The 270229-nt window shown below is 49.5% G+C and overlaps 87 protein-coding genes across 87 annotated transcripts; 41 read left to right on the top strand and 46 right to left on the bottom strand.

Annotated features, from left to right (window-relative positions):
• Positions 1-97: 97 nt before the first annotated feature.
• FTJAE_4486 (argininosuccinate lyase) lies at positions 98-1581 on the top strand (the record flags this gene model as incomplete). The annotated part of the gene is made up of 3 exons (XM_037350895.1): positions 98-143; positions 198-1078; positions 1153-1581. 3 exons carry the CDS (start codon positions 98-100, stop codon positions 1579-1581), a joined length of 1356 nt encoding a protein of 451 aa, XP_037208451.1.
• A 2076-nt stretch (positions 1582-3657) lies between these two features.
• Positions 3658-4547, top strand: FTJAE_4485 (uncharacterized protein; the record flags this gene model as incomplete). Its single annotated transcript, XM_037350894.1, has 3 exons — positions 3658-3708; positions 3764-4406; positions 4465-4547. 3 exons carry the CDS (start codon positions 3658-3660, stop codon positions 4545-4547), a joined length of 777 nt encoding a protein of 258 aa, XP_037208450.1.
• Positions 4548-6970: 2423 nt separating this feature from the next.
• Positions 6971-8399, top strand: FTJAE_4484 (carbamoyl-phosphate synthase arginine-specific small chain mitochondrial; the record flags this gene model as incomplete). The annotated part of the gene is made up of 2 exons (XM_037350893.1): positions 6971-7159; positions 7218-8399. 2 exons carry the CDS (start codon positions 6971-6973, stop codon positions 8397-8399), a joined length of 1371 nt encoding a protein of 456 aa, XP_037208449.1.
• A 492-nt stretch (positions 8400-8891) lies between these two features.
• On the bottom strand, positions 8892-10742 carry FTJAE_4483 (uncharacterized protein; the record flags this gene model as incomplete). Its single annotated transcript, XM_037350892.1, has 1 exon — positions 8892-10742. One exon carries the CDS (start codon positions 10740-10742, stop codon positions 8892-8894), a length of 1851 nt encoding a protein of 616 aa, XP_037208448.1.
• A 1415-nt stretch (positions 10743-12157) lies between these two features.
• FTJAE_4482 (uncharacterized protein) lies at positions 12158-13239 on the bottom strand (the record flags this gene model as incomplete). Its single annotated transcript, XM_037350891.1, has 3 exons — positions 12158-12392; positions 12483-12987; positions 13095-13239. 3 exons carry the CDS (start codon positions 13237-13239, stop codon positions 12158-12160), a joined length of 885 nt encoding a protein of 294 aa, XP_037208447.1.
• A 1012-nt stretch (positions 13240-14251) lies between these two features.
• Positions 14252-17494, top strand: FTJAE_4481 (tuberous sclerosis 1 like; the record flags this gene model as incomplete). Its single annotated transcript, XM_037350890.1, has 3 exons — positions 14252-14265; positions 14448-14985; positions 15041-17494. 3 exons carry the CDS (start codon positions 14252-14254, stop codon positions 17492-17494), a joined length of 3006 nt encoding a protein of 1001 aa, XP_037208446.1.
• A 2962-nt stretch (positions 17495-20456) lies between these two features.
• FTJAE_4480 (Small GTPase superfamily Rab type) lies at positions 20457-21451 on the top strand (the record flags this gene model as incomplete). The annotated part of the gene is made up of 2 exons (XM_037350889.1): positions 20457-20649; positions 20712-21451. 2 exons carry the CDS (start codon positions 20457-20459, stop codon positions 21449-21451), a joined length of 933 nt encoding a protein of 310 aa, XP_037208445.1.
• Positions 21452-22283: 832 nt separating this feature from the next.
• FTJAE_4479 (nicotinate-nucleotide diphosphorylase) lies at positions 22284-23220 on the top strand (the record flags this gene model as incomplete). The annotated part of the gene is made up of 2 exons (XM_037350887.1): positions 22284-23091; positions 23144-23220. 2 exons carry the CDS (start codon positions 22284-22286, stop codon positions 23218-23220), a joined length of 885 nt encoding a protein of 294 aa, XP_037208444.1.
• A 1327-nt stretch (positions 23221-24547) lies between these two features.
• On the bottom strand, positions 24548-25641 carry FTJAE_4478 (uncharacterized protein; the record flags this gene model as incomplete). Its single annotated transcript, XM_037350886.1, has 3 exons — positions 24548-24615; positions 24663-24970; positions 25022-25641. The coding sequence occupies 3 exons, from the start codon at positions 25639-25641 to the stop codon at positions 24548-24550; spliced, it is 996 nt and encodes a 331-aa protein (XP_037208443.1).
• Positions 25642-32944: 7303 nt separating this feature from the next.
• FTJAE_4477 (NADH-ubiquinone oxidoreductase kDa subunit) lies at positions 32945-33723 on the bottom strand (the record flags this gene model as incomplete). Its single annotated transcript, XM_037350885.1, has 4 exons — positions 32945-33085; positions 33139-33301; positions 33370-33597; positions 33704-33723. 4 exons carry the CDS (start codon positions 33721-33723, stop codon positions 32945-32947), a joined length of 552 nt encoding a protein of 183 aa, XP_037208442.1.
• Positions 33724-34170: 447 nt separating this feature from the next.
• On the top strand, positions 34171-35260 carry FTJAE_4476 (nuclear pore NUP57; the record flags this gene model as incomplete). Its single annotated transcript, XM_037350884.1, has 3 exons — positions 34171-34402; positions 34458-35101; positions 35153-35260. 3 exons carry the CDS (start codon positions 34171-34173, stop codon positions 35258-35260), a joined length of 984 nt encoding a protein of 327 aa, XP_037208441.1.
• Positions 35261-36615: 1355 nt separating this feature from the next.
• On the bottom strand, positions 36616-38124 carry FTJAE_4475 (SQT1; the record flags this gene model as incomplete). Its single annotated transcript, XM_037350883.1, has 1 exon — positions 36616-38124. One exon carries the CDS (start codon positions 38122-38124, stop codon positions 36616-36618), a length of 1509 nt encoding a protein of 502 aa, XP_037208440.1.
• A 765-nt stretch (positions 38125-38889) lies between these two features.
• FTJAE_4474 (Set1 complex component spp1) lies at positions 38890-40275 on the bottom strand (the record flags this gene model as incomplete). Its single annotated transcript, XM_037350882.1, has 2 exons — positions 38890-39404; positions 39459-40275. The coding sequence occupies 2 exons, from the start codon at positions 40273-40275 to the stop codon at positions 38890-38892; spliced, it is 1332 nt and encodes a 443-aa protein (XP_037208439.1).
• Positions 40276-40654: 379 nt separating this feature from the next.
• On the top strand, positions 40655-41637 carry FTJAE_4473 (SCO1 precursor; the record flags this gene model as incomplete). Its single annotated transcript, XM_037350881.1, has 3 exons — positions 40655-40870; positions 40944-41153; positions 41218-41637. 3 exons carry the CDS (start codon positions 40655-40657, stop codon positions 41635-41637), a joined length of 846 nt encoding a protein of 281 aa, XP_037208438.1.
• A 476-nt stretch (positions 41638-42113) lies between these two features.
• On the top strand, positions 42114-46262 carry FTJAE_4472 (cat eye syndrome critical region 5 precursor; the record flags this gene model as incomplete). The annotated part of the gene is made up of 4 exons (XM_037350880.1): positions 42114-42355; positions 42453-42752; positions 42805-43733; positions 44650-46262. 4 exons carry the CDS (start codon positions 42114-42116, stop codon positions 46260-46262), a joined length of 3084 nt encoding a protein of 1027 aa, XP_037208437.1.
• A 1700-nt stretch (positions 46263-47962) lies between these two features.
• Positions 47963-50679, top strand: FTJAE_4471 (choline kinase; the record flags this gene model as incomplete). Its single annotated transcript, XM_037350879.1, has 3 exons — positions 47963-48083; positions 48390-49894; positions 49945-50679. The coding sequence occupies 3 exons, from the start codon at positions 47963-47965 to the stop codon at positions 50677-50679; spliced, it is 2361 nt and encodes a 786-aa protein (XP_037208436.1).
• A 396-nt stretch (positions 50680-51075) lies between these two features.
• FTJAE_4470 (BTB POZ domain protein) lies at positions 51076-53158 on the bottom strand (the record flags this gene model as incomplete). Its single annotated transcript, XM_037350878.1, has 2 exons — positions 51076-52770; positions 52937-53158. The coding sequence occupies 2 exons, from the start codon at positions 53156-53158 to the stop codon at positions 51076-51078; spliced, it is 1917 nt and encodes a 638-aa protein (XP_037208435.1).
• Positions 53159-54769: 1611 nt separating this feature from the next.
• On the top strand, positions 54770-55213 carry FTJAE_4469 (SWF1 spore Wall Formation; the record flags this gene model as incomplete). The annotated part of the gene is made up of 1 exon (XM_037350876.1): positions 54770-55213. One exon carries the CDS (start codon positions 54770-54772, stop codon positions 55211-55213), a length of 444 nt encoding a protein of 147 aa, XP_037208434.1.
• Positions 55214-55332: 119 nt separating this feature from the next.
• FTJAE_4468 (uncharacterized protein) lies at positions 55333-57168 on the top strand (the record flags this gene model as incomplete). The annotated part of the gene is made up of 1 exon (XM_037350875.1): positions 55333-57168. One exon carries the CDS (start codon positions 55333-55335, stop codon positions 57166-57168), a length of 1836 nt encoding a protein of 611 aa, XP_037208433.1.
• Positions 57169-57503: 335 nt separating this feature from the next.
• FTJAE_4467 (activator of Hsp90 ATPase) lies at positions 57504-58659 on the bottom strand (the record flags this gene model as incomplete). Its single annotated transcript, XM_037350874.1, has 4 exons — positions 57504-57522; positions 57576-58228; positions 58301-58383; positions 58437-58659. The coding sequence occupies 4 exons, from the start codon at positions 58657-58659 to the stop codon at positions 57504-57506; spliced, it is 978 nt and encodes a 325-aa protein (XP_037208432.1).
• Positions 58660-62087: 3428 nt separating this feature from the next.
• FTJAE_4466 (uncharacterized protein) lies at positions 62088-62336 on the top strand (the record flags this gene model as incomplete). The annotated part of the gene is made up of 1 exon (XM_037350873.1): positions 62088-62336. The coding sequence occupies one exon, from the start codon at positions 62088-62090 to the stop codon at positions 62334-62336; it is 249 nt and encodes an 82-aa protein (XP_037208431.1).
• A 55-nt stretch (positions 62337-62391) lies between these two features.
• FTJAE_4465 (uncharacterized protein) lies at positions 62392-65652 on the top strand (the record flags this gene model as incomplete). Its single annotated transcript, XM_037350872.1, has 1 exon — positions 62392-65652. One exon carries the CDS (start codon positions 62392-62394, stop codon positions 65650-65652), a length of 3261 nt encoding a protein of 1086 aa, XP_037208430.1.
• A 464-nt stretch (positions 65653-66116) lies between these two features.
• FTJAE_4464 (ras guanyl-nucleotide exchange factor) lies at positions 66117-66434 on the bottom strand (the record flags this gene model as incomplete). Its single annotated transcript, XM_037350871.1, has 1 exon — positions 66117-66434. One exon carries the CDS (start codon positions 66432-66434, stop codon positions 66117-66119), a length of 318 nt encoding a protein of 105 aa, XP_037208429.1.
• Positions 66435-67364: 930 nt separating this feature from the next.
• On the top strand, positions 67365-68438 carry FTJAE_4463 (3 (2) 5 bisphosphate nucleotidase; the record flags this gene model as incomplete). Its single annotated transcript, XM_037350870.1, has 1 exon — positions 67365-68438. One exon carries the CDS (start codon positions 67365-67367, stop codon positions 68436-68438), a length of 1074 nt encoding a protein of 357 aa, XP_037208428.1.
• Positions 68439-68628: 190 nt separating this feature from the next.
• Positions 68629-69520, bottom strand: FTJAE_4462 (MRPL6-mitochondrial ribosomal large subunit; the record flags this gene model as incomplete). The annotated part of the gene is made up of 3 exons (XM_037350869.1): positions 68629-68996; positions 69052-69165; positions 69220-69520. The coding sequence occupies 3 exons, from the start codon at positions 69518-69520 to the stop codon at positions 68629-68631; spliced, it is 783 nt and encodes a 260-aa protein (XP_037208427.1).
• A 446-nt stretch (positions 69521-69966) lies between these two features.
• FTJAE_4461 (beta-tubulin) lies at positions 69967-71647 on the bottom strand (the record flags this gene model as incomplete). The annotated part of the gene is made up of 5 exons (XM_037350868.1): positions 69967-70357; positions 70408-71198; positions 71248-71370; positions 71429-71452; positions 71636-71647. The coding sequence occupies 5 exons, from the start codon at positions 71645-71647 to the stop codon at positions 69967-69969; spliced, it is 1341 nt and encodes a 446-aa protein (XP_037208426.1).
• Positions 71648-73455: 1808 nt separating this feature from the next.
• FTJAE_4460 (uncharacterized protein) lies at positions 73456-73800 on the bottom strand (the record flags this gene model as incomplete). Its single annotated transcript, XM_037350867.1, has 1 exon — positions 73456-73800. One exon carries the CDS (start codon positions 73798-73800, stop codon positions 73456-73458), a length of 345 nt encoding a protein of 114 aa, XP_037208425.1.
• A 509-nt stretch (positions 73801-74309) lies between these two features.
• Positions 74310-76661, bottom strand: FTJAE_4459 (positive effector GCN20; the record flags this gene model as incomplete). Its single annotated transcript, XM_037350865.1, has 3 exons — positions 74310-75695; positions 75742-75834; positions 75876-76661. 3 exons carry the CDS (start codon positions 76659-76661, stop codon positions 74310-74312), a joined length of 2265 nt encoding a protein of 754 aa, XP_037208424.1.
• Positions 76662-84495: 7834 nt separating this feature from the next.
• Positions 84496-88113, top strand: FTJAE_4458 (uncharacterized protein; the record flags this gene model as incomplete). The annotated part of the gene is made up of 2 exons (XM_037350864.1): positions 84496-84525; positions 84763-88113. 2 exons carry the CDS (start codon positions 84496-84498, stop codon positions 88111-88113), a joined length of 3381 nt encoding a protein of 1126 aa, XP_037208423.1.
• Positions 88114-89829: 1716 nt separating this feature from the next.
• FTJAE_4457 (uncharacterized protein) lies at positions 89830-96106 on the bottom strand (the record flags this gene model as incomplete). The annotated part of the gene is made up of 6 exons (XM_037350863.1): positions 89830-92158; positions 92236-93376; positions 93425-95239; positions 95309-95396; positions 95448-96009; positions 96063-96106. 6 exons carry the CDS (start codon positions 96104-96106, stop codon positions 89830-89832), a joined length of 5979 nt encoding a protein of 1992 aa, XP_037208422.1.
• A 2598-nt stretch (positions 96107-98704) lies between these two features.
• On the top strand, positions 98705-99490 carry FTJAE_4456 (flavin-nucleotide-binding protein; the record flags this gene model as incomplete). The annotated part of the gene is made up of 1 exon (XM_037350862.1): positions 98705-99490. One exon carries the CDS (start codon positions 98705-98707, stop codon positions 99488-99490), a length of 786 nt encoding a protein of 261 aa, XP_037208421.1.
• Positions 99491-99628: 138 nt separating this feature from the next.
• Positions 99629-101459, bottom strand: FTJAE_4455 (spermine spermidine synthase family; the record flags this gene model as incomplete). Its single annotated transcript, XM_037350861.1, has 3 exons — positions 99629-100033; positions 100083-100383; positions 100432-101459. 3 exons carry the CDS (start codon positions 101457-101459, stop codon positions 99629-99631), a joined length of 1734 nt encoding a protein of 577 aa, XP_037208420.1.
• Positions 101460-102492: 1033 nt separating this feature from the next.
• FTJAE_4454 (DAL81-transcriptional activator) lies at positions 102493-104877 on the bottom strand (the record flags this gene model as incomplete). The annotated part of the gene is made up of 2 exons (XM_037350860.1): positions 102493-104296; positions 104528-104877. 2 exons carry the CDS (start codon positions 104875-104877, stop codon positions 102493-102495), a joined length of 2154 nt encoding a protein of 717 aa, XP_037208419.1.
• Positions 104878-109133: 4256 nt separating this feature from the next.
• Positions 109134-109909, bottom strand: FTJAE_4453 (gnat family protein acetyltransferase; the record flags this gene model as incomplete). Its single annotated transcript, XM_037350859.1, has 2 exons — positions 109134-109387; positions 109516-109909. 2 exons carry the CDS (start codon positions 109907-109909, stop codon positions 109134-109136), a joined length of 648 nt encoding a protein of 215 aa, XP_037208418.1.
• A 2064-nt stretch (positions 109910-111973) lies between these two features.
• On the bottom strand, positions 111974-113743 carry FTJAE_4452 (tyrosinase precursor; the record flags this gene model as incomplete). Its single annotated transcript, XM_037350858.1, has 2 exons — positions 111974-113525; positions 113577-113743. 2 exons carry the CDS (start codon positions 113741-113743, stop codon positions 111974-111976), a joined length of 1719 nt encoding a protein of 572 aa, XP_037208417.1.
• Positions 113744-118344: 4601 nt separating this feature from the next.
• Positions 118345-119454, bottom strand: FTJAE_4451 (dihydrodipicolinate synthetase; the record flags this gene model as incomplete). The annotated part of the gene is made up of 1 exon (XM_037350857.1): positions 118345-119454. One exon carries the CDS (start codon positions 119452-119454, stop codon positions 118345-118347), a length of 1110 nt encoding a protein of 369 aa, XP_037208416.1.
• A 2067-nt stretch (positions 119455-121521) lies between these two features.
• On the bottom strand, positions 121522-123898 carry FTJAE_4450 (minichromosome maintenance 10; the record flags this gene model as incomplete). Its single annotated transcript, XM_037350856.1, has 2 exons — positions 121522-123824; positions 123889-123898. 2 exons carry the CDS (start codon positions 123896-123898, stop codon positions 121522-121524), a joined length of 2313 nt encoding a protein of 770 aa, XP_037208415.1.
• A 649-nt stretch (positions 123899-124547) lies between these two features.
• Positions 124548-125798, top strand: FTJAE_4449 (ribonuclease H2 subunit B; the record flags this gene model as incomplete). The annotated part of the gene is made up of 1 exon (XM_037350854.1): positions 124548-125798. One exon carries the CDS (start codon positions 124548-124550, stop codon positions 125796-125798), a length of 1251 nt encoding a protein of 416 aa, XP_037208414.1.
• Positions 125799-125859: 61 nt separating this feature from the next.
• FTJAE_4448 (DASH complex subunit duo1) lies at positions 125860-126604 on the bottom strand (the record flags this gene model as incomplete). Its single annotated transcript, XM_037350853.1, has 2 exons — positions 125860-126306; positions 126356-126604. 2 exons carry the CDS (start codon positions 126602-126604, stop codon positions 125860-125862), a joined length of 696 nt encoding a protein of 231 aa, XP_037208413.1.
• Positions 126605-127462: 858 nt separating this feature from the next.
• On the top strand, positions 127463-128774 carry FTJAE_4447 (uncharacterized protein; the record flags this gene model as incomplete). Its single annotated transcript, XM_037350852.1, has 2 exons — positions 127463-128238; positions 128291-128774. 2 exons carry the CDS (start codon positions 127463-127465, stop codon positions 128772-128774), a joined length of 1260 nt encoding a protein of 419 aa, XP_037208412.1.
• Positions 128775-129488: 714 nt separating this feature from the next.
• FTJAE_4446 (tubulin-tyrosine ligase PBY1) lies at positions 129489-131913 on the top strand (the record flags this gene model as incomplete). Its single annotated transcript, XM_037350851.1, has 3 exons — positions 129489-130384; positions 130429-130494; positions 130602-131913. The coding sequence occupies 3 exons, from the start codon at positions 129489-129491 to the stop codon at positions 131911-131913; spliced, it is 2274 nt and encodes a 757-aa protein (XP_037208411.1).
• Positions 131914-137180: 5267 nt separating this feature from the next.
• FTJAE_4445 (Ca2+-transporting ATPase) lies at positions 137181-141331 on the top strand (the record flags this gene model as incomplete). Its single annotated transcript, XM_037350850.1, has 3 exons — positions 137181-137221; positions 137307-140585; positions 140635-141331. The coding sequence occupies 3 exons, from the start codon at positions 137181-137183 to the stop codon at positions 141329-141331; spliced, it is 4017 nt and encodes a 1338-aa protein (XP_037208410.1).
• A 2154-nt stretch (positions 141332-143485) lies between these two features.
• FTJAE_4444 (NAD-dependent histone deacetylase SIR2) lies at positions 143486-145064 on the top strand (the record flags this gene model as incomplete). Its single annotated transcript, XM_037350849.1, has 2 exons — positions 143486-143726; positions 143842-145064. The coding sequence occupies 2 exons, from the start codon at positions 143486-143488 to the stop codon at positions 145062-145064; spliced, it is 1464 nt and encodes a 487-aa protein (XP_037208409.1).
• Positions 145065-146017: 953 nt separating this feature from the next.
• On the bottom strand, positions 146018-148881 carry FTJAE_4443 (SCY1 kinase; the record flags this gene model as incomplete). The annotated part of the gene is made up of 3 exons (XM_037350848.1): positions 146018-147345; positions 147394-148231; positions 148297-148881. 3 exons carry the CDS (start codon positions 148879-148881, stop codon positions 146018-146020), a joined length of 2751 nt encoding a protein of 916 aa, XP_037208408.1.
• A 734-nt stretch (positions 148882-149615) lies between these two features.
• FTJAE_4442 (branched-chain amino acid aminotransferase) lies at positions 149616-150892 on the top strand (the record flags this gene model as incomplete). Its single annotated transcript, XM_037350847.1, has 2 exons — positions 149616-149829; positions 149883-150892. 2 exons carry the CDS (start codon positions 149616-149618, stop codon positions 150890-150892), a joined length of 1224 nt encoding a protein of 407 aa, XP_037208407.1.
• A 284-nt stretch (positions 150893-151176) lies between these two features.
• FTJAE_4441 (NADH:ubiquinone oxidoreductase subunit) lies at positions 151177-151637 on the bottom strand (the record flags this gene model as incomplete). The annotated part of the gene is made up of 2 exons (XM_037350846.1): positions 151177-151267; positions 151378-151637. 2 exons carry the CDS (start codon positions 151635-151637, stop codon positions 151177-151179), a joined length of 351 nt encoding a protein of 116 aa, XP_037208406.1.
• A 1216-nt stretch (positions 151638-152853) lies between these two features.
• Positions 152854-156036, top strand: FTJAE_4440 (BRE4-like protein; the record flags this gene model as incomplete). Its single annotated transcript, XM_037350845.1, has 6 exons — positions 152854-153651; positions 153701-154951; positions 155005-155233; positions 155276-155655; positions 155704-155921; positions 155967-156036. The coding sequence occupies 6 exons, from the start codon at positions 152854-152856 to the stop codon at positions 156034-156036; spliced, it is 2946 nt and encodes a 981-aa protein (XP_037208405.1).
• A 59-nt stretch (positions 156037-156095) lies between these two features.
• FTJAE_4439 (DNA replication ATP-dependent helicase Dna2) lies at positions 156096-160979 on the bottom strand (the record flags this gene model as incomplete). The annotated part of the gene is made up of 4 exons (XM_037350843.1): positions 156096-159332; positions 159382-159474; positions 159524-160876; positions 160935-160979. The coding sequence occupies 4 exons, from the start codon at positions 160977-160979 to the stop codon at positions 156096-156098; spliced, it is 4728 nt and encodes a 1575-aa protein (XP_037208404.1).
• A 411-nt stretch (positions 160980-161390) lies between these two features.
• FTJAE_4438 (uncharacterized protein) lies at positions 161391-162587 on the top strand (the record flags this gene model as incomplete). The annotated part of the gene is made up of 1 exon (XM_037350842.1): positions 161391-162587. The coding sequence occupies one exon, from the start codon at positions 161391-161393 to the stop codon at positions 162585-162587; it is 1197 nt and encodes a 398-aa protein (XP_037208403.1).
• A 213-nt stretch (positions 162588-162800) lies between these two features.
• On the bottom strand, positions 162801-165681 carry FTJAE_4437 (uncharacterized protein; the record flags this gene model as incomplete). The annotated part of the gene is made up of 2 exons (XM_037350841.1): positions 162801-164719; positions 164766-165681. The coding sequence occupies 2 exons, from the start codon at positions 165679-165681 to the stop codon at positions 162801-162803; spliced, it is 2835 nt and encodes a 944-aa protein (XP_037208402.1).
• A 3036-nt stretch (positions 165682-168717) lies between these two features.
• FTJAE_4436 (golgi apparatus membrane TVP18) lies at positions 168718-169395 on the bottom strand (the record flags this gene model as incomplete). The annotated part of the gene is made up of 4 exons (XM_037350840.1): positions 168718-169018; positions 169068-169163; positions 169290-169305; positions 169359-169395. The coding sequence occupies 4 exons, from the start codon at positions 169393-169395 to the stop codon at positions 168718-168720; spliced, it is 450 nt and encodes a 149-aa protein (XP_037208401.1).
• A 1559-nt stretch (positions 169396-170954) lies between these two features.
• On the top strand, positions 170955-172005 carry FTJAE_4435 (uncharacterized protein; the record flags this gene model as incomplete). Its single annotated transcript, XM_037350839.1, has 2 exons — positions 170955-171192; positions 171239-172005. 2 exons carry the CDS (start codon positions 170955-170957, stop codon positions 172003-172005), a joined length of 1005 nt encoding a protein of 334 aa, XP_037208400.1.
• A 504-nt stretch (positions 172006-172509) lies between these two features.
• FTJAE_4434 (3-ketoacyl thiolase peroxisomal) lies at positions 172510-173876 on the bottom strand (the record flags this gene model as incomplete). Its single annotated transcript, XM_037350838.1, has 3 exons — positions 172510-173667; positions 173722-173813; positions 173870-173876. 3 exons carry the CDS (start codon positions 173874-173876, stop codon positions 172510-172512), a joined length of 1257 nt encoding a protein of 418 aa, XP_037208399.1.
• A 706-nt stretch (positions 173877-174582) lies between these two features.
• On the bottom strand, positions 174583-175795 carry FTJAE_4433 (3-ketoacyl thiolase peroxisomal; the record flags this gene model as incomplete). Its single annotated transcript, XM_037350837.1, has 2 exons — positions 174583-174962; positions 175018-175795. The coding sequence occupies 2 exons, from the start codon at positions 175793-175795 to the stop codon at positions 174583-174585; spliced, it is 1158 nt and encodes a 385-aa protein (XP_037208398.1).
• A 1192-nt stretch (positions 175796-176987) lies between these two features.
• On the top strand, positions 176988-177608 carry FTJAE_4432 (uncharacterized protein; the record flags this gene model as incomplete). Its single annotated transcript, XM_037350836.1, has 2 exons — positions 176988-177025; positions 177083-177608. 2 exons carry the CDS (start codon positions 176988-176990, stop codon positions 177606-177608), a joined length of 564 nt encoding a protein of 187 aa, XP_037208397.1.
• Positions 177609-177840: 232 nt separating this feature from the next.
• On the bottom strand, positions 177841-178507 carry FTJAE_4431 (transcription repressor; the record flags this gene model as incomplete). The annotated part of the gene is made up of 2 exons (XM_037350835.1): positions 177841-178223; positions 178282-178507. 2 exons carry the CDS (start codon positions 178505-178507, stop codon positions 177841-177843), a joined length of 609 nt encoding a protein of 202 aa, XP_037208396.1.
• Positions 178508-179391: 884 nt separating this feature from the next.
• On the top strand, positions 179392-181118 carry FTJAE_4430 (zinc finger Gcs1p; the record flags this gene model as incomplete). Its single annotated transcript, XM_037350834.1, has 2 exons — positions 179392-179509; positions 179560-181118. The coding sequence occupies 2 exons, from the start codon at positions 179392-179394 to the stop codon at positions 181116-181118; spliced, it is 1677 nt and encodes a 558-aa protein (XP_037208395.1).
• A 364-nt stretch (positions 181119-181482) lies between these two features.
• On the bottom strand, positions 181483-181829 carry FTJAE_4429 (SFT1-SNARE; the record flags this gene model as incomplete). Its single annotated transcript, XM_037350832.1, has 2 exons — positions 181483-181641; positions 181695-181829. 2 exons carry the CDS (start codon positions 181827-181829, stop codon positions 181483-181485), a joined length of 294 nt encoding a protein of 97 aa, XP_037208394.1.
• A 905-nt stretch (positions 181830-182734) lies between these two features.
• On the top strand, positions 182735-184122 carry FTJAE_4428 (SH3 domain protein; the record flags this gene model as incomplete). The annotated part of the gene is made up of 3 exons (XM_037350831.1): positions 182735-182771; positions 182884-184003; positions 184059-184122. The coding sequence occupies 3 exons, from the start codon at positions 182735-182737 to the stop codon at positions 184120-184122; spliced, it is 1221 nt and encodes a 406-aa protein (XP_037208393.1).
• Positions 184123-185212: 1090 nt separating this feature from the next.
• Positions 185213-185892, bottom strand: FTJAE_4427 (uncharacterized protein; the record flags this gene model as incomplete). The annotated part of the gene is made up of 2 exons (XM_037350830.1): positions 185213-185625; positions 185694-185892. The coding sequence occupies 2 exons, from the start codon at positions 185890-185892 to the stop codon at positions 185213-185215; spliced, it is 612 nt and encodes a 203-aa protein (XP_037208392.1).
• A 377-nt stretch (positions 185893-186269) lies between these two features.
• FTJAE_4426 (uncharacterized protein) lies at positions 186270-188001 on the bottom strand (the record flags this gene model as incomplete). The annotated part of the gene is made up of 3 exons (XM_037350829.1): positions 186270-186655; positions 186851-187661; positions 187810-188001. The coding sequence occupies 3 exons, from the start codon at positions 187999-188001 to the stop codon at positions 186270-186272; spliced, it is 1389 nt and encodes a 462-aa protein (XP_037208391.1).
• Positions 188002-188740: 739 nt separating this feature from the next.
• On the top strand, positions 188741-191672 carry FTJAE_4425 (Los1p; the record flags this gene model as incomplete). Its single annotated transcript, XM_037350828.1, has 3 exons — positions 188741-189659; positions 189715-191549; positions 191610-191672. The coding sequence occupies 3 exons, from the start codon at positions 188741-188743 to the stop codon at positions 191670-191672; spliced, it is 2817 nt and encodes a 938-aa protein (XP_037208390.1).
• A 5674-nt stretch (positions 191673-197346) lies between these two features.
• On the top strand, positions 197347-198435 carry FTJAE_4424 (D-arabinitol 2-dehydrogenase; the record flags this gene model as incomplete). Its single annotated transcript, XM_037350827.1, has 1 exon — positions 197347-198435. The coding sequence occupies one exon, from the start codon at positions 197347-197349 to the stop codon at positions 198433-198435; it is 1089 nt and encodes a 362-aa protein (XP_037208389.1).
• Positions 198436-199800: 1365 nt separating this feature from the next.
• Positions 199801-200154, top strand: FTJAE_4423 (uncharacterized protein; the record flags this gene model as incomplete). Its single annotated transcript, XM_037350826.1, has 1 exon — positions 199801-200154. The coding sequence occupies one exon, from the start codon at positions 199801-199803 to the stop codon at positions 200152-200154; it is 354 nt and encodes a 117-aa protein (XP_037208388.1).
• Positions 200155-200928: 774 nt separating this feature from the next.
• Positions 200929-203662, bottom strand: FTJAE_4422 (STE STE20 PAKA kinase; the record flags this gene model as incomplete). Its single annotated transcript, XM_037350825.1, has 4 exons — positions 200929-201030; positions 201078-201412; positions 201464-202778; positions 202826-203662. The coding sequence occupies 4 exons, from the start codon at positions 203660-203662 to the stop codon at positions 200929-200931; spliced, it is 2589 nt and encodes an 862-aa protein (XP_037208387.1).
• Positions 203663-209490: 5828 nt separating this feature from the next.
• On the top strand, positions 209491-213405 carry FTJAE_4421 (KH domain protein; the record flags this gene model as incomplete). The annotated part of the gene is made up of 3 exons (XM_037350824.1): positions 209491-210093; positions 210141-212394; positions 212444-213405. 3 exons carry the CDS (start codon positions 209491-209493, stop codon positions 213403-213405), a joined length of 3819 nt encoding a protein of 1272 aa, XP_037208386.1.
• A 415-nt stretch (positions 213406-213820) lies between these two features.
• On the top strand, positions 213821-215350 carry FTJAE_4420 (ERG27-3-keto sterol reductase; the record flags this gene model as incomplete). The annotated part of the gene is made up of 4 exons (XM_037350823.1): positions 213821-213909; positions 213961-214486; positions 214538-214572; positions 214624-215350. 4 exons carry the CDS (start codon positions 213821-213823, stop codon positions 215348-215350), a joined length of 1377 nt encoding a protein of 458 aa, XP_037208385.1.
• A 181-nt stretch (positions 215351-215531) lies between these two features.
• FTJAE_4419 (uncharacterized protein) lies at positions 215532-217092 on the bottom strand (the record flags this gene model as incomplete). The annotated part of the gene is made up of 3 exons (XM_037350821.1): positions 215532-216299; positions 216346-216807; positions 216871-217092. The coding sequence occupies 3 exons, from the start codon at positions 217090-217092 to the stop codon at positions 215532-215534; spliced, it is 1452 nt and encodes a 483-aa protein (XP_037208384.1).
• A 2535-nt stretch (positions 217093-219627) lies between these two features.
• On the bottom strand, positions 219628-220350 carry FTJAE_4418 (ubiquionol cytochrome C reductase hinge; the record flags this gene model as incomplete). Its single annotated transcript, XM_037350820.1, has 4 exons — positions 219628-219692; positions 219783-219896; positions 220007-220133; positions 220261-220350. 4 exons carry the CDS (start codon positions 220348-220350, stop codon positions 219628-219630), a joined length of 396 nt encoding a protein of 131 aa, XP_037208383.1.
• A 451-nt stretch (positions 220351-220801) lies between these two features.
• On the bottom strand, positions 220802-221616 carry FTJAE_4417 (WW domain protein; the record flags this gene model as incomplete). The annotated part of the gene is made up of 2 exons (XM_037350819.1): positions 220802-221323; positions 221371-221616. 2 exons carry the CDS (start codon positions 221614-221616, stop codon positions 220802-220804), a joined length of 768 nt encoding a protein of 255 aa, XP_037208382.1.
• Positions 221617-225575: 3959 nt separating this feature from the next.
• Positions 225576-226317, top strand: FTJAE_4416 (dlpA; the record flags this gene model as incomplete). Its single annotated transcript, XM_037350818.1, has 2 exons — positions 225576-225986; positions 226042-226317. 2 exons carry the CDS (start codon positions 225576-225578, stop codon positions 226315-226317), a joined length of 687 nt encoding a protein of 228 aa, XP_037208381.1.
• A 345-nt stretch (positions 226318-226662) lies between these two features.
• On the bottom strand, positions 226663-229127 carry FTJAE_4415 (GTPase-binding rid1; the record flags this gene model as incomplete). The annotated part of the gene is made up of 2 exons (XM_037350817.1): positions 226663-227590; positions 227641-229127. The coding sequence occupies 2 exons, from the start codon at positions 229125-229127 to the stop codon at positions 226663-226665; spliced, it is 2415 nt and encodes an 804-aa protein (XP_037208380.1).
• Positions 229128-230822: 1695 nt separating this feature from the next.
• On the top strand, positions 230823-232015 carry FTJAE_4414 (carboxy-cis cis-muconate cyclase; the record flags this gene model as incomplete). Its single annotated transcript, XM_037350816.1, has 3 exons — positions 230823-230969; positions 231021-231129; positions 231177-232015. 3 exons carry the CDS (start codon positions 230823-230825, stop codon positions 232013-232015), a joined length of 1095 nt encoding a protein of 364 aa, XP_037208379.1.
• Positions 232016-232244: 229 nt separating this feature from the next.
• On the bottom strand, positions 232245-234122 carry FTJAE_4413 (uncharacterized protein; the record flags this gene model as incomplete). Its single annotated transcript, XM_037350815.1, has 4 exons — positions 232245-232863; positions 232909-233578; positions 233625-233745; positions 233853-234122. The coding sequence occupies 4 exons, from the start codon at positions 234120-234122 to the stop codon at positions 232245-232247; spliced, it is 1680 nt and encodes a 559-aa protein (XP_037208378.1).
• Positions 234123-235079: 957 nt separating this feature from the next.
• Positions 235080-236789, bottom strand: FTJAE_4412 (phosphoglycerate dehydrogenase; the record flags this gene model as incomplete). Its single annotated transcript, XM_037350814.1, has 1 exon — positions 235080-236789. One exon carries the CDS (start codon positions 236787-236789, stop codon positions 235080-235082), a length of 1710 nt encoding a protein of 569 aa, XP_037208377.1.
• A 999-nt stretch (positions 236790-237788) lies between these two features.
• FTJAE_4411 (lactoylglutathione lyase) lies at positions 237789-239023 on the bottom strand (the record flags this gene model as incomplete). Its single annotated transcript, XM_037350813.1, has 5 exons — positions 237789-237964; positions 238014-238296; positions 238348-238784; positions 238889-238917; positions 238977-239023. The coding sequence occupies 5 exons, from the start codon at positions 239021-239023 to the stop codon at positions 237789-237791; spliced, it is 972 nt and encodes a 323-aa protein (XP_037208376.1).
• A 1415-nt stretch (positions 239024-240438) lies between these two features.
• On the top strand, positions 240439-242422 carry FTJAE_4410 (uncharacterized protein; the record flags this gene model as incomplete). The annotated part of the gene is made up of 3 exons (XM_037350812.1): positions 240439-241479; positions 241554-242000; positions 242060-242422. The coding sequence occupies 3 exons, from the start codon at positions 240439-240441 to the stop codon at positions 242420-242422; spliced, it is 1851 nt and encodes a 616-aa protein (XP_037208375.1).
• A 344-nt stretch (positions 242423-242766) lies between these two features.
• FTJAE_4409 (uncharacterized protein) lies at positions 242767-243480 on the bottom strand (the record flags this gene model as incomplete). Its single annotated transcript, XM_037350810.1, has 1 exon — positions 242767-243480. The coding sequence occupies one exon, from the start codon at positions 243478-243480 to the stop codon at positions 242767-242769; it is 714 nt and encodes a 237-aa protein (XP_037208374.1).
• Positions 243481-243968: 488 nt separating this feature from the next.
• FTJAE_4408 (uncharacterized protein) lies at positions 243969-245385 on the bottom strand (the record flags this gene model as incomplete). The annotated part of the gene is made up of 2 exons (XM_037350809.1): positions 243969-244472; positions 244522-245385. The coding sequence occupies 2 exons, from the start codon at positions 245383-245385 to the stop codon at positions 243969-243971; spliced, it is 1368 nt and encodes a 455-aa protein (XP_037208373.1).
• A 1921-nt stretch (positions 245386-247306) lies between these two features.
• On the top strand, positions 247307-249063 carry FTJAE_4407 (uncharacterized protein; the record flags this gene model as incomplete). Its single annotated transcript, XM_037350808.1, has 2 exons — positions 247307-247793; positions 247847-249063. 2 exons carry the CDS (start codon positions 247307-247309, stop codon positions 249061-249063), a joined length of 1704 nt encoding a protein of 567 aa, XP_037208372.1.
• Positions 249064-249504: 441 nt separating this feature from the next.
• FTJAE_4406 (oxidoreductase FAD-binding protein) lies at positions 249505-251349 on the top strand (the record flags this gene model as incomplete). The annotated part of the gene is made up of 1 exon (XM_037350807.1): positions 249505-251349. One exon carries the CDS (start codon positions 249505-249507, stop codon positions 251347-251349), a length of 1845 nt encoding a protein of 614 aa, XP_037208371.1.
• Positions 251350-254906: 3557 nt separating this feature from the next.
• Positions 254907-256011, top strand: FTJAE_4405 (nicotinate (nicotinamide) nucleotide adenylyltransferase; the record flags this gene model as incomplete). Its single annotated transcript, XM_037350806.1, has 5 exons — positions 254907-255052; positions 255178-255221; positions 255268-255300; positions 255353-255762; positions 255814-256011. The coding sequence occupies 5 exons, from the start codon at positions 254907-254909 to the stop codon at positions 256009-256011; spliced, it is 831 nt and encodes a 276-aa protein (XP_037208370.1).
• Positions 256012-257346: 1335 nt separating this feature from the next.
• Positions 257347-259293, top strand: FTJAE_4404 (endonuclease exonuclease phosphatase family; the record flags this gene model as incomplete). Its single annotated transcript, XM_037350805.1, has 4 exons — positions 257347-257627; positions 257679-258055; positions 258102-258919; positions 258967-259293. 4 exons carry the CDS (start codon positions 257347-257349, stop codon positions 259291-259293), a joined length of 1803 nt encoding a protein of 600 aa, XP_037208369.1.
• Positions 259294-259397: 104 nt separating this feature from the next.
• Positions 259398-260663, bottom strand: FTJAE_4403 (uncharacterized protein; the record flags this gene model as incomplete). Its single annotated transcript, XM_037350804.1, has 4 exons — positions 259398-259514; positions 259561-260001; positions 260051-260220; positions 260270-260663. 4 exons carry the CDS (start codon positions 260661-260663, stop codon positions 259398-259400), a joined length of 1122 nt encoding a protein of 373 aa, XP_037208368.1.
• A 497-nt stretch (positions 260664-261160) lies between these two features.
• Positions 261161-262495, bottom strand: FTJAE_4402 (uncharacterized protein; the record flags this gene model as incomplete). Its single annotated transcript, XM_037350803.1, has 1 exon — positions 261161-262495. One exon carries the CDS (start codon positions 262493-262495, stop codon positions 261161-261163), a length of 1335 nt encoding a protein of 444 aa, XP_037208367.1.
• Positions 262496-263454: 959 nt separating this feature from the next.
• FTJAE_4401 (glucose-regulated 78 of hsp70 family) lies at positions 263455-265652 on the bottom strand (the record flags this gene model as incomplete). The annotated part of the gene is made up of 5 exons (XM_037350802.1): positions 263455-263640; positions 263691-264935; positions 264990-265230; positions 265282-265466; positions 265518-265652. The coding sequence occupies 5 exons, from the start codon at positions 265650-265652 to the stop codon at positions 263455-263457; spliced, it is 1992 nt and encodes a 663-aa protein (XP_037208366.1).
• Positions 265653-268740: 3088 nt separating this feature from the next.
• On the bottom strand, positions 268741-269811 carry FTJAE_4400 (uncharacterized protein; the record flags this gene model as incomplete). The annotated part of the gene is made up of 1 exon (XM_037350801.1): positions 268741-269811. One exon carries the CDS (start codon positions 269809-269811, stop codon positions 268741-268743), a length of 1071 nt encoding a protein of 356 aa, XP_037208365.1.
• Between the last annotated feature and the right edge of the window lie 418 nt (positions 269812-270229).

Genomic DNA, 270229 nt, shown 5'->3' with positions numbered 1-270229 from the left:
ATCGATCCACAAGCATAAAGAGTGTGTTTCCCATACAAAACTCAGCTACTTGGCCTTCTGGATGCCATTTACCAGCATCCCTCCACTACCAGCAACTATGGTACCCAATCCATCAACCCTCCTCTGGGGTGGTCGCTTTACAGGTCGGTAGAGCTCTGTCTACTGTTACGACGTATGCTGACCGCGTCGCCATGTAGAGAACATGAACGACCTCATGGTTACGTTCAACGAGTCGCTCCCCTTCGACAAGGCGTTGCACGAGGCCGATGTCAGGGGCTCCATCACCTTTGCAAAGGCACTGCGACAGCTCGACCTGCTCACTGACAAGGAACTGAGCGAGATCACCAGGGGCCTCGAGGCTGTCGAGAAGGAGTGGGCTGACGGAAAATTTGTCATCCATCCTGCTGTTGACGAGGACATCCACACGGCCAACGAGCGTCGCTTAGCTGAGCTCATTGGCCCAGCCATCGCTGGCAAGCTTCATACAGGCCGCTCCCGCAACGAGCAGATTGCTACCGACCTGCGAATTTGGGTGCGAACGGAGCTTGATGACCTGTCCGAACAACTGCGCACCACCTTGGCTGTTTGCGCTGCCCGCGCCAAGACAGAGATCGATGTACTGATGCCCGGCTACACACACTTCCAACGTGCCCAGCCCGTTCGCTTTTCCCACTGGTTACTCTCACACGCCACCTACCTTATGGGTGACCTACAACGACTTGACGGCGTCCGTGAGCGTACCAACTGTTGTCCCCTCGGCGTTGGCGCCCTGTCGGGAAACCCCTTTGGCATCGACCGTACTTTTCTCAAAGAGGATCTAGGCTTCTCCTCTGTCCACCCTAATAGCCTGGCGGCGGTTGGGGATCGTGACTTCGTCGCTGAGATTCTGCAGTGGTCGAGTCTGCTGATGGTGCACCTTAGCCGCCTGAGCGAAGACTTGATTATCTATTCAACAGCCGAGTTTAATTTCGTTCGGGTTGCCGATGCTTATAGCACCGGCAGTAGTTTGATGCCCCAGAAAAAGAATCCCGATAGCCTCGAGACGATTCGAGGAAAGGCTGGCAGGGTTATGGGCCAGGTTCGTCTCTTGTCAGCCCCCGGTTAAGACATGAAGGGGCCTTGCTGTGCCCTGAGCTGACTAACTCTTGATAGGCGTCAGGTTTTCTTTCCACCCTCAAGAGCCTGCCGACAGCGTATAACAAGGACATCCAGGAGTCAGTGGAGCCCCTCTTTGACTGCGTCAAGACGGTTTCTCAATGCCTGCGAATCGCTGCTGGCGTCTTGAGCACGCTGCAGATCAACTCGGAGAAGATGAAGGCAGCCCCAACAGCCGACATGCTCGCCACTGATGTCGCCGACTATCTAGTTGTGAAAGGCGTGCCCTTTCGGCAGACGCACCACATCGCCGGCGCCGTTGTGCGCAAAGCAGAGGAGAAAGGTGTTTCCATCGCCGAACTAGAGCTTCCCGACCTTGGGAAGATCTCGCCTCAGTTCGAGGCTGATATTGTTGACGTCTTCGACTTCGAGAGGAGCGTTGAGAGGAGGACTGCCCAGGGGGGACGAGCCGGAGCTCAGTACTGAACCAAATCTCCGCTATCGAGGCCTATCTTACTGGCAATTAAACCAGAAGGCCAACCAAAAATAAGTCGTCTTTAGATAATCGAGTTGCTTTGTCTTTTGTGTGTGGCGCAAGGTACAAATAGATAGCACGTCCCTCGCTACCTACTCAGCAACGAGATATGCTAGAGCTAGAGGCTCGTTGGGACAATGGGGTATGGCCACAGGATCAGCACCTATCTTTAAATCTACCCAATCGTTAATATAATGACCCCTTGTAGTTGGCTCTAATCCAATGCAACCACTGACGTGCTCTGTGCGGGCTGCCTGTTCTCTCTTTCACGGGGCGGCCCGAGCCTTGTTGGTAGCTTAATGCAAGAGATCCGCTCCCAAAGGACAAAATATCAAGTCATGCATGAATAGGTACCTCAAATAAGATCTTTTTTTCAATGTCCAACATTTTATTGCATCTCCCTTGGTACCACTGAGCAACATATACAAGAGCCAGTTTTCCTCGTGGGCATCGCCAAGAACCACACCTGACAATTCCACGCTTCGGAACTTGTTTTGCGGCATGCCTGAGCAGTCCTGACTTTATCCTGAACAGAGATGATCAGGAACGTGGTCAAGGCCTGGTCAAGGCATAAGACTTCCAGGCCATCGAGGATGTCCAAGTTGTTCTTGTCAGTAGCAGCAAAGCTGGATATATTAGCGATAACCTATCGGTTGTTCTTGATAAGTATAGGGCAGGCTTCTTATTGTCTAGGAAAATCTACCAAGATCAATGAAAGAGGTTATAGCTGATAGTGGAAAAGATCACCTGTTGAACGTGCTCCCAACAGACACGTCTGGGCTTGTTATCTCCTGACGAAAGATCAGCTTGTCTGTCCCAGCTTCCCAAACAACAAAAGAGAGTTCGGTTTCTGGCAGACAAGCGAAACTGATTACTTCAACCGAAATCTGAATATGGCGGAGATGATGGACATGATGACTATGGTAGCAGCCCCCCTTGGCTCTCCCACCAACGAAGGTATTGAGGATATCAAAACTCTGAGGTCTTCCGATCGCCTGACGGAACCATCCCTGGAAACAGCCATTTTGACATCGCCTTGGCTAGAAGTAGCGTCAAAAGGGTAGTCGGGGAAGATGGGAAGTAAGATAATGACCCTGTGTTAGAGTGGCTGAGAAGCGTTACCTGATACCGAGCCTTGCGTGGTGTGGTGCAATTTCTCCTAAAACAGAGTCAAACTGAGTGCCAGGTAGACTATGAAGGAATGTTGCTTTGCGCTTCAGTTGTGGGAAGCAATGCCTTTGAACTGTTACTTTTCCAAGAATGAGCTAGGTTCTCGAGAGAACCCACTAGGTATTAATAAACGCAGAGTCGCCTTCTCTTGTCTTGAGATGTCTACAATCATTTACTCAGGTAGGTAGGACATCCTTCCCATGTTCGTCACTCAGCCCAGATCGCAATCACATAGCATTACTGCTACTGGGTGTACTACATCTGTAAAGCACGTCAGGCCAAGGACCTTGCAGTTAAATCGTTGTGCGTCTCTAGCACGAACCCCAGTATGGACGCTCTGAACCACTAGAATCCTTGCGTACCAGTGCCGCATATGTGCCTGCATCATCATAGGAACAAGTGATTTTGCTGCGTAGGGTTGTACTGGTGGTAGACCACCGTACCCTTAGTTATATGGCCGGGCTCGGCATTTGCGTATAAGTTGCCGGTGGTTTAACACCGCCAATGGCCGATTTCCTCAACACCTCCCTCCCCATGTATACACTTCTCAGTTCAATTTGGCAGAGTTTTGTCTGGAATTTATAGGCGGATAATGATATGATAGAAGAGAAAGACACGATGCCATGAATACGCGCCGCAAACCTTTTAACAGGAATAACATCAACAACACGGGAATGAATCCCGACATCGCTCGTTCATCCGGCGGATCTGTCACGTGGGCCGTCGGCCGAGGTTGGAGCTGAGACCGGCCCTAGCCGGTACCGCGCCGAGCTTTGCCATGACGACTTGGCCGGCCCTTGTGAACGTCTCGCCGCTCTCGACAACTTCAATTTCGCATTGAACAACACCCATACAACATGTCAGCACTACGGATCCTCGTGCCTGTCAAACGGGTCATCGACTATGCTGTAAAGGAGCCGGATCGACTTTTGAGAAGCAACGGAACGCTGACAATATTTACAGGTCAAGCCTCGAGTTAACAAGGCCCAAACGGCCGTCGAGACAGCTGGTGTCAAGCACTCAATGAACCCGTTCGATGAGCTATCCGTTGAAGAGTCAGTGCGTATTCGAGAGAAGAAGCGTTCGCCCGGTGGTGTCGAGGATATCTGTGTTATCTCTGCTGGTCCTCCCAAGGCGCAAGACGTGCTTCGAACAGCCATGGCCATGGGCGCAGACCGAGGAATCCACGTCGAGCTCAAGGATGGAGATGAGCTAGAGCCTCTGACAGTAGCAAAGATCCTCCAGAAGGCCGTGGAACAGCAGAAGAGCAACCTAGTGATTCTGGGCAAGCAGAGCATCGATGACGATGCGGCACAGACCGGCCAAATGCTTGCAGGTCTCCTGGGGTGGCCTCAGGCTACACAGGCTAGCAAGATCGAGTTCGGTGCTGGTGATAAAGTCACTGTGACAAAGGAGGTTGACGGTGGTGTCGAGACAGTGAGCGCCAAGTTGCCTATGGTCATCACGACAGACCTGCGACTCAACGAGCCCCGCTATGCCAGCTTGCCTAATATCATGAAGGCCAAGAAGAAAAAGTTGGAGAAGACAAAGCTTGAGGATTTTGGAGTGGATGGTGTGAAGCGCCTTAAGACACTCAAGGTCATTGGTAAGTTATCACTCTCTCACACTAAATTGCCCGTCGTGCCTTTGCTAACATCCCCCAGAACCCCCAGCTCGCCAGGGAGGTGGTAAGGTTGAGGATGTTGGTGGTTTGGTTAGTAAGCTGAAGGAGCTTGGTGCATTGTAAATGAGAAACAAATAGTGAACATGATAAAGCCGAAGGCCATTAGAATTGACTAACCCTGGATGGAGTATTCTTGCTATCATTCAGTGTAGAATGAAAATTACAAAAGGCGAATCTGCATGCTGTTCTCCAATTTGCTGGAAGCTCCCATTACTACGCTTGCGACCCGAAATAGAGCTGGAATAACTGTCTTTTAATATACATATATATATTTGATTTTCTCACATAAATAACGCCTAATGCTTATCGCCTATTCAAGGAGAGGATGGGAAACCATGCGCTTCTCGAAAAAGCTAATGGTATATGCCATTGAAAAGGGAAGGCACAATAAGCAACTTCAGACATGATAGACATGAATCACTGTCAATGGATTCATGGGATTGATGTTAGAAGTAACATCGCGTTAGGGAGCTGATGCTAGGTATCTCGCTTACTTAAAACCTTTTGTTTAGTAAGTAATGAGTGTGGATGTCAAGGGGAAGAAAGAAATCTCAGGACCTTGATCCTACATGATAAAAAGATTTAGGTAACTTAGCACAGGTTTAAGATACGTCTAGTATAGACTTGGAATACCCTTTGCTGAGTTGTATTGAGGTCTGATATTTTCTTGCCTCCTGAGGGATGTGAGATACCCTTAAACTAGAGTATTGGAAGAGTAAGAAAGTGACGTCGACAAAAAAGTAAAAATCGTAACCTCACTCCAAGGAGCGAGGTTTCGAGCTCGAGGGGTGTTCAACCCAACGTATTTCCCGTTGTTCCAAGGTGTTCCACTTGAAGGCGCCGGGGTGCCATAGAATAATTTGAACGCAACTTGCACTTATAAGACTGGTCTGTGTGGATGTCACACAGGGAGCCTCAGATGTGCCAGGGCTCTATCTTCATAAACAAGCATGCACGTGAGCAGTTTTCTGTCACGTACATGACTTCCTGTAAGTAAGTTGAGGCTCAAAAGACTCTACTATAAAGCATCCATCATCATATTGTTACACCAAGACCAAGACTTGTAAGGTTGTCTCATGATTGGATCCCGACTGCCGAACGCCAGGTGCCTGGCAGGGCCATCGAGAGCTCCACAGTCTCTTATCAGAGCGATCGACAATGCTACGCTAGAAATACATACTTCTAAGTTCTAGCTTGGCTTCCATGCTTTGACCGCCAGCAGAGGAAAAAACTCAACAAGGGCAATTCCTATGACGTCTCAACATTCCCGGAGTTTGTCTGGGGACGGTGGATCTTGTATGGTTTCATTGACAAGATAAAGGGCATGGCCGTGCTGGAGCGCTTGACTCAGTCGACATGTCTAGGTAAGGTACGTTGGGTGAATATGGCATTGAGTGCAAGAGTGGTGAGTTGCAGCATTTGAGACACGATATTCAATGCTCACGACTTGCCTTCTTCTTGCGATATCGACATGTGGTATGAAGAAAACATAGGCTCATTGATCGGCGCAGGTTGTGTTGATTGTGACGTGTAATTGGTGTTGGTCAAGGACTCACACAGCGACAAGAGTCAAAAACGATATCGGAGGTTGAGAGATGTTGTCAAAGGGTTCAGTTCCTGGCAGCGGGGCTCTAATAGCGCCAATAGGCGGAGCGCTCAGCCCGCCCACCACTGTTTTCTCGGCGGAAGAGCGGGCTTCTGGTTCCGCCTGGAGGAAATTTGCAGCCAGGAACCCACTCAGCTCGAAAAAACTTGCCAATGACCAAGGCCGTGTTGTCAGGTTTCCCTATCGGGGCGGCACCTGCGGAGCGGGATCGCACCTATCGTCCATCCTATCCTCACTAGAGGTACCTATCCTATCTTTTCTTCCCAGCTCCCACCCTCTTGACTCTTTTCTTCTTTTTCTTCTCCTCCAACAGAAAGAAATCCTCGCGACAAAACCACACAATCTTGACATTCGGACCCTAACTCAACGTTCCGGCAACACGATTGCATCTTTTCTTATAACTTTGAACTGAGCTCGTCTCTTTAATCCGCCCACATGCACGGGCGCCCATCCGTCTTCACCTCGCAGGTACGTTCACACCTTTTTTCCCTCTTATTACGTCGCCTGTGACATATACTCGCTGTATCAACCCCGCCATCACCCAACACATTTTTATCTATGGCTTTGCAACGTTCGCTGTAGGAGCTATAGATGGATGGATGCTGTCCCCTGATGGCTCTGCTCCTCTCATCATCACCAAGACTTCCATATACTCCAATTGGCACAATGCTAACCCAATTCATAGGATTATCTCTCTGGTTCGTACTCTTCACTGTTCTTGACTCACCGCTCGAAACCTTGAGTTGATTGGCCAAACATGGAAACTAACCTATCTACCATTGCAGACCACCTCTGGAAGTCCCAGTCTTGCTAAAGAACTTTCTTGCTCAACCGACTATTCTCCTTTTAAACACAACTTAAATAACCGACATATATCAAAATGTTCTCCCGACTGGCTTCCTTTGCCAAACCCGCGGCCAAGTCCGCGTCGGCTTCTGGCCGAACCATGCTTCAGGTCCGATACCTGTCTGAGAAAGCTGTTGCTGGTAGCAAGGGCAGGACTATGCCGTTCTCTGCTGCTCGAGCTACTGCTCCTGCTGCTTCTATCCCCGCCACTCTCACCATTCGAGTATGTACCCTGCAATGGCATCTTTCTTACCTGTCGAAACAATCTAATATGCCTATAGGACGGTCCTGTTTTCCAAGGCAAGGCTTTCGGCGCCAATGCCAACATCTCTGGTGAGGCCGTCTTCACCACCTCTCTTGTTGGTTACCCCGAGTCCATGACCGACCCCTCCTACCGAGGCCAGATCCTCGTCTTCACTCAGCCCCTGATTGGCAACTACGGCGTTCCCTCCGCCGTCCGAGACGAGTATAACCTTCTCAAGTACTTCGAGTCCCCCCACGTTCAGTGTGCTGGTATTGTTGTTTCCGATGTAGCTGTCAACTACAGCCATTGGACTGCCGTCGAGAGTCTTGGCGAGTGGTGTGCCCGAGAGGGAGTTCCCGCCATCTCTGGCGTTGATACCCGCGCTATTGTCACTCACCTCCGAGAGCAGGGCTCCTCCCTGGCTAGGATCTCCATTGGAGAAGAGTACGATGCCGACGAGGATGAGGGTTTCGTTGATCCCGGCCAGATCAACCTGGTCAAGCGTGTCACCACCAAGGCTCCTTTCGTTGTTGAGTCCCCCGGTGCTTCTCTCCACGTTGCTCTGATTGACTGCGGTGTCAAGGAAAATATCCTTCGTAGCCTGGTCAGCCGAGGTGCTTCCGTCACAGTCTTCCCCTATGATTACCCCATCCACAAGGTCTCACAGCACTTCGATGGTGTCTTCATCTCCAACGGTCCCGGTGACCCTACCCATTGCCAGGCTACTGTCCACAACCTCGCCCGCCTGATGGAAACCTCCAACATACCTATCATGGGTATTTGTCTCGGACACCAGCTTCTGGCTCTTGCTGTTGGCGCTCGCACCATCAAGCTCAAGTATGGTAACCGAGCTCACAACATTCCCGCTCTCGACTTGACCACTGGCTTGTGCCACATCACCAGCCAGAACCACGGATACGCCATCGATGCGAGCACCCTTCCCAGTGACTTCAAGGAGTACTTCGTCAACCTCAACGACGGATCCAACGAGGGTATGCTCCACAAGACCCGCCCCATCTTCTCGACCCAGTTCCACCCTGAGGCCAAGGGTGGCCCTATGGACAGCTCTTACCTCTTCGACAAGTACCTCCAGAATGTCCAGCTTGCCAAGAGCAACCAGGTGGTTTTCAAGGATAACCGACCTACCCCTCTGATGCTCGATATCATGAGTCGAGAGCGCGTCGGTGTTGAGCCTACTCCTCTTGCCGCTACTGCTTGAATGACTAGTGTGAGATGATTTTGGCGTCTGGGATAGGTCGTTGGTAACGTCTGTTAGTTTCTCGGGAGCAAGGATAATGGCTGCTATTTTAATGTTATATTCAGGAACATTGGTCTTAGAAGAAAGATTGTGATACCACTACTGCACATCAAGCCATCATGTCAGATGTCTGGCGGAATGTTTTGAAGTGAATGACCCCAAGCAAATGCTGCATCCAGCCTACATACAGTATCTCATTAAGTGAAGCCAACGCTCTTACTCAAAATGTGAATCAGTTTAAACCAGTCTGCAGACTTGAAACGATGATTATAAATAAAGTTACTCAATTCACTGATGTCTTAACACCTGTTGTTTATTTCCTTGCCCTTTTACTATCTCAACGCCGTCCTCCATACGATGCAGCTCCTGATACCATGTGCACAGTGCAAACATATTAATCTTAATTTCCTGTCTTTTCTTCGCACGGCATAGCAAATCATGCACATCTCGCCCTCAGTCCCTCATTCGAATGTCGCCATCATCAGACAAGGAGCCACGACGAGGTCGGTGGTCGTCCCGTGGCGGGGGGAGATACCGATCACTACGTGGTCGACCGCCGCCACCGCCGCCGCGTCCACGGCGTCTCCCACCGCGGCGCTCACGGCCCATGGCTCGCTCACGGTGTGGAGGTCGGATGCCTTCAAAGACCTCCTTGCCCCGGTCAACGAATGAAGTACCGTTCTCAAATGAGTAGCGATTAATCTCGCGGCCGACATCGCGGTTGCGATCATTTGTGTAATAAGAGCGCATGTTGTCGATGCGGCGACGCGCAAGATCTTCTGATACAGGTTGGTAGTCGATGACTGGGCGAGTGTTGGTGCGCTTGAATGCACCGCCTGGGTTGATAGGTGGGGGTCTTGGCCCAGGTCCAGTACCGGGACGAACAGGGCGTGGCCCAGTAGGAATGGGAGGGTCTCGGAGTGCTCTGGGTCCAAGAGGGATAGAATTAGTCGCCATCGTCGAGCTCGGGGGTGGTCTTGCGTTCAGCTGAGGCATCGTGCGAGATGTTGATGCTGATGCTTCCTCGAGATGTGCTTCAACTTCGCCGTTAGGACCATCCTCATAAACGACTTCCCATCGAGCACCAGAGCGCCCGCGGGGGCCACCGCTGGCTTGTTCTGTATCAATCCAGTCTCTGACATTCTCAGGAGGGACAAAGTCGACCCAGAGCGCTTTGCGATTGCTCTCATTAGGCCACACACTGCCATGAAGTGCAGTGCGAACGCGGGAAGCAGCAGCGGTGTTTTTGAAGACAACAAAACCATGTGTACGGATCTGGTCCAGAAAGAATTCAGTCACAATCCCGTCATCATCGTCCGCTGCGTCTTGAGAACGTCTCGCAAGCGCGACGAGATGGGCTTTGACATCTTGAGGTCGGAGAGGGCGCATGAAGTTCTTGACGTAAAGTGCAGAAGTGGCCGGATGCACCGCCGGCGCAACATCCCGCTCGTAGTCCATATCCTGCGTTTTACCTTTGTCTTCACCAGTTTCTTCTTGTCTAGGTACCTCGTTCTCTGGTGCAGCTTCCTGTGGATGTTCTTGTTGAGGCTCCTCTGCTTGGGGCTCACTGTCCAAGTCCATAGGAGCAGGTTTGTTTTGGGGTTCGGGCAGCAGATCTTCCTGTCGCGCACCTAAACTATCGCCGTTTGCTGAATTCTCTTCCGTGCGGGCGCGTTTGCGAGCAATCGATTCTTCGATTGGTGGGGGTGTGAGAGAGCGGCGTTTGCGTTTTTGCTGCTCAGCAGCAGGGGTTGGTTCGAGTGAGTGGGAGGGTGTAGATTCGACAGTGGTTGTCACTGTTCCCGCTCTTGATTTCTCGTCCAACGTTGGTTCCCTAGATTGAGCATCCATTTCATTCCCAGGAATTGGCACGTCAGCGACCAGATCGCCATCGCGCGCCGCTTCCTCTATTGCTTCATTCTTGACATCTTCCTCCTTTCCGGTTTCAGGGACCCCTTTATCAGTCTCCCGATCAGCATTAGGCGCGGTGTCATCATCCAAATGTTTCTCTTCTAGCTCCATTATTTCTGCCGTTTGATTCCCTTCTTCCGGTTCGTGCTGCTCGGCCGCTTCCTGGGGCTCGTTGTCTGCAGGGGGTGGTTGCTGAGCTTGTGGCTCATCATTTCCAGACTTGCTATCTGTAGGCGCATCTTCAAGCTGTTCTTGGGCCTCCGTATTCTCAGTTTCTTGATCAGCTTCGTCTAGTCGCGCGACAAGCTCTGTTTTGAGACCGTGCTGTGGTAGACCGCGACTTTTGAGCTCGGCCTTGAGGTCGACGACTTTGAGCTTGGCCCAGTCAGTCATGATGAAAGCAATTGGCGGCGCGTGAACGGCTGACGTGTTTGAACTCGAGTCTCATGTGCTCTCCTTTTGCGTTAAAATGAATGATTATCCTGGACAAAATCTGAATCTGAAGGACGAGAGTAGGTAACGAATTGAAGCTTTGGAAATCACGAAACAGCTTTGATCATATTCAGTCTCGTCGCAAATCTGAGAGTAAAGGGATGTTCATCCAATCAGGTGCCATAGTGAGGATACCTTATGTCAGCAACTCTGCTTTTGTGGCGTACTCCGTAGTCAAGCCACACAACGAGACTCAGACAGCCACAAGATCTAGACATCAGCTGCATTTCTTATTCTTGTTCCAAAGTGAACACTGTAAAGTGTAATATAAAGCTATGACAGTAAGCATTAAGAATTGGCGGTTTTTGGCATGACTCCGTGCTTACACTGATTAAGGTCACAGGCTGGTCATTCAAAGGCTGACTAACTAAGTACAGAGTATCCGTAGTTAATGGTCACATGCAGTCTCATGATACGCAGCGGCAAGTGGGCCATGCGTTGCACAATAGAACAGCTACCTACCTATGTACTCAGTACTGTATCCGTACCCCTCTCAAACTGATGCATTGTGATAACAATGGCGGTTCAAGGTCAACTGTCGGTCATGGCAATGCAATTGAGTTGATGAGCTCCTGCTTAGGAGCCATGGTCAAGACTTGATTGAGTCTATTCAACTCATCATGAGTTCGACTGCTCTCATGCGTTTATGGTCTCGATATCATGAGCTGATGTCCAATTTCCTTCACCGGAAACAATGTTACCCATGTCACCTTGATCGTGTTTCTCTTTTCCGGTCCCTAAACCCCTAGCCCGTCCGAAATGCAAACGTAGCTGTACCAGGTGAACTGACGCCAGGTTCGTTGCTCGTTTCACTCATAGTATGAGGTGATGTTCCTTGCCTAGCCCACTCTAACCCCTGTTTCCCCCCTGGTTCGTGGACATAACCATCATCACACGACCTCCAGCTTATCCCGCATCGCGACCTGGAGCTCCCCGAGCTTGTGTGGGTCCTGCTCTAACACGTCATTGCCCTTTGGCGTTTGCTCTTTGTGTTTTGGTGGCTTTTTAGTGTCACATTTTGACCTCCACCTCCGCAGTTCAACGCCGACCCAGCCATGAACCCAATAAGCCCAGGATGGCATCTGGTTATCATCAGTGGTCAATTCACTTTGCCTGACTTTCCCGAACATTATTGAAAGGCGACCAAAACAATTGAATTAAATAGAGAGCTCCTAGTCTTTTTGGTATTTTCTTAGGGTTCCTCCCGCTCATCAGTCAAATACATTAAATACATAAATATTGGTCTCAATCAGGGCCATGCCTGAGCCCCTCGTAAACTCTCAATTCGTACAAGCCGGCAATCAATGCCAGGGATCTTAGACGTCGAGACCGTCGACGACAACGCCCTTGTTCCAGGTCCACTGAAGTCTCCTAGCCACCTCCAACGCAGTAAAGTCATCAATCATAGCGCTGACAAGATACAGTGCTGCATCAATGCCAGAGCTGACACCTCCGGATGTGACCACCCGGAGACCACCAAGTCGCATAGCTGCGCGGCGCACAATGGATTCACGGCGGGTGTTGGAATCCTTGAACGACATGCTTCCCTTTCTGTGAGTCATCATAAGTCAGTTTAACTGCCTCAAAGCCAATCCATGACAGAGTGGGGTATAGAGGGACCACTCTGCATGTGTTACGTACCGGGCTGCCGAAGGGCGACGTCCCTGACCAGCATCGGACTTGCGGCGGATGTATGGGCTCTCGTCTTCGCCGAGGTCGAATCGAAGGTTGTTGACGACATAGCGAGCGTCCTCGACCACATCGGTACGTTCTTGAAGGTTCACAGTAGCAGCATCGCTGCAGATGTTCTCAAAGGTAGTGAGATAGTCGGGGTGGGTAGTGGCAGAGAGGCCAGAGAGGATACCCTGCTTACCAAGGAAGAGGGCACCTGTGCAGATAGAGAGGATGGTACGCTCGCGGGCGGGGTCACGCTTCTGAAGCTCTGAGAAGTCGGTGATGAGAGAGAGGGGCTGGAGCTCTTTGGTGACAACCTCCTTGGAATTACCGCCAACGACGACGAGGATGTCAAAGTCTTCAAGACGCTCGTGAGCCTCCTTGTAGGAAATCTGGGAGCCAACGACGACGCCCTGGTCGGAGATGACCTTGGGCTCAGGACCGACGATGGTGACCTCGAAGGCCTTGTTGTCTACATGAAGGGGAAACGTGATCAGCGGGAGGGGTAGAACAAATGAATGCACCGTACACCAAAACGAGGGGTATGGACTAGTATACAGTGAGATAGAGGATACTTACTGTCAGGATCCTTGAAATCGTGTGAAGCAGTAGTAAAGACCTCGAGCGCGCCGGCAAAGTCCAGGAGATCGAACTTTTCGTGAATGGCGAAGAGAACGTCAACGGGCTCCTGGTCAGCGATGGCCGAGGTCTTCTGCGCACTCATCTTTGCGGTATTGTTGGGGGTTTAGAAGAGGGTAATAGTTGAGGAAGAATTGTGACGTGTGTTGAAGTCAAGTTGTAGAAGTAGACGAGCACTAAAAAGAAGATGCTAGCTACCACAAAAAAAGAGGTTACTGTTGTTGTTGCTGGATTGGTTTATAAGTGATCTGGATAATGATGAGAAAGGAAGGAAAGGAGAAGGAGATGAGGAAGAGCAGGAGGGCCGTTTTAAGTACAGCAAGGAATGTTATGTGGTTGCTTTGCCCTGAGTCTTTCCCCTCATCGATTGACGACTCAGGAACTGCAACCACCTCACCTCACCTCACTCAATCAAGTCCCGTCCCGTCCTTTCCTGGCCCAAAGTTGAGTGGCTCGATTCCTAGGTCAGAAGGACTCTTGAGTCTGGTGTGATCATTACCCACAAAGTCATGGCACGGTCTCGTCTGCAGCTAGTATCAGGAAACTGCGGGGTTACTAGCGCGGCGGGGCATTCCCTGAGGTTCAGGGTACCGCCGTTTGGCTGTCTCCATTGACCGTCGGACAGGTAGAGGGGACCATGTCGGGACATCAAGCTGTGACCGATCAGCTTTCTGCCGGCCCCGCTCCCTGCCGCAACCCCCAAACTCATTTTCGCTTAGACCATTACTGAAGGGTTAGTCTCTGGACGACCCCCTTGTGGCTCGAGTTCCAACCGCTGTTTTCAGTGAAGTCGCTGGTCGCCGAATGATTTTCCAGCGCACCGGGGCTCCACTCGTAAGCGCCACAACTCGCACCACCTTAAGAATTGTGCAGCGAAAGGCAAGGTACCGCCACGGCCAGCCGCGCCGCGCCGTTACCCATTCCCAAAATCAGCTGCCTGTCCTAGATACTGACTGAGCGTCACCGAATAGCTTCACCCAAATTACATCTCCGGCAGCTCTAGGTCCCTGGCTCGATATCCACACTTCTAAAGGCCTCACCATCTCGGTCTGCTCACCTTGAGTCTCACGAGCTCGGATGAGGCCGTCGAGCCCGGCATGGCTTCATCGGCGTACGTCATGTCGTTCCCTGCAGAAAACTCCATCCCCAAAACGTCGCTGGCTTGAGCTCCCCTCACTAAACGGCTCGTCTCTCATGATCTTCCATCCCATCCCCTCCTTTGTATCCTGCGGCATTCATCTCCATAGGCCAAACATTATACGCTGTCCGCTGACAATTATCTCCACTGTTTAGGTCGCTAAAGGACCTCTCCAAGGCGATCGTCGCCTTCCTCGCTGAGCCAACGGCTTCGCTGCCCGACGACTTGGAAAAGATCATTGATGCTTACCTCCGCCGACACCAGAAATATGATGACGCTACGGCAGATCGCCTGCAGGAAGAGCTCCTGTCCATTTTTGACAAGCACGTCCAAGACAGGCCTTCAGCCTTCGCGCCTTTCCTAAACATCCTTCGTCAACTGCTTTCCATACTTCGAACTCCTGAGCGGATATTTGCATGGTGGGACTCGTGCTCTGCGCTTCTAGCCAAGTCATCTCCCGAGAAAGGTGTTGTGGAAGCGTCACTGGCGAATATCATGGAGATCATATCAATCGCGGAAGAAGATCATGACGGTTCTGATTCTGACCTTTCCTCCAACCCACTTATCGACCGCCTGTTCACAGGATGGATGGAGAAGCTTTACCCGTCTGTCACCGAAGCATTATCAAGCCTTGAGGCGAACGAGAGAATTACGCGGGAGGCTCTTGTGCAGTTCGGGAAGAAGCATCCCAAGGTTAGTCATATATACCCAAATTGTATTCGTTAGGGTGTTTTCTGACATCGACAAGGAACTCTTTTCTGCGCTTGATCGTTATTTTGTGAAGAAACAGTATCGCAAAGCTGTGCTGCGCTTCTTGGGCGACTATCTTCAAAGCCAACCTCCTCACGTTCACCAGATTTTACAAACGCCACTATTTGTTGATATTTTAAAATGCCTACAACAGGATAGCTCAACGACCATAGTGTCAGCCGCACTGACAGTTGTCATTATGTTACTTCCACAGATGCCAAGCTCGCTGGTTCCGCATCTACCTACGCTATTCAACGTCTATGCGAGGCTATTATTCTGGTCAAGGGAACGGGCCGGCGTAGTTGAGCCTCAGCCAGAGGATGCAGATTCATCCAATTGGGAAGAATGCAGTTATGAGGCAGACGTCGATGATCACCCTGTCTATCACCTCCTTAACTACTATACCATTCTTTATGGTCTCTATCCCATCAACTTCATGGACTATATTCGCAAGCCTCAGAGATATCTACGTCACGCCAATGTTGCAAATGCCAACGATATGGAAGTTCAGCCTACCGAGATTCGAGACCAATCAGAAAGATTCCGTCAATGCCATTTACTTCACCCAAACTTCTTCACTCTCACGATTGATTCGGAAAAGACGGATTTTGGTCGCTGGATCAAGAGCGAGGCCTCAGAGGTTGTTGCTGAGTGCATGGCTTTGTGTCTTGCAAACGATTCCAACCAGTCTTTCAGGCAGCCTTTGTCTGCATCTGAAGCATCTCCATCGAACGAAGGATTTGTCAAAGAAAATCACCCTTCCCTTCCAATAACGACGACTGAATCACACGGCGGCTATCGTTTGCCTACATCCGCCAGCTCGGACTCGTTAGCGAGCAGTCGTCGGCCATCAGCTCTCATTCGGCGGGCTTCCCAATCAAGCATCCCATCAACTCGGGATTCTATTGATGCCAGGATAAGAGAACCAAACGCCGACAGTCCGACCCTTGGCCCTCATCTCATCCAATCTTCCTCTCATACACAACTGCAGGACATGATCCAATCTAACAAGGCCATCAAGTCCGGTTTGCATCAGTCTTTGGCTAATGATAGTGTGCCATCACTATCACTCAGCAATCAAGATTCTGTGGCTGATCGGCCTGGCCCATCGCTACTTGGCGCTCCGCCGACTATTAGCACGCCCCTTTCCTTGACTGAGACGAATACACAAGTGGCTCATCTACAGCGCCAGATCCTACTCTTGCAGAATGACCTAAATTTTGAGAGATATCTAAAACAACAACATATGGCCCATATTGGTGACTTGCGCAGACGGCATATGGAGGAAGCTGTGACAGAGGCAGAAACACAGAATCTACTCATCACAAACCGTAACTTGAAGCATCGGTTTGAGGAAGCGAAGAAAGCGGAGATGCAAGTTCGGCGGGATTCGGAGAAGAGTCGTGCCCTTGCGAAGAAGTGGGAAGCTGACCTTTCCACCAAGCTTAAGAAGCTGCGTGACGAATCAAAGCGACTCAAGGCTGACTATGAAGCGCTCCAGAAGGAGCTAGATAACTCCACGGCGGAGCGTGACAAGTTGAGGGTACTACTGTGCGAGGCCGAAGTCAAGGAGGTCAATTGGAAGCAGAATATGCAGTCCATCGAAATTCACAGCGCTGAAATCGACCGCTTGAAAAGTGAAGTCGATAGGTTGACAAAGGTTGAACGTGATTTCCAGGCCAAGGAACTCGAGCAACAAAGGGCAATCGCTGCCGCTGCAGGTGCAGAGAGCAGAGTTGAGGCTCTAAATCTTCAGCTCGCCAGCCGAGAGAATGAAATCGAGCGTACTAGGAAGTTGTTCCAGAACCAGGTTGCAGCCCTACAGGCGAAGCTATCTGAGGCGCAGGAGGAAAGAATTCAACCTTCTCGAGATAGCAAAGCAGCAATTCAGGCAATGCTTGCAGCGAGTCGAGAGAAGCAAGCTGAACTACAGAAGCAGTGCGACCTGCTGATGCGCAAATACACCGCCCTGCAATCATCGTTCCTGGATATGAAGACGGAAACGAAGCCAAGACATCTCAGGATCGAGACTTCACCAGATGGAGAACATGATTCGTCGTCCATATCAACGAGCCCCGTCATGATGAAAACGCGGCCACAGCGTGTGCTCTCAAGCCCTGACATGGCAGAGGGCACTGCATATAATGTCACGCCACCTCTCGGGCACAAGCCTGAAGCTGCCTTATCACCGAAGTCAGGGGGTTGGGCACATCCACCAGGGTCACCATTGGGAACAGATGCATCATCTCTATCCATGAGCCCGGATCACCAGCGATTCGGACGCAGTGAAGGAGGGCGATTACTTGCCAGGAGTCACTCGGACTTATTTGCCAGCGCAACACACAATCGACTCCGTAAAGATTCGAAAGACAAGGGCAAAGAGGAGACAGGCGCGAAAAAAGACAAGAAACCATCGGCGTTGAGGGGAATCCGGGGCTTCATGTATGAATGAGAACATGATTGTGACAAGGTGAGCAATGGCGATGGTTGATATACTGGCCGGTTTTAACATATTTGCGTACATGTGGCAGTCATTCTTGAATAAATCATTAATCTCGTCGCCATCCACCTCATTTGACCAGCAGCACTGAATACTAAATATGAAATCACTATGTTCTGAGTAAGGCACGAACACAAAAAAATGTCAGCGATGTTAAAGAATGAGCTATGAGAGTACATGTCAGAACTCGTTTCTAGTCACCAATGATGCATACACATAGGTGGTAGCGCATGTGGATTGTCAGCCTAAATACCGGTAACACGCCAGCAGCTTCTCTCAGCAGCATTCGCCATACTTGCCAACTTATGGTTTACCCCGGGGCGGTCCATTTAAGATGGTCGATGATACCGCTGCATGAGCAGTTGAGCATTGAGCACAGATGGATGTTCGGTCGGCATCCATGAACTCCGTTACCACTGTGACGTTCAACAATTGGACGGCTTCCGTAGCTCAGTTGGTTAGAGCGTCGTACTAATACTTCAATCCGAGTGTTCGGTAATGCGAAGGTCTCAGGTTCAAGCCCTGGCGGGAGCAATCCCAGTGCCTTCCGATTGTTACTTTTTGCAATTTCTTGTATCTCGGACTACGTTTTTGTTTTGCAGGCGTGCTTTGAAGTTGGTCTGGGGTATCCTTGCTGTGATATAAAACCCTGGAAGAGCTTAATGCTTGATGTAAACGGGGCTAAATGGCTGATTGCGGGATGCGAGGTCATGACCTATCGGATAAAATAATAAATAATAGACAGGTTAGTTAGATATAATAGACTTTTTCTCCTTTTTTCCTTGTCTAACGCATGGACTTCATTTCTGAAGAAAACATTAAGAGTAAACCGACTGGCTGCTTATTATATCAATGTGACTCAGATGTTCTTGGATATTCTCTTATAAATAAGATCGCGATCTGAGGGCAGCTGAGCGGTCAATTCTTATTGTGTCTCTGACTGTGTTTTGATATACGTCATTTTGTTCTGGACGTGACCATGTCTTGAGACATGTTTCTCATCTGATGATTCAGATTGAAAAGCTAAAGGTCTGATGAAGATTGCTAGAACAGAAGTTAGTGCAGCCCTTTGTTCTTCCGTGAAAATCGTCCTTTGTAAGAGATCAAGCTCGACTCGGGCTGTTTGTGGTCCATGTTCTAATGTTGGATCCTTTTCCAACGGGTGTGGGGATTTACAGTACAGGGGATGCCGGGTGTGGGGTGAGGTATGGTGAGGGTATACCGTAGTAGTCGATCTGTTGAACAAAATAGAGGGAATCCGGATTTCCATAATAAAGGAAGCCTATTTTCCGGTCTGGCAAGAAAAAGGATCGATCAGTACTCCATACCTCTACAAGAGTCTCATAGAAAACAATTCTCGCAGCAGAGCGCTGTCATTTCGCAATTTGACCGGGGATACGGACGGTCATGGTATGCATCTGGCTGCAATGCCGATCTGGCACGCTCCAGCCGCATGTGGATAACAACCGATAGACTCACTCGCTTCTCACCCAATCTGAGCAACTTTCTGGTCGACTACTGTGCATGTAAGTAATTGGACCCCCGCGTATTAGTGCCTATTTAGGAGCTGGTTGGCTGGTTGGTTGTCATTGAGCCGCTCCCATTGTCATGTATGATGGAACAGGTGCGGGATAACTGCAGCGAGAGGCTGTGCTCGAGGAAGGTCGAGATTTGGAGAGGATAGCGGTGAGGACAATTGAGCCGAGGAATGCGCACATCAGAATTGGAACTTTTGCAGATACGTCGTTTTGGTGTTTCTTCTGGTGGTACCTGAAGTCTGGTGATGATAAGACAAAACGTTCGAGTCACTCGCTACACGGCCATTGTGTGCGCTGATGGATGATAGCTACCTGCTCGAGGGGATCACCTTACTTTTAGTTATGGCTGAGGTGCATTTATCTCTGGAATTGAGAACAACTGACAATCTGACAGGGACAAAGCCGTTGACTCGTGGATGGAAATGACGTAGAGACTGAGTGCCACGTGAAGTACTCTGGGCCATTAGCGCATGTCGTCAGCGGACCTGAGGCTCCTGAAAGGCCGTGCGTTCTGGTTTCAGCGGGGTTGGTTAGCGGATTTCCAGTGGACTGGGCCTTGCAGAGGCGCCTGAACCGACAGGGGGGGAATGGCTGAGTGAATGAATGACCTCTGGTGTTGATATCACGTATCTAAAGGCAACCAATGTCTACAGATACTCGTAAAGATCTCTGAAAAGGGAACGTTGAAATGGGGTTTACTCCTTTACATTATGCCCTCTCATGTTGAGTAGCTAGAGGTTAATCGTATCAAGTATGATTGCAGTATCTCTATCAATGCTTGCTGCCTAATATACTTGACTCATCAGATACCTTAGGTAGGTACCAACCATACTTGTCATTGTTTGTTGACTTCGTTACCATTCATCGCCGGATGCCGCCGCTCAACGTCGGGTTTACTTATTCTGTGTCTCTTCCTTCAGCTCTCATCTCTACCTACCTAGGTACCTAGGCTCATGATCAATCATTCTACGCCAACTCTATCTCTTAAAGAATCTGTCCTGCATTATCGACAATCGATGCCCCAACTTCTGCGCCCGAGATCCCTCCATTGTTTACACGCCCCTAGGCATGAAATTCAAATAAGCATCCTTCACAATAAGAAAGAGTTAAGCTACTAACTTACCTTACTATACCGACACCACCACCACCAAGAACCCACGACCCTCTTTTCTTTTGCGCCTATCTTTTTTTACCCTTTCCTCTCTTTTAACAACTTCAGCTTCTTTTCTTCTTTTCTCTCTCTTTTTTGCTTCCCTTCTTTTTCGTACGCCTCGGGTTTCTTTCTTCCCCCTTTCCTTCTCTTCGTCCTTTTCTAAGAGGGAGGTCCCAAACTCCCCCTCCGCTCTTGGCAAACGACGCGACCATCACCAATAATCATGTCGTCGCTCGAAGCCAAGATCGTCGTCCTCGGCGCACAAGGCGTTGGGAAGACGTCTCTGGTTATGAGATACTGCAAGGGCGCATTCAACCCGGCTCAGATCACTTCTACCGTCGGCGCCAGCTTTCTCACAAAGCGCGTCGTTGACTCTGACTCGGATACCGTTGTGCGCCTTCAGATATGGGATACAGGTTGGTTTTGATAAGGAGCCAAACAAGTTTTTATTCTCTCATGTGCTAACCTTGACTTGCAGCCGGCCAAGAACGCTTTCGTTCCATCTCCCGCTTGTACTATCGTGGCGCAAACGCCTGCATCCTCTGCTACAGCATCACAGACGCACAGTCATTCGCCGATATGGGTGTATGGCTCATGGAACTTCGACGAAACCTCCCTCACGATGTCGTTCTTCACGTAGTCGGCACAAAAGCCGACATTGTCGCCCGCGATCCCTCAGCCCGCCAGGTCCCATTCGAGCGTTGTATCGCATACGTCGCTGAGAACCTTGCCCCGGGCATGGGCAGCACGCCGCCTCCGACCGCAACCCCTTACCACGTACCGACGCCTATGTCAGGCGGCCAGGCAATGTCTCCTCCATCTATGGAGCCTCGGAGCCCCAGCTCGAAGCGAAGCTCTGGATTCTGGGCACAGGAGGTTGGCTGGGACGCTTGTCATGAAATCAGCGCCGAAACAGGAGAGGGTGTCGAGGAAGTCTTTCGTGTTGTCACCCGCAAGCTTGTTGAGCAGAACCGCAAGATGCAGCAGGCCCTTCTAATGGCCACTGCCATCCCTGGTACACCAGGTTACGAAGCCGGCATGGACGGAGGCTATTTTGCAGGTGCAGACGCACGAGGGAGTTTCCGAGTAGGCCGCGATCGTCGAAGTTGGCTCTTCTCGCCAGGTTTCTCGCCCGCCGTTACGGTCGAGCAGGCGGGAACCCAGGAGCAGACACAGGCAGACGGCTGGGATCGAAAAGAGCGCAAGAAGTGCTGTTGATTTTCTTGATTGCCAAATACTAAACTAGACGAGCGAAGATGATACGATGTGATGGAAAGAGATGTAGACGTTGTATGGACATAGGAAACGAGGTCATGTCTACAACGAATTCCCCACGGCAACGACAGAAGAGGAGCTTTAGGATGGTTTCGACGACTGAGCGCATATGTTTGATACCCGGTCTTTTTCGTGTTTCCTATTTTTGTTTTGTTTTTATAGGTCATGTTTTGCGGTGCGGGTTGGTTCACAGTCAGGGTGTTTTTCGTCTTTGATACTGGCAGCCTGGTCCCGGTCCATTTACTATTTCTGTACGCAAATGCATAATTTCTTTCCTCGCTTCTCTTGTCTTCTCTTATCTTGATTCAGTTCATGCATGGTGCATCAGGCGGGTCTTGTTTTGTTCTACTATTTCTCAATTGGGAGTTGGACGAGAGGGTCATGAGAGGTAGAATTTCCATTTCTGACTTAGAACACATTATGCATTATTATTTGGTTCATACCTGTCTTTTGACATCGCCGTATCTCCTATTTATAGCCAAAGTGCCTTGACACTCTTCTATACTGACTGGCCTGTGGTAGTGAGTGGCTAAGCCGGCAGCATCCGGGATACCCCACCCCCACCTGTTCCGGTCGGAGGTCGGATGTTACCCCCGCATCATCCCGTTATCCGCCATCCCGCACTCGGGACTATGGAATTGAAAAACTGCCGCCAACACCAGTCGACTTTCACTACCTAGACATCCTCTTAAGCAGTTGGTCCTCCACTCTTTTTCTCTCCCTCTTCCTCCCCTCCCCTCCCATATCACTACCTGCTGGCCTCAACCTCGAAACAATGGCCCACCCTCAAGGAAATCTCGCAAACCTTCTCCCTCCTTCGTGGAAAGCCTCAGTAACCACTTGGCTAGCTGAGGATACGCCTTCGTTCGATTACGCCGGCTTCGTTGTCGGCGACGGTCCCCGCGTCGCGACACTCTGGGGTAAATCCAGCGGCATCATCGCCGGCCGGCCCTTCTTCGACGAGGTCTTTACGCAGTGCGGCTGCACCGTGGAGTGGCATGCTGAAGAGGGAACAGCTGTTGACCTGAGCAACGGCAAACATCGAGTCGCAACAGTCAAGGGCCCTGTTCGCGGAATTCTCCTGGGTGAGCGCGTTGCTCTCAACACACTCGCACGATGCTCTGGCGTCGCTACCAAGAGCCAGAGACTTGTATCCATTGCGCGTGAGGCCGGGTATACAGGTGTGATTGCAGGAACACGAAAGACAACACCGGGATTCCGCCTCGTTGAGAAGTACGGCATGCTAGTCGGTGGCGCGGATGCCCACAGAATGGATCTCAGCGCCATGATCATGCTCAAGGATAACCACGTCTGGAGTCGAGGCAGTATCACCGATGCTGTCAAGGCTGCCAAGTCGGTTGGTGGCTTCAGTATGAAGGTTGAGGTTGAGGTTCAGAGCGAGGCTGAGGCTGACGAGGCCATTGAGGCTGGCGCCGATGTAGTCATGTTGGACAACTTCACTGGTGATGGTGTCAAGGTCGCTTCAAGAAGTCTCAAGGAGCGATGGCAAGGGAAGAGGCACTTCCTGCTTGAGACATCTGGTGGACTTCAGGAAGATAACTTTGAGGCCTACTTGTGCAATGGTGAGTACCTGGAAGGCTTTTTTATGAGCATGTCGATGCTAACGGACTTCAGATGTCGATATTTTGTCAACAAGTTCTATTCATCAGGGAGTGCCGCACATCGATTTCTCACTCAAGATCGAGCACTAGGTCAAGATAATAAAAGTACAATGATTGATATCCACTCAAAGCAAGAATCCGTTATGTTGGTAACTCCAGGTCGAGTGTTGACTTTGTAGACTTCCCTGTGTCACATGAACAACTTGATAATATTCATCTGCCTCGCAAGTATCTCTACCATCTAAGGACTTCTACTTCTCTTGTTCAGGGGCTTGGGGGTGTCTGAGCGCGATGTTATCGCGCTACTTGAAATTCTCGTCGATGGAGCATACAAAGCAGGGTTGGAGGTGAAGAAGTCAGCAAGACGGGAACGAATCTCTTCTTCGACAGGCCTGCGCCATCGTCAGCAATCTCTGATTCAGATGTCAGGGTCGCCAGGCACAAGCATAGTCCTCTTCAACTATTGGGTTGTGTGACACCAGAAGACGACAAGACGATTGCTTTTCCTTTGCTTCCAGTCTTCATCTCTTCAGTCGTCTTTCGTTCCTTGTTCATCCATGTAAATGCTCGTGTGTCTTGATGTTTCAGCACAGCGCTCTAAGTATAATCAACTCGTCATGTAAAAGTTGAGTACTAGAATGGGAGCTTTGGGCAGCCTTGGACCCAGTATAGCCACAACGAGTACCTAGATCTCATAGCTACGGCATACCTCGGACTACTATGCACTATTTACCTCTCTATAAATACTTCAAGTCTATTGCATATATTGGTAGTATATCAGAATTATCATAAACTCCAGAAGCAGATGAAATGACGAAGGCCAACGGCATACTCAAGCACGCACGACTTCACCTTCAAAGTTGTCACCGTATCATCAAAATTTTCGAATCATACGAGAACGTGTCGGCAAACCCTTGATGCCATTTGTGTCTATCGACGTGCAACTGTCTGAAGGAAGCATTCATCAAACACCCTTTTGTAAAACCCCAAAACGGCCGTGAGCAAGAGTCAATACACACATGACTCACTACCAGGCAATGAAAAGAAGAGACAACGCGGTTTGAAAGAACTTGCACAGGCACTCTTCGTTAATCTTCATTCCTTGCGCGCCCTCCACCCTATCTGATATCATTTTCATAGACGCCAGGCATGTAAAGTCAAGACCATGAGAAGAAAAACGTTGGCCAGGTGGCCCCATGTTGAGCAAAGAAGATCGTAAAGTACGATGATGCGTAACGTACATTGAGAATCGAAATGAAGAGAAAAAGGAAACAGTTGCTGTAGACGTGGTCTAGGGGGCTACGTCTTCTGCCACCTCACTAGATACGAGTGCTCGCCAACCAAGACATGCCGGGATTCCTCATACCCGCGATCGACGTAGAAGCGTGCCATATCCGTTCATCAGATAGCTTAGAGCTTAGACAGTAACGCGCTTCTCACCCTTGGGCTTGAGGACGTTGTCGCCGTAACGGCCGCCAAAGTTACCTGTAAAGTTAGCGATGTTTGCATCGTCAGCACAGAGATGAACATACCCTGAGGGTTGTAGTTGCACACGGTGTACCAGGAGGGGAAGCTGAGAACAGTTCCTGCAGGGCACTTGACTGTGGCGCAGCCAACCTTGGTGGAGTCCTTCCAGACAACCTGAGTGAAGTGACCATAGAGGTCAATGTTCATATCAGCAGGAGGGTTCTCCTGGCCGTAGAAAGCCCAGTTGGCCATCTCGTTGTTGTACCACTGGTTGGTAATACCACCAGCAGCAGCCTTGTTCTTGAGGCCATCAATATCGCTTGTGGCACCCCATGAAGCGAGGTTCTGGCCGTAGCCGCCATTGCCTTGCTTCCTAGAGATTTGTCAGTCATCAATTCTTAGTCCACACATGTCAACGACTTACATATCGTGCTCGAAAACACAACCGTTGGCGGTGTTCTCGGCGTAGCCGGCGAGCTCATCATCCCACTCAAGGGCAGAGGCAGAGTGGTTAAGACGGTGGATGTTGTGGTAGGCGAGCATAACAGTGTTATAGGCACCATCCAGGGAGAGGTCATCACCTCCGCTAGCAGGGACCTCAACCTTGGGCTCGGCAACCTTGGTAGGCTTGGCGACAACCTTTGAGATGGTAGTCTTGGGCTTCTCGACGACGGGTGCGGGAGACTCATAGACGGTTTCCTTAGTAGACTCAGGCTGGGGCTCGACAGTAACGACCGTAACCTTGGGGGCCTCTGCGGTGGTCGACGGCTTGCTGACCGGCTTCTTGACCTTCTTGGGCTTCGCGGCCTCCTTGGTGGTTGAAGGAGCCGTATACTTGGGAGCGGGAGCTTCCATAAACACAACGCCAGTGGGCTTTGTGGCCGCTGGAGCAGTGGTCTCGGGCTCCTCGCCAGCAACAACGGTGACGGTAACAACCTCGTAGACCCACTCGGTCTTCATCTCTCTCTTCTCGAGAGCATTTCGAATAGGGCTGGCCGAAGCCAAGATGGCGCTAGCGCCGAGGAGGAACATAGACGCCTTCATGGTGATCGGTGAACAGGCACAAGACGGAATGGGGTGAGCTGGAAATAGAGTCAGTTATATAAGCTTGAGAGATATTAGGTGTGGCTGTTTTCAGTTGAGCAAACGTCAGACCAATGCCACTTGGCAATAGATGTTTCCGTGTTTTTGATGAATGCGACGAGGCTAAGATGTAGCGAGGGTGGAATGATGTTTCTTGTGGGGAATGTTTGGACGAGAACGTATAAGACATTTGTTGTTGAGACAATTTCGTGTGAAATAAGATGAAGTAAACATCGATATATCGAGTTGAAGGGGATTTCCCTTGCTGAGTACTTAAGGGACTCATGGCCGCTATCGATGGTGACAAAAGACATGGCTCTGCTTCGGCGATGTTCTGTCGAGGACAAGGCCGAGTCGGTGTTGTGAAAGGGAGGATATCGATAAAGACTCCCTCAAAGACCGGGGTTGGTGGAGCAAGGCGAGACAAAGAGGCGGACACAGATAATGGATGCAGGTACAGAAATGCAGGGTTCAGACAATAGTGGTTCAGACTACAGTATGCTTGCTTACCTTTTTGTGGTGGGTAGTGTCTGTAGATGGGCTTGACGTTGGATTTGATTCAGAACCAGTCTGGTGAGCGGTTGACAGCACTGCTGAAGTTGAGATTCCGTCTAGGAGTCTCGAAAAGAGTTTTGGTGTGGTTGAACAACGACTGAAGTTCAACGATTGAAGGAGTGAGAGAAGGATGAACCGAAGGAAGGACGACTTGATCAACTTTGCTTTGCAATACCGAAAGGTGAGGTCAAGAAGATGAGGGAGGTCTTGGGACTATATCAACGGTTCAACCGGAGGCTTGGCTTTAAAGTTTTGGTTTTGAAGGAGTGGACTGCAATGTCGTAGACACGCAAACAAAGGAGTGGCAGGCCCTGCTATCGTTCGACGAAGACTCTTGGAGGGGGGTGAGGGAGAGGAAAGAAGAGTCGAGATGGCTTCGGAGCGGACGACGACGTTAAAAAGGAACTGCTCGGCGGGTAGCAGACGGACAGCCACTGTTAGCCCAGGGGCGATTGGCTAGATGGTGCGGTATTGATTGGATGCTTTGCAGGGGGTATCTGGGGATCTCGCGAGCCTGCAATCGAGTGTGAGCTGGGGTGTGGTGCAGGGGACGAAGCCGGGGGTGTCGTTCGAGAACCAACCTAGGTAGTTAACTTACTATCAGAGTTGAGAGCGGCAACAGCGAGAAGCTGTTAGTGAAGTGCAAGACGAGCAAATGAGTGTGAAATGTGAATAAAGTGAGCGTGAATAGTGGATAGTTGAAAAGAAAGAAAGCGGAGAATGAATTTGACTTTGAGGGAAAGTGAAGGGAGGTCCTGAGAAGAGATGAGGCTGCCAATGTTTTGGCTACAATGCGGTGCGTTGCCAAGGGCCGTCGCAGTTGGCAAGCACTGTCAAAGTGACTACTAGCTGGCACTGACAGTGACACCCGACTAGGTACTGCCCTGAGATTGCCTTCCTCCTGCTTGCGTCCCTTCCATTGGGTTGTTGTTGTTGTTGTCCTGGGCAGGGTAGTTGCTACAAAGACCCCTGGAACGCGGGCTGCAATACGCTAGTGCCTCAAGCCAGTGGAGGGGTGCGTTAGCTGGGCGCTAGAAAAATGGCGGGAATGGATGCTGCAAGGCACCCAGGAACGAATCATGCATTAGCCCAGTGCCTTGAATTGGACAGAACGGGACGGGAGGCATTGATGAGCGTCCAGTGGCTTTGACATCTACCTAGTGCCGTCATATTGAAATCCAGCCCGAGTTACATACATGCCCAATGGCATTGATTGACTGTCTAGCATTTGAAGGGTTCGTAGAATCCTCGCTCTTGCAGCTATTGACTGAATAACTCGACGCACACGCTATTATTCACAGCGCAAAGCAATTGCCTCGAGGACAACATCTTCGGTGTACGGCAGACGCACGGGCCTTGAACCACGATGATGAAACTCGTGGCTTACATACTCGATCCCCTTTTGCCTGTGTGCGCAGCATTGACGCCTCTGATGAAAGACTGGACGGTACCTGCATTTAGGTGCCATGTTCTAATTTTCTTGCTGTGACACCACGCATAGGTCAGTCCAACCGTCCAACCTGACGACGGCCGCTGATTGACTGCAACCACAAACACGTCCAGCTACATCATAATCGCAACCCAGTGACTTGGTAGAAACATATCGGTTTCAATGCGACGATCACACATATCTACGTGGTATCTACGTACAGAGATTTGGCTTCTACAGCATAGCATCGCAACATTGCATTGCAGCGCCAGCATTGACTGCATAGGCGGGCAGCTAATCAAATCAACACACGATCCAGGATTGGGACCCTTGCTATGCTCAAACACAGTGGAAAAGAGTAATCAACTGATTCAGATCATAACAGACCTGGCCCTGGCCCAAGGTAATTAATTACCAGTCATCTCAGCTCTGGCTGTGTTCTTGGCTGCTGGGCGTTTGATGCTGGGTTTGATTGTGGTGAGGCAGGCTGTTGGTGTTGGTGTTGCTCATTGACGTAGCATCCGTCCCCTCATCTCATATCCGGTTCTTTTCCTTTCGAGTGCCGGGCTATCCCATCCCCCGGTCTCATCATTCACTACCTAAACGGCACGATTGACTTTTCTCCTGTGTTAAAACCTTGTCGGGTTCAACAGTCCAGATTCGATTGAAGCTCGATTCTTTGCTCATCATTTCCTGTCGAAATGATCCCCACTCATCCCCCACTGGTGATCATGCTGGAGTAGAAGGTTAGAGAATGCTTCGCAAAGCTTGGCCTGCTTGCGTGGACATGAAAGCCACCTCGGAAGCCAGACCCAAGTCTCAAGCCCCCCGGGTTTGGTCAATTTCAATTGTGAGCATTTTACCACATGCGTGTTGGGTCGTAACTTTATAGAAATGGGTCTAATAAGTCTGGAGTCGATATACTTTGGACTTACACGGACGATTTTGAGGGTCCATTGATTTCCGGATGCAGCGTCATACTAGAATCTGACGGGAAGGAATACTACCTATCTTGGATACCATCGATGGAGATCAAGATCGTGTTAACAGTGAGGGTTTGTATTATTATGCCGGGTCCTACACATACTCACGCACGGGTTTGTAGGTGATCAAGGGACAGTATGTCAGCATTAACAAATACGAAACGCATTCCTACCTGGCCTTAGCCATCATCTCTCTTCGCATCCATGGATCGCATTGATTCTGATTCTGTAAGAGGCAAGCTGAGCTGAGCAATTGGTTGATTGGAGATACGTACCTCTCCACCCCTTTTTCACTGCCCCTTGCAGATGTCGATGTGGCGCGTGCTCTGACGATCCATCTCCGATGTATACAGCCAATCAACGTGGTAAATGTCGGCCTCATCTCCATCAAACAAGCTATTCAAGGGTGGTGTAGCGGGCTGTTGTGGGGCTTCCCTACAGCTGCATGTCCGAAAACTCGCTAATGAACCCGGCTCTCTTCTTCCCCATGCGCTTCTAGCACATCTGAAACTGAGCTAATTAGAGGTGACCTTTCTGCTCCGTTCTTCATCTCCCATCCAAGGCCTCACTTTTCCTTTCTGACAGTATCAAATACTGAGAACATTTCGTTGCTTGATATTAAATTGGCAAATGCCGAGCTACCCTTATGAGTCATTTGAATAATAGAATACATGCTCGATTTCGCGAGCTGTCATTCTCGAGAGTACGGATGCCTTGGCTGTACCCAGCAGAGCCAGCTCCGTTCATGGCCACGGACAGTTCGGCTCGTCGTTGGTTTCTCTGCATGTCACCCTGGACAGTTCCACAGAAGGAGGAGATTGGTTGTGTCACATAATGATTGCCTCTGCTTCATAGTTCAGAGCTAGAGATACCCTTGATGGTCTTTACGAGCAAGAAAACTTCCGATACTAGGAAAATGTGTCAAAAATAATTAGCCCAAGGCAGAGAGACCTATCAAATCTATCTCAAAATGGTCGAGATATTTGCATCGCTGATCAGAATCTTGATTACAAGTCTTCTTGCCTCCTATACAGTGGCCTTCAGGGTAGGCAGGTCGGGGTGACGATCAATATCCAGAACCGAACTTGGACAACTTGATTTTGGTAGCCACCTCCGTGTCAAATCGTCAATGGCTTGCTTTCCAAACGTTGACACAATAAACTGATCGTCGTTGATCATCGGAGTCCGACTTTGTTAACATACACATGGTCCCTTAATTGGCCGTACTGCAGTCTACACTATTGTACTTCATGGGTTATCAATCTGCCTACCTCTTTCTACCTACCTTAGGTAGGTAAGTTGTAGTTCTCACACCCCTCAGCACGTATATACTCCTCCCTTAGACACACTGAGCTCAGCCATCCAACGCATTTGTCTTAAACCCATTGAGTCGATCACAGCGACTCGAGACCGACTTCCGAGCTTGAATGGCATGACACGCAATCCACAACTTTTCCATGTTCTAACAAGAAAGGGATCAGTGATTCCCACTGGAGAAAACATCGAATACGGTGGCGCTGAACTTCATTCCTTGAGTGCACCTCGAACAACTTTATACTCGCTTCTAAACCAAAACCATAATATTTAGTTCACTCGCGGCTCTGCTAGAGTTGAGTATTACGTGGCCGACTAGCCGACCTCTTAGAGCTGTATCAATGAGGTTTGTCACCGGCGGCACCGAATTCGTCTCTCGAGTTTCAGGCCAACATACGATGATCGGTAGTTCCGGGCCTAGGGCCAGGCAAATAGAGGCCGAAGTTCGACGTATCCAACATTGCTGAACTGAAGATACCCGTATACAGCAATATAGACAGCCGCAGCCTTCAAACTTTGATCTGAACAAGCAATTTAGTTGGGACTTTCAAGCCACTTTGCTGATCGATCTTGGTCCACATGAAAGCACAGATCATTATACTGACTTATCGTCACATTCAGTACCCAGTATCTTGGGTCTGTCCTGGGATCTAGTCCTCAATTCTCCATATGTCTCCTTCATTCACTGTCAAGCAGGATATCTCACCACTTCAGTCACCGCTTCACACAAAGGGACGAGATATCCCTTCTCGCAAGCAAGGCCTTCCAGTGTGGCCCCTTTTATCCTGCATCTTGGGTCCATACTTCAGCTCTTAATTCCCACGCGGCCACGCGCGCCCACTCTTGACGTTAAGCTCCTATTTAGCCGGGGTTTTGTATGATTGGTACAAGCTTCACATAACTTCAACATGTCCTGGTACTGTTCAGTTGACACATCTACCCTACAGGCTACGCTCTGATTTAAGGTAGGTCAAATCACTGACACAGTAATGACTTGCTCCGAGCTGGTTTGCTTAGACCTGGGATTTTGAGCAGGATAAAAAAACAAATAGACAGGCTCATACGATTAGCCGCACTAGACGATTCGGTTTCATGAGTTTTGCTTGTCTCTGCAGGTGACAAACTGCCAACAGTGTCGTCAAAATCCGTACACTGATCGGCCTCCATTAAAGGCTCCCCTGTAATACTTTGCTCATATTGTCTCTCTCGCCGTCTCTCTTTCAGTTCGAGACTGGGACGGCAGAACATCACCAACCTTGGCATCATCACTTGGCCTGTGAGATTCGAGGACACTGTTCAAAGGACTAGTCGATCAGACCAGCACACAAGTACATCACCAAACACAAAACCCCTAGGAATTGATGCCACAGATAAAAGAAACTGCGGTCCTCGGACACTGTGATACTTCGTACGCCGCTTGAAGACAGGGCCGATCGATTCGGCGACATGCAACCATGACATAGTACAACCGTGCCGTCACTTCTCGAAGCAAACTCATACATCCTCGTGGTCCCTTCTAAAACGGCACCGAGAAAGAAAAAAACCCAAGACAAGATTCTCATAATTGTTTCTTTGTTGGCGGCCTTTATGAGGGCCAGAGGGGGTGTAGATGATGTCAGCCAACCAACGACGTGACCCATTCTGAACATCAAACATGGGCGCTTGAAAGGCCCGTTTCTTGTTTCACGAAGCGCACAAGCGCCGAACATCGAGAAACAAGACACTCAAAGCGTGATGATACAAGGGCCAGCTCTGGCTGTCGTGGTGTTAAAATGTACTTGTGCCAGAGGTTCCTACTCTACCTGCAGGTAGTAGTAAACTCGAAGTAGGAAGCCCATTTCAATAGACGTGACTTTGGCCATGTCAAGCTCAATTCACAGTACCAAGAGTCTAAACACTACGTCAGACTGTACCTCGCTTAACATACGAGCCTCTACTCTGTCAGGAAAGCAGGCAACCGCCATTTATACCCTCACGGCGTGTATATGTCGGTTCCAGCTTAGGTTTCTGCCCATCACACCAAGCCAATCGTCCCCTCTGTTGGCCGAAGTTTACTTGAAACGAAACGGCTAGTTGCATGAAAACATTTACGCTGCCTGAACGAGTCTAAATGAGGCCGAAACAAAAGCCCCGGCTCAAGGGCCAGCGACACAGAAATGATCATGTGCATGGTCTGGGGCATATGTGAGGTTGTGCGACTCTGAGGGCCAGTCACCGACAAGAAGGCCATACTCTAGGTTCAAACTTGTGACCATCCTCATACATGCGGCTCAAGGAGCATGCTTGTTGCGTATCAAATGCTTTTGGTCACTACGAGTCCGACCTCCGGCACTCGCCAAAATCCGTGTTGGTCACTGTAGAACGGCGTGGTGGTGACCTCGGCAGCTCCTTTAGATGTTACCGACCAATCTCATGCATCGTGATGATATACCTCTGCCCATAAAATATCCATATCGTCCTGTGGTCTTCGGATCACAAAAGAAGGAAATGCCGAACTGTGGCTCCACCGATTAGCCGAACTGCAGTGTTGGTGGTGATTTTCCTCAAATGTCTTGGAGCGCCGTGTATCATGCGCCCAAGGCTCGCTGCATGATGCCGTAGGTTCTGTTGCGTTTGGGGCTGCAATGCTGTGACTAGTGACTGGTGTTGATGCGCTTGATCTGTGTGAGGTTAAACGATATGCTGAGACCAGAGCTTCCGTGGCGGGTTGAAAGGCGCCATAACAATATCATGTGGTAGCAGCTATTGACATCGAGATGCCGGTGGATGAGTGAAATGTCACCGTAAGTTAATATATTGCTTGGCTTGGTGAATGGAGTGAATAAGACTATATCGAACTGGATACAGGACCTGGAGCTTAGTAGTCGATGATGTATAATACTGGATGTGAGCAAACGAATTTTGATTTGATAGCTGGTAGTTTCTCCTTGATTCATCAACAAATGTACATGACCGAACCTCGATCTTAATAGATTCCAGCGCTCTATTGTTGCGCATCCTCCTGCCCCGGAACGAAGGGCTTGCCGTCTCCAGGCCCAATGCGCACATCAGCGAAGATCTGCTTTGGTCGAAGGTGAACAGGGGTCGAGTTCGTTGGCTGATCGGGGATCTTCTTCTCGAGTTTCTATATGTTGTATTAGAACCTTCATATAGCGTGATGGGCCATGGCTGTCGTACCAGATTGTCGTAGACGCACTTGTTGAGCTTCCACTCAGCAGGACGGCACTGCCACAACTGGTGATTTCGATTGTCGAGGCACTCCCAGTGCTTGCGGAACTCAGCCAGGCAGTGGGTGTTGATATCCTTGATACTGTTGATCATGTCAGTGGCTGACCCTGGCCTTGAAGCATATTACGCTTCAGGAAGACCACCAGACTATACAGTCTGCTGAGCCTTAAGATAACATACACGCTGGAGGCACATCGGGTAACTCGTCGGCCCTCTTTCAAGCACTCAAGCTCTCCTCGACCAGGGTTCTCGTTCTTGCATTGCATATAATCGTCATTGTAGTCGCGGCATCGAGCACCGATGAAGAAGGAGGCCGAGAGGAGAGGAGCAGAACTGGCACCGACCTCCTTGACGGCGGGGATATCGGCGGGCAACGGAGTGGTGTCAATGAGCAGCTGTTGGGAGAATCTGATGGGTTGATTAGTTAGCCAATTATCAGCTGTTATAGAACTCAATTGCATCCGCTAGGAGCTCCAGGGCAGAGGCAAGAGAGTCAACTGTCGAGTGAACATACTGGGGCCTTCGGGTAGACATGGTGCCGGTATTTTGCGAAGCTCGTCGTCAAACGTTGCGGTGATTCCAGAATCCGGAAGTGGTTATGTGAGGTCGTTCGGCTAGGATCTGGTAGCGTAAGGTAGGAATTGGTTGGCTGTGATTGGTGGTTCGGTGAAGCGAGGCTGGGCGCAAGGCTACAACGGGGCCCAAGGTGAGCGTAGCTCTGTTTTCGCGTTGCTCAGCTCCAATAATTTTAAGCCGCCAAATAAACACAGCAAACAATCAAACAATCGCATTTTCAGTCTTACAGCGCCGATAGCACTTGTCTTAGACGACTTCACAGTCGCAGAACGAGAATCAAACTCATATTGAGCTTCTAACCACTTCTTTCGCCCGGGTTCCGTCTCGGCAAGGAAACTCATCAATCAAAGCTTAGCTTGCCGACTGACAGCTCCCGATTGAGACGTCGCAACACCAGCACCCAATATGTCGCTCTTTGGACAGGCTAAGCCTTCGCTGTTTGGGCAGTCGCAGCCCGCTCAGACAACTGCGCCGACTCAGAGCACAGGGTTCGGTCTAGGCCAGCCTCAACAACAGCAACAAGGCAACACACTCGGCGCATCGATCCAGCAACCACAGCCGCAACAGATGCCAGCTCTATCTCAATCGCAAGCTCAGCTGTCAAACTCTCTATGGCAGCCTGGAAAGGAAACACCGCGTATGTTGTCAAGAAAGGGCGGTTCTCCTACATCGCAAGACTGACCCCTATATAGATCAGAAGCCGATTCTGGAGCAAATGAAGCTTGTTACCGAGAAATGGGACCCTGCGAACCCCAACTGCGTCTTTAAATACTATTTCTACAACAAAGTCGATGAGAGCCACGTTCCTTACTATAAGCCTCAACCTCACGAAGATCCTCGGGAATGGGAGGAAGCCCTACAGAACAAGCCAGCCCCAGGGTTCATGCCCGTTCTTTGTTCCGGCTACGCTGGCGTTGCCGACCGCCTCAAAACGCAACAGCGCGCCGTTTCCGACTTCAACACTCGTCTCCACCAGATCAACGGCAGCCTGGATGCCATTCTTCAGCGCCACGAGCTCGAGACTGAGGTTCGCGCGGTCGCAGCCCGCCGACGACAGACAACGATTAGTGAAAGATGCCTAGCACTTGCTGCGCGGATACAAGTGCTCCGCAACCGTGGCTACGCACTGAGTGGCGACGAGGATGATCTGAGCAGCCGCCTGCAGACTCTGGAGCGAGAAGTTCAAGACCCAGCTGTTGGAGCAAGAGAGGAAGAACTCTGGAGCCGACTTATTGTGTTGCGAGGCTATGCTGATCAGCTCAGCAAGGAGCTAGATAAGCCTACCGGCTCTGAGGGAGAGAGTATTGATCCGGAGCGGGAAGCCAAAGCAAAACGAGTAAGTGACGGATCGATCGCCGTACAAACAAACCAACTAACCCTTTTCCAGGTGCTTGAGGATTATGAGAAGCAGATCCAGCATATCAAGAAAGAGCTTGAGGCTCTATCGTCAGATTATGCAGAGTGGGAGAAGACCAGGAACCCGCACTCAAAATAGATGGAACTTAATCAGGGCACACGGTTTAGCGACAAAGGTGGTAAAGACAGAGCAACTGCCTTTTGTTAGGATGTATATTGGTGACATAGAGTTGGAGTCAGGACTGGGTATTCATCCTAGGCGTCATAGGATACGAAACGTAACTCTTTGTAAAGTCTAAGAATAATATCGACACAGCAAGTGATACCTCTATTTGGGTTTATGAACTGGGAACGGATATGGTGCATTTTGATGTCGTGAGTGATGTTGCTGCGCGGCTTTTACCACGTCCTGGGATATGTATTGTACAGATTAATCATGACTTCCTACCCGTCCCATCTAAACTGGTTCTATTGTACATGGCGCGACAGTAGCACCATCGACCGCATTGCGGGCTCATAACACTATCAAGACAACACGGACAGATTCATAGTCGTAAGCGGTTTTATTGATATTTAGAAGATCTTGCCGACGAGGTCGATAGCGAAGGGAGCTGAGAAACATTGTTAGCACCACTCATATTAAACCAAGAAAGGTCACCAAACATACAGAGGTAGAGGAGAACAGCAGTGGTAATGGCGCCCTGAACTGTAAAGGCAGCGTCGGCCTCAAGAGCGCGGATCTCCTCCTGAGACTGCTGAGGGGGGGCAACTGGAATAGATTAGTTTGGTAGTTCAATAATTCAATTGAGGTTCGACATACATCCTCCAAACATTTTGTATGTAATTTAATCGAAGAGGAAGTGTTTGGTCGAAGGGCAACGCTCGTTGATGGCAAATTAGACTCGGGTATGATGCTATCTCGTTTCGCTGTCATGGGTCAAAGAATTTTGAACAAGCGCGGTTCAGATTCTAACAACCGCTGGCCAATTAGACGCTGCGATTAATAGAGCGGAACTTCGCAGCTCTTATCGATAAGCAGGCTACGTATGTCATCACCAGATTAATCAGCCAGCTTTCCATCATTCTCAACGTATCATCCCTCAAGATGATGATTGTGTTAACTTGACTAAATAGTATATATAGCTGACTATTCCAAATATCATTTACTAACCAAAAAGATCACCACGTTTCTACAGATCCGTTTACTAGGTAGGTATCGACAAATGCGCTCACTTATAGGTAGGTACCCATATGCAGCTCCGCATCGGATTTCCACTACAGTCGACATGGGTGGCATAACGAACCTGACCAATTAGCCGTATTCTGGGATTCAAGATTTCACAAAGTATAGGCCATCAAGCCGTGGCAACCAATATCCAGGGTATCATCCCTATGATTCTATTCATTGTAATCATAAGATAGCAGAAACGACTTTCGCGTACGCTTTTCTCCTTCTATATACCATTTCCCAAAACCTTTGATTCTTTTCAAACACTATGCTTCAAAGACTAGAGCAACACCGTCGTCACCAGCAGTGACGATCCTCTCTCCTGTCTCGCCTTGAACAAAGCCCAAGACACCGCCACCTTCTCCATCACCACGGTGGCCCTTCCATTCCTTTTGCAGACCAGCCTCGGCTGCTGTTGCGGGAGCGTTAGGGTTCGTGGCACCAGCACCTCGGAGGTCCCAACGGCGGACGGCACCGTCCATGCCGCAGCTGGTCAGTTGCCATGAGTTGGGGATGAACTCGAGCTTCACAATGGCATGTTCCTCATGGGCGCCAGAGATGTGTCGTCGGACGGCGAAGCGGCGGGTGGCATCGTAAACGACAATAGAGCCGTCCACAGAGCCGGCTGCGAGAAGGGTGGAAGGAGGTGTGTTAGGCGTTGTGACGAGAGCAAGCGACTCGATACTCTCGGATTGGGTATGCAGCGCGGCGAGAATTTGGCCGCCAGCTGTCGCCGTTGACTGGCCAGTAGTTTTGCCTCCAGCTCGGGCACGAGCCTGGGGCTGAGGTCCGGAAGATGCAAGTCGTGGAAGAGAGACAATCTTGATGGCGCCAGTGGCACCACCGACAGCAACGAAAGCGCCCTTGGGGTCAATTGCAAGCGAGTAGAGACCACCCTCAACCTCGAACCGCTGATCATCTGCAGTCAAAGCCACCGCAGTCATACCGTTATCACCAACGAGGTTCTTGGCAGTAGCCTCACCCCAGACATCCCAGACGTACAAGCTTCCATCCTCAGAGATGGTGGCCAACAGAAGGCCATCAGGCGTCCAAGCACCGGCGGTACAGGCACCAGTATGTAGGAAATAGGACTGAACGATCTGAAGAGAGTTGGCTTTATCTGTGGGATCGACTGTGTAGACCCAAACCGAACCGTCGGAAGCGCCCAGGGCAATGGTGTTGGGATTGGTGGAAGATGGGCATGGCACAATCCAGTTAATCTCAGGCACTTCCTGTGCTTCACCAAGGAAGTCCATCTTGACAGAACCATCGTTCGAGATGGTTGCCTTCCAAGCGCGCAACCTCCCGTCAAGTCCACCGCTGACGAGGGCATCTCCTTGAGGCAGAGTCCACGCAAGTGTGTTGATCGAGTCTGTGTGGCCATCTAGGCTAAATAGAGAGGGAAGCTGGGTGCTCTTCAGGGCGTCTGCGGCGGGATCGCTCGAGAAACTAGCAGGAAGCGGAGGTCGCGATTGAGCAGAGGCTGTGTTGAAGACCCAACCTGCACCGGGAGCATCATCTTCCTGGCCAGCTGAACCGCCAACCGCGATGATGGAAGGGTACTTGGGATGCTGGGCGATGGTGAAGAGGGAGTCTTTGGGTTCGTCGAAGTAGCCGATGGAGTCATTTTGGAGCAGAATCTCCTCATTGTCGGAGTCCATAGCCAGATCCTCATCGTCGACAATTTCCTCGGCGGCATCCTCGGCGGCGAGCATATCCTCCTCGAGCTCTTCGTCGACAGGCTCTTTTTGATCGCGGGAGTTAGAAGACGACATGATGGCGGGGTAATTTTATGACGAGGGTACGACGAGTGATGTTCGATGAGAGGGAAAGATATTATAAAAAACAAGAAAGAGTTGAGCGAAGAAGAATCAAGAATATGCACTAGGTAACGCAGTTTATGGGCGCTCCCTTTCGTTTCCGAGTTGTTACTTGCTTGATAAGCAGGCAAATGTTTTTTTCAACTTTTTGGTGGTCGGCGAGACAAGGATTTTTTTCCCTGACGGCGGCGGGGGGTGGTGGCGGTCATAGGTAGTCCGTTAGCTCCAAAACTTAATGGATGGACCCTGAGGTATGATGAACTACCTAGATGTGTTCTGATAAACGAATGAATGTTAGCACTATCTCATTGAGGTATTACAATCGTTAAAAGAAGAATAGGTAAGTGAGTGTAGGTAAATTAAAAGTATAAGTATATTGGAAGTGCCTATCATAATGAGGTTGAGGCTAATAAATGCCCACTTACATCCAATCCATCCTTTAATGCTAAATCCTTTTAATCGAGCCCTCGTGGTTCCAACAAGCATAAGTTTTTATGCTCTAGGAAGTTTATGGACAAGGTACACGTTTGCATCCACGTGTGAATAGACGTTTTCTTCATGATTTTATGATTGAAAATAGACATTTGTAGTTCCTCTCATATAGACTGCCAGACTGCTTGAAAAGGTCTCTATAGTTAGCTTGATGGTGACATGATTAAGCGCCTAACAATCAGCAGTATCCGATATACGCCAGCAACGCCTGAGTAGTAGCAGCAGCATTCAACCATCCAGAACCTCAACCCAGTTCTTTTCTGACTGCTTCCGCCTCCATCTATCCTTCGCGGCTTGGCGCATAGCCTTCTCCTCTTCTCCAACCTCATCGGCCTGTGTTGCCATTTCCCGAATCTGATGCTTGAGACCCAATGAAAGCATCTTATACCATCCACCATGAAACTTGCAACGCTTGCGCTCACACATACCACGAACTTCGTCGCCTTCTCCTAGAGGATCGCTCATTCGAGACGCTTTGAAAATAGCCTCGCCTTCTGCCGACTTTGCAAACGCCTCAAAAGCGTCCCGAGCACCAATACTGTCGAGACGTTCATCGTATCCACAGATATCTTCTTTGAAGCGACCGGCAGTAATTGCAGCTTGCCGTCTCTCGTGTGCGAACTCCAAGAGAGTGAGCATTTTGTGACAGAGAACTGTCTCCTCGGCCAAGTGGAAGCGTGCTGCGGCTGCACTTTCGAGATACTCTTTCTCCTCCGCAGAGAGGTGCGTCTGATCGGGATTTTCTGTGATACTTGTGAGCCGATTTGCGTGATAGGTAGGATACGACAGCGACATACCTTTCTCAGTTCCGTTTGGACCATTTGACTCTTCGTCTGCAAATGGTGCCTTGACCAGCCTCCAAAGCCCTTCTTCGTCAGTTCCTGAAAGGCCACCTTGAAGGAGCGCCATGAATTCCTCCTGGGTAAGCTGGTCGTTAACTCCTCCTTTTCCCTTTGCCTTGGGCAACTTGGCTACCATGCGCTCCCACCATGTTTGTGCATGCTCGTTGGAGCAGAACACGCTCTTCTCCCCCTGGGCTATTCGGGCTGCCTTTCTACATCCGCCCAAGGCGCATGTTTTCTTGTATAAAGTTGTGAGGCTTTCGTTTGTGCAGAGTGGACAGATGAACTTTTCGATCAGATTTTCGCCAACCTCTTTGTTCATGTTGATACATTCTCCATGGAACCAATCCTCGCAATTTTCGCAACATATCATCCACCGGTGGTCGTCTGCCCCGCGGCATAGGCAATATGGTCCATGGTCAGATTCCTCGAGTTCGGATCCTGCCGATTCATGGGCATCTCCCGCGGAACCTGACCGCGCGGGCAGTTTGGCTCTTTTCGCCGCCCTTGGCCCTCCTGTTTTCTTTGATCGCTTAGGTGTCTTCTTAATTGTCGAAGCAGTGCCTTTCTTCTTTGAAGCTGTGTGAGCGGCCATGTTGTAAAGTTCTGTAGATGTAGAAGGAGGATGTGAAGGTGAGTTGGAGGAGGCGGGGTGGGCATCTGACGGAGGTTGAGGGGTACTCTCGGCAACCGTTTCGCTCTTTGTGTCATTTTCAAAGGGTTCAGAGCGAGAGTCTTCGCTTTGTCCTATTGTTGGTGTGGTTTGTTCCATTGTGGAGTGTTGACAGTGGCAGATATTGCCCCTTATATACAATTAATGTGGTCACTTGACACAATACGATTTATATAATAGACCGAGAAACAGGCAATCTCAGGGAAACATCAGCACCGCCAGTTTATTAAGCTAATCGAAAGAGAAAAAAACGGAAATTGAAACTTCGGTGTAAGTGACAAGCTGTTGGAGACGGCAGAAGTGATGGTGGATAGTCTTAATGACTAAGGCGGAACTAACAAACCCGGTAAAAGCCCGGACCATGTATTTTTTTTTGGAGCTTACCTTAAGGTTGTGACAATCGAAAGATGTAAGTTTACGTAGTAGATTCTTTAACTTTTGCATGAGCTTATCGACTCTCGCGTTGAGTCATTTCACCATGTCGAATTCGATCACAACGCCAAGAGCACTGAGGGGTGTGATCTCATCTCTCTCGACAAGACAATGCCAACGATGCTTGTCCAGCAGCGCTCTGCAGCCCAAGCAGCTCCGGCCAACCCTCCCACGAGCGCCAATCCAGTCGAGACAGCCCATTACCCAGCGCCGAACGAAATACAAGACAATCGAGCAGGCCAAGAGCCGATATAGCAACGGGGTATGAATAAAAAAGATCTGGGGGGAAATGCGATGGCGATTGAAGAAATAATGAGCTGACAAATGCACAACAGCCCTTTTCTTGGAAGGCCGGAATTCTGTTTGTCGGTACCTGCGGCCTGTTAGTATGGTACTTCGAGTTTGAAAAGGCGCGCATGCAGCGTAAGAGAATAGCTGAGGCAGCCAAGGGCGTGGGCCGACCAAAAGTTGGAGGAACCTTTGAGTTGATCGATCAGGATGGAAAGCCATTTACCAGCGAGATGATGAAGGGCAAGCACTCTTTGGTATGTCAAGGAAAACGAGCTTCGCAGTTTCAAAACGATTATGTTTATGGCTAACCCTTATTAGGTGTACTTCGGCTTCACTCGATGCCCTGATATCTGCCCCGAAGAACTCGACAAGATGGCTACCATGTTGGATATCGTCGAAGAAAAGGCACCGGGTGCACTTCTTCCCATCTTCATCACCTGCGATCCGGCCCGTGATACCCCAAAGGCTCTTAAGGATTACCTGGGCGAATTCCATGAGAAGTTCATTGGTTTGACCGGCACATATGATCAGATCAAGGCGCTCTGCAAGAAGTACCGCGTTTACTTCAGCACACCTCAGAACGTCAAGCCAGGACAGGACTATTTGGTGGACCACAGCATCTACTTTTACTTGATGGACCCGGATGGCGATTTCGTTGAGGCATTGGGCAGACAACACTCGCCGCAGCAGGCCGCAGCGCTTATCCTGGACCATATGAAGGACTGGGATAAGAAATAGAGCATTCGCTATTTGGCTATAAGGAGAAAGAACATCCATGGTTGGGTTGTAAGATGAGCAGATATTGCGGGTGATGTAAAAGTACTGTAACAACAGAATCATGAACTCATAGAAGGATACTGTGACATTAGGAACCACTCAATCAACTGTACATTTCCATGAACTGCATTAAAAGAAGAACCCCGCGAATGATTCTTTTTTGTGTCGTAGCCTGCTGGTATTAAATTACATATTGGGCACTATGTTATGGCGATCCTCGGCTCGCAGCAATTGTGGGTGGATATTACCGACAAGTCCTCTTATCAACCATGACTCTAACAAGTTGACACTTAGAGAGTTACAACTAATAGTTAATTTTTTGAGCATTACACGTTGTCGCTGCACCTTTTCTTCGCCTGCCATCTCACTGAGACCTCTAACCTTGGAGCTTTGGCGTGTACTTTCTCCTATACTTGATCCTTCGCATTTCGGTAAATATGCAACGCTTCGGTGTCTTCGGCCAATGCCAATTCGCCGCACGTCGATTGACGCAGCTACGGTCTGTCGCACCGACGGCAGCGGCTGTCATGAGAATCTCAGCTATATCACAAAGGCCATTCACTACCTCTTATGCTTGTCTATCCAAGCCAAAGGGCTCACTAGGTGTCAACCCAAATCAATATGAGGAGCCCACCGACCTGTCACGAAAGCTGTTTTCCGAGTTTGCCTTTGCATTTGAGTGAGTCGGCTTCGAACTGTGTCTTGTGTACTTCCTATTCCATTTAAAACATATGTTCGCGAATGCAAGAAGTGTACCAGGAGCTGACAAACGGCAGTATTGACGGGGTCCTATACCAAGGCCGCAACAGAGTGGAGGGAGCTGAGAAAGTCATCAAGATGCTCAGAAGCAATGGCATCCGATATGTCTTTTTGACAAACGGTGGTTGCGTCCCTGAAGACAAAAAAGCAGAGACTCTTCAAGAAAGACTCCAGATCGCCAAGAACGACGATGTGGTAAAAGGCAGGATGATTCTGTCCCACACGCCAATGAGTGGCTGGAGTGACGATGTCAAGAACAATGGCACTGTCTTAATTACAGGTTCTCATCCTGAAAAAGCTCGTCAGATTGCTTTCGGGTGAGCATCATTTCTATGAGGAAAATGTTATCTGGTAAGCTAATTGTTATAGGTACGGGTTCAAGCGTGTTGTCACCCCGGCGGATATCCTCGCCGAGTGCAAGGACGTGTTCCCCTTTGAGCATATTGAGGGCGAGATCAATGGCAGGCCGACACCATTGCCAGATGGCAAGCGAATTCCTTTGCTGAAGGACCCTTATACAACCAATGTCCCTGCCAATGCTCTTAAAATTGACCACATTTTCATCTGGAACGATCCAAGGGACTGGTCCGTTGATATTCAGATCATCCACGACCTTTTAATATCTCATCAAGGCTACATCGGGACTGTTTCGAACCGAAATGGAAATGAGTCTCTGCCCAACAATGGCTGGCAGCAAGATGGTCAACCTGGACTATGGATCTCCAACCTTGATATGCTATGGAAAACAAACTATCCTGTGAACCGATTTGGCACGGGAGCATTCATGGAAGCGCTCAAGGGAGTTTGGTCAACGACTACCAACGGAACAGAACTGCAGTTCAGCGCACTCGGCAAACCATCCAACCATACGTACAAATACGCTCATGATAGGCTGCTACAGTACTACCATGATATGGCTTGCAATCGCGGTCAAAGCCCGGGGCATGATACATCCAAATGCCACCCTCTTCGACGCGTTTACATGATTGGCGACAACCCAGAAAGTGACATCCGGGGTGCTAGCGAATTTGAAGCGGAGGATGGTACCGAGTGGGTTCCAATTCTTGTACGAACTGGCGTCTGGCGACAGACATCGACCGAAAAGGAGCCTCGATACAAACCGGCCGTCATCGTGGACGATGTAGTAGATGCTGTGGTTTGGGCGCTTAACAACGAAGGCATCAAGGCCACCAGGGAATGGGTACTTTCTTCTCTCTCGCACACGAAGGGTTACGTCAAGCTGCCGCCTCTGGAGATTGGAGATCAAGTTAGCCTCGAAGATGGAGTCAAGTACCCAAGTGAGCTCGAGGCAGCCGAGGCAAGACTATAGAAGTTGTGCAATCTCAGATGGATTTTGAACACTGGGCGTAGGACATGAAGCATTCCAATTAGAATTTAGGATAATAAATCTCCAAATCTATCTGGTGGTCGCCTATTTCGAAATCTCAAGGCTGACTTTCCAGGAAAGGGTATCTTTTTCCGCACCTTGTACCAAGGCTGAAAGGGAGTTGATTATACCTTGCGTAAAACAGGGGTCACGCATGCAAGAGGTATCCCAAAAGTCCGTTCGTTGCAGATACTGTTGGCGCTGACGAGCTGCATCACAACCAACAACACCAACAGGGTGTCTGACCACTCGAATGGGTATGCCGATTGAGCTGTTAGAAGGCCGATTGATTTAGACGACAAGAGTGGTAAGTGATTGAGAAGACAAGTCCAATTTGTTCCATCTCCTCAAAGCCTTCAGTTATTGCTCATCTACCACCCAGGCTCGCCAATATGGTGATGTGATAGTCCATGTCCTTGATCTGGACCATGGCACATACATGGGTTGTCACATCGTGGTCTCAGCTGCAGGCGATACAGTTCGCTCGTGACCCCCCTGATCAAGGATGTCCCAGCCTCCGCGAAGGAAGAAAGACATAAATAGTGTCAAAAGGTCTCTCGCGTGGGACTTCCCTCACAAATTGCCTTCCTCCTCAAGCTCGTCCTTTGTGAGCCCTCAACTCGATAGCTTTATGTCCCGGTCCCTTGTGTGCAACAAACCTCTGGCCCTAGTCTTAACTCCTGGAAATGAGCCCAGCGAACAGCCTTGCTGAGGCTCACAGCAGCCTGTACAACGCGCTCGGAACCCACAGACCGGGGACATCGACTGCTTTGCCGGGAGGGAGACCCAAAGCCAGTGCCTCCACATACTTCCAAAACGGCGACAAGCATTGGTTAAGCCAATTGTGCAAGCCCTGGCTGTTCGAGAATCTAACGATAATGGCCAGAAGGATACCATTGATCTTTCTCTCCGGGGCTTGGCCAAGAAACTCGTCTGCCACAGACCAGAAAAGATACACACGGAAACACTCGTGTTCGACGGAGACAAGTTTCCGAATCCCGTGGACTATGCCCATGCCTTATTGACTAGGAGGTTGTACAAATGGCTCAAGACGGAGAGCAAAGAAAATCCAAGGCTGGTACGGTCTTCTCAGATATCATCGACTTCCCTTCGAGAACGTGGAGCAGCGCGCATGAGCAAACGAAAATCGGATCAAAGTCAAGGTTTTATCATTTACGACACAGACGACGGCGAGTATCCGGGTGACTATCTAAGCGATGATGTGATTGAATCAATTGAAGACGACATCGATTTAAGTCACAAGGGAGCCAGTTCAGAACAAGATTCTGAAGATGAGGGGATAGACGAATGTACCCGTCAGACATCTACATATCGGGAACTTCGACGTCCTGGACTTACTAGGCAGAGCCCACTGGGTGACAGGGAAATCCCCAGGACGCCTCCAAGAAACCACGGTTCAAGATATCGCAACATTTATTCCAGATCACCAGGCCCGCTATCATACCCAACACCCACAAACGATGCATGTCTTACTTCACCAGGGTCTGTCACCTCGCCTGATCCTAGTGAGATCTTCACACCATATTCGACAGCCTCGACACCACATTCTGCTTTCAGCACCGAGGGGTGCGAAACTCCACGATCTTCTTTTCGCCAGAGCTGCTACAATGAAAGACACATGGAGAGCCCAACGCGCAGAAGGATGCAGACAGATATTGACCTTCTTTCAAGCGATATGATGAGGAAAATGAGACTCAGCGTAGACGACTTGGGTGACCACAATGAGGAAGCTGAATCAGAAGCGGAGTCATTGCGATCTCGTCGCTCCATGACCTTCGATGACACGGAGAAATCGCCAGTCCATAATATCATGAAACTCTTGGCAAGGTCAGTTTCGAAAGACCGGTTGGGATCTGGGTGTGTATATTGCTTCGCCGAAAGGTCAAAGCCTGGATTCCTCAAAATTAGATACGTAAGATGCACCGAGTTCAGCAAGTCTTATGCGATTGAAAGGAGGATGAAGCAATGGAAGCGTGACTGCAAACATGACGTGGTCCTAAAATTCGATGCCTTCATTCCATGTGCTGCTAAGAGGATAGAGACATTGATCCATCAAACTTTACACGCACAGAACATGAAGGCCTCTTGTCCGAACAAAGCCTGCCAAATGAAGCACAAGGAATGGTTCAAGATAGAGGAAGTTGAGGCATACCGAGTTATCGATATCTGGCAACAGTTCAGCGAGTTGAATCCCTATGATGACAAGGGCGGTTTAGGTGATCATTGGGCCCAATACAAACTGACACAGCTAGACAATGGGTGTCTCTGGGATGCCAAAAAGTGGTTGGCCACAGAATGGGTTAAGTTGATCACAGAGGCTGTCGAAGCCTTGATGCAAGAAAAGCAGAGAGCCGTGGAGAAAGAGATGGGACAACGTCTAGCTGTGTTAAGGAAGGCTCAAGAACGAATTTTGAAGTAGAAGCACGGACTGGGCACATTCGAGTTGTAAGTTTACCAAACTGGACGCTTGTTGATGGAAGTGTTTAAGGTCTGGCCATAGCTATTAGTCTATGCTTTGTATTAGGAAGTGCTGTTTCATTAGTTAACGCGTTGATTAGTCAATATATAAGAGATCAAGAATCGTGATACTTGTGAGTCGTCTTGTCCTACACAGGTATACCGGAGGCTATGTGAGCAAGTATTACACCGTGCACGGAGCACGAGCGTGTACCTTGTCAGAATGAGGCTGTCTCGTCCCACCTCGTTGAAGATAGAATGTTGAAGTCGGAGCGTGGGGGACACTTTGATGGATGAGATGTGTTACCTGAAGTCAGGGAACTAGAAAACTTATGATGTTTGAATCAGGGTGTCGAGATAAACTAGTCTAAAGGCCTACTAAGATTTAGAAGGGAATGCCAAAATAAACTCAGTAAAGACTCCTCTGGATTTAGACTAAATTGCCTAAGCCTCTTCATCACTTAATAGTAAACTTATTCGAGTCTTGTTGTTACCTACAAAGGAGTTTCTCGACTTTCTTGCTTTGCCTTGATGACAGTATCACAACCACACGAGACTCTCAGTACTAGGAGTGCCCAGAGAGAGGAAGAGGTAGGACGACGTTATGCCGAGGGTAGCCCCCCCACGGCTTCGGTGCCCGAGAGTGGGCCAATAGTGTCCGGGGCCGGCAAGATAAGTTCCGGAGAATACGAACAGACCAGCAACCGGCACGGAAGAAAGAAAAGAATTCACATCAACATCGTCAGAGGGACCCTGAAGGTCTTGGCGGTGAAGCGGGAGCATGTGAGACACTTCCCAAAACTGCCACCGAGGTCACCTTAGGGCCTAGTGCCACACTACGTCACCCTTGTAGGACCGGGCCTGGAACCTCTCAACGTCTGGGACAGTCTCTGTTGATTTTACTGGAGGCATCCGTTGGATATTTCCTGTTTTTCTTCGGTGACGCTTTTTGGAGTAAACTCCTGTTGAACAGCATTTGTTGGTTGCCGAGAATTCGCCTCTTTTGGATGTGAATCCTCTCTTCTTCCTTGAAAGTTAATGCTGTGACGTTTGGGTTATGTAAGGAAAAGAGAGAGCCAGTCTAATCTTACGGTCCAGATCATGTGGACTATTTTCCGTGGTGAACCTTTCCTTTTATATAATTGGTATCACTGTCTTATCTCGTGCTCCCTTCTATCAGATTCCATCTTGTTAACTCAACACTTATCTTCCTCAGTACCTTAGTTTATTCCCCTAGAGACCCTTTATCTTTTTGTTTGACGATAACCATGTCATTTTAAACTTCAATCAAACGCCTCAGGTCACAAACCAGCCAATACGAATAAGTCGTTTCGATACCCCAAGTCCCTTGTTCTGCTAAGCGCACCCCCTCTGCGTCTACCCCAGCCACAACCGAGAGCCCAGAGACGACCCTTGGGCCGCTTTTCTACTTTTGGGAGAGAGGGGGATCTCCAGCTTGCTTGCATCTGTACCTACGCCGCCTCAATTCAATTCTCTACCAATTCTCTTACCGTCTCCTTGGTCCTCTCACTCTTCTCACACCGCGACTCATCCTCATTTCCCTACTACAATTTTTACTGCGCAAATTATTCATCCTATATTTTTGTACCTTTTGGGCAACTCAACCCCCTTCTTCAGAAAGCAGAATCTCCTCCCCTCGCCATGTCTGCGGTGCCGAGCCCCACGATCAACGGCTCGTCTGCCCAGCAGCAGCCATTGCGCTCTGCCCTCAAAAATGAAGATGACGTTGATCGCCCGTGTCCTTCGAGCGGCTCTCTTAAAGGTACGTTGAAACCTGGTCTTAACCGAAACGCCTTGCTTCAGACGGCGTTTGTATTGCGCAGTTGCTTTTCCTCAAAAATATATCAGATGAGGGAGAAATCACTGTGTGCATCTATGAGCTGTGACGTGGGTTCAAATGCAAGAATGCTATATACGAACACACACAATCTGTAGCTTCGCTCCCACGATCATGTCTGATCATGCCCCGATATCTCTCTCATCTGTTGTGCATCTTGTCTTGCGTACAGCTCTTGCGCTTTGTTACCAGAAGTTTGAACCAAAATGATTCAATGCTTATATACCACAGCTGTCCAGATCGCCAAACCCGAATCCGAAATTCAAACTCTCGAGGATGACTCCCAGCCTACCAAGCAATTCCCTACCAACCTCAGACGACGCCTGAGTGGTAAACCTCTGCCCTCTCCTCTTCCCAACAACTCCTCTAGGTCTTCCTTCAGCGACAGTCCTTCTGGCAGCCGGCCTGAAGAGACACCTCCTACTTCGAACCCTTCTTCGAACCACCACCATAGTCATGGCCATGGTCACCGGGGTCAGTATTATAGTGAGAAACTACTCGCCCAGGTCGGAGATTGGTTAGAGCATGAACGGGCCAAGGCACACGCGAGGAAGTCCAAGAAAACGCACCGCAGGCGCAAGTCCAAATCGCCAACTAAGGATACGAAGGGAGAAAGTGTCGCGGGTGCCGTTCCAGAACCTCAAGCGGCTCCAGCACCCGCACAATCCAGTATTGGACGACCTCGCTCCGATTCTCTCGACTCTGACTCAAGCGATATTTCTTTTGATCGACTTCAGCGTATCCTGGAGGAATCCTTATCTCACATGGGTCTCAACTCTCTGCCTCATCTGACTCCTAGAGTATCCCGTCCTAAGCATCGAAAGGTCCCATCTCGATCCTCTCTTCGTGGTCTTTCTTCCGACACTGAATATGCCGATGGGGACGCCGTTGTACCCAGCTGCAATGTCTGGCTTGACAACTCTAAGACGATGAGCTACGGAGGCGGAGCCGCCGATGATGAAGATCAGGATCCAGCTGATGCTGATACCAAGGCTGATAAGGAGAAGGAATGCTGGCTTGGCTTCAAGAACGAAATCATTCGCATCGCCCATACGTTGCGACTCAAAGGATGGAGGCGTATTCCCCTTGGTGGCGGCGATAAGATCTCCGTTGAGAGGCTTAGTGGTGCCTTGACCAACGCTGTTTACGTCGTCACGCCACCGAAGGAAATCGATGAGGCAGAGGGCAAAAGAAAGCCTAAAAAGATCCTTCTACGCATCTATGGACCACAGGTCGAGCATCTCATTGACCGAGACAACGAACTGTCAGTCCTGCAGAGATTGGCACGCAAGAAAATCGGACCTCGTCTGTTGGGAACATTCAAGAATGGTCGTTTCGAGCAGTACTTTGACTCTATCACGCTTACGCCGGCGGACCTTCGAGATGCCGACATGTCCCGTCAGATCGCCAAGCGAATGAGAGAGCTTCACGATGGTATTGATCTGCTCCCACATGAGAGGGAAGGCGGACCAGCAACATGGAAGAGTTGGGATCAATGGCTCGATAATGTCGAGCGAATCGCAACTTACCTTGATAATGAGTACGAGAAGGAAGCTCAAGCCCAAAACGGTCGACGCGACTCTGTGGTGCATGCTTGGAAATCGAGAGGCTATGTGTGCGGCACCCCTTGGCCTCAGTTCAGGGACATGATGACCAAGTACAGAGTTCATCTCAACAGTTTCTACAAGGGGGGCCAACGAGAGATCAAGGACAGTCTCGTCTTTGCCCACAGCGATGTAAGTTCATGACAATGCGCCTTAAGAGTTCTTCATTAACAGGTTTCCAGACGCAATATGGAAATATCCTCCGCATTCGCCCGGATGACGAAAAGTCACCCCTGCTTCAGGCTGCCAACAAACACAAGCAACTCATCGTCATTGACTTTGAATATGCGGGCCCTAATACTCGTGGTCTTGAGTTTGCCAATCATTTCAACGAATGGACATACAACTACCATGATGCTACGGTGCCCTGGGCGTGCGATGTGCGACGATATCCCACCCCGGATGAGCAACGCCGTTTCATCAAGGCCTATGTCGATCACCGTCCCCGGTTCCAAGGCAGCAACTCCACCCCTCGACTGGCGCCATCTGATAGCAACGTGTCGAGCGGCATGTCTACGCCACTTGCGACACCTTCCAACCCTCCTGCGAGCAGCTCAAGCTCCATCGTCGAGTTCATGCTTGATGCGCGAGTACCACCAGGAGGATGGAGCGCCGCGGAACGGGCCAACGACGAACGAAGCGACCAGCGCGTGCGAGAGTTGTTGGAGGAGACTCGACAGTGGCGCCCGGCCAATCATGCTCACTGGATCGCGTGGGGCATTGTGCAGGCCAAGATCCCAGGCCTCGACGAAACCATCAAGGAAGAAGACCTGCTGAGCCCCGATGAGTTCGATTACCTGAGCTACGCCCAGGATCGGGCCATGTTCTTCTGGGGTGACTGCGTGCGCATGGGGCTTGCTAAGCGGGAGGAGCTTCCTCCCCTGCTGCAGCAGTCTATCAAGACTGTTGAGTACTAAAGAGCAACTATCACCCTGCAAATAGGAAAATATTTTGGCGGACACGGCAAACACACCAGGTGAGTGCGTTCCGACTCAAGGCTGTGGCATAAGCAGATGTCTCCTTTGATTACATCGTTCTGGAAAGCTAGAGCACGCTTCAGACTCTCATCGTTGGCAAGCTTGGCATGCTAGAACCTTGTTGTAACGAACTGGATTAAAGATTCCCGGTTCTTGAATTCTACGGGTAATTCTTGGAAGCTTTCACGTTTAGCAGTTCAACCGATACCATTCTAATAAAATGCAGTTTTAGCAATGTATTCTATCTCTTCTCGTGAATGTATGGCTTATTATTGGGTTGTTGTATGTAAACGACAGGCCGTAACTCTTGTAAACGTGATATCTATGATCCAATCCTTATGCATCAAGCTTGAGTCGGTCAAGCATAGCGTCGATCTTGCCTTGTAGGATCTGGTAGTTGATGGCGTCTGAAACAAACTCATCCTCTGCTTCCGCTCCATCCAACGTTCTCACGGCACCCCGACCGTTGGCTTGTCCATTCCTGTCATTATCCTTGTTAAACATGGGTTTGGTATCAGTAGAAACGCCGCCTGCAACATCTGTCGATATCTCAGCTTGTTGTGCCATCGCAGCAGCTAATTCTGCATCGATTTCTCCCTCCTCATCCATCATGTCTTCCAGACCTGCATCCTCAAAGCGATATCGAAATCGATCGTCTAGGTAATACCGAATATCGTCCAGCAATTCGATAGTATCTGTCTCTTCTCGAACAGTGATCCGTTGGGCAGATTCTGCAATGAGAGCTTGGAAGTCTTCCTCATCTATGTAATCCTCTAGGCGATAAGCAAGATAACGCGCAGCGAATTCTTCCAACCGCTGGACACGAAGATCCCATGCTGCGTGTATCACGTCGTAAATGTTGACGGGCTCCATCTCTATTTGTTCGTCCTCCTCAGCTGCCTCACCATGAGTGCGGTCTACCAGCACATTGGAGGTACCGCTACCAAGCGTGCTGATGGTCAGAGCAGCTTTACTCTTAAGATTATCGAGGAACAGCATATCTGCAGCATATAACAGGTCCAAAGCGTGCTCAAGGGGACAGCTAACAGTCTCGGTGTAGAGGTAAGTAAGGATGATTTCAAGGACTGCAGGCGTGCAATCGACGGTGATGATTCGGAGATGTTGATCTCGTTTGGATTCGACGAAATCGCCCGAAAACATCTTCTCAAAGTACTCGCTGCGAATTAGCATCGCCTTATGAGCGGGATAAAGGACTGATTTGCGTTTGATGACTGATTCTTGGTCTCCGGCTGGGCCAATCGGTATAGTAGGGGCGTCTCTTGTTGGCGTTGTCTGGCCAGACTTTTCATCCTCGATATCGATGGGCTCATCAGCGCGAAGGATGACATCTGCAAACATTGAGTTATCATACTTCCACTTGATATCTTTCACCTGGTTCGTATCAACAACCATTTTGAGTCCGAGGACATTTAGTTTGAAGAAAGTTTCGAACTGTCCTCGAGCCCGGTCAACTTCAGATTGATACCGCTGGCGAGCAAGTCTCCTGTCTCCGCCTGCGAGAATATTCTCCCATAGAGATTCAACTTCGAGCTGCTTGCTGACCTTGTCTAAGCCCTTGAATATTTCTTCTTCAGAGTCGGCACCCACAGGTGCGATATCACGAGGAACCTCGCCCAAGTAGAGATATCTCAAGACAATGATGAAAGACTGCACGGGTACCGCGCTGGCAAGTTTCCATGTGGTGGTATCTGGGGTAGCAGCAAGTTTGGCACGGAAATAGGGTGACCGTGCTATGAGGATGAATTTGTGAAGATCGAAGAAACGGGAGCCTGAGACAAGGGTGATATCTGTTGTCTTGGGGCTTGTACGGCCAAGAAGAGTTGAAATGTGAGTGGACCAGTAGACATAAGGATCTGAGGACTTGGAGAAGTCATATTGAAGGAGAAGGTTGCGGATGCGATCATTGAGGGCGTTGTAGATGCATCGTTCCCCTTGGAAAGTATTTCTTTCTGCTAGGGCGCCAGATTCTAATAATAGCCGGACAAGCTCATAGTGACCGCATAAACTCGCCTGCGTGTGTCAGCTCCAAGCTCCAAAACTCAGGACCTCGACCATAAGTGATGAAAATACTTAGGTCAACTTAGCCTAAGTTTAGGTTTCTCTTTGCCAAGTTTATTTTGACACCCTATATCAAGGTTCGGTGTTTTCTTGCCCCCTGAGGACTCCCAACACTTACAATGATGAGAGGCGTGTAATCGAAACGATCCTTGCCATTGATGTTCACACCCTGGCTGATGAGCTCTTGACATCTCTTCAGATCGCCATGTCGACACGCCATGAGAAATTCATTGAACTCAGGGCTCTCGTCGAGAGGATTCTCCTCGAGAAGAACGCCACTCTCGATGAGTCGAGTCTCTTCGCCAAGCTTGCCCTCGAGTTCAAATTTGCGGAGAACCATTGTTTGAGTAAGAATATTAGAGAAGAGCTAGAGAGAGGGCTGTCTCTTTTCAGGTGGTTTTTGAGTATGAAAAGAGGTTTATTTGGTTACTGCTTTATCTCCGAAACCCGCCCGCTCGTTTATAACTAGTTTCATGATTATCAAAGCATGGGGATGCCCACTCCAAGGAAAAAGTCGCCATCATCACTGCGGGCTGGAATCAGCCAATGGCGGGCTACATTTCTCTCGCATCGAGGCTAGGGAAGGAAAGAAAACACAGGACTGTTGATCCTAAATGACAAAAAGGCTTAGGTAATATAGCCTAAGATTAGGATAATTTTTAATAAATTTATTTTGACACCATATATCAAGGTTTGCTGTTTTCTTACTCCCCGAGGCGAGGTTATTACGGGATCACGTGTCTAATCCCGTTATCCTTCTATCGAGATATCGAGCATGGCTTATATGCATAACATCTAAGCCCGCTTCCTCCGAGCATTGTCATGTTGTTGACAATCATTCTTTGAGGTTGGAATCTGACGTATATACTTGACTTGTTCGTTTTCATGCCCTTTTAATTTTCTGTCTCTTTGTCTTGTTCGATGACCTTTTTCCTGTTTCCCTAGCAAAATGAAGCCTTGATTCAGTGCCACCACCTACGGTCTCCTGCCAAGCTTCTCACTTAGCTGGCAAATTTGGTTCTTACTTTCTTCGAACTTTACTCTTTGTACAAATCGAAAACATGAGTCCCCTAAAGAAACTCACTCTTTTGATCTTGTTCATCTCTTTTATGGTGTTTGTAGCCTTTTTTGGCCGAATACCTGCTCTGAGGTTCGTCTTGCATTTGTCTCGTGTTTACCTACCTAACTTGAAGATACTGATTTGGGATAGACGAACGCCTATAGCCGCACTGCATAGGCTGATATGGATTCATATACCCAATGTGATCGTTGGTGTAGATCAGGTGCTCACGGGAGGGAGAGTGTCGAGCTATCTATCCCGGTTCAGTAACATGATGCTACATGAGCGACACTGGACTGTTGTGGTGAGTTGTCTTGCTATCCCTTCCGAGATGGCAGCATAATAACAGTTCAGATTTTCTTCATGCTCATTATGATTGTGGGCGAGTATATGTTTATTCCTCAAGCGTGGGCAAAGATTGGATCCTTCACGAAACTCATTGTCGTGGTCACCGTGTTCTTGCCCTACCTATTTCTCTACCTGGCATGTGCTGCTGATCCAGGCTATATTACGCCCGAAAATCACGCCTATTACATGTCGCTCTATCCCTACGACCACACACTTTTCCACCCGGGGCACATGTGTCGGACGTGCAAGTTTCTTAAGCCTGCTCGTTCCAAGCACTGTAGTCTGTGCAAGCGTTGTGTGGCCAAGGCTGATCATCATTGCGTCTTTATAAACTCATGTGTTGGGTACGGAAACCAGCACTGGTTCATACTCCTACTAATCTCTACTGCATTCTTGTGCACATATGGTGGCTTTCTTGGATTGTCCATTATTACGGTACGAGTTCAGAGGTACACTCCTGGCTGGTCTGTTTGGAAGCCTCGAGGTATGACGGTCAGTCAGTATTTGGCTGGTTGGGGTTGGGGCATCCAAGACAACGTCAATATGGGGGCCTCATCCCTCCTTGCAGCGCTGACGTCTCCATTGGTTTGGGGGCTGCTTTTGTACACCCTTTATCTCGTTTATTGTGGTACTACGACAAACGAAACTCTCAAATGGTCGGATTGGAAGGAAGACATGCGCGATGGTTTTGCATTTCGTCGTTCTATGCCAGCAAATCGCCAGAAGAACGAACGAGTTGAGCCTCGCTTCACACGCTGGCCAGTTGAGGTCCAACAGGTAATCGTCACTACTCAGGATGGACAGCCCCCAAAGGATGAACTTCGGTATCCTGGAGAAGGTGAGTGGGAGAGGGTTTGGAACTTGAGCGATGTCGAGAACTTGTATGACATGGGACTGTGGGATAATTTGGTCGATATATTTGTCCGCGACTTTGGGTTTGGGAACAAAAATGACGAACCCAATGCCGAGAGACGGCGCAGGCGGTGATAACCTGTATATAGAGTGAGTGAGCCGTACGCAGAAGATGATCTGCAGGCTGACTGCGGGATCCCAACCCCTGTCCATGGATGTCCAGGGCTGAGCATACTGTATGGATGTTCGCCTCAATGATGTCAGTCGTCAAGAGACGCCATGATTTTTATTTCTTTCCTGAATCGCCTGCGCTTCATGCACCGATACAATACCCTGTCTTCGTTCATGACTGTTTTCGAGTTTCGGGCAATGTCGATTATGCCGTGATGGCTCTGATTCAGCCTCCTCAGGTTCGACGTCTGCAGATGCTTGGCACTCTTTCTCTGCTCGCGATTGTTGTCGGCGGTTCAGTCCTTATTTTTGTTGGTATAAATGCGCTCTCCGGTCGCAAAGAGAAAGATGAACTCGGTAGGGCAAGGCCACCAGGCCAGGCACGTTTCAGTGTTGGACATGAATGGAGCATCCAGACCTGGATAGCCATCGTTGGTGTTGCATTTGCTCTATCATCTTATGGCTTTACAGAGGCATATGTTCATCTATTCGATACATGGGCTAGTCGACAAGCACAACTCAGCAATGGCCTCGACTATGCTCGGTATCTCAACTCTCAACCACGAGCACCGGTCGTCTATGGCTTCAGAGGTTTTCCCTCCTTTATCACTCTGCGATACTTTCTCCTGATTATGAGCATCATTGCATCTGTGGGCTACAAGTTCGCTATTGTGAGCCCGGACGCTTGGATCAAAGAGAACTTTCATCCACGATTAATTGAATATATCAAGAGTGAGCTTTCGGCAGTGAAGAACGGCTCTCTTGTCTCGGAACCCGAGCCATGGATCAATGACTTCCCGCTTTATGACATCAATCGGGCATTTATTCATTTCAACCAGCTTTCTCAAGAGCCTCCCTATGCTGCAAATATGTCCCTACCACCCAATGGCTTGGCTATGGTTGGTCATGCCAATTGCTTTTCAACCAGCAGAGCTGATCAATTCTACCCTGGCGACGTCGGAACGCTTCATACTCGAGAAGTAGTTTTAGTAGCCAATGGCTCAGTGGGCAAAGGCGACTTTTATATGACAGAAGACCCAGGCGACTGGCATCGAATGGAGACGGCCAGCACCAACTGGTTTGATCCGCCTCAAAGAGCCCTGGTTGAGTATCGACTCATTGGATTTGGGAGCCTCCAGATCCAATGGGCAAAGAAACCAAACAAATCTTCAGAATCGTGGAGGATTCCGGTAGAGCATCGGTCCTTGTACAAGATGGAGCTCGCAACCGCCGAAGTCAGGAGATACGTTCGAGACCAGAACTGCAGGTTTCTGCCACAGGCGGCTCTTTCGTTCCTCTCTTTCAGCAATAACACTTTCGAAAAATCCATCGCTGCTGTGATGCCATCCTGGGGCAATATAACAGCCACAGAGCGCTTTAACATCTCGGACTTGATACCACAGTACGGCGTTTGGCTAGATGCTTTGGTCAAGAGCCCAGATGCCACGCTTCTCAGTGGTGTTAGTGCAATCATCAGAGCAGTCATGGCATCTATCAAAACCACAAAACTGCTGGACTCGGAGAACCTGAAGGCTGGTTTCTTGCCTTTTGGGGAAGAAAGAATTTTGGCCCCTGAAGAATCATTTCGTGATGCTGAGTATCCTTTCTACGTTGGATGGAGGGAAAACAAGAACACCGGGTGTTACATCAGTGCTGCCATCGTATTTATTATCCTCGGTTGCTTTTCCATCATCGTTGGGATATACCGTATATGGCTTGGTCCGCCAGCGTTGACTTCCTGGATGGGGCAACATGTCTTTCTGGCTGGGACCGAAACAATGGCTCTGTCCAATAAAGTGACTGGCCTGTCGTCTGGATATACAGTGGCAGGATCTGATCTGGGCAAATTGCGGCTTCCAACGAGAAAGGGAGGTGAAGAAGATGCCATGTTGAAACCTAGTGTATCATCTGGTGGATAACAGAGTGACTCGGAAGAAACAAAGGGACGAATGGGACAATGAGTATGATGCGAGAGGCGCACTATGCCAACTGACGAGGTATCAGACATTCTTCACATAACTTATGACACAATATGGCTATTGACCATTGATGCATTATTTCATTTTGCTTTACTTTACGTCTCTCATGATATCGTAACCACACGCTTCTAGGTCTTGTGTAGATCACCCAAGACGACCCTCGCCCTCCTCCACCAAAGCAGCGACCATGCAACCCCCCGTCACTACCCTCATCTAGAGAGCGTATTACCCTTGTATCTACTCTAACTCCACGACTCCTTAGTCTTGTAGTATGCTTACAAAATGGTGCCGAAGCTACGGCCTCGTAGTCAGTATAAGTAAGCAAGAAGAGCTATCAATGAACTTACCCGAAAGTCTGCTTGATGCTCTTGACGTAGTACTCGAGCCAGTTGCGCTTGGTAACGTCCTCCTGGCCGATAGGAACACCCTCCCACTTGACTCGCATAACGGTAACGTGGTCGACGTCGTTCTGGTCAAACTCGATGTGCAGCTTGGAGAAGTGACCGGCAGGCCACTGGTTCAGTCGCCAGCTTTGCGTGATCTTCTGAGGCTCCTCGAGCTCGAGATACTCGCCAGACACATTGCCGCCGAACAGCTCAAACTTTCCACCAACCTTGGCGCCATCAAAGACCTTGGGAGGAGATCGTGTGAAAGCAGCGATTCGTTGAGGGTCGACAAAGGTTTGGTACAGCTCTTCAGCAGTGGTTCGGAACTCTTCGTTGTCGGTCACAGTAGTGGTGTTTACGACACCGCCGGTCTTACTTTGAGTGCTGGAAGTGGCGGCTGGCTTAGGAGTGGAGCTCTGAGGGTGAATCTTGGGGGTCGAGAAACCGCTCGAGGGGTTGGAGCCGGGAGCATGCTGGATATCCTTGCCATGCTCGGCGATGAGGGCGCCGGCAAGCTTCTGGAATTCCTGGCGCAGCTGGGGCACGATCTTTGATCGGACAAGGTCCTTCACGGGTTGCTTCTCCTTGGACTCGGCAAAGATGTCTACGTCGAACTACGAGGGTTCTTAGCGAGGTTTATTCTACGGCAACACGGAAGGCGAAAGAGCAGGGGAGGTTTTACGTACCACGTACTCGTCTTCTTCCGTGTCGTGGGCGATCTCAGGCACAGTAATGGTACCAGAAACATCATCCTCACCGGGAGCAGATCCTGAATGGTTAGTTGTCATGTTTGCATCAGTCAAAGTCACCGCATTCCCTTACCAGAATATTGGAGCACCAGCTTGACGTCAAAGATGGTAATCACCTTGCCCTTGCGTTGGCTGACATCGACATCACCATCCATGCTCTGGATCTTATCAATCTTGGCCTTGACCTCACCCTCCTCGGCCTGAACCTTTGTGAGGCTCTCGTCAAAGTAGGATCTGGCCCATGCTGAGACGTCCTTGTTGACCCAGTGCCAGTTGTTGGGGTTGTGTAGAACCATTGTCAAGTCGGTCGAAGGGGTGTACTAGATGATGGCTTTGAATCTGTTAGCTTCGACTCCAAACAGAAATTGATCGAGGTGAATATGAAAGAGCAGAGTCGCAATTGGAATCAGAAATGGTCTTAGACCACAGCATATTGGTCATCAATGAAGGGAGTACAAGTCACTCTATGACTGGTGCCAGCTGGATATCTCATCATGAAAGATGCGACAATTGGTGCAAAAAAGTGTGGTATGTACTTACAGTTAAGTGAGGGAGGTGTAGAGAAGATGTTGAAAGGAAAGAGAGTGGTCAGTGGTCAGTAAGTCAATAAATAGGTAGCAAAGGAAAGGCAGAGAGAGAAGAGCAGAATGTGAAGAGTTGAAAAGAGAGGAGAGTTTGTTGGAGAAGAATCCTCTAGAATTTCACTCGAGCCTTGTGCCCCCACCTTTTTCCAATGTCCTAGAGCTAGCTTCAAGTGGGGCTCATTTCAGAGCAAGACCCAGCCTCGTCATTTTTATCGATAACCAAAACAATCTTTCTCTTCAGCCTCGGTGAGAAATATTCTTCCTGATGGAGGACTAATACAAGTAGATAACGGGGAAAGGATATATCGAGGATTTCTATGTGGCAATCAACGAGAAATCGATGATCAGTACCCTCTTGTTCCGTTATGTCAACTGGCGAAGCTTTTCCACCAAGATTAGGCCTCCATGATCACAAGTGCCTTGCTTGCGAATGGCATCCCAATTGACTCATAGAGACAGTTGTGTGAAGGCTAAAGATGAAACACTCAACGGAAGGACTCTGAATATCGGTTAGCTTTATGTCAGAAAGCTGGCTCAGCCAATGTAGTGTATCAGTTTAAAGGGACAATACACGCCCGTCAAGCTCGATAGCTTCCATTGTTGGATTCGAACGATCTTATGAAGGATTTCGTGCTGCTGGTCAAGAGTTATCTGAGAAGCCTGATGGGCAACTAGATAGAGTTTTAGAGCAGCTCCTGGACTTAAGTATGGCCGTCACGTTATGACCATACTTCATGCCAGCTTGGACAAGGGTATGATCAGCATACATACAGACACTGAGGCCCAAGAAAGCTTCTGACATTGAACCAAGGTGCCAAGAATATCTGACCAAGTCCGTGAGGTCTGCTAAATATATACAAAATTGTGCTAGGTTTACCTAAGACTTTATCACCCATGATCGAGGCTAGGGGAGGAAATAAAACTTGGGACCTTAAACCTAACTGATAAAAAGACTTAGGTGACTTAGTATAAATTTAGGATAAGTTTAGGGTACCTTTTATAGAGTGTATTTTATTACCTTAAACTTATGTCTTGTGTTTTCTTACTCCTAGAGGAGAGGTCCCAAGTTTTGTTGCCTCCCCTTGACAGATTAGGTGCGATCTTAAAAAAGAGTGACGGGTTAAATCAGCCAGATCTGTACTTCTGCCTCACCTACATATACCATGGTGGATCTATTCATAGAAACAGATCACTCTAGGTTTGACCCCAGCTTAGATTTATAAGCTATTTGATGGGTGGTTTTTGACTATGGAATCAACCCATCAAGCATATTTTTGTTCTTAAACGGCCCATGGCAGTTGAAACTCTATTTGTTGACCGTCTTTTGCGTTGTTATTCTGTTCTCTTCGGATAACTTGGTCCCCGGGATTCCAATGGCACTCTGCAGTCTGCAAGGAGTATTCAGAGTAGCGATCAAAAGTCAACATCAGCCCACAGCATGAAGGCCCCCCTGCACATGGATCTCATGCAGCAGTTCGATCCAGCCGTGCAAACGTTTGTCTTTCCGGCCGGTCATGGGTCTCAAGAGCTTGAGGGAGTACGTACCTACATAGAGAAATGTGACAGGCAGCGAGGGACGTCCATTAAGCGCCGACATCCACACTCAACCCGCATAGTCAATCCTTGTCAGCCAATAGATGCTGAAGGATGAGCCTAAGAATAGAACCACGACGGATCGCTCCAAACTTAGCTTCTCTCCAAGTCTATCTATCCCAACCTTTTCCGCTCAGCGGGGTCGGAGTGCATGTATGTACATAGGAAGATCGATCAAGTCCTTCATCAGCTTCCATGTGGGATGTTCAACGTCTTTGTATGGTGACAGACAAGCAACATGGCAAGGTTTCTATCAACGTTCTACTTACAGCACTCACACAACACGACAGGCACAAATCAAGCAGCGCTCAACTGATTAGTGTCCACAGCTACGTGCTACGCCAATGCATCATCCTCTAGGATCTACAGATACCCCAACTAACTCGGACATTCAAAGAACGCCATCTTTCAACTCTGCAAGAAGCGGTCGAAGGTGCTCTGTCATCGTCATGCCTATTAGAACCCCCTCAAGCTTAACTAGTGCCTGATAGTGAAAGCCATGCTTGTAGACCCATCCTCTGTTTCTATTGCCAATTGGCCGTGGGTAAAGTTCCCATGAAGCATACATACCTTGTAGTTAGTATCTCTTTGTCCCACCTTCAGATAGCGTCCATCATCCATGTAATGCTCGACCACCCCAGCAAAGCAGGTACATACTGTAGGCAGGGCTTGGCTCTCCGGCAATAAACAGAGAACCGAGAACGGTTTCCAGTTTATCAACTCGAAAATGCACTTGCTTCTGCTAGTGCTTCAGTCCTGCTCCCGCTGACACCGCCAGAAAAAAATGAGGTGTCGTGATTTCAACATTTTGCCGTAAAAGGTGAACTGACTTGACTTGTATGCAGGGGTCCATCTCCTGCTGCTACATAGTACCTACTCCAACTGCGACCTGTACATCCATTTCCCTTTACAGAGCCCCTCTCCCAACCACTTTCTCTCTTTTCACCTTTCACATCCAAGGGCAGTCCAATCCTCAATCACATCTCTGTTTCTTACTTGGCTGGTTGCTTGCGCATTAGGGGACGTACTCTTCGTCCTCGCCGTAGCTACGGTGAATGGCTTGATGAGAGATATTCGTTACCTCCTTGTCAATTGACCAACTTCGGCAAGCTGCAGCGTCCTTAACACACACAGAGCCTCACCTGCAACATCCAATACCTACCTACTTACACACATACGTCTATCTGTCAGGTCTCTCTTCCGGCTGTGCTGTGCCGGGACAGATCGAGGGTCATCATAGTCGTACCTATTCCTTGTCGTCTCAAAATAGTCTCGACTGCTTCGATCCTCACCTGAGCATCGACTCACTCTACTGCTGCTGCTGGGCTGCTGCTCGCACGCGCCGCCCACCCCGCGGATCCATCCAATCCCTAGCACCCCACGTACCAGAACCAACCGACCAAAGAGACAGCCCTGACACGATACCCAGCTGTTTCTAAGTTAGACTTCCCTCATCCTTTGGTGTTGTGGCTTGAAACAGGGACCCTGGACCTAGCGCTCGAGTGAATTCTTAGTCCATAGTCGCTTGGTCCCTCTGATCTTTCATCATGACTTCTCACGAAGCGGCGCGACTCCGTCAAGGCCTTCTTCCTCTCACGACATCGTCTGTAGGTGCCTTCAACAACCCTCTACATACGCCCATATCTGCCGTGTCCATGAGCTCCAGTCATTTTCACTCCGCTGTCCAAACACCTGGCAGTAGCATACAGCCATACAACCCCCAAGAATGGGTTCCCACACAGGCTGCTGTCGCCGAGCGTGCCGTTCAATATGCTGGCGAAGTCCAAGGCAAGTGACTAATAACTAAACATCATGTTGTTGCTAGCGTTCTAACATGCATCAGTGTCGCCAATGCCGCCTCCGCCATACAGTCCGCCTAGAGGTCAACAGCAGCGTCCCATGAGTACCGTCTTCGACTCTACGCCAGCTGGTACTCCGACTCCACCGCCTCGACTTAGCACAATGGTGCACCGGCCTTCGCCCGAGCCAGCTAATGCATCGTTTCCTCCTCCTCCGCCGGGTGTAAATGGGCGAAATTGTTCACGAGATCGCCGCTTTCTGCCATCCTTAGCTCGCCGTAGAGATATGGACACCTCTAGTACTCCTCCACCTCAGCCGCCGCCTCCTCAAGCCCATCGACAGAGCATGATCGTACAAACTTCGTTTCATCAACCTGCTCCCGAGCATGGGATGACTGGTCCCATGATTCATGGGCCGCCAGCGGCTCGAAGAGCCGTATCTGCAGGAGCCGTGGAGACACCCACATCTGCTCGCTCACGCTCAGCGTCTCAAACCAGATGGGAACCAGGCATGCCTCTCCCACCTCCGCCACCAGGGCCCCCACCCGCTTCAAGCAGGTCTCAAAGCGTACAGTCAATAGATAGGAATACAGTGCCCATCATATCTCCTCCTACTAAAAGACGCCGACCACCTACCGGTGTCACAGAACTCGGACCTGTTCCTCCAACACCTGCAGATTGGAGCGAGACGGGGAGTCAAGCAGGCCCCTCAAACCGAAGCCGCTCACCGGGTCTCAGGATTGACACGTCGCTACCATCCACCCAACCTGTTGAACCTGCTCTGGGGTCCTCATCGAGTATTGGCGGGCTCAATCGGCAAAAGGCAGTTAGACATGATAAAACGATTTTGCAACGCAGGGCTGAGAGTCGGACCCGACATAGTGTCCGCGGCTCTATAGATGAACGGACTCGACCCGACTCTATGGCCGACATAATAGTACCAAATACCACTGATCTGTCACGGACATCAATCGGTAAATCGACCCCTCTGAGTGGCGCACTCGCATCGCAAGACTCTCGAAACTCGACCCCTAGAGCCCCAGCATCAGGGAAGCTGCCTCAGGAAGCGGAAACTCCCCCTTTCTCCCCTAACGCTTCTAAGCAACCAATGTATGCCAGCAGCTCAAAGGTTGTTGCTCCAAAAGCGCTCCCTACCCCGCCTCCTAGATCCGGATCCGTGGCATCAGTCTCGAGGGTCAGGGAGTCTTCTCGGCCCCCTTCCGCCGGCATGTTGGTATCGAAACATTTGGTCACGACTCAAACTGCCGATCAGTTTGAAGAAGGGACTATCGATCGGTTCCGCGAATTTGCGATTAGAGAATCGCGAGCCGCTACTGACGCGGATAGGGTGCGTATGTTCGCCGACTTTGTTGTCAACGAATCAAGGATCAGACGAGAACGATATTCTGTCGCTATTGGGGCTATGGGCTCCGAGATCTTTGACCTCACCCGCGACTTATTTCGGCCGATGGTCAGCCACAGGCGAGAGTCAGCCTCTTCACAAGATCAGTGGACTCCTGGGTTATCCGAACCAGGGCCTTCTCGTCGAGGCTCTATAGGTTCGAACTTGGGGGAAAGTCCTCAGTCTGCCTCTAAAACAGTCAATGTCCCGACGTCGCCGAGCGGGAACAACCCACCAAATGTGAACTGGTCCAGCAATTATATGCCCTCGTTATCGCCAATTTTGAGTATGAGCGTCAGCGAAAACTATGAAAATGGCAGCTCACGGGGTCGTCCTCCGAGCCGTTGGTGGGAGTCAGATTCGCAAGGCGAAGCTTCCCATCTCGGACGTTCCAAGAGAGAGTCGAAGTATATGGGCGTGACTAAAACACAATGGGTCGAGGAGGACCAGCCGTCTGTGGTATACGAGGAGCCAGGCTCTTCATCCGAGTATCCTCCTGAAAAGACAGGCTGGCATGATCAGTCGGAGCCCAACTTGACTCCTCAACAATTTGGCTTCGCCACCACGTCAAACATGGGCTCTAGTCCCTGTTCGACGATCAACCGCGACCACTTGGATGTTTCCCGCCTTGTCACTATGCCTCCTCCTTATCCAAGACACCACCCCGCTGTCAATAACAAACATCCTGAGTTGACATCCATCAGAACAGCTGTGAGAGCTCTGAGTCAACTAGATGAATTGGCCAAAACGAAGGAACGGTTCACTGTCGAAAGCACCAAACGTCGAGAGCAATTTTCCAAAGCAGCGTCTGAGCGCCGGCAAGCTTTGCGTACAAACTTGCAGAATGAGATCAATGCTGGCAGCTTAAGTTATGCTGATGCAGGAGCTATTGATGCTGATGCAAAGGCCAGCGAGATAACAAAGAAAAAGGACTTGGAAAAGTCCGAATACGAATTGTTCCAGAATCAGGTGGTACTGCCTTTGAATGAACTACTGACAGGGCGTATCTCAAGTGCCACAGAGCTGTTTGACGATCTAGCCCAGCATCTATTCGATAATGGGCAGATAGACGCGGACATGCCGCAGGAGGAGGGCGATGATAGACCAGAACTCCTGGAAAAATTGACGCTGCTTAAATGGGTCTTCGAGGCACGAGAGAGTCTTTACCGTGCCATCTACGACCTTCTTTCAGATCGCAACGGTCGATATTGCGAGGTTGTACTGACTCCTTACCGACTTTCGGGGAATACTGAGAAGCTCAAGTCAGCTGAGGCTTTCTTTGCTGAAGATGCTGCCAAGCGTGAATATGCGTTCGCTCACGAGGTTCTGGAACGGACCCGAGACTTCCGAGGAGTGGTTGAAAAGGCTGTGGATCATGGTGTTGCACTGCAGCTGTCGGCGTTTTGGGATATTGCGCCTCCGCTTTGTGAGCTACTGGACAACATTCCTCTGGATCTGGATGGCTTCAACATTCAGATCCCAGCATCGGAAATTGAGGAAAATCCATCCTACGTCGAGCATCCGATGCAGTATCTTTTTAGCTTGCTGCTTCACGCCGAGAAGAGCACGTATCAGTTCATCGAGTCGCACACCAACCTGTTGTGTCTACTTCACGAGGTCAAAGAGGCTGTGGTTCACGCCAAAGGCAAGGTCCTGGAGACGCAGACTCAAGATGAGAACGGAAACGCGATTCCCAAGGCAGATAGCAATGCACAGGCGGTGCAGATGCGACAATCAGAAGAACGTCGACTTACCGAGGATCTGAAGGAAAAGGTCCGTCTCGTTCAAGATCAATGGAAGAGCGCATTAGGCGATAACATTACGCTCGTGAAAGAGCGCCTGGGAGAGTGGCTGTTGCAAATGGGCGGCTGGGATGAGTCGCTCGAAGACAGAGGTGTGGGCAGTGTCTAGAAGGCCGAGTGAAGTGAAGTGAAGCAAAGTGAGTAGAAGTTGATACCCCTGAGCCAAATGGGCTTGATGATTGGAAACGCTATTATTCTGTATATAATTTGTTGATCCTGGACCAAAGATGTCCTTTTATATGAGATATGATGATGATATGGTTGTTCCTTATAATCGAGTGATGCTCGGGTATTGCGTCTGTGTCTTTTCTGTTCTGTTCCATACACTTGTTTGTACACTGAAGGGTTTGATCTGAATCTCAGCCATTTTCTTGAGTGCCGGATGCCATCTGGCCTATTTTCCCATCTGTAGATTCACTGTTGGAAATTGCTTGGCGTGGTGTTTAGATTCATTCGACGGGTCGATAAGTCATGGTCCGTTTGTCTTTGACGATTCATGGCCCCGGAAACCCTTTTGCATCCCCTTCTCCCATCTCCCGTCTCTTTTCTCATTTTGATTTTGCCGTCAATCATTTACTTGTACTCGACTGGCAAATCCATGCCGACCCTCCTGGCAGTCAAGCGAACACGCTCCTCCTCATCCATACCCATACCAGGGTTATAACGCTCGAGTAATGTGGCATACATGCGCTGGGATCGAAGATATGCGATGGCCTGGGCAGCGGCGTGGGCACGGGCGTCTTGCGACGTCGCCGCCTTGGAGCTGGAAGAAAAGGAATCTCGAAGGCGGGAGTGAAGAGGAGAGCGTGGTGAGGCGAGAATTGGTCGAGGTGGTAGCTCGCGAAGGAGGGAGCGGTAGAGAGAGCGTAGTGAGGCTGGAGAAGAGGCCATTTCTGGTGACAGTTGTTGGTTGGTTGGTTGGAAGCAAAAGAGGATTGATCGTGTTGAATGTCGAGTTGAGATGACGCCTTGAGATTGATTGTATGAACTGGGCAGAATTGATGCTTGAAAAGTCCGGCCAATCGGGTGGTTCCGCTATGAGCAGGGGAAGAAACTGTTAGTGAGATGGGAGAGTGAAAAGCCCCTCCTCATCGATATCGGAGTTCTGATGGCGGGGTCGGCTTGAGAGAGCTACAAATACCAATTAATCCTGCCATTGCACGACTACCTAGGTACCTACCTTACCTTGGCAACAGAGCCTCCGTTATGGATGCATATAATGATAAATCTAACTTGACTTTTCCGTTTAACATATTCCGGGTTCTTCTGAGTTGAATAGTAATCCAATTGACGCATTCGAGCCGTATTCAGATTACACAATCACTGAAACAACACTTTCAAACGTCGCAGCTTACATACTCAGTTCTCACTGAGGACTTCTCAACAGCTCATCCCACTTCTTTTTCTCTTCCTCTTCATCTCTCATATCAATCAATCAATCATTCATTCATTCATTCATTCATTCAACCCGCATCCCACTCTAATTAGACCCAATTGCCTTACTCTAGAGCCCGACGACCCGCCCGACGACCCGAAAGAGACCAACCAGTGTCTGCTCTAAGCTCTAACACCACCATAAAAAACACAAGGACAATTGCGCCATCCCACGTTACTTAGTACCTAACTACCTTACCTTATTAGCCCCTACATTTCATTGCGTTGCCTTGTATGCCCACTGCTACTCCAAAGTTCTTCTTCTCTAGATCCTTTATTCTTTTCTTATTGACTCTCATCCTGGCTATCCTTATTTCGCCGGCCTTCATTCCCCGTCTCCGCCAACTCTCTTCCCACCTTATCCTTCTCCGACGACCGCTCACAACCATGGCTTCTCCATCCTACGCCTCAGAGCTTCAGATCGCCCAATTGGCCGTTCAGCGTGCTACGATTCTCACCAAGCGCGTCTTTCACGAAAAGGCAAAGGGAACTGTTGATAAGAATGATAAGAGCCCTGTCACCATTGGCGACTTTGGCGCCCAGGCCCTCATCATTGCCGCTCTCCGCCACAACTTCCCTGACGACGCTATCGTCGCCGAGGAGGAAGCTGCGCAGCTCCGTGACGATGCAAACCTGAAGCAGACTATCTGGGAACTCGTCAGCTCTACAAAGCTCGACGATGAAGATGCTGAGAAGCAACTCGGTGGCCCTATTAAGGATGTTGACGATATGTTGGAATTGATCGATAGAGGTGGCAGCCAGGGTGGTTCCAGCGGTCGTATCTGGGCCATCGATCCCATTGACGGTACAAAGGGCTTCCTCCGTGGTGGTCAATACGCTGTCTGCCTTGGTCTCATGGTTGACGGTGACGTCAAGGTCGGTGTCCTTGGCTGCCCTAACCTCCCAGTTGACGACTCAGCCCGTCTTACCTCCGACATTGGCTCCAATGCCACCGATGAGGGTCGTGGTGTTATCTTCTCTGCTGTGCAGGGCCATGGCGCGAACAGCCGACCTCTTGCTTCTGGCGCTCTTGCTGCCGAAAAGCCCATCTCCATGCGAAGCATTGATGATCTGTCAAAGGCTACCTTCTGCGAGAGTGTCGAGGCTGGCCACTCAGCGCACGACGACCAGGCCCTTATCTCGAAGAAGCTCGGTATTACCCAGGAGAGTGTCCGCATGGACAGTCAGGCTAAGTATGGCTCTATTGCCCGCGGTGCTGGCGACATCTACCTCCGTCTGCCTGTCAAAGCCACATATCAGGAGAAGATCTGGGATCACGCTGCCGGCGACCTCATTGTTCGTGAGGCTGGCGGCCAAGTAACTGACATTCACGGAAAGCGTCTCGACTTCAGCGTAGGACGCACTCTGGCCAACAACAAGGGCGTCATTGCCGCTCCTGCTGCTGTTCACAGCAAGGTTCTTGAAGCTGTCCAGGAGGTTCTGAGCGCCAAACAGTCATAAGGGAAATGAATAGGGAAACAAACGGGCATGACTTGAATGAAAGAGAGAATTGCAAAGAAAATGTAGTTTTGTATATGCCTCGTCAAATAGTACACAGAAATCTGTACATGATACTAGAATACACACGCCAGCTGCGTCCAATAGGCCAAGCCACCGAGCTGGCCACTATAAATTCCCACATATCATCTCTCTATTTGATCTTCTTCTGCTTCAGTTTGATCGTCTGGTCGTTAATAAACACGCCTTTGCCCTTGTAAGGCTCCGGAGGACGCCACATGCGAACTCGTCCAGCAAACGACATGATGGTCTCGCGGTCAATTCCCTCAATCAGGATACGTGTAGGCGCAGGAGTCGTTACGGTCACGCCGCGAGGGATACCCTCCTCGACGGGATGAGTGAACCCGAGCTTGAGGCACAGGAAGCGCTGCCCAGGGAATTCCTCTTTAGCACCTCGCTCTTCGACACTCGCTCTGTAACCGACACCGACAAGACGGAGAATGGCCGTGTGCCCTTCCGAGACACCCATGATATAGTTCTTTAGGTAAGACCATGTGGTTCCTATCCAATCGTCAGTCCCAATGCCATCAAGCGTGACGATAACTGGTGAACATACCCCACATGGCTTTTTGATCCTTGGCATCAGTGTCCTGGACATTCAACGATACCACCTTGGCCTCGGGATCTTGCGTCACCTGCACATATTCCGGAACTTCGAGCTCAAGCTCTCCTAACATCCAGTCAGCGATTTTCCCCCTCGTTTCTAGGTGCCGTTCTCTCATACCCAAAGGTCCCTTTACAGTGATGGTTTTCTTGTACACCTTCTTGTATGATGTCAAATCCTTGTTCGCCACCGGCTCGCCAACAGATAGCTCTACGCCAGGAGGGATCGATAGAGGGGTTCTTCCCAGCTTGGATGGTCGCTTCGAGGTCGTGGAGAAGAGGGCAGTGGAGGCTCGGGAAGATGCGATCTTAGGTGCTGTCGCTTGCCATGCTGGCACCAGGAAGCTAGGGAGGTTGACAGGGCCAGACGATGAGGCCGCAATGGCTCGTCCAATTGCCCTCCCCCGACTGGGAGTAAACATGGCGGCCATTGGTATCGAGATGGCTGCCGTGGGCGTGCAGCAGTATTGACTCGTCGAACGAGGTTGACAAGCTGATGGAGCTCAACTTTTCGCGCTTAGTCATGACATCACGTGCTCAGCATGACAACTACACCAAGGGTCCGTCGGTCAATGTGGTCCGATTGCCGATGCTTAACTTGATGTCACAGAAACATTTCGAGTCCTCGGCGAAACTGGCTTGTGACCAGTTCGAGTAAGCCGGTGCTAGTTTCACCATCTTTGAGAATTGAATTGGTACAATAGTACTCTTGGAATTTCATTCGGCTCATACAACTATGGTGTACTGCCACTATTGAGGATATCTTAACCCCAGAATTACAACAACTACACTCGAAAAGAAGTTGCAGGCCGGCTATACGACAAACATAACATAGCGGCCAGTTGTTTCAGCACACTGCGGAGCAGATTTACTCCTCGCCCTCGGGGAGCTCCTCCTCGTACTCCTCTTCCTCCTCATCAATACCAGCATCCTGGTACTGCTGGTATTCAGAGACAAGATCGTTCATGTTGGACTCAGCCTCAGTGAACTCCATCTCGTCCATACCCTCACCAGTATACCAATGCAAGAAAGCCTTGCGTCGGAACATGGCAGTGAACTGCTCACCAACACGCTTGAAAAGCTCCTGGATAGAAGTGGAGTTTCCGATGAAGGTCGAAGACATCGTAAGTCCTCGTGGAGGGATGGCACAAAGGGCTGTCTGAATGTTGTTGGGAATCCATTCAACGAAGTAAGAAGAGTTCTTGCTCTGGACGTTACGCATCTGGTCCTCGACCTCCTTCATAGCGACACGGCCACGGCTGTGCAAAGTCAGTAAATAATTTCCATGTACAAAATCGGGTTCACTCACAAAATGGCCGAGCAGGTCAGGTAGCGACCATTGCGGAAGTCCGAAGCAGCCATCATGTTCTTGGGGTCGAACATCTGTTGGGTCAACTCAGGAACGCTGACAGCGCGGAAAGAGTGGGCACCACGGCTGGTCAGAGGAGCAAAGCCAACCATGAAGAAGTGTAGACGAGGGAAAGGCACCATGTTGACGGCGAGCTTTCGGAGGTCGGAGTTCAGCTGACCGGGGAAACGGAGACAGGTGGTGACTCCGGACATAACAGCAGAAACGAGGTAGTTGAGGTCACCGTAGGAGGGGTTGGACAGCTTCAGGGTGCGCATGCAGATATCGTAGAGGGCCTCGTTATCGATACAGAAGGTCTCGTCGGAGTTCTCGACCAGCTGGTGGACGGAGAGGGTGGCATTGTAGGGCTCGACGACGGTGTCAGAGACCTTGGGAGAGGGAACGACGGAGAAGGTGGCCATCATTCGGTCGGGGAATTCCTCGCGGATCTTGGAAATGAGCAGAGTACCCATACCGGCACCGGTACCACCACCAAGAGAGTGGGTGATCTGGAAACCCTGGAGGCAATCGCAGCCCTCGGCCTCACGGCGGACGACGTCGAGGACCTGGTCGACAAGTTCGGCACCCTCAGTGTAGTGACCCTTGGCCCAGTTGTTTCCAGCACCGGACTGACCGAAAACGAAGTTGTCGGGACGGAAGAGCTGACCGAAGGGACCAGCACGGACGGCGTCCATGGTACCAGGCTCGAGATCGACGAGGACAGCTCGGGGAACATACTTGTTGCCAGAGGCCTAGATGTGTGAGCTTGGGAACTCTTTTACGTTGGCTGCTAATGCATACCTCGTTGAAGTAAACACTCATGCGCTCGAGCTGAAGCTCTGAGGTACCGTTGTAGACACCATTGCTGTCGAGGCCGTGCTCGCCAGAGATGGTTTGCCAAAAAGCAGCACCAATTTGGTTACCCTGATCAACACTGTAAGTATCCCCCGCATGCGACGTTGAGGAAGCGATGAGCACTTACGCACTGACCGGTCTGGAGGTGAACCTATCGTAGAGAAAAGATCTGATTAGCTTCTTCGTCTTGAAAGAAGGTAAGTGAAAGCTGCTAGCTATCTATCATGCATTGTCGTTGAGCTGCCACTGCCCAGCGGGGTAGAATAGAATCAGGGGCACGATAAACTCAACGCGTGCAACAGCACAACACGAACTTAAAAAGAGAGGTACTTACAATCTCACGCATGTTGATGGATGTGGATGAATGTAATCTGGAGGAGTAGAGAGAAGGAAGAGAGAAATGGGCCGAAGTCGTCGAAGAGCTGAAGTAGACCTAGCTTTGACGGAGGAGAAGAGTGGGTTGGGTTGGGTTGGAAAGAGACCAAAGGGCGATGTTGATTTTTGTTTGGAGCTGGAGAGCACCTCAGTCAAGAGGGTGAAATTGTTCACCGCCACGGCTCCAGGGCCCAGCAGGGGGGTAAACAAGGGGCAGGCTGGTTCCTTCCAGGCTATTGGACCAGTAAGCACTCTCAGTTGTTTACCTCTTGATCCGTGCACGCGTCTAGAAGGGCAAGGCGCCGCCTGAAGGGTCCCGCAGTGGCAGGCACGCCAATGAATCCGCACCTGTCACTGCCGATGGAGAGGAGGAAATAGCAGCCCGCCATTTTATCTCCAGATGCATAGGTAGGTATTAACTAAGTAGTACCTAACAACCCACGGTATATATGTATGTGGTAAATTCTTATACTACAGCAGAGATGAAGAAGAATATACCTATAGAATTCTAGCTTATATAGGTATTTAGTAAGCTCAGTTGCCCCGAATCGAACCCTTGTTAAAGTTACAACTGGTATGTACGCGCCGTTGAGGTCAGCCACGTTGGCAGCCCAGTGTGTGAAGTAGGTATCGCCAGATCGCCAATGGAACTGATGGAGTGCCAGCAAAACTTGCCCCACTGGTAAATTGGCGATTTGACCATCCGAGATGAACATACGGCTGCGGACGATCAGAATCAAAAATGAGGCGATAACACAGTAAGAGAACATGCACAGTAGAAAATACCCACCAGCGAAGCAAGACTCCAATTGCACTGAACGCTTTCAATTTGCATCATTTCTTCCTTGATGTCCATTGGTTAGGTAGGTTTGGGCACATTGATGTTGATCTGGATGTATCTCAGGTACCTAAGCTGCGGAGGGAACAAACCCAATATCTCAATCACCCAGGACAAAAAGACTGATGTAATGGTTTTCAGCATCTTGGTGTAAGGTCGGAGGTTATCTTGTTCCCTGAGGCTCGAGTGTTCAGCTTGAATTACTACATACCGTATAACGCTCACACTCGCCGGCAGTCAGGTGAAGGGGACCCAAATAACGTGTGAGGAATCCATATGGTATAAAAGATGAGATGCTAGACGAAACACTTGAGTTCACCAGGTTGCATTGATTCGAGAAAAGAGACACAACCCCTCAGAAGAATCAAGCATTACCTATGCAAACATCGAGGCAAAGTCTACAGTTACATAACAACCAGTAAGCAAGTCCTGCTTAGCCAAGTAAAAGTAAAAAGTGTTTACATACTATATGGAGTTGTTACCCATGGTTAAGTGGGTGTACATCACCTATGTCTACTGATCTAGTTCTAGGATGCTCTCTACTAGACAGCAGCAAAGTTCATGATGTAAATTCTCCTTGGAAGTCTCAAATTGTCACGAAACACATGGACTCATGCACAACTGAATGGCTCTGAAGGAGACTACTTAGGGGTGAAAGAAGAGGTTATCCTGTAACAGGTATAATTTGGAAAGCTTGGGGGGATCTATTGTGCTCTCTCTGCAGTATATGTTGCTTGGAGGTTCCTTTGAGGAATAATATGTCAACACCCATAAGCCACCTCTCAAATCAAACCTGGTCCATTTCTCATGATTCGTAAAAGTCTGAGGCAGAAGCGACATCTCTTGTGCGCAAATGACCATTTGGTTCTCCTTCACCTTGTATTCATGTCTTCTCTGATAGACTTCGCATCCATGTGAACCATCAACGTCTTTGAGCTGACCTATTCCTCCGAAGCATACTGCCAAAGCTCCTCTCCATTCTTGTTGTTAACAAAGACGATCTTTGCAATCTTAGTGCCGTAGGCGTCAGTGCCATCATCTCCAATTCCGCGTCGGCTCTTGCAGTCCTTGCACTGCTTGAAGTCCAGCTCGTTGTAGGAACCGCAGACGCTGCCGTCGTGAAGTGTTTGGTTGCATTTCCAGTACAGTAGATTGTCGCGGATTTGAGTTGTTGGCTTGGGCTTCTTGATATCGAAAGCGGGTTTGTTTTCATCGCGGCTTTCGTGAGGATCGGGTTCTGTGATATCCATGGCGATGACCGCCTGGGTGGCCACGACGCCTTCCATTTCTGACATGATAAGAGAGACAATGATTATGACCGAAGATGTGTGGGTGTTAAGTGCTTCTCGTCAAAGTTGAGGCACTGCACGCAGTTAAGTTTTTTTTGCAGGAAAGGAGTTGGAACTTTGTTAAAACAAAATAAAAATTTAAGATGCATAATCCATAGGCGCTTCATTCAAAAGGTCTTGTTTGAAACTTAACGCTCATTGTTGCTATTGAGTGCGAATTGTCACCTATTCATCGAGGCTCTGAAGAAATCCGACCGAGCCCATTTTATCTACATCACATGTAACACAACCTCGCATTATACATCAGTACCATTAGGGTCAGACAATATGAGTCAAATCTCGATTGTTGTGTTTGTGAGAGGAACCTATCATCAGCTGAACCTAGCGAGCAGCTAAAATCAGAGATATGAACACTCGTATCACATTATAATAGGTCATCTGGTCTCAAAGTTGTCGGGCAAATCTATTTGCACCATAAAATCAATCTTATCAATTTGTTTACGTACTTAATGCTGCTTAACAACACCTGCAGCATTAGCTTGCGCGGCAATCCTCTTCTTGTACGCCTGGACATCGCCAGGGAACTTCTCGACAGTGCCGCCATCGCAAACCCACAGCGATTTGCACACCGTCTGCAACATTGTGACGTCGTGAGACACCATCAGCACACCACCCTGGAATTCGTTGAGCGCCTCAGCCAGAGCATCCATGGCTTCAATATCAAGATGGTTAGAAGGTTCGTCAAGAACCAAAATGTGGGGGTTCGTAAGAGCCAGGCAAGCAAAAGCAACACGAGACTTTTGACCTCCAGAAAGTAATCCCATCTTCTGTAGGCCCGTTGTGCCAGTGATACCGAATGCACCAAGTCGTCGGCGGTATTCTTCATCTGTTCGTCCCGGATAGTTCTTTGACATAAAACCCACAGCACTGTCGTTGAGGTCGAGGGCATCAACGTGATGCTGAGCGAAAAATCCAATTCGGAGACGAGGGTGTTGCGAGATCAGACCAGACGAAGGATCCAGCTTACCAATGAGCAGCTTCAGGATAGTTGTCTTACCTGCACCGTTGGGGCCGACGATACCAATTCTAGAATCCAGCTGAACATCCAGGTCAACATTGCGGAGCAGGATGTTGTCTTTGTTGTAACCAAAAGTGACCTCAGACATCTGTACAATAGGGGGTGATAGCTTCTCGACCTCGGGGAATGTGAATTTGACGCTGTACTCAGCCTCTGGCGGTTCAAGGACCGGCATCTTCTCGAGCTTCTTGATACGTGACTGGGCTTCTGAAGACTTAGCGGCGTTATACCGGAACTTGTCGATAAATGCCTGCAGATGGGCTCTCTGCACCATCTGGTTCTCGTACTCTCGTTTTGCGACTTTCTTACGCTCCTCACGAGTGGCATAGAAGGTATCGAAGTTGGCTCCACGGTAGTAGTCGAGACGCTGAGAGTGCTGATGAATGATATCGGTGGCGACTTCGTTGAGGAACGCTCTGTCGTGAGAGACCACGAGGACGGTGCTGGGGTATGTTTGAAGGTACTCGGACAAGAATGTAATCGAAGGAACGTCCAACATGTTAGACGGTTCGTCAAGAAGAAGCAAGTCAGGTTCACAGAAAAGCGCTCGGGCAAGGGCCAGACGCATTCTCCAACCACCAGAGAATGTCTTGGTGGCGTGCTGCTGTCGCTCTGCTGAGAAACCGAGACCAGCGAGAATACTAGCAGCTCGTGACTCGGCTTTATCTGACTCCATTTCGGCCAACTTGGACTGAACATCTCCCAACTTGGTATCCTGGGCCTCTCTATCACGATCGATTCTTGCCGCGTCAGCAGATGTGTCGGCCAGGGAAGCGCGTTGCTTCTCCAATTCTGCCAGGCGAGCCGTAATTTGCTATCATCGTTAGTGGGTATTCGGTATGACTGAAAGGCAGACTTACATCTTGCTCCTTCAATAGAACCTTGCGCCAAACATCGGCGTCGAGAACCGCCTGGATGGCTGGGGTGTCGTCACCAGTGATCTTTCTTGTCAGCTATGGTTTTTTTTTTTTTTTTGGTTTTAACAGAGACTTACTTCTTGTTCAACATGCAGAATGGAGATGTGGAGTGGAATTGCAACCTCACGGCGAGACAGAGCTCGAAGCAGTGTCGATTTACCAACACCGTTGTTACCAACCAAACCATAACGGTGGCCATAGGCGAGAGTGAGCGTTGTGTCTGTAAGAATGCGGTTTCCACTGATCGACACATCGATGTTGTCCAATTTGATATCCTTTGACTTGTTTGCGGAGCTGGAGCCCATTTGCAGAGGGTTGACAGCCATATAGAACTCTTCGTATGACTGGGTTGACTCCGGTTGGTCAAGCAGCTTGGATGCCTCATACTCGACAGTCTTGAAGGTCTTCTTCTGCTGCTTGGCAGCAATCTTTCTCTCTGCCTTCTCAAGCTTCTTGCGATCGACCTTGGACTCAACTTTCCTTGCGTTTGCAGACTCCAGGTCCACGCCACCGGTCGCCACAGCTAAGGTGGACGACATGTTGCGCTGCTGACTCACCTGGATAGTCTGGTCTAGGCGCTTGACAGTTGAGGGACCTCGTCTTTGGCCTCCATTGGCCTCCGTGTACTTGTCGACCCATTTCTCGACCAATTGTTTGATCTTCTCCTCCAGCTCAGCGTTAACTTGGCCAGATGCGGACAGTAGGAGCTCGGTGATGGTGGAAGCAGCCTCGTTCAGTGGTGACTCGCCCGATGTATCCTCCTCGTCCAAGTAGGAGGTTGACGCATGGGTCAAGTAGCCCACAGAGTACTCGGAGACTACGGGGTCAATGTGCGGCAGCACAGCTCTGATATCGGCCTCCATGATGCGCTGACTCGACGATGGGATAGCCTGGCTAAAGAACGAAAGACTTGAGGCCTTTATAATCCACTATGCGATGTACAGCTTCAATATGCCCAGCGAGCTGCACAGAGTTGTCAAACTGTGACTGAATGGCTTGACAGTGTCGCTACCTTGGATGCCCCGCCAGAGATGTCGTTGAAAATTGTGGGTGTAGATACTGGATCCGTCACGGAGGTCTGACGTCCGATTGCCGACATCGTCATCTCCAGGGTAGGTAAGTGTGTCTGAAATGGAGGGATAACTACCTAATCCACAAGTTTTGTTAATTGATCATGAATCACTCGAGGAATGCATACTCATCCATAGCTTTGAGTTTGTTCCAAACTGACTCATGATGATGATTCAATTCGGTTATAACCATGGCAAATGTGCTACAACCAACTCAACTCGGCGTCCTGTCAAAGTAGCTGAGTTTGACTTGTAACAACGATTATGATATTGATGAGCACATCAAACCTGTCAAGCCCATTTAGAACTAAAGCTACAACTCTGACACTACTCAATATAACTGAGATAACGAAGAGAATATTTAGATAAAGTCTTAGGTTCTGTAGTTGATAGAAACTTAAAGAAATAAGGTACTCTATCTCTCCACTCAATCAACGAAAAGCTGACAGAATCATAGCGACCTAACCTATAACTAACCACATCCCGTTTGTAAGTGCCCAAGAAGATGGAGATGGAATGGGAGTCATAGCTTTCCCGAACCAGGTCATGTGGATAACAAGAACTTAAGACACGGGAGCTCGAGTATACAAGAAAAGGGTATATCGCCGAAGGAGGCTATATCAAAATGCGAGCAGGGGCATCCATACGAGTGAAAAGTTACCAGTTCGTAAGTACACCTCCAGACTCATTGGACCAGAAAAGAAACATTACCCAGAGAGCTGAACAAAGCCTCACAATAGACCATAGATATTAGACGACAGCTATTCACTCCAAATTTAGCAGGATCATGTTATCAAGCAAAGCCCAACTGGCGGTGAAGGGCCTCTCATTCAAGAATGGGATGTCGAAATACAGGTTTCTCACAAAACCTGTTCATGGGCAAATTAAACAACGGACATGCCTGCATGCTGCAATTAGCATACCCCGTGAACCAATATCGGCGCTGATAAGTTGCGTTTATGCAGAGAGAGACTGCATGCGTAGAGTGACTTGAGCGTTCGCAGTCTATTGAGTTCTCATCCAACCTCTAAGCCAACCTATCAACGACGACAAGACACTACACTCGAGTGAAATCTTGGTTCAGTCTACAAGGCTATCCCAGCGACGACACAATGTGGTTGCTGACTATTGAAACCACCGGCGTTGAATTCAGCAATAACCAGTTGCCACGAATCCTAGCTCTACGCCGGTTTCAGTAATTACAGTTTTCAGCTCCAGGCCCGGAGCACCAATCACAGTGCAGAAAGCCGCTATAGCTCTGTGTATTTATTTTGTTAAGTCATGGAAGTTAAGTGAGGTAAGGTAAGAGGGGTTATCGACGCGACGCGTCAACTTCATCTCATGATGTTTTTCTTCGTTTGCTTGCACAACTCGGCCAATTGAACCTGAAGTGAACCCTGGTATTGAACCCAGATCTAGGTTGTTTATGCTGACCGAGCTCCGATCTTGCGCCTGCATTGTTCTGCACAACACTGCATTGGCGATCAGATGTGATAACCATGTGCATTACTGTACATACACACGGGAGATCGATGCAAGGCCCTTCTGCATGAAAGCTCAAGTTACATACCCAATGCAGAGTCACGCAAAAGACCTAGTTAGCTGTAGATGGAATGTTTACTGAAGAAATCAACTGATTTACTTCTTGACAATATCCTCGTGTCCTCGCTCCACTGATGTTTACCAGGAATTCACATTCCCCACTCACAACAACAATAAACATTAGATAGTAGGGGCTCTGTGAGACCAATAACGTCTTTTTGTCTTACCAGCGGATTGACAACCACCACCAACTTGTCTAGCTTGTCCCTGGCGCCAGCCATCACCCACCAACTCGTAAAGGACATTGCTAAGTTGCTAACTAAAGGATAAACGGCGCTCCGGCAATCGTGGGCGCTTTGAGCCCCTACTACTAGATGGACTTTCGGCGCCGCCGTTTCGTGAGAACATGGCCCATTCAAAATGCTATTACCTCCACTTGGCTCGACGACGGCTTGACCATTGCGCCTTATCAAAACACAGCAAATTGGTTTAAATGCGCAAGAGTCAGCCCCGAGTCGAGAATCTCAGAGGCCGGGACATCGTACGTGTCTAGACATCGCTGTCCCTGATGAAAATGTGCAAGATTGTAATTCATACGTGTGCGATCCCCTTGAGTCCAAGGGTGTCAATTGAATATTCCAAAATATAAGTGTGGCTTATTAGCAAGACTTGCACTAACGTGTTATTCATCAAGCAAGACAACAAATTGACTGTGTCTCAAGACGAGCAATCTTCCGCCGGTATGAGATTGACTCAATAAGACAAAGTCAACTTAGCTCCTTGGGAGTGACAGTGTCCCAGGCGCGCGGGCAGCTGGACGCCTCGTCCGTCATGCGCCTCCTAGGCTCACGTTTGTCGAGAGCCGATATGAGACGATGGCTGAAGCAAATCACCCATTGACTCAAAAGCCATGGCGATCATGATAACTCGGAATTATTTCCCTGTCCTGCGGGGAAAGTCTAGCATTCCAGTATGGAATTGTCCATGTTGCTCGAGAGCCTACTCCGTAGAGAGCCTCAAGATAGGACCCTTGTCCGCCCCCGCGAAGAGAGCCCAGAGTTTGTTTGTCCCTTCTTCAATCTGTGGCTGTCGACAAGCACACTGCGGCTTTTGAGTTTAGGGCTATCGCCAGAAAAAGCAGTTCGTGCATTGCGTCAGCTCTGATCGTGAGCACTAGGCACGTCTGTCTAAAGCCTAGCTGCCGTTTGAGGATGGTTGGTGGAAATTGGACTTGTTGGTGCTCAGAAAATGCATTGTGTCGACTGGCTGAGAGGAACACTTCAAGATGTTCGCAAGTCGGCAGGCGAGTGAAAGCAATGCCGAGTTGACTGGTTCACATGCTTGAGTTGTTGTTCCCTCTTCAGATCCATCCGACTGCATCTGCAGCCAGATGCATGAGAAACCCCAGAGATCAAGGGATATCCTAGTATCAAGAGAACTCTGAAGAAAGTGGGAAGAAGAAACAACTCCGCTTTTCTGGGCAGTCTAGACAGTCTCGTTTCAGGTATAGTTGCGAGAGTTCCTGAGATGGATTCGGCCTCTGGAACAATCCGATGCCAATGGTCAAGGAAACCGGTTCATGAGGATATGGGCTGAGCACATGTTTGTCAGCGTAATATTGGGCCAGGCAAAAGATGGATATCCAGTGGCCACGAGCCAGCCTTATCGAGACAAGCGAGCACCACGAGCAGGGGTACAAGTTAAGTTTCTCTGCATCGTGGGCCATTGCCTCAACACGAGGAGGATCTGCCTGTGGCTTTCTGGGAATTTGGTGTGTGTGCAAATTCGCATCTGGAACATCTGAATGGTGCCCGCCTTGAGGCGAGAGATGCTCCAAGTCCAAGATGCCTCTAGTTCTTGAACTGGGCCCCACTATCAGACACAAGCGCTTCTTCGGATCTTGATCGAAGAGCTCGTCGACCGAAAAACATTCCGATACCCATGACTTTGGGCGACAGTGGAAGCACAATCTCACCAAATCAGGTCAAACGATTCATTCGACCCCTCAGTAAATGCAAGCAAGGGGCGACCAGCTGCTCCGCTTTCTTCAGGCAGAGGACAGAGGCAGCGCGGCAGGTTTATTATGCAGATCATTGGGTTTTGGATGTGGTGTGGTGTGGTGTTGTTGTTTTTCTTGTTGTTGTTTACGTTTATCTATTTATGGTTGGCTGTGGCTAATACGTACAACCTGTGTGGCAGGCCTCATCTTATGACAGTAAGGTATGTACTCCGTACCATTGTTGATTTCAGAGATAGTGTTGTTCTAGATCTGCAAGGGACACTTATTACACGTGTATCTATGGAGTAATTTCTAGAATATTAAAGCAGAATTTTGTATAATAGTTTGGCTTACCTTGGTGATTTATGCCAGTATCTTACTTATCAATAAACTACGTACTACTCCGTAGTTATAATATAAGTGCGAACAGGCTGGGACCAACTTGGAAAGGAACGAAACATTACCTAGCTTCGGCAACATGACAAACAAGGTCCTGTATTGCACAGAATGGGGGGATCTTAGAGAGCCACGAAAGGCAATTGCTATGTCTGGTACTGTTATATCGTGCTTTTCATGTATCATCAGCAAACATTGGTCTTGCAGATGCTAAGAACGGCCCGTGTACCCCGCAGCACTACCCTACCAACTTAGCCATTTTGAACCATGATATTCACTTTCTTACATGCAATGATGGAAGATGATGTGATCATGAAAGTGGTTGAAATGGTAAACCAGCCTTGATTGCATCCATCTGACTTTCTTCTACTCGAACCCTGCGCCACCTTGTCAATGGCAAGGTCCCTGAAGTTGGATCGACAAACTTTTTTTTTTTTTTTGGTTTGCTTGTTCTCTCTGTTCTTCAGGCGTTAACAGTCCTAGGGTACTTGGCGTTGCACATGATAGCCCAGGGCGGCCGCAGACTGATGGACGTGGGACAAAAAAGGCGAGTTGCTCATGCTCACAAGCAGCTTCTCATGTTCGTTTGGCCATCGAAAGACCTGCTGGCCTGCGGTTATTGAAAGGCCGAGCACGCCGTGGGTAATATCAAATGCAGTCCCAAGGAGGAAAGGTGCAGAGGACAAAGCAAGCTGAAAACTGTCACTGACCTGTAATTGATACTAATTGCAGGTAGAGCCGCATCAAGCAAACTGGGAACTTGTTGCAGGCCTTGTCGCGAATTGGCTAGACAAATACGCGTGAAATGGCGAACTGCTCCGGAGGATCATACTGTGGGAAGGCAGTGTGTGTTACTGTCGAATGGCTGGCTGGAGTAGAAGGCTTGTCATTGAAGTACAGACAGCAGCATCAGAAATGCCAGTCAGACAGATCTCAGGCGGTGCAATCATAAGATGCAAGATACAAAGTCAATGGGAACACAACCCCTATTCCTGTGATCGGAAAATGGTATAATAGTACTGTCTGGTTCAGAGGACTTCGATGGACCTATGCTGACATGTCCTCCTCCGTGGGCGTCGCGAATTGATACCCTATTTAGCATCTATTATGCCCAGGGCCCTTTCCATAAGCACCAATCCCTTAAACATCCTAAGGGTTTGTTGATAAACAGGGTCGCTGCCAGGGTCGCGCCTTCAACCCGGGACGGCCCTGTGTGACAATAGTAGGAGCGAGAGAGAGTATTCTACATAGGACCTAGCTGTACACGTTGTATGATGCAGATGGATCGTTGTACCTCATCCCCTAGCTGCTCGACGGCGAGAGGCATACGCGGGAACATCAGTCTTGCAGGTGGACAGCGTCACCAGGGCCCTGTGACAACATGCTGGTGATACCAACCTACAGGTGCGGATAGCCTATGCTGTTATGTGGCAGAGCAGACTTGGGGCCCTTGGCCTGTGTTGACGTTGAGCAAGCAACGGACAGGGCCCGTGTATTATGTTTCTCGGTCTCTGAGTCTACGGCAGGGATCTCGTGCTGCTTTGCTTTGTCCGTTCCGGGGAGTCTCCATCCCGTTGTGACCCCCGTCGTCGTCACCTCCGGGGGCCGGGACGAGACGAAGATAGCGAGCGAGCGATTGAGCTCGAGGATCAAGGGCAGCTCGATGAGATGCCCTTTTGGTGGAGTACCTCGACTTTGATCTTGTACTTAGCGCTGAAGATCGAATAAGCACCTCATTCTTCGTTCAGACCACCCGCTTTGCTGCGAGGCACCATCTGACTTTGATGCAGAAATGCCGCTGTAGGGAGAGCCCGAGATGCAACCCCCGGAGGAAGCCAAGGAATCCCCCAGTGAAGTAACTCCATGTACCAGGGTCAACAGCCACAGGGCGGTCGTGTTGCCCACTCCAGCCGTAAAAAGCATACCAAACTTCATGGGCATCGATCGGATACAACAGGTCGAGACAATCGAAGTTGATATTCCTTGGAATGGTAGGTAAATAACGGGTGGCCAGCTCGTAGGCGCTAGAGAATAAGCGTTGCATCTTTCCAGGGTATCGAGATTTATGTTTGAGGCTTTGAGACGTGATGGACCTCGTGTAGCAGCTAACTACTCGGCTACAGTACTGTAGCTACCTATGTACGCACAATATGACAATTGTAGTGGTTTGTTGATCGAGATGCGCTGTGTCAAACCAATTTCACCAAACTGAAGCCGTCCCCCAAGTTCAGCAAGACTATCATCCACCGGAGGACCCTCATCTTGACCTTAGATCCGATGTACTAATGCTAAGTCAGTGTCTATGATATCAGATTCAGGCCATTGAACCAACTATTGTATGCAAGTCATGTTAATAATGGCTGCCCTCCACTCAAAATAGCAGGTCTAATCTCTCTTGCTGCTCAGCGCTTGAGACGTGCCCCAGCCCAGACCCAATCAATTCCAGGTTTCTCAGGCACTCGCCATTTCTGGGCGCAGCGCCGCAGCGGGCCATCTACAGTCTTGCTTGCACTGGACTGCCAGGGATAAGACACGTTCAGTGGGCTTCCCGGCTTTACAGGAGCCCTGAGGCCCGCAACGGCGCTAGATGCTCAGTGGCTCCGTCCGCTAATAAGAGACAAATGCAGGACTTGGGTGCCCTGGCTTCCCGTGGAGTCGCCGTCTTGATGTGCATCCCTGCAGAGACGATCCGTCCTCACCTAAATCTCACTTGTAATCTCCAGGTTGCAGGTAATGAAAAGCGTACGATTCGAGGGGCTCAGGGCGGCCTTATTTATTTATTTTTTTCGTTTCTTCTCCCGCTGTGATTGCCCGGGCTTCACTTTTGTCGCGCGGCTCAATTCGACATACAGACCTAACTACTACCTAACTTGCTTTGCTGTCAGGGCATCCAGGAGAAAACGCTGCAAAGACAACGCCAAGCTTCTTTTCGACGTAAATTATACTTCCAACTAAATAGTCTCTCCCTTTCCCACTGCACAAATCATTGGATTCGTTCGTTCTATAGGCCTAGGCGGCCCAGGTTCTCCATTTTCCATCTCTCCACTATCACTGGCACCAACACTGAGGTGCACTGTCGCTAAAAGGTAAGGTACCTACCTCCTACCTACCTACAGTAGGTACCTTACTTACGCATCCGCGGCCGCAGCTGCCAGCGGAGTTTTGTTTTCGACGGTCGCTCCCACGACCTGGGCCTAATCAACCTCAAACTCTCAGCTCAGCCCAGAAGTTTCGTCTCTCATATTCCTTTTCCGAGCCCAAGCCCTTTCCCGTCTTTCTTTAAAACCCCCTTCTGGAAGTCAGAAGAGACACAAGCGACCGATTGACGCCGAGGTTCTTCGGGGAGAGAAGGCATCGATTTGCTTGCTGTCTGTCTGTTTGCTTCGCATTGTTTTGTTTGTTCGGCCAGAATCAGGTTTCGCCTAGCTTCTTCCCGACTTCGCATCGTTCTCCCGGGGCTACTCTTCCTTTCTCTCAAAGTCGGGGGGACCTTTGGAGCGCTTGGGTGTGTGGGTTACAACGGCTTCTCCTTAAGCCTTCAGTTTGTCGCCTCCATTGAGATCTCTCAGGTCCATGGCTTGAACGACGATGAGTATCACCTCCGTTTCCAGCACCGCCATCCTCCGCCTCTAGAATGCTAGCCGCTGCAATTCTCTCTCTCGCTTGAGTAGAGCGTCGGTTTCCCTCGCAATGGAAGCTACTATGCAGACCGTTCCAAGTGTAAGTTTGTTGCTAGCTTTGTCCTCCCCGCAAAACCAATCCACAATCACATCGAATCAACCAAGGATCATCACCACCACACCAGCCATCACATGGCGCTGTTATAGACTTTAACCTATGCCCCCCAATTCTGCCCTATCCTACACTTCTCTTGGATCACCTCAAACCCTCTTTCTAAAGTGGCTTACCCACCATCTTTCCTGTTGCAGCAGTAATTGACCGTGTTTATCTATTCAGCTTGTTGGAACCGGCACTGCCATCGCTGCAGCGGCCAGTGGTTTGGTTTTCGGCCAGCCCACCACTGAACTCAACTCTTCCTCTCACTCGACCCGACGTCCTTCTCATTCCAGACGAGTCTCGATAGACCGCGAGCCAAGCAAGCAATCACAATCGCCTGGCAAATTTGCTTCCCCACGGCCCGCTACGAGCAACACCGTTGCCTCTGCTCTCGGCGCCTCGCACTATCACACACTCCCGCGCCCAACTACTGCCTCGAGACCTCCCCTCTCCCGTTACCAGCGACCGCCTATGCCACAAACACAGTCGACTCCCCCTCCTCTGGCCATCAGCAGGAACTCTTCGTTTGTGAGGCAGACCGACTCTCCGGCCATTATCCCCGAGTCTAGAGACTCAATCTCTTCCAATGGATCTTGGATAAGGCGTCTCTCCATTCGCCCACTGTCTCGTCACGAAAGCACAAGGTCCAGTATAGGTCCTGACGCGCCTTCCATCTTTTCCCACGGTTCAGCTGCACCCATCTTGCGCAATCCTACAACAGCAACGCTCCCCCCAAACAAGCTCGTTAAGCGATCTACCTCAACCCGCATCGATCCAGATCCTCTACCGCGACGGCGTGCGAAATCTCACTTACAGATCCTACCTGTTCTTCGCAGACCTGCTACGAGCCATCAGAGGTCTGCAACACTACAACAATTTCGACCCGATTCAGCGTTGAATACACCAACCGATTCGAACAATTTCTCGTTTGACGACCCATCACGACCCCACGAGTTCCTCGCCCCATCCCCGCTTGAGCCCCCCTCCAGATCGACATCTGCAAGGAGCGGATGGAAGTCGTACTTTCACTCTAAAAGATTAAGTATAAGCGGACGCACAGTGTCGGGTAGGTTTGGTGAGCTGAGTCCACATGCTCGAGCAATCTCCTCGAGACGCATCTGCATTGAGAACGACGAGCGCAACAGAGTTCACCTGGTGAAACCAAGAATGGTTTCAGCGGCATCTGCCCCTCGAGGTCTACTGCCAGCTGCACAAATCCAACCAGAAACTTGCACCGATCAATCTCCTGCAGAAGAAAAAACTCCATCTCCTGAGGGAACTCCCTCTAGGACGCCCCGCAAGTCGATCTCAATGCCATTTGCATCTGCAGGAAACTGGGCGGTAAGGACGACAGGGAGCATCCGGCGTGCTAAGCGTGGTGCTGAATCCGGGATCGGGAATAAGCGATATGTGTCGGAACCGCTGACTGGCGCGCAATCTGGCGCTGAACCTCGAACCAATCCGCCGCTGGAATCAACCCTCCGCGCACCATCACCATTATCGGCCCGGCAGGGGTTGTTCCTGGGTTCAGCTGCTACTGTGCAGTTAAAAGGTCGTAAAAGGAATTCATCGTCACCAATCCCCACGGTTCCAAGACTTGGAAACTTCAATGTGGATTCGTCCCGGTTAGGGTCTTCTGCTGGGGTTTCCACTCACCAGGTTCGGCCTAACCAACCCTCCGGAAGTTCTACCAGCTCCACTGCGATGTCACAACTTAGGGCACCGCAGCACGACAGGACCTCCACCATGGAGAGCTCTGAAGGTGACACCCGGGATTGCACATCAGGGGACGACGATGACACGGATTTCAAGAGTGATACCATGTTTGACTCGCTGCGCACTGTTGGCTCCGGTCGTGCCCGTGCTGTTGAGACCCCATTGGAGTCCATGTATGACGAGTCACCACCAAGCACCGCCAGCAATGGTACAAAGACGAAGCGTCTCTCAATCCACGAGATCCTCGGCCGGACATGGGATGAGGATGACAAGATCATGGAGGAGGACGAGAATGTATCCACACCTGTCCGCACAGTCAAGCGATCTGAAGCATCACCACGCTTTAGGCTTGAGTCAAGATTTAACCCATCGCCCTACGATGTCTTAACCACTACGACCAAGGAGTACAGCAGGCTGTCCTTGGACGACGAATTTGACGATGATTGGGCTAGGGATGATGAGTTTCCCTGTAACCCCTTATCACCTCCCTCCAAAGGGAGCTCACTGAATTCCAGAGGAATTAACCCTAATGTTCGCCTCGCCCTCGCCAATATTAGTGGTAATGGCCTTCCTGATACGAACGGTCACGATGCTACTAACGACCGCCCACTTAGCACTCTCTTCGACTGGAGCGAGCCCCCGACACACGACAAATTTGATACTGGACGGAGTTTGCGACCAAAGACTGCTTATGCTAAGGAGATGGACTCTAGAGGTGGTCGCTCCGCCATACGCAAAGGTCCAACCCCAACTCATGTTCGAAGCCAGAGTGTCCCCGTGGTTCATGATGCCCCCGAAGATTCCAAGACTACTGGATCCAAGTATGGCACATGGGGCATGGGCACCAAGACAGTCAGCGAGGACTGGGATGACGATTTCGAATTTGGTGCTGGTCCCGTCGGTAGTAACGACAAGAGTGACAAAATCTTTGCAGTACCAGAATCGATTCGTGCGACACAACCAAGTGTCAAGGCACATTCCGGCCATATTCGAGAATTCTCGCTTCTTGTCAATGATTTAAAACGTCTGTGCCGTCATGGGCGAGATATGGATATGCTTGAAGGATCTCAGAGGCATCTCTGGAAGGAGGCTGACGGTATTATTGCTCTGGCATCCCCCGATGAAGAGTCGTTGGACGAGAACGATGATCAAAAGTCAACTTCATCTATCAACTTCGATGCATTCGATATTGACGAAACGTTCGGAGACGAGGGCTTTGATGCCCATTCTATGAATCGCCTCGATGCCGCCTTTGATGGTCACGAGCCCGCTATGTCCAAAACCACTGTTGTTCGAGAACGTCACTCTCCCCGGCGAAGATCTGTCTTCTCTCCAGAAGACGATATCTTCGGTAATTGGCCTTTGAATGACAACCCACCTTCCAATAGACCCAGTCGCCCTCGAACACCTGAGAACAAGTACAACAAGGCTCATGACGTATCGGGGGTCGTCCGTTCTGTCATCGGGGCTATGCAACATCGTGCTCCCGAGCAAGCACCTGACAACGGTAAGGTCCACTTCGATACAAATAGCCTCAAGGCTCTGGTCAAGAGAGCCGGGGATTTACGAGATACTCTGTCCGACATTGTTCGACAGGCCGATCAGATTACGCACAGTCCAATGAGAACACCCAGGCATGAGCGCCAGCATGACTCGAGCCCTGCCTTTACACGGGTCTTTGACGACCCCGGTTCGAGCCCTCCTAGAAGAGTGACACGAAGCCGCGGAAACAATTCACTTAGGGAAGCCGCATCATCCGAAAACTCGCCATCTTCTGGCCTACCACAACGGATGCAGATGATGACTGTCAGCTGATGAGTCAGCGTCCTGGCGCTCTGTTTACCTGAGCGTGTATAAAACAATGATTACATGAGAATTTATTTGCATAGCGGTGGCCATTCAGACTCGGGTTTATTCACATACTTTCAAGGCTGGGAACTAGTTTCATGGACGATCGGTCTCACACCCCGATATGAGCTCTTCCGACCGACTTGATTCATCTGGATTCTTCTCGCCTATACATATGCTTTCAAGACGAAAATTTGTCCGTGTCCCCGCTTCTCGTGAGCCGCATTGCCCACTGAAGCTAGATCCTAGGCCGGATGGACTCTTGTACGAGGCAGAGCGCACTCGCCATACCATGAGCACAGCTCTTAATGACTTTTTATAAGTAATACGGTAGACGGAACACGAAACGTTGCGGCGCCTATGCCGGTACTCGTTCGCGCGAGTATAGTTTACGAAGTGTCGTTTTTTTTAACGAATTTTCTTGCGTTGTCCCTTTGTGTTTATGAGGAAACGTAATGTTTCGTTTGTTATTCATTTTCTTCTTTCTTTCTGCTGTTCTATTCTTGCGGCCCCGAGGCACGCTGTAATGCTTTGATGATTACTCAAACGAAAAGGAAAAACGAGCAGAGGTGGTGCGAAACAACCTTTCACTCGAGAGAATTTACGTCCCTTCGCTCGAGACAACAGACAGAACAGCTGCTGTCTACAGAAGCTGCCTTTGAAAGGAGGAAATACCAAGCTGGACATACACGGATCAACAGTCATGAGGAAGGCAAAAAGAAGAGAATCACGAAGGGGACGCTGGCCATGGGGCTGTTTGGGATATACAGGTTCGGATAGGAAAAGAGCATACGGAGAAAAGGAGAGACGATTGAGTAAAGGCTACGTGTAGCTGCTTTATTTTTTATTTTTGACGGTTTGGGAGATGTTGCATCGAGGACGGCGTATAGTTTTCCAGCTCCAGCCTGTTGTTATGATGCATTCACGCATGGATAGAGAGGTTATAACGGACATGACGATTTACTGCCTATATTCTGGTAGTCTCAATTTTGGTCAGCCTTGGTCTATGTGATGTTTTGTGTGTGTCAAAGTACCGTGGTGGGTGGCTCAGAAGAACCGTGTTGCAGAATCATGCCACAGGTGATGATACAAGTCGTCGTGAGGGCATGTTCCTTTAGATCAGCCTAAACACAAATTTCTTCTTTTGAGGACATAATGGCATGATAGAATGGAGTCTTCCGGTAGCTGTGACATACGAAAGAATTACAAGTTGAGGTATATAAGCACAAGGTTCAGGAGGCCAGTAAATATATCGAGTCATTTATTGGTATATTGATCGATTTATCATTCGAGTTCGAATGCTTCAGCTACTTTTCTGAGGCTCAGGTTGACTGCGCCGTGTTGTTTGCTATTCATACAGCAGGCGTGGACAAATGCACGCCATGAGACAAAGAAAACCCACCCGCGATGTAGATACTTATCGCGTCCAACGCCAAACGGTTAAAACCAAATGCTAAGGCCAAGACCCAATCAAGTCAAGCACGCTCCTATTTCCTCCAACTGGCTGTTACTGCGGTTCAAATAGTAACATCATCCGCTATGAAAGCAAGGTATAAAGCAATTTCATGCTATAGTTTCGCAAAATCATGTCCGAGAAATCTGATGATCGTAACGTCATGTCACAAAGGCCGACCCCAACCTAGCGGGGGTTGTCGTTGTTGCTCTTTTCCATGCAGGGTTCCGCTACCACAGCTGCACGAATGACAATCCCTTTCTAAGAGACTTGTCAATCCATGAACCGTCGTCCCTAGCCCCAGGAGCAGGAGACTGTGCGCGAACCCACAGTCCCTGTGCACTGAAGTCGCGGGGAGTCTCGCTGGCGCCCGGGAGAAAGGCGGACGAGGACGAGCCAGGGTAGAGGGGCATCGGGGGGCGGGCCTTTTGAAGGCGACCACGCTGAGAAGTGCCAGATGCAATATGCTGCTTATCGAATTCGCTGAGTGTGGGCGTCAATTCGAGGAAGCGAGAAGTAGATGGCTTCCAAAGCTCATCTGAAGCGATAACAGGCTCGCCAATGTCAGCGCCAGGCTTGGACCAGAGCTGATAGTTGTCGGAGTCGGGTGCGCAAGGATCCTCGGTGTCCAGCTCTAGGGCCTTTCCAGATCCAAGTCTAATGGCCTCGTCCAAGGCAGCGAGCCACTCAGCGGGTGTAGCGGCGGGTCGGGACATCTCTGACTTGATGGAGGAAGCCCTGGTGAGTGCGGGCACGTCAGAAACGACGGACTCGCTATCAGTGAAAGACACAACCGAGGCAGTTCTCGGTCGGACTGTGGAGACAGCAAGCCAATTGATCTCGGTAACATCCTGGCTAGATGAGCGCACAGACCAGAGGCTATCTGTGTTGAGCTTCGGCAGAGACTGCTGCGAGATGCGCTGCTTGGGTCGGGTCTCGAGCGCTGCGGGGCTCTCGGACGTAGTACGGAAGTTGTTTCGGCGGTGATTCAGGCTGAATAGGCCCTCCAAAACCAACGAATCAATCTCCCGCTGCAACTGAACGGCGGCGGCATTGGCCTTGGAATCCCAGAGAGGGGCCATGTTCCAGAGGTGGGTAAATCCAAAATCGGGGAAGGCCTCTAGAGCTCTTCGTGGTGAGCGTTCCATGCCCTGAGCAGCAGGCGCCAATTTCGTTGTGCGGTAGTCGGTGCGCCGGTGGCTGAGGTTAAACAGGCCGGTCGGCTCTTCATCATCAACTGAAGTAGTAGCGGGAAGAGGCTCCCACAAGCCAAAATTGACCGCCGAGGCCTCGCTAGGTGTAGAGGGTTCGGAGCCGGTGACCGAAGGTGCGGAGCTTGATCCGCTCCAGAGACCATCCTCGGAAACGATCTCGGAAATAACGGGCATGGCAGGAGTCCACAAGGAGGTGCTATCTATAGGTAGAGACTCGGCCTCTCTAGGCTTTACTCGGGCAGCATCGTCTTCGACAACGAGATAGGTTGCCCAGGTTTCAGCATCAGGCTGGGGAAGACCGTATGAGATCTTGGTGTTGACTGGCGATTGAGTCCACATGCCTGGCAGCGGTTGTGTGGTTCCCCAAAGTCCGAAGTTGTTGACAGGTGCCTTCTTGACAGGTGCGGTCCAGAGCGAGTTGCTTTTGATGGAAGGCATGTCGGCCTTTGCAGAGAGGAGGCGTGCAGCCTCACCAGTGGGAATATAAGAGTTCCAGGTAGAGTCGTCGGGTTGAGGGAGTCCTTTGTTGGGACGTGAGACAGGGATGCTAGGAGTCCACAGAGCCATGGAAATGTTCGGATAGTTTGTAATTGTTTGCTGAAGGGAAGACTGAGCGGGAATTGATGGAGGATACAACAAGTTAATAACCAAGATTTGTCGCCGGTGTGTCGGGGATTCGGATTTGTAAATGACGAGCGGACTTAGCGGCTGCGGAGTCGGAGAGTCACAATCAAGCTCAAGGTCGGCCGGCTTAGAAATGGAATCCTCTAAGAAACGGAACAGAAGCGTTGCCTGCTGTTGCTGGTGAGGATGCCCTGCGCCTGGGGCGCCACGGGACTTAGACTCCCTGTCAGTGCAGGGGTCTAAGATGGATTTGGACGTCGCATGAGTGCCATTGTCGTCGGTGATTGGTGCGCCAGCCCAATCTTGTTCATTTCGACCCACGTCCATCAATAAGCAGCGAGCCATCAGCGGCACAGGCATGCTTATTGATGCAACTCGACCCCCAAATTGCGGCTGCTGGCGGACCCTGATTCGATTTTTCTCAGAGACGTGCTCCCGGAGATCCATATCCGTCATCGTCATCGCCATGGTGGTTGTTGAGGTGGGGGGAGCACCAACTGCTGTACCGGCTTTTGCGCTGTAATCTCCAGCCTGTGGGCTTTCGCTCTCGCTGTCGGCGTCTCCATCTTCGTCATACTCTACCTGGGTCTGTGTACGGAGACTTGTCCGATCATTGGTTTTGTCATCTCTGCCGCTGTCGTGCATCTGCATCTGCACATCCTTGGCATAAGCATCCTCGGAAGTCTCGCAATGTTTCAAAAGCTCCGGATCTGTGCCTCGTCTACAGAGAAAAATAATCAGCCTCATTTCTCACAATACCCAGGCCAGCCCAGATCATTGTGGCCAATTTTTACTTACTCATCAATTGACCGAGGTTTTAGTTCGTCCTCGTGAGAAGTTGATATTTTTTCAGGCGGGGCTCCGTGGAAATACGTGTCCGTTGGCTGGGGTACAGGCTGGGCCAGTTCGAAACAGTCCTCATCGTCGCTATCGTACGTTTCGCTCGAATCGTAGTACTCCCCGTCATCCTGCTCGTAGTCCTCCATGTCAAACACCGAGCCGCTATGCTGCATCTGCGTCTGCATACCCCCATCCACCACAGGTTGATAAGCCATGCCAGGCATGAACATCGGTGTTATTGTCGCACAGTCTGACCGATCACCCCATGGGAATTGGAAGATCCCAAGTGTCCCGCGCCTATCAGGGAGTGGTTTTGGACTCTCCAGGATATCTGGCAGCATAGTGACACGTTTGATGCGACGCGGGGGGTTGCGGGGAGGTTTTGACTGCTGGACCTTAACTTCCACCACTTGGGTTACAACTTGAGATGCTGGCTGCCAAAGTCCGTGACTGGATACCTCAGTCTTTGATTCTGGTTTCTCCCAAAGTCTTGAGCTCTCAATCATGAGAGATCTCATGTCCTTCCTCACCGGTCCTCGAATTGACCTCCCTGGGATTTCCACTGGCGCGATTTCCCCCAGTGGCCTGGGAGCAGGGGTCCAGAGTGATGGTGCAGTGCTAGTGCTGGTAACCGCTTGCACGGAAGCTATGGGGCGCCACAGCACCATGGCCGTCTTGGCAGGACTGACCTGGGCATGGCCAATGAAATCCTCGTGATCTTCGGCGTATTCGCTCTCTTCATCGGTATCAGGAGGGGTAGGAGTTGCTAATGAGTTCGTAAACCTGGGGTATGTCGAGCTAGCCGCCAATTTTGTCCTCGACTTCAAGTCGGCCTGAGGGAAAAGCGCAAGAATGTCGTAGTCTGCATCCAGCTGACCTCGCTGCTGGGCAAGCTTTGACAGGCGTGCACTTCCATACCCATATCGCGAATCTCGGCTAGGAGATGTTCCCACAGTTGATAGCGAATCACGAACGTGCATGGTATGGCGAATGGTTTGCCATTGGTGTTCCTGTTCGTTCAGCTCCAGTTCCAGATTTGTCAACAGTGCAAGTCTATCGTTTTCCGCTATCTGATAAGATGAGCCTGGAGAACCAAAATCTTATCCACTGTTAGCGATTGCGCAATAGCAAATTCAGGTGAACTTACGGGTCCTGTCTGGCAAAATTCCCACATCTTCTTCAGAAAGGTCGGATTCCACGGGCGATGGCTCCGCGTAGAAACTGTCGGTCCGGCGGAAAACCAGCGGTGCTGGCGGAAGACTCCGACGAGGCTTTGTCGTGTATCCCCTGTCTGAGAAAGTTGCTGGACGGGTTTCCCCCACTTGTGATGGCCAGAAATGTTGTTTTGCGGTGAGGTGAGAGTCCTCGGCTCGTCGCAATTCCGATTCAGAGCCGACATTAGCTGCGGCAGATGGCTTGCGCACAGTCAAGGGTAAGGGCTCCCGAGAACTCTCGTCGCTCGATGCTGATAGAGTCTCCGCAACTCGGAGTCCGCTCTGTTGTTGATGTTTTGCCATAACGGTCACCGTCAGGGCCCTCTGCACGTGGACCTGCATCGCAGGCGACCTGATATCCGCGTCAAGAGCAAAATCTTCATCTCTCACCGTGGAAGGCGTGAGTGCGCTCAGGTCTTCAACTGGCAGAATAGGCGAGGATCGTCGACCGTATCCCTTTCCATGCGGGCCACGCCAAGATAAGCTTGTCGCAGATACTGGCTCATTATCAAGTTGAGCAGTCGTAGGCTGAGGACTCTTGGGAAATTGAATCGACGTCTCACCTAAAATAAGGCTTGCTGGCGTCTTGTTGGGAGCGGTCAGGGTATTTGACTTGTCGATCTGTGGCTTGGCTTCGTTGCGGTTCGGCTTGAACTCGATATCAGCTGGTAAGATCGGTAGCTCAACCATAGATCGTGATCGTCGCCTCGTGATACGGTCGCTTTCAGTTGGTGTTGGGATGTTGGCGTGTAGAACATTGGCAAATTCATTTAAACGAGATAAATCGTAATTGATTTCTGCTGGTGTGTCGTGCGGCTGTTTGAATCTCACAGAACCACACGACAACGATCGCTTGTGATGCTGGAGGTTTGGAGACCCCTCTGCTGGGAAGAGGGCGCGATCGATGTTCGACTTTCTTGGTATCGGGCGAGGACGATGAACCACCGACAGTGTTTTTGCAGAGTCTTCTCTCTTGGCCAGAATTTCGTTCGCGTTGCTTCTGGGAATAGCGGCCAAAGGTGCTGATTTCGGGGGCTGGTTCCGCATTGGCTGGTAAGGGCGCGGTACTCTTGCGTCTACAGGCAAAGAGAAGTTCACGATGGCTTCCCCTCCAGCTTTGGTGGGAGTGCGTGCTTGCAACGTGGTGGGAGCCGTCCGAGGAAAGATTGAAAGAGCTGGCGATGGCAACTGTCGAGGAGACTGTCGAGGGGATCGTCGTCGGATTTCATCTGTCCCCGGTGACAAGAAAGCTGAAGTAGTGGCGGAGGCTGTATTCTCTGAAGACAAAGAGCTGTGTTGAGACTCGGCTAGTTTGACGGTGTCGGCCCAGTCCTCTTGACTGGAAGCTGAGGTCCTAGAATCAGAGCTGGATCCGGAGCTAGATGTGCTCAAATTTGCCTGGTGCAATGTCTGTCGAGAGCTTTCGGGTTTCGTCGAGCCTGTTAAAGCCTGAGTTCTTGGTAGAGGGAAAAGTTGGCCTAGCACGGGAACACCACCCATTCCAATGTTGGCTTGCCCAGCAGCTGGCATCGTGATCAAAGGTAGCTCTCGTTTGGGTTCTGCAGGAACTGGCCAAGGTTTCGATACTCCCGTGAAATCAGCTGCAGACGTTCTCGCTATCTCGTCATAACTCCTTGAGCGACGGATATCCGCACTGGTCATCTGTCGTGTGTTGAAGTCTCGCGAGGCATCGAAATCGTTGACGTCCGCTGGTTGTATGTGCTTTAAGTTGTCGGAAAATAGTCGATCTTGGAACAAAGTGAGTATGCCTACCTAGTCAGCTTAATTCATGAACAGATACTTGAGAGCAAACCTACCGATTAGTATCAGCAGGCCTATCGAAGGAACAGTTGTTCGAACAACAATGGACATGGGCTGAATGCTCAGCATCAAAGGAGCACTAGTCTAATAATAGTCAGTTATGATTGTGCTCATCTATCGGTCGTCTATACTTACTCCTGTCCATGTTATCAAACCCAGCACGACGAGAGCAGCCGCTCGGGACTGACGAGGACTGATGGCTCCTCTTTGGGTGTCCGAATAGACACCCCGAGAGATAACTCGGATTAAGAGGAAAGCCACGAAGGCAGTGTCGACAACAGACACAGTAATCCCAACCGGCAGAATGGATGTTTGAGTCAAACAGATAGTGTTCAGCTGTGGGCGCTGAATCCCTACGAAGACTCCTCCAAGAATAAGTCGTAAGACAATAAATCCTTGCATGACACCTATCTCAGTGAGAGACGCAAGACTGTGGGTGCTGAAGATCCATAATAGACTCTGTTGTATGGACACTCGTGCGAACTGATCGAATGTCGATGCAAAGGTAACCATGATCTGACAGCCTGGCATAGAGTTGATATTAAGTAAGAAGGCGAAGAAATCGATTTGAGCCCACAGGGCTGAAGAAATAAGGAACGCGATGAGGGCCAGCCTCGGAGCATCTCGAATGATTTTGGAAGAACGATTATTTAGAAGAAGAAAGGCACCGGCTATACCAGCATGGGCGACCAGGCCACTGTTCTCTGGTTATTTGATCAGTTCGTACGGCGGTGGTAGGGGATGACTTACAAAGTAAAGGCCGCAACCAGGGCCTGACGGTGATTGTTCGTCATGAAAGCGACATTAGTATTAGAACGAGTGTAACGAAGAGTAGCTGAGGCTAGGAAAGTGAAAGGAAACGAATGAGATGATCTTGGATCAACCAAGACGCATACTACTGCACGTAGTTCAGCGGTATGTGCGATTAGAAGAGAATAATGGCGAAAAAGGGAAAGGAGAGGTGGAACGAAATGCGATGCAACGATGGGAAAGGAAAGTCACCAGAGCCGTCAACAGATGGGGACAATACTTTGAAGGCAGAGTTGCACTTGCAACACTGGGTATATCATGCTGGGTTTCAGCCGAAGGTCTTGGGTCAAACTGGCTCTGTTCGAGCTCACTCGCGTAGTCGCTTGTTTGTGGCGCACAATCAGACATGATTGGGTAGAATAGAGATATCACGGTGTTTCGTCAAGGCCCAATGTAGCATCTTCCGTTATGAAACTGGAGTTGTCGGAGATGGCGGCTGTTAGGGCAACACTGAGACGAGGCTCCAGACTGGACTCGGCGCTTGACACAAGCCGGTCCACTGTTGAACTATAACAGGCATATACGATAGCATACTGATGCTATCCATAGCATAGCATAGTTAGGTATGAATAAGAGAGGCTAGGAGGGAGCCTGGTGGACTATAACCGCGAGATTTGAGTTAATCCATGGGTCAGACTTATTCGGAAACGGCTTCCAAGTTGGGGACGACACCGGTTTGTTGAAACATGGCGAAGGAGTTTGTTTGACAGTGACTTTGACTTTGGCCGGGAGATGGACGCATCAAATAAAACACTTCTTTAACTAATGTCATGGCTAACAAAAGTAAGAAAAGAGAAGAGAAATAACGCTCATCCTCTCGCGTTCAAATGAATTAACATGACATCCCATTACCCGTTCGGACAGTGACCGAGACATGATATGGCGGGGCAAAGGGAGGCCTGCTGTTGGTTGACCAAGTCGCCGCCCAAGGCATGGCACAGCTTGCAGGGTGACAGACACCCTGGACTATGGCGCATTCTTGTGTAGAAGGAAGAGGGAAGAGACGAGAATGAGGCTATTGCCGGTGATACCTTATAGTTGTAGTGTAGTAGTGATTATGGAAAGCGAAAGAGTTGGAGACGGAGAAATAAATGGGCATCAATACTTGTCTATATTCTCTTCCTCAGTGGAGTCTCACTCTTTTTCAACCCGAACACGCCCGAATGACGACAAGGAAGAGAGAGGGGCCTTGGGCCTTTCTTTCCCGAACTGGACTAAAACACGGGCACTTGGATGCAGCCCGTTGCTACCCTACGAACTTCCCCGGATTTCTTGTAATAACCTTACCCAGCTGCTAACAACCTAAAGTCTGTGTGGTCAACTCGATACCAATTGTCCAGCGTTTGGTAACCAGATGTCGACTTGGGAAGATGGGTACAAGTCTTCTTACTGTTGCATGTGTTTATTGTAAGATTTATTATCACCAGATCGATTCAAGAACGGCCATCAATCAGGCCGTTAAAGCACAACTGATCTGCAGTAATTGGTCACCCAACCATTGCCAGCCACCAGTCCCAAGTGTTGAATAGGTTTTGGGTTATAGAACAACGTTGAGTGCAAATTTACATAACAGTGAAATTGGACAATATACATGTTAATGCCATGATGCCAATCAACCATCACTAAACCTTCAAAACCTCTGGGGTCCAAGCGCTTTCATGCTGGGATAGATGACAAGTTACCTAAGGTACCTTAGCTAACAATATTGATGTATAGGGTAGGCATAGCGTAATGAATAAATTACAGACTGAACCTTGACTGTTCCTTGGCTGAATGTCAGGTCGAGTGTGTGACAAAAGCTGCATTATAATACCCAGAAAGAGACAAGCCAGCCCGTCTCCGTTGTCCTTCCTATACCGTCCACGGCCACGGCCGGTCCTCCCGGTCGCCTGTAAAGAGTCACAACCGGGCCGGTAGATCAGCCTTGGTCTGATATCGGCAACTTCAGCCTCAAACTCTACAGATCAGTTAGTCATTCATCCCGCAGCCGCCAAATATTACTCCATCTGTTTAGAATTCTCATGACACATCCTATCAAAACCTATGCATAGCCAAGACTGATTCCAAATAAAAAGCTAGTCATCAGCTGTCAAACTGGGGACTTGTAAGACCCCCCCATACGCGAATGCAGCTACCGGCGGCATGCGGCACGCGGCATAGAATTACTACATTCAGGTTCATAATCTGTGACTCGCCAATTGAATTCTACGCAATGGTCAGATGCCACTGTTAGCCGCACCACCATAACCCCCTGCTAGCCAGATATGGCTGGATATCTTGAAAGTATACTGTCATGGCAGTGACATCGAAAGGCGCGCAACTGCTCTACATTAGCTGGTATTTTTCTCACAAAGTACAATCCAAATTGCTCGGACAAATGTACCGAATAATTAATTGACATGATACCCTATCTCGGCTCCGATACGACGACTCACATCTGTTTGGTTGTGGGATCTGGAATGATGTATGAGTAACACGATATCGAAGTATAAGAGGCAGAGAAACCACCACAATACAGGCATCACTAATTACAACCAAACTCACTACTATCTTCCACAGCATCGACATTAACACCAATCACAATGGGTCGGTTCGATCTCGAATATCCCAAAGAGGCCATCAACACCGTCAAACGTGAAAACGATCGCGGTGTTTATGCCCTAAAGACAATTCACCACATCATCAACACTTGCCAGATCCTTCATGTCTCTTTCAACACACCCACCCAATCATTCCCCGTCATCCTCCCAATGATCGGCCAGATGGGCTCATTTGACCGTCCCAGCGCAGACATTGGTGACCCTCTGGACCTCTATCTCCACGGATATGTGTCAAGCCGCATCATGAACTTGGGCCGCAGCGCCAGTGACGAGAAGGGCATGCCCGTTTGTGTGGCTGCATCCCATGTTGATGGGCTGGTTTTGGCTTTGTCTACCTTCCACCATAGCTACAACTATCGCTCTGCGGTACTCTTCGGTCATGCGGTCCTCGTAGAGGACGAGGAGGAGAGGATGTATGCCATGGAGCTCATCACCAATAGTGTGGTGCCGGATCGTTGGCGACACACCCGTCTCCCGCCGACCAAAGCTGAGCTCCAATCCACGGGTATACTCAAGGTCAAGATCGCATCGGGAAGTGCCAAAATCAACACCGGTGGTCCCAGTGACGACAAAAAAGACATGGAGGACGAGTCGATCAGGGATCAAGTCTGGACAGGCGTCTTGCCTATTCACGCAACCATGGGTGAACCAGTGCCTGGCCCTTACAATAGGGTTGGCGTGCCAGACCACATTGCTGAATTCTTCAAGGACTTCAATGAGGACAATCAGCACTATGCGTTGAATGCCGCAAGGGACCCCAAAAAGTAGGCTGATATAGTGGTCAATGCAAATGTCTATTATATGATACATCCAACAACATGTTATACCTCAACAGGCATCCAAGTAGAAATATACACAATGATACGAAATATGTGCAATCAGAACATATCCAACATAGCTATGTGTCTACCATTGCTCCCAGATCATTCCAGGTAGCACAGATCGCATGATCTTCCAGTGTCCAGCAGCGCTGTCCTGATGCCACTTGGTAACCTTGCTTGTTTCGTTCTTGTTGAGGACATCAGTAGCCTCATCTTCAAGGAAGACCTGCTCCTTGATCTCATACTTGGGCAGTAGCAAAGCCTGACGGACTTGGCTTCGGAGAAAGTCCTTTTGCTTGGGATTGCGGAAGGTGACCTCTCCGGGCGTCTTGCGGCAGAAGATGACCATGTTGGTGAAGTCGCTTCCCCACTTCTCAACGTTGGCCTCGTCTCGTGGACTCTCACGGAAGATACGGCAGGAGGGGAAAACCTTCTTGATGGTGCGGTAGATGAGCTGAGGTGTAGGAAGACCAAAGTCACCAGCATAGTTCTAAGGGTAAAGTTAGTACATGGCTCAAGCTGATATTCACTTTACTTACAATAGCAATGACTCCATCATCCTTCAGCAAGTCTCCCAATCCTTGGAGGAACTCGAGGGTGAAGAGGCCAACAGGCTCTGCACCGCCAGTGAACACATCGTGAACAATGTAGTCATAGGTCTTGGATTGCTTCACCAAGTCAGCCGTATAAGAGACAGCATCGGCAACAGCAGCAGGTTTGTTCTCCCGAAGATCAAAATATTTTTGAGCGAACTCATAAACTACTGGATCGATCTCAACCACGGTAGTGTCAATGCCATGAGAAACAAAGGCAGAAGGGGTAGTCCCAATACCAAGGCCACTGTGCAATGTTAGAGAGTTATGGTGAAGGACAAGAACGAGCACTTACATGACAAGGGCGCTAGCTTCGCTGTCAGGCAGGGTAGCCTCCCGCTCAACAAGGCGGACAGCTTCGAGCATGACGAAAACACCGTAAATCGGCTCGGACACTCTTCGACCATTGAGCTGAACCCACTGACCTCCAAGAAGACTATGATCACAGCGCATTACACGATAACCTCTCTCCAGACTCTCGATGACTGACACATAGCCAGTCAACGACTCGCGGCGCTCCAACAGTGTCCAATTCTGGGCTGTCAAGGTGCTGTTAAGAGCATCGGTGGCCATGGGTGTCATGACGTGGGTGTTCAAGACCGCTGTGTGCAACAGCCCAGGAATAGCCAAGACGAGATACTTAGATGGTGCCATGATAGCATAGACAACCCCCAAGACAAGTTCAATACCAACACGGGTAAAGACAAAGGTGCTTCCAATAGCACCCTGGAGCTTCTCCATGGACTGGTTCTCAGCCAGTCTAAACAGACCCCAAGAGACAATGCCAGGCGCCGCATCTGCAACGAATTTAGGCAGTGCGCTCAGGTCAGCATCCTCAAGAACATCGGCCACGGAGGCTGCCGAAACGATGGCCAGGGGGAACAAGGTGAAACCCTCGATGATGAGAGGACCCCACCAAGAGCCAAGACGGTCAGTGAAGGTCCCGAGAAGAAACTGGATAGCCGGGATATTAAGGGCGATGACTGGGAGAAGCTGAGAAGTCGACATAGGAAGAACCATGCGGAGCATCAGATTGCCGGCCCAACCAATAAAGCAAGCCGCCTTGAGCGCAGTTGTATGCGTGACAGCAGAAGGGATGGACCCAAAGATAGGGGACAGGTTGAGCTGCGACGCGCTCGACGCGACACCCAACAAGCCAAGGAGCAAAAGAGTCTGCAAGTAAACAAGCGCTTGACCCATGAACCGCTTCGCAAAAGTATCTTCCTGGGCCTTGGTCGCAAGTTCCTTGAGTTCCTTTTCAAACCGTTCCGGCGTGAAGCCCTCAGGCGCGCCAGTCGCCTTGCCGTCCTTTTTGGGAGCCATTATGAGATACGATGGCAATTGATAGACAAGAATGTACAAGAAATGCAAATCAAGATATGAATCAAGAAGGAAAATAGACAAGAACGGTCTGACCCGGCGGTTCAAATGGCCTGCACTTGAAGCTCGTTGACAGTTGGTTCGTTGGTTACAGATGAAATCAAGCTCAATTAAAATAAGGTTGACGTGGCGGGAAACCATTTTCTGTATTTGGATTCTTTGTGGCTGGTGCAGTGGCTCAATTTAAGTGTGGGGCAACGTTTACTCGTGTGGATGCTTCAACAACAGTATAGCTACAATTCTTCTTATACACATAATTAACTTCAGTCTATTTAATTTACAGTTATATCTATACACTCGTACTCAACGCCTTGTCTACAATCTCACATCATGGTGGTATCTATCCAAACATTCAACATCTTGCATGCACAATGCGACATGAACAACTCAGATAGAGGCTGTCACGGCTACAATTACCTTGCGAAGCATATTTGTATGGTTGTTATAGTCTCCGACATGAGATGAGATGAGATGAGGCGAGGCGAGGCGATATAACACCCTCTAAAGCCAAAGCATGAGATTCAACGTAACTCAACTACTAGTGCTGCCATTCCTCGTATTATGCGTAATTCATAAAAGTCCAATCCAATCTAAATGATCATGCACACCTTGCTTTATGCAACTTTGGGTTCTCAATGCTCGTATCCCCAGTATAATGCGCCCTCATGCTATTCCGTCATGGCCCGAGCCCCTCCAGAGGGACCCCGAACCCCAAGGTATCATTCATCAAACCAAGCCCAAATGATCAGAAAGAAAAATAACCATGATAAGGCCCATAAGGATGACAATATACCCATGCCAGCTCCTCAGCCCCTACCAAATCGCAATGCAGCAACGACAGAAACGCCTGAATGATGCAAGCCGTGGCAGTATGTTCCATAACAACACCTCTGATCGTTCCTCGATCGAGGTAGTTGTCTGAATCTTGGAACCCCCCTCTTTTAAGTGTATCTTGTTCCCGCATCCCCCCCAATCCCTACATCCGTGTAGGATAGTCTTCCATGTCGTCGTCACTGCTGTCTATCTCCTCCTCTTCTTCCTCGTCATCCGTCCGTGGACTATACATGGCACTCATTTCTGGCGCACTTGGCCTGCTGCCCAAGCTGTCAAGAATACCACCACTGAAAATGGGTGGCGCGGAAACCGAAAGATCTGCATGACTTCCATTCCTACTCATGGAGGGTTTTTCGGGAAGCTGCTTGAGCAACCCTGTGGAAATATCCAACATTGTCATTGCAAACTCAGTCAAACCCTTGCCTTCCCCTGGTTTGGAGCTAACTGACAGAGTCCATCTATACTCTCCCAAACGTCTTCGATACCAATCCGCTTCCTCGCGCCCAGGTGATGTTGCCCAAAGGAGAGATCCAAATGTACCAATCAATGCAAAGTTAGTCTTGGAAGCGAAGTACCAAAACGAGCGCAAATGGTTGGGTCCAAGTCTGTTGACAAAGTCCATGGCAGAGATGAGGCGTGCTTTGGCGGCACTGCGACAGATGTGCTGCACGTACGAGTCGACAGAGCTAGACGGAGAAGCCAGGGATCGGATAATTCGTCGATGGAGCGTAATTTCGGCCGCAAAGTATGCCAGATGGAGATATCCAATACTCGACAACCTGCTTGATGAAGGGTTAAGGGAGGAGTATGAAGAGTCGAGGCGAATTAATTGTGGTAGACCTCCATACCACTCTTTCAATTTGAGCTGAATGGGTTTCGCAAGCGACAGAACGAGCTGCGTTCCTTGTTTACCTGCATTTGCAACCGTGTTCATGGCTTGGAGAGTATAGAACGTGTCCAGAATTTCAGAGAGTATTTCCGAAAGTTGTACTACTCGTGTAAACAACACCCTTCCCTTCTCAATATCGAGTTTCTCCTCCGGGTCGTTCTCGTCCCATTCGACGTCAGGGAAATCATTTGCTGTTAGAGGCTGAACACCCCAGTTAGTAGCAAAAATGTGTGATGGCCGCCCGTGAACGAGGGCACCCCATTTGTCCTGCATGTAAAGTGCCCAAGCCAATCGTTTTCTCAGGCCCTTCTCCCACGGTGGTATTTTCCAACCAGTACAATCCAGGTGCAACCCCAATTCATGACCGAGTGCGACAAGTTGGGCGGTAGGGGCCCACTGGTCACCCTCGGGCCTCTGGGAAAGAAGTAGACCGGCTTGAATAGTCGAAAGCTTGGGTCGAAAAGTGGCTTCATCAAGAGTTGTACGGACGATGCTCTCAAGCTCTCTAACATTGGGTCGTGGCAAGCCAGCTAGTTCCTCACTCTGATCCCACCAATTGATTGCAAGGATGTATACAGCTGCTAGTAATGGTGGTGAGAATTCTCGGTAAGATCTTTCATACTTTTCCATGAAGACATGTTTTTGGATGATAGGAAATCCTGGGTGCACGACTCGAAAGTATATGTCGATGAGACGTCTGCCATGGGGAGCCACGATGGATTCGACATGATCGGCGTCTTGCGTCACATGTTCGTGTCCTGGGGTGCTGGAGTCAGGAAGCATCAAGAAAGTATCGTGTTCGCTGACTTTGCGAAGAGTGCCTCTTGATAGTAGACTTTCGTCATGGGGATCAAAGGAGGAGAGGTTGATGAGTGAAGGTTCAAAATCTGTCGTAGGGCCAATGTACTGGCTGTAGCGGTCATCCTGGAGGCCGAGCGTACGTTTAAGCATGGTCGGGCCGCCAACATTGGCCATCTCCTCCAGGAACGAGCTGCTAGCGGCGGTGCTGGAAAGGCTGGAGTTATGGTTTCGTCGCCTAGATGCGAGACCCGGTGAACTGTACGAGGCCAATCATATGTCAGACAAAGGCATGCAAGGAGGAACACGAGTAAGGTGAAAGGTTATCAGAGAAAGGGAAAGAGTGTAGAAGGAAACGATAGACGCATGGGAAAGGCACGGGGACCGGTGGAGCATTCAAGCCAGGATGAGTGTGGAGGGCTAGGCGGCATGAATATGGAGAAGAATATGGATATGGAGAATGAGATGGAGATATCGGAATTGATCTGACCTTCTTTTCCCGATAATATCATCACTAGCCTCGCCGTGAAGCTTCCTTTTGCGGGACTGAGGGCTGGATGAAAGGGAACATTCGGAGCCCGCAGCTTGGCACTGGATGCAGCAGTCGTCGTCGTCGTTAAGGATGCAGTTGACGCGAGAGTACCGACATGATAGACAGGGTGGGATGGAGGAGGCGTTGAAGGATGAACCCTCAACAGGTGCAGAGCTGGCGACTCCGTGACCCATCTCGAGCCTATGGAAGCTGTCCTGGCGATAAGCAGATGGTTCTGGCCGAGGAGGTTTAGGAGCAATGGCGATAGGCGCCGTCCTCTGGACCGGGGCTGAAGACTGGGGAGACATGGTGGGAGAAGTTACGGATAGATCCAGAACAATGTATGGAACCTCGATACCGCCGCAAGTCTGTCCGCCTGCCTGCCTGCCTGCCTGCCTGCCTGCTATCAGCAGAGCAAAACACCAACAAACAGAGGGTGTGTTGCTGTCAGGGCACAACCTAGGGCTTGAATTGTGCTACACCAGAATACCTTACAGGCGCCCGTTGCCCTGCAATAAACGGGCGCAAGAAGGTTGAGCCTCAGTGGCTCTTTGAGTTGTCAGCCTCCCGTCTCGGGGGTACAATGCAGCCCGGTCAATGCCAGTGCAGCAAGATTTCCGATATGGGTGGTGGTGACGATAGAGAGATACTGTAGGTAGTTTTTTTTGGGATGCGATAAAGCCCCACGGGGTCGACAGTGACGCAATGCGGCTAGAGCTACGACCACTGAGAAGCGAGATGATAGGTAACGATAGCTAATAGAACCACGTTATCCAAATCGAGTTGATTGAGTTGATTAGAGTCACACACACGACACGAGTCAATGGTTGGTGTGAGATAAGAATCTGGGGAAACGGAAGGACGGGATGTGATGGGAGGCGAGGTGATGCAAGGAAGAATGAGAAGAAGGAGAAGGGAAGAAGATAAGAAAATGCCCGAGCGAGCGAGCAAACAAAGTGTGTAAGTGGTTGGCGAAGGAAGACGGGAACCAGCGCGAGCGAGGGCAAAGAGTGGGATCCAAGATGCTGGGATCCAATGTCAGGGACTTGCTGGGATGATTGGGGATGGCGGGCGCAGATGGGCGCCGATGGAGTCGAGTCGGTCGACGGCGTAGAAGTGACAGCGACAGAAACAGAAACAGACCAGGGGTGTTTTTTCTCTCTTTCGGTTGGTTTAGTTATCTGATAAGGCTTCTGCAAGCGGGGAGAGGGTATTGACTAAGAGAACGATAATCAGGTTGAGAAATACCGTACTCGGTCCTTATTGTTGAGTCAATTCTCCTCTCTTTTCCCTCCTCTCGCCCTTGACTTGACTTGCCTGGCCTTGCTTTTAGGCAGACTTGCCATGCGGTCCTCTCCTCGTCTCCCCTCTCTGCAACCAAGATTGGATGTATATAAGGGATGTACCTAGGTTGCAGATGCGATAGCCCGGAGATTGCACGGCGATGATGTGGTGCGACACAACAAGCGAAAGCCTGGACGGACAGGACAGAGAGCACTTTCAAGTGTGCAGTGCTGTGCTGTTCAGATCGTGGGCGATGGCGATAACAGGTCGGCACCAAAGAAGCAATGCAAATTGAATGACAAGTTGCTTGCCTTGGTACGCCCGTTGTGAGCTGTCAGCTGTGCTCTGGCTGGCTGATTTGGTGCTCACACAACCAAAATGTCTTGACTCTTGCAGGCGGGGGATCAAAGCCTGGGGAACCGGGGAGTAGAGTAGACTGTGTTTGGCTGGAATGCAGATGCAGATGCAGGGCCAGGGTAGCGTCCTGAATCTCAACGAAGTTACCCTCTGCTGTGACCTGATTCGATCCAGTACCGGCTTCTCTTCTTGGAGAAGAAATGATCCGGAGAAGCTGTGTGTAACAACCAACTGATACTGATAACAACAATGATAAGGATGTGCAGAGGCCAGTGGACCATGGACCGTGGGTAGAGGGTAGATTCTAACCTGGACTGGCGGCTTTGCCCTTGTCCTTTTTTTCTCTCAGGTAAATGCGAGATAAGCTAACAGACCTATCAGATTCGACGTCATCAATAAAAAACGACCGACTGGGCCAAAATCGGCTACCTAGTCGCCCGACAGTGGCGCGATGGCCGGTTTCGCAGCCGTGAATAACTTATTTATATCAGAGTATAATCAAGAGGTGCGATAGCCGTCCGTTGCCCGAACCGTATCTTTTGTGGCTGGGCAGTACCCGAAAGTGAATGAGGAGAGAAAGAGAAGAATGGGAAAAAAGACAGAGAGGAGCAGAAAAATAGCAGAGTTGCTGCTACTGTACTAAAATGATCATGGAGGAGGGTTTTGGAGAAGGGACATAAAAGTGCAAAAAGACAGGCATGTGAGAAAAGACAAAGACGAAAAGAGAAAGAATACATCCGGCTTGATGGTATTCCCCGCAACGCCAAAAGTACCTGACCAGGACTACTCCCGTCAAAGGGTCCCGTTCTCCAGATCCAATCCCCAAGTTTCCCTCCGTCAACTTCGGGATAAGCCTTGTCAATTGGTGTCTAAGAGGCGTCCCCCCAAATTCGAAGCCCCCGGAGCATGTGCCGAATCAGGAATCTCGAACTTGGGGAACATGGCCCAGGAAGGGAGGTACTGAACTTCAGTATGGATACGGATATTTCGTATCTCGACCTCAACCAAATGACCAAAGGGTATGCATCACCTGGGGGCATTCGTGTCTTTGCTTGTACAGTTGGGCTGTCATACCCTCAACTTGAGTGGCTCTTTGCTTGTCCTTGCACGCAAATATACTAGGGGCGTAGTAATCAATGACTCAACAGACTGAAACATCAAACCTTAAGCTCTCTCATGAAGAGATCTCCACCTGCTGCAAATCATATCCCCCAATATTAAGTCGCTTCCAATTTCCGACATGTCAAAGAGAGACACACGGACGGTACGGAGTACTCGGCGGGAACACAGCCTTGCCTGAATCATGGCCAATGCTGAGCCGTTACATGGCCCTAGTCATGTAGACGAAGACCAATGTGAGCAATGGGGGATTTTCTCGGCAGCGGCGTCGTTGCCAAATGCCCAGACAAAGACCAGCTCACTTTTTTCCTCGGCCGAGGAAAGAAATGGGCCATATCATGAACAACCCTGGGGTCCAGAGTTTATGTCCGGGTCTGGTGTCGCTGTGTACTGTACATCCGAGCGAGTGAGGATGAAGGCAGTGAGAGTTGAATGGATGAGCGAGCTTATCTCTGAAATGCAGAGGAGATAGAAATACATAATGGCAAAAGATAAGTTAAATCAAGAAAAGAGGAACCCCCCAGCCTTCAGAGACATTTTTCTGCATAACCACAGATGCCAGCTTTGAACACCATCTCGAGAGGAAACCTTGAGCTTGAAAGGTACAGTGTACACAAAACCACCGTGTAAATACAGTCAGATGTCAAGTATTCCATACCAGCTGACCAAGGGCGTCCCTCTGAGCCCATTACCAAATGGAAAGCCATCTATGAGCTTGTCTTGCCTCATTCTGCATGGTCCGGCAGTTGTTTTAACGTAATGGCTCGTCCGGGGTTGATTTACCGCCGCAGTCAAACAAGACGTTGTCATGTACCCTCTCACTGCGTATGTATGTTAGCGGCTAAAATAACCTTTTGTCTCATTGGCAAAATTCCCGAGGTTCCTTGCTGTTGGATTCGCTCGTCGTGATATGCCTCATCAGCTCCCAAAACACCGCAAATCTCCCCTATCTGCTCACTTTTGGCACCACCGGCTCTATATCAGACCCGGTGCCGCCGCCGGCTACTGGGACGAATCCGAATTACCCCGATGCTCGGTTCACAGCATGTAAACTCGGTGAAGCGTTTGCCAAAATTAACCTGTCATCGTTATCTCCAGCTGCCAAGTGATGATCTTCTCGTCCCTCTTTGATGGCAACGGTTCCTGGAACAAGAAAGCATTAGTCATGTAATCCGCATTTTCATTCTGCCAAACCTTTACACAGATTTCGGAGTCGTTGACATGGGCCCCGCACGCGATAGTTTCTTCCTAGATCTATCTGCTCAGAGTTCATAGTTGTCAACATAACTTCAGATCCCTTGGAACAAATACGCTTTCTATGATTGGTCCATAGAAAGCCCTCCCATCACGATCCGAAAATGTCCCTTGTCCTGTCCCTGATCTTGGCTCAACAGAGAATCGACCCCTGTGCCGTGGGGGCTACAGGGGAACGTTGCCGGTCCCGGCTCATCGCTACGCACGGGCCAATTTATCGAGATCCATCAAACACTGCTTCTAGGGCGAGCGATATCTTGAGCAAGAGCGTCATTGTTGGGTCCGGAGCTTCTGTCATGGTAGTTGTGGCTTTGTTGATGTGGTGAGATGCAAGACCAGCTACACTATGTGACCCGCTATACCGACCGATAACGGTTCCAACCTCTCCGTCCAGTCCGAAGCTCTGCTTCGACTTACAACCTCTGTTGATGTCATGTCGGAGGTGTTGAGTCAAAGCTCAGCGTTAAATTGCCCTTAACGTTTTGCCACGTGAGTGTGGAGACGATTAGCGACAACGTTGTGGCCTCGTGAGTGTAACTCTTTATGGCTTTCAGTCTCGTGTCCAAACCATGACCCTCTCTTCGTAGTTTTCAGTTGGTTCATCTGAGCCACGAGCTGGGAGCAGCATATTTAGCTCTTCTCGGATCTGGAAGCCATGTTTTTGGTAAAACGAGACCGCATTCATGGTAGCCTCGAGAATAACTGGTGCATTCTCCTTGGAGGCCTCAGCCTGCACTCGACGAAGCAAAGTCGACGCAGCCCCTCGGCCATTGAACTTGGGATCTGTGCATAGATATGTCACATCTAGGAAATGTTAGTGCCGAGTGACACATGGCCAAGATAGCTTCGACCAAATTTCAACAACATAGGTATATAGCGGTCAAGGTTAGGTCGTCGATATCCGGGCCTCCACTCAGCAGCAAATAACTCACGGTAGTAAGTCTTGTCACCCAGGACCTTGTCTCTCTTACTCTTAGTAAGATCCGCGTAGGGGCCAAGGTATTGACGGCGGCAGAAGTCTGGGAACTCATCATCATCGGCTTCCTCTTCTTCTTCCATTTCTCGCGACCGCTGTTGCCGCTGAACGTTCCACTTAGCGAAACTCGCTATTTTCCCGGTCTTTGGGTCGCGTGCAACGAGGACACCCTTGTCGCCGCTTTGGACATGATCCATAGTATCTCTAAAAAGCCAGCCTCGGAAAAATTCCTTGCTCTTAGGGTTGGGAAATTGTGCGTGCATCAACAGGTTGATGTCCATGGCGGCAAAGAAGGTGTCGGTGACACCAGGGGCCTCTCTCTCAGAAGGAACTAAAATATCGAATGCCATCTTTGTTACGTGATGTGCCGTGAAGGTTGCTTAAAGAAAGCGGAAGTGAAGAATAGAAAGTGGAAAGTTATGAAGTCGGAATTGGCCAACCAGAAACCTCACGATATCGATATCGCGTTTGTGGCTAGGCCTGGGGCACGTGACAGTCTGAGTAAGTTTCTTAATCTTGGTATCCCAGAGCTCTTGAATCTATAGTTTTAGTTCTTCGAAGCCTACTGCACAGTATCTCTTGTATTCTGAGTGTTGGGTTTCTATCGCTATCGCTTGAATTCAGGGGTGACACAATACTCGAGCCTGACCAGTTCTGTTCAAGGCACTACCCACTCGATATCCTTGATAGTATCATCATGGTTAAGTTACTGCTATCAAGGCCCTGTTCACGTATTTTGGGGCATAAAATAGTGTAAATGTGCCCCAAGTTGACTTGTAGACTCGTGTTGTAGACAGTTCTCCTACTAACAGCTTGGCCTATATGCACTATCTACCCATAGAACGAAAACAAAAAAGGGCAACGTCTTTGTACTATAATTTGAAATCTAACCTTTCTTGAGATTCGGGGCGTCCCAACTCTTCTTATGTCTTTCAAAACTGTTTCTCAATGTTTGGGGCTGCACCTCATCGGTCGGTACGACGGCGTGTTGAAATAACTGCTACGCAAAGTCGTCTATTTCGGTAGAACCAGTGCTTTATAATGGTTTATACGTTCCTTTCTAGCTTTAATGGTATTGACTAAAGTCTAACGCGGTACCCCGTTGATCTAAATACAGAGGCGGCACACAGCTTAGAGCCAGGGGTGACAGCTCGTTCACACAGCTCGGGAATATCTTTCCAGTCCTTGCCTGTCCATTTTCGTCTCCGTGACAACTGTTTTCCTTTGCGCTCTTATTTCAAGTAAACTGAACGGCTATTCATTGCTGTATAGAAATAGCCGAACTTGCCATCGCTAGAAGCCGATACTATCACGTACAAAGCAAAAGTTTCCTGTAACGGTCTCGAAACATATAAAGCAAATCTTGGAAGGTTATCAAAACATGGAAATCTCCTGAACTGTTCCTTATACCTCGTGAGCTAGGAAGAAAACCAATCATAAACTTGTGACGGGCAGGTCTCGGCCAGATACCGGCCAGATACACAATGTTATAGGCATATAGTTGCTTCGGGCGGAAGTTGATTGAGACTATTGAATCGTTGTTGATTCACAATACTGGCATCCTATGAAAATAAAACTTACTGGTCTCTATAAAACTTTGATTGCATGTGCCATAGTAGTATTGCCAGTCCAGCAAGCTTTCCGCCATGCACTTGAAGGACATGAATTTCCTAAATCATGTTACTTTGACTTAACCAAAGTGAAAATAACACTACGAGATCTTGGGTGAGGGAATCAGTCAACCAGAACACAGGGGTCCAGTCCGGGCAACAATCTCGACGTTTGGGGGATCGACGCACAAGATGATTGGACAACTATGCCATGACCTGAGCTAGGGGGCCTCGAATGACTTCATGTTGAAGGAGTAGTCAAGTAGCCAATTGACTATATTTCGAATCTCTCACATCAGAAGTGAGAAGACATGAGCTTTTGGTTCGTATAGGCCCAGCTCGAGTTATATCCCTGAAGTTCGGCCTTCACGTAGCAACGACAACAAGTGGCATATCTTATTGCAAATTCTCTTACCACTTTGCATGGTGTTCTAGATCCTATTTTATCCAGAGTTGGTACGGATTGTCATTCAGTAATGCAGTCTAGACAGAGTTACCTTGCGTGAAGCACTTCAGACCTTCTAGTGCACCAGTTGCGGCGTCTTTTTAACAGACATCTTGATATCACATCACACATACGGAACGAGTACCGGATGTACTAGACAAAAGGGGCCGCTACATGGCAACTATAGACCTAGTCTGGCGAAAAAATACAATCATGACTCCCCGAGTCTGCCAGGGATTAAAATTACTTAAAAGAATTTGTGCGGTTTGCTAGTGGTCCCTTATGATGAGCCGCGGTCGAGCATGCTAGCCCGCCGACGGCAGATATGATAAAATGAAACGCCGATGATGGCCGGGTATTTAGACAGGAGGGTTGAAAGAAGGAAGCTTGTTGGCACAAGCGGCGACAGCCTTGAGGGCCTTGGCGTTGGTGAGGGCAACAGCCTTGGCGGGCTGGGTGCGAGGAGTACCGTAGACGGGGAGGTCATCCTCGGCGGCAGGAGGAGTGTAGGCAACATCGTCGAGGCTGAGCTTCAAGCTGGGGACGGTGCTGATGTCAATCTTGGAGCCGTCGAGCTTGACAATCTCAACCTGGAGGCCGCTAGTGACGGCATCGGCAACCTTGGTAGGAGAGCAGGCAGCAAGAAGCTGAGGGGCATCGGCAGCCTGGTCAGCGGAGAAGGAACCGTGGATGATACCTTCAGCAGGCTGTCGCATAACGACGAGACCACCAACGAGCTTTCCGGAGACGTAGACGTTGACCTGAGCAGGTCGCTCAACCTCGGTGACATCGAGCTGGACGTTGGCAAAGTAACGGGTGGTGTTGGCACCAGCACGCTCCTCAATCAGGCCACGCTCCTCAACATCACGACGGCGGGAAGAACCGCTGCCATAGAGACGGTTGATGGTGGTTCGGGCGGAGCTAGAGAGCTGGCTAGCAGACATGTGCCAGTACTCGAGTCCAGCGTAGGTGTAACCGAAACCCTTGATGCTCTTAACACTGTCAGAGGTGTGGAAGTTACCCCTGGATTTGTAGAAGGGGTTGAGAGGAGAGCTGGGAGTGATGCGGGTGCCTTGGGGAGTAGAGTAACGGGCACCACCAGAGTAAGAACCGGTGAAAGTAGACTGGCTAGGGTGCATAGCCTGCCAGTAAGCCCAGAGACGGTCGACGTTGGCGTGGTGCAGCCAGAAGATGGGGTCAAAGCCAGAGAACTCGGTGGCGAGGAACTGGCCGGCGCAAGAAGCATCCCAGTGAATGGCGTTGTGAATCTGCTCGAGAGAAGCACCGTTGGCACCGGTGGAAGCGAACTGGTTGAAGGTGGTAGGTCGGGTCATGACATCGTAGACCCATTGCTTGTAAGGTCGCTGGCGGAGGAGCTTGTTGGCACTTGAAGGGAAGCTATCGGGAGCGGGGCAGTGGTAGATGCGAACGCGGTGCTCGTCGTCCCATGATCCGTACTTGTTGTTGAGGGCGTCCTTGGGGAAGTTGTAAGTGTAAAGAGGGTTCTTCATGTTGATGGTCTTGAGGCCGCTGCCGTTGGGAACCTTGACGGCGACATTCTGCTGGGTGAGGATAGCGGGAATGCCATCGAGGGCCCAATCCCAGTATGCAGCACGCAGGTTGTTGGCCGCATCAACGTACTGCTTGCGGTACTTGGAGGGGTAGAGGTTGGCAAGGCGCTTGGCATGCTCGACGAGGATCTGCTCGTAGAGCAGAACGTAGGGACGGTGCCATGTCAGGAAGATGCTCTCACCGTGAGGGCAGTATCCGGGCCAGCCATTGCCGCTTCGACCACCACCACCGTTCCACTGAATGAAGGGCTTTCCGTGAATACCGCCAACCTGGAAGTAGGACTTCCAGTCAGTCTCCTTGGCATCGTACATGGAGCGGACGGCTCGCATATAAAGGTCCCTAGTGTTGAGATTAGCATTGGTCGTGTTAGCAACCACACGGCAGGCTTACCAGGCGGGGCCGCCAGCTTTCTGCATGTCATTGATGTTCTTTCGAGCAGGAACAGCAGCTCCACCAGTGACGGGGACACCAGTAACGAAGATGTTTTGCTGCTGAGCCTCGACGGGGTTGACACCGCCGATGACCGCGAGAGCGGCGACTAGGAACTTGCCCAGCATGATGATTGTCCTGAAAAATAAAACGAATGTATTCGAACAGAAGTCGTGCGTCAATGTACGACTTTGCTTGCTCAAGAAAAAGGACAAGATCGGAGAGGGAAGTGGTTAAGAGTGTGGGAAAGCGTCCGAGATATAGTCAACCCTGAGAGCCATGGCCACGGCAACAAGACGGGGGGGTGTGAAAGAGAGGGCTGATGGCTATATGGCTATGGCAATGGCTCTGGGAATAGGTCATGATCCCTTCTCCGCATCCGAACCTCCGTCCCAGCTGTCAATCATCGTCAAAGGGGTTCGTAACGCCCCTCATAGTGGTCCTAGATGACAAGGGGGAGGGGGTGCAAAGGTAGGGCAAAGATCGATATTCCATGGGATGTGTCCACTGAGGCACTGACGAGGAGTTGAGAGTTGCAAGGAGAGGAGCACTGAGCAGTGAGCGATGAATGAGCTAGGAAGGTGTGGGTGAAATTGGGATATGACCCATGCACATGGACAAGCCAGGGTCATGGTCACGTATCCAATGTTGTTCATCTCTCATCTTTTCTGTGCTTAGTAGCTTGTTCGCTCGTAACGCCACATTGGATGGATCAACGTCTGTGTCCCTGGCGATTCCCTAGACCTGTCAAATTGCCTACGCGTCAATTATCCAGACATTAGTCGAGACATTATCAAGGAGAAAAAAAAGGCAATCCTTCGGTAGGATCCAGTGCTGATGGTAAGAAACTTTGTCCGTCCTATGGCACGTCGTATTCGATGGTTGTGAAGAGACCGACCAGTAGACAACAGGGGGGACAAGATCCCAGGCCAGGCCAGCCCAGGCGAGCGGTACAATTGACCACAGCCCTGCTTCTGGGCTCTTCCAGCGGTTGGGGAAGCTGGAGGTTGGAGTTGCTTGTGCCTGGTGAGTGGGCCAGGCTAAGGCAAAGGTGGTAGTGGGCCTGTCGCTCAGCGGCACGACACGACACGACACGATACCCAGAGGACAAAGGGATTGTTGTGGTTAGGGGGTACTTTGCTCGGACACCTTGTATAGGTGAAATGCCGAGGTACCGAATGTAAATTGCAATCTCAGACAAGATGTAGCGTAGCGCCCAAATGGGCTCCCTTGGCGCGCTTAGAGCCTGTACCTGAAATTCTAACATGGCTTGCATGCCTAAATTGGTCCCGGCTGGGGATGAATTCTGTGAGGATTGGATGTGAAGAATCACGAGCGAATGTGAATTATTTCCTGAAAGAGCTGAGCTCAACGGCGACAGTCCTAGACGCCCAGCTCAATGAGGCCACAATAATAGCCACAACTACCACATACATACATCCAAACAACCACGGGTGACTCCAGGCCTATCGCTAAACTGTCGACAACGTAGCATCTAGGGACTCAAAATTAAATTGATGCCAAGAGTGAAGCCGCCCCTACCCAGCAAAGTCTACTCCTCTCTGGCAGCCCAGGCCCAGGCAAGGTACAGGCCGGCACCCGGCACCATGAGCACACCCTGGGCCAGGTCATGACATGATTGCTCGGAAGATACTAAAAAAGGATCACCAGCGCGATGCGCTCTGACATAACAGCCTATCGCAGGTGCAGCTGAAGTTGCGTTTGGGATTGATGATTGGCACAAGGGGCATCAGCCGCTTTCCGGGAACAACTCACGATGCGTCAAAACTACGTCAGGCACTATTGATTATTATTCCGAACAATTATTAATATCCATAGCACAATGATCAGCGTTGGTGTTGAGGGAAAACAGATCCTCCTCGATCCTCTCGGGCTGCCAGGCAGGGATTGTGGTCCTGTACAGAGAGGCAAACCTGGACGCCCCGGATCTAGACGGAGATGCCGATTCGATCGGGACAGAGACGAGCGTGTAGCAAAGAAGTGGGAAATAATCGGCTCAGTTATACGAGGCTCTCATCTGTGGTGCGTATACGGGATGGTTAGGTAAACCTGATACATGATAAACTGGTGTGCATGTCCAGGAGGGAAACAAACGGAGAAATTATCTCTCTGGTCAGATCAGATCAGAACCAGAATCAGATGCAATCACAGAAGGCCCTCTTGCTTCTTCAGGTCAGCTCGTTTGCCTGTTTGTCTAGCTACCTAGGTACCTGAGGCAGTCCCATCACATCCATATTTGGCCGTCTTGTCTTGTTAATAGACAGACTTGTTGGACATTGATGAAAAAGCCCTTTGGGCCTTTTTTTAGCATCATGACGGGTTAATTACGGTCTCGGTCCTCGTGGTTCGTCCTCACCGTTTAAGCTAGACCCAATCTCCCCCAAGCGGCTTCTGCTAAGATGCGAGCCTTGGGAAATCCACCCAGTCATGAAACAGCCACCCGCTCGATTCGTGCATAATGGTCTGCCCCTAGACTTGCAATAGTCTAGACGGCTGAAAGAAACTAGTTTGCTAGTCTTTTGCACTGGCCAAGGGGCGGAGGCGGCAGCCTTTTTGTTCCCTCAGCAGGCTCACGCTCACCAGAGCCATGGGCCGTTGTCCGAAAAAGCCATGTCTCAGTAAGGGGCAATTTGCACTAAGGGAGAATTGAATTCATTAAATCCCCCTCCCTGGCTCCCTCCAGCTTCTAGCTCGTCTCTAGCTTCGTAGTGCCTCTGCGCGTGATTCCGCTCCTCTTGGATCCGTTTCAATTAGAACTATCGATTACCATGGTATGGTACTCCGTACTGTGGGTAGGATTGGAATTGCACCTCTTCCAGTCATAGCTATTCGCTTGGCAATGTTGTTTCCCCATACTTAAGTTACAGTAACAAACAAAAAAAGATGGTGTTCTGCCGTAAGCCTCCATGCACGGATCTTCTCCTCAACCACTTATATCCTGACAAGCCCACGTCGGCAAACAACATGCATTCAGCTGCAGCCAATCCCGTATTTCTATATGTCTGTAAGCGTCCGCCTCATGTAACTCGATGCATTCATGATTGGGACTATATCCTGCTGTTAAGCTTGAAAACCTCGTGTTAACCTACACACCGCCGATGAGGTATGGCCCGCCTGCATAAAGGCTTCGATCCATTAAGTTGCCGATACGAGCCTTACAGGCTCCAGCCAAGCAGAGCTGTAGTATGCCCGACTCGATATCCAAAAATGGCATCTCGAGATGCTGATGCCAAGTCGGGCTGATCAGATCAGAGTTTGAACCGTTTACTAGGCGTTTGCCTCGTGCCTCCCCGCGTCCCAACGGACGAATTCGGCGCCGGTACCGTTGTCAGATTTAGGGGATGTATTTTGTGGCCATAACCTCAATGGCTTGATGGCAGATGATGAGGCTATTGAAGCGTCTATAAATCACTTGACACTGACGGGAGGTTCTTGAAAGCAACCATGGACAGTTGCATGCTGGGTAGAAGCCTGTATTCGACACGGGATAGAGATGGAGCTGAAAGTTATTTTTTAGCTTATTCTCAGAAAGTTTACCGGCCCAACCTCCAGAGTCTATGTCTCGCGGGTGACCCCGTAATACTACAGTACATGTAAGGTAGATAGAAGGTAGGCATAGGCTAGCCATGCATCACAGTCGCATCCTCTCATAAGATCCAATCTAAATGATGTGATGAATGAGGGGAATCCATGCAAGTCTCGATTGAATCTGAGATGGATGCGCCAACTTACCAAGGACGAACAAGGCCAATGCTTACGGCGGCTGATTTATCTACATTACTATTTTCAATCAGTGTATGGATGCCATTACCAACAAATTCAATAATTCATCACTAGTCTCTTGACAGACTTGGCAAAAGATCAGCTCGTTATGCGACAAGGTTGTTGTGCTCAACTCTTGCTTACAGCGTCTGCTCTTGCTGTTGATGAATCGAGATCCTCTCCTCGTTTCCATTGTAACTTACAGAAAACTCTGCTGCTCCGATTCATTTGCTGATCGCTTCGACGGTCTGGTTGCATATCGACGGTGTTTCGTCATGATAGCTTAACTCAGCACTGTCGATTTCCAATCCGGGACTGAAACACAATGTGATCGTCATGCCATTTGCCAAAAGGAGTCTCTCTCGGTTCTGTAGATCGGCTTGGCAATTAAGGGTTGACCCTTGTAAGATACCGAGATATGTTACACTGAACCAAAAGAAAAAAAAAAACACCATCAAAGAACTCACAAACTACGGAGGATAAATCCAAGACAGTCTTGCGCGTCAGCCATGCTCACAGACACAATACATACAATGCCGCTTGTCCACAAAATGTCTCATTGAATAGGGCAAACATGTACGTACATACAGATAAAGTAAAGTATCACTTTTTATGGCGCAACGCTAAAAGCAGTCATTGCACAATGTCACGCCTTGTGAACCACCCATCGCATCAATACGATGCTGACCACGCCCCCTCAAGCTTCCGACTCATGCAGGTCCCGGGATACACACCCTGAACTCTGTGTGAAGGCATCATAAGATCCTCTTGCTGCTTACTCCGATCCACTTATGGAAAGAACACGACACGATACACTTTGTATCGTGCTATCAAAGCTCCCTCGTCCATGACAAGCTGTGAGATATCCTCCACTTCTTCTGCTTTGGTGTGACACTCGTGGCCGGTCCTTCATGACCGACGTCTCAGACTTAGAGTACACTCGGACTTAGAGTGATCTCTCCAGCATCACAAGGTCCCGGAAACCTTCCCTCGACCGCTTCGTTTGCTCTGTGTTTGGCCTCGGCAGTGGACTTCGTGCAAAGCCTCCGTAACCCATCCAAGCCTGTAGTCCAGCCTTGACACCGACCACACCGCCCTGGATCGCCGTCCAGTCGCCCTGTGAGACCACCTCCTGCATCTTTTGTGCTTCGGAAACATTACCTTGCAGATAGAGGTCCATGGTCTTGATGCACGCTCTCGGGGCAATGTTGGCCAAGCCTGCCAGGATGCCGTGACCACCTCCGGCCAGAGAAGGGATCAGAAAGTCGGCGGAACCTGCGAGGACAAGGAACTCGGGCGCCTTCGAGTTGTGTTTTGAAAGCTTACGGGTTGCTGCGGCTACCCTGTTCAGTTTCCCCGTGTTGCCGCATGTCAACTTCACGCCTACAATATTTGGATGCCGTGCAAGAGTGATGATCATGTCCGATGACATATCCATGCCCCCCACGGCACCAGGAAAGTTGTAGATTATGATGGGAATAGGGGATTTGTCTGCGACTCTTGTGAAATACTCCAGGATGGTTTCCGAGGCCGGGGCAAATAACGTGGCATAGTAGGACGGGGGTAGGACGAGCGCATAGTCACCGCCAGCCTCCCAAGCCTCATGGCAGTATTGTACAGTCTCGCGCGTGCTCTGGCTTCCACATCCCACGATCAAGGGCACATGCGAGAAGCCGCCGTCATTGAGGGCGGCTCTTGTAGTGGCGGTGACCAGCTGTCGCTCTGAGTGGGAGAGATGAACGGCCTCTCCGTTGGAACCCTGCGTCGCAAGGCCTGTTACACCAGCTTGGGCGAGTCGCACAGCATGAGCGGCAATTGCAGCGGTGTCGACGTCTTCTGTATCTGCATCGAAGAAGCACATGGTTGGAACATAGACGCCGGGTATTAGAGGACGTCTTATATGCTGCACGTCATCCAAGCGATCGTCTGCAGAAGCGCTTGATGAAGAATCAGACATGAAGTTGTGATTTCCATTGCTTGAGTGCCATTGGCTGTGGCTGTATAGCTGGGAGCTGAAGGACCCTGCTGGTGAGGGAGCGTCACTATGGGGAGGCATGATATAGCTTGATAGTATTTGGAATGTCTGAAGATTGGTTGAGTTCAATGGTAAAGGTATTCAACGGATTTAGTAGTGTAATGGGCGATAGTGTAAGCACTTATTTAGATATGAAGTCGGAGGAGACTTGGCTTTTATATCATCTCCTAGGTAGATATTCTTCAACACTCGACCTATATATGGCGGCTCAAAGGGCTCTCCAGTTATGAACCAGCAACTTGATCACTCATAACTTCTCGTTCCTTCACGGCGGGGCCATAAACAAGTCAAATGATACAAATCATCAACTCCGAGAGGACGATTGAACCGGTCAGAGAACCGGGCAGGTCAAAGATTGGTAGACTCGAATAAATACTCCGCTTGTATGCATCTTGCTATGAGGGGAAGCGCTCACGGGGTTATTCCTGCAGAAAATCCGGGGTCGACGAGACTACGATTCAGGGTCTAAGAGTCGCTTGACGAGTCTGGAGCGTGGGGGTTTATTTGAGCCTTTTGAGGCCAGTCAACGTTCCATTGGAGCCATTGATACGGCTTCTGGGGTGTACAGTACAGTACAGCCGCGGAAAAGTTTAAGGAGATGAAAGGATCATGGCATGGTGACTGCGCCTCGACAGCGTAGCATTCAAGAGGAAGAGTCCGGCGAATTTAACTGAAATAAGCCGGCTTTAACATGTCAGTTTCAAAGTCCGAGCCATTGGCCGCGAACAAGAGAACGTTTCTCCTTGTATGATTTTATGCTTGATGAACAACAAACACTCGAACGAACGATTTCAACTATCTAGTGCGTCTTTGACGGACCAGCGGATGTCCTGCCAGCTTAGAAGTCATCACGATGCTAAATAGCTACTCACCAGTAACAATTGCTTGTGTAACCATCCCAAGCATCGTGGCATGTCTTTCCATAGACCACGTTGGTCCAAATGGGTGTCATTCTTTAGTCAACTTAAGTTCAGCTGTCAGCTTGATTACCCGTAATGTGTCAGGTGTTCGACAGAACAAGTTTATCCAACATAGGCTCTTCGCAAAGAGTTCACAATTGCGTCACAACCAACACATTCAGCCATTGTAACCCAACCGTAGTCCCCCTGAAGGAGTCAGGTTAGCGAAGCAATATATGCATAAAACGCCAAGCTACTACGGGATGTCAGTGTCTAGGTCGGTGTTAAGAGAGCATATTGCTTGGTAGTTCACGGCCATTGCTTACCCTGCAGTGACATATTAAGTCGTGTTGTCTAGAAGCTAGAATGAAACCAGAATGTCGTTAGAAAAGTATATTGGATCAAGAGTTTTGGCATCGTAACACTGACCGTTGGTAACTAGTGGGAGTGTAGTTAATAAAAATTAACTTTGCTGTTGTTGACTTGGCTGAATGTTAGGAAAATTGCATGGTAGTATCCTTTAAAAATGACAATATGATGAGCCTCGACGCCTTGTTTCTCACAATCAGACTATATAGCTCTCCTAATAGACACAGCAAATGCTCGCATGTTTTTCATGCAACTAGCCAAAGACTGCCGACAGAAGGACAGGCCACACTTTCCTATGCCCCTGATATCTTGACGTTGCATTATGCTCACTACACAATGCGGAAACTCAACGATGACCGCAGAAAGGCACGTTGTTACGGGCATTCTGAATGCTTCTGTTGGTCAGGAAATTTAGAGAGGATCATACTTCCTACTCCATCACTTCGTAGCGGCCGATATACACAGCTAAGTTATGTTATGCACTACGCCGCCGGGATACCTCGGCCACGCACATCATCATCGCTTACAGCTTCTCCTCGCAGTGCGTATAATACGTGCAAGTGGGGGAGGCTATGCTAATGTCGAGGCACATTGGGGGGTGGAAGATGGCATGTTCTTGACGTCTTGCCTGGTAGGCAGCATATGGTGTCATCTAGGTAAGTTGATTCTATCAGTAAGACCTGCCTTGATTCAAGCGATATGAGGTAGCCCTGACCAAAATCGTTCCTTCGTAAACATGCCCGAAGCATCTGCAATAACGCCAAAAACCACAGCAAAATGCTCGCCAGTACGCCATATAAGTGAGAAAGAAGTGAATATTTTATACAATAACCAAGTCGTCATCGTCGTCGTCGAGCAAGATCTGCCGGTCGAAGAGCTCGTCACCTAGACTCTCCCTGCCGGCTTCACGGATGCCCTTATCTGTCACAAAGCGAGTCTTTTTCCGCACTGGAGGTTGTTCATCTTTGCGTAGCTTTTCCCCTTCCTTCATCTTTGAAAGTTTATCCTTTAAATTGCTCCCCCAGCCAAAGGCCGTCGGGCCGTTACTTATGGCTGAACCAGCCTGCGAGCTGGCTTGAGAGCTGTCTGGGCGTTTCCGTTTTACAGGGCTCAGATGAATGTCAGAATCCTTCCCCAACAGACCCAATGACTTTGCGTCTGGCCTGTAAGCTTCCTCTGACGCTTGTGCAACACTCGAGGGTTGGGTGGAGGTGCCTGCAGCAGGCAGTGCCGCTCTCGAACCAGCTTGTCGCATATATTCTCTTCCAGCTGCGCTGCCAACCTGACCGAGTTTCTTCATCATCTCGCGTTCTTTCTCTTTTGCCTCTAGATCCCTTTTCAGGAATTCTGCTCTCTCTTTTCGATCATTCGGTGTTCTGTCCTTCCCATCAATCAAGTCTGCTGCGCTCATGGAACGTGAAGCGAACCAATGCGTCTTTGTTTCCCAGTCGTATTTCTTGGATGCCTCCTTTTTCTTCTCGGCGCCCCAGCCAATAAGTTCTCTAGAGGTATTCTTCCTGGCGCCAAAACTGCTTCCATTTACTTCCATTCGTGTTGAACGCTGTTTCCGAAGGGCTTCATTGGAGTGGAATTCGCAGTGATGAGTACGCTTCTTATTGATCCAAACGCCACATAAATCTCCATCCTTCTTGACTGATTGACAACCTCCGAGATCACGCGATGTACCAACCTCAATTATCGAGTCATCATCTGAATTGATGACAAGACTGAACTTGCCAGTATCATGTCTTCCGGGTGGGGGTGGCATAATAGTAGGGTTGAGTATCGCAATGACAGTCCCTTCTGTGAGCTTCCAGTATTTTGTAAATCCAGAGTTGAAGAGAAAAAGATCCAGTTCCCACTCTAGATCGACTAGGGTCATGACCATGTACTTCCCCCTGTCCTCCGTCTTTCCGTTCTTTTGTGTTGGCTTATGTGCGCGAGGCTCTGATTTCTTTGCCAAGATACCGAACACCACGATATCTTGTTCAACATCTGGCAAAGCAAAGTCTGGTGCTTTAACAACTTTCAGTATATCCTTAATTGTGTATACTTGCTTGCCGGAAACGTGTCGAGCAAGGATGCCATGTGGTAAAATTCTCTTGGACAAGTGGAAGCTCGAGTATGGCTCAAAACCAGCCGCTTGCTCTTCAGAAACTTCGCCTGGGGGTGTCTTTTTCTTCCGAACCAAAGCTGTAGAATTTGACACCGGGGCCTTCTTTTCGGGAGCTTGAACGTTAGGCACAGTGTAACTTCGCTGCAAGCCAACAGTTTTTGTTGCCCCTATGATCTCCTCCCTTGAGAAGGACGGAGCCTGCAATGGCTCATCTGGTATCTCAATAGCCTTCTTCTTATACTGGTCCATCTCATCCTGGCTGATACTGAATGCATTCGATCTTAGCTTTTGAATGTCCTTTTGCCGCTGAGCCCGGGCAGCTTCATCTGTCCTCGCGGAAACAAGGCGTTCATTGAAACTCATTGGGCGTGACTCTGATGAGAAAGAAGAATTGCCGCTCCCTGTAGTTTTCGACCTTGATCTTCGCAAATAGCCCGTTTGTCCAATTTCAGTCGATGTTTGCGAATCCCGGTAGCTGGGCGCACGCTTTAAGGAGATATCCCGAGCTTTCAGGCCCTTATCAATACCCAGCAACACTCGGCTTGGAGACGTTTGCACCGATGGCTCTTGAACCCTCCTGACAGGGGACGCAGGCACTTCCACATGGTTTTGTTGTCGAGCTAATGGTTCCCTAGTTGGAGTGGTTGCGCGCTTCGATCGACTTGGAACTTGTGCTGATATCACGAGCTCCGAGGTCGTGGCATGTAATTGCTCAACGCTTTCTTCCGACTTTTTCGACTTCGCAGCCTGTAGCTTTTTCAACTTGAGCCGCGCCTGGATCTCTTGAAGTTTCAGCTGTAGGGTTTCCTCGTCCTCATCGTCCTCGTCGTTCTCAATCTCGGCCATAAGATTCATCGAGGGTAAGTTGCGAGCTCTTTTCGACGGTGAAGGCGAAGGCGATGTCATCATCTGTCGGTATCGCTCTCGTCCACGCGGCGTACTGAGCAGAGCTTCATGCGGAGATCTTGGGGGCCATTGGGCTTCGGTTCCTTGTTTTGCTGGAGAAGCTGTGGCATGGAGGGTCAGTGGATTATCACATGAAAGAACATTTAGCAATTATTGTGGTCTCACCTGGAGCCATGACGATACCTGGGACAGGAAGTAAATTTCAAGTGGGTGGCCCAGAAACCAGTCCCGTCGGTATGCAGCCACTTAGAAAGGTTTGGATGTAAGTGTTCGTCTTATAGCAAAGAGCATATTCCCAATCGATTAGGGCGGTAGATATAGCCTTGGGAGGGCGGCAGCCATTCAGCTGGATCAGTCGAGAGTCGTTGGTGAGGCTAAGATGCTGAAGATACGAATTTTTGGTTGTTGATGCAGGGAATGCTTGGTTGAGCAGTTGAAGAAGACATCCACACCCAATGCGTCAACCAATACTGACTGGGCGGGCGCAAAGCCCTTTGCTCTTTACGCTGGCTAGGTTGGTCTTGGCGCCGGCCACTATACTTGAATATCCGCTAACCCAAATACGGTTAGGTAACCTAAGTCTCTCTCATTTGCAGCCCCTGCAACCGTCGCGTACAAACGCGTCTCAGCGTGTTTAATTCACCACATTGAATCGACTGTAGCACGGGCATTGTTTCCATTTATTCTTCTACCAGACCACATAACTGAGTTGTCTTTGGATAGCATCAGCACATCTGTCTTGGTACAATTTCTCCTTGGATTCTATCGAAGTAACTTTGCGCATATTCATATTCTTTCTTAATTATCCTTCATACAATCTTGCAATGGCAAGGACAAGATCAACCAAAGCTGCTGCAGCTGATACGAAAACTTCAGAACCTAAATCTACTTCATCCAAGTTCAGTCTATCGTCTCGGGCACAGAACCCCTCGAAAATCTTCATACTTCCCGCAAAAGCGACCCCCGACGCGCGCATTGTCACTCTTCCCAATCCTAGACATGGTCGACCAGCAAGATACCTCGTGTGTCCAGAGACAGGCATATACGAATTTACCAAAGTTGCGATACCAAACACGACTCCTCGAAGTTGGCTGATCGAGACTTCATCAGACTCTTCTACGGATAGCTTCAGGAAGACTGGAGTGTCCATGGGCCAGGATCTCTTTCTAGCGACTTCAATCGACCCCCTATTTCTGGTTCTCCCAGCGTTGACGGAAACCCAGTCCAAGAGTTCGGGAGGAAAGCGGCTGTTCCTTTCCAGTGACGACTACTTCGACAAGCTACCCCAGGGGTCATCACATCTATCTGAAATCGTGCGATGCGACAAAACACGGAAGCTCATCGAGAACCGAATGGCGGAGGTTTGCGATACTGTTGAAGCAGGAGATGAGAACATGTTCCGAATAAATGAGAATAAACTCGTCAATGTCGTCCTAGAGAAGGCAAAGAGAATGCGTGAGGGCGGACTAGCTCCAAGCATGGAGGAGAAGTTCGTGAAGAAGGCTCTGGAAGCACCTATACTCGTACAGAAGCGAGAAACAACAGAGATGACACCAAGGTCAGAATCGCAGACATCTAATCCCGATTCTGCCGATTCCCAATCGACTGCTGCAACGACAGAAACAGAAGCATCTGAAACCTCTACTGCAGCAACCTCTTTTACAGCAGAGACAACCACAGAAAATATTGTCAGTGCTATTGAGGCCTCTCCTGAGATAATAAATCTTCAGAGATTACGGATTGCCTTTAATTTCATCTGCTCAGGCTACATTGCCACATCCCTCACAGCTCATCTGGAGGACAAACTGAAAGGGGAGACTCTTGTGGACTTCGCGCCTCTGGACGAGTATCTGGCTAAGCTTAGCAAATTGCGCGCCGAAGCCATGGCTGCTCACTCTATCGACTACTCTCGCAAGCGTGGTCTGGATGAGGATGAGGACGAGGCTTTTGTCAAGAAGAGAAAGATGGAGGAGGAAAAGAAAAAGAAATCGCTTGAGAGCAGGGGAGTTCGGGATCTCAAGAAAGTCAACACCAAGGGCATGAAAAAGATGAGTGACTTTTTCAAGAAAAAGTAATAATAATAATCTCTATTGGGTATATGTCATTAATACGTGAGATGTTCGAACCTGTTCTGGCTCATCTAGTCCCCCTTGCTCGGCGCGCACCAAATCCTCGACCAATGTTTGAGGTACCGCGAGTACTCGGTATGCTCGACGTAGTGCTTTCGGATGTATAGCTAGTGCTAACACTCCTCGTGGTGGCGGCTCGGCCTCGTGCTCTCGTGGTACCCCTAAGCCCTCGAGTTCCTCTGGTCCCTCGTGCAGGTGCAGTCGCGGCCAGTCTTCGTCTCTCTTCTTCTTCCCGGCGCTGTCGCAACTCCTCGCGCCTTTGTTCCTCTTCGGCTGCTCTTCGTTCAGCAGCCTGCTGTTTCTGAATGGCTTCAGCCTCTTGTTCAGCAACATCCTCTGTTGCGCCTTTCCATGCAGGGTTTAAAATTAGTCGCTGGTTATGCTCGGTTTGGGATAGTATCCGTGTCCAGGTGTTGAGAAGAACAGAAGCATTATTTACTGTGCTTAATACAGTCTGTAGGTGGTAAGTATATACGCATTTAATGATGCCATGGGAAACATACGTTCATGTTACTCCCTGCACGTTCAAGTGTTGAGATGACACCCTCAATGGACTCGTTTATGCTCCGGACACCTTCAAGCTCTTTGCGCAATGCAGCCTCATGGTCGATGGGCTCTGGGCGCTCTTGTGTCGGCGTTTTAGGGGTTTTCGGAGTTCTAGGAGTTCTGGGTCGAGAGGTCGGTGGGCCATCATCATTTCCGGGAGACTCCCAGATATTGGATTCTGTATATTCGGTTGTATCGTCAGCCATTATGGCAGACAGCTATGGCTTCCAATCCAGCAGAAGCGGGCCCAGCTTGTTGAGAATAGTATGAGTGACCGACTACCTATGTTGGAAGCGCCAGTCTATGGTCGCAGTGATGTCGTGTGTTTCGAGGCGTCCACGTTTCAAATATCATGTACCAGACGTTGTGGCGTACCTATGCAGGGTCAATACAGAGTAGGCGCTTGCTGGATTGATTGTCATGGGTTGCTGTGGAATGGCAGCCTTTGTTTAATTCATGAGGGGCACCGCTATTGTTCCCACCATTGATTTGAGCTCACAGCCCATGGCTGCATATTGATTGGCCGTAATCTGTCGCGTAACAGACGCGTCAGGAGGGGTTGCTGACACGACGGACGCGGTTAGGTTGCAAGTGGACCTATATTTTAGTGGGTAAAACCTGGTCGCACAACCAGAATAGGGAGGCTGGGAGGCTGGTGCACACTCCAGGGTAGTTTTGTCCCAGCCACTTCTCTCATCTTGATTCTTCTTCCTATTCAAATGTAAACACCTTACCCTACAAACTCTCATCTCTAACTCTGCCATTATCATCAATTAGCAAGCGACCTCCATCATTGAGCTCTTCTTTTGCTATACTCAAAGACTATATACCCCTTTCAAGACGACGACTATATTTTCCAAGTCAACTGCGTTGTTTATCACGTCAGTAAACGAGGCCAATTCGAATCAATCCTATCAGGTAGACCTGGCAGCCATCGAGACCAAGTTTCTAGTATCAAGTTGAGACTATCCTTTGAGGGATAAGCTTGATATTCCAGCAGCACCCCTCAACTATTTCAGTCAATACTTAACACTGACTGCCACTGCCTCTCATTGCCCAACAAAATGGCCGACCATCACGGCTCTACTACTCCTCCACCGCCCACCCGCATCCGCACTCCGCCAACTCCTCGTCTCGGATACCAGGATAACTGGGAGCCTTTTACTCCTCGCAAATCCGCACGAATTTCATCACGACGAACAAGATCACCATCGCCCGGCGCATCACATCGTCAAATTCAATCACCGCATACTGCCAAAAAATCAAGCAAGCATTTGAGCGCTGCCATCTCTTCTCCTTTGCCGCATAAGAAGCGCATGCCTGCTAGTGATTTCGTTCGCCGCGCAACAGAAAATATGCAGGCAGAAACTTCTCGTGATGGTGCGAGCCGTCGCACTTATGAGCGATCTACCTCTTCCGTTGCTGGGGCCGCTGGCATGCTCCCTACACCATCAAAGACTCCTCAAAAACCACCCACAGAAAAGAAAACCGCACACATCAAATCAGTCGCCCGCAACCTTTTCAGTTCTGATGCCGATGAAGCGACTTTGACTCCCAGGAGACGAGCTCCCAAGAAATACACCGGCATCTCGATGGAGAGCTTTTCTGTGGAAGAGGTTGAGGAGCCTATTGAGATCTTCACTGATACCCGGGATCGAGTACCTGTTCGTGATGAGAGCCAAGAGAACCCTTTCCTTACATCGGAAAACCCATTCTTCAGCGATGCACCGCGACCCGAGACTACTAAACGTCACGACAAGCGTAAGGTCAAGGTTCCTGGAGAAGGCATCAAGACTGTCGACGATCTTGCTGATCGCAAGGATGGCATGGTGTACACATTGTAAGTTTTGTTTGACTCAATTGTTTAAATATGCAAATGCTAATTCCAACAGCCGTGGAAAGAGATTCTTCCGCAAGTGGTCGGAGCAAGAGATGGATGATTGGGATGAGCGTCAAGCCGCAGAAGAGGATCCTGAGGCTCATCTCAACCGCCCATTGACACGAAGTTCTATCAAACCTCGTCTTTTGTTCCACAACGATAGGACGGATGAGCAGATTGAGGAAGAGGAGGCTGTGACTGACGTCGAGGAGAATGACGACGAGCTACATGCCCCAGAAACTCCATCTGCGTCTAAGCCAGAACGCGCTCGCACTCCTGAAGCACCCAGGTTTGCTCCCGCTTCACCGCCGTCCACTCGACGAGTCACTCGATCCGCCAACAAATTGCCTGACGAAGGTACTCCTGTCAAGCCGCCTGGAAAGCGAAGCCCGTTCGATTCTTGGCGACGAACCAAGGAAGGTGTCGTTAAATCGCCATCTCGCAAACGCTCCGCACAGAGCGCCGACACTAGGGAGTCGAAGCGTACCCGCATCTAAGACAATCTCTCACCGTGCATTTGCTTTCTACTATGGTGTCACGGCTCAGTCAAGTGGCTACCCCACGAACTTCAGTAATTCTGCATACGGTTTAATCCTATTTATTGCCTTTCAAATGAAGGAATTTCGGACCGGTTTTGGCGTTGGACGGTATTGGCGCGTTAAAAGGATTAATAGGCCGACAGGGTCGATGGCATGTATTGCATTGAGAGACAGCGTTTATTGTTGATACCTGCCCTCGAAAGAGGAAGAGAGGAAGGAAGGCCAAGTCTGTTTCGGTTTATTATATCTGATAAGGTTCGGTACGGCTGGTCTGTTCGCTACGGGTTTCCCTCTGGAAGTATTCGATTCTGTGAGCCCCGGTTTTTAGGTAGATTTTTTTTCATGATGTAGTCGACTGAAGGAAAAGACAAGTTCATGATAATTACATGAGTCCCCCCCCTGACACCTGTGCCTGTGAACATTAAGCCCAATTGAAAGTCATTCTGTGACGTACTGACGTGATTAGCGCTCTCCCGACTCTGCATACCCGCCCCACGTGCCCCTCATTGCGATTTCACACTGACATTGATTTCATCAAATACTCTACGTCTCACGGGCATTGCAATTTAGTGAGTCCCTTCTCTCTCTTCTCCGCGTATCCTTTGCAGAAGGGAAATACTGACTACTAAGCTAGATTGTAAGGACCCTGTGACACCGTCTCTATACGTCAAGATGCATATCCTCGTCACGAATGACGATGGGCCGCCATCACCACACTCCTCTCCCTACGTTCACTGTCTCATTCAACAGCTCCAGCAAGCCGGCCACACCGTCTCAGTCTGCTTGCCTCATACCCAGAGATCATGGATCGGCAAGGCACATATGATTGGGCAGACTCTCAAGCCTCTGTACTACCGCCCTTCAAAAGTTATCCACGGTGAGGACTCTCCGGGCACTACCCATCATCGACCCTCCCCCTCAGGAGATGTCGAGGAATGGATTTTGATTGATGGAACGCCGGCTTCCTGCGTTCAGATTGGTCTTCATCACTTTTTCCAAGACCGAGGCCCTATCGACCTTGTTGTTAGTGGACCTAACTACGGCAGAAACACCACAGCAGTCTTTGCCCTTAGCTCGGGCACGCTGGGTGCTGCTCTAGAGGCCGCTGTTTGCCAGAAGAAATCCATTGCGCTGAGCTTCGCCTTCTTCACTCGAAACCATGATCCAGTTATCATCGAGGCAGCTTGCCGGCGCAGCGTTAAGGTCATCGAAACACTTTACACTCAATGGCCTACAGATGGCAGTGCAGACCTCTACAGCGTTAATGTGCCCTTGGTAGAGGGACTGGAGAACAACAAAGCTATATGGACCAACGTTTTGCAGAACTACTGGAGAGAAGGCGGTTGCTTCCAGGAGATCGAAGGTGAGGCAGGAGACGAGAACGAAGAAGAGGAGAGGATACGTGAGGGTGTCGGGGGTGAGGTTGATGATTCGGCCCGGCCTAGCTCACGAAAAGGGCACACCCATAAGCACTTCAAGTGGGCGCCAAAGTTCACTGATGTTTACAAGAGTGTGGAAGAGTCGGGCCCTGGCAACGACGGATGGACTGTAAAGGAGGGATTGACAAGGTATGTGGTTTGCAACGAGAAGATTCCATCACTGATTATTTTAGCATCACACCTCTCAAGGCAAACTTCATGCATGGTCCTGGAGAATGGAACCAGCAGGAACTCAAACTGTAAGTGTCCTCGATTGAATGATATGTGGTGGGCAGAACTAGGAGAAAAGCACAATGCCTGTATTCTACCAAGACCACCAATAGACATATTCTTACTGTTGATAAAGGGACTCAGGTTCAGAGGCAAACCAAATCAATCCAGAGGTAGCATTGAGGCAAAAGAGCCTCGCGATCCAAGCTGTCATCTCCTACGAAGACTCTTACGTACAACCACTCATTCTCTCCGCCCTCAAATCACTGTTCCCTGAAGGCATATTCAATGTGATCACTGCAGTACCGGAGTCTGAAGAGCCAGCTCTTGCGAAGATCGTCCCCTCAGAAGGATATATTTTACAGATAGTGGCGTACGAGGCCATCGACTTTGAGTATGCCGCTAGCCATGAGCGTACGACTCTTATCAATAGCTATATGATCCGAAAGGCTCTGATCCGAAAACACTTTCTGTCCACTACCGTCGATCACTGGGTCGCAAAGCACCCCGAGTCTGCCTTGGGATCTCACGTCAAGCGCAGTGAAGCATTCGAAGTCGACTTCGCCGAGTTTCTAGACGATGCTCTCGTGGAAGCCTTTGATCTCCGAGAGAGTATGGAACGCAACGAACAACAGCCCAATCCTAAGGATAAGGAGTGGTGGATCTTGAAGCCAGGAATGAGTGACCGAGGCCAAGGTATCCGGCTCTTCAGCTCCATGGATGAGCTTCAGAACATCTTTGACATCTGGGAGGAGGACCAGCCTGACACAGATGACGAGGAGGAGGATGTTGCTGGGCAGGATGATGGCGACAACATTATGACCTCGCATCTACGACACTTTGTTGCGCAGCCGTATATTCACCCGCCCCTACTTGTCGACGACGAGAAGCGCAAGTTCCACATTCGCACCTACGTGATGTGCACAGGAAGCCTCGATGTCTGGGTCTACAAGCACATGCTGGCACTCTTTGCTGGAAAGCCCTATGCTGCGCCCGCAGATGCACCAGAGGATATCGAGTCTTTCCTTACAAATACATGTCTTCAAGATTCACCGAACGAAAACACCGTGCGCCGTTTCTGGGACTTGCCCCTGCCAGGCGATATGCGCGATGATATTTTCCACCAGATTTGCGAGGTAACTGGAGAGATCTTCGAGGCTGCAGCAAAGGCTATGCCTATCCACTTCCAGGCGCTGCCCAATGCCTTTGAAGCGTATGGCCTAGATTTTCTTGTGGATGCCCAAGGAACTGCTTGGCTGCTTGAGATTAATGCGTTCCCCGACTTTAAGCAGACTGGGGGCGACTTGAAGGAGATTGTGTCTGGGTTCTGGAAGGGCGTGCTGAGACATGGAGTTGCACCCTTCTTTGGAGTTGAGAATTCGATCAAGGACCAAGAGGGTGCCGAGGACATGGTCCCTGTCCGTAAGGTGGATTTGGGACGACGATAAGGCGTACGTACGGTCGATGGAGATAGAGTCACCAAAGTGCGGCAGATTTTAGTCGTCAACACCTGCTACTCAGGGAGTTCAAAAGTTCTTTGTTTTACATCCACACCTTGCACTTGCTGCACTTATTGTACCATCAGGTTACTGCAGTGAAATTCAAGTAGCACTGCTATAAACCGACCGGTCCTAAACATGGTCTAGATGTGCGTAGCATAGCCCATCGGAATGGTTGATCAGCATCTTGACATCGGGGACTACTCAATGTCGGAACTCCATGATTCCGATATTGCACAATCCGTTAAATGCAAAACTAGACAGGGCCAGATAGCAAATGTACAATTTCTCACCGTAACTCAATGATAGTTAAAAGTCTATCATATAGGAAAGTGTCGTTCAAAGAGGAGAAACGGACTCGGTTGATTGGTGTTTGGGAATACACAGCCACGATGAGGTGGAGTTGAAAGCAGGATTCCCACAAGAGCCATTTTCTGTTAACATGCGTCTCTTTGTAAATCTTTGATTCAAGAGACTCAAAATTGTGGAAATTCTTCAATAAGGAAGCTGAATTCTGCTGTGCCGTAGCGAAGCATGGGACTTTTAGTTGACAAGGAGGCTATGCTATGATAGTAGTGAAGGATCTGATGATGCAACTGAAAAAGGTTTCTCCCACGAAGTGAAACCCGATGCTATGTTCCGGATCGCATGGGTTTTGTAATTGTGAGTTTCACTGCAGGGAGTATCATGTAAGATACGTCAGGGTTTCTTTGTTGTTTGCTAGGGCGCAAATCTACTTACGTGAGATTGAATCGCGAGATATGACAAACAAGAACCGTCGTACTCCGTGCAACCGCTGCGAATCGGATCTTGCCAGGGCCTTGGCAAGACTTGTACGGTCATATTTTGATAGTGCCATATTGCATACAATTCATCCTTGGGCGCAAACTGGAGATTAGTCTTATCAGGTCATTTCATGGTCTCCCGGATTTTAGGCTTCCTACGTACATTGCTTGCGCCAAGCTTGGGATGTGACAACTCATGACAGTGTTCCTCACCCTCCTATTCATATGAAGTCGGCTTCGTAGCTAACGAGGCTTTTGAGACATTCTCAAGGCATTGTCGAGGCTTTCCTGTTTGCCGTCTTCTCCTATAGTTTCAGATTGGCTAGTAAATCCTGGGTTAGACTGGTCAAGTCGGGCTTATTTCTGCCGCGACTTCAAAGACGAATACGTGCTAGCGAAATCGACATGGAAATTATCTAGTTCGTCCTGTATCCTCATAAAACATTACTTTGTAGATCCCAGGATCCAATATTCTGGTGTAGGAGGCGAAATACAGATATATCGTGACCACCAAATAAACATATTAAAACATGTTTTGCTCATCTCTCTAATATAGCAGTCAAACAAAAAGTTTTGACTTCCCATGACAAGCTGAACTGTGTTATAAATTACATGATGACAAGAATCGTAGTGACGCACCCGAACCTTGAAACCGACCACGAGTTCTCGTTGAATGTGGCTTAGATAAAGCTAAATCTTGGGCTCAGTTTGCAGTCTAGTCGAATAACTTCTGCGATCAACAAACAGACTCTGTAATACAATTGGCTCGGGAAAGTAAATCACCTGTGATGTAACAAGCACTGCCTCCTGGGTCATACGTGATAGTAGCTGGAAGGTAGTTATTGGGGTTGAGCCGCCTCTTGGCTCGCCAGGCAGAGATGCTTTGCACAATACTATTCGGTCAACTTTTAGTACCTAGTAAGGTAGTGAAGCTATAGGCACTACCCAGTGGTTCACCGGCCGGATCATTTGACCAAGAGTCCACAGTAACGGCGAATACCAGGGCGAAAGTAACAAGGCAAGGAAGATACCGGCAGACCACACTATACTTTTGTACATGCCTCGCGTGTTCACCACAGTGGCTCTTATTGGAGTTGGCCGATAGAGGCTGAGTAATGCCACCAAACGTAATAAGAGCGATTCATGATATGGTTATGACCATATTTCACCTGTTTGACTAACACTTGAACCAAGCCCAGGATTTTTAAACTCGGTTCAGCTTGGCTCGGCTTGGCTCGGCTTGGCTAGATGACTTTAAGACCCTTGCTGCATAAGCTGCCAGATGAAAGATTTCTGGGCAAAGATCTAAAGTGTAATGTGATTGGCTGAGCAATTCAAGATTCGTTTCCTAAATGAGACGTGAACAACTCTTTTTTAACGACAATTGATCATCGCTGAATTTGAGGTAAAAGATTGTCTTGGAGATATTTTCTGGTAGAAAACGAACTTTCCGCGATAGTAGCGATGTTTCATGACTCATTTCTCACTCATGAGTAGTATCTAGATCTGCTCTATTCAACATGATCTGGACACAAGCCCCAACTGCCTGGCCATTGGCTAGATGTGTGGCTGTGCGATGGCATCCGCCACATTCAAGTTTTCACTTAGTAGGTATACCCAGGAAGGCCTCCGATTGCCCGTATACATTACAGTACAGTTCCTATCAAAAGTTTGTATGATGGGCCAGTCTCCAATAATTGTTCCAAACCTGGTGAAAAGAGTGGCCTCGGCCATGCCAAGCCCCGTGTTTAAGGAATCAGAACCTCCATTTGTTCATGATCGGCATGTGACACGCGACGGGCATAAAAAGGAGATACGAGAGGTCTCTTTTGGCATAGTAATGCCAAGCCTGACATGTCAAGATGTCAATGCCTTGATCTCCCTAACCAGAGAGATCAAGGCTTTTCGAGATAAATGTGTTAAGCTAAGCGTGGAGGGCTGTCATCAAGGAGACGCAGTTGGCTCATTTCATATTGTCAAAGTTACTTACCCGCCAATCTCGCTTCTCTCCCGAACAACAAGGCTCCAAATATCAGAAAACGAAGCTTGACCCGAGTAGTGGGGTTTCGAGAACGCTAGGATTGGATGATTAATAAATAGCGTTATGGAGTTTACAGCTTCTCGATTCAAGGTTACTTGGACAGGATTAAATCCGAGCTCTAATCCTAGTGTAACAGACTAAACATCCCCTGGTACAGTACGACCTTGGAGAGAACTGTTTCTCAACATTGGAAGGGCTTTGATCCACACTCCGGGTCAAGTTATTGTGGTGATCAGAAAAGTCCACGCTCCCATGGCATGTCGTCAGAATCCTCAAGTTGTTGAATATGTGGCTCTGCTCTAAGCCGGAATGCACGGTTGAGCAATCTAAGCAAATAAGCTCATCAGCCGTGTGACTACGCAAGAGCCCGCAGCTAAGAGACAAGGATAGAGAGGATCCAATTTACAGGGAAATTGCCCATAGGACTTTATGTAGCCCGACCCGGACTCGATTCCTATATTCTTCTCTTAGCCGTAGACGCCCTTCTCACCAGGGAAGTTGCTTGATTAAGAAGATATTTTTGAATGCCAAAAGACTGGGGGTTCAAGCACGACTTCATGGACTAGCCGCAGTGACATCCATATTCATGCCTAGGCTTTCTTAATAGGGGCGAAAACTGGACCAAGACAGGGTCCACGACTAGTAAGAATAGTATCGCGTCGTCATGTCGACCACTGTCTCGCCCATACCAGCGTGTAGTATACCTAGGATTCTCCGGCATCGACGTTGAACTGGGGCTTATTCAAGCTATTGTTCTTGTTCATCTCGCTACCAGCCACGATGCGTAGTAACTCGTGAGACGTCATCTATCTGTTGGTACGGAGTACAAACAAAAACATCTCAGAGATAATGTTCGTTTGCCCGACGATAGGTGCCGATGAACTGAGTCAGGAATAATGACTAGCATCACGGCGTTAAACATGCTATGAAACCCTCCCTGGATATACCTCCCGACTTAGTCAATGTTTGACCACCAATCACTGCAATTCGTGCTTCCTATGTAAAAAACTGTCTCAAAAAGCGTGTGGGCTTGGCGCCAAGTCGTGCCATTGACGACTCAGGACAAGGCAGTCCAAGGCCGATGGATGCTAGAGTCTTGGCTCTCCCCAGAGCTTCTAGACGTTGCCAAGCCGGGATCATCATGCGCGAGTGCGAGAGCGTGCTGCACTGTGGCGACATGGGATGATGAGCTGCCTCACAATATGTTGAGGGCGACAAACGAAGCTGAATGAACGTCACCAAGTCGCCTTTTCCTCATCTCATCATGGACCCGTGACACTGAGACTCAGAATTTGAGTTATGTTGAAGCTAGTATGTACAACACAGCCTCCCTCTCCAAGCGCCAAAGGCGTTAAGGGCTCGAGGCCGCCGAGGAAAGGCTCATCACGGGAGAAGTGCCCTGGCCATGGAGGCGACGGAATTGGCTATACAGAAAGATAAAGCATGATCAAGCGATAAGGCGATCTTTTGTTTAAGCCGTAGGGTCTAGGTATGGTTGAAGGAAAGTTGAAGGAAGAAAGCTTGTCACTACATGGATACCTACCTCGTGGTTGAAATTGATCGGGAATATGGCACAGTGTAAGTAAGTCCGACCTTGTGCACGTACTTGTAGTAGCAGGAACCTGTCTCCGCGTATCGTTCAGTCTTTGGGTGCATTCAGCGCCTAAGATCTGGCTTCAGAAGTTGATAATACTGCTCTGCTCTACTGGGTTCTTACCTAGGTAGTACTCTATCCCAAGGTAGAAAGTCTTCCGTTGGTTCGGCGCCTGCCCGGTCCTTGCACCGACCGACGGATGGGAGCTCCATCTCAATAGAATACCCTTCAGGTACGTAACTCCTGTCTCTATACACACACCCGTGGTGATATCCGCTAACCAATCAGCAACAATCGACTCTTTGCACTGCCTCGTTTTGAAGACTGGACCAGAGAGAATGGAAGCAAGCTCGGTCGAGGCGAAAAAACATTGGATGCCCATGCATCCTCATCCATTGCCCTCCACTCAATGCATTTCTCCTCAATTCAATCTTCAACTTATTATAACCTTCTCTTTCGGTTGTTTAATAAGTCGAGTTTGGGTTGGCCATGATTGAGTTCTCGGGGCTTATTCTTCAGATACCTTAAATCATCCCACTTCTTTCTGCCCTTGAGGCTTCTTCTTAATACCAGTTTCCTTTACTTCCATTTAAACAACATCGCCCCATGCGCTCCTGGCTCCACGCCCTCATCTTCCCTTGAAAGCTTCCGTCCCTTTTGCTCAACATAATACAACACTAACTTGCCTCACTACCGACGACACTTTTGCCGCTGCATAGCCTCAAATCTGGTTCGCTGTCAATTCTCCGGCCTCCAACTCTAGGCTGTCGCTCATCGCGGCACTGCCCGACCCAACATGGCCGATCACGATGAACATCCGCCCATGAGGCGTCGCGCGTATGTGACTGAGGCAGAGGCTCAAGGGGCCTCCAGTGATCCAAAACCTTATCAGCCGCTGAATGCTTGCTGATGAATATCCCAGTCCGACCATCACCATTGATACCACCGCTGTCAACCCTAATATCTCTACCGAACCGCCCCAAGAGTCACATCCTTCCAACATGCAAGACGACGCAGTCAGCCCTACAACAATATCCGACCCTGTATCGACCAGCGGCATGTCGCAACGACCTTCGAGACCCGAATTGGACACATCCTTGGCCTTCGAGAATCGAGATAGCAGACCAACAAGTCCTCATAATGTCTCGAGCCCAGTAACATCAAGATCAGGCGAACGCGGTGTGGGATTCCTATCTGTGCCTATGAACCACCGATCGCGACAAAACTCAGTCGACTCTGACGACATGTCTCGATCCGTTTCTTCCCAAGGCGATACCACTGTTGTGGCCTCCAACTCGACACAGACAGATACGCTGAAAGGCTCCGAATACGACCACAAGAAGATTACCAACGATGAGAGCGCTTTGAAGCCAGATGCAGGCACAGAGCAAGACTTCGAGGTGGAAAACAACCCCTTTGCCTTTACACCTGGCCAGATGAACAAAATGTTCAACCCCAAGAGTCTTCCGGCTTTTTATATGTTGGGTGGCATTGATGGTATCGAGAAGGGTTTAAGATCTGATCGAAAAGCCGGATTGAGTATGGATGAGAAGACTCTGACAGGCAAGGTCTCATTCGAGGATGCAACATCTAAGAAGCAGATGCCCCGCGAAGATCATGCTCCAGCGCAAACAGGCGCTGGTTTTGCCGACCGATTACGTGTTTTCAAGGACAACAGGTTACCGGAGAAGAAAGGCAAGAGCCTTTTGGAGCTTATGTGGATTACCTATAACGACAAGGTTTTGATTCTGCTATCGATCGCTGCAGTAGTAAGTCTTGCAGTGGGCCTATATCAAACATTTGGCCAAAAGCACGAGCCGGGTGAGCCCAAGGTCGAGTGGGTTGAAGGCGTTGCGATTATTGTCGCCATCGCCATCGTCGTCATCGTCGGCTCTTTGAACGATTACCAAAAGGAACGCCAATTCACGAAACTGAACAAAAAGAAACAGGACCGTCTAGTCAAGGTGATTCGATCAGGAAAGACGATAGAACTCTCTGTCTTCGACATCTTGGCCGGCGATGTGATTCACATTGAACCTGGTGACTTAGTACCAGTCGACGGAGTTCTGATCGAGGGCTTCAATGTCAAATGTGACGAATCTCAGGCCACAGGCGAATCAGACATTATTAGAAAACAGGCTTCTGAGGTTGTCTACAATGCCATCGAGAACCATGACGACCTCAAGAAGATGGATCCTTTCATCCAGTCTGGCGCTCGCACCATGGAAGGTGTTGGCACTTATATGGCTACCTCAGTTGGTGTTTACTCTTCATACGGCAAAACTCTCATGTCATTGAACGAGGATCCTGAGATGACCCCCCTACAGGCGAAGCTGAATGTCATCGCTACCTACATCGCCAAGCTCGGTAGTGCCGCTGGTCTCGTGCTCTTTATTGCTCTCTTCATCAAGTTCCTTGCTGGACTACCGGCTTCTAATGATACACCCGCTGAAAAAGGACAGCAATTCCTCAACATCTTCATTGTTGTCGTTACTATTATTGTGGTTGCTGTTCCTGAAGGATTACCTCTTGCTGTTACCCTGGCTTTGGCTTTTGCGACAACCCGAATGCTTCGGGATGCCAACCTTGTGCGACACCTCAAGGCATGTGAAGTCATGGGAAATGCCTCTACTATTTGCTCTGACAAGACTGGCACTTTGACTCAAAACAAGATGCAGGTTGTGTCGGGAACTATTGGAACAAGTCTCCGTTTTGGTGGCTCATCCTCAGGTGATGCCAGCGGCGCCTCTACCCCAGTGGATACTAGTGGTGATATTGGTATTTCCGAGTTTGCCAGCATGCTCAGCAAACCTACGAAGGAACTTCTCCTCAAGTCTATTGCACTCAACTCCACCGCTTTCGAAGGAGAGGTAGACGGAGAAAAGACATTCATTGGTTCCAAGACTGAGACTGCCCTACTCATTCTCGCCAAGTCTCATCTTGGCATGGATCCTGTGAGCGAGGAGCGTGAAAACGCCAAGGTTTTGCAGCTCATTCCTTTCGACTCTGGCCGCAAGTGCATGGGTATTGTTACTCAGGGTCCAAACGGTAGTGCACGTCTCTACATCAAGGGTGCCTCCGAAATCATCCTCTCCAAGTGTACTCAAGTACTTGGTGACCCAGCCAATGACGACTCTCTTGCTCCTATGTCCGATGATAATGTCAGCACTGTTCAGCAGCTCATCGAGAGCTATGCCAAAAGGTCACTCCGAACCATCGGCATCTGCTACAAGGACTTCTCCTCATGGCCACCCAAGAATGTTGGCCGTGTCGATGGCGGCAATGAAGTTGTCTTTGATGACATTTTCTCGGACATGGCTTTTATTGGCGTCGTCGGCATCCAAGATCCTCTTCGAGAAGGTGTCCCAGAAGCTGTCAAGCTCTGCCAGCAGGCTGGTGTTGTCGTTCGCATGGTTACCGGTGACAACAAAATCACAGCCGAGGCCATTGCAAAGGAGTGCGGCATCATTCAGCCTAACTCTATTGTTATGGAGGGACCTGAGTTCCGCAACCTTTCTAAGCTGGAGCAAGAGGAGATTATCCCCCGCTTGCATGTTTTGGCACGCTCATCCCCCGAAGACAAGCGTATCCTTGTGAAGAGACTCAAGGACAAGAACGAGACAGTGGCTGTTACCGGTGACGGTACCAATGACGCCCCTGCTCTCAAGATGGCCGACGTTGGCTTCTCCATGGGTATCTCTGGTACCGAGGTCGCCAAGGAAGCTTCAGCCATTATTTTGATGGATGACAACTTCACCAGCATTGTCAAAGCTCTGAAGTGGGGTCGTGCAGTCAATGATGCAGTCAAGCGATTCCTTCAGTTCCAGCTCACTGTCAACATCACTGCCGTCATCCTCACATTCGTTACAGCTGTCTCTAATAACGAAGAGTCGTCTGTGCTGACCGCCGTGCAACTGCTCTGGGTCAACCTCATCATGGATACACTTGCTGCCCTCGCCCTTGCCACCGATCCTCCCCACGACAGTGTTCTGGACCGAAAGCCCGAGGCCAAGGGATCCAGTATTATATCTGTCACCATGTGGAAGATGATTCTTGGTCAGTCTATTTATCAACTTGCCATTACCTTTGTCCTCTACTACTACGGCCCAATTGTGCCACTAAGCCCGGCACCGGATAAAGAGGAAATCAAGACGCTGGTTTTCAATACTTTTGTCTGGATGCAGATTTTCAACCAATGGAAGTAAGTGCCGCCTCTGATAATTCAAATTGGATTTTCCTAACGTATACAGTAACCGTCGTCTGGACAACAAGTTCAACATCTTCGAAGGCCTTACCAAGAACTGGTTCTTTATCGGCATCAGTGCTATCATGTGTGGTGGCCAGATCCTGATCATTTTCGTTGGTGGCGAAGCCTTCCAGATTGCGAAGAAGAAGCAGAGTGGCGAGCTCTGGGCCATGGCCATCGTTCTTGGCTTTCTCTCTATCCCAGTCGGCGTCATCATTCGCCTCATTCCTGACCATTTCCTTGAGGCTTTGGTTCCCGAGTTCCTTAAGCAACGTGCTAAGAACGTGCCTGGTCTTACAGTATCCGATGAGGAGATGAGCATGTACCCCGAGCCGTTGGCGGATGTCCGCGACGAGCTCAACTTCATACGGCGCATGAAGGGTGGGCGATTGAACAACCTCAAATTTGCAATCCAGCATCCCAAGGAGGCGGTTGAGATGGTCAGGTCTAGAAGTCCGTCTCATTCTCGATCCAACTCTCTCAACGCACCGCAAACGCCAATCCAGGAGAATCCATTTGACGGGTCGCCGATTGGGACACCAAACTCAGGCAGGAGGCCTAGATCGACAAGGTCACGGTCTAATTCTGCGCTGGGAGCTCCTACGGTGATGGCAGGTATCGTGGCAGCAGGTGTAGCGGCGGGCTGGCAGCCAAAGATGCGGCCAGACAATGACGGAGATCACAGTGACTCACCGAGGTAGTCGCTGTACTGTGAATTGGCTTGAACATTGAGTGCGTGCGAGGTATTTTTTATTCTAGTATTGCTTTGGGTACCGATAGAACTGGTTAGCAAGGAATCAACATGAGAAGAGTTTGAGCGATTGAACGACAATAAAAGGCCTTTGTAAAAATGAAACGATAGTTGGATTAAGCAAGTGACTGGAAAGAAAGCCAAGGTATCAAATACCATACAACTGAAAGATTGACTAGACGGCAAAATCTACCCAACAAATGTGGCGGGAACTAAAATGGTGGATGATTCAGTAGGTGGTCATAGATTCAAGACTACTTAATAAGAAGAAGGATTACCTTACTCGAAGCTGACAGGATTATAACATGTATAATGAGTACTCGGGAGACAAAGATGTAATGGGATTGTATCAAGGACGCCAACGCTCAGTAGCAAAACGTATGCTTATTTATTCAAATACAGTGCTATTTGTAACGACATCAACAGAACAAAAGGGCCTAGTCAAGTTGAAGGTTCAGTTGGTGGGTGGTTGATAGGCAATATTTGTAGCCGACCAATTCACCGAGAATAGTGACAACCTGGCATGCCATGTCATGCAAAATGAACAGCCAGACAATTTCGATACGTATACGAGAAAAGAGAGGAGATGATTTGAGTAGAGTACAGTAGAGTAGTCTGACATAAGATCCAGGACAGGATGGAAATATCTTTATATAAAAGAACAAGGCATATATGGCCGCATTGCAACATCGGCAGCTGGCAGGCAGGCAGTCCGAGACAGAAGATGAACTATAAAAAGTTAAGGGAATTCAGGAAAAGCCAAAGTGCGAAGGGGACAAGTGAACTTGGCTGCATGGATGTCTGCCACATGATGCGACATGTGTATGAGATGAGGAGATGACAGGGACAGTAGAGAATAGAGGAGGGTAAAAGGTGAAAAACACTATTTTCGAATAGAGGAGGGATACCGAGTAACGCAAGGTACCTAGAGAGAGGTTCCTAATAGAACGTTAGTTGCTAAGGGTGTTTCTCGAGTTGCTTGTCAATCAATGCCTACCTTATTGTATAGGTAGGTATTATAAGGTGTTTCGAGTACCCTTGGGTTAGGTTAGTAGTCGATTTATCACTTCTCCCCTCTGTAATTAATCACGTACCCCCCTGCACCCCAGTGCTCGCCGCCATCATTACATTCCAACCACCGTATCTGAGATTCTTTTCTTCTTCTTACCCTTCTCTCCTCGACTTTTGTTCTTCCCTTTCCTATCTATCCGCAACTTTGTTTCTTTCATCGGGTTCTCTCTAAAGGTCCCATTCTGCGTAGGGGTCCCTGTTCCTCTGCCGAGCTTGCTTTGTTGGATAATAAACGAAAAAGGCAATAAAGTGAGAAAGCAAAGGCGATATTACATCAAATCAGATTACTCATATTTGTTTGATCTGGGTTGATCACGATATCGTGTCTTGATATCTTTCTACTGAGAACAAGGCAGAGACTTGCGAAGGAAAGATTCTGTCACTTTCTTTGCTTATCTACCTACCTATCTTGCCTTTCCTCTCTCCCTTTTAGTCACAGTAGCTTGTTCAACTGCAACAACCTCATCCTCATACATTGTCACTCACTCATCGTCTTCCTTTCCTCCCATTGCACGAAACTCGCACAACCAAACGAAACCCACTTTCGGCAGATCAGCTTCTTCACTATCGATCTCACTCAAGCTGAAACGATTCTCTCTTCATACCTAATCACCCATCGCGTCGACAACTCTACCATAAAATCCCCATTCTCAGTCAAGCTTTTGACAGAATTCTGCACCATTTCTCATCGGGTCTACGCAGGTATCCTTTTTTCCTTTCACAAGCTTAGGTACCCTACTTTTGGTAGTATCTAGAAGCCAAGCCAAGCCAACCAAAGCAGAGCAGACCGTCTGCATGGTTCGGTTCTCGATCTGGGGTTAATAATAGATGCTACCCTCGTCTTTCTGACCCGCTTTCTTCCTTTCCTTTCCCTTCACTTAAACATTTGCATTTACAACACATTTCCGTAGGACATCAAACCAGCCTCTGATATTTCACCACTGTCAACGGCTGGCAAACCCTAATATCCCCTTCTCCTCACTTCACTTCCTGTCTCTTCTCTTTGCTTGTACAAAATACCATCCTCTCTACCATGAACACAAAAAAAGGCAACGGGAGAACTGTTGCTCTCTCCAAGCGAAAGGCTCAACCAAATGCTCTCGAAAAGTTGGGTGATAACCCAACAGAAGACGAGATCAAAATTGCAGAGGCCAACGTTGCACTCGCTGAACTTGAGGAGAGAGTTGCCGATGTCAGAGAATCGTGGGAGACAGACTCTTTGTTTGAAGATGCTTTCGATGAGTTGAACGCTGATAATACCGTGGCCGTTGATGGTGAGTTTCTCTAGTCATGCCCTATCCTATCCTATCCTATCCTATCTTGAGATCGCCCCAATCTATGCACTCTACTCCAAGATGGCTAACCATATTCTCCAAAAAAAAAAAAAAGACCCCAAAGTGTGCACACCTGAAGAAGCTAGCAGACTTCGTCGGGAGCTCCGAGAATATGGTCCAACGGTCTTTTGTCAACGCACTGTTGATGCTGGCCACTATACCGCCAGAAAGCTCCTCAGCGCCTTTGGCATCCGTCCTCCTCCCTTCCTGGAGGGTCAGCCTGATGATGCGTATTTCAGTTTACTGTCGCTCGCTATTACGCGTGAACTGTCTAAACGCGCCAAGCTTCTGCGTCACAACACGGTTGACGATGCTGTTGACCTGATCACTAAGAGCAACAACATCATTCTCATCACTGGTGCTGGTATCTCTACATCCCTGGGCATTCCTGACTTCCGTTCCAAGGGAACTGGTCTGTATTCCAAGTTGGAGCACCTTGGTCTTAGTGATCCTCAAGAGGTTTTCGACATTAGTGTCTTCCGCCAGGATCCCACCATTTTCTACTCGGTGGCCAAAGACATTTTGCCGAGCACGGACCGGTATACACCCACTCACAAGTTCATTGCCATGCTCCACGAGAAGGGCAAACTCTTGACCAACTACTCCCAGAACATCGACAACCTCGAAGTCAAGGCCGGTGTTCCCAAGGACAAGCTCATCCAATGCCACGGCTCCTTCGGAACCGCCACTTGTGTCCAGTGCGGTTACAAATGCCCAGGAGAGGCCATCTTTCCCGAGATCAAGGCTGACAAGATCCCTCGATGCCCACGCTGCGTTCAGACTCTGCGCACTACTGGCGGTGCGCCTAAGCGTAAGCGGTCTGCGGGCACAGAGAAGAAGCGAAGACGGTGGAGTGCCGATAGTTCCGACGAGTCTGAGTATGACATCCCCAGTGCTGGTGTCATGAAGCCAGATATTACCTTCTTTGGCGAGGCTCTTCCCGATGAGTTCTCTCGACGACTAACCGAGCACGATCGTGACAAGGTTGATCTCGTCATCGTTATCGGCACTTCTCTCAAGGTTACGCCTGTATCTGAGATCGTTTCTTGGCTCCCTGCCAATATTCCTCAGATCTACGTATCTCGCCAGGCCGTCAATCACATCAATTTTGACATCGATCTCCTAGGCGACTGCGATGTTGTTGTCTCTGAACTATGTCGCCGTCTGGGCTGGCCAATGGTGCATGAGATGGTTCCTAAGAATCAAAAGGTCGAAGTCCGTACTGAGCCTGGCTTTAAGAGTCGCCACGTTTTTGAGGAGCAAAAGGCCAAGAAGTGAGAGCAACTTATCGAATAATTTTCGAAGGAGAACATGAAAGACACTGCATTTGTGCGTTTTTATAAGATTTTACATTCTGTGCTGCAAGCGGATGGCATGGCGTCTGGAGGATCGGATACAATGCCAACAAAAAATGGATGAATATGGACGGAGTAAGGGTGTTTACAGAACTGATCGTCTGTTGTCTTTTCTTATATGTCAGAGTTTGACTCTTTTTTGAACCAACTTTCATCTTGACTTAGATATGCGTTTCTCATCCCTGCGCCTGTCTTTGATCCCTTTTCTAGCGACATTTACGTATGAAAGACAAACTCGTGGGCTTCAATATCTTGGACCAGGACTAATTTACCGACACCCCAGATGAGATTTTGGGGTGATAAAAAGCCTTTCGTGCAGATGTTGAATTGAGCGAGACAGGACGCTAGGATGCGTTAGAGCGCACGCATATACACCGTAATACAGAAATTGAAGATTCACGAACAAACTACTATTCCAATGGTCTTCCTGTGCCTAGATTCAAAAGGTCCATTTATAACATTGGTTGCATTGGTGATTTCATCCATGCGATCAGGAGCGATAGTTCACACCAGATTACTATGTTCCGAAGCTGAACGCCTTCATAACAAGAATTCACAGCGCAAAGATTGCGAGCTAGCTTATTGCATGCATCACAATGAGTCCAGGCAGACTCCCAGCATTTCTCCACGACACAGAAGTTTAGTCAAACAAATGTATTTTCGATCACTCCCAGGTATCATCATAACAACTCGGCTATAGTAATAGTATGTGCTGTTTCTATCCTAATAGTAGTCTGGCCATGTTACCAAGTGACCTTGTGGCTATGGCTATCCCCATGCCACACCAGTCAAATATCCGTGATGGTACTACAAAGCCAACTCTATATCCAGCCGTTTGCTAAATGCTGTCTTATAATACTGTCGTAGATTTCAAGCCTAAATCAGACTCTCATATTTGTCCAATCCCGACTTTTGTCCCGGGTTGTTCTGCGGTGTGTTCTGTGTTGTGTTGCTCATCGAACTCATACCACTCCAGTTTGTTGTTGGTGATGGGGGCATTGTGAACGAAGAGGGTGTAGTAGATGTGTTGCCTGGTGGTGGTGGGAGTGTAAATGACGGTTGCCGCGATGTTGAGTTGAGAGACATGTTTGCCATCGAGGAGCCCATGTTGCCGGTAGACGCACTAGTACCGAACCTAGAGGAGCTTCCCCATGGGCTGGGTGTAGCTTTGGCGGCAGCAGCAGACCAGTTGATAGATGAACCGGATGTCGAAGCAGTCAAAGGCTGTTGTGAAGCCAGCGGTTGCTGCTGAAGTTGGGTTGGAGGTTGGAAGGATTGGCTCGGCGTGGGCTGTAGTGGTTGACTGAACTGAGTAGATGACGGTGTGAGAGCCTCGAAACGGCCTAGGTCCGGTGTTACGGTTCTGAAAGACGGAGTCTTCTGAGCTGGAGGTTTTAATGCAGGGTTATTCGTAGGTGGAGGAGGTGTCGACCATGAGAATGTAGGCGCGGGGGTACTCGATTTCGATTTGGCTGGGTCATCCCAACTGGGGGTTGCTGTGCTCGACCTAGGACTCCCCATGCGTCCTTTGACGAGATTCTCAAAATCGTCTTCTGTAGCTCCATTGCTCTGATCAAAGGCTGTACCAGTGACACCACCAAATGCCATGAAGTCTTCGCTTGGAGCAGCAGCGCCGTTGGAAAGGCCGCCAAGTTCTTGAAGTTTTCTTGTCTGCTCGTCCTCAACCCTTCGAGACAAACTCTTGATGAGCTCCATGAAACCCTGGAACTGCTTCAGATTGAGCAGTGGGCCCAAACTCATGCTCCAGAGAATGGGCAGAATTTCCATCGCAACAAATTCAGCATCAGCTACTGAGCCCACGACCCGTAGTACGTTGAGGGCTGCCATCATAACGGCAGGTTCCTTCGTCTTGATCACTCTGATGAGTGGGATAATCTTCTCCTGCATAGTGTACTTGTCCAAGGCACTCGAAGATGACGTCTTCTTGTTTTCCAGGCCATTGAGCCCGTCGTCTTCGCCATCATCGTTTTTTCCGCCACAAAGAATTACAAAGGCTCGCAGTCCGCGGACTTTAATAGCAAGACTGTTTGTCTTACTGAAAACAGCGGCAATGACTGGGAAGAGCTCATTTTTAATTGTGCTAAAATCAAGCACCGGTAGTACGACAGGCAGACTGCGGAGAGCAGCATCAACAATTGAGTGTGTCGGGCACTCAATTGCTGCCATTATGACCGGGAGCATATCTAAGGAAATTAGCACCATGTCAATCAGCTTTTCTTGATTAAACCTACCGTCTTTAAATTCTTTCCCAGAGCAGTTGCTGGAAATGGATGAGATATGTTCAAGAACAACCATAAGACCCGCGTCCCTGGCTGGATCTTTCTCTTGTGTCTGCTTGGCGTTGACTACAAAGATTTCTCTCAATGCTGGGCGGACCTTCTCACTGAACGCCCTCTTGGCAGACGGTAGGAGATCGAGGATCTTGAAGACGTTTTGCAGAATGAGCGAAAGAAGATCTCGATCTTTGAGCTCCTCTATCAATGCCGGTAGAATCTTCTTCTCCATCACAGACTTGGGAAACGAGGGTAGCACCTTGTTAAGACCTCGCATGAAAGAAGCCTTTTCGTTTGCAGTCTTGGCGGGAAATGAATCAAGAAATCGAATCGTCGACACAAGAATGTTATCGAAATACTCGCTCTGTTGAAACTCGCGTGCCGTCATTCGCTGAGCAGGCCGTCTTGTGATGAGTCGGGGCAGAACATCATGCGAAAGTTCTCTAGGAAGGGGTCGTGATGAAAGATAGTTATTACTGGCGGATGGAACGCTGGAAGATGAAGAAAACAGTCGCTTGTATGTAGATAAACTGCCGTGGCATTCAAGAGGAGACCTATGGGGTGAGTTGTACAGGGCGACCGACATGAGTCCCAGGGAGAACATGTCGGCAGAAGAGTTAAGGTTGTTGTCGACTACAAAGTCGGGCGACGAATAGTCGAGGTTGAGTTGCACTGCCTTTGGTAGTCGGGGATCCATATTGAGGACTTCATACAAGTTAATTCCTTGGATAGATGTTGGCTTGTCAGACCCCTCAGGGGGGCTAGCAAATGCTAGTCCACTGATCTTCCAATCGGACTATGATATGTTAGTCGAGTTCCCATGATCAGCTTTAGAGGGCATGCCTTTGCGTTGATGAGAACTGCGTCTGGAGTAAGGTTGCCATGGACGATACCGGCATTCTCATGTAAGAACTCGAGAGCTTTGCTGACTTGGAGCAAACCCTTTTGAATCTCCAACTCATCGATCTCGAGCTCTCTTCGCCTCTTTGTCCCATCTGCATCCTCTGTCACATATCGACTCGATCTTCCACCGGGTCCTCCAGCTCGTTCCTGTTCGTCTTTCTCCTGTAGCAAACTGGACAATGAAGCTGTGACGGATTCCGTCACGAACTGCAAGCCTCCGCCTCTTGTCTCCTCCACTGGTTCCACCAACTCGAGAATGTTGGGATGCCTGAGCTTCGCAAGACTCGACGCTTCCTTCTTTAACCGCTCGACGACTTCCTCGACCGTCTTCTTGAACGAGGCCGCACCAGAGCGGCCCAACGAGCTGCCATGGCTATCTAATGATTTCCGGTCAAAGACAAAGACACTGTATGGTTTGCTGGTAGACTTCTTCTTCGCATCGTATATCTTCCAGGGACCAGCCGTCGAAGTCGGTGCTGAGGAGATGGAGTAGTTGCCTGTGATGTTGGTGGCAGAGATGGACTTAAAGGCCGAGGAGAACATGGTGACAGCTCTCCATGGATCGCAAACGTTAGGTCGAACTTAAAAGGAGTCGCAAGTCGCAAGTGCTGCGCTTAGCCGCCGCTGTTGTTGTTGGAGGCTCACAATGCGAGATTCTTTGGTGACGACGAATACTACAAGGGTCGACGATCGCTTCGCTTAGGCCGTAATAGGATTGGGAATGGAAATGACGTTGATCGCGATGCGCATTCTCTATGTGTAGGGGTAGCCTCGCGTTGACAAATAACCCACGTATCCTTACCATCAGGGAGCCAAGCCTAGCTGCCCCACGATAAGCTGATAACGCCTGGGTAGCGGCAGCTCCAGCTGCTGAGTGTCAGATCAGTCCCCCATTGAACCCCTGTATCACTAACTTGATAGGGCGTCGACAGCTGCGTTCACGGAACTTTAAGTGACTTTTCCAGGCGACTCATCCACGGCCCAATGCGGTTGTGACCGCCTGGAGGCGGCTGTCCCTGTAAAGTACCTCGGGCTCACTTTGCAGCGAGCCTATTGAGTCGGTCAATTTGCAATCTTTCTATCATGAACCTCCGATACAACTCCGACCATAGACAATTGCCCCTAGTACTTAAGTTAATATCCCACCTAGTCTCGACACCGAAGGTTATTGCTCCCCATCTGTAGAACTTTACCTTTTTGTTCTTCAGTTTGTGTTGCATATATAATTTCGCCAATTCAACTTTCTATTGTCAATTGACTTCACAAACGCATCAATGATGAGACCGTTGCTTGTCCGCTCCGCTTTACGGAGCGCTCGCATGTCGAGCTTGAGACCGCTATGCCATGCGCAACGGTTCAGCATCAAGGCTGAGGCTGCCTCTACCATCAAGCCCCTGGGCCTGGATGCTTCAAAACTCAGCATTGAGAAGACGGGGAAGCCCAAGGGCCTCAGCAAGCCCGAGGATCTCGTCTTTGGAAGGGAATTCACAGGTGAGCGAACCCCCAACCAGATGCGCCCTGCACAAATGCTAAAACTTTGCCAGACCACATGCTTGCGATCGAATGGAATCAAGACGAAGGATGGTTGGAGCCCAAGATCACACCCTACCAGGACCTCTCACTCGACCCTGCAACATGTGTCTTCCACTATGCTTTTGAGTGTTTTGAGGGTATGAAGGCGTACAAGGACAAGGACGGCAAAGTGCGACTCTTCCGGCCTGACAAGAACATGGCGCGACTCAACAAGTCTGCTGCCCGTATTGCGCTCCCTACCTTTGAGCCCCAGGCCCTCACTGAGCTCATCTCCAAGCTCGCTCAGCTCGACTCCCGCTTCATCCCCGATAAGCGGGGATACTCCCTCTACCTCCGTCCCACCATGATCGGAACCCAAAAGACACTCGGTGTCGGACCTCCCGGATCTGCTCTTCTCTACGTCATTGCCTCACCCGTTGGTCCTTACTATCCTACCGGTTTCAAGGCCGTCTCGCTCGAGGCCACTGACTACGCTGTTCGTGCCTGGCCTGGCGGTGTTGGTGACAAGAAGCTGGGCGCCAACTATGCGCCCTGCATTGTTCCCCAGCTCCAGGCCGCCAGCCGTGGCTTCCAGCAGAACCTCTGGCTGTTTGGGGAGGAGGAGTACGTTACTGAGGTCGGCACTATGAACATGTTCGTTGCTCTCAAGAACAAGGAGACCGGCCAGAAGGAGCTTGTGACTGCACCTCTTGACGGAACTATCCTTGAGGGTGTTACTCGTGACTCTGTGCTCGCGCTCGCTCGGGAGCGTCTTGAACCCGAGGGCTGGAAGATCAGTGAGCGCAAGTACACAATGAGGGAGCTTGCTGAGGCCGCTGAAGAGGGCCGTCTCCTCGAGGCCTTTGGTGCTGGAACTGCAGCTATTGTCAGCCCTGTCCGATCCATCTCATGGAAGGGCAAGCTCGTTGACTGCGGTCTTTCTGAGCTCGAAGAGTCTGGCGAGATCGCCCTCAAGATGAAGGAATGGATCGAGGCCATTCAATATGGTGATGAGGAGCATGAATGGAGCTACACTATTTAGAGTGGTTGTGTATATGGCGTTATATAGCGGCTGGGAATAGATAGATCGGAATCAAAATAATTGCACTCACGCTCAGGTTTACGAGAACATCATCTGCTTTGCCACAATTGCTTGTTAAGGCTCACAATCAGCGAAACTAGCAAAGGTCAGAGGTTGTGTCACAGCCTCAACTAGACAGACAGTAATACCTCAAGACCAAAACCTCTAGCAGTACCATTCTTCAAATGCAAAATAACATGTACAATTGACCGGATTTCCCCCTGTCAGTATGTCGTAACCTCCGCTTAGTTCTTCTTGTCCTGCTTGGATGGGTCGGGCAGGATTCCCTCTTCCTCTAACCTCCTTCGTGCTTCCTCAAGGGCCCAGGTAGAGACACTATATAGCCGTTAGTAGACGTCCCGTATCAGTTCTCGGCCAGAATTTCGCCATTGGCAAGACTGAATCCGCCCAATACGATGTGTATCCTCCGAGTGCAAATCACTCACGTAGTATCGGGCTTGAAGGCGAGCGCAACGGCGGTGGCGGCAAGGCTGCCGAGAAGAATATATGTAGGCCACTCCCAGCCCTCGGGCTCGGGCTTCTCACCAGGCTTGACACCCCAGAGCCAGCCGGTGGGAGGATCGAATTGGTGCTCGCCGCCGCCTCCTTGTCGTCGGGCGGACACGGAGAAACCTCTGGAGGAGAGGGGTTGTCGAATGCAGCGTGCAGCGCGCAGGGGCGCGACAGCAGCGCGGATAAAGGTCATGTTTTACCGTATCGTCGAGATCTCGAGGGGGATTCGGTTCGGCGATAAGATGGCGTGGGGGAAGGTCAATGGCTGAGTGACGTTGTTGGGCGTGATGCTGGTTGTTTGATCTGAGCGGATGCGTACCTAGGTAATTGCTGAACGTCAATTTGATAGGTTCACGTGACCCGGTAGTCACAGCACCCCTGTTGGGCTAGTCACTTTGTATATCCTCGTCCAATCCCATCCAAGCGGATAGAAGGAGGAATGAGACATTGAGCATAATCAAGTATTGTTATTTATTAAGTCAAGCTCGGGTGTATCACTAGAGCACAGTTGATCTGAGGTTATATGTCTGTCTGAGTGTTTGAGTTCCGCAGGTGCTGCAGTACCAGAACATTGGCCATACCTAAAACCTCAGCTCAATTAAACTACGTGATGGAGTCATTCATGTGCAATCTCAACTCAATGAACGTAGCTCATAATATGTATCTCACAATCTCTACTTCCTTATACTTGAAGACTTCTTCTTTCACTGAAATCCCTGCTTCTCAGTCCGATCCCAATCTTGGCAATAGTGATGCACGGCCTTGTCGATGCCCAAAAAAAGCATGATCTATTCGAGACCCAATATTTGGATCCTGCATCATTCTTTGGGATTCTGCGGTTCCCCTTTTGGACTCATTTCATCTCGAGTCGGTCTGTTTTTTTGCATTTCTCTTGCAAGCGTATTCATTCTAGAGCATTACTTTCCATTTCTCTATAAGTAAATCCGGAGTAATTGATGACGAAACAATCGCTTCAACAATACCGCAACGAACATACAGTACAGCCACGGAATTACTTATGGTCTCGGCTCATTGACTTCGATTACCTTTCATTCTCCAGTATATAATTCAAACCGACCCTCCCATGTTCGACGGCTACATAATAGGTGGTAACGTCAACACAGTTTGGTACTCTTATATACCATCAAAACTGCATTAGTCCACTAATACCTCTCCCCAAAATGGATCGTGGCCGTCAACGGACTCGAATCACGGGACCTCCTCAAAATGCAACTCAAATAGCTGCCGAGTCATCTGTGGATGATAGTCCAAGTCTAAGCCCTACCGGGTTAGACGTGAGATTCACCTTGTACCATGAACCTCGTAGAGGACGCTCTATTTCGCCTGCTCAAGCCTCACTCACGAGGCCAAGCTTGGACTCTCGAAGGAGCCAATCGGTCATGAGCATCATGCAGATTGATCAGATCATCTCCGATGATCGAATGAACATGGAAACGTATGGGGTTGCTGAGATGCGTGATGGCTTCTTCGATGCTCTTTTCCTAAAGCCGGACCCGATAGATCCAGATGAGATTGTTGAACAGTCCAAAGCTGCTCTGCCTAAGGAATTCGAAAAGAGTCACCCGTTATCAGCAAAACATTTTCTCCCAAGGCAGCTCCATGAGTTCAAATCAGTAACGCGCAAAGTTGCTACCACTAGAGCTGGCATCCAGCTCCTCAAGTCGTTTCTTGCCTTTTTCATCGCCTATATCTTATGTCTAATACAGCCGGTCCACGACTGGCTAGGCTACAATGACTACATCATGGTGGTGTCTACGATAATAAATCATCCAGGTCGCAATTTGGGTTCTCAAGTTGATGGCACAGTTGGAACTATCATTGGTACTGCTGCCGGCCTAGCCTGGGGCTATGTTGCCATTTTGATTTCAGAATCAACGAATGATGCTTTAAAGGCATATGGCTGGATTCTTATTTCCGTTTCCGCAGTGTTCTTTGCGGGCATTGCCTTGACACGTTCAATATTTATCCGCCTATACCAGACTGTTCTATGTGCAGGCATAGCCCTTGCGTTTACAACACTGGGCCTGACTGATGATAATGCTTTCACCTGGCACAAGCCGTTGCAATACGGAATCCCTTGGCTGTTGGGTCAAGCAATTGCACTGGCGGTAAATTGTCTGGTCTTCCCAGATGCCGGCAACCGCCTACTGGCGGTCGCCTTTCATAAGTCATTCAATGCTATGCAGGTGAGTCAAGTTCACTTGTTTCTTGTTTAAAGTCATACTAACTACTCAGGAATCTCTTGTTATCCCTAGGCCTACAGATACAGGACTCAGGAGGCGTCTTGCCAAAACGTTCATGGACATGTCACTTGCTTATCGAGATATGAGAATTGATGTCACCATCACTCGCTTCCGCCCAAACGACGTCCGAGAGCTTCGTAATTCAGTGCAGGGTGTGGTCAGGGCCCTTCTCTCCATGAATACGGATACAGACCTTTTCGAGGACTGGTCTGAAACTCTTGAGATTACTGTTGCAGATGACACGGGAAGTGAATCCGAGGTGGAAGATTCTGGCCGCAAGGTGGCTCGGGCTTTGTCGGGTCCTACTAGGGAAGTCATTGATTGTATGTCAGAAGGTGTGAAGACATGCCATGCTGCACTCATGGATATGACAGGCTGGCGAAAGTACTTTGGTCCTTCTAAGGACGTTTCGTCTGATCTCGTTCCTGTTCAATTGCGCATGCAAAACAGCCTTGCGGCCTTCGATACTGCGGAAGATCATCTCTTGAGATCTAACGACAGGCCCGAAACGTATGCCGATCACGGACAGGCTGTTGAATTCCTTGTGTTCGCGAGACATGTCCGCGAAACAGCAGGGACTGTTGTCAACCTCATGGCCACAGTTCAGGATATGCATACCAACTCTAAAAGCATACGCGTCAATCTTCCTGTATATCCTTTCGGGAAAGCTCTATACAGAACCAACGCACAGGTCAGACACGATCGTGGGGGCGTCACCGCCGGAATGTATAGAGCGACATTTGCGGAGATCGCAAAACTGATAGAAACGACAAGATCATCCGAGAAGCATCACCCTCGTGATAACTACGAGGCAGTCACTGAACCAGAAGACTGTACAGTGATCGAGTCGATCACTCATGGCAGTCCTGCGGTGCATAAAGATAGGTTGAGGTATAAGTTATGGAAACTTCTGCGCCGTTCCCAAGGGTTTGAAGCAAAGTATGCAACGAAGGTTGTCCTTCTCCTTTCAGCTCTATCTCTTCCTTGTTGTTTTGAAAGCGCCTATGTCTGGAGAACGCTTTATGATGCATGGTGGGCTGTCGCGATGGGATGGATCATGATCCACCCTCGCATAGGGGGTAACATTCAGGACTTTTTCACTCGTGCTTTTGCAGCCGTTCTTGGTGCTGCGTGGAGTGGTGCAGCACATGCAGCGAGTGGTGGGAACCCATATATTCTGGCAGTCTTTGCTGCTATATACATGATTCCCATGATATACCGCTTTACTCAGAGCACTCACCCGGTACGTTTAATCTTTGACTTCCAGCCTCCGGGGCATTGCTGACTTGAATGAAGCGATCCGGTCTTGTTGGCTGTTTGTCTTTCGCCGTCATCTCTCTCACTTTGCGACACGACACTCTTGGACCTTCCATTGCACTGCAGGGTGTTTATAAGGGTCTGGTATTTCTTATTGGCACTATAGCACCCATCGTTGTGAATTGGCTGCTTTGGCCCTTCATCGCTCGACACGAACTACGGATCGCACTATCATCAATGATTTTATACATGAGTATAATGTACAGAAGTAAGTCTCTCATTTTTTCTCTGCGACTCTGCTGATCGTCAGATGTTGTTGCAAACTATGTTTACTTCGACGAGGGTAAAGATCCGACCCCTGAGACTATCAGACGTTCTGAGATGCTCGAAAGTCGGATGCGTGAAGGTTTCGTTAGAATCCGACAACTCCTTGTCATGTCGCGTCACGAAATTCGCCTTCGGGGTCCTTTTGATCCAATACCCTACTCGTGTCTCGCTGCCTCATGCGAGCGATTCTTCGAGTATCTCATCGCTGTTCGACAGTCTGCTCTCTTTTACAACCCAAACTACATCCGCGATAATCCCGTGGCTGCTGGACACCTACATAGCTACCGGCGTGATGCAGTGGCCGCCATCCTCGGGAACTTATACATCCTCGCCGTAGCATTGCGATCCGAGCGCAAAGTTCCTGTAAGTATGAAAGCTCACGTGCCATGACTTCTGCTAACAACCACGAAGCGCTATCTACCGAGTGCTGCTGCAGCAAGAAAGAAGCTCCTTCACAGAACAGCTGAGCTGGCCAAGGAAATGGAGGAAGATACCGAGGGATATGAGCTTGAGCGGCAGAAGACGTGGAGTGATATATATAGCTACTCATACAATGCAAGTCTTACTGGATGTGTGGCCCAGCTGGAAGAGTTGGAACGTTTCACGAAGCTCATAGTAGGAGAAAAGAAGTGAGTCATTATCCACATTCGCGGGATCACTGTTAACAAGAGCAGGTTCGAGCGCCCCGCAAAACCCATAGAAGAGGACGATGAAGATACTGATGTATCGCCTGAGCGGCTTTGATTGATCCTATATTGATCTTATCCTATCCATGCGATGCAATGCTAAACCGATTCCGCTAATCAAACATATGCGCCGTTGGTCATTTCGTTCAAGATGTCCCTCGTGATAAGCTTCCCTTTCAATAACGCCTTGTCGCTAATCCTGGCCGTTCTCGGTGAACGCCTGCGGTTCTCCTTTCCAGAAGCCTTCTTCCGTGGTGATTTAATCCTTTGCGTAGGGCCTGTAGCTGTGATCTGTGTACCAAAGTCCTCAAAATAATGGTTCTCAAGCGCATTGGCGGGCATCTCGTAAATCCAATTCCGGTCCTCCATCAAAGATATGAATCGACTTAGCATACTGTCGCTGCCGCTACCCTTGAGTGTCGATTTGCTCCCAACAACGAGGAGCTTCGTTTTGGCTCGTGTGAAAGCAACGTTTATTCGTCTCCAATCCTTCAACAGGTCTCCAATGTTGCACGCTTCATTGCTTCGCACGAGACTGAGGACAATCACCTCCTTATCTCGTCCCTGGAAACGATCTGTTGTGTGCATCTCTACTCCAGAGAACACTTTGAGCTTGTCTTTGAGCATAAAAAGCTGTGCTCGGTAGTGTGTCATCACACCAATTTCAGAGTCTGGAACTCCAACTGTCAAAAGGCTGTCAACGAGCTGAGAAACGATGCGGACTTCAGCTGAGTTGACGATTCGTTTACCCTGGGCTTCTTCGCGGACGGGAGGTTGGATTGTGTCAGTGTTAATGAAACGTACGCGCGCCTCGCTATCGAGAAGGTCATATAGCCAACATCGATTCGGACCAGGGGCAGCGCAGAACGATCGGGGAGTTGCTGCATTGATGGTTGATGCATCGTAGTGTCGCTGCATGAGAGCCTCCATTCGTGGGACTTCAAGTTTCCGCCTGCGAAGCTGCTCTGTACCGCACCGAAGTCTTCCGTTATAGATGAGAGTGTTGCTCAGAGTCATGATATCCTCACACATACGATACTGATGCTCTAGGTTGACGACCGATTCGGGATGGGTGTCGGACAAGAGTTTGAACAGGCTAACATCGAGACCGCCTTCGCGTGCTTCTTCGTTCTTTACCACGGGAGGGAGCTGATTATGGTCGCCAACAAGGACAAAAGTGCGAGCCATTCTGATGGGACCAGCGCAGATGGGCAGTGTAATTTGTGATGCCTCGTCCACGATACAGTAATCAAAGGAACGTTCATGGAAGACAGAATGGTTGATACCAAGACATGTCGTTGCGACAATTGGTGTCCCGTGCCATGCATTCTTGATCTCATCGAATGATTTCATGGGATGGCCTGCAAGAATAGCGAAGTCCTGGACGTCGGGGTGCACTTTGGCCGGGGCACCCAGACGAAGGATGGGTATTTTATCAGCCTTGAGTTTTAGCAGAATGTTGTCCACGGCAGTATGTGTATGCGAGGTCAAAAGCACACTCTTCCCCTGAGATGTCAAAGCACGGATGATATGAGCAATAGTTGTTGTTTTTCCAGTACCGGGCATTCCAAGAACAAGTGCGTAGTCTTGAGCACTCATGACTTTTTCGATAGCACGATGTTGATCAACATTTAGGCTATCTCGATCCGACACGATGTACTGAGTTGGCGCAGCCTTGAATCTTGGTGCTTCTAGATCAACGATCAGTCGTCGAATTTGCCGCGATCCCACGATATCATCTGCCATCATCTGGACGAGGTTGTTGCGAACAGTCGCCATTCCGTTGCTGAATTCATCTTGGTCGAGTCGATAGCGAATAGGGGCCTCTTTGATTTTGCCTGTTGCCTCATCCTGGGTCGCCCCCTCATGGGCAACGTCCATAATGCTAGCAAAAATCTGATTATCCCTCTCATCAAAGCCAGGTTGTCGAATGCGGGCATTATGAAGTCGCCTGTCAACTGCGACACTGATTCGTTGCCTCTTGACTGCTGTAACGTAGCCTATGGCCAAGGCGAAGTGGCCCTCCTCGTCAGAGACCACAATTGGCTCTCCGACTGACAACTCGGACTCCAGGAATGAGAATCCTGAAACTTGAACTCGCTTGACAAAGGTATAGTGGTACCGATTAATCCTAGGGTTGTCCGTGTCGACTGAAGCCGAACCCTCTTCGATGATGACATCTGCAAAACATCGAGATTTCTTTTCTCGTTCAGCACTAGTCATTGTCCATAACTCTCTTTTGGTTTTTTGGCTCTCCTTCTCTTCTTTGGTCAGTAAATTTTCCCACTTGATGAAGAATTGTTGATGATGAGGAGTTAAGTGCTTGACGAGCTCATCAAATTTCTCATTCATGCCACTCGACTCTCCATCTCCGTCGTCAGCGAGTCGATGGTAGATGAAACACGATGTCTTGGCGTAGCATTTCCCACACATGTGCTTGCTCTTGAGCATTGGTGGCAACTGGACACTTCTTTCTCGAACGTAGCATGCTAGTTGATTTCTTTGCATGATCATGTGTCGGAGCTCGTGTCGGATTGCGGGAATACGCATCGTCTTGGATGTTTCCATATAGTAGAGGATTCCATACGCAATTTCAATATCGTAGCGGTCCGATAAGAGCAAAGTATAGAGTGCCGTTTGAGCCATATGGTTACTGTTTGCATGTTTACCCGTCTTGACCTCAAACGGCACAGTCAAAGTCCGAATATCATTTCCATCCTGCATTGCAACTTCAACTGTTGCGTCGATGTTGCCCTTGAGTCCGTACATTGGGGACCATACGTGTTCCTCAACATCCAAGAGCTTGGTAACGGCCATATTTGCCTTTTTCCCGTTTCGGTCTTCAACTACCGCATCCTCCTTTGGGCGGGAAGATACGAAAGCGCCAGCCCAGTAACTCAATTCGGTCATTTTCGATTGTAGATGCTCTCGAGCCGAAGGTATGCCAACTTTAATAGTATAGAGGTCCTCGACATGCTTTTCTGTTATTCGGTCGATGACGGCGCATAAAAAGGGAAGATCCCACTTATTAACAAGAAGGGCCTCTTGGAAAATTTCGTGTAGCATTGTTCCATAGATAAGGGGTGGTGTTGGTGGACTGGTGGCCTTGACTCGATCTTGCAACACAGCACGGCGCATGCAACCGAACGAATCAGCCACCACGGTTGCGGATACAAGTTGATCGGGGTGTAGAATAAGAAGATTTTGGCCATCGTCAACGATACATTGACCTCTTGTAGAAAAATCGCCTATAATGTGAACGTAGGCTTCTGCGTGGGCTGGTGTGTCAAACCATGAGGCCCTCAGGTGAACCGTCTTTATATCTTTTGAATTGTCGGCCTGGATGAGAAGAATCTGAAGTTTCGAATCAGTAATATTCGAGCATGGTTGTTGACTAATTTACCTTTTCTGGCCGTGTATGTCCGTATTGGTCCGTATACTCGCCCTCCAAGACATTCGTTACCAGGTATCGTTGGATTGTTCTTGGTTTCCGGCTCTATCTGTTACTTAGCATATGGCGGATCCTCCTAGGTTGTTCGACGTACGTCTCCGGAGCAGTTCTGGGCTGCTTGCGTTGCGGCCAGTTCTACGGCTTCAAAATCAAAGTCTCCGCCAAATGCGTCTCCAAATTCATCATCCAAGTCGTCAAGTTCTGTCGTTGCTGGAGCCTGTGATACTTGTTGAGAGTCCGCAGTAATTAGATCTTCTGCCTCGTCGAAGAAGTCATCGTCCAGGTCGTCAAATTCGTCCAGCTTGCCGTCAAACTTTTCCGGTGTTTTTTGATCGATCTCGGTTACCGGATTGTTTTCGGCTGCTACTACCTCTGGTTGCTGATTCGCTTCCAATTGAGTAGTGTTGATGCTGGCTTCAAGTTGCATGATGGTGTCGTCGTCAAATTCGTCAAAGTCATCATCACCATAGTCCGAGGAAGCAGGTTCTGGATGTGGCAATTGAACTGGAGCTCGAGCCGGAACTTGGACATGCTGTTGCGCAGGGTCTTCTGCAGGCGTTTGAGACCTGGCTTGGGTTTTTGAGAGGCGTGGAGAGCCACTGCTAGTGGTGTATATCCGCCTCTTCTTAGGAGAAGGAGATTCTGGAGCATCTTGGGGCTCCTCACTTGGCCCGTTGATGCTACTAGTCACCGTATCGAGCAGTGCATTTACCATTGAAGACTTGGATGCCTCCATCTCTTCCATCTCAGTACTCAGGCGACTACCTGACGTCGATCTTTCTACCCTTCTCCTCTTGGGCCAATTCAAGCCGCAACTTATTGCTCGTCTGAGATTGGTTTCGCCAACCGTTGTTTTCGATGGCCGTGGCGAAGACGACACCATCAACTGTGCAAGTGCAGGGTTCGCAAGTCCTAGAGAGCTACCTGCGTTGTCGGTTCCGTTTAGCGAGTATCGGTCCCATAATTCCAGTGTTGGATCCGCGTATGGTGACTTGAGGGCTTGCGCCAGCTTCCTGACGTTTACCGAGGGTGTATTGGACTTGTCCGCTACCGGAGACGAAACAGGCGATGAGCTCCTAGCACGTTTTCTTGCTCCTTTGCGGTTCAACATGGGAGATAATGCTGGCATATACAATGTATCCTGTCTGTTGTCCCAGAGAAGCCGATCATTCGGCGATGTCGTTGTGTCATCTTCGGTACCACCTACAGGTTCGAGCAGCTCTTGCCAGGTCAATCGAGTAGCGGGCGTCGTCGTTGTCTCGTCCTTGGTTCGGTTGTTTGATACATTCTGGTCGTTTTCTGTGCTCTCTGAGGCTGTTTCGCCATTCACGGGGTGATACTGAAATTTATTGAGCTTGTTCTTGGTCACCTCGGACACAGGCTGGAGTGCCCGGGGTCTTGGTGTTTGTTGAATGGGGTTGCTCCTCGATCGCTGCCATGGCAAGCGCTGTAACCGTTAGCGATGCTCAACTTTGTGTCTGTATATAATTGGTTTTTTCCATTACCTTAGTTCGACCAACTTGATCCGAGTAGGATTTTTGTAGAGGCATTATACCTACCGGGGCTTGAACATTCCGATTTCCAAACCCGTGAAGTAAGGTGATAGTGGGACATTTGAATTGAAGTGGAGGAAGTAGTTAGACGCGTTTAGTTAATGGGCAAACGCGTCGCGATGTTCGCGACCCCTTGCAGCTGTTGTTGCCAGGTCACGTGGAGAAGCTTTTAGCGTGGTTGGAGCTTTAGCGCATCCATGTCATCTCCAAAGCTCTATCGAAGCTACCCGACTCCACACGGACCCGGGCATGTGCGTCAGTGGACCAGGCTTCACAGCGTCACCATTTTTGGTCCCGCCAAATCCGTTATTTGGTGATCTCGAGCCAATGAATCAGTGAAACACCACCTCAAAACGCTTACTGCGACTCTGAATCACTGTGCTTCCGACCTCAAGAAACCCAATTGCGATGAATTCTCACCCCAATGGTGCTGGCCCTGCCCAGTCCCGCGAAAGCTATAAACACTCTATGGAAGAATGGCGCCAGTCGGCACTCGCCCAACGCAACCAATATGAACCCCGCGTAAAAGAACAAGTCACTCGATACTTTCAAGAATACTCTCCCCCGTTTTACGCCTCTGTAATTGGCTACCGTCGTGATTGGAATCTTCTCGTTGCGACGTCCCGGGTTTCTGGCTTCGCTGCCACCCTGGGTCGAGATCTGGAGGATGTGGAAGCAAAAGCCATTGCCGAATATACCCTCGACAACATACACACCAACGCCGGTTTAAAGTGGCTGAGCGTCGCACTCGCCGGATACATGACCTATCGTGGTCGCCGTACATGGCAGTTCCCCTTCTATAAGCCCAAGCTCGGCGGCCGATTCAACCCAAATGAGGCTACTAGCATCTTCACCAACAAGAAGATCCGTGGAGCTTACCCTCGCGCAACTTGGCATACGCTTCGATTTACTGCCTACGCCGCTGTCATAATGCTCATGATTGAGCCCGCATTCCGGGCCGTGAGTTTCATTCGAACCGAAGCTGCCATGACAAATGATCCCCGCTTGAAACAGTTCACCAAGGATGCAGCCGAGCGTGTCAAGGACGTAATGAGCAACCCAACCATCTCAAGAGCACCTTTTACAGGTAGAGATGTGCATAAAAGTGATGAGAACGACCCTTGGGCCAGTAATGATTCAAACAACACCACCTCTGAGAGTAGATATCAGCCCACCCCGACCCAGTCCTGGGACAAGGCGCAATCCTCGACAACAACGCAACAAAGTCAACAACCCAATGACGATTGGAGCGTTCTAGATGATGATGATGATGCTTCACCAATCGCTGCCTCTTCCCGCAATAAATCAGCATCTCCTCCTGCTGGTTCTGCGTGGGAGCGCATTCGACAACAATCACAGGGGCCGCCCCAACAATCTGATTACCAGTCCCGTACCTGGGCTGCCCGTTCACAAACCGGATCTCAGCCAGAATCACAGTCTGGCTGGGGCAGCAGGTCCGCTGGTAACTCCAGCGACAGTTTTTCTTTCAGCAAATCGGATGAGGAAAGGGCAGTCGCAAAAGAACAGGCGCAAGACGAATTCGATCGACTTGTTGAAAGAGAAAGGAAGGGCGTGGATCAGGAGAAGGCCTGGGGGCGCAAGTAGAGTAAGCATTGTACAAAAAGACTGCATATGACCTTCTATGTATTTTTCATGTAGCACAAATGAATAAAGCATAATTCAATAAGAGGTGCCACTGCGATTCATTTTTGTTTGATAACGCTGCATACAAATTCAATTCTGATTACGTTGCCAGCTCGACACATCTGAAATATGCCCATCTCCCCCTTGATGCGCCTGCTATCTGGATTCTTTTGTTTACTGCTTAACTTCATCAGATACGGCAACAGGCTCAACTGCATCACCTCCCTCCGTCTTGTCCACAGTGGTCTCCAAGATACTCTCACCAGCTGTATTCGTAACAAGACTCTTTTCAACTTGGATAGGTTCTTGTTCATGCTCAGGCTCGGGTTCTTGGAGAGACGCCTCTGGAGCAGGCTCTGGGGAAGGTTCCACAGCAGGTTGCTGTGCAGGGAGCTCAGGCTCAGCTTCTTGGGGCAGCTTTCCTGCTGCGGGTTCCGGATCCCTATGCACTGGAACTGATTCAGATTCAGGCTCTGATCGAAGCTCCGGCTTGGACTCCAGATTAGGCTCAAACTTCGGTGATGGTTCTTGGGTAGTCACAGGCTCAGCGACTGTCTCCTCGTTCTTTTCCACCGCTGCCTCTGGTTCAGAAACAGGAGTCTGTTCACCAGATACTGACAGGGAGCCCTCGGGATTGATAGACCAGAGAGTCTGGGGAGTAGAGAATGACAAAGAAGGACCTGAAGTCTGCACAGCCGGCGCAGCGGGGCTCTTTGCCGGAGCTCGACGCTGTGGACCCCGGGCTCGACCTTTGCGAGCATCCGAAAGCGGGGCCTTCTCCTTCTCTTCCGTCAAATCCTCTTGCGGCTTGGTATCTTCCTTCTTGGGAGCCTGGGGCCCTAACTTGAGACGCTTGTTCAGATCGCTCATGAAGCCTGCTTGAAGGGCGGCAATCTTGCTACCGGCCGGTCGGCTAGGCACGGGAGGCTTCTGTTTGGGCTCTGCCGAGTCTCCTGATGAGGCTTTTGTAGGTCGAGGAGGGATCTGAGGCTTTGGCTTGTCAGACACGGGAGGTTTTGACTTGCCCTCATCGCTTGTTGTGTGCTTGGGCTTGGGTCGCTCTGGAATTGCAGGACGATCCTCAGATGCTTTTCTAGCCGGTCGCTCCGGGATTGAAGGCTTGTTCTGCTCCGTAGGTTCATCCTTAGGTTCCTCCTTAACCTCGGGTTCTGGGGTATCAGAGATGGTAGTCTCGTAGAGCTGGCTCTCGGGAGCATCTTCCCAGATATCTTTGCTGGGGAATCGTTGACTAGCAGAAGGTCTCTTGTTGTTGTTCAAGAAAGAATCAGATTCCTTTGATTCGTACCAGATTGGCTTGTCATGGTTCTTAGGGGGTTGAATATCCACTGGGCCGCTGGCCTCTTGCTCAGCAAGCTCCTCTTGTCTCTGAGCAAAGATATGAGCTGGGGTTTTAGGACGATCCATCGCGGATGATCGCCGTCGAGGCTCCTCTGTCTGCTCTGTCTGTTCCGCCTGATCAGGCGTCGAAACCTCAACAGTGAAGTGCACGCTGTCTGGGGCATCCTCCCAAATATCCTTGCTAGGGAAATGGTGTCGTGCCTTGTTGCCAGGTGCTGGCTTCTGAGCTTCCTTCTTACCCTCTTCAGGGAAAAGAGGCTCGTATTCTTCCACGTCGTCCAGAGAAGTGGGAGCAAATTCCTGAGAGTCATTGTTCTTATAGATGCTGGTGGGTCTGCTCTTGGGTCTGCTAGACCTGCTCAGAGGTCGACTCGTTGGTTCCTCCAAGTCACCGCTACCTCGACGGTCAGCGGGAGGATGAACGGCAGGACGCTGACTGTAAGATGATTCATCATTCTTGACTTCGTCGGCAGCCAAAATGGGTGCAGTGTATTCATGGTCCTCCTCGTCTACAGCAGGATCCTCGTTACCATACGAGCGGTACTCTGGGTGCTTAGGATCGTCAACGTGCACAGTATGTTCACCATCGGGGCCAGTGATCTCCGACTTGAACGACAGAGGCTGAACCTGGCCTTCATTGGTGGAAGCGGGTCGGGGAGAAAGGCGGGAAGTATATTCTTCACTGGCCTGGAAGCCAACTTCATCAGTAGGCGTAGCCTGATAACCAGATGTACCTGCATCTCATTAGCTAGTGTGAGCACAAATAGATTCGCAACTTACCTAAGCCGGCGCCACGAGATCGCGTGTCTCTGACCAGCTTGTTCAGGTCATCCTTGCTCATGGCAAAGTCATTTTGACGGTCATGCAGAGGAGTCTGATGTTCCCTCTTAAGGGCTTCAGGATGCTTCTCATAGTATTCCTTCTCGAGTTTGTCCAAGGGCGCAACACCATGGCCGTGGAGGCCGTAGCTGCCCGGAGGTCCACCACGAGAGCTGTGCTTGCGATGGTGGTGCTTCTTGAATTCCTCAGACCCAGGGCCAGGCGAAGGGGCCTGAACGTCACCAAGATGAGGGTTCATGGGCACGCGCTGGCCGATTTCGGGAATCCCATGCTCATCCTCCACCTCAGGACGACCATCACTGACCGACACATTGGTGCTAGACTGCTTCTTGTTGCCCTGCGTAGATCCAGGGCGGCCAATGCCAAACTGTGCTGCCTTGTCGGAGTCGGTTCGGGTAACAGCCTGGACACGCTGCTTGGCGCTTTGCGCTGGCAGGGAAGGCTTAGGCGCATGGAGCTTGAGGTCCTCCGCAATGGTACGTGTTTGTTCGGGTGACGCAGCTCTGTTGTCCTCGTCGGCCTGGACCTCTTCAGGCTTGACTTCGTGGGTCACGGCACTGTACTCAGCACCCTCTTGGCCAATCGAAGGCATTGAAACGCTGGTTGGGCGGTTGATTGGGTCCTGGTGAGCATCGTTGGGGTTGAATCGGGCAGAAATGGGACTCTTTAGAGGAATGCCCTCGTTGAAAGGTGAGGGAGCGAATCGATCGGGATTGGGAGATATCGAGCGGTCAAATCGTTTCGATGAAGGACGAGGTGGAATTTTGGGAACATTGCCCGGGGCATCGTTCTTGTCCTGGCCCTTAGCCGGACGGGGAGGAATAACGGGAGGTTGTTGCATGGCGGCAGCAGTCATTGTTGTTATTTAGATGCTCGGAGGAGCGATTATAGAAAGTTGACGAAACAAAACAAGAGAGGTAAGTGCAGAATTCATGTAAGACGGGCTGTGTGAGGATGACCTGGGGCGACGAACGGATGGTCAATACTAGAACAATTAGTATAAGTTCGAGTGACAAGTGTAGAGCCAAGGCAATTGGAAGCTATAGCACGAATTGGAACTTATCCGTGACAGGGGCATAGACTGGTATTTAAAGACATTCGTTGGCCTCGATCCCAGTGTAAAGTCCCATCAACAAGATTCCGTCCATCCATGTGCCCGTGCCGTGCCTGTAGGTTGTACCTGTTGCCGGTTCCAGCTGCAGGTATAGGTAGTGCTGTATGTACAGTGCTGGACCAGCCCCTGGGCTTATCGGATCCACGGTTCACGAGTTAGAGGCGCCGCCTGTGAATGGATCCATTGCTATCAGAAAGCGATAGAAATCCAATGCCACATACGGGCACACCCTGCTGCGCCCACCAAGTGTTGCGCCCGTCGCACACCGATTGATTGATCTTTTGCTCAGGGACGAAGAAACTTACCAATGGGGTTGCCGTGATTGGTATTGATTGGCCCAGGCACAAGCAGCACAGATATATGTAGTATAGTTCAATACACACTAACAACCGGCTTTGGTTGGGGATTTGAGGTGTCAGATAAGACGAAACGAGATGTACAAAAGCTATTATGTGTGCATTTCCAAGCTGGCAGCGGGCCCGACTAAATCAGTGTATTTATATCCCAGACTATGGCCTCAAATACAATACAAAATGGAACGTCCAGGTGACAGGAAGTGCCACTGGAGCTGGTGACTTTTGTTCGTCGTCACTGGTTGTGAAAACAGGGATGGCGATGGCGCCAAGTCGGACGGTGCGAGGCGTTTCTGATCAACACTGTAGCTAGATCGTGGATTGTTTTGAAGAGTTGAAAAGATGGAGAATGGGAAGAAGCTGCTCTATTCTCGACGATCTTTGAGTGGGAGTTTTGTTTCAGTTTTCGGCTGCAATTCGTGTATTCTACTCATGTAAGAGCTCGAATTGAGTACATTTTTTAACCTCATTCCATTGTTGACCTGTGTTCTGAAGCTTACCTCAGAGCTTTCCAAATAGAGCATTTTCGTCACTTGCATGGCCCTGGATACAGTGCCCCCCGCATAACGATGATACCACAGTCCAGTCCCATGGAAGTCCCTGAATCTGTCTGTCTGTGTACGGTTCCAGGAGTCTACGATTGTCCTTCTGTCCAATCCAATTGATGAAACTTGAGACGCGCGGTGCGACACCAAATCAATGCAGGTGTTCGTTTCTGTCTTGAAATTATGCATGCAAAGGTAGGTAGCTTGGTCTTTTGGTGGTCAACAAGATATCATCATAAGAAAGAATCATGAGCAAGGTACCTTATTAGTACTCACTCACTCAGAGTCTCTCAACAGCTCGCTCCCGCCGACCCGCCATGGTTCATCATGGCGGGGATCTCCTGCAGTCTATTCCCCACCAACCGATCGATGCTACAGCCGGCTATTTTCTTCCTGTTGACGCTCCCGTCCATAAGAGGTCAGAATAATGACGCTTACTCGACGGCGTGCTACTGGACGGTACGGTGAACAAACCTGACGGTCGCCTGACCAGCTGGAACGGGGCTATCAAACCATGCATTGCAAGTGAAAACGTTGTTGGTAAGAGACCACGAGCCCCTTTGTTGCTACGAAGTAAAGTGCTGTACCGTTCGAAGTCAAGTACTAAGTATCGTGGCCCCCGAGGAAAATTGGAGTCTCGGTTTGAATCAACTAACAAAGGTCAACGACGATCTCGTTGTATTCGATATTTTAGACTTCTTTCAGCTTCCGTGTCGTTGTAAAATAGAACCAGAAGCCAAAGCTGGTGCCAATGATCGCCCACCTGTGATGGGAAAAAACTTTGTTTCCCCTGGACATCTTTCAGTATCGCGATCCTCCAGTCGAATCACAACCCGTCTGACCCCTCCACCCTGTACATGATGCCATCAGACCGAGAGGTTTTCCGCAGCTGGGCCAAAAAGGTCCGTTCTGACGCCATCTCCGTAACCAGAGCTCCAGTTGACCGGTCCGGTTACCCTAGACACTGCCAACTCTTGTATCGCGATGAGTACAGTAGATAACCTTGTGTTGTTCTATGATTCGTTCTACAATTAGAATCGCAATGTATTGTCTTTGAACGTATGATAGAGGAGCGCTGGTTTTGTGGAGCGCCATGGCACGAAAATCTCGTTGGCTTGAAAGCATGCAGAATTCCTTACAGTATTCGTATGGATGTCAAAGAGGTCTCGAATTTAGCAAACGTCAAGTCGGTTCAGCCATCAACCAAATTCAAACTAGCGTCTAGCAGAAAGACCCGGGTACCATATCACGAGGGAATCAGAGCTTTAAGCACTACCTTCTGCTTACAACGTACTCATTGTATAGAATCATGAACACTGAGTTGCCGTCTCTGATATGCAGCTAATTTGAGCACATTGCAGTTCTTATCACATGACGGACATGGGTGAATAGCCACATTGACACGGCGGCGATCCCGAGAGCTATCAATAGCTTTCCAGAAAAGCTATTCATAACTACCTAGCACGGAACAATATCCGGCAGTGCGTAAATGTATTGAAGCGACATCGACACCGTCACAGCACGATCTCATGGGCATGTTTACAATCAATGAATTCAAATTTTTGCCAATAACTCAAAATAACGCAGTCGTTGAAACTCGTTCACAAAAGGACATCAACTTCAATCAAAACATGAGCCGTTCCCCATCCCAGACGCCAAATCCAGCTGGGTATACAGGCCGCTGCTCTTGGCAGGAACCTAAATCGTCGAGATAAGCAGATTTTCCATCATCATCCCCTCCTCATGCACCTGTGAGCTATGGAAAGCCTTAGGTGCATCCTGTACCCAGCGAACGCCACGGTGCAAGATGTCAACTTGAATAGTGGTTCGTCCGCTTCGTGGTAGAGCCACGAAATTGGTCGGCCTGGCAGCTGGCGAGTCTACACAATCATCTGCGCGACGCCCTGACCACCGAGGGTCTTGCTGCCGACAAAGGCCTGACCCTTGATACCGGCAAGCAGGTAGCAAAGAGCAGCCAGTAGCAGGAAGACAGCAGCGGCAATCAAGCTGCTTGCACCGCTGACATTGCTGATAAACTGAAGAGCAGACATGACGCCGTAGGCGGCCGCACGCATATAGTTGGTCGAGATCTTGCGAATCGTCTCATCGAACTTGCCGGAGGTTGGGCAGATTCGGAGAAGAAGAGGGACTTCGATGAAAAGAATGACAAAGGCCGATGCGCTGTGGATGGTTAAATTTGAGGCTTCATCATGACGAGGGCTATTCTTACATAGCAAAGGCGCAGAAGATAATGCGAACTACATTAAACGAAAAGATGTTGGCGATTCCAACAGCCAGACAGATGATCATGGAAAGAATTCCAAGCCTATACACAAGTGGTGTTAGTCGGCTGTTACGTCGTCGTTGACTCGGTATGGGTCATGTCGCAAAGTGGCTTAACAGCTCAATAGCTATGACTGAAGCTGTACACAGCCGAGGGTCGTTAGCTTACCATTGTCCGTAGATGCCTACACGATAATTAGTATCTCCCACAAAGCGCAGTCAATCGAGAGCGACATACTGAAGTTTCGCGTTTGGAACTCCTCCTTGAGCGTCATCTTGCCAGCTTACGTCGAGCTTTCGTATTCGGGCTTGGACCAGCCTAGGGAGAAAGTGACTGATGTTTTCTAAGAGACCAATTCGAGATGGCAATCTGATTGCAGTAAAGCGGATCGAGAAATGTCGATTGTTGCGACGGCGATGGAGACTGAACCAAGAGGTGGAGAGTTTGAATTGTTGTGACGACGGGGATGCGAAGTTTGAAATGATGAACGTAGCCTCTTCGTCAGGCGTAAGGTTGGCGCAAGGATGGTATGGTATGGTTGCTGAGGTGGTCCCCAATTTTGATTGAGGCTGGTGCAGGGTCAAAGGGCTTGGCTCCAAGTCTCAATACGGACGGACAAGTTAATGGAAGGGCAGGCGAGTGGATGCTCCACGGGGCATTGGTTGTTTTGTGTTTGTAGGGGAACGGGTCCTTGTAACGAGGATGGATGGTGCGCTATTGATAGTGGATAGTGGAGGTCGAGTTGTCGAACATGAGACAAAGGGTTTTGGTTTCGGGTCTCTGGCTCTGCGGAGACGCAACCAAGAGGCTTTTGTATTCCTTGTTTCTTCTCTTTTCTATTCTTCTTTGACTTTGTGCTGTCTTGCTTAACATGTATTCACTTTCTATTTAGGCAACTCTATTATCTGCACAGTCAAGTGACGTACGTTGACCACGCGGCATCGCCAAGCCTCGCCCAGAGTGAAGCGGAGTTGGTTCTCGACTGGAGTCTTTCACAGAGACAATTGCCAAGTTTATTAACGACAAAGCTCACTCAGCTAGTGGATGCTTTGGAGCTCCACGAATTCGTATTCGAAGGCACCAGTTTGAAGGTGAGGGCATATTGAGATTCAGGCACCCTTTAACAGCCGTGATTTAAGCCCACGAATCAACACTCAAGGTTCATGCATAGGTATTGTACATAATGTACTTAGGTAGCCATGAATTGGCAATACTCCAGACTTTATAAGAACCAGCTATCGTTTTGGACTTTACAGTCTGGCAAGTTTGCGATGCTATAATGAGCACAAGACTGACTCCATCTTGCTCTGAATATTGTTCCTTGGTTTACTTTCATAATTAGCGTTCTACAGAATTATATGGACTAGCTACGGCTGCGTGACACTCGATCAACTTCAGTCGTGTTACCACGAACAAGCGAATCCGTCAAGAGACTCATCTAGACCTACCCCAATCGAGATCTTCTCACACGAATAACCTCAATTCAGCCCTGCCAACAACACCCAACTAAACGTTCCATGGCCTGCACGATCGTACCTTATTCTTACCACGTGTTGAGGTGGAGTGTTTCCTCCCGTAGAAGATCCGGGGACCTGCCAAAGTTACCTATAAATAAGCTCCCTCTACACCATTACATCATCTTAAACACGCATCAATTCTGTCTTGTAGCTTATCAAGCAACACCCATTCGTCTCTAGCCCATGATCTGATCGTGAAACTCGAGCAAACAACTGGTGAACCAACAATTGCACAACCTGACTCATTACAAGCTCTCGGTCATTAAAGCCTCTTACATTTTTGAAAGTCTGTCTAGTGAATGAAGCCTCACGGAAAATGACTTATACGGTTCTCTCAAACGACCAGGTCAACTCCATCTTGGAGGGCCTTACTGTTGACGAGCTTGATGAGTTTCGCCATGTTTTGGCTTCATCCCTACACGAGTTCTCTACCGGAGTACCGGCTCTTGAGGAAGCCTTTCAGCAACCAGAACGCATCTCAACACTACATCCAGAGACCATGGCTAGGACGCTGTACATGCCCTCATGTGCCCCGTGTGGAATGGGCTGCAAAGGTGAGACTTCATCTCACAGTATAGACGAATCAATCTAACAAATAAGTAATTTCCCTGACAAGCACGGAAGCATCACAGGATTCTAGGGTTACGCAGATCAGTCCTACTGGTGTTCTCAACCTGTTCCGGCCAGATGGATCACCACTTGGAATCGTCAATGCAACAGCCCTCACAGCATTCAGAACAGCCCTGGCATCTACCTGTTTGTTGGAGCGCCGTAATCATGTTAAGACCTTGACGGTATTTGGCAGCGGTCTTCAGGCTTACTGGCATATCCGGCTTGCCCTGATGATCCGCGGCAGTACTATTAAACACGTTCATGTTATAAACCATAGGTGGAGCGATAAAGCGACCGGCATCCTGAAGAGATTCGCCAGCATCCCTCCTGAGATCAAGAGACGAGAAGGTTGGTCAGACACCAAGTTCGGTCTCCTGATCCCTGCATTCCACGAATATCGACGCCTCATCAAAGATCAGATAAGGGATGCAGATGTGATCTACTGCTGCACAGCCTCGCAAAAAGATCTCTTTGATGGATCCATCTTAACGTCTCATGAGGGCCGCAAGAAAGGAAGACTCATCATCGCTGTCGGAAGCTATACGCCAGAAATGCGGGAGCTTCCAAATGACCTTATCCAGTTAGCAGTAAAGAGGGAGGACAAGCCTCATCGACACTTCCACAAGCATGCAGTCGAAGGCGGAGTCATCGTCGTTGATAATATCAGAGGCGTGCTCAAAGAAGCAGGCGAGATCATTGCTGCCAATATTGGGCCCCATCAACTTGTAGAGTATGTGCTTATTCCTCCCCTTTAAACAGTCACTGACATCAATGACAGGCTGGGAGAGCTTGTGATGCTTCATCGTCTAGCTATAGAGGAGTCCGACGGATTCTCCAGTAGTCAGGCATCTTTTTCTTCTGACATGGATAAGCTAGATATCCATGGTAGGATGAGCTCCATGTCCACGGTCTATGGCAGCGGAAGCAATGCTAGTGACCCCCCGACCAGCCCTACGGGTTCAGTAGAGTCAGAAGGGCGCAGATCCAGCTCCTTTTTCCATTCAAGAAAGAGCTCCAGTACGTCTTTGGACAAAGAAAAGAGAAAATCAGAGGACCATCTCTGTCGTTGGCTGAGGGACGGCACTGTAGTATACAAGAGTGTCGGGCTTGGGCTGATGGATCTCGTGGTGGGAACACATCTGATTGAGGTTGCAAATGAAAAGAATGTAGGAACTCGTATAGAAGGGTTCTAGAAAGGATAAATTGAGATAAATACTAAATGCTCTTAATACATGCTGTAAATATTTGTATACAAACTTCTACTCGGCAACCCAGATGGCGGCCATACCCATACCAGTTCCTACACACATAGATGTTGCGCCAACCTTTTGGCCTGTTCGCTTCAACTCATATAGAAGAGTAGAGACCTGTCGGGCACCAGTGCAGCCTAGGGGATGGCCAAAAGCAATAGCACCTCCCTTGGGGTTGATCTTCTCTTGAGGAATACCCAGTTCGTTGGCACACCACAAGCACTGACTGGCAAAAGCCTCGTTGATCTCCCAGATATCGACATCATCCTTGGAGATGCCGGCAAGGTCGAGAGCCTTGGGGATAGCCTTCCAGGGGCCCTGACCCATAAGAAGGGGCTTGACACCGACAATCGAGGCGCAAACGTACTTGCCGAGGATTTTCTGTCCAAGCTTCTCGGCAGTAGATCGCTTCATGAGGAGGACGGCGGCAGCACCGTCAGAAATCTGACTGGCGTTACCAGCATGAATAGAACCGTCCTTGGCAAAAGCAGGGCGGATCTTGCCCAACGACTCAGCAGTGATGCCATCGCGGACACCATCATCCTTGGATACGGTAATCTCCTTGGTGTTACCCTCCTTGTCCTCGAACTTGACCTTGAGAGGAGCAATCTCCTCGTCGAAGAGTCCCGCCTTTTGGGCCTTGACTGCCTTCTGGTATGATGAGGCAGCGAAGGCGTCCTGTGCAGCTCGGGTGACGTTGAGGTCCTTGGCCATCTGCTCAGAGAGGACACCCATGGGCACCTTGCAGTTAGCAGCCTCTGGGTGGTTCTCAAAGGCTTCTGAGAACTCAGAGACAGCGCCAGGGCCATAGTTCAGGGACATGCTCTCGACGCCAGCACCAATACCAATGTCGATCATGCCAGTCTTGATCTGGTTGGCGACATCGACGGTAGCCTGGAGACCAGAAGAGCACTGTCTGTTGAGTGTTCGGACGGCGATAGATTCAGGGAAACCGGCGACCAAGCTGGCAGCACGCATCTCAGTTGCGCCGCCACCGGGGGCGAGAACGGTTCCAACACATAGGTCCTCGACGAGAGCAGGGTTGATCTTTGAGCGGTCGAGGATGGCCTTGAGGACACCAGCCATGAGATCAGCAGCGGGGGTATCCTTGAAGCCGCCGCGGCCTCCCTTGGTGAATGCGCTTCGGCAGGCAGCGGTGACAACGATCTATTTATGGTCAGTAAACTGTAACGGCGCATACGGCAATGCTTGGCAACAAACATCGTCAGGGTTCTTCTGGAGGATCTTGTCGCGACCGCCAGCGGTCGGGTTGCCAGAGATCTGGCCTCCAATTTGAATGATTCTGTCGGTGACTGGCAAGATAATTAGTTGGAGTTTGCGATGATGGCAGTGCGACGGGAAGACATACCACCCATTTTTGCTATGATGTTAGGATAGATAGACAGGTATGGATGTGTGGGAGAGAGCTGAGTAGTAGTGCTGGGGTATAATGCGCAAAACAAAGGACAGAAGTTTGATTGAGGCGGAGAAAAAGTATAAGAGAGGAAGGATTATTATACAGAGAGAAATCTCGTTAGACCTCGGATGTTGTGCAGGAGTAGAAGTAGACTCGGGCTTGGTCAGCTTTGTCACAGGAGAAGATAGATGTATGGGACTGGTAAAGAATGGCCGAAGATGGAGACCAGCTAAGAACGGACTTCAAACCGTGAGACCGACCGACCGAGGCATCTCGTCGCCCCAGTTCTTGGCGTTGCTAGTGCCTCTTTTTTAGTGTCGGGTCCGATCACATGTTATTTCCCCAGCTTTCAGCGCGGGGGAACTTCTCCAACTGCATTCACTCTTGCGTCACGCGGTGGCTAGCAAAGTAAGAAATACTCCAAAAAAATGACGATTTGATCTGAGTCTGATAAGCACGTGGTCCCCCAATTATCACAAGGAAATAACCGACTCGTTGAAGACTGGCGAAACTGATTCGTGACACCGCCGTTCCCGAACTGGGTATCAATATTAGAAAACATAATAAGAATTTTAATAATACAAAAAAACAACGCCATTCTATACCAAGGAAAGGAAACGAGCAAAGATGATCAACAAGATGTCCCCCAGTCGCGAATTGCTATTTCATACAAGTGTCAAAGAAGAGGAAAGGCCACCGCAGTCCGAAACGGCCGGACTCCAGGCGGTGGTAGGGTCCTCTTCTTGATATGATTGAGATGCTATCGACAGAGCATCCCAATCCCAGGGTGAACTTGAGTCTTCGCCAGAACCTGAGTCGCCCACGGATTTTGGTACCGAAAGTGAAGTGTCGAACGACGTATCTATCCTGATAGATGGTATTGACGGTACCGTAAGGGCCCGATTGCGGCCAGTGGTATACTGTTGTGGCGCAGGAGGTGTAAGCACATACTGTCCGAGGATATCTTGAGGTTGTTGCATATAGGGAGAGCTGATGCCAGTCCATGGTAAATATTGGCTAGGAGGTGCAGATTGAGACAACTGTGCTATCTTGAAGTTAGTTGCATTGACATGAGCTAATCAGAACGACATTCTACCTACCAGTCTCATCCACTAGATGCAGAGCTTTGAGTGCATCAATCCCAAGCTCAACACTGACCCGTTGGTCTGGAAGCTTGCCAAGCCGAATTGACAGTTGCTTTTGAACGCTGCCAATTGTTTCCACGTCAATTACATCCAGTTCGCACCAGTGTCGGGCGTCTTTCCAGCGAGGCTTAGGCACTGGATGTATCTTGACGCCCCAGTTGCGAGCAAAGTCATTATCGACGACACTCGAGTCCCGAGTGAGATAGCACTTGGCAATGCACGGCACTTCGGTGGTCTGAGTTTTGAGAGTAACTCGGATCATCTGTTCATGTTTGACTCGTGCTGACTGAGTTCTTAGGGCGCTTGGAAGGGGCTGTGCTGGCGTCTGCCAGTTGGGCCCTGACAGCGGAGAAATAGGAGACTGGCCTTGGCTTGGAGGCTCATCGTCTGTGGAAACGGCGGACTCGTCCACTGATAATCGTGGGAATGGCGAAGAGTCATGGGAGCCGAGGGGTGGAAATGTGATGCAAGTTTCGGGTTGATTCGTCTGGGTTTGAAAGCCTAGAGGATCAAAGTACCTGTCACTTCTGGTCCACCGTCGGAATGATTCAAGAGTGTGGGAAGTGTTCGACGAACTACTCCGACGCCTCGATCGATCCTTGGAGATTGGACTGAGTGTAGAGGGCGACCGCGAGCGAGGGGAAGCTTGTCTGATGGTTTCTTCCACGCTGAGTTTCAAGCGACCAGGCCTGCCAGCCAGAGCTGGGTTTCTTTGTCTGCTCGGCGGAGTCATTGGTAAAGGTTAGAGTGTAGACGAAATGGATATAAGGCAGAGAATAGTGCCTGGAAGACGAGTAAATGTTGTTAAAAAAACAGGGACTTCGGTTCTTAAACAGGAACTAGACACAATGAAGAATGAAGCAGTGGGGGTATGAAATTCAACCTGATATATGTAACAGGTGTATGAGGCTTGTTGTCTGAGTAAAATCACCTCTGCTAGGTTTTCCTCGACATCGTGGACAGGCAGCGCAGCAAAAGTGCAGATATCTGTGGCCAGCCATTGGATTAGGCCCTGTAGCAGCACGCTTCTTTATTCCGAGGCATACTGGTCCAATTGTCTGCCTCGATCCTCTTTTCCATCAAACACCCAAAGAATAAGCGTTTTGAGTGGTCTCTGGGGTTTGTCGCTGTGCACAGCCTCGCTTTACCGACATATCGAAGGCGGGCTGTGCTGCTCACGGTGAAATAAAGAGCCGCCTCTGTGCGTTGTGCGACCGAGACTGGCCACGCATGGTTGAAAGCGAGGAACTGCATCTTATCACTTCTGATGAGGCGCGGATGCGGGTTTAAATCACAGTTACATTCCACTTCTGTAACTGCCATCGCCTTGTCACAATCGTGGGCCTTTTCAACCTCAATCTGAAAGGCAACCGGATATGGTGCTGTCAGTGCTGCGCCTCAAAGGAGCATAAGTCACCGGGCGTCAGGCTCTGGCAGAAACAAGATTCAAAATGACCAGTTTCACAGTAAATGATTACGAAGTAGCGTGCCTCATAGAATAACACATTCGCCTCGTCATCGTAATGTGTTACGACTCCGAAAGCTCAATGCCGCTCATTTCCGAGTTACCTCAATGAGGTCCAGGACATAAAAATGTCCATCTATGCACTCGACAGGTATCAATAAAGTCTCGGACTCAATAGTTGCTAAACTTACTACAGTCAGTATATTGTTGTCTTTAGCATGTCCGCTATTTCTGACTTGCATCATAGGTCTCTGAAAGCTGTTTTTGCAGAATTACTATTGATCACCTTACAAGTCTTCCAGGTGTAGACTTGACTCAAGCCAGGAAATCAATTAGATTGGTCGATTTGATGGCCCCCAATATTGATATCAAAGCCTTGTTCATGCTGTGTCCAGTAGATAGGACGGATGTCCAAGAAGACAATGGACAGAGTTGTTACAATGCATTGGTCAATGTATGAATGCTTCTTCCAATACCTGTTACCAACTTTGAGCTAATGTATGTTTAGGTGCTCATGCCTGGCCATTTTTATGCTGGAAAAGGAAATAATTATAGGACAGCCCGTTCTGCGGAAGCACCCACGAGAGCGAAATCTTGTAAGAGACAGCTGAAGGACCCTCAGCGGAAGTCCGTCTATGGAGGTCAAGTGCCTCGAGCCTCCGCAGCATCATTTACTGAACCCTGTTCTGAAGAAGGGCTGAACAATTCGACATATACATGCCTAGGATACAATGGAATCGAAGAAAAGGGATCTTTAGTCAAGGATGAGACGACCGACACTTACACAGAAAGGAATACATACGTTCAAGGAATACTTGATGGAAGGTCCGAAACTTCCCTAGTAAATGGCTTGGAGGAAAGAATACGTCATCTGGATATTACCTTTGAGGATCAACCCGTGGAAGCCGATATCGAAGAAGCATATATACAGGGAGAAGCCTTGACACCACCCGAAATCAAGTTTTCCGAAGACGGTGATATGGACGACGATTACTGGGCTTGGCACCAGGAGTCTGAAAGATTCCGACACTGGGATGCGGAACGTGGAGAATGGTTCTACTTTCCCGAGAGATTTGATTGAAACGATTTGATGAATCTTAGGAGGGTTGGGATGTGTAATGGCCAACTTCGTGCAGTCAGTTAAAGGAGAGCTCTAAGACCAGTCACTGTAGAATCCCTTCGTTGCTCAATACTTTCATGTTTCAATTCCAGCTAAGTACCACGCCACTTCACACTCTGCGCCATATGCTCCTCATTCATACCAAACCCGCTCGTAATCTCATCATTCGTCTCCTCATAGCGTCTCCTCAAAGTCAGGCCTTGCTTTCAGGCTTATCCTTGACAGTCTTATCGTCAGGTGAAAAGCTTAGACTGACGCTGTTCACACAGTGACGCTCATCAGTGGGCGTGTCAAAGCCCTCGCCCTTGAACACATGTCCTAGGTGACCGCCGCAGTTGGCACATACAATCTCTGTCCGTGCCATGCCAAAAGCGCGATCCTCGTGACGGACAACGGCACCAGGGATGCTGTCAAAGTAGGCTGGCCAACCACAGCCAGAGCTGAACTTGTGGCTCGCCTTATAAAGTGGTGCATCACAACCAGCGCAGGTATAAACACCCTGCTCAGGATAGTGTTTGTCAAACTTTCCAGAACCGGGAGGCTCGGTACCCTTCTCACGCAGGATACGGAATTGTTCTGCGAACGTTAGTTACTCTGGGGCATAGATATAGATGCTAGCAGTGCAAGAACATACCCTTGTTGAGGACAGCTCGCCACTCGTCGTTTGAACGTTGATCAGGGTAAGACATATTTGAAGAGTTCTTAGATGAAGTGCCAAATAAAGCGCCCAGCAAAGGAATACCAGACATAGATCGAAGGGGAATAGGTCGAAAGGCCAGGTATGAAGGCAGAGGAGGTCTCACGCGGGTGATATTTGAGAAAGTGTAGAAGAGTGTTGATAGTAATGGAGAGAAGCGCATTGAGAAGGGAGTTGTATATGGTTATTTATATTTGATTGAAGATGAGTTATCATTCATGACCTTCAAGAGAGACGTTATAAGTCCCGGATCTTAGTGGCAACCAGTTGACAAATCATGGGCTGCGAACTGTGGAATCATTTGCATCATCGAATTATTGCTGCTAAGCCTACCACAGCCACATCTTGATTATTCCGCTTTACGCTCTTTTGTGGCCCAACGGCTCGAGTATTGCGCCTGAATACGCTGGCACAATTCCAAATTCGGTAATTTGATGATTCAACTTTTAAGAGATGATTACTCTAAAAGTTTAAAAAAGTCTTATTTTCTTCGAGTACGACAAGACTTCGGTTTCAGCCCCCATGTTTCGCATCTTACCAAAATGATTGAGGTCCTAAAGATAACTTCATTTCGCAAGGTGAGACAGAGCATTTACCTGCGAAGAGTGAGCCATGAGTCTGAGCTTCCGAGACAATGGCAGGCCAAGATAATCAATTAAAAAGCAAATTTGTTCGACCCGACTCTATACAAAAAAGAAATACCTAATTATTGATACAAGGTGAGAGGAAACCTACCTCGAGTTTCGATCATACAGTGGCTTGGCGAAATCTTGTCACCCCCCGCCAATTCCAGGGGTCAGGTACCTACCACGCAGTGTCCAGACCCGCCCCGCCCATGCATTAATTCCGCTGGGCAGCTAAAGGGAACATCACCGACCACCTTGGCACCTCCCTATCAACATTCATCCAATTCTAGGCACACCCTTTTCGAACAGGTTGCCACTTTGCAACAACAGCCGTCCAGAGCGACGCTTCGAATCCTTTTACCTCGACTTCTACCACAACTAATAACGAACTTCCTCTGTGTTTTCATCAATCAGCATCACCATGTCTAGGAGAGCCCCGAACCCCGCTGCTGAGCGGGCGGCGCAAAACCAAGCTACCATCAAGAGTCTGCTCAAGTTGGAGGCCAATAAGGTCTGCTCTGATTGTAAACGAAACAAGCGTATGTATTAGACTACGAGCTTGCTAGTACATTCCCTCTGACCATTTCAGATCCTCGATGGGCCAGCTGGAACCTAGGTGTCTTCATCTGTATCCGATGTTCGGGCATCCATCGTGGCATGGGCACTCACATCAGCCGAGTCAAGTCCGTTGACCTCGATTCTTGGACCGACGAACAACTCCAAAGTGTTCTGAGCTGGGGAAACGCTCGCGCCAATAAATACTGGGAGGCCAAGCTTGCGCCAGGTCACGCCCCATCTGAAGCCAAGATCGAGAACTTTATCCGAACAAAGTACGAACTCAAGCGATGGGTTATGGACGGCCCCATGCCCGATCCTGCTACTCTAGATGCTGATGGCGACGACGACGTACCCCTTAGCATTGTAAAGGAGAAGCAAGTTATAGAGCGCAAGGAGTCCATCAGAAAGGCATCCCTGGGCAACTCACAAGCACCGAAATCTATTCCTGCACCTCAGGGAGATCTTATCGGCGGAGACCCTGTCCCTGTGCGATCAAGCAGTGCTGCTCCTCACTCGGCGAAGGTTGCTCCTAAGGCTGAGCCTGCTCCACCGAGAGCAACAAGTACAAAGGACTCGCTACTCGGACTCGACTTCTTTGGCGAGCCTGCGGCTCCTCCTCGACCGGCCAGCACAACTGGTACCGCTCCGAGCGGCCAGTCTCGTCCCGATTTGAAACAATCTATCCTATCTCTATATGCTACTGCGCCTAAACCTCAACCTCCTGCTCAACCTCAGCAACAGTCATCTGCGGGAGGCTTTGGTGGCCTTGCATCTCCCACCTTCAGCCACCAGTCTCAAGGCTCTGTTGGTGGCTTCAACGATGCCTTTGGTGGTCTCAGCATCTCGAACCCCCCTAAGCCCGCCGCTCCCGACCCTTTCGCAAGCCTCAGCTCTGCAAGTCGTACAACGTCAAGCAGCAATGCCTTTGGCGGCCTAGGAGGAGGTAGTTTCTTCAACAGCAAACCCTCCCAACCCGCTGCCCCTACCCACCAGCAGCAATCTTCAAACTTCTCGAACTTCGGTGGCTTTTCCTCCCCGCAGCCGGCTGCTCCTGCCGCTCCTGCCGCGCTCAAGCCCGCTCAATCCTCCGCCATGGGTGACCTTTTCGATCTTTCTGCACCTGTGACCACATCGCCTCCTCCACCACAACCCGCAGCTGCTTCTACCAACTCCGTCTTCAACCTCTCTTCTCCCCAAAGCCCTCCTGCTGCCGCGCCAACCAGTATGACGACAACAGCTAACGCGGCCAGTTCTATGGGAGGTTTCTCTGGTGCTGATGTTTGGGGTGGAAGTGATTGGGGAGCCCCTGCAGCTCCTGCACCAGCCCCAGTTCAGAAAGCACCTGAACCGCCAAAGCCCGCGGCGAGCGATTTTGGTTGGGGTAACACGGGAGGAGCATTTGCCAACACACCCATCGTCCCCGGGGCATCAGGAGGCTTCAATCCTATCGCATCGCCCAAGGTATCAGCCGATGAGGAGTTTGGAGGATGGACAAGCAGTGGACCTGCTGCTGGTGGCAGTGGTGGTCAAACCAAGCCTAGCGGTGGCTTTGGCGGAGATGAAGACTTGTTCTCCAACGTGTGGCAGTAGGTAGTGGGTTTTGGAAACATCTAGATGGCTTTTGGGGCGGAGGTTTCTATAAAACAATTGCAGGCATGATTGGCGTTTGCATGTTAGGAGTCAAGTAGATGCGAAACAGGATGGCTAGTAAATTGTACGACCATTATGACATTGGTTCCGGTGAGAAGCAATGTGAGTGTATTCAAATAACGCCGGCCCAACGCTGCGAAAACAGTAAAAATCCTGAGACACAACTCCTTAGCCTTTTAGCTGTGGACACTTGGATGTCCTTGACCATCTGTTTATACCACCTGATAAATATCCGTCTCCCCTTCACAACGGACGCCCTGTATTACGATCGTTCCCTGCCCAGCTTATATCTGTGCTAAGGCTCTTAGAACAACAGCTTAGCCCCGTAGAATAACACCAAGAAAACGCCAATAACGATTCCCGAGAGCTTCAGAATAGCGACACGGTTGCCTGATGCAGCCATGCGAGTTAAGCGGCCAGCAGAACCCTTCATCTGTGTGGTCATAGAGGAGAAAGTATCGGACTGTTGGCCGTTAGTAAACTGTAAGTTGTCGCTTCCGAAGGAGGCAGACGGACGGTGTTGTCGATGACATCCTGGGCTCGTGCATTATCGTAAATGTCTACTGTCACACCTCGAAGGGCGGAGACCTTTGCAGAGAGCTCATCCAGGCGCGCATTGTTCTGGCGCTCTCGTTCGTAGGCTTCGGACATGATGAAAGTTGCCGGAAGTTAGGGATGGCGAAACAGGGTTATCGATACGGTCTGGCTTGGGATGGAAACAAATTGTTTGGTGTGTGTTGTTTGTCGTCGCTTTGTGGAAGACAAGATGTCTTCGTCGTCGTGAATGTATCCTCGAAATGTCAAGTGCCAAGTTGTGAAAGGGGTTCAAGTTCTAACACAAAACCGATAGCCATGACGACCTCCTCGGTCGGCCCCAAAGTCCGCCACGGCCACCACCTCGCGGGCGCGCTGAGGTGGACATTCAGCGGTACGTACTCTGGTGCTCACACCGCCACACTTCAACTAACAGCCACACCTCTCGCCGCTGAGAAACTGGAGATTTCTCCATGCATCAAAGGAACTGGCGCCTAAGGCGGGGCAACATGTTACAGACAGGGCCTGATGAGAGAAAATGGTTGGGCAGTTGCAAAAGGCTCTACGTAGTAAGTTCAGCGGATTCGTTGTTATTCACGCTGTCACGTTGACTTGAATTACTGCGCCACACGACATGGAAGCTCCCCATTACGAGGTGCCGTGAATCTGCATGCCCAACGTCTGCACCAAATAGTGTAGGCTTAAGACCTCTACTTTTCCTTCTTCGTAACTTTGTCGATCCCACAAGTCCTTGTATAATATCGCCGCAGAATATTCTACACTCGTTTGCTTACGTCCACTCCTTGGCATATACCATCGAGGCGCAGCAGTAACTCGTCTGGTGACGACGCAACCCGGACAAGCTGGGCTACTATACCCATCATATCAACCCCACCCATCGCCCTTGTACTGAGAGCTTCTTGGCTCCTCCAACAACAGTTTTCGACTTGCGCGTAGATAACTTTCGATCCCTGTTCCTGTTTGTGCATTGTATTTCTTGAGCTTTGGTCGAGTGTATCAAGATGGGCATCAACAATCCCCTCCCGTCGTCTATGGCGTGTAAGTCGAGCCACCAAATTCCGCACTCATGATCGCGCATCATGGGCTACTCCACCCCCCAATGAAGCGATCGCCTCAAGTGCGAGACATGGCTAACACAACTCCCCAACAGCGGAATGTAAGAAGTGCGGCAAGATTCTGACTTCTTTCATCAATCCTCGCCAGTCTTTCGGTCCCGACAAGGTCATTCCTCCATCCATCCTCGCCAATGCTAAGGGTCTTGCCATCATCACCGTTCTCAAGGCCGGCTTCCTCGGCTCAGGCCGTTTTGGCAGCGGTCTCGTCGTCGCCCGACTTCCCGAGGGTGGTTGGAGCGCCCCGAGCGCTATTGCGACCGCCGGAGCCGGCTTCGGTGGTCAAGTCGGTTTCGAATTGACCGATTTTGTCTTTATTCTGAACGATTCGAGCGCCGTCCGGTCCTTTGCCCAAGCTGGCTCTTTGACACTAGGTGGCAATGTCTCCTTGGCAGCTGGTCCCGTTGGTCGCAATGCCGAAGCAGCCGGCGCTGCTTCTCTGAAAGGTGTCGCCGGTATCTTCAGTTACTCCAAGACCAAGGGTCTATTTGCTGGTGTTTCCCTTGAGGGATCTGCGATTATCGAGCGCCGGGATGCCAACGAGAAGATGTACGGCCAGCGCTTCACAGCGCAGCAGCTCCTCACCGGGTCTGTGAGGCCACCTCCTCAAGCTGCCCCTCTTATGAATATCCTCAACTCGCGCGTTTTCAATGGTATGAGAGGCGGCGGTGACGACGCCATGTACAACGACGTTCCTGTATACGACGATCAGCACGACGATGTCGTGTGGAACGGTCGCCGAGGATCCGCGATGGGCGAGGGCGTACAGCGAGATCGTACAGGCTCAGGCTCATACGATGATAGCTTCGGACGACCCAGCCGCTCGAATACATGGCAGGACGATGTATACGACAGACCAGGCGGATTTGGCGGGCCCACGCGTTCTAGCACGTTTGCTTCTGGTGGTGGAGCGAACAACGACTACGTTTATCGTGACAATCCTACAGGAGGTTCGGGAGGGTTCGGCGCCGAGAAGAAGGCTGGCCCTGGACGGCCAGCGGCTCCCAAGCCTAACTTTGGTGCCAAGCAAGCCATGCTTAAGAAGAACGAGGCAGTTGCTGTGTACAACTTTGACGCGGATCAACCAGGTGATCTGGGTTTCAAGAAGGGCGATGTCATCACTGTACTAAAGCGAACCGAGAGCGACAACGACTGGTGGTATGTATTCAACACCAATTGCTTAAATACCGTCGCAGGAACTAACGGCCTCTAGGACCGGACAAATTGGCACAAGAACGGGCATTTTCCCCAGCAACTATGTCAAGATGAAGGAGTAACGGTTGTTATCTTTGTATCGATTTAAATACCCTTTAGGCACGTTTCGGATTGATACCTTATGAATACGACGGCTTTTTTGTCTTTTGTCTATCTTGGAAAATCGCGGCTGCAAAAGACTGTACAGTTTTACACATCATATGTACTCCACAAGCTTTTGGATTATAAAAAACCTACACATTTGTAGTAGACGGATGTTTTCCCACCCTTGAGCCTTTATTAAATTGTGTTTGGTCCATGGGACTTAGCTAATGTATGGGACGCGTGCTGGTTAGTAGGTATCTACGCTCATGATGCCTCCATGAGATCTATCAAACTGACACATCGACCACTCCCAAATTGAGCTTCAGCAACATAATATATATACGGCTTTGGAATAGTTGTTCTTGTAGTTGAAACGCAATAAGGCTCAGGGGTCGCACATGACGGCTCGGCACCATAACGAAAACCGTATGAAGGCTGCCACATCAAAAAGTACTGCAGTAAAAGTATCAACGGCTCCACATAGAAGGTAGAGATTCCGAGATCCTGTACGTTATGGCTGGCTGTTCACCCGCGATCTAGTTATCTCTATTATGGCCGATTAGAGATGAGCGGTACCCCTTAAAATACAGCCAAGAAGTTTGTTCATGTCAGGCTCTATATCAAGACAAGCGGCACCCCAGGGCTGGGATGATAACGAATGCGTTCTCTCGACTGATGGCTTTCTCACCTGAGAGTTCTAGTCCTTATCATGTCCAAGCAATGGTTTCGTCACCGTGGGCATCAAATCCTGAGTCTTTGCCAGACATTTGCAACAGGTCTAACACAAGAACTTGATAAGTAATATTTGGGGATTTATCAAACGTCGTGTATTAATCAGTCTTTCGGCAAATGCGAGTAGAGACTAACTTTGTGATCTCAGTCCGTAGTACCAGTAACAGGGAGATCCTGAGACCTGGCATTGGTGAACTATGATTGCCTTTGAACTTTAGAGTGTCTTAATAAAAACTTCAATGAAAACCGTAATCAACCAAGGGTGTTTACAAACAATACGACCTTGAAATGCACCAACTGTGGCAGGCCTACCCTGATTCTGAACCAGGTGCTTGACTAGTGATGCTTGCGAATGAGGTGCCAGGTTAACTCTTGGGGTGTGTTTATGACCTGGATGATGTTGAAAGCCCTCGCAAGTCCCACATTACCGTTCTTGATATCTTCAATTCGCTGGTTGATAACATCCCGTATGTGTTTGTGAAACCGGGTCCAGAGTTTCAGTCTGTTTTGACCTCGATGCTTACCCATATTGCGAGAAAAACGACTGATAATCATAATGCGGCTACCCCTCTTCTCGAACCATTCCAGCGTGTGTTGACCCCAGTGGTGCTGGCTGGTGTTTCGACAGAGACGGAAATCTTTGTTGGTCGTCTCCTGCGTATTGCTGAGAGGGATGTCTTTGAAGAGGTTCCCCAAGCCTCGCTTTCGACAGAACCAGCCAGAGCGACTAGTGGGCAGCTTGCTAATACCTGTCATTGGATAATTAGAATACGGATACGTCCTAAGGTATGGTAAGACATGTGAAGTTATAACTTACGGTGGGTGGATTTGCGTATTCGTTTCGCCCGGATGTCAAGAACTATCTCGGTATCAATACTGAGGAACTTGTCCAACACCCGTTGCATCTCGGGACTGTGGATCATCTCTCGGTCGCTGAGACTGGGGCCATGGCTCGGAAATGTTGTAAGGATATTTGGGTCTTCAATGCTTGGTAGGACTGTGTCTGATATCGACATCGTGGCAGCTAGGATGAATGCAATACAGAAGGAAATGCAGCTCAACTCTAATAGATGGGGTTGCGTGAAGTTTTCGCAAGAATACTGAGCTCCGTGAATAAGCTTAGTAGTAAGGGGCGCCTTAATGCCGCGATAAGTTCGATGGACAGAAAGCGTAAAGAGGTTTGGTCGGTTATTGAATGGGGGATGTAAGAGAGTCCGAGGTAGGTGTAGTCGGTACAGTTCTTTATTAGGAACAGTGAGTCAGTCTCAGCAATGAATCAGTCGCATACCTACCTGCAAGCACTTAAACTCCCGTAATAAAGTCAAATGTCCGAGTTTCCTTCCTTTAAACTCCAACTATCCGCTCATATGGCAGATAACTCGCCAACCAGTTGTCACTCCCCGCCGACCATGACCTGAAACTTTTTATACCAGAATTCTCTACGCCTTGCCCATAGTTGCTTAGAATAGAACTGTGCGAGCAAAGCTGCATCACCGCCCCTCGCAACATCCTGTTCAAACTGTTCAACCAACGGGGCTGTTGCTTGATTCAAATCCTTCAACGTGTTGTAGTCACTAAGTATAACCCATGGTAGGAGCTCCACACCTGAGGTTTCTTGTCTTGATCCTGAGGACCTCTGCGAGCTAGCTGCAACTTTCGGGCTTTTTGGGAGGGTTGTCTGACATTCGGCGTCCTTGTACATATCACCTTTTGCTTTCACATTCGCAAATGTACCCACCGATTTAGAGCTGGGGGGACGGTCTTCAAAACTGCTAGTTGCTTTAGAATAATCATCAGTGCTTTCTGACGCAAGAACTCTGCCACTCTTCTGGTTTAGCCTCTTATTTGTGGTGCTGTACGTGGTTTCAGTGCTTTGACTTTTCCCTGAATTGGTTGGGTCTCTCCTTAAAGGCCGGCTTGGGGATCTCCTGGGTTCTCTAGAGTCAGGGGATTTCTCAAGCCCCGGTTGTATACCTGCATGCACCTCAGGCTTCTTGCATGGTGAGGCGGTCTTTGCGCGTGAATCAAATGGCAACTGCCTTGGTCGAGGCATCAGTTTGCGAAAGTCCTGGTCGTGCAACGGCTGTTGACGGTATTGTTCGGGCGAAAGGCCCTTTGTAAAGTCTGCGCGCATATTACAGCTCTTGGTATCGACATCCGAGCGACTTTCAAAAAAGTTGACTTCAGGACTCTCACGAACTGAGAGACTCTGCGCGTGGGAGCCTGTGGTGGACACATTCAGAGGCATCACCATGTCGGCCCTACCGATGGGTGACTGTGTCGGAGGCGGGCTCGAGTTAAAGGAGTACCTCAGAGGCGACCCAACGCGAGGTATGTGTGAGTGTGTGCCGTCTCTTTCAAGGAACATGTGGTATGGGTTGAGTTGCACCGTCACTGGACTAGTATGCCGCATTTGAGTCCCTGGAAGATAGTTTTGCATAGGTATTGACTGCGCTCGTTGTGTCTGTTCCATGTACGAGGTTGGGACAGTCGAAAATGGCGAAGACTGTAAAGGAGCGTTCAACATGGTGGTGAACGAGAAGTCAGGTGGAGCACCAGTTCCTTGGAAATGATTCGGAGGCAATAGAGTTGGCGGTGTGATTGAAGAGAGTCGCGGTCTCGTGTCAAACATGACATCGTGCGTCTGAGATACAGGCTGAGGAGGAACTGTTAGAAGAGATGCTGGTATTGCCTCGCTGGCGAAGAATCCAGCCTTCTGCAGCAAGCATACAGTAACACTGAAATCTCTCTTTTCTTCAAACTGCGCGAGGAGCGCTTGTGGCTTCTTGGGTACAGTTACACAGATTCGATTAGTTTGCTTATTGATGCTGATGATCTCTGCAGAGGAAGGTGATCCTCCTTTTATTTCACTGAGTCGAAGGGAAACCTGGTCTATTAGCCTCCCACTCGAGCCCAGTGACGCCAGTTCATACCACTTGTTGTTTCCCTTTGTGTATCAAAAGAACCAAAATTCCCATCTCTGATCCGATCGGTCTTTCACCCTCAATCGTCAGAGTGAAGGCACTGTGTGGGTGAGAAGAGTTGTAGGCTTTGGCATTCGCTCCATCGCGGATCTCCAAGTAAACGAGTGGGCACGCGGACACAGGAGTCGGGGGACCAGCCATGATGGAACTCAAAAATGGAAGACTGCATGGGTATGAGATAGATTTTTGATCGATTTTGGGTTGAAGTTCGCAGAGACAAAGTCTTGCGCGCCTTCCATTGTGCTATATAATTTAGTCTTGAACTTGAGGACTTGGTTTCTCCTTCCGCTTCGAAGCACTTGATAAATAGTAAGAAGCAAACGTAGGAGGCAAGTACTACCTGCACCGGCATGCCTACCTATCCATCCTTCTTGCCAACTATTGAAGTAAAGAGCGACAATACCACCAAGGATCTAATGAATCCAAGTTTGTGCAGAAGAGATTATGGCTGAAGGGACGGACAATTGATTACCTCCCTGTAGCTAAGTACCTCTAGGTACCGAATAAGAGAACTTCCATCTTCCGATTCCATTGCGGTTGTGACCACGGGTCACGTGGAGATAACCTAGCGCAATCTTCCCAAAGGACTTCGACGCGCCGCGCCAAACCAAACTATCAGCGAGACCCATGCGATTTGAGAATCGTGGATCAAGCTGCAAGCATCCACGGTATCTCTAAAACCAGCCAATTATCGATACAGAGGCCATTGAAGCCTTTCAGACGCTGGGTGGAAGCGCCTATCCGTGGAAATCTTTCGTGACTGCACGACATTCAACGCAGCTCGACGACAAGAGACCTCTCCCCCTTCATCGCGACTACGCATTGCGTATCCTGTTTCTATCCACCCGCGCACAATCAGTTCACCGCACGATCGCTCAATATGGCGCCCGTTCGCAATGAGGTGCCGCCGCACACGATAGATCGCACGCCCGAATACGAGGACTTTATGACGCGACTCCGTGATTATCATTCCAAGCGCGGAACAACACTTGATCCAGAGCCCAAGGTCGGCGCAACGCATGTTGACTTGTTCAAGGTCTTCAACCACGTCGTAGAGAGTGGTGGCTATGACAAGATCTCTGAGGAGAAGCTCGCATGGCGACGTATGGCGTCAGAGCTGGGCATATATTCTAATAATGAAGCCTCCACTGCCTTCTCGCTGAAGGAAAAGTTCTACAAAAACTTGGCTGCGTTTGAGATCAGCACAGTACATGGAAAGGAACCTCCACCAAAAGATATTTTGGAGGACGTGACGGCTAAAGGTGCTGGCTTACTGTCACGCACAAGGGAGAATTTCTGGGGGAAGAAAAGAGAGAGCAACGTTGGTGCTACAGACTCAGCGGCCTCGGGAGACGATGGTACACCCGTCCGCGAGCGACCCGTTCCAGACACTGCTGCCAGTGCGCGTGCTTCCAGAGGGCTGCGTGAGGCACCTCCTCAGCGTGTCATCTTTCAACCGGATACTGGACCTTCACGAACAACCCGACATTCTTCTGCTCATCATGCGAGCAGTACCAACTCACCAGCCGCGAACCCTCCCCAGACCCCCTCGCATCACCCAAACATGCACATACCTCAGCAGCACCAACAACAGAATTACCAGGGAAACCGAGGTCCCTCGGTTCTCCACCACCCAACTAACACTGAGAATACATCCAACTTGGTCACTGCCTATCAGCCGCGGTTTTCTAAACCCCTAACACTGCGCGCAGTGCCAACTCCAAGCAATGCGCCCACCGAGTTTCAGAAGCCACGCCAAACTCCGCGCATTGACCCTCGCCAACCGATGCAACCTGGCAGTAAGTAGTACTCGTCCGTGATTTTATGTTTTCTTTCACTAACCAGCTGTATTAGCCGGTTTTGATGGCCCTAATATTTACATGAGGTGTCTGAACGCTTTGCGATCAAATATTCCTGCTGAACAAGCCTTTGCGCTCAGTCATCTGGTGAAAATATCGTATGAGCGAGGTGACAAGTACAAGTTCGACTCATTCCCAGGTCTGGCCGAAGGTCTAGTCGACAAAGCCCTTGAGGTGGGACATATGTTCTACCACGTTAACTGGAGCATATCTTGGAACCTTCCATATGATTCCAGTGACCCGAATGCACTCGATGGAAACTATGGGACAAAGGATATCCTGGAGCGCATCGATAACCTGATTGAGAAGGATGTACCCGACATTCTGCAAACTGAGTCATTTGCGGACACTATGGTGCTGATCACTGAAGCTGTCCTGACGTTGCGGAACATGGTCACCTTGCCTGAAAACGCTCATAACATATCAGACTTCCCTCCCGTCAAGGATCTCATTTGTATCATCCTGAACCTACCGCAGAAGGATTCTCTTGTGGAACTGAAACATCTTGCCCTGGACATTGCTGAGCAGTTGACGCCGTTCATGACATTGGACTCAGAAGACCCTATGTATAGGACATTGTTGGCGCAGTTGACGTCTGATGACCGTGGTATCATCCTGACGTCTCTTCGGGCGCTGGGGCGTATCTCCATGAATCTCGAGGCTACCAACAAGCTAAGCAATATTCCTGGGCAAGTACTCCAGCGACTTTCCAGCTGGCTTTTGCTCAACGATGATGAACTTATCGACGCGTGTCTCGATTTCCTCTATCAGTACACTGCTGTTGTGCCCAACGTGGACACCTTGGTCCGGTCTTTGACGCCAGAAAACCTCATTGACCATCTTGCACGTCTCCTGGCTCATGGTGCTCGTAAGACACAACGCGAGTTTGTTCTTGTACCCGAGCAAAGAATTCCCGCTCGTGACCAAATTGCTCCTATGCCTGAGGATCTTCTTCAGGAGATGCTCAAGCTTGAAGAGCCAGATCGTGTTCACCATTGGGTTCGCTGCTTCTTCGAGGAGGACAATAACTCTTTTGTGACACAACTAGCCGCCTGGCAGGCCTACCAGAACGCATTTGTCGCACCACTCAAGGTCATCAACCAGCCTCTTATCACACCTGCCGACTTCATCCGGAACAGTACGTCTGTATACAAGGATTCAAACGCGCAGGTCCTTAGAGAGCCTGGTGACCCTCAACAAAAATTCATCATCCATGGTATCCGTGCAAGACCAAAACCTCTTGGCTTAGATGGCAAGGAGTACGGGCGATGCCTTTGGGCCTCGAATCCTACCAATAAGCTTGAGAAATGTGGTCAGTTTTACATTCAGCCTGAGAAGCTTTGGGAGCACATCCTCGTGGACCATCTTGGAGAGAAGCGAAACGAAGGGGGAAAATTTGACAACGTCGAGAAAGAATACATCTGTACCTGGGATCAGTGCTCCCGCTATCCCAAGTCCACCAAAATGCACCTTCAGGATTTCGCAAGACATATCAACACACACATCTCTTCGGCATTACCCAACGACGCACTTAACCGAAAGCCAGAGCGTTCATGGATTGTTCCCGCCAAGACTATGGCTGTGACCCACGAAGAAACTGCAACAGCACGGGACGAGCGGAATCCAAACCTCCCGCCCCAGGCAGCTGGTATTCCACTCAGCGCTGCGTTAGTGCTAAGGAACATTGCTCGCAATGTGGTCAAAACGGAGGCTGAGGAAGAGATGATCAAGAATCAAGAGAAAGTGGGCGAAATAGGAGGTTGGAACGAGGTTCTTTTCCGCCCTCTGCTACCGCGACTATTTGAGATCCTTGCAGAGAACAGGGCCTTGGTATGTCTATCAATCCCATCACCGTTTGCCACAAAGAATTTATACTAATTTACCCCGCAGAGCCCTTACATTGCATCGCTCCTTGATTTGGTCCATATTGAGAATTACGACCAGGGCCGATGATGCAGTTTCGCAGGATGGCGTAATGGAAAAAGACGGGGCGTTGTCACGATATGCTTTCAAGCAACCTCGTAACGAGGGGGCATTGTTTGCGGTGATTTACACAGGCTTCCCCACATGAGTGAAACCTGATGAGGATCAGAATAGCGTGTGATGTTTTACACGGATTGCTTGTATTAATACCCTGCCCGTGGGCGTTCTGGGCTGGCTGGTTTTGGATGAGCGGTAGATCTTTGAACTCGAAGACTAAGAATAGAAACAGTATGCATTCTGCAAAATTGTGTAGCATATTTGTCGATATGTGTATTTGCCGCGTGAACCTGTTGAGATGGCTCAAGCGCGATTACGTCTAAGTGCTGTATATGTGATATTGGCGTAGGCTTTCATGGTCCGATACCTTCAGTAAAGACAGGGCCGAAGTATCTGGCGATATAAGTCAACTACCCACTAGAGATTCAACTACCGGTCCGGGCATCTGGTTTGATTCCCATCACCGCGTTTTTAAACCCGGGCCGGTGCCTCTGTTGTGCAATACATCTCAACGCCGGATCTCTGTACTCGGCTCTATCATCAGCCGCAAAACTACTCGTACGAAACACACGGGAACCGCCGTCATGCGCATGTGGGGAAAAGGGAGTGAGTGAAATGCATTGTGGCTGCTCGATAACGGCAGTTTATCCTCGCCAACTTGGTGATGTTCGACATGGGAAATCCTGTCCAGTCCACACAATGCCCCAGACCTGGGCACGCCTGTCGTGATGGACGATGATAAGGGATGGAAGGGCCGTGCTTCTGCGAGGATTCTGGAACTCGCGCGAATGCATGCATGCGCACCTGGTTGTGCCCCCCTGTTCCCTTGACAGCTCCCCACCACACGATAGCTCCAAGGGCAGGGCAGGGCTGCAGGCAATGTGTTGCGTGCCTGGTTGTGAGATGGGCCTCAACATGTCATGTCAGTACAGAGTAAACCTCGCACAATTTGATCACTTGGTTTGACAGGAGGCACCTTGATTTCGATGTCGATTTCGATAGTGCTTATACTGCACTACGTAGTATGTCATCTAGTGAGCTTATTGTCAGACTGTTTACACAAAGAAAGTCATTTGACATTGCAGATCAAATTGGTGCATAGTACACATTCGGCCAACGCTGTTCACAAGATGTCAAGGCCTTGTTCAAAGTGTGCCTCGATTCTCTTACCCTTGACGAGCTCGCTTGTGCTTGTCCTAGGAAATTGCTCCCATCAGATATTGATCAGATCAGTTGTAAACGAAGAAGATCATGTGGGTCACACAAGGAGCTCCAAGTCCGCTCTGCCTCACGCAAGAATCTAGCGATGCAGCCTCTCAGAGAGACAATCGAATATCGTCTGATATCTTGTTTTTGCTTTGTCTTCTGGACGGGTACAAACGGAGCCATTCGATAAAACGAGTTAGTAAAAAATACAACGAGTCTGATGTATACACCGTCTTTTGGTGTTTACCCCGTAAAAGTCATCATGATGGAAATTTGGCTTGGATCAAGTCACAAATGATGATCGCCATGCTCATCGACAAAGCGTAGCTGGTTTCATCTCGTCATTTTCGTGACCATTAAATAGACTAGAGTAGTAGAGTTGTTGAATGAAAGAGCCAACCCCCACTGATACAACTAAGCTATCTTTGTCATTGTTTCCTATCATTCAGACCACGAACTGAGAAGGTGAGAGGACATTCTCGGTCAGGGTGGTATGGACAAATGGGGGGCGCCAATGGGTGGGTTGTTAGTGTTAGTTAATGCTGTCTTGGCCATCTAGGTGTAGCCTGGTCTATCCAAGGAGGTGGGATGGCACACCGAGAGAGGTGAGTACCTAGACTGAGCACTATTATTGTGACCATGAGTAGGGTCTGAAGAATTGTTGGGGCTAGAGGGATGTTTGTGAGTATATGGTTCTGACACAAAAAGGAACTCTCGTGGTCAGAATGAAGTTTCATTAGGAGGCGGAGTCAAAAGAGTATCTGCATGTTATGTCTTGTAGCTATGACCTCCCTCACCTAGGACCGGTTTCGGTGAGGAAGTCCTGACTCGACCCAAGACGTGGATGGTGGTGGATGAACCAGGATCAACAATAGCATCAGCATCAGCATCATTGCGACTGCGGTCGTGTTACCCGAGGCTGGAAGTTGAAACCTTCCGTGGTGTCTCCTCAGCTCAGGGGACGCGCAACATCAGATGTCGTCTGTCTGTATATGCGTGCGCAGCTGGGCTCGGGTCTGAAAACTGTAGCCGTAGCAAATTGCTGCGCATTATTCGAGCAGTTGTTTTGGTTGGGTGGATAGCGGTGTACCAAGTTAGAGGGTGGAGGAAAAGAATTTGTCTGCCTAGAAAAGATGGAACAAAGCCTGCCGTTAGGATGGTGACAGACCAAACTACTGCAAGCCCCCAGCAGATGAGGTGCCAGTTTAGCTCAGAGGCCAGCCATCATCAACAAGTTAGTGAATGCTGCTGCTACATATTTGGATTGTCTTTGGTGTTGAGGCAACGTGCACGTCTGTGCTCAAATTGTTTGCCGGTGGCCGGACAGCCGCGAAGCCAAGTGGGCAGCAATCTAGAACCTAGAAATAGGCGGGTGAAGGCCAAGACATTCCCCGGAACGCTCGGACTGTAATGAGGCCTTGTATCAACTTTGTTTGTGTTGAGAGAGAGACTCCCGGAGGACGAATGGGCAGTCCTTTCATTGTCCGAGTTATCCAGCAAAAGAGTTGGAGACATGACATCCCATCATATCACCACCCATCTCATCATGTAAGCGCCCGCTGTGGACGAGGTTGAGAGGGAGGAAAACAGAGAAAGGTGGGGGTCCCAGGAATACCTACCGAGAAAATGCTATGGAACTTACCTAGCCCGTGGAGCCCAGCTTAGCCAGAGCTACCCCTGCAACGTCCCGAAGAGCCCCTAGAGGCTAGGAGCTGGCTCCCCGCGACCCGCCATAGCTCCCCACGGCTGCCCGTGGGAATCTGGGTTTCTAATTGATCTTCTCTCCACTTGGTGCATCGAATCCCTGGATGCCCCATATGCTTGTTTCCCGCTCTCTCAACCTCATCCATCGTGGACATTGGATGTAGCTATGTACTGTAATTTTCGATGACGGGTGTGCAAAGTGTCATTTCCGTGCCACCGTATGCGTCAATGGCTGACTGTTTGTCCGAGATTGGCGTTGAACAGAGAGGGACACGCAATGATGTCGTGACGTGTTTTGTGTCGTGTCTGTGTCTGTGTTTCCAGAGAAAGAAAGACGTGAACGTGAGACGTAAGAGAAGGGTGAGAAAAGAGGCTGCCTCTAGACCGTCACCTCTGAATTAGAGCTGCATATGCATGTTCCGATGTGGGCATTGAGAAGCAGCCGAGAACCCCACGTTGTTATCAAAGCTATAAAAAAAAAAGTCGGAGGGTTATGAGAGAAGAAACCCGGACCGGCTGTATGTGCAATACTCCGTAGCAGAGGTATCTTGATTGACTGGTGATACAATTGTCAATTGGGACCTTTTGAAAATACCTTACGTAACCCAACTTTGCGCAATACCTCGCTTTCAAAACGAGGTAAGAGGAAACAACACCATCTCACCCCAACTACCAGTTAAGGCTACCTATATGTAAAACACTATAGAATGTTCTCCCAATCCCCATGAATACCAATGTAGCCCATGTTCAAAGATTCAAAACAAAGACTACCTGTTGAGTTAAATCTCAGACCATGCAATCAATGCTCCCCCACATTGCACTGCTTCTGCGTGCCTGAATGCGCCTCTACTGTGGTCTAGTCCGCGTCTCGTCTTTGATCAATCTCTTGACAGGACATGCAATGACCCTGTCAGTGGCCCTGGCAATCGATCTTGTGACCATCACAAATCTCCCACCCCGTCTCACATTTGGGAGGAAGCCCCCCGGCTGATGCGACATCGGTGCCCCGGTCTCTCCATGATGTGAGGTGAGGTGAGGGTGAGGTGAGTCCAGTTCGTGCTACCCCCTTTCTTAGACCCGAACTAAGGAACTTCTAATTCAGGAACCAGTACCAATGTACCTCCATACCTTTTCTACGGTTGCTCGCTACATATAGATCTGACCTCACCGTCTTACACCGAAGTCGGTGAAGAGCCGTCCTCCCTTGCTTGGGCGTCAGGAAGCGTGCCGGTGGTTGCTCCACCTGCGTGTGTATTGTGTATTTTGTACTCCGTATTGTAGCTGCCATGAGGTAAGGTAGGCGTAGGCATGGATATCTGGATGCCATGGAACCTATATAAATCCATTGCCGGTCGGAGCTAGTTCCCCATAACCTTTCATCACACATACGCATTTTCTACGACCTTAGCTTCTCACAGAATCCTTTCCCACTTCGATCAAAAGTTCGTCTGAAGCTGTATGTTATACCCAATGAAGTTATTCTTGTTGCCTTGCACACGTAATAAAACTTGCCAACCACTTGGTTACTTTCTGCTGTGGCCAAATTCGATGATAACTGCGACTAACGTCCTGTTACAGGTTTTCATCGACACCTTCTCCGCACCACCTCTGGAGAGATAACTTTCTGCTGCACCATAGCGCACACACACAGGTAGCATTTGCCACCAACAAGCTTGCCTCCAGTCCCGGATCCGAATCCCAAACCCGAATCTCCGTTGTTCGAGACATCCAGGACATCTCAGATCAGCTCTACACAACGAACAAAAGCATTAACTGAATTGCCGTTCTGGAGTCGCTATTGAAGAGCCCCGAAAATAGCACCGGTCCTCCCGCAGTCACCTAAACTTGGAACAAGCGAAACGTACCTTTCCTGAACAAACAACAGAACTGCACTGCCATCCACTGCCCAAAGGTCCATCCCGTTCACTCTTGGACTTACCTGACTTCGGAGTTTTCCTGCCGTGAGATCTGCACTTCACATACCTAACTGTTCTATCTTTGCCTGCACTCTTACTCCCGGTTCCACTGTTCTCTCAATCCAGGCCCCCGCGCCCGCTGCCACCCTCCTTGAACAAGCACTAGAAGCCCCCAAGAGCCGCCAAACGAGAGCAGATCCCTCGATTCTAGCCTTAGCTGAAGTCACCTGCACTGCACTGCGCTGCTCCGCACCTTATCGCTTACAGTCCACCTCAAGAGCCTCGCAACACCACACCCACGGTCCCACGCCCACACCACACCCATTCGTTCGCCTTCCTCACGGACATACCGCCACACTAAATTCTGCACCTAGTCTACCTTTACCTTTTTACCTTGCCTTTTTACCTCGCAAGCAAAGTAAAAGCTTTCCTTGCGACCCTGCCATACAATTTCTGCGACAAGGTACAAGGGAAGAAAAAAAAAAACTTTCGTGCCCAGGTCTAGAGTTTTCTCTGCATTGCTCTCACTGCCTGCACTCCCTCCACCTCCGCAACACACTTCACACTCTATCTGTGTTTACTTTCGGACCCACAACCTTTTGACCTATATATCGAGAGAATCCCTCCATCTGTTCAACTCTTTTACAATCTTCATCTTTCACTCTATACCCATTCTCTCGGTTGAGCACTTGCGTCTGCAACAAAAGACCAAGACCTTTTAATATATAATCGCTTCGTCTTCCGCAATCACTCCTGTTCTTATATACCTGTATCCTCCCTAGGTATTCTCAACCACCAACTCAACCTTCACAACCTTCACAATGGCCTTTTACTCCATTTCTCGAAACATCCTCCGTGCCACTCGGGCCCCTGCCATTGCTCTCCCCAAGAACTCGCGATGCTTCACAGCCACACCTGTGCAGCGTGTCATTGACACCAACTTGAAGAAGAACGTTGTTCGCGAGAAGGAGGTTCCTGTCACAGTCTACAGTGCTGGCCAAGGCACTGGTGACAAGCACACAGTCAATGTTCCCGAGGCAGCTGCTCGAGTTCCCAGCGAGCCTCGTGCTCCTTCTACCGAGAGCGATATCGTTCAGCCGCTCACCCGCAAGACTTTTGAGCAGCTCCCCCACACCATGCGCAACATGAGTGTCTATGGCAAGACCATCATCCTCACTGGCGCTGCCCGTGGTCTCGGAAACCACATGGCTCGTGCTTGTGCTGAGGCTGGTGCCAAGAACATTGTTCTCTTCGACGCCAACCAGGAGCTTGGTGACGAAGCCGCAGCTGAGCTTCACGACAAGACTGGCCTACCTGTCTCCTTCTTTAAGGTCGATGTTCGTGACGGCGCTGCCATCAACGCTGCAGTCGACGAGGTTGTCGAGCGCTACGGTGCTCCTGATGTTCTCATCAACTCTGCCGGCATCGCCGACTCCAACATCAAGGCTGAGACCTACGACCCTGCCATGTTCCGTCGCCTTATCGACATCAACCTTACCGGCTCTTTCCTCATGTCTCAGGCCGTTGGCCGTGCCATGATGTCTGCTGGAAAGCCCGGTAGCATCATTCTCGTCGCTTCCATGTCTGGTTCCATCGTCAACTTCCCCCAGGAGCAGAGCTGCTATAATGCCTCCAAGGCCGGTGTCATTCAACTCGGCAAGTCCCTTGCGGCTGAGTGGGCCAAGTATGACATCCGGGTCAACTGCATTTCTCCCGGTTACATGGACACTGCCCTCAACCGAGTTCCTGCGCTTGACGCCCAGAAGAAGATCTGGAAGTCCTTGACACCCCAGAACCGACTGGGTAACGTTGACGAGCTCAACGGCCTTTGCATCTACCTCGCCTCAGACTCCTCCAAGTTCATGACTGGCTCCAACTGCATCATCGACGGTGGCTACACATGCTACTGAGCGAGCGGCGCCCTATTTTGACGGTTAGCGAAGAACGGTTCCTACGAATGAATGGCTGGATTGGGAAGGCCCGGAAGAGGGTTTGATTTTCTTTGTTTGGAGTTCCGGAAACAATTGGTGTCCTATTTTTTGAGCTTTGAGCAAGGGCAAAGGGAGAAAAAAAAGGGACGTATGATGATAAAACTAGATCAGCTCTGGATACCATTAGAGCAGGATGAATAACTGCCGTATTAGACACGGAGCGAGGAGATCCAGACAGAGGATCTAACCTTAATAGCCACAGGCATATAATGAATGAACTCAACAAAAAGAACCGCTTATTTTCTCTGGTGATTGGTTGTCTAAACGAATATGCTTTCTTGTTTCTTGATTAGACTTTCGAGTGTGAAACAAGGTTGATGGGTATCGTGAGCTAACAACCGAAGTTTCTCGTCCCTTGCGTCTGCAAGAGGCAGATCGTGACTTTAGCTGAGGTAGGTAGTCTGGTCCAAGTCCACCTAATCCGCAATAATCCACCAATGCACGCCAATGTCAATCAATCATCGCATGTTTCCGAGCAGCCAATCACGATGGCACTTGAATGTTGAAAACGGCAATCCAGCTTGAGCCAATAATTTGGGTCTAGGTCATTCTCACCGCTCTATCCGTATTTTCGCATCTTTCGAGACGATCAAAACCGGGTCAAAGATCCGGGCCAGCCTTTTTGTTTTTCGGGTCAACAACCAAACTGGCGGCGGAGAATATGGGCCGATACCAACACGAAGGAGGAGATAGGAGGCATGAGATCATGCCCAGAGTCAGTCTCCTAAATCGAAGCCTATGGGAGAGACATCGGGAGAAATGTCTCATGAGGATGCAGGAACCAAGACAAAAATACCTTTTATATCACAACTAGGTAGTGAACGTTGAACACATCTACTCAAGACTACTAAACAGTCAAGTAAAGAGCTGAACCTTTCGATAAACGACTCATGCGAAACGACACTACAGATCCAACGAACCAAGTTCGTCCACGTTCCAAGGATCTCGTGCAAGACACATACACCTACATATCAAAGAGGACCCCGAGGTGCCACCGGCAGACCGCATCGTCTTCCGGCTCATGATGGAGGGTGGTTTCGGAGGAGAACACGGCCAACTCATGCAATGACTCGGAAGGACTAACTAAAGCCTTTTAATCGTCTTCTGTCTATAACTTCTCTTCCTATTCTTCTCTCCTCCTTATAAAAAGACCGAAAACACATACTCGCTCATGATATCGTTTCCATAGTCTACTCAACATTCCAAAATCAAGTGCACGTTCAGATAACCAGCTCATCCTTCATATCAACACCTCAAGAAAGGGCTCGACATCATTTTCCGAATATGCAACTACTCTGCACTCCCTCCATCTCGCTGGTCCGCGCCGCTCGGTCCTTGCGCAACCGACTCATCAAGAAAACCCTCCTCCCAGCCCGTGCAGCAGCAGCCTCCGTACGCAACTCAATACACTTCTCCTCACCATTCTCGTCACATTCCCACGACAAGCTCAAACACCAAGCTCGACCTGCCTCCCTTGGCACTGTTGCTGTGCTTGGTAATGGGCTACCCACAGGCATGGAAGGCCACGCCGCTGTCAGAGAGGGCGAAGGTTGCTCGAGAGTCCGGAAGCATATCAGCCCCTTCTACCAACAATGGGAGCAAGGCAGCCTCATGTTCCAGAAGAGCAAGTTCTTGTAGGACGGACACCATTGAAGAAACAAAGTATAGTCGCCGCAGGCTGATCTAGTGATTTTGGTGTTTTGCCTTGTCGTCTTTGCGTTAGAGTGTTTAGTTAAGTATTGGCTTCGTTCGTTCGGTGAGATTGATTGGCTTTGAGCGTTAGGTCTGTTAAACATAGTCACTCAGACTGACACCCGAATACAAAAAAATCCCATTTCGCATCATCACCACAGACACATCTCACAAAAAGCCGGGGCACCAATTTACGGAAGCAAACTATTTTTTTTATGATTCAAAGCTGGTGAGGAGACATGGCCAGGTCTAGTATCGTGACAGACCCAGCCTCGAGCGCGAACTCGATGTGCAAGAACAATTCGTATGCGGGGGTATATCCAGCGTGTCATATCTATGTGCTGCCAGGCGTCATCTTGGTGTCCGCCTGCTGGCACCTTTTGGGTTTTTCTTTTCGTGCAATGTGTCGAACTCGCGACCTCATGCGTATAACATAATCCGAGTCACCCCTTGACGCGGTATCGTATCAATTCCAACTTCCAGATGCAAGGCCTGCTATGACAGTTGAATAATTTGTGGAAGAAAATGGTCATTAGATAGTTGGGTATGCAGAATCGTGACCCAAGGACGGATTGTGGCCGTGGGGACGTCGTCAATCGAGACCACTGTATCGACTTGGAGATACATCGATCATCGTCTGAGAAACGCCGGCAATAGTCGGCGAAGTCTCTCTTTTCTCACTGGGGGATCTGCAGGAGGAACTCTTCTCCCGGGGTTTACCTACTGCCCCTTGCGAGCCTTTTCTTGCGCCCTCTGTTCTCGAGCGGCTCGCACCAATGGCGATAGCTGACCTAGGTCAACACACTGCTTCATGAATTCATGCTAAAAGAGGGTCAGTGAGATCATTTAACCAGGAACATCAGACTTACCCTCAGCAGGTCATGAGCACTGGCTCGCTTCTCCGGATCCACCTTGAGTGCAAAGTAGAGGAAGTCCTTGAACACAGGAGAAAGATCCTGTTCATTCTTAATGTGAGGAGTTCCGTTGGTTGCAATCAACCACAGAGCACGCAACGGAGATTCCGTCAGGTATGGTGGCTCGCCTTCTATCATTTCGATAGCCATGATACCCAGAGACCAAATGTCAACCTTGCGCCCGTACTCTTTCCGAGTAACGACTTCGGGCGCCATCCAGTAGGGTGTACCCACCATGGTTGTTCGTTTGTTCTGGGCTTCGTTGATGGTCGCACAGAATCCAAAATCGGCTGCTGCGGTTAGTTGTGCCTTGCACCGCCACTGGAATACTTGTCACTCACTCAGCTTGATCTTGCCCTCCAGGGATAGCAAGATGTTGTCCGACTTAATATCTCGGTGAATGACTCCCTTGGAATGCAGATGTTGCAGACCAAGAAGGGTCTCGCGACACACAGAAGCGATTTGCCCCTCAGACATGATATTGAAGGTGACAACATCCGTAAGGCTGCCTCCCTCCATAAACTCCATGACGACCCATAGCTCGCCACCACACAGATAACTGTCGATAAAGTTGACGATGTTGGGATGTGAACTATCCTTCATGACAAGAATCTCGTTGATAATCAGGTCCTTCTTAGGTTGCTGTTCGAGATTCATCTGCTTGATAGCCACCAATCTGTTCGTGCCACGCTCGTGACCAGTGAAAACACCTCCAGATGCACCCTGGCCGATCTTGTTGAATCCTCGGTATATGTCTCGAGGGTCGCCTTCGCTACAGATGCGCTTAAGGGCAGCAACGATGTCAAGGCCTGCGCTCTGACGAGCCCGGTGTCGTGGCCTAGCCCCAGGCACGGCTGCTCCAGGAGCCTGCTGACGAGGTGCGTTGTGTACACCGTTAGACTCCGGGGCGCGGCCATACCCAGCAGCTGCCTGCATGTTCGGGTTCTGGGGATGAGGAGTTCGTTTACTAGGAGCACGGCCAAGGCCGCCAGACATGGCAGCTTGGGCCTGAGCCATGGCTTGCTCTTGCTGCTGTTGCATAAGTTGTTGTTGATAAGCGGCGGCTTGCGCTTGGGCGAGCTGTGGGTTGGGTTGCGGTGCAGTCGGGGCGTATGTAGGTCCAGTGACACGCGAATTGGATCTCGATCGGTGCTCTTCGGGGAGCATAGGGCCAGCGTCCTTTGACATGCCGTAGGATTCGTCGCCGGACTGAGACATACCGATGCCTGAGTCTTTGGTCGAGTATGCGCCTTGAGGCATATGTCGATTGCTCATGCTGACGGGCGGTTTCGGGGCTGGGCGACTGGGCATCAGGTCCTTACCAACCTGGCCTCGGGGAACAGGCGGTGGTGCTCGGGGATTCTCAAAACTTCCTTCATGATTGACAGTTGGAAACCTGGGGTTCGTAGGTGAAATATTGTTCGGTGACATACCCATATAGTTTGACGGGTACATGCCCGGTGATGCTGCAGTTGCCGGAGAGGTGGCATACTGACCAGCATGATGAAATTTCTCAAGGACCTGATCCTCTGGGGGCCTCTCCGTGGTCTCTTTGTAGAACTGCAAGATATCAACCATAGTTTGCGGGTTTTCTCGCCTTTCCTTTTCAGGAATTCCGCTTTCGTTGATAAGCCGCTGCCATTCTTTGGGCAAACCCTAGAGTCTGTTAACGAGTATAAGAACAAAGAGATGGGTGAACTGACTGTGAACTGGCCTGTGGAACTATCATAGCCGACATGAGTAACGTGGACGGGGTTCTCGGGTGCAGAGATAACGGGCTTCTTGGGTGATCCGACCAAACTGTTCATGAAACCGGAGAATCCTGACTTCTTTCGTAGAACAGCCGGCTTGAGGTCCTTGCCATCGTCGGAATATCTCTTGGGGTTGACCGAAGGCCCATCAGTTGGAGCCCTTGGGCCTAGGCTCTTCTCGTTCAAGGACGAGTCCATCGCTGAGAAGCTGGTCGAAGTTCGTAGGGCAGGGCTAGCAAGCCTAGAGTCGGTAGGCGCCTTAACGATTTGGGGCGGGAATTGACGAGGGGCAGCAGCCTTCGGACTAGGAATCTTTATTGATTCGATGCGGTTCAGAATAGCAGCGCCGTCAAAAGGAGCGCCGATTAGGTCGTCAGGCACCGCTGTCTTACTGAGAGGGCGGAGGTGAGAATCGGAGAGACGGTCGGGATGACGGGGGACAGGCGCCCAGTGATTAGCGGGGGTGAAGTCGCCCTGGGGTGAGATGGGCGATGGGACAGGTCTAAGAGTGTTGCTGTTGGCGGATAATTGAGGATGAGATCGATCAGAGTCTTGCCAGTCGGACACGGTCGCGGGGTTTGAGCGGGCTGGGGGAGCACTGGGGGCTCTTCTCAGACTCTGGGAACTGCGTTTGCTCTCAAGGGACTGGGCGTCGAAGGCACCACCATCGAAGCCAGAGGAGGAGCGGGCGTATGCGTAAGTGGGAGGTTTCTTGATGAGCTTGCGACGATGTGAAGTTGCGGTATGAGCAGAAGCAGACGACGCAGAGGTATATCCGGGGCCGTCCATGATCCAGCGGCAAGCAGGAAGCAGCCTGTCAACTGAGGGCAGTTGGGTTGGGGGGCCCTTTGGGGCTAAAAAAAGGCCTTAGAGGGGACGGCGGGCTGTTGCTGTTAGGGACGGGATTTTTTGGTGATGGGCCGAGCGAGCAGGTGGAGGAGACTGACTAGGTAGGTAGACAGAAACAGAACAGGTATCAAGTCACAGGGTGTGTGTGCAGGGAAATTGAGAAAGGGAGGGGAATCAGAATAGATGTGCAGTGCAGTGCAGTGCAGTGCAGTGGCCGTGCCGTGCAGGTCTGGCTCAACTCAAGAGATAGATAGATAGGCTCTTGGACTTTCAGAATCAAGCAGGACCAGAGGGAACAAACGAAGCCAAACAATAGGAGGAGTTTGACGGGGGGACTGGGACTGGGGATTGGATGCACGACGCAGTGCAACGCGGGGCGTATTGATATTGTTGTGGTGTGTTGTTTGGCCCGGGTGGCGATGCTGAATTGGTGATGGCGGTCCTGCAAGTGGAATTAAATTACTTGCTTTGCCTTGCTTCGTCTCTGTTTCGTGTTGCCTTTGCTTCTGCGTTTCTTCTCCTGGGAATCCTGCCCGGTGACTTCATAAGAAGAAGAAAAGGGTAAGCTGCTGTTCGGAGGATAACAGGATAAGTGGGTTGGGGAGATCAAGTTCGGGAAGACAAGTACATAAAAGAGAGGACGGGAAGCAATGAGAACAGGAAGACAACCACCTACATAAGGTACAATTATACGCGCACTGTGTCGTGTTCCTCAAATCAAGGGGAACTTGACGACAAGAAGGGTGAGTGAGATGACCTGGAATGCGGGAGGTGGATTGGGCTGTGGGATAAGATATTACACTGTAGCATGGAGGCCCTTGAATTTAAGAATTGTGATACAAACGGCCGATGGGGCAGCCTCGTAGTGCAGAACCGGAGAGCAGAGCAGTGCAGCACATGGCACGGGCTGTTGAAGTAGTGTTTCCGGACTCCTCTACCGTGACGCTGACGGTATTATCAGGAGCCCTGCGGGGGTGACATGGTTGCAGTCTTGCTAAGAATGGATCTCTCCGATGATGAATTCTTCAAACGACTGGAATTGGGTCTTGATTAGCGAGGTTGTTTAGAAACAAGACATCAAGAGGCCTATGCTTCAAAATGAAGGGCCCTTGAATGCCCGAGAATACTTGGTCAGGTAGCAGACAGCTGTAAGCAAATGCCTGATAAGACTTTCTTTCCTGTTCAATCCGATCTCAAAAGCTTCTTGCAAGTGATTCAACGTCCTCCGTAAAATCCCCTAGAAACCCTCACGTTGATACAGACGTAATGACTCTAATTGGGTTTCTGATAGGCAAGGAACCGAAGAAATGGCTTGGACCCTGGACCCCAGCATATTGGGATAAGGTACATGCGATCAGCGGGGCAGACAACTCATGCAGAGGTACCTTGGCATTTAGCTGGCGCTGATACCCAACCCAACTCCCGTTAGCTCATCCAACGTCCCCCACCATCGTTGCAACGCCATCTCTTGTCCCTCGGGCCGTTGGCGCGACTCGACAGTGTGAAAGCATCTTGCCAGCACTTGGTGGTTGGACCAACGGCATGGCTGGAGGGTCATGGATGGTATCACTGCATCTTTTTTCCCCCTGAGCGCCTCGCAAACAACGTTGTGCTCAAATGGATGCTTCACAGGATGACGACGCGGGGTGAATGACGTACCAGTATGGGCCGCAAGTGGCTAATAAAGTCACCTTATTTTGGTCGTTTGCACTGGATAATGAGCTCCGATTATGACACATGGTGGCTGCAGAAGGTGACGGTAGTTGAGAATGAATGAATGAATAGACAGGCAGACAATAGGGTGGGACGAATGTTGGTTACAGACTCAACCCGGCCGTTTCCAATCGAATAAATCGCCCATTGTTAACAAACATCTTTCAATGAATGCAATCACATAATATCATGGCTGCACTCTACTGCCGGTGGCCGCTTATTAGCCTCTACTGTTAATCACTCGTACGGTTTGTTCTGCCTTGGACTCGTCGCACATACTCGCACTAGAAAACTCATATGAATCACGTCTTCAGGTTTTGTAACTTGGAAAACTAACGTCAGTCTCGGGTGCATTATGTCACCCCAATGACTCGTTGAACTGGGGATGTTATTAGACCACAATCTATGGCCAAGCGCTTAACAAACCATGTTATCGTAAAAAAAATTAATCGATCTGTATGTATCTTGCTCATCGAGTGCTGCAACGCTGTTTGTATTAGACAACGACCCCCAGTCAGATACATAATGTACAGCTGTATCCACGCTGCCATGCCCCCTGATGTATACCTGCTGGCCAGTAACATATTGAACGTTCCTGTAGCAGGTTCATCACAATCAAGTGTGAGTGGAATCGAATGCATATTGATTCCTTTACCTGAGTGGAGTTTGTTCTCAAAGCCGGGCGGGAAGATTCAGGAGAGGCTAGAGATCAAAGTTTGGGCAAACTAGCCAGTCCTTGGCCAATCTCAAGCAACTGTCTCCCCCGAGTTGAGACTAGCACAGGCACAAGCTCGACTCCAAGCTCAACTGCCCTTCAGGGGGCAAGAAAACATGAAACTTTGATAAAGGGTGTCAAAATAAACCCAGAAATGAGTCCCCTGAGCTTAGGCTAAACTCACCTAGATAATTCTATCATGTAGAGCCAAGGCCCTGAGTTTTCTTTCCTCCCCTAGACTGCCCCGTCCGTCCTCGTGGGTCAGAACGCTCGTGGCTGGTGGAGATTGCCGACGATTTTGCAGTTCTTAATGGGAGTCAAGCATCGGTGATTGACCATAGCCGTGGCTGGGCAGTGTTGGCTCCGACGCAGTCTCTGTTAACCGCTGCTCTTGTATTCCGAGTCGACATACTATCGACATGTCTAATATCTATTGCCGTAGGTGATTCATCACATGAACTTGAAGAAAAATTTGTGTGCGGGGCATCAGCAAGGCACCGCAATATTGCGGCCAGTATTAAATCAGTACCTTAGGCGTTACAGCTTGGTCATGATGGGGCACAATAATGAACTCGTACCCTCGTCGGCCATTCATCATAGATACTGGGTTCTTGCATCCAATGCTTACGCTGCTAGGCCGTTTCCTCAAATGCTCGCACGGCGTCTCCCTCATTTCGTAAGGGACCTCGATGTGATTATTGGTTGACCTCCTCTGCCAGTATCTGTAGATATTTGCTATAGAACTTACCTTCTCCTGCTTCTTAACCTTTGCCTTGGTGCTCAGGGAAGTGAACAACTTCTAGTGTTCAACAAATGATATATCAAATCAGCAAAGCTGCATACCAGACTTCTAATAATATTTTGGTACGTAGTTTCCTCCAGTACTCCAAGGAGGGCCAAGTTATGCACGTTCTGAGAGGACTTCCAAGTTCCACCACCCATTCTTGTCTCCCCCAGGATTGGAGCAAGACAACGGCTACTGTCATTAGCTTGATGCCCCTAGTACTGACCAATTGTTTTAACCCGAGACAAGGAGGACGAGCCGCAGGTAAAGCTATACGTCGCTGGTCTGGAGGATCCAACTTTGGGGGCGGTTAGCAACGTTTCAAAGCTCGTTCATTTCTCGCCATTTAACTACCGCTCACTCATCTCAATGACAAACTTAGAGCAGTAAATAACTAACAACAACATATCTTGGGAGTAGGCTTAGAAGATACAAACAATCATAAATAGAAGCAATATGGGAACCTGGATCCTCAATTGCTCTGCATTCTCGTTGGTTGAAGCTATTGCAGAGGCGATTCCTCCAGTGCCAGGGGCCAGCCTTGTAACAAGTTAGGATTGTTCAATTCCTTGACGATCCGGGCCAGTTATACCTATCATCCGCTCCACGACAGGATACCCTTAATCAACAATCGCCCTAAATTTTGTACAACTCATACCACCAGTACTGGTTGGAACAATGCCTGTCTGTATTTAGTTAAGTCCCGGGACAGCGCATAGCTCGTGAGTTGATACGAACAGCTACGGACTTCTCTTATTTTGCCGTTACGTGTCCGCCAGGTATGCATGAACTAATCGTCTGGTAATTAAGATATACACTGTAGCATCCGGATCCACATGAAGTGGCCTACAGGTTTATTCCATCTGACATTTTCATGTTCACATGACTTGATTCTCTCTGTTCGCAGTCGACGAGTCGGCCATATATGAGCATGTCAATGGTTTTGATCCAAGTTGACGGATACCTGCAAATACTGTTGGGAACTTATACTGTCAGTTGTATACATGACGGGATATCTCAACGTTCTCAAGCCCGTTCAGTTGCCACATCACTATTTTGTGTGATGCGAAGTTGTAACCCCTGTTGCTTATTTGAACCAGCACTATGCCTCAAGAGGACGGAGTGTGCCATCTCCAGTCAGTACCTGCAGTAGTTGCTAATGCACCATGAGAAACGCTGTATCAACCTGCAACAAGCTGGTAGCATTCGACGTGATAGTCCTCTCAATATATTCCATCTAAACGGTGGTTGGACGTCATACAATATTAGAATGGTGTGGACGCATTGAAACAGCGTAAATGGCTCAACATGATTTAAGAAGGTTCCTTAGCTGGTGAATCGCAAGCTCACCAGAAAACGAGCAGCATGTTGACTCGGACGTCAATAAGATCAGCTCTTATGGTTATATTTTCCAGGTTTAGAGAGTGTCATATATCAAAGTGAGATTGAAGTGCCGTAGAAGGGCAGGTGGTATGCCAATACTTGTCTAAGAGCTTCTTCAACTACCGGGAGCCGGCCCAATGCGTCGGAATTCTATTAACTACACGTGCATTTGTGCTTGTTGTCGTTTGATCCAGATGGCGTCTCCGGGATACCTCCAGTCACACATAGACAAGGTTCGACACAACTCAAAGGCAGTATTCTAGATAGGAAGCCTCAGGCCAGGTAATGTAACAACTGACATAATGGAAAAACTTCATGTCTTAATCTGAGGTGTCCGTATGGCTGCATTTAAAAGAGGATTGTTTATATTCATCATTCATTGGATAGTGGCTTTGATAGTGTATGCCTATTGGAACAGGCTGATGAATAATACGTCTCAAGGTTTGAACATCTGGGCATCAGGGCAGCTTGAGGGCCACGAACCTGAAAGGCAAAACTTACACAAAATTCACAATTGTTTCAAACTGTGGTTGATAAAAAGCCTAAAGATATCACCATATCGACCTACCTGACATAACAGTGTACAACTCACCCCGCTTTCCCTTTTTAAAACCTCGCCTTCTCAAAAAGGACTGGTGCCCGCTGCCTCGGACAAGCTTCGCGTAAATTCTAGGTGTCTCCGTTAGCATAGGTAATCCCTGCACCAAGGAAAGGTGGCCTACTGCATCTCGTGGGGAGAGGTCGCGGTCTGGAGAAACTTCCACCTCACCCTCAACTTTGTCCATGACAATTCATCCTCAAACCTCAATCATCTTCTTTGAGTCCGTCGTATTTTCGGTTCACGGTCTCTAGCACAGCTCTGGTTCTCCCTTCTGGTTACCGGTTTCCATCGTCTGCTGTCTCTTGCACAATGTTCTAGAGACAAGACTCGTTAATACATTTGATCATCCCTCCTCTGTCGAACCTCACATTTTTTCAATACCTTTATTTGGCCGCAAGCTTCATTGCTCTCGTAGCCAATTGAACTCGGTGAGTATTTACTACGCAAAGCTCTTGCATAGCACTCCCAATTCGATTTTGATTGACCCCTTTCCGACATCCAGCATCAGTTCATCTGCCACCAATACCGACTCTAGCTAGCTACACCGTTCGAAACAACAAACCACGCTTACAATGGCTTCCGAAGCTCCCGCCAATGAGCTCTCCGCTGCTCAGAAGCTCATGCAGAAGCACGCAGAGGCTCCTCATCATGTCACCGTCGAGGATGCACCTGATGAGGACCTTCCAATCCGTTCTCCTGCCGAGGCCTCTAGCTCCGCCGAAGCCAAGGCTTCAGCTCCCAAAGCAGCTCCCAAGCAGACCGCTGCTAAGACTCTCGATACTCAGTCTCATGAGCTGTTCCCCGAGCTCGGCGGGCCCAAGGGCAAGGCTGCCAATGTAGCGCCCATCTGGGGAGCTAAGACCGCGAACGGCGCCGCCTCTAACGGTGGCTCTCGTTCGTCTACTCCCGCCTCTGGTGCTGCTACCCCCAACAAGCCATCTATGTTCATCCCTGGCCGTAATGTCGAGTCTGTCACCCTGGATCCCCAGTACATCCTATCTCGTAGCCAGCTAAAGAGGCCCATCCCTGATATCATCAAGGATCTCAACCGCAAGTCTCGTGCCACCCTCTCGATGAACACCACCGCCAATGGCCGCTACAGGTTTGATGCTACTGGTCCTCAGGATGTCGCTCAACAGGCGATCAAGGATCTGGTCGGTCAGATTGGTACTCGAGTAAGTTTACGTGTCTCCTATTCATGAACTAAACTAATACTTTCTAGACTGCCATCAAAGTTCCTATTCCTCAGTCAGCCCGCGCCCACATCATCGGTAAGGGAGGATCCACGATCAAGGCTCTCCAGGAGAAGTCGGGTGCCAAGATTCAGCTCCCCAAAGTCGACGAAAGCAACCCTATCGATGAGGAGGATGACGATGCTACCATTGATGTGACGGTTGAGGGTAATGCCCTCTCTGCCGCTTCTGCTCGAGATGCTATCCTCAAGATTGCTGACGAACGGTCTGCCAATGTCCAGACTAAGGTTCGGGGCATTCCTGCTGCCTTCTATCCCTTCATTGCTGGCCAAGATAATGCATTTGCTCAAGCTCTTGAACAAGACAGTGGTGTGCAGGTTCGCATCCCTCCCCTGCAGGCATATTCCACGGGGCCCGCTGCTGTTACTGCCAACCCTGGTGAACGACCTATCTTCGCCCCTGCTGGCAACGACGATAGCCACATCCAGCTTGCTGGTGACCGAGCTGCAGTGCAAAAGGCTCGCGCCGAGATTGAGCGCCGAGTTGCCCAGCTCCACAGGGAACTTGCTGCCGAGCAACTGTCTATCCAGCGTGGCCGCCACCAATTCATCGTGGGCGACCGAGGTGTTCCTGCTGAGCAGTTCTTTGCTGATACTGGCTGCTCCATTCTTCTTCCCACCGATGAAGATGATGACGTTATCACCGTCATTGGACCCGCTGACGAGGTTGCTTCTGGCCTGGAGAAGGCCATGGATCTGGCCATGGGCATGCAGATGTCCAACTTGGATATTGCTCGATTCCACCGCAACGCTCCAGGCGGCGCTGCTGCACATGCTAGCAACGTGACTCGATATCTCCGTCAACGCAAGGAGATCGAGCGCCTGGAAAAGATCTACAACACTCATATCAACACTCCTTTCTCAGAAGGAGGTGCACTTCCTTGGGAACTTTACTCACGCGAGGGTAAGAACGCCATTCGTGCCCAGTCCGAAATCACTGGCATCGTCAATGCCCAGCCTCCTTCTCGCATGAGCGCTATCCCCGTTGATCCTTTCTTCCACCAGCACCTTCGTAACAACATTTCTCGTCAAGTGAAGAATGACTATGGTGTCCAGGTTGTTGTTCCTGAGGCTTCAGAGGGCAATGTTCCTGTACTTCTGGTGTTTGAAGGCCCTGATCCCGCCGATGGTCCTTATCAGCTGCCTAGCACTAAGCCCACAGATGCCGAGATCCGTGCCTTTAAGAAGGGACTCGAGGATGCCCAGAAACACATTCTTGAGCTGATCAACAAGCAGGAAGCTATAACTAGTGCCGAGCTTGATGTCCCTGCTAAATACCATGAAAGACTTAGACGTTTCATCAAGAAGGAGCAGGAATCTCGAAAGTCGGACCAGATTCCTGTCCGTGTCTCGAAGAATGGAACTCGTATCACCCTTAGAGGACCTGCTTCTGCTGTCGAGTCCCTTGCTGCCAAGTCCAATGCTTTTGTCGAGCAAGAGAAGGAGGACGAGAAGGAGCGAGGCTTCACCCTATCTTTCGATTTCCCTCAGAAGTTTGCCAACCACCTAATTGGTAAGGGTGGCAGCAATATTCGTGAGCTTCGAGACCGTTTCGACGTTGAGATTCAAGTCCAAGATGGCAAGGTTGAGCTCAAGGGACCCAAGGCCAAGGCCGAAACTGCTCGCTCTTATATCCAGAGCCTCGCTCGTACACTGGCAGATGAGACAAGTCACACTCTGAAGATTGACCCCAAGTATCATAGGGAGTTAATTGGGGCCCAGGGAAGCCAGATCAACCGGCTGCAGACCCGTTATAAGGTCCATATTTTCTTCCCCCGATCTGCCAAGTCTGCAGACGATGAGCAGTCGAATGTTGATGCCGAAGAGGGTGCCAAACCTCGTCGACAGCAGGCTCCTGATGAAGTCATCATCCGAGGTCCCAAGAAGGGTGCTGACGAGGCTCGGGATGAGATCTTTTCTCTTCACAAGTATCTTGAAGAGCATTCGGCTACCGCCACTGTTGCTGTGCAGCAGAAGCAAGTCGGATCTTTGATTGGACAGGGTGGTTCCGCTCTAGATGAGCTTCGCCAAGCTACTGGTGCTCGCATCGATGTACCTCAAGACCGAGACACAGACATTGTCGAGATTCAGATCAAGGGTACCGCTTCACAGGTCGCCAAGGCCAAGAAGGTTCTTGAGGAGAAGCGAGCTGTCTTCGACGATACTGTTGTCCGAACCCTGGACGTTGATAAGAAGTACCACAAGGCTCTCATTGGAGCTGGCGGTAAGTTTATACCTTTAATCTCTATTCCCACCATAACTAACTGTTCCAGGCTCCAACCTTCGCGACATTGTCGTCAAGGCCGGTGGCTCTGATGACCGACGAGAGCTTGCTCGCACCATTCAGTTCCCCAAGCAGGAGGCCGATGGAAATACTATCAAGATTGAGGGTCGCACTGATGTCGTGAACAAGATCGTTGAGCGTATCCAGGAGATTGTGGGTGAGCGTGAGAGCCAGGTCACTGAGATTGTGGATGTTCCTATTGAGAACCACCGTTCGCTCATTGGCCGTGGTGGTGATACAAAGCGCCAGCTCGAGTCCAAGTTCACCGTCTCTATCGACGTTCCCCGCCAAGGTGATGGCAAGACTGGCGTCAAGTTGACAGGCCGCCCTGAGAACGTGGCCAAGGCTAAGGAGCACATCCAAGGACTTGTTCAGCAGCAACAGGGTGAGACCATCCAGGTCCCTCGCAACCTTCACCATTCCATTTCCAATGGTGGACAGTTCTTCCGCCAGCTTCGCAATAACTACTCGGTCACTGTTGACCATGCTGGCCAAGCCCTGCCTGCGAAGCCTGACTCTTCTGCTCGCTCCAACGTCGGAGCACTCCCTCTGATCACTGACGACGACGATGCCACATCCGAGGCACACTCGTGGAAGGTCGTCCAGATTGATGCTGGTGACGATGGCGATTTCCCTTGGGTTCTGCGCGGTTCATCTGAGAACGTAGAGAAGGCAAAGGATGCCATTGCCAAGGCTCTTGAGCAGGCCAAGAAGAATGATGCTACAGGCTATTTGGTTCTCCCAGACCCTCGAACCTACCGACATGTCATTGGTCCCAACGGCTCCAAGGTCAACTCGATCAGAAAGGAGAGCAATTGCAAGATCCAGGTCCCTCGTGATCAGGCTAAAGACGAAGCCATTGAAATCATTGGAACCAAGGATGGAGTTGAACTGGCTAAAAATCTAATTCTTGAAGCTGTGCGAGAGGGCAGCAGCAAGGCCCGGGAGTAATGATTGGGTTGATTTAGCCATTCCTAAACAAATTGCAATGGTATATGGAGTATTCATGGAGAGAATGGATATTCGCTGGGAAAAAGCGTAGTTACCAATTTAATAACAATCAAGAATAATGATGAGATGCCTTAATCTTTTCTCAGCTTACCTGACTGGGCGTATTGTGAAGATGTAGTGATTGATGTACCACAGTCTCTTATTCGTTTTCGGATTGAGCTGTGATAGCATGGAAGTTAAATATGCTACCAGTATCACGTGAATTTCTTTCCACCCAACACCACAGTCAACATCTTAACGTCTTAACGCCTAGCACACCGCCCTCAACTCTTTATCGCATTGTGTTGGTATTCGTAGGATTGTCTTTGCCCACTGCGAATGTCATATTCCAAGAATTGAGCTGCATTCCATCTAGATGGGCTCACAATTGTCACCGGCGACAGCCCCCTGGGAGGGAGTCTCAGGTCAGGAGCAACTTTTTGTTCTGATCACAGGTGCCAATAGGTTTGCTCAATTGCTCTAGGCTTTAGGGAACGACAGCTAATACAGCTCAAGTGGTATCGGTCTCAGCATTGGAGAACGACTAATCGATGAATTCCTCGCTACACGGTCTTTGCGCTCCCACCTTATCCTCATCCCCACCACACGATCCAAATCCAAGTCCTTACAAACGATCCAAACCCTCCGCGATTACGCCAAAAAAGCCGCGCAATCTTCTCCAGTACTACGTTCGCGTGCCGGGAGTTCATATCGTTGGGAGGATACTGTTGCGCGAATCCATGTTCTGAGCTTGCAGCTCGACCTGTGTGACTTGCGTGGGGTGTACTCTTTCGCAAGTGCTTTGTTACGAGGCCCAGTCAGCAACCCTGAGGGGCTGCAAGGCGAATATCTCCAAAATGTACGCATTCCCAGGCTGGATACCGTAGTATTCAATGCTGCGTATGGTGGATGGTCAGGGGTCAATTATCCCAAAGCTGTATGGACTATCTTGACCCAGGGGTTGGTGCAGTCTGTTACTTGGCCAAACTTCAAGATGGCCCTCCCTACTGCTCTGCTGAACGAAAAGCGCAACTACAATTATGTAAGTCGGAGTCCCAGCAACTCAAGGATTTCACCCATTGACTGAATGCAGCCCAAGGAACCTTTACTCGGCGAGGTGTTTACAGCGTGTGTTTTTGGTCATTATATATTGGCCCATGAACTTCTTCCACTACTTAGTCGGCGATCCGAAACCGAAACACCCGGCCGTCTGGTCTGGTCCAGCAGCCTTGAGGCCGTCGACAGTGTTCTCGATATGTCCGACTTCCAGTGCTTCGATGGCAAAGGCCCGTACGAATCCGCCAAACGAGTCACCGACATCCTTTCCCTTGCTGCAACTCTTCCTGCCGCCATGCCATCTTCCAGCCGCTTCTTCACTCCCGACGACCCCAATGAGGCCCACGATAAACCTATTCGACCGCGCATGTATCTCACCCATCCGGGTATTGTTGCCAGCACCCTATTCCCAGTTCCCTGGTTTCTGATGTGGGCATATGAACTTGCTCTTCTGATCAGTCGCTGGATTGGTTCACCCTGGCACAACACAGACAGCTATACCGGTGCCAAATCCCCTGTTTGGATTGCGCTCCAGGAGCAATCTGCGCTTGATGAACTAGGTGCCGAGCGTATCAAGTGGGGGAGCAGCTCAAACCGTCACATGCAGGTCGAAGTTAAGAAGACAGAAGTTGAAGGCTGGGGTTGGGAGGGCAAAGTCGAGGATACGGCGGCGCTGGAAGCGGACACCGCTGTTGGTGTTTTCAAGAAGACCATCGGGCGAAAGAGAGGCGCTAAAGACGTGACGAAGGAAGATATCGTGCGATTCGAGGAACTGGGCGCCGAATGCTGGGAAAGGATGGAGAACATGCGATACGAGTGGGAAACCATTCTTGGGTTTAAAAAAGCATAGAGGAAAGGATCCCATCGTGGTTAATGGATCCAATCGGCGTTCAACTAAAAAGGAAATGGGTATATTGCGACAATGATAGGCATATATAAACGCCACAGAAGACGATAATATTAGTAGCTCCCAAAGTCATAGCTTGGGAAACCATACGTCAGGCCCATGCCGCATTCAGTTTGAAATCCAATCATGCGTTAGTCGTTACAGTCGTGTCCGACCGGTTTTGTTCATCTGAGCGAACACGTCGAAGCATCGTCTTTTCTTTCCGGCCAAAAAGCCCCAGACACAAAGGCAGGGGCACTACGGCAAGAGCCACAACTGCTTGGAAGATCAGGGCATTCTTCATGTTCTTTGGAGGGTTCGCGTCCTTATCGGCAACGAGCGCATCGCTAATGATGATGAAGATAGCACCGAAGAGCTGACCACCAGCCCACGCCAAAGTTGAAGTGATTTCGGGACTGAGTGGGTGACTGAGTTCGATAAGAAATTCGAGTGCGATAGGAACCAACGAAAAGGAGGAGGCACCCAGAATGGCGAGGACTACATAGGGACCAGCAATATCCCTTGTTTCAGGCATCCAGACGAAGACTAGGTAACTGATGCCAACGATGGGGACAAGGATCTTGAGAGTTAGGAGAAAACTCTTCGTGCGATCGATAATGGGTGACGAGATAGCGGAGGCGATGAGACCAACAACGATAAGCACGGCACCGCCGATACCAGCTTCGTCATCAGAAAAGCCATATGGCGAGAAGATCTGGTTGAGAAGTGAAGAGATTGAGTTGAAGAAACCGACATATATGGAGAAGGGAACAAGGATCAGCCAGATCTCGAGAGAACGACTCAAAACCCTAAAGGATTCGTGGAGACTGAGTTTAGGGGTCTCAGCTGCTGGACCAACTGGTGAAGGAGGTTTGGCTGGAACGGCGAAGGCAGGCACGGCACAGACCGTTGACTAGAACCGTTAGATATGGAAAACAAGAAATTTGAAGGGCACATACAATGATGGAGATGTAGAGGACCATGTTTGACACATCGCTAGCCTTTTTAACCATGAGTGGCGTAATTAGTTGTCCGAATGCTGCACCGAACGGGTTGGCCAGACTTGTCAGAGCTGTGGCAGCGACACGTCCACGGTTAGTGAACCACAAATCCGAGTATCGAGTTGGGGCTGCAAGAATAAAAGGCTGGGCGAAGCCGATGATAATCTCTCCGGCCATGGCATAGGCAATACTTCCGCCACTAGACTTGGTAGAACCGGCGTATCGAATCCAATTGCCAATGAGAATGAGAACGGCGGCTGTCATGAAGGCCAGCTTCGGACCCCGATGGAGGATGGCAATGCTGATGGGAAATACAGCCACGAATGCAAGAAAGAATGCAGTGCTGATCCAGTTAATGGTTGATTCGCGTACATCATAGTACTCGGCAGCCTGTGATGCTACTGGTGCAAAGGTCATCCACTATCGTTCTTCTGTCAGCATATGCATCTTATTCGATTGGTGGCGTAGGAACTCTAAACTTACATCCCACGACACAATAATATTCATCAGCGTAAGCTGAGCGAGACCAAACCAACGCCGTTTGTAGGTGCGATACTCTGTCGATACTCCTTGGCGAATACTACCCTCCTCGGCCTCGACATCTACCTCGCCCTCACCTGTTGCTCTGCGCTCTTGGAGAGTGAAGTCCCTTGAGCCGAGCTTCTGCTTGCGCCAGAAGCGGCCACCAACACCGTCGCTACTCATGATACTGGATGAACCAGGGAGTTGTCGTGATCACTTGGAATCTTGTGTAAGTGATTTCTGTCAAGACTTGAGGGTAGAGTTGAGAGGTTGCAACACTTGAGGAAATGCGTTTCTTTCGAACGATGATGCGTGACAGGGACAGGGATACACTGAGCAATGGCAGTGTCAGTCAGTGCCAGTGCCAGTGTTGGTTTCAAGAAGAGGTCCAGCGAGCAAGGACGCCCTCATGCACTGTCTGACTCTGGTGGCAGATATATGCAAGAGCAGAGCGTGATTCAGCACTGATAGAAATGTAGGTAAGGAGATTGAAGAAAAGGAGTTCGGGCGGAAAATTGACGACTCCCGCGCCGATGGTGTTTATCACCTCACTTGATTCAAAGTCGCCTCACTGTGATGTCGCTGTCCTCTGATCGAGTCCCTGGATTGTTGGTTCAACCTTGAACTTATTACTCGACCTTTCCTGGGATCCACGCCTCGGCCGGACTTTAGGGGTACTTTGATTGATGGGTCGATCGGGGATTGAGCGAGGGTTTCAGCTTGGCGATCCTAGCGGGTTTATAGATGCATTGTAGCTGTTGAGTAACTGGGCGACAAGTGGTGGGCGAGCAATGGATATATAAAGATCTTAATTGATCTGTGGGAGGGGAAACGGTTTAATTGAATCTAATCTACCTTGGAAGGAGGACGCTGAAGCCAACTGCCATTGCCGTCAACCGGAATCTTGCCATCCACAAGTGGAAGTCCGTGTGGCACCTTTGCCATCACCTGCCTGCCTTACCTGCACCTTGAGTCCTTCACAGACATCTGCATCGAGGACAGCACGCGACGCTAACGGTAACGGCTTAACGCTAGACCCTCTGATAGGTTGCTACAGGTTCTACAGTCCAGGATCAGAAACGCCCTAGCTGCAACATCCATCTCAAACTTCAACCAACCGAGCGTAGATTGTTTACTAACCTGATATAGCACACGCCGGTACCACCTTTACTCGTGTTGGTGATCTATCTGTAAAGAGGCAATATCTCCTTTTAGTGTTGATATCTAGGGGACTATTGATGCTAGTTTTGTATGAGATGGAAGCTTGGACGTGCACATCATGCTTGCTGTGATCTAACAAAATACAGCGGCTGTTCAGTTTTATGCACCTACGTACTAAGCATTCAACCTCCTCGTATCGCCCTCTCGAACCCGTCCAAACAAGGAATCTCAAAGCGAGCATAAGTAAGATCCAAGATCCAAGATCCAGGATCAGGTAAAGTTCCAATGCAACCACAGCATGCACCCTAACTAACCAAGCCAACCGAACGTTATTACTTTTAACCGAGCTCTGTATGTCTGCGGCGTTGCTACAAGGGATTGGTATTGGCTTTTGAAGATCTTAACGAAAGTCAATTAAGAAGAAGTCTATCTAGCATCCCCAGGTTTTGAGTATATTTCTTCTAACCTTTATCGACCGTAACTAAATGTCAAAAAGATTGATAATGGTCGTTGGCAGTAAATCGAAGGTCTCGTGATTTACGACTTACATAAATGATCTGATTATTATCAAGAAGGACAGAAACTGTTATCAATGCATGGATAGAATTTGAAGAACCCTCTCGTGGGCCACTAAACGATGCGGGGTTTCTAATACCTCCAACTTTGTTCCAGGACCCTGTTCCTAGCACACTCCAATGCCTACAATGCTCAAAACGATGAGCCAAAATGTGTCACTCTAACTGTGCCGTGTTCCGATATCCCGCCAATCTATTCTTTTTCATTCTGTTCGCACCGAGGTGTCACATGTACTATTTAACAAAAGAAGAAATAGAGGTGAGGGGTGATAGAAGGTTTGGCGTTACGATATACCCATGCATTACGGAGTATCTACTTAGGCAATAGTCTCTGCCATGGAGAGATATATCGGATATTATTTATAGTAGCACCGGCCTATTGTAAGCATAATGTTTAGATAGCATTCTCAAAGGAGGTTGTAACCACTGCCTATCGTTTCTTTCTAAACAAGATTTGGAGGTTATGCCGACGAGAATCTTCCAAAGCTATTTTCACAACAAGGACACACGCATACATCGTCACGGCAAGGCTATCCGGCATCTCATAGAGAATTTGGCCCAACAAGCAAGTCTTCAATGCTTCTCGCCACACCGCACAAAGGCTAGCAGTGAAACCAAACATGGGGACAAACTAGTACGTCTTGGTTACCATAATAGCTGCTGTGCGACGTCGACCTCTGAATGATAATAAGCTCTGGCAGTTGGACATGCACAATCCTTGTTGGGTCAGGTAGGTGCAAAAGTCAATCAATGGTCTAGGTATAGTGTGCAAGAAATCTATTCAGGCGTTTGAGCGTATGGTACAGAGAGCCGCAATCAGATAAACTTCTGGACGACTTGACACCCAACTGACGAGCAATCGTACAAGGAGATAGCCCTCATGAGAGAGCAGGCTTGCTTCGTTCCGGCTCTAGGCATCTTTTCGACGAATATGTAGCCATTCCGTCGTGGTGGGAACCGACAACCCAGTGATATTGATACTTTATTTGAGCTGAGTCCAGAGCTTGGGAGCGGCGCAGGCGGTCGCACAATGGGCAAGGTGGAAGACTAGATAAGATGTTGGTTAGCATCTGGTGTGATAGGTGCGATGTTCGGGGTCCTCGGGTCCCATGACGCAGTCTGGGCTGGTAGACATACATTCTTCAACACAGTCCTCCTTAGCGCCACCCTCACTCTCCTGCTGTTGAACGCGCTCGACGCACTCGTCGAAGTGGTGCTTGGCGGGGGCACATTGGGGAGAGTTCTTGCACTCTGTTGATGCGTCAGTATGTATTGCGGGTTAAATCGCGCCCGGGTGTGAAGCGATTGTGAAATCACTCGTGACGTTCCAGGCCCAAGATTTGCGTGAGGAATTGACGAACCTTCCTCAAGTGTCTCCTTGGGGTCGACGAGCTCTTCCTCGTCATCTTCGTCCTCGTCCTCCTCTTCCTCCTCCTCAGCCTCTTCCTCGGGCTCGTCCTTGGACTCGTTCTTGGATTCGGTCTCCTCCTGTTCCTTGTCAGTATTTGATCACCTATTACGCAAGGCATTTCATGTGCTCTCGACGACATCCCGTTGTAATCAATCAATGGCAAGGTCGATGACACATAATGCCTTGCTGTAAAAAATCCCGTACCTGGGGCTCCTCAGCAGGGGCCTCAGCCTCAACAACGCTCCATGGCGTCACAGCCTCGACAATATCGGTGAAAGCGTCCCAGATACCCATTGCGACAGGCGGAAGAATTCACAATGGCGAGTGGTGGTTTCGATTGAGGTCTCGTTCGTCGATTAATCGTAAAGATCGGAAGGTCACGGCAAGCTCTCGGCAGACCACTGAAATTGAAAACCAAGGCATTTTGATTGGTTAGGCTTTGTCATCATAGGTCACGTGATATGTTCCTGATCCATCTTGCCGAGCCGCAAAGCCTGTATTTTCTGGTTGAATGGAGTTTATCGCTACAGATTTTCGAATATTGACTTGAAAGGTTGTCACGTTCCATTATCAGACTCAAAAGCGGCTGGGATGTTAATGTTTCGCAATATAGATCTAGCAAACCCCTTGGAACATGAAACCCCGGGGAAAAAACAAGAGATAGTATAATGAGTTCATGAATGCAGTGCTCAAATCTTGGTATCTGTAACACAACCACAGCCATTGGTGTGGTCCAACACGGCCGTTAATCATCATTTTCGTATGCTCCCCTATCGATCTCACCCCGAATGTGGTCCTCCAATCGAATGTTCAGCTGCTGCGCCTGAGCCTCGTCATAATCTGGTGGTGGTTCGTCTGGTGCCCTCCTACTAGCAGCGCTCTCTGAGCGATTAGGGCGTACATCTGTCGAACTTGTTGTAGGTGCTGGCTGGGCGGAAGGAGCTTCATATGCTGGAAGAGGCTCATCAGGGACATCAGCACCGGGGCCCATCTCCCGGCGCATCTCTTGATACTGGTAAAGTCGCTCCCGCAGCCTTATATAGGCTTCGTTGAAATCCATCATGCCTCCATCTGAAAACGTGAACTTGACCTCAAGCCGAGGAATGTCTGGAGGAATGCCACCACCGGATACAGGAATACAATCGGATTTCCACACCCATCCCCACCACATGGATGATGAGGTCGTTGAATCTTGAAACTTCAGGATTGGGGCACTGAATGATTCAAACTTTGGTTCTTGAGTAGGTTTTAAGGGAAGATACACGATCTGAAGCGTCAGTAGAGCACCTCGAGATAGATTTGCTATCAACTTACTCTCTTGTTGGTCAGGAAGAGGGTGCCTTTATCACTTTTCCGTTGAAACGAGGCACATCGTGCTCTCAGCTCCTGGGGCACAGACAGGTCGCATGAGATTCTCGATTCGAGCTTCATCAAGATGCGTTCATTACCAAGCTTGACGAAGCCGCCCTGATTGAGCATAACCCAGCTATCGGCATTGTCAGGATCGATGGGCCGCGAAGGAGGACGGCTTGTAATAAGATAGTCATGAGGATTGTCCATTATAGGGCGGGGTCCATGACTCCATGGGCCGAAGGTGGCGGGGCAGTCAACGGACGGGCTGAGCCGTGGCCGCCGTGACCGGAGGGTACGGGGCGGAGAAGACGGCAGAGGGAGACGGGAAGGTGACGGAGGCAAGAAACGGAAACGGAGAGAGAGGGACGGGAATGCGAAGATGGGTGTGGTATGGTATGGACACAAGACAGGACAGGATACCACGGGAGTGACAATCTCTGAAGACTCGGTGCAGGACGAAAGCAGCGACCAAGAGGGCAAGGCTATGGTTGACAAGACGGGACGGGAAAGATGGAAAGCTCAGAGAAAGAGATTCAAGAAAGAGGTTCGCGAAAGAGGCTTACTTTATCGACATTGTCTTGTACAGGGTTCAAGCGACCCTAGCTCGTGGGCAAATGGCTCCAGGCTCCGTACCGGCAGGTTCAGGACGTGCAGGCAACTTTAGTAGCTCCGAGATCTTGGAGCGGGTGGCTCTGGGCTGCGGCCGGGTTGGCCTTTGGCCTTGTCTTGCCTTGGGTCCTTGGGGCCTGGTGGTGCTGTAGTGGGGGGTGGGTCGTTTTGGAGTCTGTTCCGTTTTGCGAGCGAGCGAGCGGACGAGCGACTTTGTGCTAAGGCGTAAGGGTATCCGTACGTACAGACAGTAGAGGAGGAGAAGCCAAAGTTCCAAGCCAGCCGAGGATGATTGTCAGGGTCGTCGAATAGGATCAAGATGACCCGAGGCCAAGGGACAGGATCGACTAGGGGACGAGACAAGAGATGCTGCAGTGGTAGGAGATCCCAAGCTAAGGAAGCAAGCGACCAAGCCAAGCCAAGGAATGGATAAGGATAGGTATAGTACTGTAAAGAGGCAAAGAAACAGACAGAGACAGGCAGACTGAACGAAGTGAGCTGCTACGTTAGGCTGACCTGACGCTGGCTGACTGAGTGTATGACTATCTGACAGACAAGACTTGGCAGAGTAGTTCCAGAGAGTGCAGAACAGAACGAGACAGAACAGGTGGCTGGTGGCTGGAAGTGGTGCCGTAATAAGGTGGGGGAGGCGGCGATTTGATCGAATTTGCGGGCGACGATAGATTTGATTTGTGGACGTTGGGTCAAGGTCACAGGAAAAGAGAACGATGTGATTGATGTGTGATGCGCGATGGTGTGATATTGGAGGAAGAATGAGGACCGATGGACAAAGCAAAGAAGGCTAGTCCTGAAGCTGTGATGTACTGACTGTAGGTACTCTACTACAGGACTGTACAATACCAAAGACGGGCAGGCTCGGTGGTGAATGAGGTCGGGTGTGATTCGTGAAGGAATTGCTAAGTAACCCAGGGCCAAAGTTTCAGTGGATTAGTTTAGGTTGGACTTGGAGATGCGAAAGTTGGGCGCTGCGGATCGTCTTTTCTTGGGCCGAGCCGCGCGGATGATCTGGTCCAAGAACTGCCTGTTCACGTTAATTAGGTGAGCTGAGGTTACCTTGGAGCTATCCTCTAGGTGACATCCAGAGATGGTGATTGGCCAAGCGACATCGCAATGTATCGACTTCCCATGTCCCATGGCTGGGGCTGTTAAGGTTGAAACAATCCACCACGTGCTTCTCATTGAACTGAAGCTTCCCTTGTTGTATCAGAGCTGACAATCACCAGAACAAACTACCAGTCTACCACTGCCCTGGGAAACATCCTGGCACGGACGGCCTCTAACAAACCTAACCTCCGTCCGTCCCGTCACAACCACCAAACCGTTTTTTCTGTAACCTCATGTTCCATCTAATTTTCTTCGCTTTTCATGGACCCCTGACGTTGAGCTTCTCTGACCCCTGCTGAGAAAGTTGTGTCCGCCGCAACCCTGAACAAGTCAATTCTCAGGATCGTCCTCCCCCCTCCTATATCGTTGTTCTCCACTATTATCAGCTATCACTCACTATCAGCCAAGATCTGGCAGCTCAAGCCGATCATATGGTGTCTTCTCTCAATCAATGCCAAGCTAGGTTACAGGCAAGGTTGTGGACTATACTGTGTCTTAATCATAAACATAGTACTCCACGCTTCTCAGGTCGTCCTTTTACCACAGCCAGAATCTAAATCCATACCTACCTAGTTAGAGAGCACTTCCCTCCATGTGGGATGTCACAACGTCAGTTCCATCACCCGACATGTTCGCCCCGTTAGCGAATGCTAGGTAGCAACAACTGGGACCCATCTATGCCCGGCCCCAGAACAGCATCCACCAAGCCAACATCATCCCAGCCGTGTCAATCTAATGAGACGGCTGACGGTGATTGATGTGGAGGCGCATGGCTCCTCGCCCAATTCGACATGATCAAGTGTCCCGGCCACGAATCATGATGGTGATGATGATGATGGGGAGGGGCATCAAGTGTTCCCCTCACACGCCAGGTATACAAGTAGCCATGATGGTATGCATCTTTTAGCTGCATTTCTCAGCAGTTGGTGCACTCATTCGTGGTTGTTCTGGTTTATAGGGCAGGGATGATTTGGTTCAAATCACTCATGAACCCCCCTCTCGTTGCAGATGTCAACACCAATTAACGGTCTGGATCTGTCTCGAGGATCTATGTGGAGGACATGGCCAGCACATATGCTCTTCCTCATGCCAAAGAAAGGCTCAGCAGTGCAACTAACGAGGCTTCCGCCCCAATGATTTCTATTATCCGGCTCCGCTTCATAGATTATCATGCGCTGTAAGTCTAGAAGCAATCAACAACAGCTGATCTTAGCGCAAGGAGATGTCCTATTGCTCGTGTGTCTCTGTTCTGTTATCTGAAAAGAGCAGTTCGAACCCAGTTGAGCAAAACTTTCATCATCTCCAACCCAGCCTTGAAGCACATGTCGCAAGTTAATAAACGGACCCTTGGAATGTCCGTGTGTCTGGGGTTGAGTTGATAGAGCGGATGGGTTGAGCTGTCTAGCCCAAGCAGTTAGCTAGCGTAGCATCTACCTTTGACAGCATCTATTCCATGTGGTAACAGGAATGGATGAGTCCGCTGTAACGCATGAAATTGTGGCTTGTCACGTTAGGAAATTGCCAGCCGCTCTTTATTTCATTTCGGCCGGTTGCTACGTTGGTGGTATATCGCTATTTGGTTCTTGTGTCTTCGGAATTTCCGTTGGAATCTGGTGAACCCCACCTATTGCTCACCATAAGAATCAGCCAGCTTCATACCAAAAGTCAACTCTGCAACACCAGCCTCTTTGAAACATTGATCATGCCTCGCCATGACTCGTTGCCCGAAGGAAGCCGGTCGTCTATCGCGGCGATAAAGAATATGTATGTAGGCGTAGGCCATGCTTGGACACCATCTTGATCTTGGCCCTTGCTCATAAGACACGTCACATTTCGGTGCCTTGAGTCCTTGTCACTGACTGATTGATACCAGGACGGGAACTGATAGTCATTCTTGCGTCATGTACCAACAAACGAAAGAGAGAGAGAAAAAACCTTCCTGCGAATAGTCCAGAAGAGGATCCAAAAGAGAGAAGAGTAAACAAGAGACGTCATGCCAGGGTTGCTCCGCTTAAGACTTGAGCTCCTAATCTATCTCTGTCGCTAGCTCACGGTTGCAGTCGCAAATAAAACGCCGGTTCCTCGTCAACTTTGAATTCCCGTCCAGGGCCAGATCCTTCGAGTTGAATGATTGGCCTCGGCCAAGCTCTCCCTGGCCATCCCCCACCTAGTTCGTGCATCCAAAGCATGTGCTGGTAATGCTTCTGATTGGACTGTACGTCCCGGTTGATGGGAGGCTCCGGAGTCATGGAGCTCCAAGTTCCACAACGGCCTGAACTTCCTGCGATTACCGGCAAGTTCGAACCCGGGGGCTATAACGCACTTACAACCTCAAAGAGGCTTTTAATCTTCGAAACTGCAACTATTTGATAGTCCTTGCTCACCGACTCGCCGTATTCGCTAAAATCTTGTTGCCCTTGGACGCTATCAGCATGACTTACCACGCCGAAGACTTGGTAAAGCTGCAGCAGTATTCCGCTTGTGATATCTCGGACGCACTCCTCAAGTTAAAGGTTCCCGGCGCCGGCTTTGTTGCCGATCTGCACCTATACAGCTCTCCTGAAGGTGATGCAACATCGGTTACCGTTGCTCCAGTTTCAACAGTTCTCTTCGCCTCCAAGGGACAGGATCTCCCAGAAATACAAAAGAACATCCCTGAGGGAACCCATTGGGCCGATCTGACGGAACCAGGAAGCATTGTGGTTCTCAAGCAGCCCGATGGTCAAAAGAATGCTGTTTGTGGTGGGATCATGGCAGTTCGCATGAAAGTGTGCCAAGCCAAGGGCATTGTTGTAGCTGGGCGAGCCAGAGATATAGCGGAACTAAAGAGTACTTCCTTACCGGTGAGTGTCATTTACCCTGTTCTTGGAGCAAGCTGAACTCGGAGGTACAATGCAGATTTGGGCTCGAGGGTTGTCCACCGTTGGGGTCGGTGGAGGGAGCGTGCCCTGGGCGATCCAGGTACCTCTCGACATTGATGGAACCCTCGTCTCTCCTGGCGACCTTGCATTTAGCGATCCAATCAACGGGGTGGTGGTCATTCCTCAGAACAAGGTTTCCGAGGTCCTCGAATTGCTGCCCAAGCTGACAGCCGCTGATGAAAGGGTCAAGGAAGATGTGCTCAAAGGTGCAACGGTTTTTGAGTCCTTCAAGCTTCATCGAAGCAATCTTTGAACAAGCTCCGTCATAGGGCATAAAGAATACAAGACTACGGCCTTTGGACAAAGGTCTCCATGAAAACAAGGGCACAGCGTACGGTGGCTGGCTGGTCCTGGGCGTCACATAAACTTTCCATCACGGGACCACGTGAGATCTACAAGGAGTTTGTATCAAGTAACCCGAAGCACGGATGGATGGGTCAACAATGCAGCTTTTTGTGTCATCAGTTCATTAACATGCCATCATCAAAGTAGGATCTCTACTATGACTTCCAAACAACCAACAATCAACCTTAGCTCCAGACCAACAAGGAAATACATGCAAGAAACAAATGCTGGCACTTCAAGATTTGCCATTTCATCAAAGCCACATGTCCTTCTCCTTACTCGGAGTGGATGCCTTATCCAAGCCAAAATCGAGCTTCGGCATCTCAAGCTTTGGCGCCGCCTCGACCGGTTTCTTCTGACCACCTCCAGTTTTCTTTGGTGAAGCCCGAGCGTCAGGGGGCGGCCCGTATCGCACATCCTTGACATCCCAACCATCCTCGGCCGCCGCTCCGACCCATGTCCGAAGCCCGTCATGCACACTTCCATAAAACTTCTCTTTGCAGAGTCGTAGACTACCACCAAGGCATCGCTCCCATCCCGAAATTCGGAACTGTGCGCGGAGAGTGTTGCGCTCCTCTTGTGTCGGTGTGCAGGCCAAGATGGCGTTCATGAGATCGAGATGAGAAGCCAGGTAGTTGGTCGCATCCCATTCGACTCCGCCCACATATGGTGCTGCTGGGACCGGGGGGCGCTCTTGAGGGAAATGTCGAAGCATGTAACTGTACGAACCAGGGGCAGGGTCACACGTCGAGGGGCGGTCCGAAGGAAGGGATATAACGTTGACGTTGTGAAGGAAGATCCAGAACACTTCCTTAGTGACGCTAACAACCTCCTTGCCCCAAACGCGGTATGGCCTTTCTTGTCTCATCTCTAGGACAAATGGCAATGGGCGCTGATCCTCCTTTGGCTCGGGGTCTCTGAGGTGTGCGAGAATGCTCTGGGCTCTTGTGACCCGTTCGGCTGGTGCAGCAGACTCAATATACGTGAACAAGACAGATGTTATGATGTTACGAGTGGTAAACTCGCTGGGGCCCTTCTTCTCTGGGTCGAAGAGCATATGTAGGAGCTTGGGAAACAGATCGCTCTGGATCGTGTGAAGGTATTGCATGGCGCGAGCTGTCGTCGACAACGCCTTTAGGCAGAGAAGATTCTCGTGGAGCAGTGCATCTTCATGCTCCTCCCTATCAATCGTTAGTCGCGTTTGTGGGAAAACATCTTGAATTTGACTTACCTCCATTCAACTTCCATGATGCGGTTGAGCAGACCTACAATCTCCTTCATGCCGCCTTGCTGAATAAAGTCCTCGATCCATGCCACTGTCTCGTTCCTGAGAAGCAGTCGTAGCTTGTGAACTTTGCCGACCTCGACAAGTTCTGGTTTTTGAACCTTTCTGAGATAGGCCACATAATCGCCTGGGCCTTGGTTGAGCTTAATCTTGGAGAGGATTCCAGAGTTGGATACGGAGCCGCTGGATCCAGGAGGCCCTTCACTGACTACGCTGTCGGTGGACTTGCTTCTGAAATGACGACCTAATGTCCCTTCGCCCTTTGACTTTTTGATGGGAGAGCTTGGCTCCTTTGATTCCTTTCTTCCTCGTGAGAGAGTAAAACTCTTGCCTCGTGATCGCTTCTGCTTCTCCTCATTTTGCGTGCCGGCTTCCATGACCAAGCCGCTGTTGGCGCTGTCTGTTGAGCATGATCTCTCTGTACGAGAGGCTTGTGATTCGGCCCAGTCCTGGCGGATAAACTCCATCTTGATGGTGTCGCTCAGGTTCCTCATCTTGTACCTCTGGTTCTCTGGAATATTTCGTCGGTCCAACATGGCTTCAAGATGCTTGTCAATATCCTTAGGGTCAAGTACTGCCTCGGTCGGTTCAGGGACAACTGATGTCGATTTGGATCGGCTATGGTTGAATGTAGTGAAGACGCTCAAGACCTTACCTCGACCGCTCTTACTCTTGGCCTCAGTTGAGTCTTTTGATCCCTTTCGGGAATCATTTGAAGTGCGTGCCTTGGTTGGTGAGGGGGGTGGTTCCATTCTTCCCAGCATGGGATGGTATGATTTTGGTCGCTCCTTGACCGCGACTCGACTGCCATTATAAAGATCCTGAGCACTTGGTGCCCGTGCTTCATCCATACTACGGCGTGTGCTTTGGGCTGATTCGATGTTCGGTCGAGAGGCAAACTGAGAATAAATGGGTGTCGGTGCAGGGTCCGCTGCAGGTTCTTCGGGAGTTCTGTTTTCCTTGTCCTTGGATGAATTGACATTGTCGTCGGATCCGAACCTGCCCAAGTTTCGCAGCGTCTTGGGCTTGAGCAGACCAGCCAGGTTAGTTGTTGACTTTGGTCGTTTCGGCTTGGTGGGCGAGGGATCGCGAGATTTCGAGCCTTTGGCTTCTTTGCCGGGTGCTGTTATGATGGTGAAGTTACCAAAGCTGCTCTTGGTCGGGGACTGTGATCGGCCTCGGTCTTGTCGCCTTGAGAAGCGTCCGGAGGACTCTTGCTGGTTGTATTGTAGCTCCGCCAGTGCCCCTGGGTTGGAGAAGTTCTCAAAAGCCATGATCTTGGGCTGTATAGGAGAGACAGGGCCATCAAACGGGGCCTGAAATGAATGGGTATCAGTGGAAGCTTGACGACGATGCATGAAGCCCTCGAGGATGGAAGATTTGGGCCGTGGTCTTCGACCGGCGTCGAAGCTGTTTACGTCGTTTGTATTCATGGTGTCGAGCCACGATATCCGTGGTGATGTGAGAGCTGCTAAGTAGCTTTCGCCCAGGGCGTCACAACGATGTTGGTAGAAATGAAGATGTAAAAAAAACCGGTAAGGAACAAAACTAAGTCTCACACCAACTGTTGAGAATAAGAAGCCAACTAAGACTGCGAATTGGGCTACGCCATTGCAGAAAGAATAAAAGCAAGGTAAAGTTGAGAAGACAAGCTGAAGCTGGAGCTGGAGCTAGCAAGAAGGTAGGTCGCTTAGGTAGCCTGAGCCAAGGCACTATTAGGTAGACAAGCCGTTGACTGTTTATTGGGAAACGGCCGTTGACCGGGTGACGGGGCTCTATCTTATCGCACCAGTGATGGCAGACGACGATGATGCACGATGGCAAAATAGGTCGTACAAGACTATATTTGCTTGCTTGTAGTAATAATAACAATGGTCGGCCAGTTATTTTCTTTTGTTATCCGTTCCGCCGGCCGTTGAAGCTGGGGGGCAATTCACGATCGAGTGATGCCGTCGCTTACAGCGTCGATTACCTAGCCAAGCAGCAATTTCATTAGCTCAGGCTTTACAGGTCAAAGGACCCAATTTCAATGACTCCAAACGAATTTAAATTATAGTTGTTATTCCCTCAGTTCGCATTTCACTCCAATATTACGTAGACATTCTACTAAACACATGTCGGTTGGTATACTCTCCACCACACTGATATCATGAGCACATACTCTTGAGGCTAAGGATCGCCATGACTACTCAAAACATCAGCTGGGAACATCCTTGTTTGTTGTTTAGCTTATATGAATCGGCGGGCTACACAAGCGGCCGTAACATCTTTCTCGCGTTCGTATTAAATTCATGGTCATGAGCAAGGGTATGTCATCATGACTTCTCCTCAATGGTTGCTCAATAGTATCGTTTTGGGTGAAGAGAGAAGCTCGTTTCACATAATATCCAATATTAGATAAATAGCACAAAAAAAGAAGGACGTTAGTGGCTTCGTGCCGGGATCAACATCGGGGAAGTCAATGCGGGGTATTCTAGATGCACTTGGGCCAGCTCAACCAGATATCCATTCATACCTTATGTAGGTTCAACAGGTCCCAAGAATAGTCGACAAACCGTTTGATCAAATATGAATTATTTTAAGCACCAATTGAGATCGATTACACCTCATGAAACACAGCAAGCAGATAGATCTGGTACCTTTCATGAGAGTCATGCTATCATGAGTCTAGGATGTTGATACGATTCAGGTGTCATGATGAGCGTCTAACAAATTGTATCATTTCAAGAGTTTTCGCTAGTAACTAAATTCCAAGATGCTCATATTGGTAGAAGCTAACTGATGCCCACTCATTAACATCGGTTCAATACCGAAATCGTATCCGTCAACATCTGCCGCGTACCAAAGCCGGCCCCGGCCCCAGACCCGTAACTGTATTGAGCATGCATCATAGCTCAATTCCGCGGGGTCCTCCACTATGCCCTGAGGATAAATGTTTAAGCCTGCCTCTCCCCTCTACCATCCATCATAACGACTCAATCTTTTTTGTTACGTTTGCTTTCTCCTACAACAATAATCTCAGGAATGCTTCATTGATCGTTGAATTGGATCTGCCGTGAATTCTAGCTTCGGCTTATATGCGACCTACACTCATCTCAAAACTCCGAGCAACACCTTTCGCTGCCAAAATGCCTGTTCATCATCTCATGGTTGGTACCTGGACTCCTCCAGGTGCTATCTTCACTTTTGCCTTTGACGATGAAGCTCTTACACTTAAGCTTGTGAAGAGGACCGAGATCCCCAAGGATGAGCCAATTTCATGGATGACATTTAGTGTGAGCTCGTCTTATCACTCTGCGAGACTTTTACTAACATTACACTCCCAGCATGATCGCAAAGCTATTTACGGTGCTGCTATGAAGAAGTGGTCCAGCTTCGCCGTCGAATCGCCAACTTCGATAACTCACCAAGTCTCTCACCCAATGGAGCACGATCGTAAGTCACATCTGACCAGTCCATATCCTGGAAACTAACCTCGACAGCCAATGCTTCTCTTGCCACCACAAACACCCGTGCCATCTTCCTTCTCGCAGCGAACAAGCCTCCTTATGCCGTCTACTGCAATCCTTTCTACGATCACGCTGGCCACGGCGCTGTCTTCACCACCGATTCCACCACAAAGGCACTCAAGGAAAATGTTCAAAACTACCCTTACCAGCCTAACACGGGTATTCACGGAATGGTCTTTGATCCTGAGGAGGAGTACCTTTATTCTGCCGACCTCCGTGCTAACAAGATCTGGACCCATCGCCGTGTCAACAAAGACGATCCTTCTCTTGAGCTGGTCGGTTCTGTCGATTGTCCTGATGCTCGAGACCACCCCCGCTGGGTTGCCATACATCCTACTGGAAACTACCTCTACGCTCTTATGGAGAAGGGCAACCGGATTTGCGAGTACCTGATCGACCCCGCAACTCGTCTGCCCGTTTACACTCATAAGCACTACCCTCTGATCCCTCCAGGTATCCCCGATAGGTGGACACAGTACCGTGCTGATGTCTGCGTGCTTTCGTCGTCGGGCAAGTATCTCTTTGCCTCGTCCCGTGCCAACTCCTTCGACCTGACAGGGTATGTGGCCGCCTTCAAGCTCTCGGATACCGGCGCCATTGAGCGCCAGATCTGCCTCAATCCTACACCTACGAGTGGTGGACATAGTAATGCGGTTGCACCTTGCCCTTGGACAGATGAGTGGGTAGCAATCACGGATGATCAAGAAGGTTGGCTGGAGATCTACCGCTGGCAAGATGAGTACCTCGCCCGTGTTGCAAGGGTTAGAACACCAGAGCCTGGCTTCGGCATGAACGCCATCTGGTATGATTGAGAGCACATTAGTGTGGCTGAATAGAAAAAGGATAAAGTTAGAATGAGACAAAATGTGACGTCAAAAAAAGTATTATAGTTGCCAAGATTTGGCTGCTGGCATCAATGCTGCAGAGATGTATTAACTAAACCCTACCTTGTGTCCAACAATAAAGGGCCCTGGTTTAGATATGCCACTCCTAAGAAACAATTCCATCAGACCCCGTTATCCATACCACTAAATAGGCCCCCTAATGCCGACCATTTGTTTTATGAACGTGGTCATCTTCATCACTGTCGATAGCTTCTTCGTGATCCTCAGCTAATAACGGTGTTCGTTCATGCCCCTGAGTCCGCGCCTGCGATTGTCCATGAGTACTTGTGAAGCCCATGTGGGATGCAGCGCGCGGCTGGGCAGGTCTTGAGCCATCGTTGGGGGGCGTATGGCTCGCCCCAAGACCTTGTTTGATTTTGAAGAGGCTGCGGGTATTGCTGCGGGGGTTCGCAGCTCGGTTCGCAGGTCCAAGACGAAGTTGAGACCTCATTTCATCTAGACTAGCCTTCACAACAACTGGGGTGCCTTCAATGCCACCATCAGAGGTCCGGCGCTTCATGTGAATAGCAGTCTTGGCAGCATTGTGGAAGCCTCCTTCATAATTGCTGTGGAAAGAAGCAGTCTCAACATTGGGAGGGTGTTCCTCAGCGTGTTCTTCAACATCGACCAAAATAGAGTCGCCTGGGGCCTTCTTAGTGGCCATTGCAGCGGCTGCCGCAGCAGTTGCATGAATTCGGCGGGCTCGTGGTGCGGGAGTAAGACGTCGGATAGCCTTGTGTACATCGACGTAGACATCGGATTCGTCAACAATTTCCCTGTCTGGTCAGTCACATTCGTCATGAGCGAGATTGTCAACTTACTCTCCAATCAATTCCTCAATCACATCTTCAAGAGTAACAACACCTAGGGCACCATGGTCAGAACCGGGAAATTCCGATACCAGCACCATGTGCGATTTGCCCTCCTGGAAGAAGTTGATGATGTCCAGACAGCTGGTCTCAGGGCGGGTTTCGACAATTGCGCCGAGAGGCACATCGCGGACGGGGATTCTATCTTCGGGATCGTAGGTGATGAGTGTCTTGACCAAAAGCATGCCAACAAAGTCCAAGTGATTTCCAGAACGATAGATAGGAATTCGCGAGTACCCGGAGGATAGAATATCATCCATAGTCTTTTCATCGAGGATGTGGTCTTCGGCAAGCGTATAAACATCGGAGATGGGCGTCATGACTTCAGCAACAGGCTTGTCCTTCAAGTCCAAAACAGCCGTGATAATCGTAACCTCATCCTGGTTCAAACGCTCGGAAATCTCACCCAGAGACTTGTGGAGGGTGACTAGCGTCTTCAGTCCGCTCTTCTTGTACAAGGTACCATGATCCTCACCCAGAATCCAGTCGAGAAGCTTTGCAATAGGCCAGGAAACGGGAGCGGTGAGGTACATAAGAAGAAGAACTGGGGTAGACATGTATCCGCCGATCGGAAGACCATATCGAACGCAGATGGACTGGGGAACAATTTCACCAAAAATAACTGTTGCGGTTAGCAAAGCCTACCAGAGCTATTATATCTCACATACCGATGAGAACAGTACTGCCAACGACAGCAGCAACACCTCCTCCAAGAGTTCGGTCCAATACAACGGGAAGTGACTCGTTGACAATGACGTTGGATAGCAGCAGTGTGACCAGAACCCAATGCTTTCCTCGTTTTAACAATTTCAACACACGTTTCGCATTCTTAGACTGTGATTCCGCGGGATCGCCCGATAAAACCTGGAGATAAATACTGTCTTGTCCCATCAAACTGGGTAGGTCAGCATGCGTCGCGCATCGCCAAGAGGGAGGGGAACTTGCGCAATTGTCAATCCAGCAAAAGCACCACCAAGAAGAACCAGAACCATTGAGGCAACAGCGAGGACCCAGAGGCTGGAACCGCCCTCTTCGCCAGCGTCATGGTGGCCCTTAGTGTCAACTGGAAAGGCAGAGACAGCCGTCAAGCTCGCACCAAAGACTCGGCCCATACCAATCACAGCCGGGCGTATTGAGCCCAAGTTGTATCGTCCAGCGTTCGCCATTGTGACGGAATGTGTATGTCGTATATCGAATGTGTAGATATATGTGTTATCTCGTCACCGCAAGGCGAGGCGGGAAGACCGCGAATGTCGATTTTCGAAGGTCAGATTGAGTTGATGAACGCGTTCAAAGCAGGCCAAGGTAATCAATCTCCGACGGATAGGCGCAAGCGACCTTGGCAAAGCTTACACGATAATGACCGGAATGTGGCTGAGACAGGGGAGCTCGGGGTCAAGATAAAGCCTGAAGAGATGCTGTCGATAAGAACGTGAAGCTATTCGGACAATTGAAGTCTTTTTTGCCTCGTTTCGCCTAGTCAAAATCCAACCTTTTGGCACCAAAGGTGAGCTTTGATGAAGAACAAGAACGACGAGGCAAAAGAAGTGGGACGGAAGGGTTGGAATTAGCTACCTTATCCTTGGATGATACTCCGTATGGGTCATCTAACTCGCGAGCACGATGACGAAGGGGAACTGCCAGGGAGGAGAGGACGATTTTATTGGTGGGGGCGTCCACTAGACCAGGTCCAGATCCCGAATGCAGTAGACAAAATCCACTAAAACCTTGACGTTGCAGAAGCTAAAACCGTTCGTTACGCTGCCCTTAGTTTCCCAGCTAAAACCCGGATGAGGTCATGACAAAGACAATCAATTCATCCATGGATTGCCAGGGAGAGGCAAGAAAACTTGAGGATCCCTATAAGGTAACTAAATGACAAAAAGATTTGTGTATGTAAGTTTAGAATAGATCCATTAGACTTTTAGTTTAATCATTTTGGCACCAAGCTTAGGTCTAGAAATTTCTGCAGAGCATGTGATAATCGACTCATAATAAAGGTTTATTTTATCTTTTTTCTTCTACGCCAGCACTCCTACTCCGTAGCTGTGGTCACGATTGCATTGCCACCCCTGAGCATGTTGAATGGTATCCTCACGTCCTTCGACTAACCAGCACCGTGATCATAGCTTGACCAGTCCAACATCAAGAACTCCTGGGGAGTTATTCAAGTCCTCCAAGACCTCACCACTCACTGGCCCGAGAACACCAAGAATCATCAATGCCTCGTTGCCTTTCGGGTCAGGCGGGGTATCGGCTCCTTTAGTAGCTTCGGGATCCAGACTGGCCACTTGCATGAACTTGATGTTAATCCCATGCTGACCTAAAACCATCCCTACTCCCCCGATCTTGCCAGGCTCATCATAGTTGTGCAGTATAATTAAGGTTCCCTCCGGTGTAAACACACCATTGAATCTGTCCAGCTTGGAGATGAAGACTCGTTCATCACTCGCGTAGCCTTCAATCACCTGCTCACTACCACTGCTGCCAGCCTGGTATGAACGTAGTGTCACCAGGTTGGCATAAGTCGAAGGCGAATCGCCAGAACGCGTCTCACTAATCACAATGCCTTTCTCTTTGGCAATGAGTGCTGCGTTGACCATGTTGATGTGCGAGTCGCTGAACGTGGACACGAGACCTTTAACAAGGGCAGCAAACAGCGGCTTGGTGTTGGTCATGCCAGCCACGTCGCCGTGATATGTGAGCTCGAATCGACGTCCCCCTATCATGCCTCCTTTACTGCGCACAAAGTGCTGCGTATAGAGACGACCCATCTTTTCGACAAGCTGCACAGATGGTTGCAGCTTACGGTACTCTTCCGGCATGATAATAGGGGCATTGACAGCGCTAGTAGGAAGTCCACCCTGAAGAATCTCGAGGACCTGCTTGCAGACATCCATTGAAACGTTCTCCTGTGCCTCCACCGTTGAGGCTCCCAGGTGAGGTGTCGCCACAACCTTGGGGTGTTGACTGAGCCGGGCTGCTGCTGAATCTGGGGCCAGTGGCTCTGAGGACCAGACGTCAATACCCGCCCCTGCAATCCATCCCTCATCAAGTGCTTTTATCAAAGCCTCCTCATTATACACACCGCCGCGTGCAACATTGAGCACACGAGCTGTCTTCTTCATCTTTTTGAACTCTGTCTCACCAACTAAGTCCAGCGTTGTAGCAAGCAGGGGCGTATGGATGGTCAGAAAGTCAACCACAGGAAGCAGGTCCTCCAACCCAGGGACCAGCTCAACGCCTGTTTGACGAGCCATGTCGGTGCTTGCATAGGGATCGACTGCCTTGACTGTCATACCAAGACCTATGGCCATGCGAGCGACATTCATTCCAACCTTGCCCAAACCGATGATGCCGAGGGTTTTACGGCCAACTTCAACACCCACGAGCTTGCTTCGCTCCCAACGGCCAGCCTTGACACTGCTGTCTGCCTGGCCCACATTACGAGCTGTTGAAAGGAGGAGTGCAATAGTGTGTTCTGCCGCTGCAAGGATGTTGCCTGAAGGAGAGTTCACAACAATAACGCCTTGGGCGCTTGCAGCAGGGACATCTATGTTATCAACTCCAACACCAGCCCGAGCAACAACCCTCAGCTTCCGTCCAGCTTGGACGACTTCAGCTGTAACTTGCGTCTCGGAGCGAACAATCAGGCCATGGTAGTTAGGGATCAAATTGATAAGCTCGGGGGCCGTTAACCCTTTGCGGCTGTCAACGTCAAAGTGAGGGGTTAGTAAAGCCAGTCCATCTGGAGATACTTTTTCAGGTACGAGGATCTTAGGACGGTTTGAGTGGCCAGTAGAAGTTGTGTCAAAAGTAGCTGAAGGGGACATGGTGAGTCGAGTAGGTGGTATTCTGAAGTACTTGCAAAGACGGTGTGTATACTAAGAAATACAAGTTCAAGTGAGAGGGCACACGACCTAGTATAAGTAAAAAGATCGAGATGACGTCCCCCTCTTGTCTTTGTCCTCCCATGAGACAGATAACCGCCACCTTTTTGGCTACCCAATCCAAGGAGCCCAGATCAGCCTTGGCCACCGTTTCTCAAAGTAAAAGTCCTTAATAAGAACGGGCAGATTGAGATGCAGAAGTCTGTCCTCCCATGCAAGCACCCCACGGAGGTAATGATCTCTGGCGCGGGGGTGGTTTCTCTGCGGCGAGTGAAGTATTGTGATTACTGTCAGAGTACTACGGCACGGTACATGATATGGCGGGGCACCAAGAGAGTAACCATCAATGTCCGTGGAGCTTGAAGCTTGAGCGAGCTTTAGTGTGGCACCAGTATCTCAGACTCAGCCTAAGCTGCAACCCCTCATTTCTCCATGTTCAACTACTGCATTCCAGTGCCACCGCTGGAAACGACCCGTGTCTGCCGGGCAAAGAAGTCTAGTTGCATTGGATACGCTCACCTGGTACATGACGGGCGAAAACACGGCAACATGGCTCACCGGTCAACCTGGGATATGGTCTCAATGTGTACAAATGCCTGGATCGATATTCTCGAAGCCATCCTCTATTGGAGGGCGCTATTAAGTAATTGGTCTCCAACAGAAATGGATATCGCTATAACTATCAAGGTACAAGAAGACTATTTGTACGATGAGAGCCTTATTAACTTGTGGGAGAAAACGGCCGGAGATCAATTGCTTGCCCCACGCCATTTACATTGTGTATCGCTCGTTCTGCATTATGATGCTGATTGGCTTCATTTTCCTTCTTATGCGGTAAAACATATCAGATTTGTTGGCCTTGTTTAACGAGATCATTTGAGTTTGATTTCTCAATCTTGAGGTATAGGGTTCCGTTGTCATAGAATATGCATGTACGGGCATCTAGAAGTTCTCCTTGCCAGAGAACTTCTCATTCTGTACAAGCTCAATCCAGTAGCCATCAGGATCCAACAAGAAGGCAACATTCTTCATTCGGCCGTCTGTAAGTCTCTTCTTCCAGCTCACGTTCAGGTCCTCGAATCGCTTGCAAGCCGCGTCAATGTTGTCAACCGAAACGCCTAAATTTGTTAGCTTCATGCATGCTCTCCTATACAGATATTAACTCACAGATGTGGCCGAATCCCTGAGGCTGGCTGTTACCGTCATGATAGTGGAAGTTCTCGTCTTTCTCGGTACCATAGTTCCATGTCAATTCGAGAAGACCCTCCCGATGGGTAATGGTATTCTCATCCTGGCCTTCGGGGAAAGGCTGATCGCCAGGGTATCCGAGGAAGTAAAGGTTGAAGCCGGCCTCAGGGTTCTCAAGGGTGCGCAGTCGAGACATGCCAAGAACCTCCTGGTAGTACTTCAAGGACTTCTCAGCATCCTTGACACGAAGCATGGTGTGGTTCTAGATCATTAGCTACATATTCTAGAAGATCGACAAGAATGGTGAACAAACCATAGTGTAGGTTGATACATCAGTCTCCTTCACATCTTCTGTCTGCTTGTAATCGTTTCTGGCAACCACCTCGACCCAGTAGCCATCAGGGTCAAGTACAAAGGCGATGTTTCGCATGCGTCCATCTGTCAGCTTTTTCTGGAACTTGTAACCGGCATCCTCGATACGCTTGCAGGCAGCCTGGATGTTGTCGACGGCAATGCAGGTGTGGCCAAAACCACGGTTAGGCTCTTGGTTACCATTGTTCACCTTGTACTCAGGATCATCCTCAGTGCCGTAGTTGTGAGTCAACTCGATAAGTCCTTGTCTGTCAAAAGTGCTCTTGTTGTGTGACAAGGCATTAGGAGAGTCATAGCCAAAGAAGTAGAGGTCGAATTTGCTATCAGGGAACTCGAGCTTCTTCACAAGGCTCATACCAAGGAATTCGTAGAATTTAGCTGTATTTGGGTCAATATTCGCACAGGTAGTGAGTTTGTTCAATTTAAGCTTAAGGCGAGACTTGATGATCAGGGCTGTGGACATCAAGGTGTGCCTGACTTACCGGAAGCCTTGGGGTCCTTGACTCGGATCCTTTTGGACCGAGTTAGTAACTACTTTCCTATCGAAGATGCATGGAGATCTACACTTACATTGAGTGGTTGAACTTGTAGTTCTTGGTATCTGTAGTTGAAGCCATGGTGACTAATCTGGATTGTCCAGCAGCAATAGCAGGTACCGGAATACGGGGAACTGTCTGTCTAGTAAGAAAGTTTTGGATGGACCTGATGCGCTGTGTGGCTCTTGCAAAGTTCATTGAGCTTTTTGTGCAGTATGGATTGAGTCTGTGAGCAGTTATTGGGTTTTATCATGATAGCCGAAACATTGGATCGTTGAGTAATGCCCCTCCATTCGGTAACTAACCCCACCTCTGACGTCAAAGCATCCTTTGTAGAAGCAGAGAGATCACAATTTCTATAGCACTACAGTACGCAGTCAGCTACAATCACTTGGTATTCAATTATGTCAAAAGATCTCTTTCAGTTCTCCTGTAGTTGTTGATCATGAAAGAGGCACCATAAGGTAAGTTCAAAACTTATTAACACGGTGTTGTGTAGGGTAGATTGGAGGTATTCTTTCTGGCCGGGCTCGGAACGACAATGCATACGTATGTTCGGAACTGGGAGAAACTGCCCATCTGTTACAGGCCCTTCTAGGATAAGCTGGTCTTTATTAGGTGTGGGTATCTTCTTGTCCTAATGCCGCGAATGTGCATTGTTTCATAGCCAAGGTCCATTGGCTACCTATTGTCATAAGATGGTAACTCAACCCTTCTCTCAATGTATTCACTATGACACAGACTTCCATTTCAACAAGCGGTAGCATCATATTCCTACACAATATACATAGATGCCAGTTAATGCTTTATTAGGTCCCAGCTTAGTGATATAAGGGATGATGCTGATTTTGCACTGCCTATCCCCTTTTGAGACATCAAATTGTATGAACCGTACAAAAAATAAACCCACCTTTATGCACCTTTGTCGAATATGTCGTCAATGAACCCAGGCCAACTGCTGTAAGCACGTAGTGAGCACTGCAGACTCGTACCGTGCCGCATAAACTCAAGATTAACTGTATATATTCGAAGCCAGGCTATAAAGTACCATACCTTGTAGACTGTTTTTGTTACAGCAAAGCCATGACTGGAAATAAGAAAATCAAGGACTATATAATCGTATCCATGCCGATGAGCAAATTCTGTGTTTCACTGCTGAGGGGCCGTTCTCAGCCGCCAACAGCCTGTGGAACTAATTTAGCGGCCCTGGGCAGCCAAACCTAAAAGAGATGGATTTCTATTTACTCACCTCAAGGTTGCTGCAGTCAGTATTAGGTAGTTAGCCGCCCACTCATCGCAATACCTCGCGTTCTTTGACTTTACGCCCTCTCTTTAAGGTTTATTTTCTCAACTCTCACCACATGACAGCATTAATGCCATGATATATTTATCCTCATCTAAGCTATTGCCCCTTGATCAAATTTACGTTCAAGGCTAGCAATAGTGACCGCCAACTCGAAACCGCAACCGTCTGCAAAAGCAACACTCTAACCATCATGGATCGATTCCGAAATACTGCGGGCGAATATGAGGACTCAGCCATCATGGACGATTTGAAGGCTGTTGGATATCAGGAGGTTGCTGGATTGCAGGAAGCCCAGGCCCGGTCGCCCTTGACGAAAACGCGGTCCATGTCCGATGGAGGAGGAACCCCCTCTCGACTCTCTCCCTCACCACGCATCGTCGAGGCATCTCGACGGACTTCAAAAGACGACACTAGTATTCCGACTCCCCAGCCAGTGACGCCCCGGCGCCCAAACTTTTCCAACCGTGGCTTTTCCATACAGATGCCTCCTCGAGAATTTACTCCACCAGCCGCGAACTCATATGTCAAACCTGCACCTCTCTCACCTAAACTTGACCACTCCCAGATATACGCATCTCCTACCAATATACTTCCTCGTCGCTCCCGTGGCCTCGACTTCTCTCGCGCCGCTACCAGCCTGCATCACTCGACCCTCGCCGAGCAGTCTTCTCCCGATTCATCGCCCACCGCTGGTGGCCGGGCTATGAACATACCGAGCCGAAGAAGTCATTATGCCGGCCCGGAACAAACATCGACGTCTCTGTGGTCCGTCATGGGCAATCAGGAAAAGATGCACATCAGCAGCTCGCTTGGGAGCCAGGCGATTGGCTCTGATTCGTCAAGTACCTCTGATGACGATGACCTGATGGATGAGGACATGGACGAGACCTACGTAACAACTCCGCAAGTCCATAAGATTGGTCCAATTCTCGGTCCCCAAGGGTCTGGTGGGACCTTTGGATCCCCTGCAATGAGCAGCCTCATGAGTTTCCAACAGCGACAAAGACCCCGCAAACAAGCCAAGAAGAAGGCTCGTGGGCCCTTGGGACTGGGATTCAGTGGTGCATCTCTATCCAAGTCACCACCAACTAATTCTTCTCGAGCCCGTCGCGAGAGCATCAGTTGGCAGGCTAATCAATTGCACATTTCTGGTGCAGATTCCGATGAGACACGAGCAATGGGCGATGTGGACGGGCTTGGAGATGGGCAGCGCAATGTCATTCGGAGGGTAGTAACAAGACGGGGAAATCTTTTGGCAAGTCACTTATATCAGACTAATACGAGCGCGCAACTAATTCGGTACAGCCCAAGACAAAAGGATTCGCGCGCATTCGTGCTGCGCTCATGGAAGAGAGCACTCCCGCCGAGTCTGAGTTTCGTCGAGAGGCCGAAGTTGTTAAACAAGTTCGTGATTGCGACATGGAGCTTGAGCCCAGGATCTCACAACCGGCCTTGGAATCAACTCAATCAACAACAGCACCCTCTTCACCCAACTTGACACAGCAAGAAGGCCTGAACGACGTACCCGAGGATGATATCATGGGCGACATATCCATGGGTCTCTCTAGCAGTTTTAAGCAACATGCTATCAAGAACTCCAAAGGGAAGACGTTCTGGGACACATTTTCTGAGTCGAGTAGCACAGGCGGCGCCAGAACTACACCGCCTCCTGCCGCTTTTCTTCCTCGAGGCTCATCCTCTGGCATTAGCGAAGACGTGGCGATGGACTCACCGTCAGTTGGTGGAGCTACTGTAAGTGCACCCTTGTCTGGTCAAAAAGAAACAACAAACTAATGTTTTGGGCCCCGCAGAATGGCGGTACTCAACCACCAACTGCTGCAGAAATAACTAGAAGAATCAACAGCAAGCGTCGCCGGGACGATGATTTTGATCCTGTTAGCTTCAAACGCCGAGCTGTGAGCCCTGGCATGAGCGTTCACAATTCACCAGTCATGCAGAGTCCACTCCAACGAGATGGTATGTCGTGGGGTTCTCGTCCCGGTAGTAACGGCGGCGATAAGGCTGGCAGTAGTGCACCAAGCGAAGCCGGCAGCACACCAGGAAACCTATCCGGCAGTAGCTCTGCGGCAGGACGACTAAACAGCAAAGGCCGGGTTGGTTTCCAAGGAATGATTGATACTCACGATGGGATCATGCGTATGAGTATAGAGTAGCCTGTTTCTTTCTCTCGGGAATATTGGAGTGCCTCGAAGGAATCGAGTCTTTGCACCATGGAACTAAAAGCATATGGAGGCGTTATGAGCTTTGGCGTTATTTAGGAACGGATTGGTATGGGGTCTTCAAACATACAGTCTTTGGAAGCGGCTTTATTTCTAATACCCTCATCTCGAGCGAAAATATTACGTATCATCAATGTCTCTGATTATATAAATGCCGTGTCTGTAACAGACAGCCCCTAACGCCTAAGAAGAAGCCTTTCTCAGATCACTCCTTGATTATCCCTCAGATTAATCCCAACGCCGTCTATGCCAATTCGCTTGTACTAAATATGATGCCATTACTCCACGCCAACACCCTCCTCTGGAACAGTGAGCGTGCCAAGCTTGTCGTCAAGCCAACGAGCTAGCTCGGTGGCATGTCGGCGAAGGGCAGTTACTGCAGCGGCAGAGCCTGCAGTGCTCTCCAGACTAGCTGTTGTTTGTCCACCAGTGCTCAGAATACTGTCCGCTCCATCTGGACTACCAACATGAGATGACTCGCCAGTGGGAACATGGAGATCATGCACATTGAGCACGCCATGCTCTGTGGCATCTGGGTTGGCGGGTCCGACGCAGACAAAGAGAAGACCGCACTTCAACCTACGGATCACGACAGTACCGCTCGTAAGTTGAACCGTGACGGTAGCAGGCTTGATGCCACGTCCCTTGCCAGACTTGTGTGAGTCGAGCTGCTGGCTTTGCGATAATCGATCTGTCTCATCTTCGAGGTCATCCTCTTCCGGTGGCGAGCTTCCGATCGGATCGGGTGTGCGAGAACCGGGCAGAGACGCAGCGAGGGCAGGTGCCGAGGTGGAGTGTATGGCGAGGAGGGATGCGGCAACGGTCGCATGTGTTCGAAGAGCGGCTACAGGATGAGGGCTTGCGTGTGCGAGAAGCTTGCCGTGAGGGCTTGTAAGAAGAAGCGTGGGAAGCTGGGGAGTTCGGTTCGCGTTGAGGAACGCCGTAAGGCGCTTTGTGAGGAGAAGAGGAGGCGTTGGGTGGGAGATGGACATGGTGATTGAACGATTGGCGATTGGCGACTGACAAGTCGATAGCCTTTGCGGACTTTTCCGAATGCAGAAACTGACGTGAATCTTCGATAGAATAGGGGAATAGGGTTAGATTGTTATACAAGAACGAGAAAAGACCCGCTCGTTGCTTGGAAGAGAAGGGTCAAGCCTTGATACGTGTTGAGGTGGAATGGGGAAACGGCTCAGGATCCAGGCCAGGTTCAACTTGTTCAAGCCTTGTTGATAGCGGGGCACCCGAAGTGGAGAGCTTGTGACTGGTTTTATCTCATTGGCTCTGTAAATTGACATGCAGTCGTGTAAGATCATTGGCTCTTTGATTGCCGGACCTTTAATTCGAGCCCGGTTCATGACAAAGAACATGATTATTGTGAGGCAACCAGGAAATTATCTCGGTTTACAAGAGTACTATCAATAACAAATAATATATGGAGAAAAGGCCACACTACACTTATTTCTGCTCACTCACATTCTCATTGTGTAGCTCTCTGAAGTAGGTCATCCTCAACATCCACGTAGAGTCTCCCCTCCTCAGTCTCTTGCTTCCACTGTCCATATGCGAGCTCCACCATCTGCGCAACCTCTGCCATTCTAACCCATGGTTCAATTCTCTGTGCAGGGTTGTATCCCAGCATTACCATGATCATGGCACGCAATGGTTTGGTGTAACGAGCTCGTGCAAGGTACGAATGGATGTTGATGGTGAACTCGGAGCAATTATGCCAAGCTGGACAATCGGGCCATCCTGAGACCTCTTCTTTACATTCCGTCTGGCTTATATGCTCACACCCACCAAGCAAGCAGCCACATCCTTTTGCAGTGGCCTCTTTCTCCAGACAGCCACCGTCTGCGCAAAAAGCGACATGTGAACAACCGCACTCCTCACAGTAGTAAGTTGGAGCCTGGCCAGTCATCATGGTGAAAATCGTCACACCAATAGACCACAACTCATCTCCGAGGGTATAGGGTCGATCTCCCTATAGTATGTGAGTTAGTGGTGGTTATTGATCAGCTTTGAGTACCAACCTCGTTCGGAATCGACGCCGGGGGGACACGATGGTCAGATCGAGCATCCTCCAGTCGCCACATCCCCTCCTTTGTAGCTAATGCCATCCCCTTCGAGTCTGAGTGAATAGTGTCAGGATCGAATTGATCATCCACAACGTGGCATGTGACAGCTGCGTTGCTAAAATCGCCCAATTTGCATTGACCATAGGTCTCATTGCCTCGAGGATGCTGAAGCCAAACATTCATAGGCTCGATGCAACGATGCAGAATTGGGAACCAATCGGTGTTTACAGAAACCCATTCCCTGACCATATGACGACCAAGTTGCTCGGGCCGGTAAGCCAGTCGTTTCCCGTCATGGAGATAAGTCACTGCGCGAATCAAAGATCGCAGAACGTGCCAACAAAGAGATTCCGGTAGATAGAACTCAGGACTTGTGCAGGGATAATGGCGGAACAAAGCGCTGAGGTTACCAGCATCACCAAAGTCCCAGACGAGCATCTGGACATTGTTTTCCGGGACAATGTCAGATGTTTGTGACTTGCTGAAAGGCCAATTTTCTATGACACCAACGATGGAAATGAGGTTTTCGTGATTGAGGATCTGGCGGATAGTGTATGCTTGATTATGGGTCGACAGAAGTGTGTTGAGAGCTTCAGCCTCTCGATGTGCTTTTGTGACATCGACAGTACCATCAGGCTTCACTCCGAAAGAGCTGCTAGGACTGGCAAGATACTTCTCTCGTCGCGGGTCTCCCTTCCTCGTGACAATCCAGATGTTCTTCTTGACCTTCTCGACGAGCTCAAATGTTGGTTTCTCAACCTCTGTGGCGGGACTACCGAACATCCTGATATCAGGATTCGACGAGTATTCGGAAGTCATGATGACGGCAGAGACGGCGTGTTCACTGGAGGCAAGAGGAAGATGTAGTAGATGAGATGTTCAAGATATTTCTGAGAGTAAATATTTCTCTTGTCATGACCTCTGCCGCCGTTCTGGGGCGGGAACAGATAACAAAGAAGCCAACTCCGACACATATTGGATGAAGCCAATGATTGCCTCATCTCTTTGTTCGAGTGAATGCGATGCTGTTTGCGCTATCCAAACAAAGTAGTAGTTAGTCTCAAGTATAGGACCATTGCTCGCACGACCCCCTTAGAGTTGTTTCGAACAAAGAAAAGGTGTGATGGGAAAGTTTATAACGTCATGGGTGAATACTCAGCCCACAATGGCCAACTGCCGTCAATTGCGTTATTTCTCAATATTTGAGGCAGCCAACAGCCAGCAATCAGTAATTATCATTGTGGCCGCTGTGGTAAAAGCAACCGAGGCAAGTTACAGTAGCTGTTTGATCGATAAAGCACCTCGTCTTGTCAAGTCATGCGATGCCGATTATGGTGTTCCTCGGGAAATGAAGATTTACATACAAGCGGGTTTCTAAAATGCCGAAGACCCAAGATTGCGACCAAGTTAAGCTCTCAACTTTGTGTGCAACAGTCTCGGTGCTTCTGGCATGGATTGACGCGGGGGAGGCAACCCGACCACTATTAGCACGTTTCACCCATTCGAGTGACCCGAGAGAATTGGGGGATTTGTTGCGATGCAACCACGCTGAAACTCGAGAATTCGGGAGCACCGATCCAAGTTTCATTTGATAATGTGCTGTTCTTGTCCTCGTCTGTTCTGGTTACACGACTTTGTTGTTATCCAGAATTATTACCGCTGAACACAGCGGCTAATCGCGCTGATTCGCTGTTAGTGTCTGGGGCCGTGGGATTGGTCGCGCCGTCTTCTTGGGCCGTCAAGATTCCAGTTGGCGGTTGGAGGATAAAGAAAACCAGCCACTGAAACAAGAGAAATGAGCCAACACCAGCGGCAATGCCCAGTCTTCTCCATCCGAGGCCCGACAGAGGCAATAGGTTCAGAACCACTGAGTTCTTGTTGACAGTGGCCTTCTTCTGCGCCGCAGCAATCTCCACAGCCAATCGTTGGTCTCGATGAACCCTCAAGATAATGCTCTCAACGTTTGGCGTTTGGTACCTGCAGGCAATGGCGCCACTAAAGGCCAGGGTCCTCGTAGCGTTACATACCTACACTTGCTGTAGATGCTGATCTCCGCTCCTTCCTGTTTGAAGTCAAGTCAATGCTGGATTATATTGCGATTTAACTACCTTAGCCCGAGGCACTCTCCTCTCATTTGAAACATCCCTCCCATTTCCGCCGTGTCTTATTGTTCCAGACTCTCTTTCATTCATCTTCCAGCCTTCTACTGCTATTGTACAGTAATTGTTCTTGCCACAGCTTTGACGGCTCTTTCATTGGCTTCAGTACAATTTCTCTTTTGTGTCGGTTTCGTCAATCTTTCATTCCATTGTCTCGAATCTCAAACAATATATCGTCATTCAACCACCGCGAACAGCCATCCTTATATGGTTATTGTTCTCTATTGAATCCTAACATCTACGGATTTCACTCATCCCTTTAAGATACCTTCTTGAATATTTCTCCTGAACAACAAAACCTATCTATCTAATCGACAGTACATACAACATTATCAACTACAGCCATGTGTTCAACTTTACACTAAACCCTCACTTATCGCGCACCGGTTGCAGCACGAAATTATCACGATCGCTTATTTTCAGTTTATTTTCTCGACGTTCTTGCTTCTGTTTCTTTTGATAGCGGTGTATTCGGTCTTCGCTGGCGAAGGAACCCGATATCTTGTCACTCGACAACCTTTATACCCACCGACGACCTCTGTTTTTCGAAATAGCTTCTTAAGACGATCACAGTTCTCATCATGACTTGCTGCGGGAACCGAAAGAAGCAGGTTGTGGGGATTGCTGACCAGAAATGGGAATACATCAATCTTCGCGACTTCAAGAGCCGTGGATGCGGAACTGTATTCGCTTATATCTACCTGTGGCTTATGCTTCTCGTTTCAGTTGCGGTCTACGTTGTTGACAGTTTTACTGCCGTCAACCTACTCGTGTTTGATCGTTGGTCTTCAAAGATCGACCCTGCCATCTCTTTCGACGTCACGAAATGGATCTTCTCTATTTGCATTATTCTCTCATTCATCAACCTAGCTTACGAGGGATTCCGCGCATTTCGGGTTATCAGACGAGGCAATGTTGCGGAATCCTATCTTGACAGCCTAGCCGTTCGATGGGAATCAATTCGACTTGGTTCGCAAGGTTGGAAAAGATTCCTAGTCTTTGCTGAACTCACCAAAAGTAAAGAAGGCGCACAATATATTGCGCTCTTCACATACTTCAACTTTCAAGGTATGCTTACATGTTATGTCAACTTATGAAATACTCTTTACTAATTTCTATAGCCTGGATCCGAGTCATCGTCTGCTCAGGTCCTCGCCAGGTCCTCAATGCTTTTACACTCAAGTCAGTGTATGAGGCACAGTTGACGCCTACAGCAGACAATGTGGGCGACTCTATTACTGGATTCTTCGAGAAGATCAAGATTCTTGCCGAGGAAGATTATCAACAGGCACTTATTCTTTCCGGAATGTGTTTCACTCTGGTTATCTGGGTGTTTTCTGCGCTTTTCCTTCTCGCTGCCGTTCTGTTTTGGGTATTCTTTTTATACCATTGGATTCCTGCAGCCGACGGTGGTCTTTCTGGATATTGCGAGCGGAAGGTCACCAAGGCATTGATGAAGATTGTCACAAAGACGGTCAACAAAGCTCTAGCTAGGGAGGAGGCCAGCCGCTTTAAGGCTGAAATCAAGGCGGCCAAGAAGAATGGAGAGAAGCCTCACCTTGATCGAGCTGCCACCCTACCAACTTTGCCAAACGTTGGCCCAGTCACCAAGATGGATTACCCACCAATGCTCAATCGTAACGACACCATGATGACATTGCCACCTTACACTTCACGACCCGGTACGCCAGGTGGCATGGAGAACGCACTCCCAGCTTCAGAACGAACTTTGCCATCGAGACAGGGCACTACGGCATCTATCGCGAGCTACGCATCCCGAGCCACTTCTAGATCCGGAGGTGGATATGGGCGGATTGCATCCCCCGTGCCTGATGTGCCTCCTATTAACTACCAGGGACAGACCCAACCCCGATCTACCACTGACAGGCATGATAACTTTGGGCCTTATCCTCCAAATCAAATGGCAATGGACCCAATGACAACTCTTCCCGGGCGATTTACAGAGAGTCCTGGTCCAATGAACTCTGACATGGCACCTTTCTTCCCTCCTCCGACTCGCGCCCCCAGCGCTCGCCCTATGGATACCTTTTCGCAGCCCATGGGAACATTTCCTTCGGCTCAGACACCTCAGTACCAAGCTTACAATCCTGGAGGTCGCATGAGCACTGCATCATCTGTGAACTCTCATCAGGGCGGAGCTGCAATGCAACGGCCCTTCAATCCTCCAGTACGAAGTGCTACAGGGCCAATGCCTTTTCGGGGACCTCCACAAAGGAACTTGACGAACCCAATGCCGCCTCGCGCAGCATCTGCGAGACCTGAAAGGGCTCCTCCCTATAACTATGATGTTGAATCTCAAAGACCAGGTGGTTGGTAAAAGATTATATCAAATATGTTGGATTATTAATGAATCACGAATCAATAATATCATGTCCATAGGTGGACTTTTTACCCAAGAAGCCTGAATAGAAGTGACATATGACAATATTTGACATGTTGGAGGGAGTGGCGTTGCCATGCTGACTTGGGCCATCTGATTACTTATTATTCGTGCTAATGTCGTGAGCAACCCTGCAGTGTGGTCAACTACGCCCTTAAAAGAGGAAAGTCCACGGCTGACGATTTGTCGACAGCAGGAACTCAATCTTGGTTGCTGACATATACTGATGACATAGAATTGACTAAGTCAGAGGCTTTATAGAGCGGCATGACCAAGCTATTTCTTCTGAACATTCTCTTTCACAGTCTTGCACTGAGCTTCCAATACGCATTTCAAAGTCATTTACTACAATTATACGGATCCTTTGTCAATAACAACATGCCCTCAGCGACATCAGAATGGCACGAGGGCGAACTAGCCGTGCAAAAGCAACTCAAAGTCCCTAAAAGAGGAAATCCAACGTTCCCAGGTTTAGCACCCCAGTATGGCATGCGAGTGATGCAGTCGCCCTTGGTAGCCCTCGGAACGCTGGATAGCGAGGGTCGCCCATGGGCTACAATATGGGGCGGAGAGCGGGGCTTTGCAAGGCCAGTAGCTGAAGGCGTGCTCGCGTTCAACAGCTCAGTTGATACTCGCTATGATCCTGTTTTTAGAGCCCTATGGGATGGGATTGACGATGAGGGGGTGAAAGAAGGCGCTATTAACAGGCCGAATGGAGGCGAAGGAAAGGCCATGGCAGGATTATCCATCGATCTGGAGACCAGAGATCGCGTGAAGCTGGTAGGAAACATGATTGCCGGTGCCACAGTAGAGGAAGGCAAAGCAGTACAGATGGCCATGGCTGTAACCGAGAGTCTGGGCAACTGTCCGAAATATCTCAACAAAAAGAATATTGTACCTAATGAGATGGCACCAGAGCTTGTCTCGGACAAGCTGCCCTTGTCACAGGAGGCCCTAGATCTGGTTGCAGCGGCAGACATGTTCTTCTTGTCAAGCACAAATGGGGTCACAATGGACACAAATCATCGTGGAGGAAGTCCTGGGTTCATGAGGATTATCAAGAATGAAAAGGGCGGACTGGAACTGATATATCCAGAGTGTGAGTTTTACATCCCCTTGCTCATGAACAAAGCTAATGAAGTATCAGTCTCAGGCAATAGACTATATCAGACACTCGGCAACTTCAGAGTGAATCCACTGGTTGGCATTGTTATTCCAGATTATAACACAGCCAACGTTCTTTATGCCACAGGCAGCGCATCAATACTTGTTGGTGATGAGGCTTCTTCTTATCTTGCAAGAACAAAACTTGCGGTCAAGATCTCAATTACTGCTGCAAAGTTCGTCAAGTCGGGACTGCCTTTCCGAGGTGCACTGGGCGAATACTCGCCTTACAACCCTCCTGTCCGTCACTTACTCTCGGAACACGATGCGCACATTGCCGAGGCCTCATCAAATGGTACCACGGCAAGCTTGGCTAAGCGTGAAGTTCTTACGCCATCCATTGACCGGTACACTTTTGAGCTATCTTCAGCAAAGCCTATCAATGCATGGCACGCAGGACAGTATATCACCTTGGACTTTGAGCCAGAAGTGTCGAGTGGCTACAGTCATATGGCCGATCACGATCCTCAAAGTATCAACGATGACTATGTCCGAACGTTTACTGTGTCAAGCTCACCAGACAACAACAAAGAGGTACAAATCACAACGAGGAAACATGGTCCAGTCACAAGCTTCCTGAGAAAGCACAACCCTCGTGTGCCTTTGGAGATACCGGTGATTGGCTTTGGCGGCGAAGAGGGCTTCCGCATCCCCTTGGAACCGAAAGGTCCTCAGTCTGTCTTTATCGCGGCTGGTGTAGGAATTACGCCTGTCCTTGCACAAGCACCAGCTGTACTTCAAAACAAAGCCCCATTTGTGCTGCTCTGGACTCTACGCTACGAGGACTTACCCCTTGCGAGTGACACGTTCTCAAGAATTCCAGGGCTCTCAAATGTGACTACACTCTTCGTCACTGGTCAGCCGGACAAGGAGAACTTGTTGGAGGACGCTGAGCGGGCTGGGACACGGGTAGTAAAGCGACGAATAGGCGCTGATGATGTCGAGAGGTTCAAAGGCCAAAACGCCCGTTTCTTTCTGTGCACAGCACCAGCTCTGCTGGCTGCTCTGGAAGGTTGGTTGCTGGGAGAGAAGGTTGTATGGGAGGACTTTGGATATTGAGGAGTGTAGCATACAAATTGAAGTACTTTCCTGGTTCCGGCTCATCTGTTTCCTTGGCTGCTTGGGCACATGTCTCACACCTCGGCCCGCCGGAGGTTCATGTTAGCCTACGGCGGTGCAAAGGACAATTGAAGAAGTACCGTAGGGTCAAACCCCATGTTCCCTGAAGCTTGCCTCTAGTTGCGGGGAGCGTTCCACTGCCGAGTTAGTCAAAGTCTGGGGTTGAGGAGAAGAGCTGAGCTTCTTGAATCGGATTTGATCTCTATCAGCCTCTCGTTGCAAGCATAAACCCAAAGCAGATCAACGCTGCGTATGTCAATTCATCAAATGAAAACAAAGCTGGGCTGTTCTATGAGAATCTCCTGAATCGAGAATGAATTAGTAGAGGCTACCTTCGTAGTCATGTAATCTAATGAACTCGTTTCCCCGCAAACATGTTCGGGAGTTACGCTTTGTCCCACATCCCGCACTGGATGCTGCGGATCCGCACATTCTTTGTCTATGGCGGAGGGACTTATAAATCTAATATTATTAAGCTCATGTGGAATATTTGGCTTTTCCTTGATCTGGCAAACGGTAGATGAAGGTCACGGGGTCCTGAAAGGTGTGTGATTTCGTCAACTTGGGCATGAAGTAAGGTCAAATTTCTAACATTATGAGAAAACGCTCCGAATCGCAGAGATTTATACCCTCTTGTGTATGAGCGAACTCGGGTGGTAATAGGTTGTCACGGTGTATTTCATCTTTTTTCAATTCTCAGAAAAGCCGCCACGAACCAAGAGACTCTGAAAGTGAAAACCTCTACTATCAATTGCCCCAATCAGTAACACCTGGTGGAAATGGTCCCGAAGTCGCTCAAAGCTGTTCTTTTTTATCAACATGTGCTCCCATAACTACATCCCGCAGTCTCAAGTCACTGCCCTATCTCTCGACCATGTCCAGATGAATGCTTACTTTCCGAAGAACAGTAAGATACGCCTTTTTCCTCGGACAAAATATTACAGTGATGACACCGAGTTTCCGAGGATTTGCAAGCTGGTCCGCTGTCGGACCTCCATCACTCACTCACCTAAAACGGACAGGCTAAAATGAATCCATCGCAGCACTATCCGTACGGAGTATCGTGGCAGACACAGCTTCGAGCTGGGCGCACAGTGGACCTCTTTCAGCTCCCTCCAAAGTATCAATTGGTCCGCTAAGTAGCCCAGAGACATGCGTGTTTTCTCGGTGTCTGACTAGTAACGAGGCGAGCTGTCGTCTGAAACCGTCTGGCTAAAAGAGAAAATACCTGGTGTGATTACGAATTCTTGGCGTAGAATATTGTCTGTGGTTTTCGATAGTTTGGCTGCGAGTTTAGAGAAGCGATCGGGTGTCAGCTAGGACTTGGCTGAAGGTATAGGAAGCCCATTTTGAAAGAACAGGAGTGGTCATTCGATGGCAATGAAAATAGCGAAAAACTACCTAGGTAGTTAATGTCATATATGTTTCTCCTGCTTCTCCGCCAAAGGGCACGACATGTTCATAAATTATCCATATTATTGGGAGACCATGATCTGATTTTCTCTTTAAAGTCACAGCATGCAGATTGGCTGTGCTAAATTCGCGGAGCGGTGCATTTTTGAATCACGAGTCAGCAGTACAACGCCGTTGAGAATGGTGGAGAAAGCTCGTTTGGAGCTCCAAGCACATCCATGTGTATATGCCCCAGGGATGAGCGTGGAGTCAACTGGTGCAATAGAGCTTTGACTACATAATAAGTTGCTGTTTGAGAGATTTAATGGATAAACCTCAATGTTGGTCGGGGCGGTTTAAGACACCGCCGGCTCAACTTACTAAAGATCACACAGTTATGCCAATCATTTATGTAATTGTCAATCGAGAAACCTTCAGCGTAGGAGTTCTGGCAATCAAAGATAGCTAGAATCACCCCGCATTTCCTGACAGGGGTTGCAGAAAGTGATTGTCGTCGGTATGGAATCTGATTGATTCATGGTGCTTACAAAGACATTGTGGCAGAGCAATGAAGTCAGACTGGAGGACAGCCCAATCTCAGAGAATGGCAAATTCCGTCAGTTGTAAATGGAGCAGATCACCAAGCAAGCCGAGATATCTTGCTTTGAGTTTGGTCTGCAAGCTGAGAATTTACAGAAATTATGATTTGTCGTTATACGGTTGATAACCATATTGGTTTACCTGGGCTATTGAGAGCTACCCGCAGCAGCACAGCTCCAGAGACCAATTCGATGAGCTTCGGTTTCAAGACAGACCAAGGCCGACAATGCAACTTTACAGGGAACCTATTGGTGCTACCGTAGAGCTTAGGTTCATGCTGCTACTGATGTCCCTCTGTCCCTGTATCACGTTCCCTCGAGCCGGCTTGGTGGAGTGGCTCAGATCGCCGTCGTCATACCCCGCCACTAAGAGTTAGAACGTGAATGATTTAGTGAGTAATCAAGAGTTCCCTTGAAGCGAGCAAGGCCAAGCATGGGTGAAGATTAGAGAGAAAGAAAACCTCCCAGAGATCGGTGGTAAGGGAATCGTGGCATAATTGGACGTCTCCAGCATTGTAGGTGATGGGAATTGGGAGCGAGCCAATGGGGGACACTAACCATTCCAGGAGCTACCAGGTGTAAAATCTTCAACAACCAAAGCAAAACAAATGGAACATAACAAAAACAGTGGCTTTGTTGCACTCCGCTGAGGTCGATGGCGTGCGAATGGTGCGTCAAAGGCCTGGACTTTCGTATTTTGTGGGTGACTCTGTACCTCCCATGGGTTCAGTTGAGTTAATGTCCAAGATTGGTGACTGGGGTGTTCGAATGGCTAGGTTCGGATTCTTTAGCAGGCCTGAATCTGACCTACCAGAATGCTCAGCGCAGGAGCCTATTCCCTCTGTAGTCCCACATTTTCCCTTGCTAAGGCAATGGATCTCGGTGCACGCGCAGCCCAGCACTCACCCACCATCTTTTGCCTACCTATGCCTGCCTGCCTGCCCTGCCTGGAGATTTGAATCCAATTCTCGCAGAAGGGCCGTAAGGAAAACCTTCTTTCTTCTATTTCTACTTTAACTTCCCACTTCCATCTTCTTCTCTATTCCCGCCCAGGCGAACACTCTCACTCACTTACACGACTCCTCTTTACACGCCAACAGCCTCATCCCAATAAGCGATAATACCTGCGAAACTCTTACTGTATCATCATAATACGTGCAATACTTGCTGATTTCGGAACCCCCGCCGTCGCCATCCGCCTATCCATTTCGCCAGACTTGCGCAGTATTAAGTCAACAACAATCGCAAAGTTGCCACATCTCTATTTCGATCATCTCCTGAAAGCCCCGACGACTTCAATCACCGCATCTGGCTTGGATCTGCCCATTTTCAACGAGTCGGTCGTAATTCGGTCTCTGCGCCGATACTGCCGTGCCCCTCGCTTCCGTTCGCCGTCAACTACCGGCGCCGGCCGCTGTTGCTCATCGGATCGCGAAACCCCTCGTTTCCGCTCAACCCGCCGCTCTCATCTCAGAAACCGATATCAACTACACAACAATAGTCAAAATGGCTTGCGACTACCAATACGTCAAGGAGCACACGAAGGAAGGTTACGTCTTTCCCTCGCACCGCTTCCAACGATCATGTCCTCCAGACAAAACGCCGCTATGTCTCGTTGCTTGCGGCTCTTTCAGCCCAATCACGTATCTCCAGTAAGCTTACCCTGATGATTATGGCTCTTTTTGACAGATCATCCGATCAAAGTCGATGCTCTCGATAAATGGGCAATGATGAAATTTGTCAATATTTGTACAAACATTCTCTAACTTTTGAGCAGTCTTCGGATGTTCCCCATGGCTCGGGACCATGCTCACAATGAGAGTAGGTTGCGCGCTCATTGCTTCTGAAGCATCGCTGACATTATCAGATTTCGAAGTTGTTGCAGGTTTTTTGAGTCCTGGTAAGTGTAAATCCTACCATAGGAAACATACCCTGAACTAACGGGATATCAGTCAGCGATGCCTACAAAAAGAAGGGCCTAGCTCCTGCTCATCATCGGATTGAGATGTGTAGGCTTGCGACCGAAAATAGCTCCAAGTGGCTAATGGTAGACCCCTGGGAAGCTGAGAGCCCAACTTATATCCCAACGGCCAAAGTGCTTGATCACTTTGACTATGAGATCAATGAGGTCATGGGCGGTGTTGAATGCACTGACGGAACTCGAAAGCGCTGCCGCATTGTACTTCTTGCTGGCCTCGATCTCATCCAGACCATGTCGACTCCTGGTGTGTGGGACGAGCGTGACCTTGACCACATCCTGGGCAACTATGGCGTTTTTGCTTTGGAGCGTACAGGAACTGAAATTGATTCAACCCTGGCAAACTTGAAGCAATGGGAGAAGAATATTCACATAATTCGTCAGGTATGTTGTTCGAGTCATTGCCTCAGTATTGTGATACTAACCATAGTACAGGTCGTTACCAATGACATCAGTAGCACCAAAATTCGCCTATTGCTCAAACGCAACATGTCGATTGACTACTTGATTCCTGATCTTGTAGTCAGCTACATTTTCGAAAATAATCTTTACCGCGATCTCGATATGCCTGACTCGAAGGGCAAAGAGAACGCCATTACGAATGGGCCCGATGCCGGCACCAGCACTGGTTGATTGTTTCTGCCCTGGCGGTAAGCGACAGAACCAGTACCCACCCAGACATCGATCCCGATACAGCTGCCGAGCTTTGAGCACGGTAACGGAATCATCGAGAGCTCACGACATAAAGACCAGAGCCCAGGCTATGAGCGAGAACAGCTTCTGATCTGATGTTTGAGTCGTTGCGATTTTCAGGGTCAAAGGACCAATGTTAGTCATCGCAATGGACCACAATGGTTGAGTTGTCCTAAATGCATCGAGTGCGGAATTCAGAAGGCGTAGTGATGAGGAGGTGGACTTTTCACTTTCCTTAATGACAGGACGTCGCTCTTGACGCAACCTGCTTTGTATCAGCGGTTGGATAGAGCGCACTTTTGAGCGGAGATATTTCCATCAATTGAGGCATACAAAGACGGGGCATCCCGCTATCTTGGCTCCAATCTGTTACTATCCATGCCTAGCAACTCGCCGGCTTCGTCGGAGGTCTCCGATTGTTGATATGCACGTGTCCTCGAGATTGAGGACGAATTGTAGGTCTTTAATTGGAGTTACCTCGGCCCGCTTCGATAGTCTTTGTTGCCTTGGTTTAAAAAGAGCCTTAAGTTTAAGCTTGTTGGCAAGCCATGATTTTATAGAGAACCAGTCGGGTAGCCGACATATGGAGTTTTTGCAAGATATATACCCGTTCACATCACTGGGACCAATAACACAATTTATTGTTTTCTAATGGCTGTCACCTGAAACCTGAATGATTTCGATTGGACGAATGATAAAATCAACTGCCGCAATTCTATGAATCGCCAAGTCTTCCGTCCTTTAACGGACGGAAGATAGCTTCCTGAGACAATATCTCCGGCTCCTTCTTTCTCTCGCAAGATTGCACGAGGGCAAAGTCAACCAATGAGTGTTTCCAATCTGTTGATGATTTACAGGGGCCAAGACGAAAGAGCAACAAGGCCTCCAAAGCTACAAAAGGGACCTGCAAAAAAGGGCAAAGCGTCAACCCCCCCGCGGTCGCACAATCGACGCTGACTGGCCACGTCCGATTTGGCGCATAGATAAACGTGCCAGATCGATAGGGCATTTGGAGGCTTGGCGGCGATACTGGACGGTTATGGCCATGGCAAATTATAGGGATAGACCTTTTGCCAAGGGGAGAGAACTCAACGCGGAATCGCTTTCGGTGACCTTTTGGGTCTTTTGCGCCGGGGCCAAATTGGTGTGTAGATCCAGGATAGGTAGGTAACCCAGAGTCTTGGAGGCTATCGTGAATACAAATAGCTGAGCGTGGCCCTGTCGATCATTTTTTGAGAGCAGGGCAGTTCAAGTGTTTCTCGACTCATCTTCATCATGAAGCTCCAATTCCTCGTCTCTTCCCTCATCAGCCCTCTGGCTGCGGCGTTGACCATTGCTGAGATCAATGGCAACAGCTATCTCTCTTCCTACGCTGGCAAGAATGTCACTGGTGTAGAGGGCCTTGTCACGGCTGTTGGCAGCTCTGGCTTTTTCCTGCGATCAACAAAGCCTGACCGTAGCTCTGCTACTTCTGAGGGACTGTACATCTTTGGAAAATCGGCTGTGAGCAGCGTCTCTGTGGGAGATGTCATCACCCTCGATGGTCTCGTTGAGGAGTACAGGCGAGTTTCGTCAAGTCAGGCATGAAGCATTGCTAACATCGTCAGGTCCAACAAAGACTATGTCTATCTCACTGAGATCTCTTCTCCCAGAAACATTGTTGTTAAGTCCTCTGACAACAAATTCAAGCCCAAGGTTATTGGCAAGGACACCGGTAACCCTCCTGGCAAGCAATTCTCCAAGCTTGATGACGGCAATGTTTTTGCTGTTCCCAACAACGAGTCTCTCATCTCGGTGTCCAACCCCAAGCTACAGCCTAACACATACGGTCTTGACTTTTGGGAGAGTCTTGTTGGTGAGCTTGTCACTGTCCCTAAGGCGTATGCTCTCAGCCGACCCAACAACTTTGGCGATTTCTGGGTCAGGGGCAACTGGAAGGTTTCTGGTCTGAACAAGCACGGTGGTCTTACCATGGTCGGCAACGGTATGTGAAACTTCTTTCTGAAGTGCTTCCTTGGCTAACAATCTAGATGCTAACCCCGAGGCCATCATCATCGGCTCGCCTCTCGATGGCACCAAGAACCCTGGTGACACTAAGCTCGGCGACTACGTTGGCGATATCACTGGCGTGGTCTCATACGCCTTTGGCTTCTATCGCATTCTTCCTCTGACTGCTACCAAGGTCAGCAAGCCTTCCAACGCCGAGCACCCTGCCGTCAGCTTCACCAGCAAGGGCTCTTGCAAGGGCATCACAGTTGCAGACTACAACACCGAGAACCTCAACCCTGCTTCTGCTCACTTGCCCCTTGTCATCAAGCAGATCGTTGAGAAGCTGCGAACTCCTGACCTGCTTTTCCTCCAGGAAGTTCAGGACAACAGCGGCGCTACCAATGATGGTGTCGTGTCCGCCAATCAGACTCTCGCTGCCTTGGCCGACGGTATTGAGGAGTCCAGCGGTGTTGTTTACGAATGGGCTGAGGTGGAGCCTGACAACAACGAGGATGGTGGTCAGCCCGGCGGTAACATTCGCCAAGCTTATCTCTACCGTCCTGATAGAGTTGAGCTCGTCAAGCCTAATCAAGGTGGACCTAACGACGTCAACGCCGTCGTCGATGGTCCCTCGCTCAAGTACAACCCTGGACGAATTGACCCTGCCAACCCTGCCTGGGATGACAGCCGCAAGCCTCTCGTAGCTGAGTGGAAGCCTGTCAAGGGTACAAAGAAGTCTTTCTTTACTGTCAACGTCCACTTTGGTAGCAAGGGTGGCTCGACTTCCCTGCATGGCGATGCTCGCACTCCTGTGAACAAGGGTGTCGAGAAACGCACCAAGCAATCCGAAATTACAGCTGTAAGTATGAAGACCATTATGCATAAAACCCAGCTGACAACTTGTAGAACTTTATTGCAGAGATCCTCAAGAAGGACAAAAAGGCCCACGTTATTGCCGCTGGTGACTTTAACGAATTTGCCGCTGTTACACCCCTTCAGACTTTCGTCCAGACATCCGGTCTTGTTGATGTTGATGAGGCTGCCAAGATCCCTGAGACAGAGCGATACACATATCTCTTTGACAGCAACTGCCAGGCTCTGGATCATATGTATATCAGCAAAGAGTTGCGCAGGAGCCTCAAGTATGAGCATCTGCATATCAACACCTGGCAGAATACGGCTGGTGAGGTCAGCGATCACGACCCTAGCGTTGCTATGTTTGATCTGTGTTAGATGAAATGATAAAGCATATGATTATGTAAATAGGCAGTTAGATCCGCTTGCATCATCCCTAAACATAGATTTTATCGAATGGGTACCATAGCCATGAGTTTTGACTAGTCCTCGCTACTGTCTTCGTCATCGTTTGATTCTTCCTCTCCTTCATCCTCCTCTTCATCACTATCATCATCTTGCCCAGGATCCGGCATCACAATGCTATTCAAAAATGAAACCTAAACCTATCAGCATGTTCAGCAATGAAGTTAACACACAACTTACATATCCAACCATGGGACGTATAATCTCGCTGATCTTTTCTTGCGCATCATCCTGGTAGAAGATATTGTCGTCTATCTGTGTTCCGACAGTAAAGTTCCTCAACTTGAGCAGCGCAATATCACGATGTTCTGCCGTAAAGCCTTTTGGCTTAGTTTTCAGCGCATTCTCTTTGTTCTTTTCTGCAAAAGCAAGTAGCGCCGCATTGGGATCGGATTTTTTGGCAGCTTTTGGTAAGAATATGCGCTTGAAAGCCTCGTCATTGAGTGCGCGGCGCCATCGATTTGGTCGTTCGTCAATGCTTGCGCGGAGTTTCTGCATTTGGTCGCCGCTGGGACACCATAATCCACCACCGATGAAAGACCTTTTAGGCTCGCAGTGGATATAGTAACAGGCGTACGGGCCTTTGCGACCAGTTCGAGACCAAGCAGCGGAGAAGTGAGGCTATAATTTTAGCTTTCCATACGATTTTTTGGTCAATTGGAGCTCGTACCTTGTATGGTGTAGGGTCTTTACTGAAGCGAATGTCTCTATGGATTCGAAAAATGACGTCTTTGATGGGAAGCTCAGGGATCGTTTCATCGGCTGCTATAACGGTTTCGGATGCGCACTCAACAAAGGAGTTCCAATCCTTCAAAGCGCGACGGTATTCTCCGTCATGCGCTAGACATGTCAGTAATGATTTGGCAGCAGGTGAAGGATGGCTTCTTACACTTCAGCCAAGGTCTCTGGTTATGGGCTTTGAGGTCTCGCAAGAATAACATGGTATTCTTGTGTAATTTGAAATCTTCATACTCTACACCATCTGTGTCTCTCAACTTCTCCAATGGAATGATGGTAACTTTGGGGGGCGCATCCTCGTCATCTTCATCATCTTCATCCTCTTCTTCTTCTGGCTCCTGCGCTAGCTCATCTTCATAGGGTTCCTCGGATTCTTCTTTTTTAGGCTGCTTCTTTGGAGGTCTTCCACGGTTCTTTGGTGGTGGCGCATCACTCTCTTCTGTATCCTCACTGCCTTCGAAGTATTGACTTTTAGTGGTGGAGACTCTCCTCGAGCTTCGCCGACTGCTGGTGATTTCCTCTGCGGGACGTTTTCGAGGTGGCATATTGCAAAGGCGGTGATTCTGGCAATAAAAGAGTTGAATGGCAGACAGTCCCACTAATGGTGTCAATAGATATTCTTGAGTAAAGAAAGGAAGGTCATGTCGTCATTCTCATTGTCGCGCCTGCCGACGCGAGTCGAGACGCGGGTTCACGTGAGTAAATGGAAGAGTCACGTGTCAATAGTAGAATGCGTCCGTCTGGTGGACTCGTTTTTGAACATGTCAATGACCGACGGGAGCAACCACGGTTGAAGCACAGATAGATTTTTGTGTCTCTGCCAATAAAAGTATAAAAGTCATTCGAAACTTCAAACAAGCAATTTTTCAATTGAGACATTATATCGTCTTCGTTTTCGGCATAATGCATGACCTCTGCTGTTATATCATATAAGGCATATCTGATCGAGTTTCCTAGAACCAAATGACACGCCATCTCAACGACAAGTTTGGCTTCTCTTATATCCAGGCTCTGCTTCCTGTCGCCAGTGTCTCCATATCACTCAATCTGCCCCTGGTCCCCAGACCGCCCCAAGTCGGTCCTTGCATGCAAACAGTTTCTCCAGAAAGCTGATATCTCCAAGTTTCTCAATAAGCCACGTGTCGGTATCCCTCTGGTAGTCCTGTTCCTCTGGTTTGGCAGTCATTTCGATCAGGATCGCACATATGCGGGCTGAGGCCTTGAGGCGCTCCCAGCACTGGCTCTCCATGGCAACCTCTTCCTCTGGTAGATAAATGATCTTGCCGACCTTGAAGAGCCTCCTAGACCACAGGCAATCAAACAATCCCTTCTTCGTTTCATCTGTAAGCTTTTCCTCGTACTTCTTCCAGGCTTCGACGGGGATAAGAGACCTCTCTTGCTCCGTCTGGGCAATTGCTATACTTAGACGCTTCAGTGCCCTTTCATGCTGTTCAGATGTTGGCTCCTGGTGCATGTGACCTAGCATCTCGAGCAGCTTTGGTTTGAAATCTTTCCACTGTTGCTCTTCGATGCCCTTCACGGCTGCGACAACTTCGAGAATATCCGACCTGCAATATGCAGGTAAAGTCTCGGTGTCGGCATCGTTCATGTGCGTATCTTCTCGATCTTGTGAGCGCCTCTCGGGAGCAGATTCATGGTGTTTTTGCCCCTCAGCTGTGCTATGCTCCCCGTTCATCTCTTCTCCTCTGTCTTGAGACGAGGTAACGCCAGAATCAATCTCCATAGGGCCCAGCACACTGCCGCCGTTATCGTTGACCGTATCCTCAGGACTGGGAAACTGGGTGGGAGTATTATCTTTCGACTGATGTGCAGTGCTGAAAACTGCAGGTTCGGAGACGCCGCCTTTGCTCTTGCTTGTGTTAAGCTTGATCCGTTTTCTTGGGCTGTCATCAGCTGTTGACAGAGTCTTGTTCGCAGCCTCTGCCTCGAGGCGTTTCTGGGTGTTGTTCATGGGGCTTTCCGGCGGAGTGGCATTGGATCTCTTTCTATTGGATTTCTTCTTTTTGCGATTTCGGGTCTTCTGTTCACTGAAGACAGTGCCGATGATCTCAATAAACTCCTCGGCAGTGGTTGCGGCATCCAGCTGAGGGCGCTTCTCAGTAATATCGTGGTTCGGTGGGAAGAAGTCAACGTGCGTCTCGGGTTCAGTTCCATCAGTGAACTTGGTTTTATATTTCGCTCGGGTTCTGGCGGCAGTCAAACCTTGGCCGCTGGCAATTGCGATGGATTCGATGAAGTCGATGAGGCTGCTACGCAGGTGTACAAACTCAGCGTTCGCGTCACGGCCCTTCGCGCCAGCCTCGGAGAAAAGATCTTCTAGCGACTTCATGAAGTCGTTACCTGGGATCGCCATCATCAGGATTGTATATGGTAAGTTATCAAAATGATTCTTAGGAGATCCCTTCGAAGCCGTGTTTGTGTGGTGTTTGATTCAATGATTCAATACAAAACAAGGTTACAGTTGTGCGGAAGAAAAACAAATGCATCAAGAATGCGTTATCGAGAAAAGGCAGCAATAGAGAAACACTGTCAATACAATCATGCGTCGTTTTGCTATTGTTAACGTGCCTGGCACTGCCCTGTTCGTCCAGTGACACCGTGGACCCTTCACAAGCACAGCAGCACGTAACAGAAACTCATATCTGCAAAGATATAATCGGTGAATAAGGTAAATAAAATCGTAAGACTTGATGCGCGAATCCTTCATAAACACAATGTGCTCTGGCGATGTTAGATCCTCTCATGTTTAATACACCATGATCACTCCAGGGATAATTAAGGTTCTTCACCAAAAGTTTTGGCCAATATGTGATTCACTACTCCGTAAGTAGATACCTAGGCGTATCAATATGAGCACTGCCTACTTAGCTAAGAATTTTGGCTATGATACTCAGTGCTGAGGTCAAAGGCTCCCTCAATTCTTCAACAAAGCCCTATGGGGTACTGTCTCATTACGGATAAGCCAGGAGACCTATAAACGACAAAGGGAAGAGTCATGGTAAAGGCCAAGCCAAACATCATACTACTTGTAGGCTAGATCGAAAGTGAAGAGACCCTTCAAGGGCCATTTAGCTTTACACCGTGTCGCCCTTTGACCCGCCAAAGGTTGTATTGATAAACCTGTCATTCACTGGGATTCATTCAGCATGGATGAACTAGGCGCACACGATTGTTACTCAACACAGACAGGACTTGAGGTTGGCTGAAAATCATGATATTGCGCTATCTACTTTACATCCTGCGCATCCCAGCTCCAACCAAACACCGAAATAAGGAGTTCATTTATGTTCTTTTCCCAAATGTCAGTCTATGCATTTAAAGCTCATCATGGATGTTGTCATCCTGCTCGGCACCAGCGCCACCGGCGCCCTGGTACATCTTGGAGGTGATAGGGTAAGCGACGTTGGAAAGCTTCTCCTTCTGTTCCTCGAAGTCCTCAGCGGTAGCGTCAGCACCGTGCTCATCGAGCCACTCGTTGGTCTCCTTAACAGCCTCGAGGATCTGTAAAAGTTAGTATATGCATTTCTAGTGTGAGCAGTGGAAGAACTTACAGTCTCCTTGTCCTCCTCCTCAATCTTGCCACCGAGACCCTCCTCGTCGTTGACCTGGTTCTTGAGGGAGAAAGCGTAGTTCTCAAGGCCGTTTCGGGCCTCAATACGCTCACGGGTAGCCTTGTCCTCCTCGGCGTACTTCTCAGCCTCAGCGACCATGCGCTCGATCTCCTCAGGGGTAAGGCGTCCCTTGTCGTTGGTGATAGTGATGGACTCCTGCTTGCCGGTGCCCTTATCGTGGGCAGAGACCTTGAGGATACCGTTGGCGTCGAGCTCGAAAGAGACCTCGATCTGAGGCACGCCGCGAGGAGCAGGAGGAATACCGGTAAGCTCGAACTTGCCGAGGATGTTGTTATCCTTGGTAAGAGATCGCTCACCCTCAAAGACTTGGATCAAGACCACGGGCTGGTTATCAGCAGCGGTAGAGAAGATTTGGCTCTTGCGGGTAGGGATAGCGGTGTTACGGGGAATCAGCTTAGTCATGACTCCACCGGTGGTCTCGATACCAAGGGTCAAGGGGTTAACATCCATGAGGACAACACCAGAAGTACCCTCCTCACCGGAAAGGACTCCGGCCTGGACAGCAGCACCGAATGCAACAGCCTCATCGGGGTTGATGCCCTTGGAAGCCTTCTTGTTGAAGAAGTCCTCAATGAGTTGCTGAACCTTGGGGATACGGGTAGAACCACCGACGAGAACGATGTCGTCAACGTCAGACTTCTTGAGCTTGGCGTCCTTGAGAACCTGCTCAACAGGCTTCATGGTCTTCTTGAAGAGGTCAATGTTGAGCTCCTCGAACTTGGCCTGGGTAAGGGTCTCGGAGAAGTCCTTGCCGTTGTGGAAAGCCTCGATCTCAATGCGGGTGCTCTTCTGAGAAGACAGAGTACGCTTGGCCTTCTCGGCCTCACGCTTGAGCTTACCCATGGCCTTGAGGTCCTTGGTAATATCGACGTTGTTCTTCTGGTTGTACTGCTTGGCGAAGTAGTTGATGACTCGCTGATCGAAATCCTCACCACCAAGATGAGTGTCACCAGCGGTAGCCAGGACCTCGAAGATACCGTCATCAATGGAGAGAAGGGAGACATCGAAGGTACCACCACCGAGATCGTAGACGATGATCTGTCGCTCACCGTCGGTCTTGTCAAGACCGTAGGCGATAGCGGCGGCGGTGGGCTCGTTGACGATTCGGAGAACGTTGAGACCGGCAATGATACCGGCATCCTTGGTGGCCTGTCGCTGGTTGTCCTGCGGAGAGTTAGCCGGCTGGTCAGCTCGAAAGAGGAGAAAGTCAAAACTTACGTTGAAGTAGGCAGGGACGGTAACGACGGCGTGGGTGACCTTCTTACCGAGGTAGCCCTCAGCGACCTCCTTCATCTTGCCAAGAACCATAGCAGAGATCTCCTCGGGAGTGAACTGCTTCTTAGCGCCATCAACCTCGACCTGGACGACGGGACGGTCATCACGGTTGACGACCTTGAAGGGGAAGTGCTTGATATCACCCTGGAGGGTCTTCTCGGAGTACTTGCGGCCAATGAGGCGCCTAAATAGTTAGCATTGTGCCGTGCAATCAGAGGAGTTCATGTGTGCATACTTGATATCGTAGATGGTGTTCGTGGGGTTGGCGGCGGCCTGGTTCTTGGCGGCGTCTCCAACCAGACGCTCGTCCTCGGTGAAGGCGACGTAAGAGGGAGTGATTCGGTTACCCTGATCGTTGACGAGAATTTCGACCTTGCCCTTCTGCATCACACCGACACAGCTGTATGTGGTTCCAAGATCCTGAGCTAGTTAGCGGGGTTATCATGAGTGGGCGAGAAGCGGTAAACGTACAATACCGATGACGGTGCCGTAGTTATCGACCTCGTCGGCCTGAACAGTCTGGACAAAGGCCAGAGGAGAGAAGAGGAGGGCGATCCAACAAAGGAGTCCCAGGCCAAGGGCCATCGAGCTCCTTGAACGAGCCATGATGAGCTCTCTGTAGTTGCTCTGCTTTCGAAAGCGCAACAAGACTCTGAAAAGGAAAATGAGAAGAAAAGTGATCAATCAATTGTAAAGCAGAGGCTTCTGAGTCTCGAGCCTTGCACACAAATTGTTTGGAATGGAGGAGAGAGGGGGTATCTTTGAATGGTTAAAGGAAGAAAAGGAAAGCCCGACAACTTTATTAAGTAAGGTGCCTGTCTACCAAAAAAACAACTGTCCACTATCAACGAAAAGGCCAGATTTACAGGATACTTTGCCATGGAACCAACTTTCCCCACACGTGACAGGGGTCCCAAAGGTTTACACTGTGCAAGCCGCCATTTCAGAGTTCTCTTGAACAAGTTTATTGGAGGGTTTTAGGGCAAGGCTGTTGACCCTGGCACCTTAAACACCGAGCGCCTCAATCTACAGGGACAGTGTGTCATTGCTGGCCTCTGCCTAAGACGCCACTTGTGTATCACTATTCTAGCATTGAAGTTATTTGCAAAGAAGGTGTTGGAACAAAGTATTGCGTGTGTTTTCTATGGGTTTCTAACGCATCGTGAGTCATGCGAGTCCTCTGCCTGGTTTAATTCTACCGAATGTGACAAAGATTGAGGTGAACCTTGTAGGCTGAGATGCTTCCTTTGCTCGAAAGTACAGTTGGCTTCTTTACTTTGCTTCGAGAATATTCTTAGCAGAACCTGGTCCTAGTTCGGAGCCTTGCTCCGAAGGTGTCCTTTTGGATGAGTGTGACAATGACAGAGGATCCTCATATCCCTTAATATCGTCAATCGCTAACGCAGGCACCATCGACGAGCTATCAAGAAGTAAGTAGGTACATGATAGTTATCCGCATCAATAGTATCGCCCGAGTGGTTGTACTGTACGTGTTCGACCACGTTGTAACTTTTTCCCCAAGTGAATGATTCCTTGAGCTATGATTGGGTGAGTCAAAGTTACCCCGCCACCCTAGACAGCCATGAACCATCATCATCATGAATGGACTCTCTCATGATCCCTTTGGATTTCACGATGCTCTTCTCCCTTTTCTAACTTTAGGCTATTTTTTATGCTCTTAGGATAATTCACACGAAAGGAACACATCTACTCAGATTGATATTTATCCTTTTTAGTATTTCTAACACGAGGCCTGATGTAATCTTATAGACTTTGTATCAGTAATTCTGATCATAAAAGCTTCAGACTCAAAGGTATCAATAGGATTCGCTACATCCCTCACTTGTCTTCCCAAATGGCCATTTAAAGAAAAAGAAATAAAAAATAGCAATCAGTGGCCAAGCAAAGGGGCCACCAAGGAAGGCCAAGAGGGAGACAAAACGGAGAGTGATAATGAGGAAACAGCTTTGCCTACGTCTCTAATGGCAGCACTACTGAATACAAACTACAGATACGACAGACACCCAATGATATATAGAGCACCACTTGTTCAATTGCAACGTCTGCAGAATGGCATGGGCATTTTTCAAGGCATTACGCACGATATTTGCTTGGCCATCCATTCAAGAGTGGTAGTTCTAGGTGTTTCTGTCTCCACAAGCTCCCTTCATGGCGACATGTCTCACGCCGGCGAAGTGATGCACTTGTTAACAGACACACTCAAGTTAGAGCCTATGTCGATTAGAAGATACGATTTACGGTGGCGTAACCAGGCTCGCTGCCTCTTACAGATGGGCAATCCCATCAATAGGCGATACACAAGGAGCTGGTGGGCCCAATTAGTTAAACAATGACAGCTATCACTATTTACAGCTTGTTGGAGCTCGGAGTTTGGGAATCATATTCGAAGTAAACAGGACTGGAGTCCCTGGGCTACTGCTCCTCAAAGTAATCTCTCGCGTTTCATTTCAGGGCTCTTTCAGTTGAGCCTGCAGCGCAGTTGTTCTCATCCTGGAGCTCGAGCTCGTCTTGATACTTCTTCGGAGCGGATGGGAATAAGAGAGGTTCACTTGACAGACTGCGCCATGTCAAATTCATAGTCTGAAGTATATTTCGTCTTCTATGAGAAGCCCATTCAGGATCTGGTCGAGCACGAGCTCCGAGAGTAAGGTTAGATATGAGCCATACAGCTCCCCTGCAATCACTTGATTGATACGACTCGTTATTAGTCTATTAGTATCACCAGATTCGTCTAAACAGGTCCACTATATTTAGGACCATGCTGTAACAGAATCGCGCCCTGCTACAAGAATCTTAAAAAGCTATCCTATAACACAGCTGTTAACAGGAGGATTTCTGATGCTTGTCGTGAAAGCCCCGGAATATACATTGAGTGTGGAACAATGACAGGCTCTTCATCTGTAGTCTGGCATAAGATTAAGTAAATGTAAGTAAATGTAGGTCAACCTAGATTAGGATAGGGAAAGTGAGGTGAAATTAGGTAAATGTAAACAAACTTGGGCATGACTAAATCAACTCAAGGAGTTCAATAGGTGGCTATAACCCTAGTGGAGAGAGGTCATGGATTTGCTCTTATCACATTGCCCGAAGCCTTACATGATATGAACACTGTCGAGGGGCCACTGGGATTGATGGCAAAGGAGGAGGTATTTAAGGGGCTAGCTAGGTATACAAAGGTGAGCCCGTGGGTATGACTGTGATTCATCAGTTAGCAGTTTTATAAGCATTTGAAATTGCCAATTCTCTATAACTTGTAACATGAATGTGCTGAGTGTATCATGAAATAACCAAGAGAGCTGGAAATGATAACATGCAAGAAATACGTGGCTCTCAGTAAAACTGTGTAGTGTTTCTCTTACGATAATCGATAATTTCACCAACTTACTGAAGTGTAGGATATGCACTAGAAGAGTTGTTGATCTCAGTAGCCCGGGTTGTTGATAATCTGAGTGTCTCGATCAACCAGCAAGTTGAAACCATCTCCCTCAATGGCTGGCAGCAACCCAGGTGGACTCGCAACAGTGCCAAAAGGTCATAAAATAGGTGCCAAAAGGAAAACCAGATATTGAGTGACCTCATTTCGACGTGTTTGTGTTTAGAAAGTTTAAGCTACAGATATAAGTCTTGTTACTCCTCGCTTGTACATGGAACAATATGCAATATCAAATACAATCTACATCAACTTCTTTCCCAACTCATCAGGAATTCTATAAATTTCCCCAGTCTTGTCATCCTGAAGCCAATGTTGTTCTGGAAGAACCGTTGGATTGGGATCTTTAATCGGCTGGATCAAGGTTCGATGCTCATGGTAGTGGATGGACCGCGTACGCTTGGGTTCGTAAATTGTATGAACATGAGGCCTAATATGCTCATGAACAACCGGGTCTTGATTGTGAACCGTTCTGTCAAAGTCAAGGCTGTTCTGGAGGTGAAAGTTGGCCTCGCCGTTGGGGCCAGCGCGGACTTCCTCGTTGATCCGGTCAAACTCGGCGTCTCTAGGGTGAATAGCCTCCAGGTTCTGGCGAATATTGGCTTCTTGACTTGAGTTTGACTCGAGGTTAACGTCTGATTCTTGTGATAAGGGCTTGATATGAGTCGCCGCGTGTTTGGACCCTTCTTCACCAATTGCCAATTGCGAGAGTTTTACTTGCGTAGGATTGCTGTCTTCAACAAGGTCGAACGGAGTTAAAGGGTCGATATCTATCTCCGGAAGTGTTGATTCATTCGGAGAAACGGTCAGCCGAGACAACCTCATCTCATGGTCATCTGTATTCTCTGGTTGGGTTGGCCTCACTCTCTGGTATGTAGTGTCCTGGGAGTGTTTTGGCTCTGTCGAGTACCGCTGGATTTTACGATAAGATGCATCTCCAGCAGTTTCATCCCCACTCCAGGCAGTGGCATCTTCCGGCTCTAGACTGGGGCGAGGCCGTTCTAGTCTAGGCGTTCTAGGCGTTGGATCTGCTCTCAACGGTTGAATTGCCGGATGAGCTAGAAAGTCGCCTGTGTTCTGGGCCTCAACCGTATGCTGTGCCTGTGAAGCTTCAGTGCCGTTATGCCTTTCAGTCTTTGAACTCCTGCTCAATAGACTCAGAGATTTCCGATGTCGAGGCTGAGAGTTCCTACTCGACTCAGTCAAGCTGTTCCTGTTACTTGCTGAGTGCGAGTCTGAACCCTCGGAAGTGTCAGCTCGATGGAAAAGACGTGATGCCCTCTTCTTGATGGCATTTTTGAGACGGCCCGCCATGAGACCGGCGCGTTAATTGGACGTGTCCAACAACAACGGGATAAGAGATAAAAGTGACAGAAACAGTAACAAGGGTTGGAGAAGTCTGAAGTGTATTAGTGATATTACGCATTACTTACAAGCGTGGCCTCTACGGGCTGTGATCAAATGTGACTGCTGTGATATGATTCGATTCAGAGACACCACATTTCATCATTAAGGATACGAAGAATCGTGGTTACAGCATCTTTACATCACATCACCTTATTTCGCCATAGACCGAATCGCGAAGTCGGCGGGGATCGACGGACAGGATCTGGTGGAAGTTTGCGTGTGTGAGGGCGAGGTGAGGTACGATGACGCTGTCTATCTGCAGATTGGCAATGCTAAGCTTCACTAGCGCGCTGTAGGCTCGATCTTGTCTAGCTTGTCTAGCTTG

Source organism: Fusarium tjaetaba (genome assembly GCF_013396195.1).
Source record: "Fusarium tjaetaba strain NRRL 66243 chromosome Unknown NRRL66243_c0000086, whole genome shotgun sequence".
In the NCBI taxonomy this organism is placed as follows: Eukaryota; Fungi; Ascomycota; class Sordariomycetes; order Hypocreales; family Nectriaceae; genus Fusarium; species Fusarium tjaetaba.
The sequence above is the reverse complement of the archived record's forward strand: the minus strand, read 5'-3'. Positions and strand labels throughout refer to the sequence as shown.